This window comes from Sebastes fasciatus, chromosome 11 (assembly GCF_043250625.1).
Source record: "Sebastes fasciatus isolate fSebFas1 chromosome 11, fSebFas1.pri, whole genome shotgun sequence".
NCBI classification, from domain to species: Eukaryota; Metazoa; Chordata; class Actinopteri; order Perciformes; family Sebastidae; genus Sebastes; species Sebastes fasciatus.
Genome location: NC_133805.1, coordinates 21,283,783 through 21,572,140, shown reverse-complemented (window position 1 = coordinate 21,572,140; position 288,358 = coordinate 21,283,783). Strand labels below are relative to the sequence as shown.

Genomic DNA, 288,358 nt, shown 5'->3' with positions numbered 1-288,358 from the left:
AATAACAGTGTGATAATATTAATGACTGTCTGGTTACTGAGAATATAAAGAAGCCACAGTAACAGCTTCAGTGTTGTGGTTATAGTTATTTTCCCTGTGTGCTTCCAGAGCTTTCCGGTTGCAAAACAACTGAATTAACAGCTACTGGATACCATGTCTGCACCACGCCTATTCTGGCTTCCAGAGCAAGACAGATGCTTTGGCATTGCTTTCTTCTTAGCCTTATGCTCAACCCTTTTTTATTCTTAGAAACAACCGGATAGTCTTTTTTTAATTGTAGAATTAAGGATTCTTTTTTTTTTGTTTGGGAAAGATCCAATCAAAGTGAATAATAGGCTCTATTTTGGCATCAACGGATAACTACCCCAGTGTCAGACCCAATAACAAAGCAGAAGAAAGAGGAGAAAAATACTAAAGCTGCATGAGCGGCAGGCAAGTAAATTACTCCAACAATAAAATCTTATCACAATAATAGCTGACTGCCTGGTTTCTACCCTTATTGACCAGCTGCATTGATTCCCCTTATTCTTGCTTTCTTTGGAAAAATGTCAATAGATATGAGGCACATTTAACCGGTGAGTTAATTACGTGAGCTCATTTGTCCTATATGAGCCCAGCGGAGGCATGAGGCGGACGGCTCTCCTGGTCTCTGAATCGTCCCTCGTCAGCAGTTTGAGCCAGAGCGCAATTTCATTACTCCCAGCTGCAGTGGTTACACACGGGCAATGCATGACAATCACCATTACTCCACCAATGGACTTTAATTTCAGCCTCGTGGTACATTTAAGCACAAGTATGATTATGCATTTTAAACATTTAGAGTTGGACCTTTGCAGTAATGCTAATGATTGCTTGTGGTGTCATTTGTGTTTCTATTTCTGTGTTATGTCTTCTCTCTGTACATATCTATTGCTGTACTCAAGTCTTTCTTGCACAAAAGATCTTCATCTCACTGATGAACTTGTTTACATAAAGGTTACTATTTTAAGCTGAAACGATCAGCCCATTAATTGATCAGTCAATTGATGGAAAATTTCAATGTTGATAATCAATTACCCTTGTAAATCATCTTTCCAGCAAAAATAACAGCCACTCATGTGTGAGGATTTGCTGCTTTTCTTTGTCGTAAACCTGCTTTAACTGTTTTTGGCCACTTGGGGGCAGCAGAAACAAGCTGCAAACACAACACAACACAACATGTCATCACCTTTTAGGTTGATATCAGTGGGCAATACCAGGGTTTGAAAAGTGAAGCCAATGTGGAAGTGCCTTAAACATGCATTCTTTCTAATATCCAGCAGGGGGCGACTCCTCTGGTTGCAAAAAGAAGTCTGATTGTATAGAAGTCTATGAGAAAATGACCCTACTTCTCACTTTATTTATTGCCTCAGTAAACATTGTAAACATGAGTTTATGGTCTCAGTCGCTAGTTTCAATTCTTCTTCAATACAGCATGATGTTTATTTAGTAAATTATGGTCCCATTTAGAGTCAAATAGATGATAAAGCAGGGGATGCTTAGGGCATGGCTACCTTGTGATTGACAGGTCGCTACCACGGCGTTGTCCGGTCTGGGAGTTGTCCGTGTTTTTGTCTTACAACTTTAACCCTTTCACAGTGTGTTTTCAGTTCATGAAAGTTAATTGTGTCATTTTGGTCACCTAAAAATGTCTTATTCAGCGTTCAGTTGTACTTATGGTGCCTTCAAATGGGGTCCTCTTTACTGTGTTTATAAGAAAAGTCCATATGAGCGCCCCCCTCTTGTGGTATTCACGAACTCGTGAGTGGAAAGTTTCTGAGAGTTCACAGTTCACGAGTTATGGCGTGTTTGTCGACATTGTCGATTATTCGTAATTTTATATTAGGTCTGAGGAAAATGTTGATATACCCAACGGCCTCATCTTTTTAGCCTGGTTAGCCTCTGTTGCTTCATAGACGCCAACAGTAACGTTAATATTGTCGTTGCTTAGCAGCGGTGTTCTCACAATTAAAGCATATTGTGTACACGACTTCCCATATTGCAAACATGAGCTCACGAGTTTCATTTGAAGGCACCATTAGCTCCAACCTCTCGTGTCACTTCTGTTTGCAAAAAGCCAAGATGGCGACAGCCAAAACGCTGAACTCGAGGCTTCAAAACGGCAGTCAACAAACCAATGGGTGATGTCATGGTGACTGCATCCACATTTTATTAACAGTCTATGGTTGATATGGTGAAATTGTGAGTAAATAGTTGCCTATTTACACATTCAGCAGATACAGAGGACTTATTTCATCATTCAATTCAGAGTGATTGATGTGAACTGCTTTTCATCCCATGGAGATATTAATTGTTTGTTTGTTTTGGGCTCTTGGGGCAGTGCAACATGTTGATGTAGAGAATGCGTTACAAACAGTTGTATTTACACATCCAGCAGACATGAAGCTCTTTTCACATTAAACAGTCTTTTTTTTAATTAATATAAAAATATTGATTAATGCATTGTATAAATATTGGACTACTGGAATGAAGTCTTGCTAGTGTATGTTTTTTTTCTAGATCTGGTATAGATGAGAGAACAAGGTAGTGGACTGGGTAACTTTATGTACAGGAATTCTATATTTGCCCTCACTTGTATTATTGGAAATACAACATGACCAAAGGTCTGAGCATTTCCCATCTACTTAATGAAACAACAAAGATTTTCCAATCTGGTGTAACACTCTGCAATCATGTTCCTGCACTGAACTGCAGTGTTTTAGAACTTTTTATAATATGGCTTACACTTTAATCTGACTAACTTTTTATGACTGTGTTTATTTGTGAAATAATTTCACAAAATCATTAATTTAATTAAAATATCTCCTCCAAGACAGAGCTCCAATCACTCAAGAATATGAAGCGCTCCGGGCAGAACGCAGTTAATTATGATGAATGACTTTTTGTCTCTATAAAATTGCTATCCTCCTTATGAAAACACATTTCTGCTGCTCACACATTTTCATTGTTATCTTCCTGAAGATGCAAAGATCTTTCATCTTTGTCTCAGTATTCAAGCATGTAATTAGAGAATCATGGTGTAATAAAATGTGTCAAATTGAGAGCAAGCAGCTGACTGCCGTTTGATGGAAAAGTACAACTATTTGAGTGATAAGTATTTTTCAAATTTGTACGCTTTGAGACCAGCTCAGTGATCCCTGAGACTGTCAGGGAACGACACTAACCATCCTCTTTTATGTCAAAGCCCAGTTGAACCGGACCCCAGAGGTCTCATTAGAGGAGGAGCAGAGTTTTGACTGAGTAAAGGGAAGAGCTCCTTCAAGGGCCAGTGAGAATGAAACCAAATGAAATACTGGCAGCACATCAGTAACACACGCAGCACAGACAGGGCAGAGATGAAAATGAGAGAGAATAATACATCCAGCATTATTGTCCAGTCACCGTAGAGCTGAACTGATTAGACGATTAATACACAACACTTTTGAATACTGATTAATTATTTATGTCAAGTAAAAATGCCAAATATAAATTGGCTGTAGCTTCTCAATTGTGAATATTTGGTGTGTTTCTTAATCTTCTAGGATAGTAAACACAATATTTGGGGTGTTTTGGACTGTTGGGCAGAGAAAACAAGCAATCTCTGACATTTTGAAGGCCAAATGATTGTTTAATTGAGAGAATAATTAATCAATAATGAAAATAATTAGTTACTTAGTTGCAGCCGTAAGTGACTGCTCAGTGAACATACATAGAAATAGGGCTGCAAATAATTATCATTTTCATTATTAATTCATCTGGTAATTATTTTCTCGATAAACAAATTCCTTGTTTTATCCAAGCATCAGTCCAAAACATTAAAAATGTTTTGTTCAATATCATATGATATATGTTTATTATTGTTAGTAGTATTGTTATTATTATTATCATTAGTCAATCAACAAATCAATTAATTGAATAATCATTTATTTTTATTTTTATTATTATTATTATTATTATTATTATTATTATTATCATCTGTCAATCAACAAATCAATTAATTGAGTAATCATTTATTTATTTTATTATTATCTATTATAATAATAACAATTATTATGATTATTATCATAATTATTATTATTATTCATTATCATATGTCAATCAACAAATCAATTAATTGAATAATAATTTCGGCTCCGCATGAATACATGTACTGTTTTTGACATTGACAGTAATGTGACTGTAATTCATTCGATTGATCTATTCAGTGAATTAAAGATCAGTGACATATTCTGTATACAGTATCTATCCAGTTTTAGCCTCGAAACTTTTTGATGAAAATCTATGAAGTTCTGTAACATTTAAAGCTTGAATAACTAAAGCTGATATTTTTAATATTAAGGAAATATTCCGCATATATTGCACCAGAGTTTCTCAACCGTGAGCGCAGGATTCCTCACAGAGTTACTTGATATGCAGCATGTCACACTCGGATTCACATGAAAACCTCACAGCTTGACTCCCTGAGAATTTCTGGACCTAAAATCCCGGCCAGAGAGAAAGGCAGAAGACGGTCCTGGGCTACACTGTGATTTAAGATGACCAAACAAAGACGGTTAGAGCCAAAACATTTACAATCAATGATGTCACTCTGGTGGAGGGGCAGCTTCTTTAGCAGAGGGAGACATCTTGTGGCCTGCCTCTAAATGAAACTAACTGCCTCGAAAAAGCAACACAGCCACTCTGTATGCTGCACGAGTAATGCAAGGAAAGCAAGAATGGATTTTTAGCTAAGACGGTCTTATACTGTGAAATACCTCATATAAAATTCATCAAAAGGGAGAAATATTGGCATATACTTTGTAAGAAAAAAATAAAAAATAAACACAAAAGCTGTTTTGGAGGAGAGTACATTCACTGTAAGTCTAAAACGATTTTTAGTTTTTCGGACTTCTGCAGTAATGGTAAACATCTCTGACACAGCACATGTACAGTACAGTGTATCCACCCCCTGGCAGACCAGGTGGAGAGCAGATGCAGTCTGTATCAATAAAAAACAGATGCTGCCGGCTACATCTGCCGTCTTGTTCCCTCGTTCCATTCCAGGCAGAATCCAACTAAAAAAACATAAGTGCGCTGTCACTCAAGCTTTCAGTCTGCAGCCCCGCAGTCACACTTTGATAAACTCACTCGTCATATTTCCTCACCGGTGCTTTCATTTGCAAGGATAATCTCATTTTTTTTCATCATGTTTGCTCAGCTGGAGGCTTTTGGTATCCATTCCTGAATCCATTTTGCCCACTTGCCCAGAAATTAAGCATCGTAAGCACTTGCCAGCTGCCTGAAAGCGCCATAGAGTAACAGCCTTCCATCAAGAGTTTCTCCTGGGTCAGGTGAACACATTATGAATTCAAATCATAATCCCTAAACATCTGCAAGGCTACACACACACACACACACACACACACTCTCTCTCTTCCCAGCATTAAAAAAAACGTCATTTCCTAACCTGAATGTAAAGGATTTTGTGGATTACATCGTCACTCGTACTTCCAAAAAATTATTGGCCGTCTCCGACAATGTGTCATGTCTGGCTTCCCCTGCACTGTGACTCGTGGTTCCGAGGGGAATCTCAGTTTACTGGAAAGAAGATAGCGATACAATACTTAAGAAGGTGTAAGGTATTGCTTCTATTGGCTTAGAGAGCAGGGTATAGATCCCAGAGGCCATTAGTGGAAACAAAAGCTAAATATGGGCATGGCAGGTAATCTAAGATCAAAACGACATGTGATATGAATCCATGAGTCATCTACCCTCTCATTGTCTAGTAAAATACAAAAATCTGGATATTACCAGGCCTAACACATGCTTTTTGTTTGATGCCAGAAGGCTGGTAATCTAGAACACAACATAATGGCACTATTGGTTTTGGACAGAGCCGCACTCGTGTCCAACGTCTCCACCTAACAAGCTAATTAATTTAAGAGGTTCTGTCAACTGGCACCTCCAATGTCTGCCTCTGGTAATATCTGCTCCCTGATGTGCAAGTCAGCAAAAAAGCATTCCCGGGCAGCAACGTACCCGCAATGAGTTCCTCACTATTCCTCTTCAGCGCCATTGATCGGACTGCCAATACTGCACTTACAGTACAGTAACAGTGGCTCCCCCACACTGGCCTTTACCGACACTGAGTAATGGAACAAACACATTAGGTATTTGCTATCTGGCCTGTCATCTACACTCACTGCCTCAGATTTGTTTATTTCATTGTTTGTACTGTGGAGCTTTATTTTATCGCCCCCCTCCCTTTTTTTCACGCTCCAGGCATCACTGTAATTTTGTGCTCCTTCACACACCTCTTCCCCTTCATCTCTCCTAATGCTTCCCGTTTTGGGCTCGACTCCAAAGCCGGCTGAATCACAATGATGGTGTCGGTCCTCAGCTGAGTCCCAGTCCCACCTCAATCTAAGCACAGCACACAGCCTCTTTTTCATTTCTCTCTCCTCCATTCTCTTTTGTTTCCACTTTGTCTTAGCTCTCTCCTTCAACTCTATTCCTTGATTTCCCCCCACCTTTATCCCCCCTCTTGTATAAGCTGCTACGCCTCTGTCTCCTATCCTATCTCCCACGCTGCCTATTTTCTGTCTCTTCCTGAACAGGTCGAACACTCAATCCTGACTTGTGCATCCTGTACTCACACCTCTCTTTTCTTTGACCTCTAAAGCCGACTTCATCCACTGCAGTATATTCTGAAGGCTGAAGTAAAACACCACATCCTGCCTCTGGTTTTGGCAGACCCTGAACAAATCCCCAACCACCACAGACAGACCATAATGTAATATTAACAAGGCTCGTGTCAACACAATCCGATACCTCAACAGGAAGTTCAATCGCACCACCACACGAGAGCAACGGTAAAAGGATAAATGTGTTAGAGTCAACTCTTCGCATTAGCGCGAGCCAGCTAAAGCTCTGAGCTGGTGATCGATAGAAATGATATTATGCCAACTGCAGCATGCATCCTGCATATACACGCTGACAGATGATTTATTTGGTCAGAGCCAATCTTGAAGGTTTAATCCACAGCAGTGAGTTGGGCGGTGTTGGGGTGCTTACGCGTTTGAGTATTAATGAGGCAATCAATCACAGACCGGTTCAAAGACGGTGTGTACGGCAACGAGATGGAGGCATGAGATTCATTTTGATAATGAAATAAAGCCTCCGCTAAGAAAGTTGTTTGGCTGATCAGTTGTGTTGAATTTTGATAATGTTTCTTTAATATAATGTTGCAGCCCGGTCGCAGGAAAGGCGATTGAATGGCTCGATAATGCGCAAGGCAAAAGCACGTAATAAGAACGCTCTTCTTGCTTGTCATTTTCACGCCATGTAGTCCATATTGACTGCAATGTAAATGCGTCCACGTAAATATGCGACACTCAGAACTAGTGATGAAGAATAAGAAGGGAGAAAGACCGCTTATGGCGGGTGTGGGGAGGTGGATGGTCCCAACAAACACAGGACTTTCAACCAGGAGGTCGGTGTTTTGTTTCGCAAGTTACGCTACAGACTTCTGTCCCGTGTTTTGTAGTGACGCTTGTCACGTTTCCCATACTGATATCACGTTGTTTCTGTACGTATTTTATTTAGTTTCCGTACTTATTTTAAACCCAACCCATAGACTGTACATAAGAAGTGGACGTAGTCATCGTGATGTCACCCATTGGTTTGTGGACTGGCGTTTTGAAGCCTCGAGGGTTGAGCTACAACCGAATGCTGAATAAGACATTTTTAGGCGACCAAAAAGGTTATAATTAACTCTCATGAACTGAAAACACACAGTGAAAGGGTTAAAGTTCTAAGATGAAAACACGGACAACTCCCAGACGGGACAACGCCGTGGTAGTGACCTGTCAATCACAAGGTAGCCACTCCCTAAAGCATACCCTGTTTTATGGTCTATCTGACTCTGAATGGGACCATCATTTACTAAATGAACATCATGCTGTATGATGAAGACTTGAAACTAGCGATGAGACCATAAACTCATGTTTACAATGTTTAATGAGGTAATAAATCAAGTGAGAAGTAGGGTCATTTTCTCATAGACTTCTATACAATCAGACTTTTTTTGCAACCAGAGGACTCGCAACCTGCAGGCTATTAGAAAGAATGCAAGTTTAAGGCAGTTCAGCATTGATTCACTTTTCTGACCCTGGAGTTGACCACTGTCCCAACCATGACATTTTTCCTAAACCTAAGTGAGTGTTTTTGTTGCACCTTCATACAGGCATTTAATATTCAAGCCTCGGCGAGGCAAAACGTGACACTGACACACTATCCTCTGGTGGACCTGCGGGTCTATTACACGCTTAAGCGTGGTATGGGGCTGAATGTTGGGTACAAAAATTTATGTTTCACACACATGAAGTCTTGCAGAAGCACAAAAATCCTTCAGTGTAATCTGAACAAAGCTTATTACCACAGTTCACTCACAGATTGATACAGGGACATTCAAGGCTACGTTCCTGGATATATTTATAGCACTGTGTAGAAAAATTTCCAGCATCTACCATCTGCCAGCCTTTTAATATCTGAGACTCGCTCTCCTCCAGTGAATTACAGCATTCTCCCCCCCAAAAAAAATATTTCATTACTTTATGCAGAGGGAATAATTGCACTTGGGGGCCCTGATATTTCCTCTCCAAGATTTCTCAATACCAATGCACCCATATCCAACTCATTAGCAAAAACATCTGGTCGTTCCTGTCACTGTAGGCGTGCTGTAGTTTCTCCAGCCACTGATTCTTTGTCTGAATTTGTCACAGAGATGCACATTCAGGCACAAACACAGGCATGTACTCAAACACAGAAATACTACAAAGATTGAAGTATCGTACAGGTAATGTGTTATTAAAGGAGAGCAAAAATAATAGTACTCTAAGGGTTTTAAATAGGAAAAGGTAACAGTCTATTTATTCTAACGTTCTGCTGTTTTAATGCCATATCAAAATGCATAACACTCAAAAGCAGAATATATCAGCAGAGGCATTTGAATGATCTTATGCATATATTTCCAACAATTTTTTCTACATGCAGAGAGCTAATTATCCGATGTTGTCTAGACCTTGCGTGAGTCATCTCGCGGTGATGTTCCTGAAGTATATAATGGGTAATCTCAATTCCATCACATCTCATCTCCTGTGAGAGGACTTGCCTCTGAGCCTCCCACAGCAAGATCAGCAGGCCGAGGAGGGGGAATTCAGGCAGCTCCATGAATATTTAATTAGTCCCCTCTATACTTAGGCCATCAGAGCGTCTCCAGTTTCTGACATTTAGCTGAAATTTACCCTTTGTGCGTGGGGATGTGAAGGAGCCAAGGTCACCTGACTGACCACATCCATATCAAAATCTGCCTTTATTAGCTTACATGTGCTGTTTTGTTTTTGGAACTCAAATCTGGTGCGCCATTTTCACGCACAAGTCTGAAGCTCTTCTTATGGTAGATGTTAGGATTGGTGTGGGTTAATTTAAACTATTGTCTCTCCCAGAAAACAATAGCAGTGCCATTGTAGACCTACTAAGTAATTAGTATAAATCATTTGCCTCACTTTCACTGCTGTTGGTTCTCAAAAGAAACTGTGCAGCATGACAAGCCCATCTTGGTGCTGGGCTTTCATCACTCAAATCAATGGCCCATTTCATCGAAATACAATCCTTCCCCTGTCTCTGCAGCAGGACGATTAGGTTCCATTCAAATTCTGCTGACATGATTTTATCTCTTTGGTTGAGGCCTGAGAAATGAGGACGGAAAAAAACTGAGATTTCACAAAAATGAAGGCACACAGGTTAAGAAAAATTACCTTTTTGTTGCTAAAATGACACTGTTCTGTTTTAGTCACATTTTGGGATACACTAGAACATTTGGTGCCATTGCTACTTTGAAGATCATTCTTCTGTGGTATTTACAAAAAAAACAACGCAATAATGTATTAAAAACTCTACTGGTCTTGAAAACGCCATATGTTTGCTTCATTATGCATGATGCGTGATGTCAGCAGAGATTTGTTGAACCATATGGCACCTCAGTAGTTTACATCTTTCTGAGGACAAAATTATAAAGTAAGTAACTCTCATTTCCTTCTAGAAAAATTACTATTAGTAGTAGTCACAAAACGAAGAATTGGAGACAACATAAATATTGCCATCACCATAAAAGCCCAAGAAATATCTTTGTGCTTTTAGCGCCAGCTCTTGTACACAGAGATAAAGCTTTGCTTTATTAGTACTCCTTAGAATTTTTCCCGTCTTACACCCCCATACCTGTTGTTCCCCCTAGAGCTACTTAATCTTTCCACAAACATGCCATTAATTATTTAAAAAAGGAAGGATTAAGGGACCATTACTGAGGAAACAATTAAGAAATGACAACATAATTTGAATGAAAGTGACATCTCTTTCCTTAACGATATCTGATGTGCATGTCTCATCATGACAATGCTCATTTTAGAAGAAGAGTCACTCTCTTACTGTGGAGCTCTGCATTAATGTCTTCTGGTGTTCATAAACATAAACTGACTCATATTTCATTTCTCCGTGGGCAGAATAAAGCATTCGAATTGTAGCATTATAATGACTATTAAACAGCTCACAGTTGTTGGTATTGCTGCCAAAGGCGTCTGCATATGTTCAATTCCTGCTTTCCAGCTTTTCTACTGAGTGTGGACATTTTTCCTTTTATTTAATACATCATTGGATTTTCTGATAAACATTTAGTCTAAATATTTAACAAATCCGCATTTATCCCATTAAGAAATTCAGAAATATTTTACTTCTTCGGCCTATTTCACTCTAGGCGAGACCCACAGAAGGGACCATACTCACGGTCGTAAAGTTCTCTGGACCGCATTCCTTCCCTCGATATTTGCAGTCAAGCAGCATTTCATCCATGTTGTGGCTAGCCCTCTGTACAAACTCCAGCATGTTGAAGGTCTTGCTTGGGAAAAACTTGCTGTTGTCCGTCGGCTGTCCCAAAGCGGCCATGAAGTCATCAAAGTCCCCTTGCTCCACACCCAAGAGCCCGGCCATCCAGAAGATGTCATTCCTAAGGATCTGGGACTTTCGATAGCTGTTGTAGTTGCAAATGGTGATGGCTGGGAAGAACATGACGGGACTGTCCATCTCATCCAGGATGGTGACATGGGGGTACTGGTAGTACTCGATCACACGGTCGGCCACTTGGTAGAGGAAGATGGAAAGGGAAGAGCTGAATGCGGCGGCCCAAAGCAGCCGCCGAATAGTCACTCCGCCGGGCAGGAAGACGTGGCTGAGGCCGTGGAGGGAACAGTTGGCCCCGTACACCGTAATGTCTGACGGCGGACGTGGCTTTTCCTCCTCTGGGGCTCCCATTATCACCAAGAGTTTTCAAGTTGGCGATTACTGGATGTGGTCTTGCTGCAGTGATGACCCGCTGAATACTGGCGGTAGCAGGGAGGTTCAGCTAAACTAAATGTACAAGGGGGGCTGGACGAGACAGAGTCTAGTTTCCTCTTGGCACCCGAGGGACGGTATGGGGTTGGATATCTGGATCTGGGAAGTAGCAATGGACTGTTATATCAACCAATCCTCATTGAGATCTTAGAGGGCACATTGAATTCAAGAGATCCGGTTTCATTTGGGAAGTAAGACCTGATCCCACAGCGGGTCGTGGTGGATGCATCAGACAGGGATACAGCAGAGAGGCAAAGATGAAAACTGAAGCATTTTCATTTTAGCGACCTCGAACGCACCCATTCTTTTGGCTTTTGCAACATTCATTTATCCAGGGAGGGTTTCTGGACACACATCAGTGTTATTGTGTGTCTCCAACGCCAACTTGAATGACTATTGTTTAAACTTCAGAAGAATTTAATGCTATTTGATGGGTGAAAAAACACTTCGCCCCCAATCATAAACCATTGGAGACATCACACGTGTGTGGTCAGCAAGCTCAAAACAGGGCTGTTCCTCTTAGTTCCTGAACATTTGACATTTTGCAGACACAAAATGTCAGCAATTCCCAATTAGCATCACATTTAGTTACAGCAACATTGACAAAGCTTGAGCTGGCACGTACAGCCACAATAATCTATTGGCCACAGAAAAGCTACACAGGGATGCTTTTCTTAATGAAACCTAAACGGAGGTTGTTGTGAAAGGCAGGAGTATTACTCATTCGCAGTTCCCATTAAGCTTATTTCAGCTGGTCTTCACAGATTCACATTTATAATCTTTAGGCTACCATCATCAACTTTCTTTGTAACGATTACACATAATACAATGACATCACTCAGGAGAGTCAAAGCAGGCATTCTTCTACTGTACATATTCTCAATAACCTCATAAAACCATTAAAGGGATAACAAAAACACATTAAGTTCTAGTCAATACAGCCATAGCTGATCCCCTAAGTTTGCAGCACACATCATCTTCTATCTTGCTGCAGCCCCCCTATCATGTGTTTTGTAACAGCATCAATTATTAATGCGTTCTCCTGCATACATTCCAACTCATGGACAGAGGTGTATATTCGCAGAATGCAGGCCTGAGGTTATTTCAGTCCAGATAAGCATCTGTCTTGGCCGAAATTGATTTGCTCAGAGCAGCATTCATTTAAAATGAAGTTAATAAGTTCACTGATGTTGGGAGCAAAGCAAAGACCTCAGCCACACCTTAAATCGGCCTGTCAGGACTATTTAAAATATACCTTGTTAACCTATTCTCTCCTGTTGGTCTCAGCTTTCTTTGTCCACCCACCAATCTCTCTTCATCATCCACACCTCGTCTCTCTTACATACATCCCCTTATCTAACCTGCTGTACATCTATTCCTCCTCTCACCCCTCTCTATCCTTAAATCAATTTTCTTGGTAGAGGCCAAAAACAGAGCTGAAGGAATATTGGCGTTATATTCATCAGGTGGACACAAGCTCGACTCCAAATGAATGATAATGTTGTTCTGTACCTGCTGGATGTGTAAATAAGCAGCAGTTTGCTAACAAGTTTGGCATATATCTACTTAAAAGTTGATGATATGTCAGTGTTGGGTTCACAACTTGTTTCTGCTGCCCCCCCAGTGGACAAAACAGTTATTGCAGGTTTAAAGGCCCTGACACACCAAGCCGACAGTTGGCCGGCGGACAGTTTTGGACCGTCGGTGAGCGTCTGTTGGCCTAGTTTTTGCTGTGTGTCCCACACCATCGGCTCTAGTCTGCCCGTGTCGGAGGTTTTTCGGCCGATTCAGCATGTTGAATCGGTGGTGGAGCTCGTTGGTCAGAGAAATCACTTTGATTGTCTGTTCAGCTTAAACAAATCAGTGCACGAGAAGAAAAACAGAAGGGAGGAAAGCAAGCCACAGAAGCCTCTTCTCATTATCATCTTTATCTCTGATCATTCCAATACACAGATATTTTCACAGTGACATGGCCATTTGGAATGAAGCTAAGTGGTGAGTGAGAGTGATGTGAAAATGGTCGGCAAACGCTGCTTTGTTTGATGTACGTATCATAACAACGGCTTGTATATCAACAGTCCTCGGTCTTCCGGTTTCCCTTTTTGAATGACTAATACAGTCTACTGCCGCCTGCTGGTGTGGAGAGTTATTTCATCTCACGCAGGTGCAGAATGTACGCGCTAACTGGCCGTCGGCTGTAGTCTTTGCGATGTGTTCAAATGCAACTTGTTGACAAAGGCGACGTGAGGCGACGCAACAGTCAGCCTTCATCGCCGCTAGTTTTTGATGTCGGATTGGTGTGTCTGGGCCTTAAGCTACATTGGGTCTCAATAACATGTTTAATCACACTGAAGAGTTATTGATGTGCACTGCATTGCATCTCAAAAGTGGAAATATTACAAGTGTTAACCTTAAATCTGAATATGGTACTGTTTTGGCCACTTGGGGGCAGTGCAACAATCTGTAAACACAACATTGTTTTATTAACACCTTATAAATCATATGGGGAACGTGTTAGCTAACAGTTGGACATGGAGCAACATTAGCATTCATTTGGAGTCATGTTTCTGTCGAATATCGACTCTCCTTTTAGCTTTGTTTTGGTCTTCACCAACTCCTGAGGGAATTACCAACTCCCGGCTTGCAGACTGCTAAATGCTTTGCTGTGTTCAACAGCTGGTCACTAACTTTGTCTGCTAGCTGTTTGGTGCTGGGCAGGTAGAGAACAGTGGGGTTTTTAGCGCTCTTTTCATTGATGACGGCTGTCAAGTTGATGAGAGCGGTGAGGGTGAAGCAAAACAGTTAAGGTTGCTGGTAATACAACTAAAACAATGAGCTGAAAGGCTCTAAAATGCTCCAGAGAGCTGCGGGGAACGGCAGGGTGATCATTTTCAGTGGGTCAATCACTACAAACACCCCCTTTCACATGTATTGCATGTAGCCTTTTCATCGCTTGTTAATGTAAAAATATTGATTGGAGCAGCTTTAACAGCTCTAACATTACCAATGGGGTTGTCATTGTGTGTCTGCACTAAACGCTGATGCAGCACTCACTCCCCCACTTAATCCCTGCCGGCCAAAAAAAGATTGTACATGAAGGATAGGTCGTACCTTATGATCACTACACTTACTAATGCACACATTCGTCCACACTTGCCACTTGTACTGTTGTTTGACAGGCTTTACATGCTTTTATTTGATTAAAAACTAAAAGCACTGCTCTGCCAAGGCTACACTATGTTCTGACTTTGTATACATCGCCACAGTCAAGGAGGGCTGTCCTCAGCCAAAGAAATTCTTAGTCAATTAACAATCAAATGATTTTGTCGATAGATCTGAAAAACTGTTTCTCCACATCACAAAAAGAGACCACTTTAAATCTTGTGTTTACCAGAAATGCACTCATAAGATTCTTGGAAACAAGTCATTCAGCATGAATAAAAATGACTAATCGACCAAAGAATTGTGAGTTAACCAAGACCAAAACGAGCGATTAGTCGACTAATTGGAGGGGGCAGCCCTACAATCAGGGATACATGCAACATATTTTTCATTTAAAAGTAAGGCCAGTGGTTTAATGAGGAAATAATGAAACATTTTCAAAAATGCAACATCTGACAATGTTAATAAATCTTTTCCTGGATCTGCAACAAAAACTAATCACTTCCTTGGCTGATGTCTTACTGTAATTTTCCACCATATTTTATGAAAATCTGTACACTATATGAGATAACCTAAGAAACAAGCACACAGAGAAACACACAGGACATAAAACATACACTAACCTCTCTTTGACGGTGCAAGTAACTTCAAGAACATATTCAGAAAACACAAAGCTCATGCCAAAGCTGTAGTATGCTTCAGCTGAGCGTTTACAGTAGACCCTGCTAGGCAAATCAGAAAGGCAACCAAGTCTAAAAGCTGATGTTTGAGTTGATGTTTTAAAGAATAACTCAAACCACAGCGACCTCTCCCTCAGCATCAAGTCATTTAGACAATGTCAGGCTTAGCAAAGACACATCAAAACCACATAAAGCTCAGACACACAGTAGCTTAAAGAATGTGCAGCTTCAAACTAGCTTCTCTCATGCACGGTTTGTTCGAGGCATTGAGTCGTTCTCTTTGTTTAAGTGTAAGTAAATTCATTCAAAAGCTTTTCACTATGCTCACAGCAAATTGAACACTGAGTAGTCTATGTCGTTGCTGTTCTCTGTCGCCTCTGGGTAAAATTGAGTAATCTTTCTTCAACTACAGCAAGGGAAGTGGTCAAAGCACATTTCTGTAGTTAATAGGTGCACTCTGAGCAAAGTGCAAGCCGCTACTCAATCAATACACTGTGGAGGTTTTCTAGATGCTTTAAGTTAGGTGTACTGGTTAATGCGCTGCCGTAAGAAATCAGCAATTCAGTACATCATGGCTTTTCTGTTCTCTTTCTTTCACTCTACAGTGAGAAGAAGCCGAGGCTGCATTCACACGTGTCGAGATTACTGATATCTTCAGAGACTAAGTGCTCTTTCTCATCAGCCGCTTTGTATCCCGACTGTGTGGGGAATGTCAGAGTTGGTCTGCTGGATCTGACGGCGGACAAGTTACAGAGTTGCTACAATAATGTTATTTTCATAATGCTTAAAGGTCATTTAACTACTGAATCCGGAGGAATACGTTTTCAAACTGTCCCTCTGCTCCTCAAATTCTTGTTTGGTCGACCCGAGTACAACCCAGCAACCACCCAGCCATCCAAATGTGTAGTTTACAAGGACTTTATTCAACTGTCTCCCAACTCTCAGTTTGTTTTGCCACATGTGGAGAGGGCCTTTCATCTAGTTCCAAAATCAAAACAGCGAGAAGGAGCCAAGTTTGAAAGTGCTGAGCTGACATATTTACTGTAATGACACATTTCACATCAATGAGCCTGACGGAGATAATGATGAACAAGAACGCAAGTAAACTCATTAAAATGCAGAGACAGAGCAGGATGCTGGGATTCATTTCAAAACGTTTTAAACCCAAGACCCTAAACTCCTCAGTGTTAAGCTTCAAGGTTCATCCAACTGGTATTCATCTTGAACCACCCAAAGGTGACAAATGCTAAATAAAATTAATTGTGAACATTAAAGTTCAGTCTTGACTTTGGAACTATTTTGACAAAAAAAAAGTCTTAAAGTGGCAATCTTTAAGTTTTTCCTTTAAAAAAATGTCTGTTAAGTCACTATCTATAGTCAATTGAGGTAATCTAATGATTGAGCCTATGACCCACTGATGAAAGTATTTTAATATTTATATATTTGCAGTATTATGAAATGGGTGTCTGTGGTGACATTTCCGGAGAATTACAGTTTTCTCCATTGTATACACACAAAATGGAACTATGAACATAATTCTAAAAACTTGAAGCCCATGTACATAGAAAGATTTTTTCTATTCTATTTCTAAACTCATGTATCAACAAAAAGACTCCAGACTGGTTGCGTCTGCAATTCCATACTAACATGCTATTTAGTACGCTAAAACAGTACATGAGCTATTTTAGCAGTGTCTGAAACCTTAGTATGAAACCAAGAGTACACAAATTGCATACTACTTCTGGTGAAATATTACAGTATGCAATGCTGGACATTACGGCGGCATAAATATCCCACAATGCAATGCGGTATTGACGACAACGTTCATAACGGACGTTGACAGACAGCTGTGTAACAACAATAACGCTTCAATTTAACTGTAAGTATAAGATTTCACTTTCTAGGCGTATATTTAAAATTTTATTCAGACTTTGATTCTCACAAACCATCGTTTTGGTCACATGAGGTTGGCACGGGTTACCATGGTTACATGTCATCAACCAGCAAGGAGGCTCTCAGGAAGTGACGACATAAATTACTGCTCTGTATGTCCGAAAAGATACATACTACTGTTTATTCACACAAAAGTATGTTGAACGATAGTACACCTAATGAGTATGTAGTGCATAGTATGCGATTTCGGAAGAAGCCCTAAACTTTAAACACAATTCCGTTATTTCACTTGCGAACTCTGGTCAAACGGTCAAACTAGGCAGCGCTGATCAAATATGAATCAATATTCTGTTACTGTAATGCCAATTTCTAGCCTAAATGTTTTCAGACACATCTTGTAATGTACTGTTTAGCTGTAAAATACGAAAATTTGAGACCCGGCAGCCATGTTGAGACCAGTCTAGGAAACAGCAAGCACCGCCCACCAGCCAGAGCACAGCCAATAGTAATGCTCTCTCTCTCTGAAATGACCTGTGATTGGCCAAAGTCTCCAGTCTCTAGAACCCTGAAACAGGGCCACGAGGAGGTGCGGAAGTCTAGTTATCTACACTTGAATTACAATATGCTGAAAGGTTATTATGGAATTTTTGCACAATGATGCCAAAAATATTCTGCCTACTGCAGGTTTAAGAGGCTGGAAACAGTGAAAGTTTTCTTAAAACAACTTCAATTGATTGAAACTAATCAACTAACTGGACTTAACCATTTTAGTTCTAGTTGAAAGCATCACAAAAGTCAATACATTGACTATTAATGAAGACTTTTTTTTGGCAAAGACAGAAATGCTTTGATTGAGACTTCATGTTTGCACCAAAATGTGACTGTAAATGCAAATTACTTCCACAAACAAAAACCCTCCCCAAAAACACCATGAAAGGCAGAATGAGTAGGATTTTCCTAAAAAAAAAAGCAATGTATAGACTGATATAAAAAGAATCCCTCTCAACCATCACTCAACACACTACAAGTGTGTGAGACCCTGCCCTCCGCCTGTGACTTCATATTTTAGGTATGTCAACCTCTATAAAAACATGGTGACCAGGTGCCAGATTGTAAGCACACATCCAAGAGCAAGATATGAAAACAGCGGACACAGCGCCGGAAACGCAAATATTGCGAGGCGAAACGCCAAGCGGACAAAACTCATTCCAAAGTGTTTCTTGGTATCACAAAATTGTAACTTGCATGACTCATATTAGAGTTAGACAAATTTCAAAAATAAAAAAAGCAACATCCATTCAACATCACTGATCATGATCAGTCATTCCCAACTGAGCCAAAAGGACGACCATAACTCATTTTAATACCAGCACAGTATCTGCTGCTATTCATCCAATACTCCACTTTCACTTCATAAAAGAAGGCTTTTAAATGCCATTAATCAGAATCTGGGCTTCAGTGAATGTAGACTGCAGCTGGTTTCTCTTATGGCAAGCAGGAAATGGGCAACGAATAATGAGGAAATCCAATATTTCAGTATTGATCCTAACACACGAGAATCCTTGATAAACTGGGTATCATAACAGCAAACGGAAGATGCTATAGGTGTTGTATGCACAGCAGTGTTGTATACTGTACTGTGGATTTGCTTAAAAAAGAGTATGGTCTATGACTTTTGTATGTCAGAACCCCTCCCCTGTGGGATTTAATGCCTAATTTCATGCTGACAGTTATTCATCAGGCACAAGCAGAGGACTTCATACAGCTGCCAAAGTAATCACGCAGAGTATAAAAGGCAGAAAAGCTTCACTGGGTACTTCAAAGGACCTTTCAAAAATTAATTTCTGTCCATCTCAGACAGCAATTAGCTGTAAGTACAGTTAAGGAGAATGAAAGGTGACTTTTCCCATCCATTTTAGAGAGCGGTTTGGAAACAACACATGAGATGAAAATATTATCTGAAATGGCATTCACATATCGTACTCACCCTCATACACAGCAGAGACCTTGACTTTTCAAGAGTGAACTTTTCAGAAATATATTAAACTGATTTTACAGGTTTGTCATAGTGTCAGGGAACATTGCTGAAGCACTTTGTCCACAGAGGAACCAATATGATATGATTAATTTCTAAATCACATGACGTCCCCTAATGATACTAGATCTGTGCAAATAGGGCTTTAGTGGAATTTGTATTAAATGGTCTTGTTGGAGCAATAATTCCCATATTGATGCCGTTTCCATTTAGTACTGGAAGCTCTGAACCAAAGGAAATTATAGTGACCAGTGACCAATGTCAGTTAATGAAACCACAGATAAGAGTCTCTGTGTTGTCTTCACAGCCAATTTGAAGACAATCTTGAAATCCCAGTGGCTCGGTTGTAATATAACATAGGGGCCAAGTGTTGTATTTCTTGCTTTGTAAATGATAAATGTCCACTGAAAACCTCCATCCAAGCAGACTGAATCAAGGCTATGCTTCATTCAACTTGTCAAGGCTTCTACAATAATGACCAGATCACCCGGTACATGATTACAGAGATGGCACGACACTGCAAAATGGCCCGCTGCTGGTTAACCTACTGCTTGCAATATATTGCTTACAATTAGAGATGTTCCGTTACAATTTCCTCCTTTCCGATACCGAATGCCGATCCGATACCAGCTTGATAAAAAAAAATAAAAAAAATCTATTATTATTATTATTATTATTATTATTATTATAATTATAATAATAATAATAATAATAATAATAAACAGTGATATGATTAATATTGTTGTTGTTTGGCCTGGCTCAGGTTAAACCCTTTGTAAAACATGAACAAATAAATACAGAGAATGAATGAAATATAATTTGGCAACACTAGTGCCACCCCTCGAAACGGAAGCCTAATACACTGTACATATCGCCGTTTTACTTGTTGGATTTTCCACTGTGAAATATCGCCAAATGGCTGACATTTTCCTCGTTTTACATTTACCTATTACACTCTCCACTAGCACGACACTGCTGTTGTTTGCTGTTCGTCACAAGACAAACTGCCTGCAATCAGTTCTTCTTCTAGTAGTTGCGAGTTGCAGCCATGATACATCCAGCGCGACAGCACAGTGAAGGCTACTGTTTTGGAGCGGCGAAGAAGAATTGATTTCCAATTAAACAAGATGATTTTTTTTCTGGGTTAATAAATTATGGTATCAGATCGGTGCATAGACTGGCGTACTCGCCAATACCCGATACCGGATTTTGGGCAGTATCGGACACATTTCCGATACTGGTATCGGAATCGGAACAACTATACTTACAATAATGACAAACCTCCAACATTAAAGTGTTGGCTTTAGGAATCAACACAATTTGGAAGCTGCAATAAGTAGCCCAAAAATTGGACGAAAGAGGACAAAACCTGTCATGACGCCTGAGCCATCTCCATGACAACTGAGCAAGTGAAAGCTACAGAAAATACCAGAAAGTTAACCTTGATTCAAAAGACAGGGGTATTTTACATAAAGTGCTTCTGTTCTCCATCTGTAAAAGCTCCTCCTGCCTATAAATCAGGACAAATCCATTAGAGTGTTTGGTGTGATGTTGATTGAAGGAATCCATTATATCTTTCATCACTAATCATCACAGCTAAGTAGTCTGATCCCTATAGTCAATATGAGATGTTTTAGAGGAATGCTGATATGATTAAATAGACTAGAGTATTTAGGCAGCTCTACAGTATAAAGTCCTCCCTGCTTGCCCTGACTTTGCACTGCTGTACAAAGTCAGCTAACTGGATTAGCAATGACAGGCGAATGGAGGCACTGGACAGTTCTTGTCAATATGCCTGGGTGTGAAGTTTGCGTAGAGAACACAAGCTCGCTTCCGATTCACTCCCACAGCCATTAATTGTAGCGGCTATAAATTGCTTCGGACCAATTAATATACTACCAGACGGAGCGTGATTGTTTTGATTGACTGTCGGAAAGACGTCTGGAAAATGAAACAGAGGCGGAGGAAGGCGGAATAGCTGCGAGGGGTGTGACAGCCCTGTAATGCTGCCCGGTCCTGTCTGCCGTCTTCTCCCTCAGGGAGATTAGCAGAAAGTCCATCAGGGGGATGGCTGACACCTGCGCTGGCTGGATCCTCAGCTTTATAAGCTGGAGGAGGCAGTCAGTCACTCTCTCCCTCCCCTGGTATTTGGTTTGTTGCTTTGGATGCGTTTAGACTCGCGTCTACGTCTTTTTTAGATTGCAAAAGCTTTCCCACTGTGTCAGTGTTTATAGAAAGTAAACAACTGGACGTGACTACATGTCCTTCCGTTAAATAAAGACAAGACGGGGACATCTCTTTTTGGCAACAAGGTGGAAGACTTAAAGTTAATACTCTCCTTGATTCCAGGCTATAAAGCCTAAAGGCCATATTAGAAATCTTGATGTTTCAATAGCTCTCATCTTACAAATCACACTGACACAAAAAGTAAATCATTCTTTTAATATCTAAAATGTATAATGAGAATTAGAAATTCCATGTCAGGTTTGATACCGTCATCGATGCCATCCAGCAGGATGGACTATTTCGACGACTCTTGTCCGAACTTTTCGAAATGACCATTTAACTGCAACACAATCGGAAGGCTGGTGGTAGAGTTTTAATAAGAACCAATCCTGTGTCCCGATAATTACGCTTATATACTGTATACTTAATGGTTTTGCCCAATGCTGCGCTTTTGAAACATAATTGTTGCATGGATTATGTTCACTGACAAAGTGTTTTCCAATTCATGGTCTTGTGCCGCACAGGCTTCTTAGACTGCCCACACGATCAGCTATAAAATCGTTTTCCCATGGGGAGAGCGGTACCGCCTGATTAGGGCGGAAGCGCTACCCTTGGCGTGGGCACAGCTTGAAATTCACCTTTGACCGTGGCTGCCGCTGACCTTTCAAAGCGCAATCAATGAGTTAACAGCTGTAACTGCTGTTGCTGCCTAGAAACAGTGAATAGCTTCCTTGCCCACTTTTTGATGACATATTATACCTGCGCTGCGCTTTGCTCCTCCAAGGCTCTGCACTCTACCTCGCGGTGAGGGAAAAGCAAATTTCTTATCACGTGAAGGCAGCTTTAGGCTGGTGATTGGGATGAATGGTGAGTGTACGAGGTGTAGCAGTTTGATGCTGGAGACTGGAGTTCATGGTTAAGGTTAAAGTGGCAGTAGGCAGTATATTTTTGGCATCATTGGGCAAAAATTCCATAATAACCTTTCAGCATATTGTAATTCAAGTGTTCTGAGAGAAAACTAGACTTCTGCACCTCCTCATGGCTCTGTTTCAGGCTTATAGTGGAGTTTTATAATAATAACTTTCTTTAAATCATATTTGCTCCATTTCTACCCACTGCTGCTTTAACCAAGTACTTTGAATTGCCTAAACGTAACCACAAAAATGCAAACCATACGCTGTCACAAGCGAATACAGTAGAGATAAGAAATATGTTAACTGTGAATGAATGTTTCATTTGTATGTTGAAAAAAATTGCTTCTCTTAAAAAACATATTAACCACTGCAAATTAGTACTGTGGCATTAACATATTTTTCAGCTCTTTACCATGGCTTCTTCTTAGTATTAGAATATATTTTACTAAGTTTCTGCTATTTTATAAACTCATATATTGGCAAAAACAATATTAACACATATCTGATATGCCTGAATATAAACACAGTCCAGAGCCAACACTCAGAGCCAGACAGTAAAGCTGCATTTAGCTACTACTCTATGCTCGACACAATCTTAAATGTGCCCCATCTTTAGCCACTTTCAAATCTAAATGGAAAACTTTTGTCTTTTCCTGCATTAAATTTTTTATTTCTGTACTAAACAGAACTGAAACTCTAGCATAACTTTCATTATTTCTCATAATTTCCTGTCTAGTTTTATTCATATTGTTTCATTACATTCCCATATATTTCATTTCCTTTTTCATTGCCTTTTCAAATATTCTTTTCTTCTATGCTTTTAAAACTGCCACACAAATAAACTCACCTTGCTGACTCATCCATAAACTGCACACACTCCTGATGTTACTTATTTACATATTGGAGATTATCTTTCTGTTTTTCGTTTAATAAATGTGTGGTCTCCTCCTCTGAGCTGTGGCAGGGGGACGTGTGAACAACGCACTGAAACCAATTACCTTCTTTCTATACATCTGACAGGCAACTTTAAGCTGAGAGACAAAATAAATGGTCACATAAATTGGCTCGGGAATCAGTGGCATTAAAGTCTGTATTTTTTCACTGATTGCAAGAATCTTTCCCCCATTACATGTGATCGTTTGGTGTGGTAAAGAAACTGTCACCGGGCTGCAGGCTTGAGTTAACTAATCAGGCTATCTCTGGCCTGTAATGGCTGTGTATGAAGCATGAGGAATTCAATTAAATTGGGCAAGTAAACATCCACTCAGCTACAACCTGTGACATTAATCCACAGGAACACCCCGCTGAGCCCCACTTGCCTTATTCCCCTGGGATTAACTCAATCAGTCTTTCTGATGGTTAACCAAGCAGGACGGCAGCGAGGACACCGAGGCTTATACATGAAACATGTCACACGGCATATTTTAAATTAATCAATAGTTTCTGTAACATGCTTTGGGGATATAAAAAGACACTGAAACAATTGCCTTTTGTTCTTGGAGAAATAACAACAGTGCCTGACCTCTCCTGCTGTACTGTTGTTCGGTTATTACCTCCACTTCTTTACAGCTTTTTCTGGCCTTCAACTCTCTGGGCGATGTGTACACAACCTGTCTATAAAGCTATATAAACTGTGAGGAGCAACTTTTCATTTCACCGGTACAGGAAAAAAACAAAAACACGTTGGCGGCTGCTACAGGGATATATGATTTTCTTTTTGGGGAGGGGAGTCTTACATACAGTACCATTGTGTTGAGAGCATGTCTATTCTCAGAGCCAGATTTTTTATTTTTTTTGCCTGGGCCCTTTAGCAGACAGTGAAGTGAGAAGCTTCCATTATCCTTTTCAGCCGCCTCCTTAACAAGCTCTCCTGTGTGCCTCGGAGCTATCTGCTACGCATCTCCACTGTTAACCCACCAAGCGTTTGCTACCGACACACAGTCCCCACAAACTGTCTCCTACCCCCCGGCTAGTGCGGTCTTCAAGACCTCATCCGTGCTCCTCCGACAGAGAGAGACTTTTAAAATTCAAACAGCTGCATTGCCTTTGTATATATCTGTGAAACACATACTGATAGATCCTTAAGCTAAGATGCTAAATGCTTGTTGATATATCTGAAGACGAGCATTAAAAGGAATGGTGCTCCCGGTGTTCTACGTTTGACATTTCTCGCAGTCAGTTAAGTGATCTATTTGGTAATGACAGCCAGATGAAATGTCAGCCAGTGCACCGACACAGTGGAGAAAAAAAAAAAGCATTTCAAAGAATCTTTTTGTGCCCTGATTCAATTAATAGAGGCTGGCAGCAGGTGGCAATGTTTATTTAGCCAGAGATGCAGTATTGGGGAAAAGAGGTATTGTGTCTGAAAGAGTGATGGTGGATGGAAAAAAGAACAGCTTAGCCACAAAGTCTACTTTTACAAAGATAATAATGTTTCAATTTCTCTATGCTTTTGTTGTCCATTATCGATTACTCTCTTTTTATGTGCTTGTATGTTTTTTATTGCTTGGAAATTGCTCTCTAAATTAAACTATTATTATTGTTTTATTATTGACATTGTCAGAGAGGTATTCATTTAACTATATGTGTATTATTGAAGCTTTGGTTTTGCAGTGGTGTTGAACTGGACTAATTTGTGTTGATTATTTATTATATTTGCTGACCCCATTTAGAAACATATTTCAACATAATACAGTCCACTACAACACCACCACTAACTAATCATCATTTAACTATATGTTTATTACTCACCTGAGTAATAAACATATAGTTGAATGAACACCCCTCGTCCTCATCCTTTACCCCCCTTACAAAAACGTGTGTCTAGGGCGAGGCGATATGGAACAAAAATCGTATCTCTGTATTTTTAGGCTGAATGGCAATACACAATATGTATCTCGGCATTTTCTAATAAGTGGGCTAAATGTTCAGTTGTAAGTCAAAGCCACAAGTGAGATGTCACAAGCACTTTTATTAAAACAGATATCATATCATATGACGTGGTTAAGCTACATTTGAGACAAATAATTGCTTTAATTCAATAAATTCAACAATATAATCGTGCTATTTTCACCCATTTGTTGTTCTATATTACTCATCCATAATGTTCGTTGTGTAATGAATGTTACTTTGGTAAACAGACCACACCTAGGTTGCATCCAATGACAATTATGAACATGCCCACAGACTGATGTGTTGGGAGCTGCAGTGTTTATTCATGTACAAACTGAAACCTACACTGTACATTTACTAACACTTGACAACTTTACTTTACTTAGAGAAGAGATGCATACAGTGGCACGGCTTTACGGAAGAAACCTTATGTAACGCAACATTAAACTACAGTGTATTGATTTCAACGGTATTGTCTCATCCTATATTTTGTTTGAAAATATATCGATTTTGGGGTGGGAAAAAAATCAAATCACTTATATATTGCAATTTATTTTTTTAAGATTTTGAAATACATTTTTTAATGGCAGAATCAATATATTTTCTTAATTTGAGTCTATGCGGAGGTAGAAGAAAGTTACCACTTCTATTGTTGTAGTCTGAGTAACGCGACATATCAGTTGCGTATCCGTCAACCAGAAAAACAAGCAGAAGTAGAAAACGACGGAGGGTCAACGCCGATACGACCTGCACCCTCACATTTTAAATCCAGAGTGGTAAACACTACACATGGGTTTCACACATTGCCAAGAAACATGTCCCTTATAAATTAAATGTATAGGGAAATGTATTAATAAATAATGCCTGACAATGACTGATATACAGTATTTGACTTCAGGACATCTCTGACATGCTGAAAATCAAACATTTTTACTCTATCAATTTAGATATTTTTCAAAGTAAAAGTCCCTAGAAGTGTATGATTCAACTTTTTCCCCATGGTTTAGTGTTATAAAAGTTAACAAAAATCTCAATAAATTGTAAAATCGAATCGCAATATTTAAAAATCGCAATACATATCGAATTGGCAACCAAGTATCGTGATAGTATCAAATTGGGAGATAGGTGTCGTCCCAGCCCTAATATCTTGTATGAAAATATATTGATATACCTTAAAAAGTCGATATACCTCCCAGCCCTAGTGAAGAATATGTGCCAGAGCTGTTGTACTGGATTGTGTTAGACTACAGGGTGTGCACTTTTTCTGTTGCATTTGAAAACAGCCTTTCAATGCGACGTAGATTGGATAATAACTTTTATTTTTTTTGCTTCACAACGGACTAAAGTCTCCATATATCATGGCTCCAGCTGGCAGATCAACTTAAAGCATTGCAAACAGAATAATACACACGTAACCCGGCTAAATTACACACTAACAGCTTATGACTCAACTTAGACCTGGGAAACAAGAGACTAATGAAGTGATGAATATAGTGCTGGTAAATCCTAATGACAATGTGTGAACACGGAAGCACACACACACACACACAGAAACAGTGGGTATTCCATCATGGAGCAACTACTGAGCCACAAATCATTCGGTTAGTGCAAACAAACAAGCTATTTATCTATCCTAGTCCAGATCTGCTCCTGTCAGCAGAGGCGAGCCTCCAGATTAGGTCTCGACGGAGACTTGTGAAGTCTGTGTTCTGAGAAATTAGATTTTTTTTCATTCTCATAGATGTCACATGCAGTCGCTTTCATTTTAAGATGACTCAAGCCACCAAATTCAAACAAAATGTATTCATCTGATTGCACAGCAGATTAAATAAATGATGGCTGTCATTCATCATGTTCTGAGGCGCCTTTATCCCCGTGTATAATATAATATTTGTGCCTAAGGGCAATAAAAAAAACGCAATGAAAGCCTATAAGCAGTTTGACTAGTGGTTGCAGGAGGGGGGCTAACACATTTCTGACACCTGAGAATTTCAGTTTAATTTAAGTTCACTCGTGTGGGAGATTACAGCGGGTCTGGGTGCCTGTGAGAGGCGCTGGTACATGGCAGTGGAAGAGGACTTGGCTTTCCACCTATTACTCCCAAGCCTCCATGACCAATAGCATACAGTGAGGCAAACGAGTCTGTCCAGCCATGATAAATGCTCTTAGGCCAAATCTGTGGCCGACAGAGAAGCCAAAGCAGTGTGCTGCCATTTTTCTCCTTATGAACATAGATAATTTAATGACAATAATTTTCCCTGACACTGCGATCACATCTAGTGAACTGTGAGAGACGGAAAAGAGAGGAGTCTTAATGAGGTATGTTAGCTACACCACTTCAAATGTACATCGATTTAACGGTGTAACCAGGGCAGTTAAGGGACAATTATGCACATAATCATTGGTATCTATACAGGATATAGACTTCTTTGTACACAAACCAGATGCTCAATCAGTCTGAACTTATAGAAAGGCTGTTCACTTATGTGATCAATCGGTCTTCAGACCCATCTGTCCCCTCGCACTGATTACACTGATGCAGTGTGTGTGTCACTATGGTGTGAGAAGAGAAACACAGGATTAGGTCTATTTCAATTCGGACTGGTCCAATGATGGGCACGTTTTGATGGATGAAAGGGGATGGCTTTGGTTTCAGGGCTGCAGCTTTTTAATTTGTGAAGGATCATTAGCTGGAGAAGGCTCCTGCTTTTTAGCTCTAGGGGGTGGGGGAATCAAATAGATTCAGCACAAAGAGGTACCTCTTCATCCATCTAGTTGCTGTTGTAGCTATCACAGCCGGTAAGAAGAGGATATTATTCACGCATTACGATGCAACGTGAAACACCACCGTTGACTGTGAGCTGTACGCGATGGGTCTTGTGCATGAAAACTACCTTTCTGTGTGAATTATGTGGCTTTTTTTAAATACACAAGAATACCAAGTGAGCTTGAGTCAAGCACTATACTGTATATCATGGGCTTGTCATCCAATCCCCCTCCTACACACACAGCAGTGTGTGTAGGCTTGAAGAGTCAGGCTGGGGTCTTACTTATTGCCGCAGTCACTATGTAAAGTAGATTCATATATGCAAACGGTGGACACAACTGATTCAGATTTGGCTACAGGGTAAAAATAGATGTTCGCAACTACTTTCCACCACTAACATGAATGCAGTGCAGATTTTGGCTTCATCGTCACGCTTATTTCCGGTTGAAATATAATATTCACGATGAAAATGTACCTGAAATATACAATCCAGTAGTACTCACAACGTTCAGACATGATACCATAAGGGGTAATGATAATGTTCAGTGTGTTTTCCATAAGCGATCCACTGCTCTGTTGCTTCAGAGATAACACCACACTTAAGCACAAATACATTATAAAATATTATAATTTTCATACACTTCTCACACCCCAAGGTGCTGTTTTCTGTGGTTAAGTAGGGGTTAAATGAGCATTTTTCCTTATGCCTCCTGTGTTTTGAAGAATAAACACTCTGCTGCAGTGGATGTGTTTTTTATCTTCGAGCCCATTCATATGGTGCCTTTTGATTTCAACCTCAAATCAATTGAGAGGAAACAATACATTCAAGTGCCCGAGGCAAACCACTCATTTTATTGAACACATGTCTACATCGTGATTGCTCTGGGAGATTGAGTATAATCATAGCATACCAAACATTTTCCTGTTTTCTTTCTTTTTTCGGACACTGAAAAGGAACTCTCTCCAAGTGTTTAATTTAAAATGTAAATGAATCTCAAGAAAATAAAGAAATACCTGATGCTCATAACTTAGCATAGCGGTATAGCCTATAAAAGATTACACAATATACATTTGATTTAGGGTTGTCAATCGATTAAAATATTTAATCACGATTAATTGCATGATTGTCCATAGCTAATCGTGATTAATCGCAAATTAGTCGCACATTTTTATCTGCTCGAAATGTAACTTAAAGGGAGATTTGTCAAATATTTAATACTCTTATCAATATGGGAGTGGGCAAATATTCTTGCTTTATGCAAATGTATGTATATATGTATTATTTGAAATTAATTAACAACATAAAACAATGACAAATATTGTCCAGAAACCCTCACAGGTACTGCATTTAGCATAAAAAATATGCTCAATTTATAAAATGGCAAACTGCAGCCCAACAGGCAACAACAGCTGTCAGAGTGTCAGTGTGCTGACTTGACTATGACTTGCCCAAAACTGTATGTGAATATCATAGAGTGGGCATGTTTGTAAAGGGGAGACTCGTGGGTACCCATAGAACCCATTTCCATTCACATATCTTGAGGTCAGAGGTCAAGGGACCCCTTTGAAAATGCCAGTGTTTCCGCACCAAAATTTAGCGTAACTTTGGAGGGTTATTTAATCTTCTTCGCGACAAACTCGTATGACATGGTTGGTACCGATGGATTTCTTAGCTTTTATAGTTTCATATGATGCCAGTATCCTCACTCTGCCACAACAAACCTAAAAATCCCAAGTTGCGTTAAAGTGTTAGAGAAATTAGTGGCGTTAACTTTGACAACCCCAATTTAATTTCAAAACAAATCTCTTCAATTATCTTAATCACTTATATTATCTTCAATAGCATTATCCTTTTTTACATTCAAGAAAACAATAATTTTAAGATGTCAGATTTTCAAAGTGGTTGATATGTCATCAAACCAAACTGATAGAGCAGTATGTTGCATGAAAACAACACCTTCCAAAGGAAATGGTGGAGGCAGTTAGCTAATTAGCAAGAGGCATTTCTTCTTGTTATTAATTATAAGGGAGGTATGCGCGCGTGTCACGCAGTTTTACCACCCTGCCTTCAGAGTAAATGCTTGCTTATAAAAACCCAGCGGGCTATTTATAGAAACAAGTCGATGGGCAGGTTGGTGATTTAAAGCAGCATAGTGCAGGGACCCTTAGAGAAGATTTACTATGCTTGTTTCTAAAGGATTTTCTCTGGGAAAGGTGAAGGGGCGGGTTTTGAGTGTGAGTTAAATTATATGTGAATTGAAAAATATGATGATGAGAAATAAAGGTACTTAAGTGAGTGAAGATGTATGGATGATCTTTAATAGCTTTAACCTCTATGACCACTTTCTACAGCAGGCTGAGGCTACATACGATGAGAGATAATTAAGCTTTAAAGATAAGGTGCCTAAGCAGTTGTTGCATGGAGACTTTAAATGAGAAGGAATTAAATTTAAGTACATTACATTGTTTTTCTCTGCACACACCGATCAAAGGTTATTAATAAAAAACACAACATATGATACATGCAAAGGGACTATCTCAGAGGGTTGAGAATCTCTCTCTCGTGTTATAATAAATGGCTCTTTCAACACTGCAACAAACTGAAAAAGCTTTGTACTGTAGAAATAAACAATTAACAATTTAAAACCTTTTCAGGAATTGTTCAGTCTATGACCTATTAATTATTTCCACAACAAGGTAAATTAGATATTCATGAGGAGGAATGTTCCCCCTTGTCGATAACACTTCTATCACTAAGTGATTATGCAAAATTCATGACTCATTAAATTGACAGCGCAATTTTCATTGCACTTTGTCTTTGCCATAAACTGCAAGTTGTCGTCTTTTCACCTCCTTAACTTGTCAAGTTTATGCTGTTATCTTTCATTTCTCCAGGCATCCATATAATGAGTAATCTAATCGTGTCATCATTAGCTTAATTACGGTTAACGGTATGATCGTGCCCTCCTGGAAATGGATGGAGTGTATCATGTTGGAAGATAACTAGTCACAATTGTGTAATTGCATGACTCAAACACTACAAAGTCTCACAAGACCAACAATTAACTTCTGTTGGTTGATTATCCAACACCAGGCATCCATCTCACTGAACTCATGTTGTGATTCAATATGGGTAATATGTAACTGGATGTTGGCTGGTGCAGTTCATTTGCATAGTTACAGAGAGATGATGTTGCCCTGGCAGACACACAGAGACATGACACCGTGTCAGAGGATCACTGCACAGTTAAACATCCTTCTGGTTAACTGTACAAAAGGAGAATGCAAAATGCATTCAAATCGCTGTTGCATACGGATCTCACCTCACTCGCTTGGCTGAACGTTGACTTGTGACATGACTCACCGATGCTCAACCAACACCAGACAGTTGGCACCAACTGATCTCTTACTCTCACCAAACTTAAAATGGGGAAACCGCTGACTTGGTTGATGTGCCACAAATCACTACCAGAGTGTGACAGATGAAAACAATGGACTGAATATAAGAGGAAATTAAAAAAATTACATTTAAATTAAAGAGCAACCTAACACATCGTCTTCACATATATACTGTATATACACACTGTACATACAAATATACATATATATATATATATATATACATATATAAATACATATATATATAAATATATAAATATATACATATATATATAAATATACATATACATACACATATATATATATAAATATACATATATAAATATATACATATATATATAAATATACATATACATACACATATATATATATAAATATACATATACATATATATACATATATATATATGTATATATATATACATATACATGTATATATATATACGTATATATATACAAATGTATATATATATATATATACATATATATATACATATATATACATGTATATATATACATATATATATACATATATATATATACATATATATATATACATATATATATATACATATATATATATATACATATATATATACATATATACATACATATATACATATATATATATATATATATATATATATATATACACACTGTATGTGTGTATATGTATGTATATATGTGTATATACAGAGATCTCTCATCTTTCTGAAGGGGATTCTTTCACAACAATGACCCACTAGCTGTACATTTTCCCGCTTATTACACGTCTACTTACTTAAGAAATCAATAATTTGACACAAAAGCGGTCCGCCAGAGTCCAACATCAGAACTGTGTCCATAGCAACGGTCTGCTATACATAGCAACGGTCTGCTATACATAAGAACGGTCTGCTATAAAGAAATAACAAACCATAGAACGCCGTGATTGACCAATCAGAATCGAGTATTCAACACAGCTGTGTAATACATGTACAGTATATATGTGTTTATAAATGTCAGGAATATCCTGACATTTCACTTTGCCATCACATAGAATCTGTTTGAAAAACAATGAGCGATCTTTATTTTGAATCTGTTATTTTTCCCCACAAAATGAATATATAGTGTAACATGGACACCCTGCATTAAGAAAGCCTGCTGTTTGAATGGTTGTCGAGTTAAGCCTAGATATTCAACCAACTGTGTTGTGTGCAGTGCAGTATGTCAATTTGTGTCTGTGTACCTGGATAATAGCTGCCTCTCTGAAAGGCTTCATCACACAACTGTCTCTCTGGCATCTGATGCAGGGACATTTGGCTGCTCTGTCTGATCGTTTTATCTTTTCATGTTCTTTTATGGGGATGTTTATGGGTTTTAGAAGGTTTGTGATATTGCCACCATATCCGACTTTTGAAACATTTTGCTTCATAACTGTTTAGTAAAGTATCTCCAAAATGATGCTTTCCATTCTCTCTACCATTTCTTCTGTCTGTCTTTATCGGTCTGTGTGTTTCTCAGTGAGACTATGATAATTCTTATTACAGTCGGTGCTGTCAGAATGCAAAAAGGTCATTGTAAAAAACAACAATAAAGGATTAGTTTAAGGAAGACGCTGGCTCCTTTTATACAGGGGGATGTAAAGATCTGATCCAAATCCACTTGATGAGATTACATTTTATTTAACTCAACAAGAATCAGTTGATAATCTGTAATAAATCCACTCCTCTGTAGAGCGCTCTAGCTGCCAATTGTAATTTTGCTTCATTTTTCAATGCATACAGTATAAGTAATAAGACAGACTTTTCATATCACAAACCAACAAAAGGAGGAGAAGAAATATTTAAATCAGGCATTATCGGGCTGACACAAAAATGTGTATTTTCTGTCATCAGCGAAACCATCCCTGAGCTTTCACTTAATGAGCCCCAGAGCAGCGTCTATATTCTGGTTTCATCCCAGTACAACTGCATTCATTTGGCTTTTGAATTAATAAACACACAAATTGAACACACATCAGCACATACCTCCACATCTTATATATATATACATATATATACATATATATATATATATATATATATATTCATTCAGGAAAATACTAAGGAGGTCATTGCTGTTATTTAAACCTCATTACGGTCATTATTTCAGCAGCACCAGTGAAATTGTTTTGTGAGCCCTTCCTAATTATGAGGCTGGTCTCGTTGCGTCTTGCCGACTCTCTCAGCATTCATGATTGAAGGTTCAGCAAAGAATGGAAGCACATTTTCTGATACAACCTAATACGGTGCATCCAGTTGTATTGAAGGGAGGGCAGTGGTTTAATCAGGTCTGGTGTAATTGAATGTTGAAATTTAACATTTAGAGTCGTGCAAAAAGGAGGAAGAATATTTTACTTTTTTGTAGCTAGAACAGAACAAGATGAGGTTTGAGGTGTGTCTACAGAAAAGCAGAGGTCCTGCTTCAGTGGAGCAGGAATCCTAAGCCAGGAGGTTCTTTTGCCTTCAATCTTTGCTGCAGACACACATTTCTGGAATTTTCCACTGCGCCACACTCTCTGATTTAAATGCAAATCTTCAAACAAGTAATTTAATGTCAAATGGCTTACTATTATATCATGGGCATAGGAAACAAATGATCAGTATTGACACGTCCATACCGGAGGACAACTAAATGTCTGTGGAGCTGAAAGGTCATGCTATAAAATCATCAAGCTTATTTTCAGCTCTTATTTGCAGTACAAATAATCAAAATATAACATATAGCTAAATTTGAATTTTGCTAAAATTATTTTTAATAAAAAAAACTACACTGGTGCAGGAGTAACTGCCAAAACTTGCTGAAATAATAAGTTCATAAATGATTACTGAATTGAAAGAAAATGAATCAAAAAATTTTTTTAAAGCCACAATAAAAAAATTTAGCCACTTGGAGGCAGCAGAAAAAGCTGTAGACAAAATATGGCGAACATCCACATCCTGTGGACACAGAGCCACATTTAGCATTCAGGTATCCAATATTCACTCTTTTAGCTCTGTTTTGGTCTCCATTTCCTAGGGGAAATATCTGGCTCTTCAGTAGCTAAATGCTACATTATGTTCACCAACTAGTCTCTAACCTTCTTTGCCTGTTTGTCGTTTGTTGCTGGGCAGGTAGCATAAAGTGTGAATTAAACTGCTGCCTGCAAAGCTGCAGTTAAACCAAGACAATGAGCTAAAAAAAACAAAAAACCACTACATTTCCCTTTGCTCTTTAAAAGACGCAATGTTATTTAAACGGAGGATTCGGCAAATTTAAGAAGTGAGAGGTTTTCTGCAGTGAAAATGTTGTTTTTGAAAGGCTAAATGCCAACAAATATGGACTGAAGCAGAATACTTCATTAGAAAAAAACATGTGAATTTTTGAAAATGATTATATCTATCTTTTATTCTTTGGATCACACAAGTCAGAAACAATCCTACGCAGCCACCACTGGAATCTAATTCTACAGTATAATACTAACATCAGTGTACTCATTTTAAGACCATTTGCTACTGACACAACGTGGGTGCTGGGCGTGAAAATCACAGCTGCGTCGGCCTGAAACTAGCAATAACCGGGTGTAAGATAATCACTGTGGAGGCATGCAAGAAATACAAAGTTTTCTCTAAGAATTCAACGTAACAAGTGGTGAGTAATTGATTGACAAATTGTCATTTTAAGGGTGAAGTATTCTTTAAGGGCACAGCACAATGTTAGAGGGATGGGCAATCTCTCTGTGATAAAAGTAGTTTAGTGCCACTTTCATCACTTTTATTTCTTATAAGAAACATTTTATAGATTCTCCAACAGTGAATACTTGAGGGGTCAGACATGGCACAGTAAGACATTTTTTTCTAAAGAGCAGACTATGGCTGTTAGAAAGCACAAAGCTACTGTAGCTTCCATGTATAATCAACGCTAAAGAGACAATAACAGTGAAGCAAACATTCCTAATGAATTCTTAATTACCAGTTTTTCTGAATGGCCATGGGTTGCTGAGCTTATCAGTATTGTGCTTCACAATAGGTGTCTTGGTAACGTATGTATCTGACAAGCGTACTCTAGAACACATAGGGTGAAACAATTCGCAATCACCAAAGGCCGCAATCACATAATGGAGCCTCAGTTTACCCCACAGAAGTCAATCAGCCTATGTGATACACATGGGCTGCACTGAACAGTAGAGAGAGCAGATTTACAGGTGGCTACCATGAAAGAAATCACTTGTCAAGACATAACAACATGTGACTAAGCAGCTCTTTTATGAGGCTGTCCACAGAGAGCTGATTCACCGTCAATCTAGTTATTCTCTCTGGGCTTCATGCTGAATCATATGCTGTGTATAAGGTAGTCTCTAAAAGCTGTTGATCAGGTGTTTGAGTTAAATTGTGCTGAGGAAAAAATATCAGTGAGGAGGAGGATGACTCAGAGTACCTTCCAGGGTAATGAAAAGAGGTGTGAATCTTCACTGGCCTCACGATTCTTGATGCATCTCGATGTATCGCATCCTAAATTTTCACGGCGCATGGCTACTTTTTCATCAATTAATACAAGCAGTCAGATAAATCTGAACTCCCTTTTTTATTTAGAAAGTGCTTTCAAAAATCAAACTATAACAGTCTATAATATAAAAAGCTGCATCTTTTCAATACCAGTATCTGTGTGACCCACTTCTATACATAAACATTAGAAAAACAAAACATAAATCCCTCTGCAGTGCGTTACAAGTGTGCTGTAATCTACAAAAATAAGGTCTTCACATATAGCTGCAGCTCCAAGGGGCCGTACACATGCCGCGTCTTGTGCGCACTCAAATCCATTGTTGTCAATGTTGACGTGTGACAGGTACGCTAAAACGCGGGAGCGACAGCGTCGCCTATTTTTCAGGGCATGATGGCTGCTTTCTGAGATAGGAATAGTTCAACTTTTGGAATGCAGCAGCGTGCGTCATCTGATGAGGAACAACCAATCACAGCCGGCAGATATATTTTCTTCTCCCGTAAATATCAGTAAATATAAGGACCCAAAGCTTTACAACTGTCCCACTATTTTACTTGCTTCACAATTTTCGTCCAAGAACGTCACAGCATCCGGTTGAAAGGTCAGCCAACTCGACACAGAGAAATCAAGCAGTAAAGCTACTGTGAGGGATTTACAGTGTTGGAAATCCATTTATCTTTGTTTTGACTTTGTTTGATTTAGTCAGTGAGGCTTTTACTGCTAAATTACTGCAACTTCATCATCGTCATCAGAGCGCGCAGGTTTTGGTTGCTTAGTTACGTTTTCCACACATTTTTAGACGCGCCATGTGAACGGCCCCTAAGACAGGACACTTCCTGAATGCCGATGGTATTTTACACTGTATGAATTAGCCTAGCAGCTAGCGGAGTGAGTGAGTGAGTGAGTGAGTGAGTGTGTTTTCCTTACACATACTGTAGCTCTTCTACTCTTGCTTGGTTTAAGTCACTGCATCTCCCGACAGAACACGGTTGAATATCCACCTCCATGCAAATTATACATACTAATATTTGTAGTGAGAGAAACAAGTTAGCGGACTGCCGAGTGCCGTCTCCGCCCTCGGTGACACGCAGCGATCAGAGGAGAGAGAAAGAGCATAGAAACAAGCACAACAGTAAATGATAGCAAAACGCAGTCAAGACTCCCACTAAGCTGAAATGAAACCAATCTCCGGTACCGATTATGTTCTGTCACTGCATCGATGCGGAATCATTCACATCCCGATCGCGATGCATCTTAGAATCGAGAAATTTCCACACCTCTAGTAAAGAAGCTAATGCACAAATATAGGTCTTGGCTTGCAAATGAAGATGATCATGAACATTCTGCATCATTATAAATTGGCATTTTTCACAATGCCGTAATGGATTCTCCACCTTTTTATTAGAAGCAAACAAAATATTCTCCTCAGTCTACAGTCAGACATCCCGACCTGAAGCTCCATCTTCATTCCTGCACTGCACTGTCACATGCAATAAAATTAAATTGACAGATTGTGATTAAACAATGTCCTTTACGATATATTCTGTTAACTTGATGTCTTTCATTAGAAGCAACGGCGCTCCTTAAAGCCCGACCGATACTGCTCAGTTCTCCCTAAACACATCTTCGTTAGAACCTTACTAATTAAAACACTTACGCATAAACAGGACTTGCACGGACCTGAGTAGTGAGCACACGACTGGATAAATGAGACTTGGATTATACTGCACGAGTTGTGTGAGAGTTTGTAAACAGATGTTTTGACATAGTTTTGCTAAATTGCGACCCGACTTCAATTCATCAAGAATTTTCTCAGTTTTTGGATTCTTCGTTCACCATGGAGGCATGCGACAAAAACAACGTTTTCCTCATGAATTCAAGGTAACACGGGGTGAGTAATTGATATACAAATGATCATTTTGGGAGTTAAGTATTTCCTTTACGACTGGCTCAGCAGTTCCTTTCCATCTGATTTCGGCTGTTTTGAGCTGCTTTTTTTTCCGAGTTTCAGATCTTACCTCAATTAAAACACTGTCAGAAATCTCAGCTACAAGGGCACATTTGAATCTCTAAGAGGAGTGTGCTGAATTTCCACGAGGCAGATCCAAGTTGTTTTAACACTGCAATATACTGCAAAAACCTGGAGTAGGAAGCAGTTAACACTGATTCAAATCTTACTTTTAACCTTTCAAATCCAAGTTCACACCTTTAAAACTTTGCAAACCCTGCAAATCACAGTTCCAGTTTTATGAACCGTGAGTGTGAGTACACAATAGACCTGTCTCTTAAATGGTTGCAAAACTCAATAACAGTCCTGATCCTCCATCTTTAACTGGAAGAACTCTCAGCTGTACTGTTTTCTTTACCCTGAGAATGGAGGAGATTGCATTAGTTACACTAACATTCACTGCTGAATGCCGTGACAAGCAAGAAGACTATTTTGCGATGTCACATCGATGTGCAGCTCCGTACAGAGTGTAAAAAGACAGAAGGTGGCCTAACAGTACCTGAGATGATTGCTAGTGGCCTCGCTACATGTTCTGGTTAGAACTGATAGTCCTGCCATGCCGTACATTAAAGATGGAAATGTAAGCTCATTTGGATGCAAATTCAAACAAACATTGGCCAAGTCTTCAAAGTCAGCCTCGTGTAACGCTAAAGGAGCAGTTCCACATTGCATAAGAGATTAGAGTGTTTTTCCAGGATGTTCATGGTAACAATAGTGACTGAACCGTCACAGCGGGGTTCAACTGAAACTTATTATAAGTCAATGAGTTTTCATGCATTAAATGATCACCGAACAAAACCATTCATCCTGAAAATACCCTTCCCGACTGTGAATTTCAAAGCAGAGTCTTTATTTTCCAGTATTAATGCTGGCAAAATATATTTTATGAGCATATGCTACAAAAAGGTAGAAATGGTACTTTACAACCACACTTTGACCTTAAAAACATGAACTCTTCAGCCAAGAGAAAACATTTTTCTTCACCATACTGTATGCTTTAGAGCTGTTCTCTGTAAGAGATGACCCTTCAGTAAAGGGCCCACCATGCATGCATTGACGGAGGCTCAGGTCATGGTCAGGTAGTAGGTTCAGAGTGACTGTTTCTGCTTAAAATGAGTAGAAGTATCTACTAGTGTAGGCAGACGCCAGTAAGCCATGAAATGAGCCATCCCTACGGAGGCGTACGTCTCTACAGCAGTGTACTATACGGCAGGTAACTCCATTTCACACTGCACAACACAAGCCTGCTTACAGTAGCTCCATATAGTGGCTGTGCAGCTGGTCGGCACTAACATGCACATAACAACAAATAACAACATTAATCACTTTCCTAGGGTTGGTGTTCAATAGCATTTTATCAAAAGCACTTATGGAATAGCTTTTTAAAAATTAATTTGGTTTAGCTTTCAACACTTGCAACTATAACTCAAAGATTTGTAATCACCTTTTGTTAGCTTAGAAGGCAGAAACACTGCAGTTCAGTGGTTGTCTAGTTCATGTTAAGAATCTGTAGCTACTGAAAATGAGATGGAAAGCATTAGATATTTATCCAATATGTATCTGACACATTGAACTGGCATGTGTAGCTTACTATTTTTAAATAAATCAATTTATAAATTTCATATTTTTCACAAGCTACTTGCTGCAATTACTGTACATCCCTGTGCAGAACTATTGAGGTGATAAGTATTGACATGACCCAAATGAGAGTTGAACTGTGAGATTCTCCTGAAATTGACGTTCTTGAGAAGCGTTGCCACTATGTTGGTCTTGATGAACTACAAAAACACACTGGCTTGCAGAGAGCATGTTAAAACCAGACAACAGGCAAAAGTTTCATTTTAGCGGTTAATTAAAGTTTCTCGATACGATATTCAGAGCATTATGCGGCAGTAGGCAGTATATTTTTGGCATCATTGGGCAAAAATTCCATAATAACCTTTCAGCATATTGTAATTCAAGTGTTCTGAGAGATAACTAGAGTTCTGCACCTCCTCATGGCTCTGTTTTCAGGCTTTAAAAAATCTAGCACGTGACGGAAGACTTTGACCAATCGCAGGTCATTTCAGAGAGAGAGAGTTCCCATTGGCTGTGCTCCGGTCATGTGACCGGTGCTTGGCATTCCTTCAAGAGGTCTCAACATGGCTGCCGGGTCACAAACTTTACTCATTTTACAGCTAAAACGTGCACTACAAGATGAATCTGAAAACATTTGAGGTGAGAAATAGGCATTAACGTAACATAATATTGATTCATATTTGATCAGCGTTGACTAGTTTGACCGGAGTTTGCGAGTGATTGACAGCCAGCTCTCATAGACAGCAGATGGACAGCAGACCTCAGATCAGCTCCTACTGCTTGTTTTCCTACGGTCTGTGAAATCTTGCAGATGCAGTTAGGAGCACCGGAGGGCACAGAGGCACATGATTTTTTTCAGGTTACCTGTTTCATGTAGTACTGTCAGGACATAGCGACCGTTTTATAAAAATAACTTTTTTAAATCATATTTGCTCCAGCTTTAATATAGCAGAAAAGATACAGTGGAGTAATGTGTGTTGTCATTCGAGGTTCTCTGTGCTTTGTTTACATGGCTGGGCACGCGACGGCCTGATGAACATGATAACGTTAAATTGTTTTAATATTCTATGTACTCCTTACAGTAGTATAAGCCACCACAGTATAAACCTATATAAAGGCCCAGTAATGCAAAAAAATAAAAATAAAAAAATAAACTGATATACCACAAAACCACCAGAATCTCAAAAAAAAATACCATGATACAAATATTTGGTCATACCGCCCAGCACTAGAACCTGCAATCCAAACCTAAGCACTCCAATGTTGCATCCATCAACAGGTCACATCTAGGTGTGCTGTAATGACGATGGCTGCAGAGAGGACCAACATCTTTCAGTTCATTCTTTGCACTCTCCCACTTTAACTTTTTCAAACGAGAATCTAAATTCTAGTGTGGTATCTTCAGAAAGACTAACCTGGGGTGGAAAATGGCTCACTAAATCCTTGCATTTCCCTAAAGCCAAGCCACAAAAACAACCCCCTCAAGTCATAATGAGGAGGAAAAAATGTGATGGGAAACAACTGCGAAGCCGCTGTGTGAGCGGGGAACACGGGCCAGCTGCTCACTAGATCAGCTTCAGCAGGGGTATCTCACTCCATCACCACCGCATCAGTGAACACATCACATAGATGGAGGGAGGCTGCATCAATCAAACACCACACCACAGGGAACTCAAGCTTTCAGTCCCTTGGGGAAAACTTTGGAGACAGTGTCAAAATCCAACAAAATATCAACAAATGAGCCTTGGGTTAGAGCACATTTTGAGTGTAGAAATAAAAAATAAATCCACAGACTCCCTGCTGATACCGATGGGTGCACTTCTTCCCCGTGCTTAATCCAATCTTAAACAACTAGATACACTCCGAAGGAGAAAAACAAAATATCCAGAGAGGTTGGGGATCAAAAGGAAGAGAGAAGGGAAGAAACCGTCGAACAAACAAGCCCTGGTTTATTTCTATGAGGCTTCAGTGCACTGAATCAAGAGTATTTGTTTAAATCTATCGCAGCAACAAATGGCTGATGAGGAAAAAATAACAGCTGGATGGTCTTTCACTCAGCACCACAAACACCAAGGTGGGGTCAGTTGATGCGACAGGATGTAGGATATATTTAACATTTGAAGACAGTGTCAAATGAAGGTGAAAGCACACTACGCAAAACATACCTGTAGCATCACAAAATTCTGTCACAAACATGATTGTGCATGCTACCTGGATCTAGCTGTGAAGGAACTCGATACACTGTGAAAATAAAAAGAAAATGTGACTGGTTTTTTTTTCGCCGTGCTGTGCCAAAATGCAGCTTGACAAAGAAGCAGCTCACAGCAGCGACTGTGCGCGCTCTGATTTGGAGAAAAAAGGCACAATAAAGACGAGTCGAGGGCTACATGCCAAATGTGGAGGACAGAATGCTTAAGGAGACGTGAGCTGCATGTGTTGTCTGTTCTGCGGAGAGCTGGAGGTAAATTAGAAAGCCAAAATAATTTAAGTCCAATCAAAGCGGCAGGCTACACCGTGCCTTTTCTGATGTTCCTACTACTGCAGAGAAGGTTTTCACTCCCAATTGCTGCCCACCGTTCTCCTTTTTAGTGTTGTCTCAGGGTGCAAGAGCATTGTAGGTTTTGTGCTCACAAAATCCAACATGTTTGAAAATCTCAAAATGTCTGAGGGGGCTCAAAAAGTAGATCAAACTGCCTCTCTGCTCTACTCAAACTTAAAGAACATTTTGTGCAAGGAAATAGAAAGTTTAATGATACTACAGCATATTTTTTTATTTTTCAAAAGAGGATAAAACTGCACGGACGACGGGTTTCCACTTCCTCCCACCGTACAAAAGTGAAGCCAAAATTTCCCGGATATGGGAGCTGCCATTTTGAGATTTTGGAGCCAGAGTCTGTAGTGAACAGAGGATGCAGCCACGGTATCAAGGTCCCGCCCACACACCCGCCCGAGCCAATCATGAGCCGAGCACGGCCGCAGCCTGTTAGGACGAGCCACCTAGCTGCTACGTTAGCACCACGGTAGCTGTTTGGCTAGAAAGACACAACAACTAACCATAATATCTCTATAACTACATTTCTGATCAAATTGCACACATGTTCTATTACAGAAACTTGTGACGTTATGGAAGGTTAAAAGTTACACCTCCTCTCGAGCCTCCGGCTACGCAACTATTTCACTCAGAGCAGCTGTCAATCACAGCTGCCAATCATGACGTCTCACCCCCTTTTTATAGCATCAAATAACACTTGAACATACATCAGTATGAAAATTATTTAAGGTGTACTCTGACCTTTTAGTTTGGCCCATATCCCATCTGCTAACATAGAGAGGGTGGGCTTTATGACCAATGCTGCAGCCAGACACCAGGGGGCGATCGAGATGTTTTGTCTTCACTTTTGGGGAGCTGTCATGTCGTCCATCTTTATATACAGTCTATGGTTTGGACATATTTGTGGAAAAATGTCTAAGCCTTGGGCCTCTGAGGCATTTCCCTTGGTAGCTGTTGACTGACAACTAAGGGCCGGAGTTGCTAGGAGACACGCTGTCAACATCCGTGGTGCAGCATGTCATAATGGTTGGACTACGAAAGTTATTGCAAGCTGTTTTTCCCTCTTTTTCGTACTGTTAGCTATCTATTCAATATTTGGGAGGATCCATTGTGCTGTTGTTTTACACTCAGAAAGTAGAAGATAGTTAGCCTAGCTAACTAACGGTAGCACTGATTTCCTGCACACTCAGTGCTTCCCACATTATACAAAGGAGGGGGATCTAGCGAACGTATACGTATGAGCTTCTTTTCATGAGTCCAGCTGTGGCGATGGCTCGTTGTCGTTTACAAACTGCATTTAAAACATCTTCAGAATATTTGCATTTAGTCAGTAAAGATATTCAACACTGTGAACAAGAAGCACAAAATCGTGATCTCTATGGTCCGTCAGGACGCACAATACATACTGTAGGACAAGCAGCAAAAGGCTAAATGGGGGCCAATCAGAATAAGATACCATTTGCCTCCCATTCAGCACAAAGGTAGTCAGCTGGGACCCATTACTGCATGAGTAGGCCATTTACCAGATGAAGACATATTGTGTTTTTGTCAGTTATGTATCTTACTCAATGACCTAAAAGCATTAAATATACCATCCAAACAGACCGTCGGAATATGTTAGAGTACGATGTCCCTGAGCATAAAGATTTGTCAAAACCAGTTTAATAATAACACCAATTGGCCCAGACATAGGATATTATGCTACTGCTCTAGAAGAAAATCCTTATCCTTCTCACAAGATGCACACAAAGTGCTCCCTAAGCAGGTGTGAGTTCATACTGCTGAACCGGGCTCAAATTTAACCAACTTCAAACATCCCTTACCCTCTGTCATTCATGCACAAGCACGCACATACGAACACCAACACGGCATCATGAAATAATTAAAGGAGATAATGACAGTACAGGCCTGAATACTAAATGACTTCTCTCTTTTATTTTGCTAAGACCGGCCGAGCTTCCTTTTAAGTCCCAGGGAGAGAAAAGTGAAGGTTCAAAACGCTCTCTGATGCCGACTTAAAAGACAGGTTGGATTTTAATATAAATAGCGTGTGTGTGTGTGTGTGTTTGTTTGTGCGATATGATTTCTATGCTGCATGCATATGCGCGTGGGAGGCTGTGTTGTGTATTTGTGTGTGTCTCTGTGTGTGTGCAAACGAGTGGGTTGATAAGTGCATGCATGGGAATGTGTTTCTGTGCGTCAGTGTGAGCCTGTGCGTATACACACCACATTTATTTGCTCTTGTCTTGAATGTACACCAGCTGAATTTGACCTTTCGACGTCGTCCAAAGCTCCAAACAGGCAAAAGATCTCGCAAACTGTGACAGAGATCAATTCTCTCATTTCTCATTTCCCCTTTTATGCTCCCCTGGGTTTTTCTTTGTCTTATAGCTGAATTCATTGACCTCCTGTACTATGAAACTTCTCTGCTGAAAACTTTACTCCATCATCAGAAGTATAATGAAGTGACTGATAATTAATTAATGCCGTCCCTCCTGTGTTAATACCACAGGCCTCAGCCGGGTAGATAATACTCCTATCTGTATCTGTAATAGGGAGCCACGCTTCAGTGCTTGTGATTGTGTCCAGAGAAAACAGTAGGTGACTGTCTGGCAGAAACACTGATGCAATAAAGCACAAGAAGAAGAGTTCTGCAACCCTCCTCCCCTCTACATCCCTGCACTCCTACACCAGAATGACATCTTGTCATCGGGTTATTCATAGGGAGATACTAGGAGTAATGTACTATATAGAATTTTTTTAACATATTAGTCAGGTTTTCTTTTATGTCAAAGGAACTTCATCGTTATCATCTCTGACAATACAATTGCAGATATTCTGTTTGATGGTAAAGCAAGGAATTTTTAGAGCATTTATGAACTGCGTTTTGTCACTGTGTTCTTACATTAATGCAAAGTGCGTCAGATTTCATTTATTAAAGGTGCTGAATGTGAAATTGGGAGCATTTCTATTGCCTCCACACAGCTCTCAACATGGTGGGAGCTGAGACGGCAGCTTGTAGCTAACGGTGCTTAACAGCGCTAAACGTGAAAACAACAACAACAGTGCGTCGGGACTTTGTTATCAGCTGTAACCGCCGCATGAGAGCAACGCAGAACGGCGGCCCGTGAGCTAACCAATGGGGCACGTCACTTGCACTAACATGCACTAACAGCACGCGCAGCCAGCCCGGCTATATCAACAAAGCACAGAGAAGCTCGGATGACAACACACTTTACTCCACTATATCTTTACATAGCAAATAGTTGTTTTCTGCTATATTAATGCTCTGCATATCGTAACGAAAACCTTTAACGGCTAAAATGAAACGTTTGTCTATTGTCTGTGTCTATAATAACTACTGTGTCTATAATAACTTTAAAATCTGCACAATTCTTTGACCAACACGACAAATTTAAAGTTACGTAAGTGCTCAAAGAAACTGCTACTGCAGCTTTTACATTGATCGGCATTAAATGATGTCACTACTGAGCGGTTAAGGCAAACACAACGACACTGTAGAGCTTCAGTTATACTTTCCGCAAGGACAGCTGCAAGGACGGCTGCAAGGACGGCTGCAAGGTCATGAGCTGACGTGGAATCGTGACAAGGAAGGTTTTGAATCTTTTATACTCTGTGTGGATTTCTCCTCATGGCAAACAGACATTGTCAAAGCTCCTCTAAGTTCTCCATTTTCGCCGCCCATCCGCGTCAACGTAGTTAGACATTTTTATGATGTGCGCAGACGGGCGAAAGAACACACAGATCCCCCCGCAAAGGGCCATGTCTGATGGTGTGACGTCACTTTGGCTGTGCGGGACACTCGCGACCCTTGCGGATGTGGCGAGCATAAATCAAGCATTAGACTCTATAATGAGGTCACAATAAAATGACAATTCAGTGTAGAGCAGGAATGATTAGTTGATTACTCATTTACTCGAATCGACAGAAAATTAGCAGCAACTATTTTGATAGTCAATCAATAAATCAATATTAAAGCAAAATGTGCTCGCTCCGCTTCCTCAGATGTGAATATGTGCTAGTTTTCTTCAATCTTCTATGAGAGCGTACTGAATATCTTTGAGTTTTGGACAGCTGGTTGAATAAAAAAAAGCTATTTGAAGATGTCACCTTGGGTTGTTGGAAACTGTGCTGGGAATACTTTACTATTTTCTGACATTTTATGGACCAAACGTTTGATTGATTTATCAATCAAGAAAATAACTGCCAGATTAATCGACAATGAAAATAATCTATAGTTGTAGACCTAATTTAATCTTGATTATCAGGCTAGCTCGGCTCACAAAAGCTTTATGATTGCTATGTTTCCACGGTTTTTGTCTAGAGCGTCACAGATATTAATGTACAGCACTTGGATAATACCAGTGTCCAGAAAAAGCATATTAACCGTTACAAGTACTCATAAAATAAGACGCACCTCACCCTTTGTTAATACTTTGTTTATCTTGGTTTGAAGCCAAATGCAGATTGTAAATGCTAATAATAATGTGCTGAAATATCCCTATCAAATCATCACTGCTAAAACATAATCCATTAGGCAGAAAAAAATATATATAGTGTATTCCATATTTCTTTGCCACTTCACAGCAGCATTAATGTGTGTGGGAAACCGGTTGTGGTTGTTAATAATGGCCCTGTGAAACCTGTATGCATTAATAATGAGCTCACTCCACCCTTCCTCCTCCTTATCAGCTGTTCGTTAAGTTAGAGAGGATAAACAAACCTCAGTCAAGACGACCCACATGACCTTTTAAATTTTAGCTGGGTGTCATTCTGTCTCATCGAAACCCTGGGTGATATTTTCAGGCACCAGGAACCTTTAGCCAGGGGAGACATAATATGATTCAACACAAGTGTTGCATTAAAAATGTTGTTTGCAGAGGCTCAGTCAATATTCCACTTGGTTTTATCTTAACTTGCTGAACGCTTCGGGCTGATTGATAAGTCATATTTTATCTACTAAAAGCATTTCAAGCCACCCCAAGTTGCACAAAATCTGGACTCAAGGACGACGAGGCGACGAGCCCTGGAAACAAAACAACAACAGGTTCAGAGTTACCTCTCTAAATTCTGTGCACAAGTAAAATCTGTCAGTAGGTGACATAATCCCTCACACTCTTATCTCAACCAGCCTAATAGATCCCCGCGCACACGCAGACAAATCTCTCTCAGCTGTCAATCTGGTGCTACGGGGAGAAAAGTAATAAGAATACAAAATGAAAAGTATTACTTATTAAATGTCCTCACAGCAGGGCAACAAGATAATCAACACAACTTCTGTGTTTCCACGGTCTGCTAGACTGCAGCTGATGACTTCACAGTGACATTTTAAACCAAAATGTAAAGCTGCCTTCTTCTCAGCAGGTTTTGTCTGCGATAGCAGAGACAGCCCTGTCCTGAAGAGAGAGGAACAGTATAAGGTACAAGTGGCAACGAAATTGGCTGCCACAGGAGATGCCGATTTCTTGATGTGTTTCAAACCACCAGCAGAGAATAAATACAGTGATATCATGGTGGCGTCTGAGACAACGATCTAAAGAAAGGCTTCTCGTCAAGACTACCAGCATACTGGCTGGCACGCCTGCCCATTGTAATCCTTTCATCTTTTAAAAAACACGTTTTTTTTGTTTTTGAGTCGAATGATTGCAGAAGTATGGATCTCACTCCCACCCAGCTTAGAAGTATAATCTATTTTGGTTATATTGAAAAATGTCACTGAATAAAAGGCAGACAAAGCTTTTAAGTTAGAGACATTTGTAGTGGCAAGAAAGCTCTCTTTAATTCAGGGAATTTAACCGATGTAGACAAGATGTAAAGAGCACTGGAGAGTACATGAAAAACATTTTATTTAGTATTATGGGAAACTCAGAGATTGCCCCAGCTGTTCGTAAATGCATCTTCCAACTGAAATACTACTAATATTTCTCATATTTCACAATTTGCATACTAATCCAAGTACTGTCACATTAACTGCCCACACTGTGCCATTTAAATAGACACAATACTTGAAAGCTTGTGTTTTCACAATTTTATGTTATTGGACAATCTACCTTGGCAAAGCTTTATGGCTGGTTCAGACTACACGATATCAGCCCGATTATAGCCAAACACGGCGGTCGTAGAGTGTCGGCTGGAATCAGGAATGACAATGAGTGTCGTGCGCAACAATCGATCGTTTTATTTTGTATACTGTATCATACTAGACAACAACCGATGCCGCGTCCCAAGAAAAAAGTCAAGCATGTTTAAATTTTTTTGCCATCCACAACGTGTTCCACGTGTTCGTGACTTTAACTAATAGGAGCACAGGGCGATCTGCTGTGCAGGCGTGCTCAACGGTAAACAGTGGCGAAGCTAAAGAGGAACGATGTTGGTGATGTGAGGTGGAATTGGGAAATGGAGGAAACATTTTTTTGGAGCTATGGCAACAACACCCCAGCATTTGTGATGCTTCCTCAAGGAACTACTATGACAGAGTGAAAAAAGAAAAAAGCTGTGGTGAAATAGCAGAGGCACTTCAGCAACCGCAGTGAGTAGACTACTGCCATTAGCATGAAGCATCCTTCCTGATGACATCACACACGTTGTGAAAGACGACCAGCGACGATTGGTTGGGGACCGACGTGTAGTCTGTCACGTCTCTCGAACAGACACGACAAGAATTTATGACTCTCAATCGCCAAATCTGACACAGTGACCATCGTAACCAACAAAAATATTGTGTAATTTGAACCAGGCGTTACTTAACCTTACTTTACTAAACCTACAGGAGGAGTTATAGTTGTTGACAAATACAACTACATTATAGTGTGTTATAAACCATTTACTCAATGTTGACATACTTCTTATGAATGCTAGATGGGAGGGTGGTGGGGGGTTAAAGTAAAGTGTTAGCTCTACCTTCAGTAACATACATTTCAACACCAATGCTGTCACGCACCAATAGTTCCCATTACAGAAAACTCATGACCCTGAACACTCCGCTAACCCCGGTCCTATGTTTCAGCCACAGCCTTGAGATCTGTAAAAAAAAAATCTTGCTTCTGCAGGAGCTTTGTATCCTCTCCCATCATTTTCTTAACAAAATGCTCCAATACAATTAACTATATTTTAGGGATGGGATGTACCGATTTATTGTCCAAACATTGATATCGGCAGATCTTGTTGATGTTTATCTGTTGTGTTGCATATTTGCAGTCGGACTCAGACAACAGTAACCAGCTGCTGGAAACGACTTTGGCATAATGTAAGAGGGCAACGGGTGCCATGCCCGTGTGTGGTTTGTTTACAAATAAAAGTGAAAAGAAACAGTCGGCCCTGAGGGACTATTACACAAGAACGTTATGTTCAACAAAAAATTGAGTAGTAAAACAATGGCTTACAAGATTTCTTTAAAAAAAATCAATGCAGTCTGGATGGGAATGAACCTTGTGTGTGCGTAATGTGTCACTAGAAGCCTGTCAGTCCAATGAGGGGTGAAGCAGCTCCCAGTACGTTACAGTGGGAACATCCTCCATGCCATGCAGCCCGTGCAGCAGGCTGTCGGATCCAGTCGCGGGTGAGAGTGTAGCCACACGCCACCATAATCCCGCCGTGGGTCCAGCCCGGATAGCTGAGGCAGCGAGGACCAAGGATGAGCCAGCAGACCGCTACTAGTCTATTAATAATTGATCGCAAATGGCGTCGTTCTCTCGGACAGATAAAAACATTTTTAAATGCTAAAATGGGTCGCCAAATATACCTGAGCGGCCCGCCCAAGTTAAGTTTATGTGTGGGAAACACTGTTTATGTTTCTAATTGCTTTTAAATTTAAATTACATTTAATTTATGTTTCACAAAACAAATACTTTTGTTGGGCCGTGTAAGTACTGAAACATTCTTCTCATTTAGTAGGTGGTTGTATAGCAGCTAAAAGGGCTTTTGAAGCAGTTATTTAAAAAAAAAAGAATATTTTTCACATAAAAGGAAGTTATATTATATATTTTGTTTCATAAATTTCTATGATTGAATTTGTGCTCATTCAAAGACGAAATTAAATGCTGAATGACTGTAAAACTGCTCAGTTATTTGTTTTATAATGAAGATGTCTTTGTTTCCCTGGCACAAAATGGGAATAAATAACAAAATTAAAATAATTTATGATAAAAACATCAGTATCAGCCAAACTGTTATTTGAAACATCAGTATCGGCAAAGAATTTCACAATCGGTGCATCCCTACTATTCTTGTTTAAACTGTTTTGAAAAGCTGTCCCTGCTATTATCATCTATAGTGGCCATACATACATATGCATGTGTGTGTGTGTGTGTGTGTGAATTACCAATGTTTCTTATTTGTTTTTCCATGCACAGGCACTGAACTAACTTCCTTTTGGAGGACAGACAGTATCAGTACATTCGTCAGCCCTCTGCCTGCCTGTCTGCGTCTCTCTGCTTACTGTGTCTCTCTTCCTCCATCCATCTACATCAAGGCTCTGACAACACTAGTGCGATATCCCGCTACTGTGCGATCAAGCATTACAACTCGATCTAGTAGCGAAAGTGTAACAACTTTGAGCTTGAACACTATTTTCTCTCGCAGCAATTAGCTGAGCGCCCTGTCGGGCTAACTGCTTTACAAGTCTACAACTCCACACTTACAGACTGCTGACAAAATATTTTGCCACGTGAAGACCATTAAACAATAGCTGTGGTGTGCAAAATGTGTGATTTACAGATACAGAAGCTACGGAGCTTTCGATGGGGAAAAATAATTTTTACTATGGTTACAAAAATATAAATCAAGCTCTGAGGTGTAATATTCATTCATCCTTGGTCTGCACACAAAGTACTTCAGCAAGCATAAAGCAAACAGCTCATCATCAAGCTACAAAAGGTGAAGCGTTCAGTACAGCTTCCTGACATTAAACTTCCCTGTAAACTACCAATAGCTGAGTGTCCAATAGATTTTGACCGCTATGCAATATTACGATATAAATGTACACCTGACTGGTTTGCAAATGTTTTTCTCACACTCCATCACATCAGGTGGACTCGCACATGCTGGACAAAAAGTGAAAAGCCTTCAGCAGAATACATCTTGGAGGTCGACTGTATTTACCTATCATGTGATTCATACTGTATTCAAAACGCCTCAAGAATTTCTGAAACCTTGAACGCAGAAAGCAGCGAGCAAAAATGTACTGATGAGGAATTGGCCCCACGGGAGAAGTCAACTCCTCTAGTCATATGTACTGGCGTCGAAATTTGACTGTGAAAAAGCAATTCGCAGAGTTAATATACAATTGACTTTTCTCTTTAACCCAGTTTAAATCTGTGACGGATATTGCGGAAATATTTGGTTACACAGATACAGGTTATATTGATAAAAAGGCTTATGGGGAGCTAAATACCTTTGCTCATCCCTCAACAACTGAGGCAGCTATACACTCACCCTTTTGACTCTCAAGCAACTCTCATACTGATACTTGAATTGATAACATTCATATGATTATTGTATGCAGGGAATAAAGCAGACTGGAGCTGTGTTATAATAACACTCAGCTCTACACTGACAAGCTTTCGGCTTTTGGCCAGTGTCAATGTGTACAGACATCACCATATTCACATGTCATTCAAGCCATCTGTCCACAGTTCAAACACCAAAGGTTCAGCTAGTCCAGCAAAATGCCTGTGAAACATCACCACTTGACCATGAAAGCTCCTCATTCGTAAAAGCACAGTGTGAACTGAGCAGAACTGGAGGAACCTTCCTGAAATCAAAACAAAAAGCCTCCTGACACAGTCAGGTCACTGACTCAAAGTATGTCTCGCCGCTCTGTAAACAGAGCCAACCCCTCAGGTCAGGCTGACAGAACAGATGCAACCATTACCGCGTCTGGGTGTGTCACAACCTCACAGAAATATGTCCACTGCACCACAGCCAGATGGGAGTTGTATACAGAACGCATTAACTGCAGCAACACTCAGATTTCACTGTGTTTGATTTTTCATGCGATCACTCATCCACAACACACACACACACACACACACATACAGTGGTGCGTAGGGACATTTAGTCTTAGTGACAAAGAAAACATCTTATATTCGGGGATACTATGGGTTTTACCCAGGTGGCCAAAGATAAGACTAAAGATATTACGAAGTCTATCTGCAATTCGAGTTATTCCGATACTGATACCAATATCGGAAATGCGTCCAATAATGCCCAAAATTCGGGATCGGGTATCAGATATGAGGGGTGGAAGTAACAAAAATTAATTGATAAAATGGAGGTGATGAAAACACATGTGAATTGAAAAAATGTAGCCGTAAAAATGGATGTGAAATGAAAAATGGAGTGATAAATTATCAAGTGATTTGATTAAGTTAAAGCTGTTTTTGCTAAAACAGTCGTCATATGATGAAAACAGAACCATGTTTTATAATTTTCCCTGTCTTACATTCATCATTCACAACACAATTTATCATTTAAGGAAAGTTGCCTAAAGGGTGGAAGTAACAAAAATAATTGAGGAAAAGGGAACTGATGAAAATGCATGTGAACTGAAAAATATTGCATTTTTATCAATTAATTTTTGTTACTTCCACCCTTCATAATCAGTGAGTACACCAGTCTATGCACCGATCCAATACCATAATCTATTAACCCAGAAAAAAAATCTACTTGTTGAACAGGAAACCAATTCTTCTTCGCCGCTCCAAAACAATAGCCTTCACTGTGCTGTCACCCTGGATGTATCATGGTTGCCACTGGCAACTACTGTTTTAGAGCAGCGAAGAAGAATTGATTGCAGGTAGTTTGTCACGTGACGATAGCAAACAACAACAGTGCGGTACTGGTGGAGAGTGTAACGGTAATGGTAGTCAAAGCGAGGAAAATGGCAGCCATTTGGCAATATTTCAATAATAATAATAAATATATGTTTTTCAGCACGCTGGTATCGGATCGGTACTTGGTACCGATGTGCCAGTGAAAGACATGCAGACCACTAATTTATATGCACACGTTGGGGTTCACTCCTCTATTCAAACAACGGCTCCCTCCACTGTGTGTCTGTGCTTGGTGTGACAATATCACAGCATCTTGTTCCATTTGACATTATTATCTTATCTTTAATATCCCAATCCAAATCATTATCCATGACGTTAACTTCTCTTACGGAGCGCAGAGAAAAGTTTTGGTGAGCAGGCATATGGAGAACGGCTATGCAGGGTGTCAAATCCGTGGAAAAGAGATGGCAAACTGGTTTCTAATTAAGGATTTAAAATGTAATCGTCGCTCGTGCAGATAACGGAGCTCAGTGGGTGGACATGCTGCTCCACCAGAAACATCTCCAAATGCACAGTAGGGTGCAGATTCTAGAGATTATTTTTATAACATCTAAATTCTGATAGTAAGTTAAAACTGCCTTAATATCGGCATAAGAAAATCGGTCGATATGCGATCTGATCGCCAGGCGGCACAAGCCTAGAGGGGCTGCAATTGCTTCAGTTCCCAATGTAATCACTAAAGCTTGGTTTTGTCTCTGCTCTTGTATTCCCCTTTGCCATCCACGCTATTTTAATTCTGTTCCTAATCCCACCTACAGAGGCCCAGGTAATTATGTTCAACCCCAGTCCCCACTGCAATATAGCAGAAGACTTGCAGAAAAAAAAAAGCTCCAGCGTCTGTTTGTGCTTCACTATGGAACAAAGGGACAATGCAGCTGCCTCATCATTTGCTCAGTCATGCTGCTTTCTGTCTGACAATGTCCGCGGACAATGACAGTATACGCAGATCCAATGAGATGCCCTGGGGTTCTCCCGCTCATATGGGATTGTGTGCCCTATGGCTGATCTTTAAATTCTGAATACATGACACCAGCTTGGGGCACAGTGGATTTAGCTGGGTATTGATTTCTGCGACAATGCAGTTGTGTTTGCAATTTAAGCACATTGGGAGTAAAAATAGAATCATTGTTAATAGATCAGGACGCTCGACAAAAGTAAAAGAAGATGTTTAAACAGCGATCGTTACATGGGATAAAGCCAGCCAAAAAAAAAGTACATCTCTAAAGACTCGGATTTGGTGTGATTTGTTTGAAATGTGAGGTACATAAAGACCTCTATTAGGCACCCAGCAACTCCATTAATCAAGAAAGTGTGCTTTCGGGGCCGGCTGGATAGCCGATCGTGGTGGCTCTATGATGGATTGTGTGTATACTGTGTTCCCCGAGCAAGAAGTGGTGCTCCCTGCGCCGGGCGAGCCCCCGTGGCACTTAGCCATGAGAAATTAGCTGAGTGTGCCCGACATTTTTTTCTGCCTTGACATGAATCTGCAGATCCACTCCGGTCAACATAACGCACAGTCTGGGCTGGGAAGAGAAGCGTGTGGTGTGACTCATCATTCCCTCTTGTAAAGACGCCTGGCAGAGTTAAACTATGCCAGTATGCAAGTAGCATCCGGCTGCTGCCTGAGAAAAAAAATACACAGCGTAACCTACAGCTAATCTGTTCACAGAAAAAAAGTAAAGTCACTCTTTGAAATAAGGATGGGGGATAAATGTATTCTTTAATCGCTATTTTTATAATAACAATGTATCAAATGACAAGGTGACACTGTGAAACGGGTAGCTCATAGTGATGAACCTACAGAGAATTATCACTTGACTCTCAAGCTCCCCTCGGTTTTATGGAGCTTTATAGCAAGATTAGCTCATTGTTTAGCTGTCCAACATGCAATTTTACGGTTTTGGCTCACTGTCGCTGTTCTCATATTGTTTTTGTTTTCAGCGTAAAAGCTCTAAAAACGCACTTTACGCTACCTCCACAGCACCAAACAGAATACAGAGACTGTATATAAGAAGTGGATGTAGTCACTGTGACGTAGGGATGTGACAATGAGGAAATGTTCCCACCGGTTAATAAACTTGTGACAACACCGGTGGTACCGATTACACCGGACATTTTACAAGATGACGGTCAATATGTGTAGTGCGTTTACTTTGATTTTTAATGTCGGGTGGCAGTGTGTGTGGCCTCTCCGGTCCAGCAGGTTTCCAACGCTCTATCTCTCTCGTCCCGTCTGTGTGAAATATGACACCTGCTACTCTGAGCTGAGACTCCGTATGGATGCATTCACGGTCAGTTTGCAACGTCCGTTGTTCGACTTTGTATTGATAACACGGCGCTGATACACCAAAATGAACTAAATGGGTTTTATTTCTGTAAAAAAGCAAAACGACGGTGGGGCCGGTTGGTACATAATGTAATAAGTGTGTGCCCGACCACCATGTAACACCGGTAACACCGACTACTGCGACAAACCTACTGTGACATCACCCATTGGTGTATGGACTGCCGTTTTGAAGCCTCGAGTTCTGCATTTTGGCCATCGCCATCTTGGTTTTTCGCAACCAGAAGTGTCACGAGAGGGTGGAGCTAAGTACGACCAAATGCTCAATAAGAAATTTCTAGGCAACCAAAATGTTACAATTAACTTTAATGAACAGAAAATACGCTGTGAAAGGGTTAAAGTTGTAAGACGAAAAAGTGGACAACTCTAAGGACGGACAACGCCGTGTAGCGACACGAAAATGCGGGCAACTCCTATGGACTATGCCGTGGTAGCGACCTTTTAATCACAAGGTATCAAGCATACCCTGCTTTATGGTCTATTTGACTCTAAATGGGACCATGATTTACTAAATGAACATCATGCTGTATTGAAGAAGACATGAAACTAGCGATTGAGACCATAAACTCATGTTTACAATGTTTACTGAGGTAATAAATAAAGTGAGAAGTAGGGTCATTTCCTCATAGACTTCTATACAATCAGACTTCTTTTTACAACCAGAGGAGTCGCCCCCTGTAGAATGCAAGTTTACGGCACTTCCACATTGGCTTCACTTTTCAGACCCAGAGGTTGCCCACTGCAGCAAACAGACAGTTCACAACTAGCCAAACTTAGTTGAGCATTTAGCAGCTAAAGAGACAAATATTTCCCTTTGGAGTTGGTAGAGACCAAAAACAGAGCTAAAAGAAAGCCAATACTGGACTTATATTTCAATACTTGAAATGGCTGAACAGTCTCATGAGGGCACTGAGCAGCTCCCAGGAGGTATATGATGTGCACAGAGTTAAGCGCTGTGTTGCCTTCAGGTTAAATAACTTTGCTTACTTTGAGTTTTGCGGGATCATGGTAAGCATTTTGTGATAACTATGTATGCCATCGCTAGAGATGAACATTAGCGAAGTAGATCAAATCCAATCAGCCAACTCTGATCAGGCAAAGAATATAACTTGGTTAGACCTGCACCAGCATTGTAGATAATGATGGGTTTTCTGTGGTACTAGAGTTGCCACAGAGAGGATGTTCTCAACTGTTGGAGACAATCATTAGTAAAAGCACAGTGGAGCTCTCTCACTCATCTTCATCATCATCTCTTACTTCATCAACACCAGTTAGATTAACATTACTTATTGCAAGTCAGTGAACTAAAAGCATGAATGAGTGGTTTGAGTTAGAGTCTGAAATTATTCCTCTTTTCTGTTTATTAAACTGATAATTGATTCTGAAATGGGGCGTTTACTGCGACATGATTTAATGACAGTGGATGGGCAATTTCATTATAATAATTAATAACAACTTTGATTAATAAGTCAAATTAAACTCTGTGAATAAATAGATAATTGTGAATCATCAGCAGCAACAGTTGGCAGGACAGGAGTTTGTGCCAGAGCCTCTGACAGCAGCCTTGTCACTTCTAATACGGTATAATGTGCTGTATTTTCACTAAAGACAGCAGGGCAAATTACGCTAATCAAGAGCACGTTTTTAACATGCTGCCGATGAAGGCAGCCTGCTTTGGGCAATGACTGTTTGATTCAGGCAAATGTTAAGGCTGTTTAAATATCACATACAATTTGTATTCACCATTCGCACAACTCTAAAAAGGAGGCAAAAATGGCGGGCAGAGGGGAGGAGAGCAGGGAATTTGCTTGCAACAGCTTGGTGCTCGACGTTTGCTGAATCAATAAGATAAACATTAGGGCTCTGAATGTCAGAGTTTACATCTAGAAGATTGAAGACTTAAATTTGGTCACTGGCGACTGCTCTTAGGGAAAATTCCATTTAAAAAGGTCAGTCTCAACCCTCCTCATACTGAATAACTAAATGTCTGGGTCCCTGTGTGGCTCTGGCCTCCTGCATCAAAAGCATGCAATTGACTTAAATGCCTTCGCCTTTGTTTGATAAAACCACCCATTTCTGGAAACCACGGGAGGCTGTTATATCAACACAAATGTCCCTTCTGAGGGTGCTTTCACACCCGTAGTTCAGTTCATTTGGTTCGGACCAAGGGGGGAAAAATAACACATTGTTGCATTTCTGTTCTGGTCCACTTCCTGTTCACAATGACTTTTACAAACCAACCAGAGGAGTAAACATAACAGTCTACTGAAAGGGAACTCATTGATTGGACAGTATTGGCGATTGTCGTCCTGCATCATCAGGACCCACGTGGGGAAATCAAATTCTGGTGACATTTATGCAGCACTTAATAATAACTCTGATGTGTACATTTATGGTATTTGGTGTCACAAAGAGCTCACAAAGAAATAAGTGATTATAAGCAACTGCAAATCGACCGCATGTTATGATGAATAATGATTAACAGCTAGAGACAGGACTGTACAAAAGCCCCTTTGCACGCTCCCAAATGACTGATGCAAACGTCGTAGAGCGCACAGACACGCACATGAGGCATCAGCACAGTATGATTCAGGGCTTATTACTGTGGGATCGCTGTCACACACGTTAATGGACTTAATGAACTGACAAAGTACACAGAGTCGAATACAAGTACAGCAGTTTTAACAGCTTCTGACCTATTAATCAGGGAAAATACCCTCGCTGGCTTGCACAAGTGTTGATTTGCATAAAGAGGTTATATACATGGCCTTATACAGATCAATAGATTGCTTCCTGAACAGGTTTCACCATCAGCAGATGGATTTTTTAATAGTTTAGCTTTTGAAAATCATGCTTAAATCACATATCTGCTATCATAAAATCCTGTGGTTGGTTCATTTGCTTTCACCCCACAAACGAACCGGTTTGGTTGTTTGGTTTGCACCAGGGTTTGATTGACAGCTTTCACACCAGCCCAAACGAAGCGTGCTAACCGGGCAAACGGACCCGAGTTAATTTTAACCAAACCAGACGGGTTAGGTGTGAAAGTACCTTTATACTGTAATGCTTTCATTTTTAGCTCCTGGATCGAGGGTTTTCGAGTTATGAAAGAGGCCATTTGATTCAAACCGTTGTCTCATTGATAAGAGCAATGCTCTCCATTCTTCCTTAATTGGCACAACACATTTGTATGGATGGTATTAAAAGTCAACAATTAATTTTCTGCTTATTCAATCCTGTAATTCAATCACACCTAAACAAAAGAAGATTAGCTAAACACTTGGCACTGACGCTCACTTATTCTTACAAGTCGTTGCCAGGGTGCTTGCTGAGGTCTGATGTTGGGACTAGAGCTTCATAAGGAAACCTGGCCGCCTTATGGATGAGTCTCTGGCTGGGATTAGATTTACAACAGAAGACCAGGTGGCAGTCCAGTAGGAGGCTCTTGGCAGGAGGCGGTTTTGTGAGACTGGAGGGGAGGGGAATGTTATCCTGCTGGCTGAGGGAGCTGTTTCTCACCCCCTGGTGCAAGCCGAGCACCCTTCTGCCAGAACATGCCTGTGGCGTGTGGGAATTTCACCAAGTCTGGAAGGGAGAAGCTGAACTTCAGAATGATGATGTTCTGTAATGTGATTTTTAGACTTCCAGCAAAACCTTATGATTTTATTTTCCATTTTAGATGGCCATGATTTTATTGATATTTCTCAAAATAATGTTTCATGAAAATATATACCCCTGTTATTGTCCCTGCATATTAAGAGTCTTAGAGTCCATCTATACACAGGTCTTCGAAACAGGTAGGTGTTCCACAGGAAAATCCTTGGCTGCACAATATGTGACAGATGTTACACTACTAGCAGCAGTTGTTTGGAGTATATATATAATACGATTGCCATGAACAGCAATAACTACCATGTCTAAACAGACCAGACAAAGAAAAAAACAAAAAGAAAAACACATCACATTGATACTAATTGACTAGGAAATGCAGTGCAGGAACACCATAGCGGTGAAAGTAGTGCATCAAAGATGTGATCATAATACAGCATCTTACGGACTATAATGAAACATACAGTACTTAAATGTACAGTGTGTAGAATGAAGCCAGACTTCATATTCTTGTACTATTATCACAAGCTGTGTTCAAAGTGATGTTTTGGTGTCAGGCCAGGCACTGCCTTTACGTGCCAAACATGTCAGAGAATGGCCCCTTCACATTCACACTAGACAAGAACATGGCATTTTTCACATTGGCTCTGGTTTGCAGACGAGAGAGGAAATTGGACTGGTAAATGAGATTGGGTGTGGGCTGTGGGTGAGGGAGGTGGAAGGCATGAGTGAAATCCTCTTTAAAAAGGACTGGTGGAAAGATTTTCTGCGACAAGCCTGAATGAGGACGGCAAATTAGGAGGAACAGCAGTCTAAGTGAGCATTGCCCCTGCTCAGACACTGACTCGAGCAGAAATGCCTCAGATAATAGGTAAAAAAGCATCGCAGGTCTCAAATGAGATGCATACCAATGAGTAATACTGCATAACAATCTGCATGCAACTCTTTTTGTTCCCTCCTTTTCCCTCCAAGAGACAACCACAGAAACTTATTTCTCTCCGATTTCAGAGCTAGTGGAGATTTTTTATTTCCTTTGAGAGTTTATTCAGCAGTCAGAAGTCTGTTCAAACCAACGTGAAGCACTCTTAACCCTTCCATGTGTGGTATGTCCTGAAAATCCCCCGTTTGAATCACTAGCACAACTGTTGTTCCCAAACTTCATGTGGGCAGACTCCCATGGATCCAGCTAATCTTTTCACATGTTCCATTTCTCTGGTTTGACAAAATTTCATATTTCTTTTTCTACTGTTTTAATAATGCATGTGTAAAAGAAGGGAAGATGATCTAACAGATGAAATCAACCCTTCTGAAACTGTGATTACAGCAGCATCTACAATGACAACATGGCAATTAGATTGCTTGGAAATAGGAATTACTGTGCCAATAACTATGCCTGTGTAGTTACAGAATGTGGTTAAAGTGTTTCTTATATCAACACATACGGAAATAAAGAAAATAAATAAACCTGTGGTGAAATATCACTTGCCAACAGCTTCCAATCAGTTGTGCCAACTGAGGACAATTATCAGACCCATAATGAGTTCATTAGGATAATGAAAGAGCCAAGGCTGATTTTCTATTCTGCATCTTAAACCCTTGTATTAGTTTCTCCACTCGCAATTTAGATTAGCAAACCCAAACACAGACTCAAGAAATGCATTGAGCAGATAAGACATTGCTGTTGCAGAACACACAGAGGTTACAAAACACAAAATAACACTGCGGTTGAGAGTTTAGAGGAATGTAAAAGAATGATCTAGATGAACACAGCCAAGTCTGTTTGGAAAGTGACACATTTTATTGTGCTGGCTCTGTAGTCCAGGGGCTGGTTTCACAAAAATATTTTAGTCTACAGCCCGACTGATACTGGATTTTTGAGGCCAACAAAAAAATCTGACGGCCAATAGTTTCGTTTTTTACATAATGATACAGGTCCTTCAGCTTTTTTCTTTTTAAGTATTGTGACCAAGATCCATACAAAGTTTTCACAGACCGCAGTAACAGGTTGGAAATATACAGCAATATTGTCAGTTGTTTTTGTTTGTCTCAGTAAGCTATCCTGAGCCTGACTGTTAACAGAGCCCCTAAGAAGCCACAGCATCTCAGCCCTGCTAAGGTCTGCACTGCGTATGGACTTTATTGTTACACTCTTCGCTAAATTTTCCAAGTATAATGTCCTTGTACATGTTGAATTCTTACAGAAAGTAGACACTTTCTGCTGGAGTGACTCAAGCTGAGCGGTTTGACGCAATTTGATATGTGAGTCATGTTTTTCAGTTTGAAAAAAAGTCTTAATTTGCCCAGAATTCATGGCAAATTAGTCCCACTTTAAATTGTGCAGTGGATGAATTTAGACCTCCATTTAATCTAATCTAAAGAGTATTAGATGGACCATAGCCATAGTCAGTCTCTCTTTGTGAAACAGGCCTCATTAAATTGGAAATTAAACAATGACTCTGAGGTTCAAGTAATGACTTTTAGTTTTAAATTACCTACCAACACAGGTGTTTTCAATTGACCAATCCTAAGTCACGTTACTGTTGCTAGGTCAGACAAGCTTGACATAAAGAAAAATATTTCAACAAACTTCGGGGATGGCATGAAATGGAGATAATATAAACAAAGGTTCACCGATAATGCTTTCAGCTCAGAACACCAGCGGGGCCTCCGGAGGAGACCTGCAGTCGGAGCTTCGGTGGGAGGTGGAGAACTCTGTGCCCGGCAGCAGCAGCTCCAAATCCGGCCATAAGCAGAGCTTCGCCTTGCTGCTCCACTGGTCCCCGCTGGGAGCCAACGCTGACACCACGCTGCTGGAGGCCCATGCCGTATTGCTGGGCCTGCTGGAGGGAAGGAGGCACGGGAGAACCAGAACCAGAACGGTGCGAGGCAGACTGTCAGACCCTGCTGCTGCAGTAAAATGAAAAGTTTTCTAAAGGGACTCTGGTGCTCGGAAACACTACAGCTTTTGTCCACAGTGACCGCAAAAATTAACACAACATAATGTGTCCGTGAAGATCACGACACTAATGTAATGTGACTTACATAGTAACGTTACCTTTGAACAGACGTAGCATATCCAAGTACATGGATAATCCAACCGGAAAGGGGAAAGTTGCCGGGTTCCAAGCTTGCTCAGCTGTTATTGGAGCACAGAGCAAAAAGGGGCGGGACTTAGGAAGGGTCAATTACTCTGGTTGATTAGACTCAGCTCAGATTGAAGCTGGGGGGAGCTATGCTTGGAATTACACGATGTCACAATACTCTATGGACCAATAGGAAGTATAACAGGGCAAGTTGTTCCTTCCTGACAGGTGCAGTAAAATTTACAAGATATATTGAAGGAGATGTCAATAAATCCTAGTTTGTAGCCACATAATCCAGATAAGAGGTCTAATCAGGCAGCATAAGTGAAAACACCTGTGTGGATGGGTGTTTAGAGTCGTTAATATGTGGGTGTTTGTACACACATCACATGGGAATTGAAGAACTCTAGTTCTTTTTATACACAAACCTCCAGTTTTCAGGGGACGAAATGTAACTCCATGGACTAAAACTAAAAGGAAGCCATTATATTTAACATTTGGTTGCAAATACTTGTCAATCAATGACTGACAGTCAATTAATATCTTCACTGGTAATGTTCTACTGCAGCCATATTCACTTCTTACTCTTTTTGGGGGATTTGCCTTCAATCTGGTCTTCAACCAATGAAACTAAAGCTCAAAATACTGAATTGCGATTAATCGTATGACTGTCCAAAGTTAATCATGATCGATCGCAAATGAATCGCACATTTTTTATCTGTTCAAAATGTACCTTAAAGGGAGATTTGTCAAGTATTTAATACTCTTATCAACATGGGAGTGGGCAAATATGCGTGCTTTATGCAAACATTCAGTAAGTATTTATTATAGGAAATAAATTAACAACACAAAACAATGACAAATATTGTCCAGAAACCCTCACAGGTACTGTATTTAGTGTTAAAAATATGCTCAAATCATAACATGGCAAACTGCAGCTCAACAGGCATCAACAGCTGCCAGTGTGTCAGTGTGCTGACTTGACTATGACTTGCCCCGAACTGCATGTGATTATCATAAAGTGGGTATGTCTGTAAAGGGAAGACTCGTGGGTACCCATTCCTTAGGTCTTCTAGTTTCATAAGATAGCGGTACCTTCACTCTAGCTATAAAACTTAGCCCACTACAACCTCCGAAAGATCGATTGTGTGCGTTAAAGAAATTAGTGGAGTTCAAACGAATTTGCGTGAAAGCTTTATTATTGCATTAACTTTGGCAGCCCTAAAGGAAACACATGATCAGTATTCAGGTCAGGATTAAAGGTGCTAACTGTGAGATTGGAAGCATTTCTATTGGCTCCGCACGGCTCTCAACATGGCGACGGCTGAGTCAGCGGCTCGTAACTAACGGTGCTAACAGTGACAACAAAGACAACAGGGCTGAAAGAGCTAACAGTATTTTTATAAAACTGAACTATATCCTGACAGTTGTACATGAAACAGGTAACCTGAAAAAAATCATGTGCCTCTGTGTCCTCCGGTGCTCCCAACGGCATCTGAAAGATTTCACAGACCGGAGGGAAACAAGCAGTCAGAACTGATCTGGGATCTGCCGTCCAACTGTTGTCTATGAGAGCCGGCTGTCAATCACTCGCAAACTCCAACCAAACGGTCAAACTAGGCAGCGCTGATCAAATATGATTCAATTTTATGTTACATTTATGCCTATTTCTCACAAATGTTTTCAGTATCATCTTGTAGTGCGCGGTTTAGCTGTAAAAGGAGAAAGTTAGTGACCCGGCAACCATGATGAGATGTGTTGAAGGAATGCCAAGCACCGGTCACATGACCGGAGCACAGCCAACGGGAACGCTCTAAATCTGAAATGACCTGTGATTGAAGTGAATCAAAGTCTTTCGTCACAGACTCACGATTTTGTAAAGCCTGAAAACAGAGCCATGAGGAGGTGCAGAAGTCTAGTTATCTCTCAGAACACTTGAATTACAAAATGCTGAAAGGTTATTATGGAATTTTTGCCCAATGATGCTAAAAATATACTGCCTACTGCCACTTTAAGGTCATGTGATTAACTTGGCCTGTCAATAATATTAAAATGTATGCCGCTACAAATCCCTCCGATTGCTTTAGCTGCACGTTTGGGGTCACTGTCTGGCTGCAATGTCCGAAAACTGAAGGGACTATGTATAAAAGCAATTTCACCCAATATGAATGTGAACCCCTTTAAATACTCCTTAAATTATACAAGCTGAGGGTCAGCACTTGTAACTCATTGTTATCGTTTTATTTCAAATCCAATATGCTGGGGGAGAGAAAAACAACTGAAAATGTGTCACCATCCCAATATACAGTTTATGGGCCACATTGTACACAAGATGCTGGTGTGTATATGTACGTGCTAATTACAATATGACTAAGCCAGTGATCTTGGCCAGGGTGGAGAAAACATCCCAAACAAAGACCTGGTTGAAAAACAAAGCCTTTGGTACGATCCATGAATTGGTGTGAGTCACATTTAGTCCAATCTTTTCAAAAATGTGGCACACTCATGTACAGTGTGCCTTGTGAAGCGATTGTAAACAAAGGTGTTGTTTTGGAGCTGTAATAAAAGCCTGGCGAAAACAGAATGCCAGTGAATCACTGATCATTCATTTGCAGCGCTTCCCATAAATTCATGACGGTGGTCGTTACTCATCCTCAGCTTGAAGCATGCGAATGAGGTCGACGCTTCCGTCATTAGCCTCTGTGAAATAAGCACCACCTCTCAGTGAGAAGTTTTGAAACAGCACTCCGCAGCACAGCAGATAATAAAGCATGGGCAAGGCTATCTGCTTTAATTTATATGCAGGCAGAGAGTGATCTGCCTCGGGCGTGTTAGGCCTGACTAAGCAGAGTGAGTGAGACATTGACTTGTCTGCAGAGCGCCTTCCCACGACCCACTGAGGAGAAACACGTCTCCTTCAGCTCTGGGCAGCGGCGCTACACTGACGTATGGAGACTCTAAAGTCCATGCGAGAACATCTTAACATGATCTTGACTGGACCTCACAGGTACAATATGGCTTTGGCGTGTAGAGTAAACAGCGGAACAGGCTATTCAAAAGAATCTCGACAATCCACATTATCAGGGGACTACATCTGGGGAACATGTAGCCTAAAACCAGCCATTAGGGAGAGCTAGTTGAGCTACCAAAGCAGCAGTTTCTTAATAACAATTACTGTTTTAAGTGTTCAGTGTGAAGTGTCTTCAAAAAGGAATGTTCCCCCGTGGCTGTCAGACATAGAGACTCCTAATAGACTTTATCGGCAGATATGAGAGAGAGGCAGAGACAGAGAGGAAGATGGAGATGAAACAAAGAGGGGATGAGGACAGAGTGAGAGAGAAAGAGAGATTCCCTTGGCTTTCAGGGCTACATAAATTATCTGACTGCTGCATTTGTTAATCGCAAAGTGCAGTTCTTTTTTTTACAGTAATTACAGTATTCTGAGCAGTGTTGGGCAAATTACACGCAAAAAGTAATATATTACACATCACTAGTTACGGTCATTTGAAAGTAATGAGTTACTTTACAATATTACTGTCTAGGGATGTCACAATACCAGAAATCTAGCAGTCAATACTAATATAACAAATGTTAACTAGCTCCCATCCTGCTAATTTCGCAACGTAGCATTATCGGGGAAAAAACAGGGTACGACCCCTGGACGCGTCGACAGTGAGTTTACTGTGTCCCAAACAGATATTCTATGGTCCCCAAGACGACGGGACGCTGTTGGTCTGGAGCCCTGACGGTAACTACGGTAGCTGTGGTTCTGTAGAAAAACGAGTACCGTCTAATTTTCAGAATTTTGGCATCGACTTGTTACCGATCGGATCTCGTGACATCCCTATTACTGCCTGTGTAGAGTAATGCATTACTGATCAGTACAACAACTAGGCATTATACAATGGAAGAGAGTAATCAAAGCACAGAAGCTCAAGTTTATTGCAGTTCATTACAAATCCAGTGGTGGGCGATATGGTATAGCCGTCCATATAGCGGTTTTCTCGGAGAGAAAAGTGCTTGGAGCGCTCCTTCCTCCCAGTGCTGCGCGTGGGTTTTGTTTCTTTGACAACATTATCTTGTAAGGCCGTCCGTCCTTGACCAAAGAAATTCTTAGTCGACGAACACCCATACAATTTTGACGACCAATCAGTTAGTTGATTTAATCGACAGATCCGTAAAACTGAGTTTCTCCAACACAAAAGCACCACTTTAAATCTTGTTTACCAGAGATGTGCTCATAAGCTGTTTGGAAATATGTCATTCATCATGAAAAAAAGAATACAACAATTTCGACTAAGACCCAAATGACCGATTAATCAATTAATCGACTAAGAGGGGGTGGCCCTAATATCTAAAATTGACAAATCACCACTATAACCGCCATTGTATGATATACTAGCTTCGCCCCATTGCTTTTTTATTATCTATTTGGCTTCTATCCATTTGTCTGACATTGTTTTTTCACCATAAGCACCAACTGGAGGACGCTTGCTCTCATACTTTGTATGGATGAGCTTGTCACCGCTCAATCTGACAGCCGCCGCCGTAGAGCAAAGAGGAGGATGTGGGTGCATGAATATCATCGTCTCGTCCAAGAGCTACCGTTAGATAAAGCCCTCCAGGCCCATTCATGCATTGACATGCAGTGGTTACACTTTGTATTAAAATCGACCGCTTAATAGTGTTTTTTTTTCCTGGGAGTGCACTGGCAGAAGATGAATGAAACAAATGAAACAATAAACACTTAATTTCCGGTGGTAATGCGTTGACTTGACCTAATAAATGTTATAATATTGCCGCTAATATTACTGCTAAAAGTAATCTATTACTGTAACGTTCCCCTCAACACTGATTCTGAGGCACCCAATAATCACTAAATAACTGTTCTTTCATGTGAGACATTTACAAAACAAAGCTATTCAAAGCATTTACAGCCACAAGGAGTAGAGAGGGGTCGATTTGAGCAAAAAACAAACAGAGCATACACAGATTTTTAAGGTCTGCATAATACAGATATTAAGTATAAACCTGTGTCAAAATAATATGATATTGTTCTGTTTGTTTAAGTGACATCATACCAGGAAATTAACCTTTTCTTCTCAAAATAGTCTGAGCTGTGGATTGTGTTGTATTGGGCAAAGTATGAATCAGCAGCAGCAAAGGTTTACTAATGCGCAGATACAGAGACAGGAGACAGGAAGGTACGAACTGTGCTGCAGAATAGAGACACTTTGAGATAAGCACAGTTACTGAAAATGCAAACTAGATGACTCACCACTCCTCCTCGCACGTATCAGAACAACACTTTTCAGGTAAGGTCATTACAATTACAGATAACAATACAGTGCCAGAATTCAGTGCCTGCACTAACTGTGAGATCTCTTGTAGGTTTGCAGTTCTGTCAATGTCCTCCCCATAACCCCTCCAGCTCACTTAGTGGGAGCCTTGGCCCCTCATTTATTGTGCTATTGTTGAAACCACTGCAAATCTAAAAATATGGTGGTGATATACAGACACTGTCTGATTACTCTGAGTGCAAGCTGAGAGAGCACATTCACAACACCTACAGCGCATTGCTGGCTGTGCTCCGCAATAACACAATGCACACTTTCGACTGCCCTCCATTAAAACCCACAGGTGGCACGTAGGCTTCAAATCAAACCCATTAATAAATGAGAGCCATTGTAACTCTGAATTACGCCAAACTCTGAACTCAGCCCGAGTCACATTTGGATATCCATGACAACAGTCAATTTAGCACTTTTGACGGGTGTGACTGTGAATACACAATTGCGACTGTGGTGTCCGCACTGCTACAGCCCAGCACCTGAACCAAACAAAACAAGCAAACACACAGAGGGGTGGAGGCTTTGTATTCCAAAAATGTGGTACTGGTGAGAATCATGTCCCCAGTGAAACCATTATTTTATATCCTCCAGTTCCAAAGCCATAATGAGTCTCAGAGGAGTGCCTAGTTTTAACAAACAATCTCCCTGAAAACACAAAGGGAGACAGGAAGGACTAATAAATTGGAACGTGTTACAGTTGTCAAATCGTAGATCAATCACCAAACAAGTGTACACAGGAAACTTAATACAGCAACAGTCTGTGTTGTTATACTACTGGCTATTAAACATTTAAACGCACAGTAACTAAAGAGGCCGTCATATTTAAAAAAAAAAAAAAAATAGTTAAAAGTTAAAAAATAAGAGATAATACGCAATTCATTTGTAATAGTTTTACAAATTTACAAAATTAACACCCGCCAAATGCGGGTAGATTTTCCATTTGGCGAGTAAATCTCAGAAGGCTATCCGCCATACTGGCGAGTATACGTTTGTACCAAAATAGTCATGTTATAAAAAAACGATGCGTATATAGTTACAAGGAGAGTCTGTAACGCATTGGTATCATTTCGGGTTCGCTGCTTCTGACCTCTGTCCTCTGAGTGTGTGGAGATATCATTTCAGTGGAGGTGGGAGGGGGAACGGGCGCGCGGCACACGTTGCGTAAGTTCATACGTTTTTTTGGGTGATGACGAGACAAGAAGGGTTTCTGCCAGCCAGTGTATTGCAAGCCCGGCGGCCGGTGGATTTTTTCACCAGTCCCCTTGGTCGGTGAGTCAAAAAGTTAATTTCGGACACTGCGCGCAACAGTAGCTAGTTTTGAGCAAGGTAGTGTGGAGATTGAAGAGCACTGAATTCTACAAAGCAGCTGACTGGATGCTATAAACTACACGGAAATGGAAATGATAACATTAGTTTTCAATTGTCGTCCGCATATTTTCTGCCGTGTGGCAAAAGAGGATGTAAACAGAAAAATGCTCGTCATCCTTGAGTAAGACGCACACAAACAGAAGTGCCAACTGTGGTCTCTTTCTCCACAAAGTTAAATAACTGAATTAAATGTCAACACATATAATAGATGAATTACACAATTAATAACTGTGATGCTTGAAGATTGAGTAAACATTACATATTCTTCAAGATATATATTCTTTGAGTGGAATGACCGTTTAAGATGACCATCAGATTTCATGATGTTAAATACCAATGTCGGGACAAATACCTCTATATGAATCACAATTAAAGGGGACATATTATGAAAAACTAAATTTTTCAGTGCTTGTGCACATACATTTGGGTATCTGGAGCGCCTATCAACCCACAAACTGTGAAATAAGACAACCCAGTCAGTTATTTGTGGCTAGCATGTGATTCAACAAGCCAGATTTGGCTCCCCTTCCTATGACCTTGTTCAGACCTTGCATTAACGTGCATCTTGGGTGATCCAATCACGAGTGGAGTGTCACAATTTCGATTCTAAATCAGAAACCAGTCGTAATTAGCTTCCGATTTCGACCATTGATATCATAAACAAGGACAGCGATTAGTTTTTCCGTTAAAGGAGAATACAGCTCGACTCAATATTTAACAGTCACAGCCAAAATGCAAATGATAATTTTGTTAGTGTTTGTAATGTGTCTGTTCAGAACATGGTGGCTTATGTTGGTAATTATGATTTTTGTGCTGGTTTTTGGTTTCAACCAAGCCACCATGTTCTGAACAGACACATTACAAACACTAACAAAAGTATCATTTGCATTTTGGAACTTAAAACAGCAAACTTCAACAACTCAGCACTACTCGGGGCTAGGCAGGCATGATGGGAAATGTAGGGCGTTGCTACGATACTCAGGCCACTTCCTGAACGCCTATGGCATTTTACACTGCATGAATTAGCCTAGCTGCCAGCGGACTTTAGGTAGTTAATGTACTTTTCCTCATTCAAAGCTCTTCTGCTTTTACTTGGTTTGACATTAAGTCATTGCATCTCCCAATAGAACACCACCACGGTTGAATTTCAGCCTACATGCATGTTTTCTTCAGCCCAGCATTGTTGAATAAGAGCAGCTGATATTGGTAGTGAGAGCAAGCTAGCGGACTGCTGAGTGCCGTCGCTCAGTTATGTGCACACAAGCTCCGCCACGGCCCTCTGTGACACCCATGGGTGACACACAGCGATCAGAAACAAACGCGACAGTAAATGACAGCAAAACCTTATTTTTTGTAGATTGCAGCACACTTGTAATGCACTGCAGAAGGATTTCTGTTTTGTTTTTGTAATGATTATGTACTGAGGTGGGTCACACAGACACTGGTATTGAAAGGATGCAGCTTTTTATATTGTAGACTGCTGTCGCCTAATTTTTGAAACACTTTCTAAATAAAAAGGGAGTTCAGTTCTCTTTTTAAAGAAGAATTTGAAAGTGTAAATGACACTTGTCAGGGCATAAAATCAATGACTTGTTGATCTTTACGAATCAAGACTCCATAGTCTAACAATGGCATGTTTAAATCAAAAATTTAAAATCAAATCGTGACCTTAAAACCGAAAGTCAAATCGAATCATGGTTTTGGAGAATTGTGACACCCCTAGATCACAAGTGGACAGCTCTAACCCGTCAGTTCACACCTGGTATTGTGACCACTTGTGATCGGACCTTACTTCAACGCTCTATATGCAAATAAACACGTAACCTACATAGCCTAATTTCCATTTGCAAAGACCAATTGCGTTAACCTGCGGGAGACAGCAGTAGTAATATCCTACATATTTGTGAATTCAAGTACATTTTATGAACCTAAAAACATAAGGTTATTGTCTACCGGCAGTCCCCCGTGTCACATGCAGGCTCATTAGAATAAACCACCAACGGCTTGAGAACTACCTTTGCAAAGGTGCACCATATTTTTCTCACTAGCCAATCAGAGCAGACTGGGCTTTTTCGGGAGGGGGGCTTAAAGAGACCGGCACTAAAACGAAGCGTTTCAGACTGAGGGTGAATACAGGTGTATTCAGACAGACAGTATGAGGAAAACAATGTGTTTTTTTAACATAAAATCATGTAAACATGTTCTAGTAGAAACCTAAAATACAACTATGAACCTGAAAATGAGCGTGATATGTCCCCCTTAAGCCTTTTTTCTTAAAATATTCAGGGAAAATCTCATTGTGCTCATGCTCACATATTGATTCTCTTGGGACTGCCTCCTGTAGTATGTCCTAATGTTCACTGATCCAATATATTGAGCAGCAGGGTAATGAGATGTCATTTTCATGTCAATATGGTCAAACATTGTTGGTGATTCACTGTGCTGTGCATATAGAAGTACTTTGGAACAAATACTGAGGGAAGAGACAATATAGGATACAGGGTTGAAGTCTGAATTGCACCCCATGTTAATGGCAGGAAGAGTGCTGTTGCACCTTAAGAGCTGGTTAGATGACTCGAGTAATTGTGCTGAACGTGGAGTAATGCCATTCGTGATAACAGCATAGGAGCATGCCTCACAGACGACTACCATGGCAACAGACTGGCCCAAGGTAGCAAGGGGCTAGATTTTATTTCAGTTCTCACACTGAAATGAGACAACTAATACATCAAGCTTTGATCTATTTAACAAAAGCAGATAATTGCGTGTTTAGACAAAGCTCTGATGAAAAACAGGCTTTAATTATTCAGATTTCATCCATGTGAATGGATTGGTACAGGATTGCCAATGGCACTTCCGTCATGGTAGAGCATGGGAAATATGGATTTAATTGTTTTTGTGCTTTATTAATTTGTAGCTAGCATATCTTATGAACATCCTGACAATTAATGGTTTGCTCATCAACAGTCCTATGTAATTATATTAACTATTTACAGTAAATTTCAGAAACTCATGAAACTCTTTCAGAAACAATGGTCTATTTGATGGTCTGGAAAATCAGTTGTTTAACTGGTGTGCAATAAGATCCTATAGCTGGAGCCAGTATAGGGTGACAAAAATAGTTATGATTCAATGAGTTTTCAAAGGGGCAGACACTGTACTCCCTTGTCAATGCGGTGACGTTCCCTTTGGTTACATCCTTTGAAATCTTGGAGTTACCAGGATGGAAAGAGAGAGAAAAGAAAAATGTGTTGTTGAATCATGAGATAATATTTTTCATAAAGACCTTGCTGAAAGCTGGAATAATATTTGTTACTATTTACTGTTTGTTTACATGCTTTCCTGTTTATTCAAGATCTTTTTAGAGCTGAAACGATTAGTCGATTTATCCTCAATTAGTTGAGACAATTTATCTGCTATCATTTTGATAATCAACTCATCTTTTAAGTATTTTTTTTTAAAGAAATATCAAAACTTCTCCAGCCACCAGCTTCTCAAAGGTGATGTTTGCTGGTGTCCTTAATTTTCTTTGACATTAAAATGAACACCTTTGGATTTTCAATTGCTGCAGAGACAAAAAAATAATAATAATATAAAATAATTATTCAATGAATGAAGAAAATACTTGGCAGATGAGTTAATAATGAAAATAATATTTAGTTTTCCCTCTAGAGTGACATGAAACAACTGGTGGAAACCAATCATGAAATGTCAAATATCACACACACACACACATATAAAGCAGTGGTTGCACATGTTGCTGGAAAACAGCATGCCACTTAAATAACTCCTTGCATCAATGTAACAAATAGGGCGGCAAATAATGATTATTTTCATTGTTGATTAATTTGTCGATTTTTTTCTCGATTAATTGATGAGTTGATTGGTCTATAAGATGTCAGAAAATGGTGAACATTTTCAATCAGTGTTTTCCAAAGGCCAAGATGACGTCCTCAAAAGACTTGTTTTGTCCACAACATCAAAGATATTCAGTTTACTGTCATAGAGGAGTGAAAAAAACAGAAAATATTTACATTTAAGAAGCTGGAATCAGATCATTTTTACTTTTTTTTCTTTTAAAATTACTTAAACCGGTTAATCAATTAACAGAATAGTTGGCGATTAATCTAATAGTTGACAACTAATTGATTAATCGTTGCAGCTCGAGTACCAAACAAACTGCTGTAATGCTGGAGTGGTCTGGTACTTCTCATAGCAGAGGTGTGAGATGGCCTGTCTGGCCATTCACCGCAGGCTATCACATCATCTAACTGCTTTGTATCTGCAACTGCAGACTATAACAGTGTATACAAATAAACTTTCTCGAAAGCCTATTTGTGATGGTATCTCCTTTTGTAGCCATGGCACTATAAGATTGGATTTTCGCAAGTACTGAAATGTATGTGAGGGGCCATTGACCCTCTATATTTTAGTCTATTTTTTATAGTATATTATTCTATTCTATATTTATGTTCTTTTATTTCATTTCCTCTTAATATGTTTACTGTGCGCATCAAATACCAAGGCAAACTCCTAGTAAGTGAAAACCTACTTGGCAATAAATCTTATTCTGACTGTCACCATATTTCAGCTGACACTGTGAGTCAGTACCGATGATGCTATACAATATGTAACACGCAAGCTGTAAGAATACGAATAAAAGCACATAATACTGCCACCCGTGTAAAACCCTTGTGTGAAGTAAAGGGATATTCTGGATTTAGCATTAACCACAAATTAAAGGGATTCTGAAACATAATTGTATTGGTCATGGCTGTTAAAGGACAAATGAAAGGGACAAAACATAACAGAGCACATTATGTACCAAGAGCAAACTAAGTGGGTTTAATGATGAAAAAAAGGAGCCGGCGTTAAGCTCAGAGGCACACACCAATCTCTCTCAGATTAATTTCATTACGAACAGTGATTCAAGACTGCAAGCTATCTCATATCAAAGTAAAAGCACAGCAGACAACCAACTTTTCTTTGTGTTAGGGTAAAATAGTCAAAAATCTTTTTGGGAAGTGAAGAAATGCGGATATTCCTTACATATTTATTATTCCTACAGGAGTTATGTGAGTGGAAGCATTTTGTTTCCCATAAACAAACTGCAGCAGTGTTACATCATAAACTCAGCTTGTACAATACAGAGGGACATATTGACAATTTGGCCTTCACATAAGTAATCCGGTCTTGGTGAAGATTAATGAACCACCACGGCCGTGAATGTAAATGAGTTGAGCACTGCAGCCCTATTTATGATGGTGCGACGCAGGTCACAATCAAGGTAATGACAGGTGAAATGATTTCTAGCACAATCCTGTCTGTGTGATTAGTGGTTCAATGAACTAAAATGTAGGGAACTACAGCAACCGCCTGTTTCCAAGCTCTGGGCAAAAACTTGGTGGGAATTAATAAACATTCTGAACATGTAGGAGGCAGAATCGATTTGCTCAGAGACATATTCATTTGTGCTTCCTCGTTGTGTTGTTGTACTTTAATGGAAAAAGCACTCATGCAAATAGGAGGTGCAAAAATGCTCATTGTGCCCAGGCAACACCAAAAGATATAGAAGTGCTTGTTTTGCAAAAGCAACATCATCTACAGCTTATCTGTTGTTCTATACTTGCAAAGTCATGAACGTAAGTTAAACTAGATTAACCTTTGCTTACAGCATAAATAGCAATGCATAGCTCTACAAATAATTTCATCAAGTGATATTACTTTACCTGAGGTTGCACCGATTAAAAAAACATAACAGTCTGACGCGAATTGAGTGAGTCATGTGCTCTTTTCCATTTGCAAATATGAGGGAGGCAATGGACCAACGCATACTTCTAGTTTCAAACTGCAGTTCTGACAATGAGATCTTCGTCCTGTGAGACCCTGACACTTGAGAAACAAATTTTACTTCACTTTGTCAGTGCTTGTGCACATACATTTGGCTATTGGAGTGCCTACCAACTCACACACTGTGAAATAAGACAACCCAGTCAGCTTTTTTATGGGATGCCTAGATCAGAAAATGTGATTCAACCAGCTCCCCTTCCTATGTCACATGCAAGCTCAGTAGAATAAACCGCCCACGGCTTAAGAACTAAATTTGCGAAGATGCGCTATATTTTTCTCCCTAGCCAATCAGAGCAGACTAGACTTTTTCAGGAGGGGGGCTTAAAGAGACAGGAGCATAAATGCAGCGTTTCAGACAGAGGGTGAAAAGTAATGTGTTTTTTGAACATTAAAGCATGTAAACATGTTCTAGTAGAAACCCCAAATACAAATATGAACCTGAAAATGAGCATATGTACCCTTTTAAATTATGTCTAGATGTTTGAAAGACCCTCATTATGGTCAGTGAAACATTTTACTTTTCAGGCAAATTTGAGTCTAATCACATATTTCCATTGACTTAGTATTCAATCGCACTGCCTCAAAAATCTGCTTTGTGTTTGTCTGAGCAGATGGTTAGGCAGAGTAAAAAGAAAAGTTATATTAAAAGCCTTATGTAGTCTACATTATTTGTTTAAAACACTGACCAGTTTTGACCTCACAGGGTCTTCTTCAGGGCGGAAATAGCAACAACCTTGTCAGCATGCTAAGACAATTATTTTTCATATTTATATAAATTGTAACAGACTGTATATAAAGATGGATGACATGACAGCTCCCCAAAGGTCATTTGAGGTAGTTCTTATCACGCTGATGTATGTTCAAGTGTTCATTTTTCTGACAAGGTTGGTTTTATTTAGTTATTTGATGGTATAAAAAGGGGGTGAGACGTCATGATTGAGAGCAAAATGGTTGTTAATTGTTGTGTCTAAATTGCCCGTAGGCTTGAATGTGAGCATGAATGGTTGTCTGTCTTTATGTGTCAGTCCTGTAATAGTCTGGTACCCCGCCTTCGCCTAATGTCTGGGCTGGGAACGGCTCCAGTCCCCCAGCGACCCTGAATAGGATAAGCGGCTACAGATAATGGATGGGTGGATGGACATCATGATTGACAGCTGCTCTGAGTGAAGTAGTCGCGCAGCCGGAGGCTCGAGAGGAGATGTAACTTTAACCTTCCATAACCGTCACAAGTCTGTGTAATAGAACATGTGTCAATTTGATCTGAAATGTAGTTATAGAAGCCCTGTGATAGAGGCGACCTGCCAGCAGAAGAATAGCTAACAATAAACAAAGCCAAATACAAATCAAGGAAAAACAATGTAATGATTGCCTGGAATACAAATTGGCTCTGGACATTCCTAACAATGCGCTTTATATCTGTACTAATGGTAGATCGATTCTCTCCTTTGCTGTAGTGCTCTGCATTAGTTTGACTTTTTATGAATGTTTTAAGCATCTTAGTAAACATCGTCACGTAGACAGTGATACTGCTGCTATTGCACTAATTATCACAGCAGTGGTAATTAGCCAATACTAACTTTGCCTATACCGCCCACCTCGGTTTCTAACCAAGGTCTGAAGCAAGCAACACCTGTCACAGCAACAGGAAGTGCAGGAAACACAGAAGGCCATGGCTGTAATTATTTGTATTATTTTGAACCGATGATCAAAGAATAATAACCTTGTTTTCTTATAATCCCAATGATCCCTACATAATTAATCTTTTCACGAACACAAGATAAAAATGCAAAAGATGAACTACTGCTGTAGTGATCATCATCAGATGTAACAAATCCTGTCAGGGATTGCTTTTTGTGTAATCTAAAGTCACAATAAACTAACCTTTGTTTACTACAGAATCAGTCCCTTTAGAGATATTTGGGGGATGTTACAGCAGACTTGTGATTTGGTTGCAGTAGGCTGTAAGAACTAATGTTGTTATCTGCTGATGTCAAATGTGAGCGGTGACGTACAGTAAGGCAATCTCGGACAGAGATTAGGCTCATTCGAGACATCCTGACTGGAATGCAGACGAGAGTCGCCAGTTTAGGCTGGAGGAAATGACAAAAACTGCAGTCAAGTTGGACAGTTTCAGCCTTCCTGAGATGACACTGAAAGTCAAATATTTGTCATACTGCGAAAATGTTACTGCTGATGTTGGATGAGCTTTAACATAAGAATTGTCTTGCTCATGTGACTTTAACTATCAAACATATTTTCAGTCACTGTTGTAATAACTGTTGTTTAAATAAAAGATCTGCAGTTTCATGTCCCCATTAAATAGACTAATTGATTAAGATGGAACAGCATGCTGCACAAAACATCTAACCAACACAGGCTTGTTAGGTCAGAATCACAAGATAATTATTCAGTGATTATAACAAAACAAACCATAAAAAGTAATTACGCTTATGGCCTCTAATTTCTTCCATACTCTGTAATTGCAACAGTGAAGTGTTACTCTCCAGGGTTGCTTCAGTCTGTGGTCAAAAGTCCCAGAAATAATCCACCTGTAGCCATTGTTGTAGTGGTAGATGTAGTTGTGCATGTGTATGATTAGTCTGCTACTAGAGTTTAACCTTTACGCATACATTTTATACTTTTCCATGAAGTTTGCAGGTTAGGGAACAAAAGCAAGCGAAGCAGCTTTTGTTCCTTAAGTTTATCCTAAGGACTGTGCTTCTCCCCGGGGCGTTTTATTCCTTAATGCCTCCATCCAGGTAGTATAAGTCTCTTGTGAACAGTCTCGCTGCAGTAGGCTTGCTAGGCCTAGTCTGTGTTACCGGTGTTACATGGTGGTCGGGCATACACCGATTACATTACTTTCCCACCGCCCTCATCATCGTTTTGCTTTTTTTATACAAATAAAACCCATTTAGTTAGTTTACGTGTATCAACGCTGTGTTATTAATACATAGTCGGACGATGGACGCTATGCTGTCTGTGCCGTACGGAGTCTCAGCACAGAGTAGCAGGAGTCAGATTTTACACACTTATCACGGGACGAGAGAGAGTTGACAAGACGATGGTGGAGGATTTGGTGACAAAGGGGAAAAGAAAAGAGCCTATTTGGCAATATTTCGGATTTAAACCCAATGCTACAAGGGAACCATGACGTTAATGAGGCAATCACTGTGTGGAGGACGGAGCGTTCACAGCCGGTGTCCGCAGCAAAAGCTCGACCGTAGAGGCCAGACACACAGCCATCCAATGTTATAGGGTATACATTGTACACGTGTAAAGTCAAATTCAGGAAGTGCTTTACTCAAACTACACTACTGAACTCCAAAGTAACTGCCCCGAATGTAATGTCTTTTTCCCACTTACAGCCCGTCTTTTGGCATCGTACATGTATTTTTAGATCTGGTTTGATACTGAAAACGATGGCAGAGAAAAATAGGCCCATGCCTCTTTCTGTAACAGCTCTTCTCCCTCTTAGACATGCTGTTGTTTACCACACACACTCACTCACTCTCTCTCTCTGTGTCTTTGTCATGCCCTACTCCAAGTAATGGAGTCCCCAGTGTTACAGGTAAGGTTGTAAACATTAGCAGGGGACTGGTGTACCACGATAAGTAACTTAAAAGACTGAGCAGTGTGTATCAATTTCAAGTCTATAACATGTCCTACAGTAAACGTGACAAAGGGTCCACTATTAGTAACAAAGACACACACAGTTCTTTCCGAGTCCACAGGTCCTAGCGCAGCCAAATTGCCCTGTTTATATTTGACACCTTGTTGCTTATACATGTACATAATTCAGACTATACCAGCATGAATATTATCAGGTTTAATGTGTAATCTATAAGCTGACAGGATCACGCACAAGGACTTTTTGGACAAAATATGTTCATGGCCTAAAGATATTTATTTAATGACTTAATTTTATGAGTGTGCATAATGAAGTACTCAGTGGTGACATTTGCCTGCAAAAGAAATAACTTAACACATTTGCTTGTGTGCATCCACATCAGAAACCTGCACCACTGACAGCGTTTTTTCCATACACATGTGCTGGCTTGGCTCGACTCGGTTTGACTCAGCACGTCAGTGATTTGCATTTCCATTACAACAGGGCTACTCGCTTGAAGGTGTGTGTGTGTGTGTGTGTGTGTGTGTGCGTAGTGGTCAAAGGATGGTAATGGTACACTGGCAATGGCAAGGCAAATAAGCTTGGCATTGTTTGACTCAGCGCGGCCAAAAGTGCCATTGGAAAAGTCAAATATATCTTTAACACAGTAGATGGTTTAAAGCTTCAGTAGGCAGAATATTGTTGGCATCATTGGGCAAAAATTCCATAATAACCTTTCAGCATATTGTAATTCAAGTGTTCTGAGAGAAAACTAGACTTCTGTACCTCCTCAGCGCTGTGTTTTCAGGCTTTAAAAAATCTAGCCCGTGACGGAAGACTTTGGTCAATCACAGGTCATTTCAGAGAGAGAGCGTTCCTATTGGCTGTGCTCCGGCTGGTGGGCGGTGCTTGGCATTTCCTCAACCGATCTCAACATGGCTGCCGGGTCTCAAACTTTCTCATTTGACAGCTAAACAGTACACTAAATGATGATTCTGAAAACATTTGAGGTGAGAAATATGCATTACAGTAACAGAATATTGATTCATATTTGATCAGCACTTCCTACTTTGACCATTTGATCGGAGTTCGCAAGTGATTGACAGTTGCTCACAAACGGCAGACTCAAGCTCGGCTCTGATTGGTTGTTTTCCTCCGGTCTGTGAAATCTTGCAGATTCCATTAGGAGCACCGGAGGACAATGGAGGACACAGAGGAACAGGATTTTTTTTCAGATTACTTGTCTCATGCACTACTGTCAGGATATAGTGACAGTTTTATAAAAATCTCTTTTATTAATCATATTTGCTCCATTTCTACCCACTGCAGCTTTAAATCCCCTAAACCATTGTCCGAACAAGGGCAAGGAGATATTTGACTTTTGACAGCTATGAAAAATATAGAAAATGGCCAGACTTTTCATTTAAAAAAAATGCATCACACCTTAGCTGTATCTGTTGTAAATATTTTGACATGTTATCTTACTTTCCGGATATGCTCTCCTGTTTCTCCATCTCCCTCTGTTCCAGAGTTTACAGAGTACGTCTGCTACACTCTGCTAAGTTATCACAAAGCATCACCTCTTGAAAACTCATGTTGAAAACATTCAGTGCAGCATCTTGTTTTCTTCCTTCCTGACTCTCTCCAATGTTACTTTCCTTCACTGTGTGCACAAACAGCATCGACTGCTGCTGCAGAGCAGCTGGTATTACAGCGTGGATACTTTTTTTTCAATAAAACTGATCAGCTTAATGATGCAGATTTAAAGACTTGTTCCCACCAGCTGAAGTCTGAGGGTAGCTTCGTTCCATAAAGTCAGCCCACGTACGAGTTCATATACAGTGGCTGCTGGAGCAGTTTGTGGATTTGGTGTTTTACTGCTGCAGATTCCATTTCATGGGAAGTAGCTTTGTGAAGTGTTGTTACATGCTCTCACTGTGTATCCATGTGTGTACATAAGACTCCATGTGGCAGTGGCAGCTGCCATGTTCCTGACTGCAGACATGCCTCTGTGTGTTGTGTCTGCCTATGTCTGTGTACACTCGGTAAGAAGATACCGGTATGTAAACAACAGATTTGAGCATGTGCATCGATCAGACCATTTGGAGTACAAATGTTCCACAATACATAGACCGTGATAGCAGATATAGCAGGAAAAGCACATGCATAAACAAAAAAACTTTAAAGCTGTTCTAATAAACATTTCTGTAACGGATTTAATGTGTAATAATAAAGGGGCCACACATATGATGACCCTACAGATAATTATCATCGACTGACTCCGCAGTTTCAGGCTGCTGTTAGCGGAAAAAAGCTGTGATAAACAGACTGTAGACTACCTGCCCAGCATTTAACAGCAGACTAGCGACTAACTGGTGAACATTGTGGAGCATGTAGCAGCTTAACAACCAGATATGTTTCTCCAACAAAGACTTGTGGAGGCCAAAACAGAGCTAACAGGAGAGGGAATGTCAGATTTACATGCATCAAATGGCCAGAAACAAGACTCCAAATCAATGCTAATGTTGCTCCCTGTAGTGTATTTTCAGTTTGATCCCATGCCCCCAAGTAAAAGAAAAAAAATCTGTTAATGCTGCTTTAATGATGTCGCCATTCTGTGTAGGTTTCAAGATCCTGGCACTGCAACACTCAAACACAATGTTATTAATGTTATTAGTCAGTATGTCCTCCGTTAGAAAGATCTACAGGTTGTTGTTCATTAACTGACTAACTTCATTAACATTATTATTCGGAATATGGTTATCAAAGAGTTGGGACAAATATATGTTTTACAGGGTTTCTTACAGTTAATTATTATAGTCATTATTAACAGAATCTGCATCACCATCTGCTGAACTGTGATATTTTACTCAGCTGCCGCAGAGTGTTGACAACAACAGAACCTGCTCTGCAAACAATGACATTATTAAATTACTTGTATGTGAGATTGGGAGCATTTCTATTGCCTCTGCACGGCTCTCAACATAGTGACGGCTGAGCCGACGGCTCGCAGCTACGGTGCTAACAGTGCTAACGGTGAAAGCAGCAGCCCCACTGCAGACAGAGCTAACAGTGTTATCCTGGGGGGAACCGGAGGGTGGGTGCTACACTTCCGCAATGGTGCTGTCGGTCGGGATAGCGCAATATCAGGTGTAACCGCCGTATGAGCGCAGTGCAGAGCGGCGGCCGTTAGCTAGCCAGTGAGGCATGCTCACATGCACGAAAAGCATAGCCGACCCGTCTATGTCAACAAAGCACGCAAAAGTTCGGATCACAACACAGAGAGCAAGAGAGAGACAAGAGAGAGACTACCTGAGCAGATTTTCTGCTCAGGTAGTCATTAATCCTCTATATGTTTACATAGAAAATAGTTGTTTGATGCTATATTAATGCTCTGGATATCGCATTGAGAACATTCAAAGTGCATTTTACTGCACTCTGTACTCTATTTGTCTCCATTTTGTTTGACACACACATGCACCGTGTGCTTAATGTTAGCGAATGTGCAACGATATAATATCAGTAGAGGTGGGAGAGGTAACAGACGCACATTGTGTTTGTTTACTAGAAAGTTCATGTGTTTTTTGGGGTGACAACGTGACAAGACGGGTTTCTGCCAACCAGTGTATTGCAAGCCCGGAAGCCCGTAACGTTAACAAGTGTCCGGTCGAGAGAGAGAGGGAGCAAGCGAGCGTGTGACTGACGGTGAGTATGAAGTTATCAGTAACGTTATAGTTGAACGTAGCAGTGCAGTGTGTGTACAGTTCAGACTGTCAGTGAATAAATGCTTCAAGACACAAGCCAAGTTCTTGTGTCTTGCTTGCTACCTGCTGATTACAGTGAATGGGGTTAGCCCCAAAGCTAGCGACAACAACAATGGCCCAGGTGGGCTGACCTTTGACCTGACCTGACCTGGACTAGCTATTCTCACTTTAGTGACAAGCCACACCTCAGAGGGGTTTTTTTCTGGGGGTTTTTACACAAATACTATCATATACTGTATCGTAGCCTATACCCAGTGAAATGTCAGGAAGGTATGAAAAATGGATAGCCTAGTATTCAGGCTTGAATGATAAACCGTCAATATATTTAGATTATTTTGCTCTGGCCTCTTCTCGAAGTTTGTATTCAATAAAATACCTTATTATTTCAATGAAATGCACTGAAACAAATGTATATGTGACACAAAAAGGCAATTTATTATTTTGGCCGGTAAAAAACATGCTTGACCGGTGGATTTTTCCATCTAGCAGTCCCCTTGGCCAGTGAGTCAAAAGGTTAATTTTGGACATTGATAAGGGCTATAGAAATATGTTGCCTGGGTCTTATATAAATCGCTTTAGAGGGGAACTGAGCCTCCAAGTGTTGAGGACCTCTGCATAAAAACCTAAATATCCTATAACCTACAATGTCTAGATCCACAAGTCACACTGTGTCAGTCAGCCTCGTCTCAACTGTACCCATGTTTCATCCCCTTAGCACCTGCTGTCATCTGGGTGATAAGATAAAAGACAACTCAGATCTTAAAGACTGAGACTCAGCCAAATGTGATGATGAATACTGATTTTACACACTCTGGAAGAAATGGACAGAAATGTAGCCTGGAGGGACTCGTCGTGACCTGTCAAGACTTAAGAATGGAGCGCTACATCCACACTATCAGATTATGATAATCAACCTCTTGTTCACAGTCTATCATCTACTGAGGTGCCATTTACATACAGTGTTAGTCATAGGCTATGCATGCGGTCTTTCAGAGCCACAGCAAGTCAATAAATGCATATTGATGAAGGTCATTTTCTTGACAGGAACACAGTCATTAAATACCATCTTAAAATAAATCTGTATAATCCCCAGTGAGTTAAATTAAACTATTTAGGTGGGTTACTGTTGATATGGTGACAAAATGTCAAGATTAAAATCTGCTGTATCCTACTATGATCTTTAAACAGAAACAGCTTTAGTCGAGGTTTCAGGATTACTATTATAAAATGGGAAGGAAAGCAGCTTTTGTGAGATTTCAGGAGAAGATTTGAACTCTGGTTCACTTCAGACTGGAAGGTAGATTTTTACATCTCACCAAAGAGATTGTGTTAAATGTCTTTCATCTTTCTGAAGAGGAAGCTCACTGTGGAAGAAATTCAAGCGTAAGAATCTGGGGGTTACAGAATATGCTCATCTAAAGACCATGATATTTCAAAAAGATAGCAACTGTCCTGGAAAAATCTGACTTCAAATATTGAAACAGCTTGCCCTGACCTAAGAACTGACAGCTAACCTCTTTGATAACTTTCATGTTCAGGGGGTATTTAGATTTTCAGCTGGTGGTTCAAAATGATTTTAAAATTTGGTCTACAAGAAAAATATAATTTTTCATGACATTGAGAACATATGCCCAATAAAAACATTAGGGATCAAAGTGGTTAATTGCAATGGAAACACAATTGCCATTCTCCCCTCGCCCACCTACCCATTACAATGCAACACAGTTTGAATGATTCGTTTCCCAACTGCATCATAAACCAGCCTTAATGGGATTCTTCCTTCATTTATTCAAGGTCAAAGCCCATCACTCCCACAGTCCTTTGCATTGTAAATCTTCTTCTCAACATGTCTGTGGGGGAATTTGAATAATTGAAAATTTCCTGTAGTGGTCGTCTAAATATCAGTATACTGCGGGTGAATAGTGATTCTATGTGGACAGTGTGGACAAATATTAGTAGATAAAGCCAACAATATCAGAAACGTGTCTTGATTTTTGTGTTTTCTGCTAAAGATTTCTAATAAACAGAAGCTGATATGGGGGTTTTTTCCCCACCGAAGCACGTTATGAACTCAATTACTGTATTAGTGAGCAAGCCTCAGTGTTCGAGGTTAGTTATGTGAGATTATAAACAGATACAGCAGCAAACACTGAATGGGTATGGCATACTGGCACTCATCCAAGTCCTGACAAACACATGTCTGCAGGAAAATGCAGCGTGGTGTAGCGGCATGCTTTACCCACTCCATCCAAACAACACCACAACACAATGATGGATGAGTATTAACAGGACTGTTCAAGTCTGATGCCAGTGACCAGGTTAAAGTTCACAGTTGGTTGGACTAAAACATATGCCCCAAACCCCCCCGAAAAAAAACAAGTAAATATGCAGCAAATCTAAATTCATTAACTGTTCCTACCGGCTCATGTGAAGCTGAAGGCATTTTCAATCAAGCAAGCAATACAATGGCAATTAGCTTCCCATGAATGATTTGTTTCACAAGACACTCTTGAGTGCTGCTTGGAAAACAAACATGTAAATGGAGAATTTCCCAATATTCATGATACCAATTGAAAAAACAATAAATTGAAAATCAATATTAAATTAGTGCATTATCTCCTCACACAGCAGAGAAGAGTTTCGATCAACTCTGAAGATTATAGTCAGGCCATTTATGGGGATTTCTTTCAGGGTTGATTAAAGATACGACGGAGATAAGATATCGTATCTTTGGGGGAGTGGATAGACTCAATTGAGAGATAAGTAAGTCAGCTGTTACTCCATCAAACCTGCACTTTAAGAGATGGGATATAGGACACAGACGCAGTCAGAATAATAAAACCTCTTAAAGTAAGAGTGGGAAGAGAAACAGAAACAAGTGATATTGCAGTGCTGCCTATCCCTAGGCTGCATCTTTTTGTTTTGGCCAATGTACTCTTGTTTGAATAAAATATAATGGACAATCCAGACTAAGCCAAGGACAGCTTTACCTACTGCTTTTTGGGGTCTCTATTTCACAAAGATAAAATGGGCTAATAGTGATGAAACAATCTGATTAAACTCCAATTTGTATACTTGCATTGGATAGCAGTAAGAGTGGAGATCACAGATTGCATGACAGGAAAAAAATATACGTAATCACTGTCTCACTTGATATTTTGAACTTTACTTTTACTACTATACTTTTTAAAAATATTACAGCCAAGTCTCACAGTGTACATTATAATACAGCGGCAGTACTTGGGCGTGTTGAGAGCTTTATGAGGATATATTGCCTGATGTCACTTATAGATTCAGGTCTCTGCTTTAGCTTATATAGTCCATTCCTTAAAAACTACTGTGGGGCCAATTTATGTTACTGTGTCCATTTCACATTACTTTTCATTTAATACTCAATCATTACATCAATGTATTATCAGCTATATTAATCGGCTGCACAACAAACCAAAAGCAAACAACTTACAATTTAGTGAACTTCATTCATACTGAATGGTGAATGAAGAGTTATGCTTGATTGGATACGTAGCCAAATGGAGAGTTGAATGAATCAAAGCACACAGCGTGATGATAACTCGGCACCACGGCACCTTTTTCTGAATGATCTCTAAAATAATCTTTGTAGAAGTATCAGTTTTGTTTAGACATTTGAAACGCACAACAAACAAAATTAAATTGTTTCCACTGACTACTGAGAAATGACTTGTCTGAAACAGATCATTTGGAGCAGCGCTGATGAATATTTGAATGAGCGGAATAAACCAGGTGGGAAAATAATGACAACTGACAGCACGGTGACTCCGACCTCATAACAAAGCAATTATCAGTTAAGAACTTTGATTTGAATAATGTTATTAAAGCATCTGTCAGATTTGCAAAAAACAAATGTTTGTGTGCAAACTCAAACCATCAATTTGACCTCAGAACAACCCCTCATGGAAAGTCTTTCCTCAAGATATAGGGATACACAACACCTAACAAAAATGATTTTTCCTCTTCTTGGAAGCCAAGCTGTCTTCAGAGATCACCAAGCGAGCCAGTAATGGAAAAAAGGGGAATCTTTGCAGCATTTCACCTTAAGACCTCACCCTTATCACACGTTTTATGCACTATTTGCTCTCAGCAGAGCACACAACGCAACATCAACAATAACAGCTTTTGCGAGCACTAACAACACTTAAAAAATAACAACCACAACATTAACACTGGACTATATTAGAGTACCAGATGCATTAAAGCCAGGCATCTGTTTGAAATAAATTGCTCAAGCAACATTAAAACCCAACTGAACATAAAAGAAAAAGGACAGGCTGTCAAGTCTGGCAGGAGATACAGCACACTGTGCACAAATGCAGCATGTTAAGATAAGAGATCTTGCACGCATGAGTACTTACTGTGGAGAAGTTCACCGGGTAGCAATCCTCTCCTCGAAAGGTGCACTGCAGTAGCATTTCACCGATGTCATGACCTGTACGGTTATAGAAATCAGTCATGTTGAACAGCTTGGGCTTGAAGTTCATGAAGTTCGCCTTATCCTTTAGGGCAGCCAGCACCTCAGGCTCAGCCAAGTGTGGGTTGGCTATTTGGTAGTTATTATTAAGGAGGGCCAGGAGCTCTCCCACATGATACAGGTCATTCCTGGTGATTTTGGAGAAGCGGAACTCATTGAGGTTACAGAAGGTGACGGCTGGGAAGGTGAGGTTCGTCGCCGCCACCTCGTCCAGCTTGGTGACATGAGGGTACTCCAGGTAATATGACACCCGATCCATGCAGACCAGCATCAACAAGCTGAGTGAACCAAGGAAGGAGAGACTCCAGAGAAACCGCCGGAATGTCATGTGCCCATAGGCGAATATGTGACTCATGCCATGTAGGGTGGATATGTTAGCAAAAGCTTGCAGGTTGGAGGGCCTGGTGCTTTCAATGCTTTCCTCTGAGCTTCCTTTCATGGCTGTAGAGTGATGCTCAACACTGTCTGCCCAAGAACTTCAGGTTAAAGACTTTGCTTAGCAACAGCAATAGCAGAATCCAACCGGCAGTGTTGGTTTGGCACGCTGCTTCTTTATTCCCCTTAAGAAGTGGTAATGGTCTCAATAAATAGCTACCTTAAAATGGTTGTCAGTCTCTGTAACAGTTTTCTTTTCATCACAATTCACCTTCCAGTGGTTGTCAGCTGTTCTTGTAGTCCCAGGTCCCCCCTTTTTCTTTCAGGCTGCTATTTCATTATCTCCAAAAGCTGTCTCTCTCACTCCCTGCTCAGCTGTCCTTTGTAGCGGCACCCAACACAATGACAGCACCAGAAACACCCACTTCTACCCAAAACGCAATGCCTCCTGATTCCTGAGTGGTGTGAAAAGGGACAAGAATACAAGGGACAAGAAAAGAGAGAAGAACAGAGAAAAAATAGCAGACGTAAAGGATAGAGGCGAGAGATGAGGGAGTGGGGGGGGAGAGACTGCAATGAAAAGGGCTAGCGTTTGGAGAGAGGTGCTAAGCCTCAGCAGTCAATGGGACCCTTCCTCCACTAACCGGAGAGAATGCCTCTACATCGCTGTGATAATGGGATGCAATGGTTTTGTGAATGGAAGTAATAAAGAGAGAAATGGCTCACTGGTCCCTCGCTGCCACCTTCCTCTTTCTCTCGTGTCTCTTTTTTGCTCTTCTTTTTTCTCCCGAAAACAAAAATGAGGGGGTCAGAGACCTCCGACCAGCCCACCACTGTGCTTGACAACCGGCGTTCGCAGCTCCCACGGGTTCCACTTCCTTATTTGCACAGATCCTCAGTTAATAGGGAAGACCACCACCTCTTGATGCTTTATGGCCACCCCCCACCAGCATAACCACTAAAGCCGCTTCGAGACCTCCAGCTTTAGTCCTGTTAACATACAGATTTATATTCTGCCGTGTGGAGCCTTTCACGCTCTTTTTCGCTTCCTCTCTCTCTCTCTCTCTCTCTCTCTCCCACCACTCCCCCATTTCTTGCTCTCTCTCTCTCTCTCTCTCTTTCTCTTTCAGTCTCCCTCTCTCGCCCTCTCCCTCTTTAGTAGTCAGGATCCATCCCACTGCTGAATGGCTGCTTTGCCTGTGTGTCTGTGCTCACAGGGGAAGTCTCTCAATCTGGACACCACCTTCACTGTGTTATTATTCTCTAATGCGCTCCAACAGCCTCTGCCGACAACATGTTTGCTCGCATACAACAGGTTGCATGTTTTTTGCGTTGATATACACGTAATGGGAGTTCCAGAAATGTCCACATTTTAACCTTTTCATATGCAAACAAGTAAAGCAGACAGATACTGAATATAACTGAAACCTGCAGGTTAAATGATTTCCTCATTATTACATATAATTCATTAATCATCTGATTTAAGATCTTTATGTTTGTTGTCATATCTCGTGATAGCATGGGTTAAATATTTCCATTTTTTCTTTGTAGTTCCAAGCGACGGACTAATCCCAAAAAGAATTTCACAGTCTGGCTCTAGCGGTCCAGGGATCTGAGAGTTTTCAGGCTCGACCAGTAATGGAGTTGGTGGTTTCACTGTGGTTAATATTTCACCACACCATTCTGAGAAACCTTTTCATTTCTCCGAAGACCAAACAAGATTATCACTCATTGGCTACCCGGGGGTGTCTTATTATCATAACAATAGGTGAACTGCCAAGGATATGACCACAGTCCTTGAGGATTAAATCAATATTCTGCCCTAGTAACCACGCACGGAGACCATAGCAACCATTACCCACAACACTATAGGGGTATGCAATTCAGATAAAGCTAAACCATTTCATCCGTAAACTTCTGAGAATTGCAATGTCAACCATACATTGACACGGTCGAGATGCAATTTTAAAAAACGCTCACAGAAGGAAATGCAACATGATGCCTGAAGTGAGATAGACCATTGTGGTTTTGAATCCGCCTATCACAGTCGTTTCACCTGACAGGGAACGCTAAGACTTAGAATAGGTCTACCAAAACAATGTGTGACATATTGCAATTTCAAAACTACAAGACAGCAGCCTTTTTTTTCCAAAGGCAGCACAAGCTAAAATCAAAACAGGATGAGCCACTTTTATAAACTCATAACATCATGACACCTTCAATACTATTCCTTGTCAAAATATCACTGAATTTACTTGATGAAGATGTTGGAATTTAGAAGTGGTTGATGCTCGTCTAAAGGCTGGATAATTACCTCCTATATTTTAAATGTATAAAAGCTGCACTCCTTTGTATTCACAGTCAGGATGGCCAATAAGCATTAATGTGCTAAAAAAAAAAAAAAAACACTTAACAGTGATGGATGATGCTGAGCTCATTTAACATATGAGACCTTGATTGAGTTTTATATGGCTTCATTCACAAACAGAGTCAGGTAAGTCAATGTAGCTGACAAACACTGACAAACTAAAAACCCTTGAGTTACTGCCTGAAACACAAATCAAGTATGGCATTGACTGAATGGTTATGGTACTTTATAGATAATATCGTACTCTACAATGACACACACACACACACAAATATATTAGTGAGCATGTAGGGAGTACTCTATACTGTAGTGGTATTTGCTAAAAAGACATTAAAGGACCAATATGTAATATATTTACTATAATACATCATAAAATGACAATGATATGTCATCAGAGATTAAGGAAACATGCTAAATTGAAATACCTGTTGCGTCTGAAATTCCATAGTAACAGGCTTTTAGTGCACTAAAACAGTATGTGAGATATTTTAGTATGTCCGAAACCTAAGTATGAAACCAATAGTACGCAAATTGCATAATATTTCCAGTGAAATATTAAAGTATGAACCGGTCTCCAACCAGCAAGGAGGCTCTCAGGAAGGGACAACGTAAGCTACTGCTCAGTACGTCCGAAAAGATACATACTACTGTTTATTCACACAGAAGTATGTTGAACGATAGTACACCTGTTGAGTATGTAGTACATAGTATGCGATTCCGGACGAAGACAGTGGCTTCTCTGACAACAATGCTACAGCCAGTATGGTCTTCTTTTAAATCTCCATTCCGGTCCAGAACGTCCGTTTTTGTTTCTGCCGGTGTGATCCCATCCACTGCCCATTTCAACGACCCGTTGCCACATATGAAACAAATTGGCACACAAACACAGACTTCTGCAGCCATGGAAGCAAACATACAAACTGGACCGACAGAGATAACGTTAACATTAGATTCTAGCCAACCTGAAAAGCCTCGGCACATCTCTCTGTGGTCCGTGTGCACCTGGGTTATCAAGGCGGCACGTATTAGAGGCATAAAGCCAGTAGGGCTGTCGCAATATCCGCAATACCACAACATTGACAAGTCAACCGCATGGGATGGCAAGCAGCCGCCACAACCGCAATGATTAACGTTTTTCCTTTTTTTAATTCTTTGCGATGGGAGCGACGCATTTTTACACTTTTCTACAAACGGCAGCAGCGTGACGAGGTGCTCGGGGTCTATTCTGCGCTGGGCGCTGCACGTATGGTGTTTTTTTCTGGACGTCGAGAGTTGATAAATGTTCACCTTTGGGTAAAACTCCACAATGACAAACTGTCACATCCTACATGTAGCTACAAGTGCTGGACAACAACAACAACGGAGGAGAAATGAATACACACAGACCGGCAGGTCCGTCCATCCTCCCTATGTACTTCAGCCTTCCCTTCATCCAGAGCAAGTACTCTACCTTGTGCCGACATTTTGATATTCCGTATCATAGCAACCAGACACAAACCAATGCCCTTCTTTGTTCTGCATTTAACAATAAACAAATATTCAATTTGTTTTAAGACTGTCATCTTTGTCATTAAAAAAACAACAATATACCTAATAATAGTCTAACAATATTGCTCCTTTAACTAGAAAAACACAGCAAGCAAACTAACAGCAGCAAACGTGCGGTGGATGTACAGAAGGTTGACTATAGAGGGCTACAGGAATGAGTCCTAAAACCCGGAAATGAGTTCGCATTTTAGCACTTCCGGTTCCTTTGTCTAGAAGTCAATGGGTTTTTTTAATGTGTTTTTAGTTAGTCAGAAATAAGGTCTGTGGTTAACAGAAGCTTAAGAGACATAAAATACATCAAAAAATAACCTACAAGTGAATTTTGAAGCCTTTATGTGTCTTAAAAAAGGCGTTTGCTAACAAGTGGCTTGCTGACATCATGCTGACTCGTCCGTCGTTATAGTCTCGCGTGGTGTAGTTCGACTACAGCCAAACCTTAGCTTTTTACTTCTGGTGATTGCATTTACACTTCAAAAATCATAAAAGTGGTGTTCATTTGTGAAGATTATCTTGCTGAACAAAACGTGAAAGTATCATAAATGTGTGTTTGTCACAGATCTTATTTTCTGCAATAATCCAAATCCCACTGGCTTGACAAAAAGCTTGACTATGCTAACTTCCTGGTTGGCATACAAAAATACGTCATCCCTGGAGCACTGTATAACCTGACCTATTGTGTCCATGATATTAAGTGTCCTGTCAGAACTAACCTCACCTTTTAGAAAAACAGGAAACCCTGAGGTGAAATCCTGAGACTACAATGATATTACATACGTGGTTTCATCGTAACAGAACAACGATCTAAAACCTCAAAATAAAGGAGATTGGGATAACAGTGAAACATGCATAAACATTTCTTCATATATTGATAAACATTCAACATCACAGTATAGTGATAGTTGTAATTGTTGCATAAATCAGCATTTGACATTCAATTTCCACATTCAGTAATAGAACGCAGATACTCTTCACGCTGCATTTATTTGCATTCTCTTTACATTTGGCTAACGTTGTCCTGTGTAAAGATTAGCAAACTTTAATCCCAAATTCATACTGGCAGGCATGCCTGTTGTTGCAGATTGCAGGATGAAAGTGGTGGACTTTGCAACAGTAATTGGCTTTCAAGCGGATGGTAGAATGCACAGCATAATGCAGTGAATATTAATAAGGAGGGGTAATATTTATGGCGCTGCTAAGCACTGCACTCTCTTTTTGTGCCTTTGAATTTGACTTTTCACTATCAACTAATGTTCTGAAAAATTCCAAGGCTTAGAATACCTCTCTGGCTTATATTAGAGGCTCGTCTGTGTCTTCATAACTGTCTCAATGTCATAATTGCATGTTAACTAGTCCAGGTATGTTTGTAAAAGCAACTAAATATTGTAAAGATGCAATAACATTTATAGGCTAATGCAACCCAGACAAGAGCGAGGAGTAAGTCACAGTAATGTCTGATGTGTGTGCCAACCTAATACAGCACTGAATATAATTTAACTATAATCTATGCTCGTCCTTTGTCCTATATATTTGATCATACTTTGTGTAAATGCTACACCTTTTAATTTACAGTTCCATGTTTAACTTTGGTCAGATTTCTGTTTTTTGCACATCCAAGAAAATGTGTTATCTATTAATCCACGACATCTTTAGCTGGGATAATGCACATTAAAATGTTTAGCACTGCCAGAAATGATAAAAAAGCTACAGTATGGAACACTAACTGAAACCAGAATTTCTGATAATTGAAGGAAAGAGAAATTCTTTGAATCTGACTTATTTCTTAACAAGATTGACATGGTTACGGTTGGTCCATAATGCAAACAATGTGATTCATACGATGTGCTGTTTGCAGTCACCCAAGATACGCTGCAAAAGCTTTGGCAAAATTCTCCAAACAAAAGTTGAACCTAATTCGACAAGTGCACATCTTAATTTAGTGAAAGCCAGTACAGCAGCAATGTTGCCACTCTCACTATGTGGATCTAAATGATGTTGGATATTAAGTTGTGTGTTATCATAATTACTACAGTTCAGCAAAAACTCCTAAGACAAGCAAACCACCCTGATGGGATGTAAAGCTAAAAGGAGCAATTACAGTAAGTCATTCTTTGTGATGCCCGAGTTATGCAGATTTGGCAAGCACATCGGAGGACAGATTACCCTGTTAGGAACCGAACCCTGCAGTAAAGCAGTCGACATTTAAGAGCACATACATCATGAAGTTAAAGAAGGGGCAGCAGAGATGCAACACCGCACCGAACAGAGCAGTGCCAGTACCGAGGAGCAAAAACATTACGTGGACTATAGATTAGACTGAAAGTGTGATCCTTTACAACTATCCCCGCCTCTAAACACATTGTTTTACTATGTAAAATGTTCAGCAGCTTACATAAGTGCATTGCAACTAAACAAAAAGTCAAATATTGTCAACTGTTTGAGTTTAAATGCAAAAACTTCAAGTATACAGCAGTTTAGATGTGTGAAGCCCATATTAATGTTGAGATAAAAAAATATTTTGTTTGCAATGGGGAAAAAAATGATGAAGCTCTAACATTTGTTTGAGTGTGTAACTGGTATATTTGTATAAAAGACTGAAACAACTTGAGCATTTGGCAACTACAGAGTAATCACTGCAGGTATCAAGCGAAGCTTTGTTCTATTAAGCTACAAACCCTGCAGAAGAAAAAACGCTCCCCGTAGCCTTTAGCAATATGTTGATATGAAAGGCTGTGATAAACAGAACAGCCAACATTTTTCTTTTTCTGTGACTGTCAGACAGACTAAGTGAGGTAGCAGATGTGCACACACACTCACTCACTTTTTTTTTCCATCTTCTCTTCACAGATGAAACAAACAAGCTGCAGAAATCTGCCAGAAAACAGAAAAAAAGACAGCCTTCACAATACAGTCGACCAATGCCTGCTATTCAGTATGTGTGGCAGTTGTGCTGCAAATGACCTTGCATAAACGCTGTCTGAGATAAGGGCCTATTCATATGTAATCTACTGCTCAATATCTGTTGTGTGCTTGTGGAGAACAAAACTGAGAGGAGAAGAAAAAGTCTAAGACCATGGACACAGACATGACAATGTACTATGAAGAGATTTGGTACTAATACAAATTGTAACACTTATGTGGCATTCATCAACACAAATGTACCAATTTCTTATAGAAAAGGAAATAAAAGCAGGTGTTTTAGTAAAGCTAAGAGAACATCAGAGGGTCAGTGAAGTTTTACAGCAAATCCTCTCATGTTAAACTCAATTCAATTCATTTTTAGATGGCGCCAAATCATAACAGAAGTTATCTCAAGACACGTTTCATATAGAGAGAGCAGGTCTAGATCGTACTCTTAAACTTGAATACAAATAATATGGATGGGTCTTTACTGTACTGCTCACTGAAACATGTCAATAGAGCTGCAACAATTAATCGATTAGTTGTCAACTATTAAATTAATCGCCACCTGTTTTGATAATCGATTAATCGGTTTGAGTAATTCTTTAAGAAAAAAAAAGAGTAAAAATTATCTGATTCCAGCTTCTTAAATGTGAATATTTTCTGGTTTCTCCACTCTTCTATGACAGTAAACTGAATATCTTTGAGTTGTGGACAAAACAAGACATTTGAGGACGTCATTTTGGGCTTTGGGAAACAGTGAACGACATTATTCATCATTTCATATTCAAACAACTAATCGATTAACCAAGAAAATAACTGACAGATTGGCAGTGAAAATAATCATTAATTGCAGCCCTACTTTCATGTTAAACTTGAAGACAAAAATATGGATAGTCTCTACTCTACTGCTCACTGAAACATGTCATATCGCTTAGGCTGAATACATACTGTATTAATGCTTAAATCACAGCTGACTAGGTGTTTGTATTTTTGTAAGCAGTGTTGTTTTTTTCTGCGTACTACGTGACAGATATAAATGCATCTCTTTATATCTTGTTTTCAGAAAATTGAATTAAGTAACTGCAACTTACTAAAGGTTTTCAGTAATGAGTCCAGGGCTATTTGAAACCCAAAACGTTTCCATGCTGAAGCTGTTATTGCAAAGCTCCTCTGCTTAGAGCTCTGAGGTGTTTGCCTCAACACTACTGTCGATTTACTTCTCACTAAGTAGCCTACATGATAAGAGAGTGTGGTTGCAGCAACTTTCTATTCACTGCTTACCTACTGTAGACCACAGTTGTAAACGAAAACATCCCAAATGTGTCCCAGTTTATTTCATGTTACAGATTGTGGTTGCGTCCAAAATTCCATACTAACACAATATTTAGTACGCTAAAACAGTATGTGAGATTTTTTTAGTACACGTATGTCCGAAGTATGTACGTAAATTTTACATTATGCCACGTTGGACACTATGGCAGCATAAATATCCCACAATGCAATGCAGTAGTGATGACAACGTTCATAACAGACGTTGACGACAGCTCTGTAACATCAATAACACTTCAATTTAAGTGTAAGTATAAGATTTCACTTTGCCAGGCTGAATAAATTAATTCAGACTTTGATTCTCACAAACCGTTGTTTTTGGTCACATCAGGTTGGCGTGGGTTACCATGGTTACACGTCTCCAACCTGCAAGGAGGCTCTCAGGAAGTGATGACGTAAATTACAGCTCACTGCGTCTGTGAAAAAAAATACATAATACTGTTTATACACACAAAAGTATGTAGAACAATAGAACACATATTGGGTATGTAGTGCATAGTATATGCAATTTCGGATGAAGCTTAATGACAAAAGCTTAAGCAAAGAACAAACAAACCGGAAGTAAACATAGACCCAAGCTGTTGCCTAGCAATGCAATTCTATTGAAACAGTCTATAGGATTATCATGATATGGATGCATCTCAAAATTGAGTTGAACATCAGTTGCATGTTTAAAGCCAATACAACTGCCCCAAGCCTTAGCGTGATAGTAAAGAATGAGCATGATAAAGTGTTTTACCATTTAGAGAGATGTGCTTGTGTGATATAGAGGTATTATTTATGTTCAGTTCCTTTAAGTGCCTTGGGTCTCATCAAACAGATAAAATGTCTATGATACAGGAGCTAGGACATATGGTATATACACACACACACAACACACACATCAGACAAGATAGATACATCTTTGAATTGTGTTACTGGCTCATACTTAAACTGGTATGTCAGTATTAGGAAATGTCTACTTATTGAAATAGGAGATGAAGTTTAACTGACATCTGAAAAATACAATAACATTGTGGGATTTGGGAAATAAAATGCTTTAAGACAAAAAAAATATATTTATGGTCAAAGTCAGTAGATGCTGACATGTTTTATAATCAAATCTAGATAGTAAACAAATACCAATTATACTAGGACAATCACACACTGAGGGCCAATTTAGATGTTAAACTTTTCATCCCAAATAACACAACAAGAGTAATAAAGAAAATACAAGCCTGGAGCAGAACCATTTTTATCCCAATTATCAGCGTGAAAATCTTAAATTTGTCGAGATGTTCTACACATAAAAGTGTCCAGGATCAAACACAAGCTTAGGGATGTAAACACACCATTACTAAACAAGTAAATAACCCCATTACCACAATCAGACACCACAGTAACACCAACTGAATCTGAAATACATCATGTGTTACATCAAGAGGGCAGACGAACCGAACCCGCTAGGGGGCCTCAGAGAAAAAGCCACTACCAGCGACCACCACTGTGCACTTTATGATGCAAATACATTGTATGTATAGTATTTTAATTTTCCTGCTATCTGAATGTGATGAGAGGATATATTTAGAATATGCCTAAATTATAATTTGCCAAGGAAACCATAAACAATCTTTAGCACAAAGCTGAGATACTAGCCAGCTGTGCAATTATGGTGCCTTCAAATGAAACTTGTGAGCTCATGTTTACAACATGGGAAGTCGTGTGCTCAGCATTGCAAGGAGTTAGTCTTGAGAACACCGCTGCTAAGCAACGGCAATATTACCGTTACTGTCAGATATTTAAAGGGTTTGTGTATTTTATTACATCATAAAATATAAATATCATTGGCCCGTCAACAACCAAATGGATACTCCGAGATGTTACAATGAAACTAAAAAGGATCGTGGTTGCTGCTATCCTTAGTATTTGGTCCATTATTTCAAGATCACAACTTAAATATCTTTCAAAGTAACAAGAAGTTTTTCTCTTTATTTAGACTTAACATCATATTTACATGACATAAATTATGATTCTGTGGTTCTCAGGTTGAATTTCAAAACATTTTATAACTAATAATTATCTTGTTATCTGGAGATGAGAGACTCAACATCCGGATCTCGTAATAATGAGATGTTAAATGTTAGCCACAGAGGCTAACAATTTAGCAAGCTAGCACATGGATAACATACTGCAGTAAATGCAAAGGCATAATGACAGAGGGAAAAGATGAGGCCATTGGGAATATCAACATTTTCCTCAGACCTATTATAAAATTACAAAGAAAAACAATATACGACTAAAATGACTATATATTAATTTATTATGCACCGAAAAAATAACTTCCAAGGCCTCCGCCATTTCTGACAACGTCAACAAAAACACGTCACAACTTGTAAACTCTGAGCTTTCAGAAACTTTCCACTTAAGAGGTCGTGAATACCAAAAGAGGGAGGAGGGGGGGGGGCGTCCATATGGACTCTTCTGGTGAACACGGTAAACACAACCCCCATTTGAAGGCACCATTTGTCCCAATTAGGAGTTTGTTTAGACACAAAACAGTTCATGCATCAAGTAAATTAAGTCTGAATTATAATGCTATAGGGACTTAAACACAGCACTCCACTATATTAGAAAGCTTCAAGCCTAGACATTAATAGTGCCAAATATTTGCAATAAACAAACCTGGGGGCTTCTTTAGGGAGCCAGTGCTTTACTTTAATCCAGCCTTGCTCATAACCCCCATACATTTTAATAGCCTCTAATCTTATCTGGAAACAGTGCACGTGGATCAAGAGTGAACTTACCTTAACACTGTCTGTGACTACAAATGCCGCTCAAAAGTGTTTCCTGTATATATGTCACGTCATCTAAGTATACCCCTAGGTCTAAAATATTTTGTCAACTACAAACTACATGGAAGATTACAATGGATTACAGTGGAATCTACTACAAAGTGGACAACTGGAAGATTTAATGCAGGTTTAAAAACTGGTGCAAGCATGCCACCCAGTGGACACCATTGTTATGTGCAATGGTAAAATGGTTATAAATTGTATATTATAAATAATAATTTGTGCATATAAGAAAAGATAACAAATAGTCAATATGATTAAGATAAATATGTAATTAATGAATTGATATTGTGATTAAGTTATATTATAAGTAATGAATTGGTATTCTGGATTGATAACACATTTATATTTTGATAAGGATAATTATATCAGTAATTAATTTATATTTCTGTCTGACACAGATAATTATAGTTAGAATAATTATTAATAATAATAATTATAGTTAGACAAATTTAGGAACATTTAATTAGAGTATGGCTCAATAAGGAAGCTGGTTAATAATTAATAATTGATATATGGAGAAAGGGTGGGATTAAATAAGTTAATACTTCTTCTCACTCCTTTTCGAATATGTAAATCAAGGCATCAATTGTTGACAATTTATTTTTCTTATGCTTTTCATTGTATGTAAATACTAATTGTTTCTGACTGTCCACTTGTTGGTATGATCATTCTTTTTCTTTATTTTATATATATTATTTTTTTTGTATTCTACATGTTCTACAGAAAAAAAATTAATAAAATAAAACTCAACCTCCATTTATCACATTACCAGCGTGCAAAAACAGTACAAAAACATTACCTGCTGCCTGAATAAAGTCTAACACGTTTGGGAGACTTCTTATAGCTGCAGTTTTATTCCTTTTCGTAGTCGGTTAATTGTATTTCTGTGGAGCAAATACAAGGCAGGTGAGTTAAATCAGCCACTAATTATCGCACGCTTCATAAGCAGCTGAACCATGAGCCAGAAAACAGGGATAATTATTCCTAAAAAAAGAGTACTTGATACAGCATTTACCGTTCTTAATACTGTCAAAGAATGAGTAATGATGTATCTAAAAAGAAGGGGAAGGGTTCAGGTGAGAAAAAGGGCAAAAGAAAAGCCAAAAGAAGAGAGACTTACGCGATGTACATCTATAAAGTATTGAAACAGGTGGGTGGAAACAAAAAACGAGCTTTTCCTCGTGTTTCCCTATATCTTATAATTAACTACTTGTCCCTCTGCCTTCCACAGGTTCATGCGGACACGGGCATTTCCAGCCGAGCCATGAGCATCATGAACTCCTTCGTGAACGACCTGTTTGAGCGGATCGCCACCGAGGCGTCCCGGCTGGCTCAGTACAATAAACGCTCCACCATCACCAGCAGAGAGGTGCAGACCGCCGTGAGGCTGCTGCTGCCCGGGGAGCTGGCCAAACACGCCGTGTCCGAGGGAACCAAAGCTGTCACCAAGTACACCAGCTCCAAATGAAGACTTCAACACCTCTCGGAGATGTTGTGACAAGGGGGTTCAAACCTGCTGTGCATCAGTGGTTTTTGTAACCTGGTTTATTCCAATAATAAACATAAGCACAAAGATTTCTTTTCATTTTTTTTTCTCCCTGCCTTTTACTTCTTTCTTTTAAAGGTCCCATGCTCTTTTCAAGTTCATACTTGTATTTTGTGTTTCTACTAGAACATGTTTACATAAGATAATATAAAATGAACCTTTATTAATCCAAGGAGAGAAATGCAGGTGTCAAAGCAGCAACATCAGCAAACAGAGTGAAACACAGGAGAGGTAAAGGTATACAAAAATTATAAAAACAATAAATAGAGATATAAAAGATACAGAGCGAATGGGTGAACATAGTGTGTGCAGTCGTCAATAAATAAGTGTATGTGCAATAAATAAATGTAATATGTACATATGTGCAGTCTATAAAGTGGTATATAGGATGTATAGTGTAAAGTAAGTGTAAAGTGCGCCAGAGTCCAAGATGGTTGCAGACAAGCACATGCTGTAATGTTAAAAAAAAACTTTATTTTCCTCATACTGTCAGCCTGATTATACCTGTATTCACCCTCTGTCTGAAACGCTCCGTTTTAGCGCATTTTGACAGAATTGCAACAGAATTGCAACAGAATTGCGTTGCTAGGTAAAAGCTTGGGTCCATGTGTACTTCCTGTCAGCTGATGACATTCACATACACTGAAACCAGGAAATAAACTGGGACACATTTAGAATGTTTACTTTTAAAATTGTGTAACGGGTCTAAATATTGTATATTCGTGACATCACGAATGGGCAGAAATCCTGACAGCTTGTTTCAAATGCAGAGTTTTTGAATATAGGCTGTGTGTATTTCCCTGTGGATTGAGTGTTTCGATACTTTCACAGTATTTATATAGGACTTAAGCCTGCTTTATAATGAAAAACATAAAAATCTCACTTTTTTATGATATGGGACCTTTAAATGGTAAAGCAGTAACGCATCAGTATTAACCACTAGATGGGGTAATTGCACATCTGTCACATAGGCATATATTGACTGTGTCTATGATAAACAGACCTCATTCTGTACATTACAACTATAAATGTTCCTCATTACAAACTAATACTTGTTGAAATAAATTGTACAACGTTACAATGACCCACATGCATCAGTATTAACACCTGCATGTATTTGCTCAGTGCTCTTATTCAAGATTCAAGAGTTTTATTTGCCATTTGCACCTAAGTATATTGGAATTCTGAGCAGTTTACACCGAGTCAGCTTTAAGAAAATAAAAAGTAGTAAAGGCACAAGGTAATTACAGTACAAAATAAGTAGCACATTCAACTCAACACAATAAATAAATAAAACATAAAACGCCCTCAGTGTAGTCAATAAATAAGCTTAACTACCCTCTGCATAAGAACGATACCCCCAAAATAAAAAATATGCAGTATATGCTCCATGACCATGTTAAAATAACTTGTATTTCTCATAAAAATATAAAAGAAAAAAAAATTGATATTATTATTATTTAATTATTATTAGATAATATCTAATGTTAAGTGTTCAGATTATGTTTTTTAACAGTCTGAAAATAAAAAAAATTGGAAGACACAAAAGTAAATTAAAATGTTGACATTAGAGAGGCACTAGTATGAATTTGGAGAAAAAAATGACTAATATTGTGAGGAAGGTGTATTGCACTTTGTTTTATGTTTGTGACCATATTCTTAATTCAATTTATGTAATTATTTAATTTAATTTAATTTAATTTAATTTAATTTTATTTAATTTAATTTAATTTAATTTAATTATTTACTTCATTAAATTTTCATTGTAAATATATATCCTTTTAACTTAAAGGGACTGTTTGTAAGAATCAGAAATTGGTTGTAACAGCGACACCTGTGGCCATTAAGTCAACGAAAGTCAGCGTCCTGTTGCTCACGCTCGCCTGTGTGTGCAAGCACTACCTGAATGTGAGCGAGCATCCGTCAAAACAGTAAGGTGACACATGTCAGCTAAAACCACAATATCACTCTATATTTCACCTGCTTGGCATTTATTTCTGCACAAACGTCCACTAGATATTCTCAGCGCTAAACTAACTCTTCTGCAGCGTTTAGTGTGCATGCACGTGAGGTGGAGCGAGCTGTGAGTGAAGGCAGGCAGGCAGGCAGAGGAGCAGAGGAGCAGAGTACAGCAGAGACTACGGCCCTGGAGACCAAAGCTACGGTCTCCCCGCGTACTTCGACCACGGCCAACACTGTTTAACAGACGGGCTTCACTAGATATCACTTTGCGCTTTTGGTGCTTCCGTGTAGTTTGTGTTGGAGTCTGAGTCTGAACAGTGTAGCCACATGCAAGTGCACATGGGACATCAACCCGGATTGATTTATACATGTAAGAAGTTACAAACAGTCCCTTTAATGTTTAGCTATTTACTTTCAAGTAAGATTTTTTATTTTTACAGTGCCATATGTCTAATTTGGGGGAAGGTTCTGTGTGTGTAAAATCAATAAATATATATCTTCTTTTTTTTAAAATGCTTCTAACCAAGCCCCAAAGTCATCTTCATATTCTAACAAAGTTTGAATTATTATTTTAACTCAGGTGGTTTTAAAATACATTACAACTGTCAGCATAATAGAAAACAGTGTGGTAGAGGATCATATCAGCTATAACTCTATATAGTATGTACATAATTTATAGCCTAGTTAGTGGATACTGATCACAATATAGCAGAGATGGAAATATTACTTTATTATTCATTTATATATATTATTATTATTATGTATATATATATATTTATTTATAATAATATTATATATATTTAATATTAATATATTATTATTAATTGTGGCATTCAGTTGAGTATGAGGGGGCTGAGTAACAAAGTTACTTCTGATTGCAGAAAAATAGTTTGTCATCCACTTTGTTTTAAATCCTCATACACGTACATCATCATACAGTTATCAATCCAAAAGCAAAAGCACCTGTGCTTCTTGGTGAGACACAAATAAACGGGGATGCACTGAGTCCCGACAGGTGTGAAAGTAAACAGGTGGATGTGATTTCGAGAGGGTGACGTTAAGATAACTGGAGCTTAATCAAAGCTCAGCTACTGTCAGCCAGCTAATCTCTTCTTCATTGTAGCACATTATCCCCTGAATGTTACATTAAAGGGATTGTTTGTAACTTCTTACACGTATAAATCACCCGGGTCGGTGTCCCATGCTCGCTTGCATATGCGCGCTCGGGTCGGTGTCGGTGTCCCATGCGCGCACGCGTGTGGGTACGCTGTTCAGACAAGACTCCAACACAAACTACACAGAAGCACCAAATCCGCAAAGTTCTATCTAGTAAAGCCCGTATTGCTAAACAGTGTTGATCGCGGTCGGAGGACGCGGGGGAGGCCGTAGCTTTGGTCTTCAGGGCCGGAGTCTCTGCTGCTCCTCTGCTCCTCTGCCTGCCTGCTTGTCTTCACTCAGCTCGCTCCACCTCACGTGCATGCGTGCACATTACACAATGCAGAAGACTTCGTAGCTCTGAGAATATTTAGTGAATGTACAGTGGACGTTTGTGCAGAAATAAATGCTGCAGCTCCTCCATACCAACAGAGGTTTTCCGTGTCTTGTGAAGTGACGGGGCTACTCAGCGAGAAACGTTATCGTCTCTGACCGGGTGCCGGTGTCTTCCCTGTTCCCTCCGGCCGCGGTCGGGAGGCTGAAGCAGGAAAAGCCAACACTAGGATCAGCAGTGATTCATGGAGAGACCTTCGTCTGGTCAGCTAACATTATCTGTGACATACATTAGGCCAACATACAACATACATTCCCATAGTTTGTACATACAGTAAATGTATATTTGGTTAATAAACACTTTATGTAGCTACGGATACAAATCAAATTGTACACAAATATAATATTGCATATAAACTATAATAAAACCAACTTAAAATATGATATCTCTTGGCCTGCAGATTCAATTGGATAATGAGAAGGAATACGAAAGGCAATTCAGTGCTGTTTTCTCAGTAGTAAAGGAACAGTGTGTATCAATTAGGGGTATCTATTGGCAGAAATGGAATATAATATTAATAAGTGTGTTTTCTTTTGTGTATAATCACCTGAAAATAAGAATCGTTGTGTTTTTGTTACCTTAGAATGAGCCGTTTATATCTGCACAGGGAGCGGGTCCTCTTCACGGAGTCCGCCATGTTGCTCCTTCATGTTTCAACAGTAGTCCTGAACAGATTTTCCTGAATCGCCGCCGCTCCCTCTCTTGCTTCACGACTCACTTCCCACTTACACACACACTCTACGCACTGGCTCTGCTCCAAATGGCTCTGAGGAGGGCCATTCATGTTTTCGCGTCCGCCACCGTAGCTCTCCAACACGCTTTGCACACTGGAGAGGCTTCAGTTGGTTGCATCTCCTCACCTCACCGCTTGATACCGCCAGATCCTACATACTGTTCCTTTAAGCTGGCTAGCCCTATGTGTTTACACAGGGACACAGTTACGCAGGTGTTTAGGGGTACGCACCAAGATGTGGCAGTACGGAATATGAAGTAAGGGTACTCGCGGACAAAAATCAGAAAAAGTGCCGGTACTCAGTACTGGTGAGCACCGGTCCATTTCAGGCACTGGGTGTAAATGTTGTAAAACCACCTGCAGTTTGGTTTTCATGTTCATGTCAAGAAAAACATGAACACAGCTCTGACTCAATTATGATCATCAGTCATCTTACATGTAAAGACAATGAATACACGGAAGGTACAAATTATTTATTTCAAAATACAACAATGGTGTGTTTTAAAAGTAATCTTTTTCACCTCTGACGTCTTTATCCGAACCCTGACAAGATGCATTATTCAGTCAGCTTTAAAAGATGGACATATTTATAAAGTGACAGAGGAAATAATGCAACATTATATCCTTGTTATGCATTCTAATCAGGGCTTTAAAAGACGACCCTGTCAACTGAATAGTACTTGATTACAGGATAATGGCACTTGCGTTTGCACCAGTCCAATCTGCATAAAATGGAGGAACTGATAAAGGTCTCTCTAATTAGGATGGTGTTTACATTAGGCTTTACAGACACCTATTAGGCTATCCTTGTCAACATCCTACAAAGCCAGGCTCACTGTGATAATGCACTTGGATGTGACTCACACCGCTGTTATTGTTGAGATACCCATTTTGCGATGTTTCCCAGTATTCTTGGTAATGATGTGAAATCTACAGATGTTATTATGAGGGTGATACAGTCTTTGATGGCAGTAACTTTGTTCATGATTATCATGCCCATTTAGGTTCTGTATCTTACCCCCTTCCTTCCCCATATCCCCTCTCATGCCCGTGCCTAGTGGTAGTCATCGCTGTCTCCTTTAGGCAGACTGCTATGAACACATTATGGATGGATGCATTAGTGAGTGATGCAGAGCCCGGGCTGGCTTGCCTTGTTTTCGTGTGAGAGTGCATCATTAGAAAATGTTCCACTTGGCAGGGAAGCGCGTATTAACTGCAACCGCAATGAAATGAGGTTGTGATAGATGGTTAAAGTTATACAGGACTATTAGGTTGAAATATGAACCTCTCAATTGTCATGATGAAACAAAGGGCTATTTGCGTGGTGATCAGTGCATTGAGAGACAATTGGAATCTGCAAAGACCGATACAATACATTATAGGTAGTGGGCTCAGGGCTGAAAGAGTACAGAAAAAGTAATCACGCTTCCACAGAATAGTTTGGAGCTACTGTTCAATTCAAGGCTCTATAAATTCATTTAGGTCCTCCACCAACATCTCGAGCATCGTGATGAGACCTGGGGGAGATTTGCAAACAGGGCACCTTGTCTAAGCCCTGTTGTGGACTCTGATGAGCCATATATATGGAAGGAAACCAGTGTTGATTTGCTATCAAAGGCGCTTTAATGGCATCTAAGACTTATAGCAGACTGTGTGTGTGTCTACCTTAATGTGTCCGTATGGACTGCCAGAGTCAATATGATATTAAGGAAATTAGAACAAAGCCAAGATGTGAATCCGAATCAGCAGACAAAGGCATAAACGCAGCTTCCCTTTAGATAATGTCGCTAGCCAATTAAGCGTGCTCATTATCTCTTATCATGTTTCCATGGTGACCTCCCAAGTTATTCTACCAGATTTCAAACTTCTGTTTTCTCTTTAACTCCCTGAACTAAATTACATATTAATTGCTCTCTTATACCCGCACAGAATTGTCCATTTGCCAGACACAATCTTGAATAATAAGCAACATGTAAATCATTAATAATAGAAACACCTGATGGATAATTGAGTGCTCTGATGTCATGGTGGCACTCTCTAAACTTAGACTTTTTCTTTGCGTGCACTCTGTCTCAGATCCAATTGCAAAGCCATTAGCATTTAATATTACTGTAATTACTGTGTACATTTCATTATGTTCTCAGTATATTAAACGGCTGCTCAGTGTGGAGGGAGGGCTATAGTTTAATCTCTTTCTGTATTACTGCGTGCCACAGTACTCAAAACAGCATTAAGAGGCACATAATCAGAGGGAACTAATTGCCTATGATTGCATAAATGAAGTGCCTCACTCTCATCATCTCAGGCCTGTTGCTGATCTGATGTCCAGCCTCTCACCACTTTGGGAAAGGAAGGCGGTTGACCACAATGCAGAAAAGCCTTGGAGAGACGGTTTCTTCTGGTGGGTAATGTGAGGAAACCAAAGATTTAATATGTCCACGGGGGGCTGTGAGGCAAGGGGGTGTTACCACTGCTGATGTTTTTTTGTTGTCATCAGAGTTGCCTCCGCTTCACAGAGGAAGAAAAAAAAAAAAAAGAAACATGAATGCCCACCATTTGAGAAATGAATTTATCGAAGTCGCTGTCTTTTTCCCCATTAGTAAGTGTTTAGTTCAGCGTTTTAAATAATTGCGTTACCAGGAATGATATTTAAAATACATTTGGGAGTCAATGAGGCGGGAAAGTGCCTACATGTTTTGCTGATGACACCCGGGCCATTTGGAAGACATCAAAGTAGAGAGGAGGTAGCCCAGATGCATATTATAAACTCATTATGTATATCATTTAAAAGGATGTACTCCAGCCGCAAAAACAATATTCCTAGTCTCTCTCTGGTAATGTGTGTTTTCAAAGTTGAAACTCTTACTCGCCTTCAGTTTAATGTGGCATCTATTACCAAACTGTAACATAAAATAAATGACCTTGATTTCCATACCAGAACAGTCGTTAAGGTATAGATGAGATGCAGCTATGCTTCTGTGTCTTCAAATGGGGAAGAAAAAGGTAAAACCTCTCCACAAATATCACGTATTTCTCCAGCTGTGGTGCAGACCTTGTTTTCCACAGAGCCTACATGCACATTGATGGACTCCAACACAGAAATGGATAAACAGACATATAATACGTGTTTGTTTTTTTTACAATAGATGGCAAGTTAATCAGTCTCCAAAAACTTAATTCTGAGTAATCCTTGTGAGCCATGAAAAATCTATCCTTGGTGTCTAGAGAGTTAAAGGATGGGATCAGTTTTGCTACTGGATAGAATTTCTACCAGCATTGGAAATGATGGTCCATCAGTCAAAAGAGATGTTTGTCAGATGCCTAGCGAGTAGGCTTAAGAGGCTTAATTATGCGCCGTCCCTCCGCCATCAGAACACTACACGTGGGGCAGAGTGACACAGCGGTTGCCAGTCATTCAGCCTAATGTTCTAATGCAGGGAGCCATGTGGATACATAAAATCCATTAAGGCTCTTGAAAGAGGGGAAAAAAATACTACTGAGCAGAAAAAGACATCTTGCAAACACATACTCACATGGGGCTTACAAATAGGGCGTTCTTATTTGCTCTTCCTCCAAGAAAAATGTCAGGAAATGACACCTTAAAAGTTGCCCAAATGTCCAAAAGTCAACTATTACTTTGTTTAACAGTGAAAGACCTGCTTGGAATGATAAAGGTTTATAATGCAATGATTTGACCCTTTATATGGACTATTCTTGCTCGCACATTTAGAGTAGAGGTGAAAATATATCTGGAATAAGCAGGGTGTTATGAACTTTAAAAGTTATAAATGTAGTCATATTTTTTTAAGGAAGCGCACCTCCTATTTCTGCCAATTAGACTGTTATCAGGTTTTAAATAAGCATTATTAGTTGCTATAAGCACCATAGATGTGGGTCAATAGGGACCTACTAAACCCAATATTAGGTTTTATCATCTATTCAAATGGTGGATCACTGAAAGAAGGTATAAAAGAACACGACAGCGCCCTCTAGCGACCGTAATAAATATGACAGGAGCAGAAGCGAAAGTCGGGCGCTGTAATATAGACAGTGTGAAACTCCTTATAGGGTGGAGGTTGGGGGCGATGGATGGGACCCAAAACACAATACAATGTTTATTCCTAAACTTAAAGGGATAGTTCGGGTCAGCACACACCCCAACATTGAGAAACAGAATATTTTCCAACGGTGAACTGAACTGAAAGTGAATCGTATCTATACTGACTGTTTTGTCATCTGAGCCTGCTGGCTTTGGAGAGAGCATAGATATATTTCACTGTCAGTTCAGTTCCCTGTTGGAAATGTGAAGGAAAGGGCTGTCTGGCGGCAAGATAAAGCAGTGAAAATATTCTAAATATAGCATACACTTAAACGGATATCACATTTTTTAGGTGGCTAAATAAAAAATTTCTGCCATCCCCGTCCACATTAGTACATTGATTCGCTCTGGTGTCAGTGCTCCTGTCCATTTCTCCAAACTGGGGACGTGCTGATCGTAATCTACTGTTAGTAGCACACCAACTATGGATAAGTACCTCCTACAGCCCCACTTCAAAACACCCTAACTTTCCCTTTAACTAAGTGGTTTTGTTGCCTAAACCTAAAGAAGTTGTAGTTGTAGAAGTTGTAGAGACCGATAACGCCTATTACATGGCCTGATAACAGTCAAATTGGGTTCCCATTTGGTGCTGATTTAAGCTTGTTTTAATGTGTAATTAAAAATATATATATATGTTCTATCACCCCCACCCCCCCCCCAAAAAAACCAGCATGGATTGTAGTTACAAAACATGAGTTTATTCAACTCATTTGATACTTACAGCCTGACAGAGACACTTCATGGCTGTAACATTGCTGGAGGCGAACAGGAGAGGCTCGAATGGCTGCACGTGAGACATAAAAATAGCATTACTTGTCACACTCCAGGGAGGGTCTCATACCGAATATCAAAACAACTCTGTGAACCAGTGCTGTGAACAGCCGGCAGGCACATAGTGGACATTATCCAGAGAGAAGGAAACAACAACAGAAACAGAGAGACAGGCTTCCCTCACTTAATCATACACATCTTTTACACAAACACTTTTCTCTGTGAGAGGCCATTTAGCATGTCGCGAGACAGCTTTGTCTTCACATCCATGGCCTTACGCTCTCTTGAGTATGATGAAGACATGCTGGAGAGACACAAGATCAAGAGGCAGCTGGCCTCCCATCACTTCAATAGCTATATGCTGAAGAAGACGCTCAGGGACAGGGCACCGTCGACGTCGAGCACTGCCACGCCACCAGCTGTCTGCCAAGATGTGGTCGTCCAGAACGCTCTGTATACAGGAGACCTGGAGGCTATGCAGCACCTCTTTCCTAGAGGATCCACAGCGAACCTCATCATCGAGCCACAGGGAGGGGACATGCGCTGGGTCGCCACAGGGGAAGGTAGGAGACAACATCTGTCTTCATTAGAAATTAATTCAAGAGTTCATGTGATTTGGCACAGCTAAGTAGCTTCATTGTATTTCCTGGAGATTGGCATCCAAGATTAACTGACCTGTGTTGTTGTGGAAAAGACAAAGTAAATCACTGCTTTAACATGATTTTAATATGCAACTATGAGCAATATGTAACTAACCCTGACCCCGTGTTTAAAGACACAGTAATATGATATTTATAGAAAGGGAACACGAGGTGATATTTATAGAAACCATGTTCAAGTGTCCACCACATAAACATTGGATTCAATTGTGGCATATCACTGAAGACAGGAGACAAAATAAGCAGTTTGCTTTAACAGTGTGTTGCATTTAGGGGTATCTATTGGCAGAAATAGAGTATAGTATTAATACGTATGTGTTTCTTTAGTGTATATCCCCTGAAAATGTGAGTTGTGTTTTTGTTACCTTAGAGTGAAAATGCTTTCAGAAATATCTTGTAGTGTACTGTTTAGCTGTAAAATGAGAACGTTTGTGACCCGGCAGCCGTGTTGAGATCAGTTGAGGAAGTACCAAGCACCGCCCACCAACCGGACAAACTTTCTCATTTTACAGCTAAACAGTACACTACAAGATGTTTCTGAAAATATTTGAGGAGAGAAATAGGCATTACAGTAACAGAATATTGATTCATATTTGATCAGCGCTGCCTAGTTTGACCGTTTGATCGGAGTTCGCGAGTGATTGACAGCTGCCTCCATTGAATGAACGGCCAAGATTTAGATTTTTTAAAGCCTGAAAACAGAGCCATGAGGAGGTGCAGAAGTCTAGTTATCTCTCAGAGCACTTGAATTACAATATGCTGAAAGGTTATTATGGAATTTTTGATCCCAATGATGCCAAAAATATTCTGCCTATACTGCAGGTTTAGGTCAGTTTTGGCTGGTTGAGTCCCAGGAAATTAATGTTCAAGACTCCAAGTTAAAATTTAGTTTGAACATATAACACTAATAATGGGCCTTTGCAATACTAGATGTTAATACAAATTGTGCAAGAGAGCACTGTCGGTAAATCAGTGGGCAGGTGACGTGTAACACACCAGTCATTGGCTCCCATGCCACTGCACTGGCAAGGCTCACATCAGGTCAAGCAATACTGTATATCACATAACACCCTGAAATAGCTCGTCTGCACAAACAACCTGCATTAGTGCTTATTTCCTTTGGGAGAAACCACCTTACTAAAAGTTTAAAAACAATCCTGTTAGCTCCAGTATGGCTTACGTAGCACCTAAAATTAAATGGCGCAAACAAAAGGCTTACCGCAACGACGTGATCGCCACAGCCAAGGCCTCGGGTTGTGTACTGCAGTTCTGGAACTCTCTCCTGGTGGGCGACGAGCTGACGGTTCTCAGCATCGTGGACGACGACGAGTACGAGCACCTTATTGATGCCATTTATGACACCAGCAACATAGAGGAATGGAAGAACTTCAGATTTAACTACAGAGGCCTGAGTAGGTTCAGAGCTTGGATGGTATATCAAACTGGCTACAGTTCTGCAAAAAAAAGTTATGGTCTTACTTTTTTTTATGTATTTAAGAGTCATGTAACCGGTAATACTTTGAAAGTGTAATGATGTATGTTCTCATTGACCACCACTCTTGGATTGCATGTCTGCGTGCTTACTAGCAGTCATCCTAAACTCAACTTTATATTGTCCTCTCTGCTGGCAGGACTCTGGTCACTGAATTACGAGCAGGAGCTGACCACACCGCTTCACATCACAGCCGGCCGAGGCTTCACGGACTGCCTGAGACTCCTGCTGCAGCGTGGGGCCAACATAGACCTGGCACCTGCGGGCACCACTGCCCTGCACGAGTCCTGTGAAAACTGCCAGCCAGAGTGCACCAAACTGCTGCTGATCCACGGCGCCAACGCCAACGCTGTCACTGAAGACGGCCTCATGCCTCTGCACTGTTGCACAAGTCCCGAATCCCTTGAGTGAGTACAAAAGTAGAGAGTGTAACAAGCACAAGAGGTCAACAAGTCAGTGAATTGACTCAGTAATGCCACAATTTTTACTTTACATTTTTTAAGATGGGCTGCACGGAGGTGCAGTGGTTAGCGCTGTGGCTTCACAGCAAGAGGGTCGCAGGTTTGAATCTGTCCGTGGGTTTTCTCCGGGTTCTCCGGCTTCCTCCCACAGTCAAAAGACATGCAGGTTAGGTTAATTGTTGACTCTAAATTGCCTATAGGTGTGAATGTGAGTGTGAATGGTTGTCTGTCTCTATGTGTCAGCCCTGTGATAGTCTGGCGACCTGTCCAGGATGTACCCCGCCTTCGCCCAATGTCAGCTGGGATCGGTTTCACGTTCCTGCAGTCTTGGAAAGGGAGGAGTGAGCAGAGGGGTATTCAGTTGGTTGCAATCTGCCACCACACGACTAGATGTCACCAAGTCCTACGTACTGTACCTTTAACATCAGTGAACTGCAATATATGACCAGAGTTGACTAACATTCGCCACCATAGGCTACTGGTCGGTCATGACAGACCAAGAAAGGCTGTCGTAGCAAAACCCCGGAGTGGATTGAAATGAGCAACGGTGCATTTATTGCAGATGAATTCAACTTTTGGAAGCGTTACTGTCTCTTGCTGAGACTGCATGAAAAGTAGCTTGCAGGCGAGCAGAGATGGAGAAATGGATGAAATGTGGAGTTTCTACCACTCAAAGTGGTTATAATAGCTACAAATTAAAAAAGAAAAAAGGTCCACCTTAAACATCAACAAATTCAGGATAATGCCTTGTAAGAAAATTACTGTAATAATATCCATATCCATGCTAAATGGCATCCGGTTTAAAATCTATTTAAATTAACACATTTGGAGCATGGCGTGTGGTGTTGGTCTCAAGACCACTTTGTCTCAGTTTCGTCTCGGAATCGACTGCATTTTTACTCGGTCTTGTCTCTGTCTCAGACAAAGAGGGCTCTGGATTTTATTTCAAGACCAGTCAAGACCACGACTGCTGGGATATCACTAAATTGCATCGTCTGATTTATTTGCTAACATCATTACTGTGATTGTTCATAGAAAACAAAGGAAAATGCCCACACATAAAATATACAGTAATACATATGGCAATAAAAGAGGTGAATGAAGAGGAATCTCCGTTTGTTTTCTGTGAGTGTTTTTCAGATCAGTTAGTAGTGCCTATGGTGGGGACCACTGATCTAATGTTTACATGGGAATACAACTTGTGTCATATTACAAAACAAGATTCTGTGATTCTGTCTGCAGATGTGCCAAGTATCTCCTCCAGTACGGTGCAGCGATCAGCGGTCGCACTCTGGAGGAAGATGACACTCCCTTACACGCGGCAGCCAGCAACGGCCTCCCCGACCACACCGAGCTCTACCTGCGCTACGCAGCCGCCGTGGACAAAAAGAACAACGAGGGCCTCACGCCCCTGAACGCTGCCTGTTCACAACCCCAGAAGGTGCAGGAGCTCGAACGTTACTTCAAGGTGTGCCAGGTGCTGCTGGGGGCCGGGGCCGACGTCCACACTACGGACCAGGACACACACAGTCCTTTGCACATGGCCTGCAAGAACGCAAATCCAGACATAGTTGATCTGCTGCTGGAGAACGGCGCCTGCGTCAACGACATGGAGTACGGCGGCGAAGCTCCCATGCACAACATCCTGAAGGTGGTGTGCTACAAGGTTTCCCATCACCCTGAGAGGATCGTCCGTGCTCTGCTCAACCACGGCTCTATCCGGGTGTGGCCTGGAGCTCTGCCCATAGTAAGAAATCAAAAGCTATATGTTATATAAAAGGGCTCTATGTAAGAATCAAAAATTGCTTGTTAACAGTGACACCTGTGGCCGTTAAGTCAACGACAGTCAGCGGCCTGTTGCTGGCACTACATAGACGCGAGCGAGCATCGGTCAATAGGCGACACAAACGAGACTGAACCTGATTGACAGCTAAACCCACAATATCACTATATATTTCACATGCTTGTCAGTAATGTTAGCTGTCCAATAGGAATGTTGCCAGCTCAGGGTCCGTTTTTTAATACCCAAAACCAAACGAAGGTCCCTCCATGAATTGAAGGCACAGCTGATGTTGATCCTAGTTCCGTAAAAACGTACATACAGTCCCTTTAAAAACACTGAAGGTTAAATGTGTGCACATGCATTCCAGTTGTTGTTTTTTTACGACTATAATGTATTTACAGCATGAACCAATTATTCATCACGGTGTCTCACTTTGCATAATTAGCACATCCTGCACATGTAACACCTTGAGAAAGAGTCTTGAAACATTGAACTGTTCCTTGCAATATTCCAGACTTCACAACTTCACATTCAAATCATTCCCATCTCATGACACAACATGAAGTGTTGCACTCTCTGCGGGAAACAGACTACAACCATCAGTGAACCCACGTGCACTAGACAAAATGCCTGGTTCCTAATTAGGCAAGTGTTAATAGGAGATTAATTAGCACTAATTGCATAATTTCCAGTTAAACCCCTGAAGGGAAGACCAATCTGTTCATTTCACAAGTGTTTAATTACTTTATTTCTCCAGTTCTATGGAGTCACAAGCTCGCTCATGAACTTAAGTGATGATTGTATGAATGTGTGCTCCGTGTTTGTGGCGTTTCTTTTAAGGTTTTGAAGCACTGCTGTGGATCTCCACGCACCATCGAGGTTCTCCTGAACGCCTACAGTCACCTCAAAGTCACAGACGACTGGGTTGAGGCCGTGTCACCGGAAGCGTTTAAGGCAAGCTTGCTAAACAATTAATTCATAGTGCCTCTTCTTTAACTTCTTTACGGTATTTACCTCCCCAAAGGTTGCATATTTTGGGTACAGTATCTAGACAGCATCAAGACCATGAAAGTCCCATTAAAATGAATGCTGATTAAATTAGTTTTGATAGTTTAACAGCTCTTAATCTGGAGGTGACCTACCACATATGGTAGGGTTGGGCAATATATCGATATTATATCGATATCATGATATGAGACTAGATATCGTTTTAGATTTTGGATATCGTAATATTGTCATATGGCATAAGTGTTGTCTTTTTCCGTATTTTAAAGGCTGCATTACAGTAAAATGATGTAATATTCTGAATTTACCAGACTGTTCTATTATATGCCTTTACCCACTTAGTCATTATATCCCTTTTACTGATGATTATTTATCAAACATCTCATTGTCTAAATATCCTGTGAAAGCACAAATAGTCCCCCCAACAATAATTTCACAATATTGAGGTATTTGGTTTAAATTATTGTGATTTTTGATGTTCTCCACATGGCCTAGCCCTAATATAGGGTAGGTAGAAACTCTGAGATATGTTAAATACAGAATTAATTTACAAAAGCATTCTGATGATTATATAAATGAATCAAAACGTGCCAAAAAAATAAAATGTATTTTGCAGGTTGTGCAGGATGCTTATATTTGATAGCAAAGCTAATGGTAGATGACTTGCACGACAAATAATATCAACTGATCTCATGTTTTTATACAACCAGGAGCACAAAGACTTCTATGAGTCCATCTTCTCTTTGACTCGGACTCCACGCTGCCTGCAGCACCTGGCTCGTCACAGACTCAGGAGCTACCTGGAGGCCCGGATACACAAGGTGGTCCCTAAACTGGATCTGCCCACCTTCATCAAGAACTACCTGCTGCTGGAGTACAGAGACTACATCCACTGAAAGCACTTTAGTGTGAGTCCTGATGAAGATTGAGAGCTGCTACATGTGAGAAAGGAGCGTGTGTTCACAATATAAGATCATAATTAAGATAGTGACATCAACTGTAGCACTATACAGCAGTACATTTAATATTTTTTAAATATATTTTGTGCCTCACATTTCAGAATGAGCAAGCAGCTGCTTGTCACTTTTATTCCAATTACACGTTTGATTTTGCACCACTAGAGGGAGCTATAGACTACAGTTGATAAAATACTGAGCATTTATGCAATTGTTTTATATTTCAATTTATGATCACTTTTTTTTTTTACTTCTGCACTTGATAGTAGAGATGCTTGTATTTTTATACAGTACATAATAATTATCATGGTAGTTTGATGTTAATTTGCATAGTGATGATGTGTTGTACATTGAGGATTGCCTTGAAATATTTGCATAAATAATTATTCCCACCGGTATTGTTCTAATTAGGCGTCATTATATATATATATACATATATAAATATATGTATATATATATATATATATATATACATATATATATATATATATATATATATAGGATTAGATATATAAAATAGGCTTGATGTAAAATAAAATATTCCACCATGGCCATGTAATTTTGTCATTGTTCTTTTATTATTTCCTGCTGTCTAACATTTTCTCTCTTTCACCTCTCATGCTTGTGGTCTGCTGCTATAGTGTCGTTTTTCTATACTCTGTTTTTCTATATTAATGAAAGAAAATAAATTTATTTTTTAAATCTTATTAATCTTTGTTTTCAATCAGCGCTTAAAGTTTAAATTAAAAATTAAAAACAAATTGAAACTATATTAAATCGTGTTGAATACCAACTGTAATTTATGCTTTTTTATCAAGATGTTACAATAAAGTTATTCTTCTTTAACCTGGTCATATGATTCAGAAATTAATAACGAAAAAGACAAACAAAGAGTTCAGGAAGTTGCACCTGTCTGTCACATCAGATAATTCCGAGAAAAAAAAGTTAAGTTGGAGGGATCATTATGGTCACATAACAATTATCTGCACACTTCATCAATTTACCTCATATTGGAAAAAAAACAGCAGTGTCACGATTTTCGATTTAAGTATGGAGACTGTAAGTTTTTTTTTTATAAGGCCTACTTCAGATGTTTAGTTAAAAAAGCCAGAAAAAATAATATTCTATATGAATGTAAATTTGATTTGGTCATAAAAAAACCATAGCTAATACAAAGTGTGAAGAGGAGCTGTGTGTTCAAAAAGAAAAGGGAGAAGAGGAACTCGCCAAATGGTTTCAATAGATAAGAGAGAGGTGCTGCTGAAGTCACTTGCAATTATGAGAATTAGCCTGGCCTGGCATGGCCTGGCCCTCCACTGCTAATCAGAGCCGAGCGGTGATGTGTTGATGTCCTCCTGCAATCAGACGACCAGTTGGAGAGCTCGGCCAGCCACGACTCAATAGGGCTAATCATCATCAGCTCCCATTGCCATTTAAAAGGTGAAATGATCTGCGATTAAATCACTGCTTAAAGAAAAAAGAGATTTTTTTTTTCTCTCCTTCACATGCATTTTTTTTTTATCAGGGATGGATTACAAGTCCCAAAATATGTGCGTAATTTAATTTATTAAAAAAAATGTAGGGGTGATTTAGTTGACAAAAAAAAAAGTTTATAATTCACATCTCTTTAAATAACAAACACTCACATTTGACTTTGGCCCACTATAAAGTGTCCGTGTCCACACCGCAGTTGACCTCAGCATAAACGCCTTTTATCTGGATCTAATTTCACACAGAGAGTATATCTCTCTCCAGGGAACAATTGTTGCGGCACTTCTCTTTTTTTTCTGAAGCCAAACGCATTGTTTTTAGGGACTAAGAGAGAGGAGAAAACATCTGCCTCTCCTCCTCTCCTGACTCTGATGCCCATCGGCCCCCAATATTCCCAACAAAAGCCAGAGTAATTACTTATCATCAATCAAAATTAATAATAGCTGATTGGGTTGGTGTGGTCAACGATTATAGAAGGGGAAGGGCTGGAGCACAGTCTCTCACACTCACACCGTTTTAGCAGTCAATGGTGAACCTGGCAAAAGGAGGAGGAGGAGGACTTGGATGAAGGGGGGTCTATTTGGTCTCCACTGGGAAACTACCGCCTCTCTAGACGGCCAAAAAGTCAGAGGCTGAATAAGGAAATGAAGCGTAATTTGAGGAAGATGGATGAGCCCCCAGGGAAACACCCCCTTTTCATTCCTCTCTTGTATTGCAGATGATAACCAATGCTCTCTCTCTCTCTCTCTTTCTCTCTCTCTCACACACACACACACACACACACACACACACACCACCACACACACACACACACACACACACACACACACACACACAGAGGGAGGAGTTGCAGAGTGAGAGAGGAGAGGTAGATAGATAGAGAGAGCGTGTGTTTATGTCTCAGTGTGGTGACAAATAAGAGGAAAAAAGGTACTGGTGTGGCACACAACAAAGCTCCCAGACAGACTAAACCATATAGAGGCGCAGAGATCCGGACAAGAAGAAGAAGTAGTCCACTACCAGGGATGACAACACGGATCTACTTTCAATCCGCTCTGAAACTGAACCACTGAAAAGTTTTACGCGCAGCCGAGGAGAGAGGAGAGGACACCTTTTCCAAGTTTCCACCAAATAAAAAACAACCATGCAGAGACCAGGCGTCCAAGGGACTGCGTTTTCTATCGAATCCCTTATCGGGACTCCTCAGCCCAGACCGGGACACCTGCTCTACACGGGTTATCCCATGTTCATGCCGTACAGACCGCTGGTTATCCCGCAGGCTTTATCACACTCGCCTCTATCGTCCGGTATACCTCCACTGGCGCCTCTGGCTTCTTTCGCCGGGCGGCTCACCAACACCTTCTGCGCCAGTCTGGGTCAGGGGGTTCCGTCCATGGTGGCTCTCACCACGTCCATGCCCAGTTTCTCGGATCCTCCGGACAGTTTCTACCCGCCACAAGAACTCCCAGGTCCGCGTTTGAGCGCCGCAATAGAGAGCGTAGCGAGGAGGCAGCAGCAGGAGAGTCCGCACTCCGACGAGCTGCACAGCCGAGAGAAGAGCTCCGATCTGCTCAACTTCTCGGAAACTTTTCAAACAATATCAGGTGAGCTCGGTTTCATTGTTTTATTTGTGGTATTTTGTTGTTATCAAATCCAAAACCTCAAAGGCTGCTGCGTAAAAAGTCACTATACGGTGCGTAAAAATCAGAATCAGAATCAGAATCAGAATCAGAATCAGAATTAGAATCAGAATCAGAATGCAGAATCAGAATGGTGTTTATTTATTGCCAGGTGTAAGAGGTATACACTAGGAATTTGCTTTGGTTTTGTTGGTGCAAGTTAAACAGTATGATAACAAAAGAATAGATAAAAACGTTAGAATAAAATAAGAATTAAAAAAAAATTTAATTTCTACCAATATACAATATACAAAATAAGCTATATAGAAAAAAATAAACATGATATAAACAGCAAATATTGACAGTGTGCAAACAGTTTGTTGGGCCATAGCGAAAAGTGTTTGGTCCCTCAAATTAAACAAAAAAAGTAAAATCTTACATCAGTTTTGCCAGCTTTTCAGAGTAACAGAAAGATTAATGATAAAACATTTATTAGAGCCCACATTCATGGGGATGCAAACCTGATGACAGTTAATATAACATCTGTCGTTCCAGATTACATTTATTATTTCTCATTCAAAATTATTTCTGAATTGTTTTCTTCATATTACTATAATGAAAATTGGAGGGCATGCTTTATCATATTTAAAGAAAACTTCTAAGTAAAATGATTTTGTAGGGGGATTAAACCTCCTTCTAAGTTGCCACCAAAACAGTTGAACTTACACAGAGCAACTCTATATTTACGCACAGGAACATCTGGTGTAAATCTTTTTATTGAATTTTTTCAAAGTACATAGAGTCAAAACAACATACCAAACCACATAAGGTGTACAGCATATCAAACAAGTACATAAGTAACTAAAATAATAATAATAAAAAAGTATATACACAATGCACAGGAGATCTATGAAAGGCCCAATATGAGTTCAGTTAATGTTGATATAAAAAAAAAACATTTTGAGTGTTATCAGCAAATTCTTGGCTATTATCTTTACCAGCTGACTAAAAAACCACACAATGGTTTGATATGTAACGTTGATACATAATGGTCTCTTTTGGCTTACCATGAACAAGTAACTCAATGTGAATTGTTGTTTTCTGTTTATTGCCTTAACAAAAAATGGCTTAAATAAGGAACATAAACACTTCTTCATTGTCAAATCTATATTGAAAGAATAGGTCTTCTACAGTAATCTTAGCTGGCAGACTCACACTACATTAAACTACCATCTGGAAATAATGCTAATCCATATGCACAAGTGTACACTCACTTAGAAATAAACAGAAATTAACTTAATTGTCTTTTTTCTTCTTCACGTTTTTTTAGGTGAGACCAAACTGTACAGCTCAGACGACGAGAAGCTGGACCTGAAGTCAGCAGACACGGTGTGCAGCGACCGAGAGGACAGCTCGGCAGACAGCGAGAACGAGAGTTTCTCTGACGGGAACAACTGTGGCTCTCTATCCCAGAAGAGCAAGCTAAAGACGGGCTCTCAGGAGGCGCTGCCGACCGGTGGCTCGGCTGGGAAGAGCCGGAGGAGACGGACAGCTTTCACCAGCGAGCAGCTGCTGGAACTGGAAAAGGAGTTTCACTGTAAAAAGTACCTCTCTCTGACTGAGCGCTCGCAGATCGCACACGCACTGAAACTGAGCGAGGTGCAGGTGAAGATCTGGTTTCAGAACCGCAGGGCCAAGTGGAAACGGATCAAAGCCGGAAACGTGAACAACCGGTCAGGAGAACCGGTGAGAAACCCCAAAATAGTGGTCCCCATTCCGGTGCACGTCAACAGGTTCGCTGTGAGGAGTCAGCACCAACAAATAGAACAAGGGACCAGGCCATGAACTCTCATATGAATAATAATAATAATAAAAAAAACACTTAAACTGACTTTTATCTTCCTGATACTGATTCGTTGAACGCATGAAGCACAAAAAAGGAGGATTCATTATTTTGTCAGACCGAGCAGAAGGAGACAGATCAATTATTCCGCAATATGCTGTCATTTTTATTTATTGCTCTGTGAATATGTAAATATAAATGGGTAACAAATGGGCACTATGAAGATGAGACTGTAAAGATTTTTCTAAGTATTTATATGTAGGGGCCAAAATGTTCTGTTCATGTGCATGTTCCTCATTTTGGTGATTTTTTTTTTTTTTGGTTTTGTGTTTTCGTACAATTTGTTGACCACATTTTGCATGTAAGACGTTTTACATTTTGTTTTTGGAAACCACCTTTTGACAGCTATTTGTGGAGAAGAAAAAAAAAGAAAAGATGTGAAGGAAATAATGACCAAACAAGGGACAAACTGTAAAGTATATTGACCTAATAAATCGCTTTATACGAAAAGTTGGAATCCAGATTGAATTATTATTGTTTAGAGGGTAGATAAATATGTTTTTTATGGTTGCAAAAAAATGTCGAGGAATTATTTTATCCTGCTAAAATGAAAAAAGAAAATATATATAGCCTACATTGTTTAAACATGGCGATTCATTTATCAGTACAAGTGCAATTGGGCGGCTATTTTGATGTTATTTAACACATTTTAAATAAAGAAAAATTCTAAAGACATTATTTTAAATTTTATAATGAGAATATTTCCATATAATTCCTATTTTTACGAAAAACTGTGTTCTTCTTTAACATGTTAAGAGCTTCAGCGTTGCAACTGAGAAGTCAACTACCATTTGAATGTTTACACACACATGTTAGTTTTAATCTCTTGATGTTACAAATTACTCTTTTTTTTCCAGAAACATCAGAACCTGAAAGATAGATGGGTTTTCTTTTTTAAACAGCAGCAGTGATTGATTTGTCTTTAGGAGGCCATGTTGTCTCTGATGGATCCTCATTAGACTGAGAACATCCAACACACTGTAATGAACTTATCTATCAGTCACTAACCGACAGCAGCGAACACTAATCTAATAGTTGAACGTTTTATTTTGGTAAAATAATAAATAATGGACTCTGCAAAAATATAAATACTGACAAGATGTCATTTACTAAGATGCGGTTTAGAGGCTTGAAAATAACATTTTAAAATAGTGTTACTGTTAAGAAGAATATACTGTTGTTTCTGTGCCATATGACATAATGGATACAATTATACTTTTCTGAAATAATGTGTCATTTTCTAAATGGATCAGATTTCTAGAGAGATTTAATACTTATTCAAATACTGACACATGTAGATAATTCTTACAAAATAAAACTGTGTCAGAGTGAAGATTGATGCCCTAGTGGGAGAATATTTCATTAAATTAGACTTTTTAAAAAGAAATACCATTACTATTATTGAAGAAGAAACATTTCTAAAACTGTCATTTTTTTAATATAAATATAAAAGCGCCTTAGTCAATAAATACAATTAGAGCTACATAACTATTGACACTTACACAAGGATGGCTACAGTGACATAAAGCATCAGACCAAATATGGAAACTTACAATATAAAAATCATAGAGCAGCAAATATTCCAATAATGTGTAACTAAAATACTGTCTGGCCACACAGATATCATTTACAGGAAAGGGGAAATCAGGGCTTGATGTTTTATGCAAACTTTCATATGCATGTTTCTGGGGTTTACAATGGTTTCTCTGAACTGTTTCCAGAAACGTCTCATGTTGGAATAATTTCACTTCACCTCAGATGAGAGAAAGTGATTCGGTTTTTCCTGTTTCCAAAATAAGACTCGGGCCTCGAGCCATGTTTAAACTACTGCAGCAGCACCTGTTGAAGTATGATGATAGGGAATAGATTAGTATTAATATTTTATTAAATGAACCAGCACTCTTCAGTGGTGTATTTAGCCAAAATATGGAAGGTTTTTGGTGGCAATGGTATAAAAATTCTTCTTGAAGCTTACATTTTATTTCTCTCAAGTCTATTATGGACGCACAGAATGAAAACAATTTTTTTTTTATACCTCAGTTTGACCTCAGCACATAAACAGACATTTTATGACCTGGGCACCCATGGAGTAGTAACGCTTATTCCACTGTCCACCTCATACATCAAGACTGTGACACTCGGATGGGGATTCAAGGAGTGATGGTCGTGTGAGGGAGCGGTGGAAGTTTTATTATTGTCCGAGAGCTGACTAATATAGACGGTCAATTCCACGACGTTGTGCCAGAGTGCAACGGCCTATTTCGGTCCCCATGAGCTGCACGGTGGCGGTGACGAAGAGGAGCAATGACACAGCTCAGAGAGGCTAAGGTCATGGTGGTGGTTAGACTATTTCATCCCAGTTTTACTGCAAAGTGAGAAAATTATGAACTAAAAAGGTGACATCTTGTAGGATTTGCTTATTTAAAACACTAAACAATTAATATCATGTCACTTTATTGAAGATTTTGTGATGTGAGTTTTAATAATCTTCCATTAAAGGTACACTTTAAGTGAACGCCTCAGTCTCAAGACAGTATCCTTCTGTTACTTGAATCACAAATTGAAATATCAGAAGTTCTCTCCAGCGAAGACATTAAACCATTTCCACATTCCCACCTGGAGAGAGAGAGAGAGAGGGAGAGGAAAAGCGAGGAGGGACCTCATTACTAGCTGCTTGTGTGAGTGCAGGCTGCTCAGTGCCCGACTGCAGGCCTGACTTCTTGGGAGGGTCCGGACGGCCGCGGCTACAGTGATGTATGGGCAGATGCATCAAATCGCACAAGATAAACAAGCGATGAGTTTCATCAGGGCCATCATAGCTTTAATTTGGCTGCCTAATGAGTCAGATCTAGTGGCGGAGATAAGAGTTGTCAGAGGCCCGGCTCTAATGAATTTCTTGCCACTTGTAATCAAGGTTGCCTGTCTGAGGGGGGATGATTAATGGAACCCTGGAGGATTCCCTCGGCCCTCAGCCTTCATTACAGCTAATGCATTCTCAGGCAAATTAACAGAGAAATGCAGGCAAAAGCCAACGGGGAAGGGGTAGAGAGGGAAAGGGGAGAGAATGGGAGAGAGTGATGGGAACAGAGCGTTTATGTAAGACAAAGGAGAGAGAGAGGGGAGGATGAAGAGGAAGATAGCGTGGCGGGGTTGGCAGCAGGAGAGAGGAAGAGAGGCAGGGATGTGCTGAAATCCACTGATTAGCGAGAGGTTCAAGGATATGGAAATGAAGACATGAGTTTTGGGGCCGTCAGAAAGGGTGCAACATGGATGTACTGGTCAGACATGATGGAGCTGAAATTGATAAATGGATGTTGAGGTCTGGGGGGGATTCAGAGGAGAGGAGAGATGGTCAGATGGAGGGAGCAGAGTGGATATAATTATTGGTTAAAGAGGTTAAAAGGGTGAAGGGAGGAGGAGAAAACAGTAACATGTCCACACGGCTGACATGCAAGACACCTTAAAGCAACATTTATGTTATCACATCACTGACTGCTCGGCTAAACAGGCTGTTAAAGTGGCCCGTGGCCAAGCAGCCCCCTCACATGTTATGGAAATATGGATTTAATGTTTGCAAATATGGTCTCGTCAGGTCTTTGTGTACCCATCCATCAGCCTCAGACCCACCTCTGCAATCTTGGGAGGCAATTTGTCTGAGAAGAGGTGGGCGGCAGAGAGCCCTCCTCACTGTTTAGCAGGCCCTGATGAAATATCAAAACACACAGCGGTGAAGGCGAGCGCTCCACTCGCACCACAACAAACACAAGTGGCCGGGGTCCGCCAGGGCGAGAGGCACCGTAATCAATTACAGGACACGTTTGTTATCGGTGATATTTTCTCAAGAGATGTGGAGTGATTCAGTTTAGGTTCATTTAAGCAAGGCCTTAACATGTTGGCATTTAAAGCCCCTGAAGACTTCAAAACGTATGCTGTTATTATGAAATATTTTGGACTTCGAAGCTTCAATGAGTGATATTCGAACAGCAGGCTGACATGCTCTTCTCTCTATCTCCGTCTCCTTCGTTTCAGTGCCCTGAAACTCTGAACATTACTAATTAATAGTTAATGTTGAATATGAATAAAGAAAAACGTTGTGGGATTATTCCTTATTTCATGGGCTATTTGAGGATTTATATATTATTAATATATACTTATATATAAAAAACAAACAAAAACGACGCATTCCAACACTGATTTAGACGTTGATTCGGGACAGCCCTAAATATTATCATATTAACAATGGATCACGTTAATATGTTTATGTGAAAAGGAGAGACTTATCACCCGACCCTGCAGTTCCCCTCAGACCTGAACTTCTCGAGCAGTTTTAGCATCTTTTATCTCATTGTTTTGGTTTTCCGGCTGCTGTTTTGGTTCACTTCCAACATTCTTATCAGTTGTTTAAAGCTCTAAAAACCCACTGTACACTACCCGCCCAGCACCAAATAGCAAACAGACACAGTTAACGACAAGCTGGTGAACACTGTGGAGCAATTAGCAGCTTAAGAGCCAGATATTTCCCTTAGGAGTTGGTGGAGGCCAAAAAAGAGCCAAAAGAGAGTGAAAATTTGACTTAAATTTGTCTAAAATGAAAGCTAAGTTGGATGTGGAAAACAGCAACTATTTGCTGATGTCAACTTCAAAGGTGATGATATATCAATGTTGTGTTTACAGCTCGTTTCAGCTGCTCTAAAGTGGCCAAAAAAATGAATTGATGGAGGTTTAACTCAATAACACTTAATATTAGTTTTTCTCGATTGTTTACACACATTTTCTGAAAGCATGCCTCATACTCTCAGAACTCTACACACAAATCCAAAAACACACACACAATGGGCAAAACCCCTCAATTCTCCTGCAAAATTAAACTTTACATTCAAAACAATGTTATTTCTTCTCAAAATGGTATTTTGTTTTCAAATGACACACACAAACCATCATATGAATAGACATTTATAAGAACCAGTTGAACACTGATGTGCTCAATGTAAAACACTATGATGAATGGAAAACACTTCTTCTCCATTCATCATAATGACTTAGGCCCTTTTTTTGTTCAGTGTTACACTTACTACAGACAGTACATACATAAGTGTGTTGTAAAATATTTTAGAATATTGTTTTTATACTCAGAACACACAAATACATGGTAACAAATATATTTTATTTCCCCCACAAAAACAATGTACACAGTGTACATCCCAACCAACACAAAGTTGCACATACAGTGGTCTACATACAAAACAACAGAAGAATTTACTGTATATAGTTACAGTAAAAAAAACGGAAAAAAAACTATGCTGCATCCTCTCTTCTGTTTCGGTCTGGCCACAGCACCTCATCCACATCACAAGCAATGTTTTCCCTGGCCAAGCAGCGGGGGAAATATCGCTTAGCATGTCAAATCCAGCCATGAAAAGCATCAACTGATTGCTAATTGTAACACTGTGTGACAGGTGTTTGCCCATGTGATGAGTCAGTGTGCATAGTAGGGCAATTGACTTTAGCATTTTGAATGACAGTGTGTTCCTTGTGAAAACGAGATTTTCTTCATGAAAATTGTGCCAAATGCAGAGAATTGTGTGTAGTGTTTTGAAAAAAGTGTGTTTTAGAACTGCAATTTGAGTGTAAAGCAGGAATTGTGCTTGTAGTTTAGCAGAATTGGTTCAGGGGGTTGGTGCATGAGTTACATGTTGTGGTCATTGTGTGTCAAGTACCAGTATTTGTGTGTAAACAATTGAGAAAAACTGTAATGGCCAAATGCGCAACAATCAAAAGTTAAATAAAGATTATTTATAGTTTATAAATAGATAATTTATTTTATAGTTAAAATCTCAGCCTCTCTGCTGCATTATGTCTGTTTGTGGTTTGATTGACAGTAACCACCAACTGTCATCAGTTTATGATTCAAATATTGCTAAATCCTGATTGGTGCAGGGATATGCACTAGGGCTGAACGATTTTGGAAAAAATATCTAACTGCGATAATTTGATTGATATTGCAACTGCGATGTGATTTATGATACTAGAGGGAATGATCATTTTGACATCTTTATTCTTATTTTCATTGAAAAACATTAAAATAACCATGGTGTGATTTTTGTTTTCTTAAGCCTGTAGAATATGACGAGTAGGCCAGGACATCTCTGCAGCACGACAACATTTAAAATCCTCCTGCGATTTGAAAATTGCAGTAGGCCATATTGCAAATTTGATAAAATCTTGATTAATTGTGCAGCCCTATATGCAACGTCACCTTTTTCTAAATGAGCTACGCCCACTTCAAACCAGTGAGAAGAGCACAGAGGAAAGAAGAAATACAGAATCAGTTCATGTGAAATATCCCAAACTGTATACCTCTAACTGACTGAATGCTCATGCAGAACCCCATTAATACTAGAAAGGAAGCTGATTGGTAAAATACGTTTTCGGGGCCTTTAAGCGTGACGCGAAGCATTGTGGCTCCATGTCAAGCCAGCGCGGAGGGAGGAAGAGGAACCACTAAAGAGAAACCAGATGATGAATCTCAAACAAAGCTGGCCAACAGAGAGAGGAAGGGGATGAAGATATGCTGAGACAAGATTAGCAGGAAATAAGAAGTAGATTAGTGAGGGCTCAACTCATCTGAACACTGAGACCTTTCACTTTTCCCCACGGTGTTGTGCTGCCTGACACTAAGCTCGGCTCTTTATCTTAATCCTCTTTCAGCAAACTGTTGGGGGTCCCACGAGCAGGAAGTGGAGAGAGGTTGCTTTACTTACCTTTAAAAACAGGCTTGGATGAGTTGTTGTCTGGGACACATCAACAGGACTGCTGAATTTCTCCAGGAAGTTTGATGGAGGAACATGCAAAAGGGAAGAACATGAAATGGCAGTACTTGTTGAGGTGATAGTGAGGCTTTTAATTTGAAGGAGGGACTCTCACCTCGTCAGCAGGTCATGCACAGAAGCGGCGGGAGCGTGATGGATGATGGACGGACACATACACTAGACAAATGTGTCGATTTCCCTAAATGCAGGGAAGGCTACGTCGTTTTATTTGAGTGTTTATTAATAGGTCAACAGTCAGCCGAGCATCCAAGCATACAACAAGTTACTCTTTAGCTTTTGCTTTGTTTCACGTTCTGAACGTAAAAGGAAATACAATAGGAAAATGAACTCAAACAAAAGAAAAACAAAAGATATTTACAAACTGCATTATAAATATGTCAAATGTACATCATTATACACAAGTACCAAAGATGGTCGGTTCATGTCGGGACCAAACAGAAGTACCTTAAAAATATGCCTAAGGAGAAACAAAAAAAACAACATATCAAAATATGGTTCATGGGTCAAAAGGGACCGTTGACCTAAAACCAGTTTGTTTCTCTAGGAGGAGCTCGTCTTCAGGTAAAAGCATTAAGCTAATATGTACATGTTGTGTCTGGGAAAAAAAGAGGCAGGTTTCTAGTGTTTTCTTTTTTTTTCACCATCTACAGTATGTAAATAAGGGTTCAGGTAATCACTATACACATTAAACTCCACTCAGTAATCCCCTCGGACACTGAAATGTACTCATTGAAATCAAGTAGAAATCAGAAATAAGGCCAGTACCACTGTACAGTACATGTCAATTTGAAGGTTGAATATGTGGTCGGTTTGAGGACGTCATGAAGAAATAGTTGGACATTTTGTGCTTATTCGCGTTCTTGCTGAGACTTAGATGAGAAGATCCATACCACTCTCATGCCTATATAAAGTATAGAGCTAGAGCCAGGAGGCTGTCAGTTTAGTTTAGCTAGCATAAAGGCCAGAAGCACGGAGACGGCGTTAATCTGGCTCTCTCCAGAGGTCGAAAATATGTCTGCGAGCAACTCTATGCTGATGACAAGATATTTTTTGTTTGTTTAATTTGTACAACAACAGACGTAGATGTAAAAAACTATTTTAGAGGGAGTCACATGGTGTATGTTAACCAGGCTAACTGTTTGCTAGGCTAGGCTAATCGCACACAGACCTGAGAGTGAGAGTGGTATTGATCTTCTGATCAAGAAAGCACATTTCCCAAAAATGTCAAACTATTCCTTTACAATATCGCTATCGCATTGATGTACAAACACCCCTCTTTTGACCACATATTCAAATACTGTAAAGCAACAACAGAATCCTGAAAATAAGGTACAAAAAGTTAACAACTTGCTCTGTAAACACACATCCTGCCTTTGTAAACTCATAAAATCAAGACGGTTTAAAACCTTAAAAATGGCAGTTGAATAAACGGGAAAACACACTGTAGACATTGTGCAAACTCCACCTGAATTCATTTTTTTTACCTTTTCTATAAATTAATCGGCTTATCATGTCAGTGGAATACTGTACATTTGTATTAACGCAAAGAGTCAAACTAATTATACTTCCCTCGATGAGTCTCCGTGCTCATTTTTACTCCCTAAATGTCTCACTTCAGTCACATGAATGCATTTTGTTAACTCCCTGCTTTTAGGCTGACACACAGGTTTAAGGTAAAAGGAAAGGAAGTTCAAACTGTTGTTATAAGGAATAAGGTGAATGAACAAGAACTACTTTTTACAGACGTCTGTACATTAAAACACAGTTATGTTCACTGTAGGTGTCTTCTCTCCGGTGTTTATGAACAGAAATGCCCAGTCGCTCTCTCTGCTGCACACAGACGAAGACGTAAGCACAGACGTGTTGTACAGTTATGTACGGACGCACACACACAGTACCATATATGTATTTCACAGCAACGAAATGCTCTCCAAAGTACCGATTCTACGGCCTTTGGCCACAGGAGGTGAATGGATATCTATCTATGTCAAACAATCATCAACACAATCTAATCATTCGGAGAATTACTCCAACAAAGACGTCATTAATGGTACAGTTTCACTGTTTCAATCAAACCTTTGGATTTGAATGAATTCTGATTGAAGAGGCACGCTGACAAAGCCCTGTGTTTCGATGGTCATAAAACATTATGCCCCTTAATTCCTTTATAGCCACGGACACTTTTACTGGAGGATCACGATAAGGGTGGCGGAGGAAATGACTCAATTTCACCCGATAGGAATTCCGCAATCAACTCCTTTATGATGATCCGAACCCATTTTCCCGTGAATTAAGTATCTAAATCATTTGGACTCTTCAACTATAATTGCTTTGCCTTTGTGTATGAATAGTATGCCATGAGTTTGATAGCTGTGTTGAAGACATGCATCATTACTAAAGCTGTAACAGCCATTGAGATCATGGAAGATTTAGTTTCTTTCCCACATCAAGTGTTTTGTCACTTGTACAACTATTCCTCACAGTTTTATGTTATTATGCTTAGGCTTGGAAATTTGAAGGAAGTTTCTCATTTCAAGCTCATTATGAAATCAGTTCGCGTCGGCAGAAGGGGAAGACATAAAAGGAAATGTTCAAGCATTAAGGAAATGCTTTTCGTAGGGTAGGTATGAATGCCAAAGTAAGTCATTTGTTTGGTTGGCGCTTAAAAAACAAAAAGCTTAAAGCTGATCGTGATCGTTTCAGACCAAGATTTGAATGAATTTAACAAATAAAAAATAATAATATAAAAACAAACAATGTACAATGTCCGAACAGCCACTTCTTTCGGCATAGTGGAATATAAACAATGAGTCCATGGCTCCGGATATCTCTCCGTTGGTACTGATTCTGGGTTACACAGTGTGAAACAGAGGAGGAAGTACTGGGATGAGACGAGAGGGTTTCGGGGGTTGTTCGTTTGTTTGTCTGCAGTGGCTCCCGGGCTCCTACATGATGCTGATGCTGCGGTTGAGCTCACACTGGGCGTTGTTGTTGTTGATGTTGGGATTGGGGTTGCGGCGGCTCATGTTGGGCGTGGCCACGGACGTCAGGCTGCTTGTGTCGTTGGGGCAACCGTGCTGAAGTAAGATGTCCGCGCACTCCTGGCTGCCCGCTCGCCGGGCGTAGGACAGTGTGGTCTGGCTACGAGCGTCACAACTCTTCACGTCCACACCGTACTGTGGGAGAAGATGACGGGTATGAAAGGCAGATCAGATATAAGATTTTACATATTTTGGGGAAATTCCGAGGATTTAAATTTAAAAACAGTTTAAAAATGGGTTTTAAAAAAACCATATGCAATACAAGTACTCTGTAGTTGAACTATTCGTTCTATTTCTACTCAGAAGCTCATTTGAGTTTTCCCCCATTCTTCTCTTCACTTCTAAAGCCAGAAACATTTTTTACATCTACGTTTGTCACAAGAGGTCTCTGGTTACTATAAACTCTGATCACTGTCTTTCTGGAACAGGCAACATAACAACATTTGGATGACAGGGGACCACTGGTGGACTCATTGGTGCCCCAATGTTCGAAACAAACGCAGTAAAAGTGCCCTCTTGGATGTCCCTATGGTTGATAAAACATTATAGAGTGGCCTCTGGTGCCCTTCAAGTGGTTTAAACCGATCTCCTCCTTTCGAAAAATTGGGGTATTTTTCATTGAAAATCTGTAAAACCTGAACATTCGAGCAACAAGCCTTACTTAATAAGTATGCAATCTAATACTAACTGTAGCTGAGACAGTTACTTTAGTTAGAGATTAGTTAAGTTAGGTTTATAGGCACTGATTTACTGGCACTGATTTTTTACTGTTACTGATTTCCAGAGGAATTTCCTTTAAGGAACTTCTCCAAAACTTACCGAAAATAACATTTAACAGCTAACTATGAAAAATAAAAATCCAAGTAATTACATTTTTTTAGACACTTAGTGTCTGGGTCGAGGGGCTTGTAATGAAACACTGGCACATCTGGTACGGTTAAAGAGGTTTGCTGTTTGTTGAGAAGTCCTTCTTTTCACACTTCAAATCCTAAATTCCTACAATAACAATGTTCATCCACCTCTGACCGTTCCCCTCTTAAGACGGAGGAGCCGACTCACCCAGATGAGCAGCTGTGTGATGACCACGTTGGCCATAGCGCAGGAGAGGTGCAGAGCGCTTCGTCCGTCTCCGTCCCCGTAGGTCTCGTTAACCTCCTCCTTGGTGCCGTGGGCCAGCAGCACCACCACCAACCTCAGGTCGTCCTCCACCACCGCCCGAAGCAGCTGCTGCCCCAGGGGCATGTCCGACTGGGGCAGGCCCACCAGTAACAGCTTCTGCTCGTACTTGGCTCGGATCCAGCGCTCCTTCTCCTCCCTGGAGAGGACGAAAACGACAGGGGAAGCTACAGGTCAGGCTGGAGGAAACATGGCGAACATATGTACACAACTAGGAGCTATTTAGCAGCTAAATTAAGAGAGCTTTCAACACATAATTTATATTTTGAGACAAAAGGTAGACTGTAAACACACGAGGGAAGTGTTACAGTAATTGGCCTAAGAGACTCACTAAAGAGACGTTTCTAGATTATCAGAGCACAGGAAAGCCAGTAGCCTCCACTATCACAGTGGGAAATAATACAGTGAGATTGGCTGCAGAGATGAGAGAATGCCAAAGGCTGTGACGCTTTGGGCAATATTCCACTTCCTAGTGATTAAGGTCGACAGCAAGACGGTTAGAGCCTGGCCAGCTTTCTAAAGGTTACACATCTTGAACAGCATGTCTGCCGCTGACAATACGGGGAAGGAGGGGGACGTGTTTTTATCAGCGCTGTCGGCTGTCAGTCTGAACTGGTGGATCCCCTCCACAAAAGAGGCAGTGTGTCTCGGAGCCCCGGTCTCCCTTGGGGTGGCTGGGCCCTGAGTCAGATCGATGGGGCTGAATGGCGGCCAGAGAGGGACGGTGGGATGTGGGGCTCCTTCACTCCAGCCTTGCAGCAGAGAATAGAGGCAGAGGGAAGGCTCCATCCTCTATCGCCAGGCAGAACTCTATCTATTGCTCTCCATCTTCACCCCCCCAGTTTCATTCTCTGCCCACATACAAACTGTCCAAATAAAGAACAAAATCAATATCAATATGTGAATGACTGAGCATGCCCAGTGTGGCGCTAACCCTGTGACCCTGTCAGCCGGTGTGATAAGGGGAGCAGAAAGAGGCTGTTGTTTGGGTTTGTGGGTGAGTGACAGAGAGGAGAAGGTTTGTACGGATAAGTTGAAGCGGCGACGCTGGCTGGAGTGACAAGGCTCTCGTGGGACTCTTTATCAACGGGCCGAGGCTTAGCAGCACCAGTACTAACCGACAATCTAATTCTATTTCATCATAATCAGAGTGACAACAAACTCCAACAGTACAACTTCATTACCAAAGTCAACCTTGTAGATGAGCAACAAAACATCACATGTACAACATGAAATTATATATTTATCATCATATATTAAAGGGTTGGTTCACCCTATTTATAAAAGTAGTATTTAGCCAAGTAGACACATTTTGTTATATTTGAGCTACTTGAGATTTCTGTTTCAACCTCGATGCAATAGAGATGAATGGAATTTTGTTAGTAAAATGACATTTAAAGGATAAAGCTGATGCTATTCTATATTATTTTTGTTCAGAATCAGAATCAGAAATACTTCCCCGGGGGGAAACTGGGACGTTACAGTTGCTCTTTTATAAAATCATAAAGAAATGTAAGAAAATAGAAATAAAGGAGTATGTAAACTGTACATTTATTTTAAATTTTACATAACGCTACAATATAAAACACAACATATGTAGAGAATATATATAAGAATAAAAATAAGAATAAGAAATTAGAAATATAAGAAATATGTGCATCATATAACCATGTTTGTTGTCAATGAAGGAACATGTCAAACAGCACAACAGTGTGGCTCACTGATGTGTTTTTAATAGTTATTGGACAACTGTGTACCAAGATTATAATAGTTCTGAATTTTCAATTAGTTTTTATTTTATTTTATTTTTGACTTTTCGATTTCATTTTAGTTTGATTTTAGTTCGTTTTCAGGGTGAGTTTGCTAGTTTTAGTTTAGTTTCAGTTTTTAGGTTTAGTTTAGTTTTTATATATTTAGTTTTACAGTAGTTGTTAGTTTGTTTTTGTTAGGGCCAAGTATTAAGTCTCAGAAGTATGCAGCTACATACATATACATACAAAATACATTGTTGGAGAACTGTGTAGGAATGGCCATAATGTTTATTGTTTAGTCTTTGCGCTACTTTAGTGTCCGATGTGAAGCAATTGCGACATGGCACCATCTCCTGGAAAGTCAAGTCCGTTCAATTTCTGTGGTTCAATGTCATGAGAGTTGACGGAAATTCATGCCGTTTCGTTTTTTTTTCATTTTTGATATATTATAAAAGCTAAAAAAAACTAAAACTGAAAGGAATTTAGGATCATTTTTATTTTATTTTTTATTTTTTTACCAGGATATACTGTATAGTTTTAGTTTATTTGTTGTTAAAGGATATAGTTTTTATTTAGTTTCAGTTCAAGAAAAATATTTTTCACTGCTTACTTTTGTTTTAATGTACTATAATAACCTTGCAGTGAAGGTCTATTTCACAGAGTAATGAGCTGTATCAGATTTTGTCTACAGAGACAAATTCTATTTAGTAAAATCAAAGCATTGTTAGTTCCGGTCTTTTCATGGGACTTGTCGACAAAAAGAAAAATATAGAATATTGTCAATCTTCAACAAAATCAACAGCAATATCTCTTTTCAGAAAACAATGACCTAGTTACTGTACTCTAAATAACCCACAGATCTTGTTGGATATACTTCCTAATGAAGATAAAGTCCCTACTGAATAAGAGGAATCGGGGTAATGTCAGAGCGATATCTCAAAACCTGCTTGAGTGAAACCAAAACCTATCTAGAACCACCAGAGATTAGGGGTGGGAATCACTAGAGACCCCACGATGTTATCACGATACTTAAGTTACGATACAATCTTATTGCGATTTTAAACATTTTGCGATATGCTTAGTATTGCGATAAGATGTATTGCAATTTATTACACGTCTGTGTTGAATACTTGATTCTGATTGGTCAATCACGGCATTCTGCGGTCTGCGATTTCTGTATAACAGACCGTTGATATCGGTATTATATATATTATATTCTGATATCGGACTCTGGAGGACCGTTTCTGTGTACCAAAATATTGATTTCTTCAGTAAGTAGCCGTGTAATAAGCGGGATAATGTACAGCTAGCGGGTAATTGTTGTGAAAGGATCCCCTTCAGGGCAATGAGGGCTTCGCGTCGGGGTTCACAGCATCGCCCTGTCGGGGATTCTTTCACAACAATGACCGGCTCGCTGTACATTATCCCTTACATATTGCAATTCATTATCTTTTTTCAACTGCAAATTATCCAAATTGTCAACATCTGTTTTATCTATTAAGATACAGTTTTCACTCTGTTCATCTCAGAATTTTCATTCACATATCTTGAGGTCAGGGGTCAAAGGACCCCTTTGAAAATGGCCATGCCAGTTTTTCCTCACCAAAATTTAAGCGTAACTATGGAGCGTTATTTAGCGTTCTTCCTGACAAGCTAACATGACATGGTTAGTACCAATCGATACCAATCGGGCCATCGGATTGTTAAGAGGTTAAATAAAAGATTGATACTTGACGTCCGTGTAAACTGTAGATACAATACTGTCACGCAAAAAATATTGTGATACTATGCTGTATCAATTTTTCCCCCACCCCTACAAGAGATAAAAGAGAAAATATGTTTTCATTTGTGTGAACTGACCCTGAGTAGATCCCCAAATAGCTCATTTTCAATGACAGCAGCAGTTTTAACAATAGTAACCAGTTCAACATTAGTCACTCTCCTTTATTACGACCTTAGCGGCGAGGTGTCAAGGCTGCCAACTCACCACAGACAGCAACCATTTTCAGACTCATATGTCAGCTGCCAGGCTCACTTCACAGAGCAGTCTGTCTTGCACAGAGGAGCCTGGCACCGGCCCTAACTGCAGGAGTTAAGGATATGATGGAAGAGGCGCAGGTCTTTATCAGCTCCCCGGCACAGATTGATTAACTGCAAAATGCCACCGGAAGCTCATAAAGCAACTTAACCCACATCTTAAAATAGTCTTAACGCTGCTGCGTTTATAAGCATATGGGTGCATTTTTGTTGTGACCTCGAGGTGAATGTGGAGGAGAAAGTCCTTTAACCATAAGACAATCTTTTCTTAAGGGCGAGGGTATTGTGTGAGCAACAATACAGCCCTAATGGCAGGCAATTGCAGTGGCTCAGAGTTTTATGGTGTAAGCCCTCCATCAATCCCTACTCAGTCATTATGTGTGGACAAGGCTGTTAGCAAATCAATTGGCCTTAGAACCAGCGGACTGCTCAGAACAGGAAGAGGCCGTCCTGCCCTCCCCTCTTATTTCCGGTCGACTCTTTGAAAACAAGCGTCTTTTTTTTTTACTGCCAAAGAGGATAAAGTATGAAAACTCTACAACTAACTGTCAAAAATCTACAACCTTTAACAAAAATCTGTTTAAAAACAACCACTTAGAGGCTGTTGTCCAAAGTTTGTTTCAGAAAGCTCGCCCATGAATGAGATGCTGAATGTGTAGAGCCCAGTGAATTGATATGAGCTAAATGAGGCAGAAAGTTAGCACCAAGATGTGAAACAAAAAGGCTGAGGAGAGCCATTAAGAAGACGTCAACATCTCAGAAAGGAGCCCCGAGGACACTTTGTTAGCCTCCGCTACGAAATCAGCCCCGAAGACCTGCAGGAAAAAAAAAAAAGGCCTCGCTCACTGCTGATGCTGAGCTCTGAATTAAACCACACGTCTACTTTTACAAACAAAATAAAAAACCAGAAGCAGCTGGGGCAGTGGTTTTTTGAAAAATTCCTGCCACTTGAAAGACAGAGTGTGAAAGGAAGTGAAATGGTAATCCTGCCTCTGTCTTTTGTTTGAAATAGAAAAAACAATCCAAACAGAGGTAGGGTTTAGACAGTCAGGGGGAAAACTGAGACCCTTGAAAAGGACACTTCCTCACCACAGGAGGAAGAAAAATAAAATCAGCAGATTTAGCATGTCAAAGCGCCAGGACGGAGTAGGAGGGGAGCTGGAGAGGGAAAGGAGAGTGAATTTTCACAGCATGGGGGGATATTTAGGAAATTGAACTGATGGTTACTCTTACACACACATCCAGGCACCAACAGACACCAATTTCCCCACCCTGGCTTTGAGCACATGCTTGTTCTAAATCTCTCTGTTGCTTAGGGGACAGAGGGGAGCTTAAAGTTCCCAATAAAAATGCCTGTGTCTCTTTCAACTAAAAAACAAGCGGTGTTTGCTTCGCCGCGAACTTCCTCCATCATTCAGAGTCATCTCAAAAGCTGATAATCATTTGTTTAACATTGGATTTTCATGTGAAAGAAATCTTGGGCAAACATCAAAATGCTCAGTCTAAAGTGGAAACGGGCCGCTGTCCAGAGCTGGTGTCCCCTTTCATTTGACGACGCAGAGCCCACCTAGATAAAGGCAGCCTTAACAGTAGAGAAAGGCCTCTTTTATAATTCTATTAGAGCTCTGTCCTTTCAGCTCGCCGTTGAGCAATGGATCCTGACCCTGACTTAATTAAGTGGCAAATGGCGGAATGATTCTCCTAAACCCAGCCCACGGAGTCAAGAACACATGACTGGATTCAAATAAAGAGGGACAAACAAGGATAATTAGTCAAGCCTGAAAGACAAAAGGCGAACGGGAATTTATAAGAAGGGAAGGGGAAACTGAGACGGCGGGGGCGGAGCCAGCGGTGGAGTAGCCAGCCACGGAATGACCAATCTGACTGCCTGCAATAAAGGTGCACAGGAAGAGGAGGACGTCCGTCCCACCACTCGCCCATCTTTCAAACACACACTGAGTCCTCCTAAACAATCAAAGCTTCCACAGCTCCTCCTACTCTTCCCCGAGGATCCAAATTCACTGCGGACACATCAAATAGACGCAGTGAAGGGGAGAAATGGTGGTGGTGGTGGAGGGGGGTCTTGGGGTTTGACCAGCCTGAACAGACCTCACAGTGGGGGTGGGCAACTTGTATGGGACCGATTCCCATGCAGCCAGCAGCTTCACTTCCACAAACCGAGGGGAGGGAAGAGACAAGAGAGTGAGGAAGAGGGACAGCAGCAGAAAGACAGAGAGGGGGCTCGGAGGGAAAAACGACAGAGATGAAAAAAAAAAGCGAACACAACAGGGACAGAAAGCTGGGCCCCAAAGCATCAAAGGTTGCTAAGGGCCAGAAATGAAGGAGCAACACAGTAAACGCCGCAGCAAAAGTGCTAAATAAGGCCTCCTATGGTCCAGCGGGTACAGTGTAGACCGCTCCGCTCTGAGAAGAACAGCTGCGAAAGAATTAAGACAAATATTTTTACAAGTGGAAGACTTGTCTCTCGCTTCCAGAGAGCGCGGTCTGAACAGATGACCACAATTCAAAAGGTTGTTGTGCGGCGCTCTATAGAGAGGCCAAACGGGAGAGCATCTGGGTGCCGTAGGCAGGCAGAGGGATGAGTTGAATATATTGTGACATTAATGAGGTTGTCAGACTCCTCATGATGGAGTGGCTGTGTTTTTGTGCCAGCAAGACTAACACCCTTAAATGCTCATGCTGTTAACCCCTGCTGAACCCTCGCCTCACATACAAAGCAGAGGGGACGATAACACATGCCCCGCTTCTGTATGCAGCCTGCTGCACGTACGTACACATTTCACTTTCTCCGGCACATAAAGGGACTGATCTTTTTCTCTTTCAGACAGGAACCTTTTGTTATGATTTTATAATACTAACAATATTTAAGTTAAGTAGACTTCGCCATAATGAATCAGTCCTTCCTCTACCTGGGTCTGGAACCTGGTGGCATGTGGGCAATTAGTGGCTGTGGTACCACTTCTCCCACACAGGGCTAATTACTGACCTGTGGGTTTCATTTAGAGAGAGAGAAAGAGAGAGAGAGAGAGAGAGAGAGAGAGGGAGGACATGGGAAGACCCAGCCGTTCATTTGTCTTAATTAATTACTCTTCCTCCACCACGGCTCCTGGCAAGGCCGGCTATTCTAAAAGCTCTTTTGAGAGTTGGCGTTCCAGCACTCCTAACCTGTGAGTAGCCCCGAAGCTTTGCCCTGGTGTTTTGGGGAATAACTTGGAGGATAAGAGGCCACTGTGGATAACAGGAATCTAGTGACCACATGCATTAGACGTTGTAAACGCAACAAACAGCTCAGGAAGACGAGCAAAGATGCCACCGCCGGAGCAGAAGGGGTTAAAAGAGGCAGCGGGGGCCAGGTTTGGAGAGGTTAGCGGTGTGATTCATTTTTATTACCACGCAGCCCCTGCAGGCGGCAGGAGTGGCAAATTATTTCTGAAACAAAGTGGAGGGCTCTCATCAGAGCTATTACCTGCCTGTGGCCGAGGGCGGCGCGGAGCCTACAGAGGGTGACAGTGAGAGGGCCGCGTCAGTGAGGGATAGCCGTCCACATCCGTCCACGCTCCGGGACATCTCCCCCAAATGAGAACTGGTGTCTGTGTATGTGTGTGTGTGTGTGTGTGTGTTTCAGTGTGTGCCAGTAGACGATAAAGGTAAAGTTAGCTGTTGGACCTCCCCCACAGTATCCGTCAAAATAGTCGGTGGTGTTTTCTATCACGAGCACGCCAAGCAATTAGAGGTGACGTGCAAAACACGACGACTCCCAGGTGCTAATTAAAAGAACAACTCCCCTCCAATATGCTGACTGCAGAGATCCGCCACGATGCAGGATGGACGCGCACAAATTTATCATCATGGATTTAACTGTAGCATAGCCAGGTACCGCTTTAATTAGGGCATCCTTTATAAAGGGGTTATAACTGTAACTAATGGCTTTATTAATGGTTAAAACATTATTAATTCATTGTAGGTCAGTTATAAGCCATGAATAAGAACAACTTTTGGGTTGCCTGGTTGAGAAAAATCACTTTGGCTGTTTGAAACATCGGATTTCTCACCTTCTGGATATCCAGAAAAATATATTTCTAACAAAATATGAACACTTACAACTGCAGACTTGATGGCTTATTAGAGAGCAATTATTGATGGATTAACAACATTTATAACTGCATTGTTACCGAATAAAAGTGATTTTCTACAACCTGACAATCCAAAATGTGCTCTTATTAATGGCTTATAATTAGGGCTGTCAACGTTAACGCGATAACAACGCGTTAACGCAAATTCATTTTAACACCACTAATTTCTTTAACGCAACTTGCAATTTTGAGGTTGTAGTGAGCTCATTTTTAAAGCTAGAGTGAAGATACTGATATCATATGAAACTAAAAAGCCAAATGAATCCATTGGTGCCAACCATGTCATACTAGCATGTCAGCAAATAACGCTCCAAACTTGCGCTAAATTTTGGCGAGGAAAAACTGGCACGGACATTTTCAGAGGGGTCCCTTGACCTGACCCTTTACAGACATGCACACTTTATGATAATCACATGCAGTTTGGGGCAAGTCATAGTCAAGTCAGCACACTGACACACTGACAGCTGTTGTTGCCTGTTGGGCTGCAGTTTGCCATGTTATGATTAGAGCATATTTTTTATGCAAAATGCAGTACCTGTGAGGGTTTCTGGACAATATGTGTCATTGTTTTGTGTTGTTAATTGATTTACAATAATGAATATAAACACACATTTGCATAAAGCAGCATATTTGCACACTGCCATGTTGATAAGAGGATAAAATACTTGACAAATCTCCCTTTAAGGTACATTTTGAACAGATAATTTGCGATGAATCGCGATTAACTATGGACAATCATGTGATTAATCGCGATAAAATATTTCAATTGACTTCCAGCCCTACTTATAACTGATCTAAAAAGCCATTAGTTACAACTTTATCAAGGGTTTCTTATTAGAAAGTGGTGGCATGCATTCATCTACATGGTCTAAAAACAGGTGACACATATACATATACATATGAATATGATATAAGCATGCTTCCCACTATGATGCCTGTAATCAGTCTGATGTTGCTGTGCGGATCTGCATACGACAAATCTATATATTGTGTTCTTCCGATCCAGAATATCATAAGCTAAACCAATCTTGTGGATGAATGCTTTTAAGTTAAATCTCAAAAATGCAAAGGGGTAAAACTAGTCTTGCAGGAGACATTCAATCAGACACTGAGCTGATATTCAGGTAGTTACTGAATCGTTTAGATTAGGTGTCACTAATGTTTAGTGGGACTCGGGAGCCACACACTGCCTGCCTGGGTGCCATCACAAAGCTGCTGCATGTCACCGATGTGACACAATTAAAATCTCATATGTGTTCCGCTCAAGTTAAGAGGAGCAGAAAGAGAGTCAGGTCAGGATTTATGGTGTTAAAACAAAGAGATAAAAAAACTACATCCCATTAAAGTTGGTTATAATTCATCATTCGTGATAAAGCAAAATTATTTGATACCAACGTTTCACCCACAATCTATCAGCAACAAAATCATCAGCATCTCAATAACCAGTGGCCATATATGATATTTACAACTGCTGTGTTTTGTCTGAAGATTAGTTATGCCGCAAATGAGATTTATTGTTTGACAGTGAAGACTAATGGAGATGCTGCTGCGGGATAAGATCGGATTTTTTAGACAATGAAGAACCTTCCTGCCCGAGGCGACGTGGGACTGACAGTGGTAGGGAGAGGAATCAACATCAATAATCTTTCATCAAGTCCACAGTGGAGCACTTTAGCACGGATACCATTCAATAAATAACTGTAGGCCATCATTCAGTTCTGAACTGGCCGGAGAGCGTAGGATGGATTCAAGAGGAAAAGGCCCGAGACGACTGGTGGAATGAAAAAACAATGAAAAACTGTACATTAGCAAACTGAAACTTATTTTTACATGGCGAAAGTAAGAAAAGGTCTATGACCAGCAGTGATTTTGTGCTAAAGTGCACGCTGGAACTGCTCCATTGACAAGAAAAAAGTGGATTTTAAAGTAATCACTTACACTTTTTCACAGTTAATGGGGAACACCACATAAATTAAGAATTCCAATATGTTATTCCCATGGCCTTGTAAAGTTCAATCAATATTTGTGAACATGAGCTTCTCCCTCTCAAAGCCAGAAACCAGAGAAGTAAAGGCATTTACACACTGGGAGGCGTGATGAATAAACAACACAAAAATACGCTCGCCTGTAAATATTATATGTCTATTGCTTTTATTGTGAAAGGTAGGAACGAAAGGAGTCGGTCTGGTTTGTGCTGCCTTTGTCAAGGTTGAAAGTAGTAATAAAGTTTGCCGTCTTGGTTCAGACCACGGAGCCTCTGTGTTGCTGTTTCATAAATATAGGCGCAACTCAACCCGTTCCATACGACTTGATTTGTTGATGCCTTTATTCGTGGCGTGAGAGCTCAACGAAAATCGACCTTGTTCCGAAAAAAGTCGCTTTTGCGCTTTTTTTTTTATACTCAGAACATTCCCCTGGGTGCTCTCAGTGTCATATAGAACATCTCTCCCTATTCATTGTCTATGGAGCAGCTCTAGACTTTATACAGCAGCAGGATTATGGAAAAAATACTGGCTAGATTTTCATGAAACTTGATGGAAGGGTGTAGCATCACAGGGGGGATACATGAATTACTGTTAATATTGCAAGATAGGGCATTTGGTCTTGGCGGAGGTCAGCGGTCTCCGAGTGCCCTCAATGGTGGACAATAAAATGTTAATGTATTGTATTAATCCACTAAAGCACTATCTTAAATGGTCAAAATAACAAGAAGAAGGCACTCAAGAGTATACGCACCTCCAGCAAAGTTGCAAAATCCACTAAATCAAAATTTAAAACCATTACATTTTTCTGTTAACCTGACCTGCTAGATGGTTTGTTAGAACCATCTGAGAAGCTGTATTTGGCAACTGTTTGGAAAATAGGCCGGAACTTTCAAAAAATACTTGGCAGGTGATCGGATGAACCCTCCTGTCTATCAAACTCTCGCCGAAACCAGGCGGTAGAAGAGCAAAAACATCTTTTCCATCTAGAAAAGACTTCAGTGTTGTTCTTTGCGCTTCTTTCAGTGAAGAAATTCACTCCAGCTCTGATGCTATAGCAGTATCTACGCTAACCTCTTTAGGAGCCGCCATTGCTGTTTAGAACAAACAACCATCTCTTTGTGTCGTCTCACACACCTAGTCAAGTCCGTAGCTGCAGTAGCTCCTCACAGGATGCTGATTGGTCCGGGCTCTGGCTTGCCGGACACAAACGCGTCACTTGAGGCCTGACGAGATGGATTCTCGCGTGATCTTGTGACATAGCGAGAATCCAGCTACGATTCCAGGTAACTGTTCTGTGGCCAATGGCCCAACTTTTGACAAATTTCAGTGAAATTTGGTGCAAAATTTGCTATCGTACATGAATTTAATCTATGTGGTATCAATAATAGTGCAACTAATTAGCCGGCAACACAACATGGTCCTTAGTAGAGCCTTAAAATTGTATTTATATTGTATTTATATTATTTTTTGCCATAGCAGCAACAGCAAGAACAGCAGAAGCAGCAGCAGTAGTAGTAGTAGTAGTAGTAAAAAAAAGAAAGCAGCTATGTTTCTCACTTTTCGTAACAAAGTTACAAAGCTGTGATGTTAAAACAGTCTAATGCCACCAGGGAGAGCCTACAGACAGTCTTTGCTGTGACAGACAGAGTGATGACCCGGCCCTATGTGATGGATATGTGACACGGCAGCTTGGGGCCCGAGGGCCTGGCTCTTGGGGTGGGGTTTAGCCATAATGGTGTGCTTAATTACCTGCACAGCCACACAGCAGGTCATTAGTCAGACTGGGACGCTAGGTCTCACCTGTCACCAAGAGATAAACAATCCTCCTACCAGATCTGGGTACCTCAGAGGGAAGGGAGCAGATAGTCGTCGGGGTAAGTTAGGGCAGGGCAGGACGGGGTAAGTGGCAAAGAATAATTTAAGAGATAAATATTAAAAAGATGGAAAGCTACTTGTTTGGTTCCAAAAGTAAAAAAAAAAAGAAAACTTTGGTTAAGTAAGTTGTATAAGTTTGGAGAGATTCCACATTCCTACTTCCGATTAAAGGGATAGTTCGGGTGTTGAAGTGGGGCTGTATGAGGTAGTTTATTACCTCCCAGCTTGGAGAACTAGACAGGATTACCGACACGGGAGAAAGACACCTAAAAGAAAAGCCCACCTAAAAAAAATCGATTTAAGTGTACACTATATTTAGAATATTTTTGCTGGTTTACCTTGCTGTCAGACAGCCCTTTATGACGAGGAACTAAATCCATTTATGCTCTCGCCAAAGCAACCAGACTCCGTTGAAAAAACATGTAATTTTACCTTGCAGAGGGGTTGCTAGTCTACCGCTTCCTCCATCGGTTAGTTTGTTCGTGCTATTGTGTAACTGTGGGGAATCCAAACTAACCAAAGTCACATTAAAATGACTAAAATTACTGTTTTTTTCCAATGGAGCCTGGTTGCTTTGGCGAGAGCATAGATAACGTTGGAAACTAGACTGTAAAGCTGTATCACCACAAGGTAAACCAGTGAACATATTCTAAATATAACGTGCACGTAAACTGATGTTGATTTTTTTGAGGTGGGCCTTTCTTTTAGGTGGCTAAAATACGTTTCACAGCAGTACACTGCTTTTCTTCCATGCGGTAACTCCTTTCTGGGCGTGCTGAACGTCATCTACTGTAAGTAATATACTGACAATAGATAAATACCTCATACAACACCCGAACTATCCTTTTAAACTCTCACTGATATGGAGCAGGAACAAAAAGGCTCGGGCTGGATTCCCATGTGGTTTAGATTAAAAGATCTTTTCCTGATTAGCGCTGACATGTCAAGTGACAAACTTGATGGATTTGTAGCTAGTCGGGGCATTTCTCAGGTTAGTGCAAAACAATGTCACCCACGACATTCCTTTCATGAATTATGGTTTTTAAGTGAAGTTAGTAGAGGGACGGACGCACAAGACAGCAGATACTCTGTTTGAAATATTAGATATTATATCCTAAAAAGAAGAGATTGAAGGATAGAGATGCCAACGAAGTACTGACTCAAATAAAACAGAGGCATTGTGATCAATGTGTACAGGACGGACTGATGCTCAAACATAAAATACTGTGTTCTTGGCTCAGCAGGCTGACATTTATGGACCCCTGGTGCTTCTTATGGAGCATTTTGCGGTGTGAACTGCCTGCGCTGAAATGTGGGTGGCTAATAAACGGCAGGTAATGGAGAGAAGACGGCGCTGCCTTCCCATTCTATAATCTCTGTACGCATCATTAAGCAGCACCTTTATTTGTAGAAGGATGCTAACCTGGTGCTGTCGCTCCCCGGCTTGGCGTAACCCTCCAAAGCGCCCTCCCACACGCTGTTGGCCATCGCGTTACCGATGGCCGTCATCACCATGCTGAGCTCCACCGGCCAGTCGTCTAGGTCCAGGGAGCGGACCCGGGACAGGTGGGTGCCCAAGTTTCTGTGGATCCCGGAGCATTCGATGCACATCAAGGCGCCCAGGTTCAGACTGGCCCAGTCTGGGTCTACATGATAGAGGAGAAGAAATCATTATAACACTAGAGTAAGAGAAGGAACAAGAGACGCTTTATGAATGAGTCTGAACAGGACGTTTTTTTCTGTAACCTGTTAACGGTTTTTGTAAAGATTACTCCGCATTTTAATTTCCCCAAAAATAACTAGTTATGGAAACTAAATCAGGAATCTTAACTTTATACTAATTCTATTTTCATGATTTTAACTGTAAACTTTGATATTAGTAGAATCTGCATCTGCACTGATAACATGAGTTTTCAACGTCTGATGATTTTGTTTTTAGATATAAGGCCTTTACACACCGGGGGCAGGATGAATAAACGTCATGAAAATGCGAAATAATCGTGCAAAAATTTCACATCAAAACTATTCATAACGTGGGGCGATGCAAATTTTCGACGTGTGAATCAGTAGTTTCTTTGTAACAGCAAGCGATCAAGTTCAGTTGTGAAGAGTCTATAACTGTACTTTTTTAAAGCAATAACTCTATAAAACCACGCTAAATCAAATGTTTGGAAACAAACAAATATGGAAACACAGAAAGTCGTAGTTTCCTACTCTACCAGGCCTTTATCAGTGAGAAATGAGCTGTTGAGGTGAATAATTATACTCACTGGGTGCATCACAGTCCACACAGAAGCTGTTCCCCCTCACGTTTCGTATGGACTGAATGGCCATCGCATCACTTTGGCTGCCTAACCGAGACTGTAAGAAATGAGGGGGGAGAATAAGTCAGCAGGAACTAATCATTGCAAGAGTAAGAGAAGGCAAACAATTATAGCTGGACTCAAATCGTAGACAACCAGCGAGGAGAGGGAGGGAGGGACGAGGATTTTTCAAAGTCTGAGGAAAAAGACTGAGGCAGAGAGAAAATATGAATATGAAAATGAGGCCGTGTCTCCCCAGTATGCTGACACAAGCCGTGTTCTATCTCTGATGTCTGTCAGTTCTAATAAGAGATCCCCCACACTGCGGTGCACCTGTCTGACAACCTCCCACATGTGACAGCTTGAAGTGGGTGAGGAGGGGCGGGGGGAGGGTGAGGGCGCAATAAAGGTTGGAAAGAAGGGGAAAAGAGGAATGGAAATGAAGCAGCACAATTGTAGGATGATGACGATACTGTGATTAGATGATTTTCTCCAATCCTTACGATATTTCTTATCTCTCGTGACCTACTATACCTTGTTCTTTATGCTCTCACAGGACTGCAGGCTGGCAAAGATCTGGCTCTCGATCGCTTGGACCCACAGTTCCCTCTCCTCATACGTAGACGCTTCGAAGTTCCACGTCTGACCCGTCAACGACACGATGATGAACTCAAAGGAATCCTCTTGCTCTGGAAAACACAAATAAAACAGTGAATTAGTACTTAAGCAACACACACAGGCCGGTTGCGCAATCTGACTCTGCAAGTCAGCGACACAGCTCAGTGATTGAGGCCCATCCATGCACGGATGCACGAGGAAATGGGCTGCTGTTAAACTCAGCAACGTTCAAATGATTTCTCAGCACCTCTTGTGCTCCTGACAATGCCTCAAAATCTCATAACTGCTAAGATACATTTTAATTCCTTTCTGCTGGAATCAAATAACTTTAAAGAGCATTACCAATCAGTGGCATAACACAATATCATCTTTTCTTCAAATCGGATTTTTGTGATTTAACCTCTTTTCTTGATGTCTTAAGCATTTAATTCACATTCATCCTGAAGTTGTAAAATTCAACGTACTTCATTAATGTACAGACTTAAAAAATGAAGGGGTCTGAAGAAAAATGACAAAGTTAAATATTTCAACTTCTTTTCTGAGAAATTATGTTTTGTCCAACATTTCGGCACGGAGGACGCGTTTAAATGCAACATTGCGCCTCGGTCGATGTTGCTGTGGATAAGAAGGCAATCAGAGAGGGGTAGCAAATTCAAAACGCTTCATCATTACAAAATTGTTGAACAAAACACATCACCATTGTTGTAGAATGCATCCGAGATTTATCCAGAATCTGAAAGTAAATTAATTTAAGATGCAGATTGTTTCATCTATTTTGTCAACACTGTCTTCTTTAGCTTCAACCCGCTGTTATTGATACACGTGACAGAATTTTAAGCTCAGTTACTGGATGTTTCTTGTATCTTTATGTAGAAAGGCTGGTACTTTTTTGTTTAGAGATTATTTCTTTGGCCGTTTTTGTCTTTATTAGATAGTGACAGTGACAAGGGGAGAGAGTGAAGAGCAAAGAGCAGCGGGCCGGACGCGAATCCCCGGGCCTACCAATGACCCAGCCCCGGCACACAGCCCGCTCCACCAGGCAAGCCACCGGGGCACCCCACACATCACCCCACGCAGGCTGGTACGTTTTACTTATTATCAAATATCCAGATATTTTTGGCAAAAAACAATCGTAGTCAAGTTGTAGTTGTAGTCCAGGTTTTGGAATTCCCACATTTCCCTGGATGACTTTTGATGAGGCCCCACAGATTATAAGTTTTACCACTGGTTATACATTCTTTATAAAACTCAAAACTAGATTTTTGAGATTTCTGTGATGTTTTAAGTAAATTATAATATTAACAGGAACTTCTTCTTAAATGCTTTTTCCCCGGGCATGATATATTGAATAAGGCTTTTTCATTGCTATGCAAGTATATCACTGTCTGAAAACAGAAGAGTCCATTAATGTTTCGTAATAGCATTAGTAATTAGAGCTGTCACAGTATCAGATTGTCACTACGCGATTATCGTGGCCAAAAGAATTCATGGTAACGATATTAAGGGCAACTCGGGTGAATAGGGTAAAAATTTTAACTAATAGATATCACCATGAAACTTCCTCAGTTGATTACTTTGAAAATTGTTTTCTGAAAATGTATGTTTAAATATGCAAATAAGACATTAACTAATGCTAACTTTTGGTTAATTTAGGAGAAATCTACAGACTTAAATAGATCAAGTAAAATAAACATCTACAGTATATGTGTATTTTGGATGTTTTCCTTCCACTAGTCTGAAAGAAGACACGTTATGAAAGCAAATTAGCCCAAAATCTCAAAATTGACCAGTGCATTAAAAACAATGTTTTTCCCCGGGGGAGATCCTTAATTTAAAAATAATAATGCTATCAGTCAAATGAATTCATCTTTAACTCTGTTTATTGTGCGTTTTGTCTCATTTTTGGCAAATTAATTACACTCAAAATACGAGTGGTGTAGGGAGGTGCAAAGAGAGTCTGTAACCATAAATGTAAAATAATTTAAGAGGCGCTGGATTACTTATTATTATTAACATGATATTACGGTTATCATTAATATATCGCAACACCCCTAATTGGTATACAATATTTTTCTAAAATGCATTTGTAGTTTTTTGATATAATGAAAACGACTTTTGCTTCAAACTGGCTTTGCAAATTCTGAATCGCTGGTGTGTGTGCGTTTTTTTCCCGCTCTTTGTGTTTAACTAAGATTTATGAAAATGTCACCTGTCGTTTTCAAACAAGAGGTCTGACACGACATATGTTCCAACACATGCTGTAATGCCTCTGCTGTTCAGAAGCAATTCATTAACTCCGTACTGTACAATGAGACTCATGTAACATCTCTGGTCTGTGCACATGCTTGAGCTCATAGCCAAATGATTTGTAATTACCTAATTATGTCTATGCAAATAGTCATCTCATTTGCATAAACCATGTTTGGAGGACTGGAGGCAAGTAGACACGAGGGGAATGGTTTTTCTTTTCCTGTCCATTAATAGAAGTTACATTAAAATTAAATTTGTTTAATGTACAAAAATACATTGATACTTCTAATGCATTAATTTATTGTGTATTAATGTATCTACTTTTTAATATTAAATTAACATCATGTCTGTAGTTATAAAATTATGGCAATCTGATGGTGATAAGATCGTCAGACAAATCATCTAATCAAAGAAATTACTACACTTTGTATTTCTAATCAATTCAGCCTCCTTGGTGCGAGACGCAGCCCTGCGCTGTTAAATGACAGATGTCTGACGGACGCCACTGATGTAGCAATCCCTGAGCTCCGGCGGAGGGCCATCTCTTCAGGGGGAAAGCAATAATCCAATTAGCTCGACACCGACTTCAATTATCTGATTTAGTTTGTGGAATCGACTATAGGTCACAAAGAATCAATAAAGCCTTGGAAGCCTCTTTATTTAGACTTACAGTGACAAAGTATTTATGTGGGTGTTACATTTTAAAGCACTGGTGGGCATTAAAATATATATAAAAAAATCTCTCTTTGATGGAATAAAAAATGGTCAACCTAAAGGAACTTAAAAAAATAAAGAATAAAGTAAATAAAAAAATCTTGATTAACTAGAATACATACAGTAGAAATCAATTTCTTTCTTGTCCAATATAACTGGAGGTACAATAACTAATGCATTTGATTATAATTTGTGGCTCCCAGACTCAAACGTTGTTATACTTGTGTTTTCATCTTTTTAAAAAACCTGAACAAAGCTAATTATTCTGTTGGCTGCCCAGGCAATAAATTGGAGGCATTAAAACACTTTCATTATGGAGATTAAAAAAGCAACGGATGGCTGGTTTCTTAAACTGATGAGTATACAAGGGAAAACAAATCTAATTCTCCATGCATAGTAATGCACACGCCAGACATACTGTAGCCACTAAAGAGACAGAGGAGCGTGTGCGGCAGGAAGCGTTATGTGTGACACCGGTATTGTCATTACATGCAGCTCCGGCACACTGATATCACTCTTTAATGCCGTCCACAGTGTGGCAATTCAGCTCCACAAGCCAAAGTAATTCTGCTACCGTGTGAGCATGATGTTGAGGTCAAAGCGGTCTTCTCTGAGACGGTAAATCTGAGCAGGAACAATGTGTCAACGGCATCACTGCTATCTTACACGCACCTGACATGATGAGCTTGTAAAAGGGCCATTAGTGCTTCTGTTATTACTCAATGGTTGCAGTTAGCACATGGCCAGCAGAGGAGCGATCACCTTGTCACATTAACGTGAGCATTAACCTCCTGACCAGATCTATCTGCGAGTCTACAATCAACAAGTTCTTGCCAATTAGAAATAAATTAACACGGCTCAGCCAGTGGGCGGACAAGGAAGAACACAATTTAAAGCCAACGGAGGAGCCAACTGTGAAGAATGAGCAAAATATGATTTTCCTTAATTAACATGGCATAATAAAAAGGAAATTAGAGCGTAATGGCCGTAGAGCTACAAAGAGGGAAGGAACAGATAAAGATGCACATCTTCGTCCACCATTTACATGGATCATAAAACTGTTGGAGAACCTCCCAGTTACACGTGTAGTTCATCAGATGCTTGATGGCTTCCAGCAGAAACACAGCACTTCAATAAGCACAATGGTTCACCAATAATACATTATTGCTTCAAGATACAATAATAGATGGTAAATGTATTTCTAATATTTACTGGCTGCAGTGGTGGAAAGTAACTAAGCATATTTACTCAAGTACAGTTTTGACGTGTTTGTACTTTATTTGAGTATTTCCATGTCATGCTACTTTATACTTCTACTCCCATTATATTGCAGGAACATATTGTACTTTTTACACCACTATATTCATCTGACAGCTATAGTTACTACTGTAGTTACTTTTCAGATTACGATTTTTCATTAAAAAACCATACGATAAGCTTTCATTGTTCATTTCATTACTATTAGCTGTTCTACCAAAGAGTGATTTCACCTTTCAACATCTCAGATGGTTTCATTTAAATGTAGATTGTTAAAATAAAATAAACTGTTCAAGCCTCAAAGAGGTCAACTTAAAGGGGAACACCACATACATTAAGAATTCCAACATGTTATTTCCATGTCCTAGTAAAGTTCAATCAATATTTGTGAACATGAGCTACTCTCTCTCTCAAAGCCAGAAACCAGAGAAGTAAGTTTCAAACTTGTGATGTCATAGGGTATAAAGTCTGGAGCTGTGTTTATGTTTACTAATATTTTTGGACTGTCTTCAGATGTTGCGTCTAAAAACCTGTGCAAAACGCCAGCAGTGGCACTTTTAATCCTTTTATCCAAGGTGCTTGGGAGGTTACGCTCATGCCATTAGGAAGCAACCAAAACCTGCGTGCTGCGATGACGATGAAGTTGCGGTAATTTAGTAGTAAAAGCGTCACTGACTAAACCAAAACAAGTAAAAACAAAGATGAATGGATTTCCTGCACCGCAAATCCCTCACAGTACTGCCTGATTTCTCTGTGTCAGTTTGGTTCACCTTTCAAACGGATGTTGTGACGTTCTTGGACGGAAAGTGTGATGCTAGTAAATATTGGGACAGATCGTAAAGCTCTGGGTAGCCCTGCACTAAAATGGTGAACTTCTCCTTCATATTTACCATGGACTGATATTTACAGAAGAAAGCAAAGATATCTGCCGGCTGTGATTGGTTGTTCCTTGTCACATGATATGCAGCACGCGTTCCAAAAGTTGAACTATTTTTTATCTCGGGATGCAGCCATCGCGCCCAAAAAATTGGCGCATGGGAACGCTTGCACGCCTCGACGCCGTTGCTTTTTAGCGCGCCTTCCGCACATCTACATTGACAACAATGGATTTGAGGGTGCAAAAAACTCGGCATGTGAACAGCCCCTTAGATCATACACATAAAATATATGGATTTTGAATCTATCTGCAGAATGGAATATAATATTAATACTGTTTTCTTTAGTCTATAATCACCTGAAAATAAGAATTGTGTTTTCGTTACATTAGAATGAGCCGTTTATATCTATATAGGGAGCGGGTCCTCTTCACAGAGTCCGCCTTGTTGCACCGCCATGTTTCTACAGTAGCCCAGAACAGACAAACCAAACACTGTTAACTTTTCCTGCTTTGGTCAGAGTTAATAACTTTGCTCGCTCCTGTCGCCTACGCTCTCTCTCTTGCTTCAACACTCACTTCCCACGTACACACACGCACTCTAAGCACTCTACTCTTACAACAACTGGCTCTAGAGAGGGCCGTTTGCCTTTTCACGTAGCAATCCAACATGCTTAGCACACGGGAGAAGTTGTAATCTGCAACCTCGCCGCCAGATACCACCAGATCCTACACACTGTTCCTTTCAGTAAATTTAGCTGATAATACGTCTGTGCAAATTATGCAAGTAGGATTTTGAATGCAGGACTCTTATTGAACTATATTTACATTGTTATATTGGTACTTGAGTAAAGGATCGGAGTACTTCTTCCACCAATGACTGGCCATCATTAAAATAAAGCTGTACATCAAATATTAATACCTCTAAGAAGGTATTTGTTTGACCTGAAAATCAAAGTGGAACCTGAAAGAAAAAAGGGATTGACACGAGGATTGCTGTGTACATGCAGCAGATGCACCGGCGAGGACCTGTGGACCAGATTAGCACCTCGGGGCGTTTGGTGCTGAGCCCAGCTGTGCTGTCTATACGGCAAGGCAGCATCTATTCTGTCTAAGCCTCTCGAAGACCTCTGGAGACCGGTGTGACGAACCCTTGGAGAGGACTTAGCAAACACCTCTTAGCCTTGAGGACTGCTTCTTTTTTTTTATCCATTTTGTGTGAACACTTGGCTGAAATGATGACAAGGTGCAGAGGTGCACGAGGTGAGCTATTGTTTCGGTGTGTAGGACGTGTTGTGTTGTGTCGTATGCATGCATCAGGCAGTCACTTAAAGAAGTGCTTGCCGTTCCCGTGAATTAACGAGCAGTTGGGAAGAACAGGCCAAGGCGGTGCCATCTGTAAATGTCACAGGCACTGCTTGCTCATTTTACACATCATTAAAGCCAATATTCCTAACCTGTATCAGAGCAATCAGGAGCAGGCCATTACTGCGACAGGGGCCCCAGGGGAACCACGACCAAACTCAGAAAGAAGAGAGCGAGGAGGGAGAGAGAGATAGAGCACACTCTTTATCTATCTGACACACACACACGCTCGTGCACACACACACACACACACACGCACACACATTCTCAAACAAACACGGAGCACACCTTCCAACAATAAACAAACACATGAAATCAGCGCCAATACCACCACTACGCTAATAGCTAGTGCATTTAACAACAGAGCCGAATGAAAACAGGGCCAATTATACATGTATCTGTGGGCAGTGTGTATGGAGCCCAAATGAGAATCTTGTTATTCCTTTCCCTCCATACTGTGGCGCTCAGAAAGCTAAGCCATTACAAGAGTGGAGGCTCCAGGGACAGCTTTCGGAAATGAGAGCGAGTCGGGGAGTGACAAAACAAAGTATTGAGATAAACACCCACCATTAGCACAGGCAGTTAAACCTCCATTTCCTAATCCTCAGCTGGACTCCAGAGGATATTAACCCTCAGTTTACCAAGGTGCAGGACAATAGGATACTGGATTAAGCTGGACTGACAATGTAGAAGTTAATGCCGTTTTTGATGCAGGTTAACTTGTAGTTTGAGAACAGAAAGACCACGATTCCGTTGTTCCAGTTAATCTGTAGGTGAGTCAGGAACAAGGAGAGTTTTCTTCTGATCTAAACATGCAGTACTTACGTAGTGTAAGGCATCAAAAGGTCATGAAAGAAATCAGAAGGAAGGCAAATTAAAATGAAAGAAGAGGAAAAGTCTGATACGGTTACATTAGCAGTGTTGTTAAGGCACTCAAATGATCTCTCCGCCTTTAAGCCTGTTGTCTTGTTAGTTCAGATGGTGTACGCTCTGTACATTACAATTCAACATCACTGCAAAAAGTCTTGTTATTCATTTAAGAACATAACGAGGCCAGTTTTGATTATTGCAGCTAATTCATCCTAATTCTTCATTGTCCAGTTTCTAGTAACCACTGAGCCACTGATCCCAGTGGACCCACATCATTTAGTGTATGATGCTCCGCAGCCTTATTCAATCGTACATGATCTTTTCCAACTGCGTCTATTTGGGCTGGGCAATATATCGATATTATATCAATATCGTGATATGAGACTAGATATCATCTTAGAATTTGGATATTGTAATATGACATAAGTGTTGACTTTTTTAATTTTCTTAATTCTGTTCTATCTGTTCTTTTATTTGTCTTTACCCACTTAGTCATTATATCCACATTATTGATGATTATTTATCAAAAATCTCATTGTGTTAATATTTTGTCAAAGGACCAATAGTCAACCCTACAATATCGTTGCAAAGTTGATATCTAGGTATTTGGTCAAAAATATTATGTTATTTGATTTTTTCCATATTGCCCAGCCCTAGCGTCCATCTTCGGTTTCTCCTGATTAAGACTGCGAGCCTAGTAGGAATGGGACGATATAGTATTTTATCACGGGTCACGATAAAAAACAACCACAATAAGTTGATCGTGATGAATTTCCATTATCAGGATAATCGTGAATATCGTCACAAGTGACTTGAGAAAGCTGTCTATCTCGCTACCATGGTGAAAAACAGCCTGATTTAAAAAAAAATAAATACAGGAATTATCATGTAAGAAAAAAAAGACAATGTTGCTCTTTTTTTTAAGGGGAATTTATAATTTATGATTACCTTATTTAAGATTGTTTTTCAATAAAAAAAGGTGCGTGTTGTATATGTATGTGATGCAATAACAATATTTATTTCTTAAGAAAATGTCAGGTTAAGTGATTCCAGTATGTTTTGGTGCCATTTTAAGAGTTTTGAGCATATTTCAATGATTATCGAGATAATACTGTGAATTAGATTAATCGATAAGTTGTCAACTATTGAATTGATCGCCAACGATTTTGATAATCGATTAATCGGTTTGAGTAATCTTTTTATTAAAAAAAAGTCATAATTCTCTGATTCCAGCTTCTTAAATGGGAATATTTTCTGGTTTCTTTACTCCTCTATGACAGTAAACTGAATATCTTTGATTAATGGACAAACAAGACATTTTATAGACCAAACAAATAATCGATTAATCGACAATGAAAATACTCGTTAGATGCAGCCGTATTGTGAATCACAATAACTTTGATCAGGATAATCGTGACGTGAAATTTTCATATCGTCCCCATGCCTAACTACTGTTAATACTTTGCTTATTTACACATTTCTGCTTCATGTTCATTTAAAGCTGAAGTAGGTGAGATTGGAGCAAATATGATTAAAAAAGGTTATTTATATAAAACGGTCGCTATATCGTGACAGTACTACATGAAACAGATAACCTGAAAAAAAATCATGTGCCTCTGTGTCCTCCGGTGCTCCTAACGGCATATGCAAGATTTCACAGACCGGAGGAAAACAAGCAGTAAGAGCTGATCTGAGGTCTGCTGTCTATGAGAGCCAGCTGTCAATCACTCGCAAACTCCTAAACACTAGGCAGCGCTGATCAAATATGAATCAATATTATGTTACCTTAATGCCTATTTCTTGCCTAAAAATGTTTTCAGAAACATCTTATAGTGCACGGTTTAGCTGTAAAATTAGAAGTTTGTGACGCGACAGCCATTGTGAAATCTGTTGAAGGAGCGCCAAGTTCCGGTCACATGACCGGAGCACAGCCAACAGGAATGCTCTCTTTCTGAAATGACCTGTGATTGGTCAAAGTCTCCCGTCACGGGCTAGATTTTTTAAAGCCTGAAAACAGAGCCAAGATGATGTGCAGACGTCTAGTTGTCACTTTAAAGACATTGGTAGATCAGCAAAGTTGCAGCAGTTGATTCTATCGAGTCTTTTTGTGCAGAATGACATTTATTTAAAAAAAATAAAAAAATGGTTGAAGCCATATATGTACATATATATATATATCAATTTTTGTTTTATGATCATATTCCTCCAGTGTTCCTCCTACTACACGTATGCATTAATGTCAAGATTTTGTTCCTATTGAGCTACTATGTGACAACGTTAGCATCCTCCTTTTAGGATTCTGTTTAAAGTCTAGGAGTCCGCTTTCTCGACACATAAAAATAAATTCCCTTTCCTGCTCTAATTGCTGATACAACTCAGTAGGAGTCCTTTCAATCACTTTAAATTCAATCAATTTAAATTACAAAATAAAACTACTTGATTAAAATTAATTGTCGAAGCTTTTATTAAATAAGAGGTTTATAAACCAATTTAAGAAAATTTGATTCAAAAATGTAATTCGGCAAAATAAATTGACCCCAGTCCCTCTGTTGTAAATGCTCTGCAGCACATCTGGGTTCATTATAGCTTACGGGTGCATGTTGTGCGGTACAAGTAATACTTCCTTTAGTTCGTTATCTTGTTTAAGGACTGTAGGTTCAAAATGTGCAAAGTTTGATGCGATTTGGCTTGATTTGTTGTCTGTCTATAAAATTGCTTCAAATCAAATCTTGTGACGCAGTTGTAAACAAAGACTTTCTTTAAATTAAAAGCAATCAGAGAAACACTTAGTATCTTGTTTTCTCCCTAATTTCTGTGACCTTAGCCCGAGTAAATATCGTCATACATAAAACTGGAAGAATCAAGAAGGAGCCTCTCGTCACAATTTCCCTCCGTTTTTGCGCCTCCCTTTCTGCTCACGTTGGACAAGCTAAAACCCCCCAAAACAATGAGCGTTTGATACACTTTCTTTAAAAGAGAAATACATTAATGATGCTCCCTGACAGTCTGCATTAATCAGAGGGGGCTCCCCCTGAACACAACTCTTTATCGGCCATCGATTTTCCAGTGGGTTTATGGCGAGCGACACACCGAGAAAGCTCGTCGCTGGGCGGCTGCTGGGAAACACATTACGGGGCTGTCAGTTGTCTCGCCATGCATCCTGCATCATTCTTTAAGCACATGAGAAGTTCATTACACCACACTGCTCTGACAGTGCATAGGATATTAGGGACTGTGTCCATTGTGCATATCTTTGGTGGAAGTGTAACAGCATAGACCAGAGAATTTATACATTATCCAAATAAATGGCTTTAAATTGATTAGAAATAAATGCATTCTAAAGCTAATAAAAGGGTTCAAATGTGATTTTAAAGCTCTTAGTTCGCCTAAAGCCTATCTGAAATGCATGCAGAAAAGATATTTTCTGTGCAATTACTGTCTGCCATTTATCCTTTCACAATCAAAGTAATGAACTGGAGTTTCTAAAACATTTTCTCCCACTTCAGCAGCCGTGTAGAAGAGTCTCGCTAAGTACTGTAAAGTACCGTATTTGGAAAATGATGGTGCAGCAACAGTTTCTCCAGGCTCCCCTCCTACATCCTACACGTCCCATGTTGACCAAAATGATTCCTCACCTTAAGACGCGCACGCTGTTTTGATTTATGATGCTTCACAACTACTAAAATTCAATTTCAGCCTGCATTGCACGCTTCTGATTGCCCCGTAAATGAGATAAACTGATAGCAATTTATTCAAGGATCCCACCTCTCCTCTCCTTCCCCTTTTCTTCTCCTCTCTCCTCTGTTCCTTCAACAGGAGACATCCCAGACTTGGGTGAATCCAATATTTAAGCGATACGTCTGTATTCCAGAGCATTCAGCAGAACAGACAAGCTGATGCTAATAGAAAACCTCGCCGAGAACAATGAGAGGGATAGAAAACAATGTGCGTGTTTGATGACGTGAGAAACATTCAGAATGCGCCTCCTTCAGTCTGATTACTCTTAGATTTCCTCCTCAGGAAGTCCAGGAGTCATCCGACTTCAATTGTTCCTGTGTGGGGCACTTATCGAGGGGATTTGATGATGTTTGATAATGCCAGCCATCACTCATTCAAGGCTTTAATGTGACTGCGTAACTCTGCCAGGAGAGTCCCATTAAGAGCCAAGTAATGTCAAATAAAACTGAAGTAATGGACTCTACTCTTGGAAGTTATGCTGGGAGCTGCTAACATGCAACTGCCAAATGTACAAAATGATCAGATCTGAGATTACCTTTCACCAGTATAGTCTGATATGACCACATACCACTCTTAACAACCACTTATCTCACACCACTTATCTGCGAGATGCTGATGATGTTCACTCTAAACAACAATGTGGTCAACAGACCCATTCAGACCTTAAAGAGGAGCTGTCAGAGACCATGATAAAAAAGTATAATGATTATAAATGCTGAGCTCCATTTAGGAGGCGTCAATGCCATTGTTGTTGTTATCCAGCGTATCAATCTTGTTGATTGATCATCCCGCTCCGGTGACATCGGTTTTATGGCCTCTGAAATGCGTCCCAGTGTTTTCACAATGCCATCCAATTAGGGCACTCCATTCATCATTGGGCTGGAGAATCATTATTAATTGGGTGGAGAGCCGACTGCCACTCCCCTGCTGAGGAGGGCCACGGCTTCTGGAGATCGGGGCCTTTCAGGCTACCGTAAAAGAAATGGGGGGCTGTGAGGGTGCGCTGTGCAGGGGGGCCACGGAGAGATACAAAACGACACACCTTTATGTGCTTCACCGGCATATCCAATCAGGATGTAGAAGATTACATGCTCTTATTTCATAATGACTGGAGAAATCTGATCAGTTTGAATAACAAATGAGTAAATGCATAGAAAAAAAATTCTGTTAAGTACCATACAAACATTTGTTTTTCAGTTTCAACCCCTAATCTACCACTTCCTTTAATCTGCCAGTTAGGAGCTTAACTGGAAGGGCGTAACGCTCAGGTTTTGTACTTTCCCCCAAATCCCACCCACCTCTGTGTAGCCATATAAACCAACTAATAGGAGTCGCTCGTGCACTCTCAAGAATGTGATCCCTCACTGGCTTCCAAACAACAACAAAAAGATCCAACTGTGTTGGTTGGTAAGCACACCCAATTTTGCATACTGAAGAAGTAGCTGAAACATCTGTGGGCTTTACTCCTCTGTGCTGCACATAAAAACGTAATAAATTCATAAAGATAGATTTGAGTGAGTGGACTTTTTTTGTACTTGCATCACCAGGAAATAAAGGTTTCCATCCAATTTTAGTGCAGATTTGAACCAAATTTCCAGATAATCAGCAACAGAAAATGCTATTCAATGGACGTTTCCATTGTTGGTTCTTTGAGATGAATAGTTGGTGGAATAATTCATCAATCAGGTGCCATTAAACCGTTGCAGAAGAAGAGGGCGTAAACAGACGTAATTAAAAGAGCGGTGGTCAAACCTCAAACGGTGGAAAACAATGTCAAATGTAATGGAAATATGACATTTTTATACTTTTAGTCTCTTCAGTGGTAAAACCTTCAGTGGACGTCGGAAATGGGCATAAAAACAAGAGGATGGAAACACACATTGGTAAATGTTTTGCGAGTTAGGCACCTGTTTGTCCCATAGAACAATGATTCTCAAAGTGGGGTCCCGGGCTCTCTGCCACGGGGGGGTCCGTGAAATAATTTGCTATAAAATATAAAATTGTGCTATGTCATTAAAAAGTGTATATCTACAGACGGGGACCATTTGCAGCGATAAAATAAGCATATTGTGTTCAATACTCCCACCCATGTTAGCTTTGGTTGAACAGAAACTCTGATATGATTGTGGGACATCACACCAATCTGTCATGAATCAGTCACTTAACTCAGGGCGCAACGAGCGTGTGTTTCGGTTTATCACGATGAAACAGGTCTGAAGTATTTAGGTTTAAAAGTTTTAGAATATATTTAGTTCAAACGGCATTAAGAGTACAAATGGTAGTAAGCATATGCCCTCCAGTAAGGGGTCCCTGGCCCCAAAAAGTCCCTGCCATAGAAGATTTATTTTTTGTTTCAGAAGGTCATTTCAAAACTGTAGCCGTGTGACTGTGTCGTACCTTCGTTGCCTGCAGATAAGCCGTCTGGCTTTGTGATGCCCGTGCTCTTTTTCCGTCTGTGTTTCTTGCGGTTGGCGTGTGGCGAAGGAGGTGGCTCAAGTTTAGGACTCGTGGCACTGCCCACAAAGGAACTCGCGGGATCACTCATTCCATTGGCTGAAAAAACACAGACAGGAAAACAATTATTATTTTTTATGTTAAATAAACATGGTTTGGATTTGTCTTTAAGTTTATCTCAGTTTTATATTCACTGCCCATGAAGGTAAGGTTTAAGTTTCACTGTCACAGCTTCAGCTTGGTATCTCTACAGTTTCATGAAACACACCAAAGCGATTGTGATATTACAGGAGTCTGTCATGAAGTCAAGTAGTTATATAAAGCTCTTTAAATGTACCTCTCCCATTGGTGGGTCATCATTACAAGTTTCCAAACACTGAGTTGATTTTAATGTGTATGTAATGTGCAAAATGACATCTTGGATTTGACATTTCAACTTTTAAGAGTTCTTGAAACAATCAAGTAAAGAATATACAGTATATGGTATTTGACAAATACAGTGTCTAACTTTAAAACTATGGGGAAAAAATAAGGGAAACACTGAAACGAAGAAATAGTATAACTATTTATTGCTATTATGAACCATAATATAAAGATAATGAACTGCAGAAGATGGATGAAAAGCGTCCAAGAGTGTCCAACTTCAAAATAAAAAAATATTTCATGAAATATCTAGAAACTAGAAAGTGCTCTGGCAGAGTGCTGTAGCATCATGTTGGCATTTTTGTGCTTAATGAGGAGTGTTGATTTGTCCGCTATTAATTGCATTCATTGCTCTCAGATGAAGCTGCCAGTCCAGTATGAAGACACCAATGTATGACAGTGACAGTTTCATACTAACTCCACAAAAACACACCAAAGCAATTGTGATGCTACAGGAGTCTGTCATGAATTCAAGTAGTTATATAATACTCTTTTTAAATGCATCTGTCCCATTGGTGGGTCATCATTACAAGTTTCCAAACACTGAGCTGATTTTAAAATGGATGTAATGTGCAAAATTATATCTTCGTTTCGACATTTGAACAGTTTTTGAAACAAGCAAGTAAAGACTATATATGGTATTTGACAAATAGAGTGGACAATGTCTAACTTTAAAACTATCTAAGGGGAAAATAAAGATGATGAATCATAATATAAACATAATAAACTGCAGAAGATGGATGAAGGGCTTCCAAGAATGTCCAAACTATGATCTAAAAAGTGCTCTGGCAGAGTTCTGTAGCATCAAGTTGGCTGTGGCTGAATATTTTGAGTGTTTAGTCCGCTATTAATTGCATTCATTGCTCAGCTGAAGCTGCAAGTCCAGTGTGAAGACGGCAATGTATGACCGTGAAAACAAAAAAACACATATGTTACATCGGCAGAGTATAAAATGGAGACAGATTTGAAAAAAATGTGAAACTATTCCTTTAAAAATAAACTAGGTTGGCAGCTTATTCAACTCCGAAAATGTACCATTATGTATCGAATGTATGAATCCTTGTGAAACGACACTGAGCAATGAATAATGAATGACATTATGAGCTCTACCGAAAGCTTCATGCAAAGTAGAGGCAGACATCCTAACAAAATGTGTCCACAGCAGTAAGAGTTGGGAAAAAGTGACCGCGTGTGGCTCCGGCTTTAGATAGAGTGAAGGACAGGTGAGGGGCTATCAGTGAACAAATGGTTACCTAAGTTAGCCCGCGGCAAAGCTCTCCATATGACTGTCTGGGAGTGACAGGGGGCTAAGAGCCGGCTTTGTTTCTTGTAAGTGATTTTATAAATGTGATATTAACCTGTGCTACCGTTGGGCAAAGGGATAGGAGGGATGGGACGATAGGAGGGGGTTGTCAGCTTGCCATCTTTCTGATTTCCTGACATTTGACATCACTTTCCCTTCTTTCCCCCTCCGGATGCCATTATGAATCTGGGAGCGGGGGCCAGGGGCCTGGGGGGGGGGGGAGCGGGGAGGGAGGGCCGGTAGATGGGCCCCATATTGCTCTCCTCTTACCACCCTGTGTGGTGCTGGCAGCCTCCTCCATTGTCTCCCATCAAAAGCTCATTGTAGTGTGGCAAACTCCATTCATTTCCTCCGCGCACCGTCCCAGCCCCAGGGGTGGAGTGCAGGAGGACAAGGGGGCTCAGGGATTATTGCTGTTGTCGTTGCCAGTTGCACATGCTATAATGTGCGGCACTGTGCCATTAGCCAGTGTACAACATTAGGCCTAATTCGGTCATTACCTTTAGGGAGATGGGGCTGTCTTGGAGGAGTAAGATGGGCTCAGCAGGGGATTGAAGATGCTAACGCGGGGGGAGAGTGGAACTCTCGGCCCGGGGACGCATTGTTTGAGCGTGGGCAAAAATATAGGAGGCAACACCTGAGACACACATTGTTGTGTCTGTACACGACTTCGAGATTAATCATGTTGAGAGTATACAAACAAGAACGTCATTAACTGGAAATAAAAACTTTAATTTGTCAGAAGATAAGTGACCAATCCTTAGACGTATTATTTCAGCATAAATAGTGGATGATATTGATTCCACGCCATCACATTAATAAACATAACATTGTGCCGGACTACATACATTAAGCCTCTCTGGTGTTTTTGAATGGCAGCACGCAGCCACACATGTAGCAGCTCCTAGTCGAGGCGTCTGTTTCAATTTCCCTGCTCTCTTACAACAGCCCCCCTGAGACGAGTCATTAGCTGGCTCAGACAGCTGGGGGCACAGGGGTCCTCCATGTGGCCCCCCCCCCCTCCACACACCCCACCTCCCACCTCCCACCCTCTGCTTCCTCCTCCCTCTCCATCCCAGCGTCTGTCCCGCCAGCACAGCTCCGTATGGCGTGTGGAAGACTTGAGCTCCAACCTGCCTCCGACGTGACAGCCAGCATTTGTTTAATGTCGCTTGAGGTTAAAGGGGAGGGCTGCCCCTCGGGGGCCCCGACCGTGTCATAAACACCTCTAATTATCAATTTCTGCCCCTAATGTTGTGGAAAATGACCCCGGCCCTGCTCATCCTGCACCTGAAACATATACGGGGTGATGCGCCTCCCTTTGTTTGCACCAATCAGGCTTTATAAGAAGTCTGTACCGCGAAGGTATAGGAGCACAGCACACATCACTGAGCAACGATATCAAAGCACCCCGAAACCCTAATGCTTTTATATAATGTAAAGTCTCCTGCCTTTAAGCAGTTCTCAGCTCTAAACTATGCATGACTGCTAGATTATATTTCTTAAATTGAGAATTATGAAGTCAGAACTGGACCGATTCTCCGAGCCGAGTATTCACCGTGGCGTTATTAGCTGGCTGTTAGTGTGTATGAGGGCCATCAGGACCAAGCTGGGTAATGAAGCACACTGGGGATCAGGAGTCTCTTTCCCACTCAGCCAATATCACCTGGGCAGCAGAATCGGTATCAGTCTAACCTGTGATTACAGTGTATTACACTCCCACCACGGAGATGACAGTTTAAACATGCTCCAGGATGAAGGCTATGGGTGAGACAAAGAGGGGGCCGCTAAAAGCTTCCTGCTTTTTACCAACGCCACACTGAGAATGAATGAGAATGAAGAAAGGGTGAGAGAGAGAGCGGTAGAGGGGTGGGGGGGGGATGAAGAGGAGAGGGGGAGTCATTTCATTGTTATTCAAGAGGCTCCGGGTGAGGAGCACTATGATTCCGCCAGGCCCCTTGACATGGCAGCCCTGCCTGTCCTCAATCAAAGCCAACGGCTGCAATTAATGGCAAAAATTAGAAACAATCACCGCCTCCCCCTTATTATCCTCAATTAGAGCGTACTAATCAAGGCCTGATCGCGCTCTGCTGCTCTCTCCAAACTAAATGTCAAACTTCATTACGGCCTAGCGTAGAAATCAAACGCCCCACATGCTATCACCCTCGCATCGGGAGGCCAGGGTATAAAACAGTGCCACAGGAGAAGGCTATCTGTGCATTAACTACCTGTGTCCTCATATGCAAACTTAGAGGAGAAAAAAACACTTATATATAAATTATCACACAGAGCAGCATAAAAGTCGTAGAGGACGGAAAGAAAAAAAGGGCAGCAAACTTTTCATGGAGGGCTGAGGGAGGGCAATATGGGAAAAAAATAATATTGTGATAAGTAGTGCAGCATTATCTACTTGTAGTGATATTTAATATTAAAACGCACATGGTCAAATGTTTAAATATTTCTCTTCTCATTAGGCATTAGAGCTGCAACTAAACAATTATTTTCAATATCAACAAATCTGATTATTTTCTCGATTAATGTTATATTATTTATATATAAAAAATGCCCATTATAATTTCCCAGAGCCTAAAATGGTGTTTTTCAATTGCTTATTTCAATTCATTATCAGTCCAACAATTTAAAACCCACATGATATTCAATTTACTATCATATACAGCAAATCTTCATATTTGTTCAAAACTGACTGAAACGATTAATCAATTATCAAAACCGTTGCAGATTAATATACTGTAGATCCACTTAACTATTAATCAGCTAATTGTCATTTAGTTCTTCAGTTGGGACAGATTTGAGCATCATTTCCCTTATGTTGGTATCACTTTCTATGACACCCATGTCTATAATACATTATAAACATACTTATAATGCATTAAGCAGATTATAAGCACTCATAAATATTCATAATGCTTTATAAAAAAAATTAATTATTAAGCATTATATAATGAATTATAGGGTCAAGTATCATAACACTTCATAATTGCTGGTCACTTACTGACATTGTTTTTGCAAGGATCAGAGTGTATTTAAATTTCCATTGCTGTAATACATTATAATATTTTACAATGCATTATAATCGCTGTTTTAATGCACTATAATGTGATTATAAGTTACTCTAAGTGGTCAATGTTTGCTTTAAATCATTAAATCTATCCAAGAACACACTAATTAAAAATGATTTTGTACTTTACTTAAAGCAAACAGTGACCACTTACTTAGAGTAACTTATAATCACATTATAATGCCTTATAACAGTGATTATAAGGCATTATAAACAGATCATAATGCATTACAACTATGCAAATTATAATACCCTATGATCCTTAGAAAAAGAAAAAGTCAATGAGTGACCAGTAATTATAAAGTATTCCTATACTTGACCTTATAAGTCATCATAAAATGCTTTATAATGTGTTGTGATTATTGCTATAAAGCATTATGAATATTTAAGAATGCTTATTATTATTATTATACAGTATTATACGCCGATTTTAATGCATTATAAGTATGTTTATAATGTATTATAGACATGGGCGCCATTGAGAGTGTCACCGTTAGACCTGTGAACCATCTCTCTTCTAACATGAAGGTACTATTGAATTAATTATTGAATCATTACCCATGGAGAGCACTGATCTGATCTCCAGTAATCTTTTGCCTTTGGAAATGTGACATTACTCACGCTTCGACCATGACTTAAGTTACTGTCATCAGCGAGCCCATCACGTTGCTCAGACGACTGTTTGAGCCTCTTGCTTTTAATTCAGGCTCCAGAGATTGAGGTGTTCGAAGGCGAGCGGGATCTAAACAAGCATCCGCTGCATTAAGAATGGGTGTCTTTATGAATGCAAGCAATGGAAAAATTGGGCCGGGATTTAATCAAAAATCTGCGCTCAATATTCAAGAGACGTTACTACCTCTGCTTCTGCCGTTGCTCAATAGGTTTACAAATGAGGACATTCTTTAAATAATATGGAAATGGTTACCTGGCTAAGATGCATTCATTCTCCAGTGAATCATCAATCTGCTGTTTTTGCATCTCAGAATCACATTTTATGTTAACCTGCAACCTTCACCAAGGATAATGGAGTGATTGGGCTAGGTTCAAGTCAATTCAAATGGCAAAACATGAGCACCCGTCACTGTGGAACACCCTCTATTGATTATTGAGGGCACATTAGGATGAAAGATAAGAGGGTCGCATTTCAATCAAGTTTGCGTTTTCTGATAGTCCAGTCACACTTTACACTACAGACGCATTCGGCTGCTGTGATTCAGATTCTTAAATTGTAAGGAGACATAAAAACAAGATATTCAGAGAAAGTTTTTGAGCTACAAAAGACTCTAGTGTACATCACGAAGCCTTAAACTGTCTGCACTGACTATGCACTGATTACAGAGACACTCCTTCCCGAGGATGAGCAACATATCTATCATTTGACGCAACGTTTCTATTATTATTTTCAGCTCATTTGCCTCATTCGAGCTCATTTGTGGTTACCTTAAGAGGAGCATGAAAATAATTGAAGAAAATAGAATAAAGGAAGCAAAGTGTGGATCTGATTTAGTTGAAGACTGGATGCTGGTTAATGAGCTATGTTAATATTGAGAGCTTCTCAGTTTACTAAACATGAAAATGGGGAAATTCTGGGCTTCCTTATTTCCACAACCCAACGTTTAGGAGTTCCTATTTGTCGTCTGCAGACAGGCCGCCGAACGCACATTCACATAGACGCTCCGTAGAAAAAACTCACATGCAAACAGCTAAAGAAAAAAAACCAACTGAGAATGCACACACATACACAACGCACATTCGCGCTCATTTATTTGAGGACCCCACGAATCTAAGTAATTCTGCTTTGGGCATGCTGCTGATGGGAGACAGGGGTAGGGGGTGATGGAAGTGCCTGCGTCCAGGCAGAATTGATCGTTTGGCAGCTCCAAATGAGAGACAGGCTTGTCTGCGGAACCACGAGGGCCGTGCAGTTGGACTCCAGCAGCGCTCGTAAAGTGCGCTCTTTAAACTGCCGGGGCCCCTGGGAGCCCATGGGGAGGGGGGGGAGCCGCCGCCGTGCTAATGAGAACTACCAGAGTGCAAACATGCATGGAAATGACTGTTATTCTGTTGATGTGCATTTAAGTGCTTTTTTACTGCCAACCACAAAGAGAGGGAAATAACTGGTGATGAATGGTACCCCCAAAAAGCATTCATTTTCCTCTTCAGAAGAAAAGAGAGGAAAACAGAGGGAGGAGGAGGAGGAGGGGGGATAAGAGTAAGATGGAAGGTAAAGACAGGATGGTGTGTGTGTGTGTGTCTGTGTGTGTAGACATGCATGGTGAATATATTATCTTACTTCGTTCAAGTACAGTGACAAGGTGCAACGTGACATAGAGGAGTGGAGATGCATCGATGGCAGGAAAGTTAACCTTCACTGTTCCTCTCCTCTGAGCACGCCGCTTCTATCAAAGAGCAGCAGCCTAAAAGGTCACAGCGATCACGGCCCTGATCACCTAATTATGAAAATGAGGCTCGTTCCACCTGTGTAAGAAAGCTCAGGAAACGGCGTCTCCGTCACGCCGCACCTCTAGATCAGATCAAGAAATTCTTTGTCGTCTAACACGACAGCTTCTCCACAAAGAATCATGCAAATACATCACTTCTGTTTACCAGAGATGTGCTCATAAGTTTCTTAGAAATCATTCAGCAAGAAATAAAAGCATAAAATGACTAATCGACTAAAAAAATCTTAGTCGACGTATACCAAAACGACCGATTAGTCGACTAATTGAGGGGTCAGCCCGAGCATGGTGAGACTTTGTAGAAGATTTAAGGGATAGGAATGTAGAAGGTGGATGTCTTACGGGCTCCGCTGCTTGTACTGGTGTTGATGGCTTCATTCCACTGGTCGGCGCTGGACACGGAGAAGGAGCGTTGGTGCATGCCGTCTTTGCTGGCGCTAAACAACGACGCGCCCGTCTGGAGGGATGAACTACTGTTGGAGTGAGGAGCACCTGGAAAAGAAGAACACAGAAACAAGAAATTTAATCCAGATTGTTTAAAGTTCTCTACGTTCGTTTGAATTCTAAACTCTTTGTTTTCTTCAACAAAAAAAGTCTGTAAAGAAGTAATAATGATGCAACTGAGTTTGGTAGTTTCTACAGCACTGCAATGCTGCTGCCACCATATTTGTGCACATCCCTCTGTCAACCAACCCCCCCTCACACAGACACACACGCGAAACCCCTCTCCCTCCGCCTCTGCCTCTAATTAGCCCTTAATTAACAAGATACACTCTGAACGCTAATTATCTCGCCTCATCCCTCTGACTGCCACATCGATCTCCACTGGCGTCAGCAGGCGTTCTTTCCCTAACTTCCAATCAGGCGAGCCGCGGACGCCTGGCTCTCTTTACTAATTCATGGGCTAGGCTGCGCCATGTGGGGTCCTTCCCTCCTGTTCGCGAAGCAGTCGCTACAACACGTCCTAACTACTCGGAAAAACTCATCGATACACTTCCAGTCATGTGCGGGGAACCAGATTAACTGCTTTGGATTTGCAATGCATCAAAGTGAACAGAGCTGTGTCATGTAACGCAAGAATTTCCTCAAAAAAATTGTGTGATTTTATTCTGAAAAATGAATTTAAATGAATTTAAGGGAATAAGAACATATTTTGTATGACCTACAACAAAAGATGGGTTGGTTATTCATAAAATTAGTCATCAGAAAAGTTAATTTTCACAGTACTTTTACCCTAAAATTTGTCACAATGACTCCTTTAAAGGCGGCAGAACTACACTCTAAAAACAATACAATTTAATGTGGTAAAAAGACACTGAAAGGTTAAAACTTCAGAGGCTTTGTTTTGGAAAACAAGCCATATCTCTGATTTTCTCCACAATGCTTCCTCATCTTACAGGTATCACACATCATGGCCTTTTATTCAATAATTACAAGAGAATATCAGTTTCTGATTGAGGTGACAATAACAGAAAATATAGAGTGTGGGTCGTGTGTAAAGTAAACTAAGCGGCACGGGTGCTTGTTAGGATAATATGTCCTACTCATTATCTAGAGTAATAAGTGTATCAAATTCACATAATCATGTCTAATTAGTATCAGTAATTATCTTGTTGGGCCCAGGAATATTAATCTTCAGGTCCCAGAGGGGAGGGAGCAGAATCGCAGCGAGAATGGGAGAGAGAGCGAGGGAATCATGCTGAGGAGCACCGACTAAATTAGCATGCTGAAATCAGAGCAGAGGAGGAGGAGGAGGAGGAGGAGGAGGGGGAGACAGAGCAGAGGAGTATGGGTACTGAAAAAAAAATATGTGAAACTTTGTTTTTTTAAAAAGTGACGGATAAATGTTAAATAAAATGTGCTCATGACGTCTAGAAAAAAGCTTTTATCATTCCTGAATTAAAAAAAAATAATGAATATTTCCAATTGTGATTTATAAAAAAAACACAACAGTAACATTGTGTTTCTAGCAAAGACCCCATATTACACAGATACATGTTTAATCACCTCATTGTTTAGAGGTAATTCTCTATTTTCTGCTATTAAAATCTACATTTCTTTATTTCCAAAGTGTTATAAGTTTGACTCTTTGACACCTTAAAAAGGACAATGGAGAAAAAAACCTGTTAGATAACTACAAGGCAAGTTACATTGATATTTAAAATTCAACAATCAGGTCTAATTGTCAAATTGGATGCTAATGATTAATGAATTATACATGGCTGTATCCATTAGTCCCCAGAGACCACTCCTGCATAAAGGGGAGGATAATGTAATTACAGTGGAGAAATAATCAGCTTGTGGCATTAAAAGAGCACTGTAGTCTCCTAGCAGCTCCAGCCAGGCCTGACTCCAGTTCGTCTCACAGCTTACAGCAGTGGTGGACTGACGATGATGAACCTGACGACTGCAAACTGAGCTCTAAACGATCAGATTTAATACCGAACGGTAGTGATAATGTTAGTGGTTTGGCTGTCAACTTCAAATGTATCAAGCATTATTCAACTTTAATGCAATGAATGTTTATAATAATAAAAAAACTATGAACTATAACACAACATTTTAGTAGTAAAGACTGTTCACATTATAGTGCTGCTTCATGAAGGCCCTCTGCCTACAACACAGAAACATCATTCCACATAAATAAATTGAATTTCTCTGTTGAAATGTGCATTCCCTATGTTTGATTTTTAGTTTCTTTTAATTTTGTTGTCTCACTTTGTGTTTTCATGCTGCTGTCTGTCTTGGCCAGTTCACCCTTGGAAAAGAGATTCTTAATCTCAATGGCCTGGTTAAATAAACAACGCTTTTCTGACATTTGCTGAATAAACCACACCTTAATTTTGTCTCTATTGATGAAGTGTATCAACATTATTTTTGCAGTAAAAATTCAACAGTGATCAAGCCATTTACTGTTAAATTGCATGATATGTAGACAGCGGTAGAAAATAAATAAGTACATTTACACAATTGCAGTACTTCAGTATAATTATAAGCACTTTACTTCAGTATTTTTCTCCTACTTTATACCTATACTCCACTTAATTTCACTTGTACTTTTTACTATGTACTAATGCATTTATTTGCTACAATTTACTTTGCAAATGAATATTTTACATACAAGAAATATGATTTGTTATTTTTTAAACATCATTGATTTTTATAGATTAAACTACCCAACAGCAGAAAAAATAGCTCCACCTCAGCGAGCTGCAACATTAAAATACTTCTCACACCTTTATGCCTCAGTAATAATAACCTAATATTTAATAATACAATACTGACAGCAGCCATTCTGTTGCATAATGAGTACTTTGATACTTTCTTATGTACTTCTGCTTAAATAACATTTTGATGACGGTATTTTACTTTTAATATAGTTTTTTTTACATTGTGGTATTTCTGCTTTACTTAAATATAAAAATCTGAATACATATTCCACCACAGCATCTGAATATTGTAATTAGAAATGCCATTAGCAAAGAAGAAAGTCAACTAAATTCAAATTACCAATTACTTTTCTTATCATGGACGTTTCTACATAGATAAAACATTTCATAGTTAACTCCTTCACTATTCTTATTCAAATGAACGAAAACTTAAAAATACAAAGCGCCATTATGACTGCTTCTTGCTGACTGTATCGTCATGTGTATAAAGAGATAACAGAAGCCATCTAGTGTGTTCTGCAGGCTATCATCCAGGGCCGAGCTGTTAAGTAGAGGCGATGGATTAGCGGGGAGCAGCGCTGCCTTGCTTCTCATTTCTCTTTAGGCCGGGCCGTCAGTGGGTTGATGAGCCGTGACGAGGCCTGACCCCTCCGTGGAGTTGTTGCCATTATGTACAAGTAGTGGGATAATGAAGCATTCATGCTAATGTGGGCCGGGCAGCACATCATCTGCGGCTGTGTGTAATCCACCACCATCATCCTGACCAGACATTCCCCCTCCACCCCCCCAACACACTGCTGCTGCTGCTGCTGCTGCTGCTGCTGCTGCTGCCTGTCCCCACACAAGTCACTCACACGTTCACATTCATATCTGTGCATTATATATTGTACTTATACAAACTGTACGCATTAAACCAATTCTAAGATTTTTACTTTAAACCTTGTGCACGACACTACCATCCTATTTTCTTTACTTGTTTAGATACCTGACTTTCTAAGATTTGATTTTTTCTACATTTAGTGATGTGGTTTCTTATTGCTTGCAGACATTTCCAGCTCAAAACTGCTGTTAAGCTACACTGTTACTAAGAATCTGATGATATTTGGACGTAATTTCCTCTGAGATTAATCTAGGTAAGTAAAAAATAAATAAATAAACTGAAAACAAAACAAATATTTCTACAGACAAAACAGATCAAGATACAAACTATTACTCTATTGCCGCGATTCCCACCCAGAGGTATGTGTACCCCCAAGGTTACTTCTACAGTTGTCAACTCAACTGATTAGAAAAAAATTAGAAATTATGAAATTGGTTAGCTAAAAGTGCTGGATAAATGTTTAAAACATCCAGCTTCACTATAAGTGGTAGTACTGTAATACAGAGTCAAACAAGACTAAACATATCAACTTAACAATATCCAGTTTTATATACGGCTGGGTGATAATTCAATATGACAATTTATTGTCTTTCTATGGAATCGTATCGTGATCAAATCATATATCGAGATATCACAATTCACAATTAGGTAGTTTAAACTGATAAATATAACAAGCACATACAAACTCAAATTTCTCAAAGTCTGAATTGATAAGGATTCTGCTTATGGGAATAACACAGTGCAGTTAAATCAAACTATTGTCTAAACCTGATTAATCTGTATTTGTGTGCCTGTATGTAGGCAAGTACTTGAGCTCATCTAACATGGTTGAGGTACATCAGACAATAAAGGTTGGGAACCACCACTCTATACAACACAGTCCCTTGGCAGTTTGTGAAATAGTCACAAAATGTAATCTATTTGATTAAATTTTTTGCTCAGCACGATTTTAAAACAACGTATTTTTCGTGCTTTTTCCAACGAATGTCCAGCAACACATGACGCACGTGTCAATTCCGCTCCATTCTCTTCCATTCTAGTTAGGCTTAGGAATAGATAGCGATTTGAGTAAAAATAACACAGAAAGTGCAGTAACTTAAGTACAGAAGTTACGTGACAAAAATTACTCATCTGGTTTGATTTAGTTAAAGATTGTGGTTTGGGTTAAAACAACTCCGGAAATGTCGTTACTTAAGTAGGGAAGTTATGTGACAAATAAATCAACGATGACTTCTGGTTTCACACGGGACACGAACAGCAATCTTCTGAAAGTCTGGTGTTTTTGATCCACCCTGACCTCTTCCCTACCCTGCTCTTTATACTTCCCGGTTCACAATTATGTGGGTTACATACAAATTGATTTTGTGCTAACCATCACAAACATTTTTTTTAATTTGTGTCCAAGTACACAAATAAATACATTCAATTTTGTCACTATTTCCAAAACTACTGTACGACTGGGCTGAAATATATTACCTACAAGAGGCCAGATTGACCCAGTGTTGGAAAAAGAAGTCCAAAGTCCAAGGACCTGCTGGTCAGTGAGTATGTGGCTACTGGTTCTACTGGACTATAGATTAGAGCTGGAGACACATTGTGGTACAGGCCCTGTTCAGACCTGGTATTAACATGCGTCCTCAGTGATCCAAACACAAGTGGACAGCTCTAAGTACGTCTGATCACACCTGGCATTAGAATGCGTCTCCGAATGCGTCTCCAGTGACCACTTGTGATCCGATCTCACTTCCCGGCTCTATATTCTAATAAACACGTAACAAACACATGGCTAATACAGCCGACGTTGTGACGCAATATTACATGAATGTCAGTAGTAATATCCTACATCTTTGTGAATTCGGTTACATTTTATTAACAACAAAATATAAGGTTATTGTACTGGCTGTCCCCGAGGACCTCCGAACGCGCCATCGGTACTGCTGCCTTTGACAGGCAACTTCAGTGAGCCGGGGATGAGAGCGAGCGGGCGGGGCGAGCGGACGGGTGTCAACTTTATGCAAAGCAGCGGAACAAAAAACGCCGACACATCTAAGACAGAATGACAATAATGCACTCTGCGTGCCTAGTCTGATAGTCTGTAGATTATGTAGCCTATAGATAAGATATATTTTAATAAAATACAGTTTTACCGACAGAATACAGTAGAGCACAGAAGCTGTTTCCATGCTGCGAGGCAGACAAGCACTCGTGTCTGCCTGTGTATTCACAAAAGAGGAGCGCAGAGATCCTGCGGATCCCCGCGGGACGTCAGTTGAGTAGGCGGTCCTTAATGTGGCCCAGGACACAGTCGCGTACACACTGCTAAAAGAATGTGGCCATATGTGGCCCAGACCACCTCTGAATGTGGTCCGAAAGATCCGATCTCAATGCGTCTCGAGTGCGTTCACACCTGTACTTAGAGCTGTCCACTTGTGATCCGACCACTGAGGATGCATGTGAATACCAGGTCTGAAGAGGGCTATAGATTAGAGCTGGAGACACATAGTGCTATAGAGTGAGGAAGGGAATGCGCTAAACACTTTCCTGAAATCTCCACCTCTTCCACATGCATCTCTCTCCCCCACAGGATTGATTCAAAGTGACTGGGCCCATTAATACTTTGATACAATGTATCTGTCGCCGGTGACACGGCAGGGTGCGTGTTAACAGGGAGGATCATATTTAAAATGGTTCCGCTCAGCACCCAGCAAAGGAATTAAACCTGGCCGCTTGGCAAACTCGTGGGCGCATGCGTTCTCTCATTTACTCTCTGTCTTCTCTGCCGCTCCTCTTCATCTTCCCATCTCCCCCATCCACTCCGCCCCTCCTTCTCTCCGTCGCTATCCCTCTTCTCCCAGTGATTATAAAGGTCTTTAGATCTAAGGAATGAATGAATTACCAAAGGCACAGACAAGGCTTGTGATTTGGACGCCGTGAATGAAAAATTACCCCTTTGTTCCCTTCATCAATTGCACGTCTAATGAAATCAAAATCCCGATCGCATAATCAGAAGAGGGTCCTCCACCCAGAGAGAGACCTGATGTGATTTGTAACCTTTCTTTTCCTAAGTGGAGATTAAGGCGAATCTCCCACACATTGTTCCCTGATGCACAAATGGATGGCAACTGAAAATCTTGTGAATTTGTCATTGGGGAGTCTTTTGAAGAAACAAAGAACCAGTTGGTGCTGTTTTCCCAAAAACCTGCTCTGGCCTGTTTTTCAAGGCCCTTTGTCTGCCCCGATGACTCCCCTCAACCCAGCGCTCAAGGTTAACAGTTTGTGGGATGGAACAACCTCGATCCAACGTCCTCTGCTCTGTAAACTCCTACATCTTCCTGCTTTTGACTGATTAACCCGTACAGCGGGGGGCAGCACCTTGGCCGGGTTTAACAGTAACCTGCCTGGACAGCGCTAATGGTCCCTGCCGACCCGTCTCTGGCACCGCACCCACTCTCAGCCAGTTAGCTTTAGCCTGAGTGATGGAAACACTGTGCCCATTTCACAGCCGATGAAGGACCCCGCCTCCCTCCGGGGAACTCTTTGCTAATTAGTATTAATTACTCTTAATCCTAACCCCTAAATCCAATCACTGGCTTCCCCTCTGTAAGCCTGCCAGACTCTCTGCAGCCTCCGGTGGCACTGCTCGCTGGGAGAAGAGCTCTATTTTTAAACTTGAAAAGGTGGAGAAACCCTGGCACGGTGCTCAGGACCAAACTGTTGTTTGTTGCGGTGACCCCCACTACTACCATAGAGGATGACAAATAACTAGGTCAGTGTCACAGTGGTGGCATAACAGTCCAAAATAATTTTTTTGGTGATATTTCCTTTAACATGGGCATTATATTTAAACACAATTCCTAACTCCCTGTTTAGTAATTAGAGAATTAATAGATTTCTCATAGATGCTAATTAAGTAATCATCGTGCATAGTATGAGGCAGCTAATTTGCATGAATGAAACATACGGAAAGTAGATAATTAACCTGTTGGGACCCATTTTTATGATTAATCACAAACTGAGGATGTAGGGAATGAGTACAGTAATAAAAGACTCATTGAGTAACCATCACATATTATACCTGGGATGTGTTTTCTCTTACGTCTTTCGTACATGAAATATGAGAGATCCCTCTTCACCTACCACGTCTATCCTTTTAAATTTACCAATATATATATATATGAGTATTATTATGTAGTATTAATTTCCATACCACAACTACATGTGAAAACTGCCAACAAAGTTGAACCTCACGGCCTGTTCGCACGAAAAGGCGTATGAATGACACGATAATGCGCAAAGGCATTAAGTGTTCAATAAGAACACCTTTCTTGCTTTTGGCGTCCCATTTTTACGCCATGTAGTCTGTACCGACAGCAATGTAAATGCAGCCACGTAAATATGCTACGCTCAGAGCTAGGGACGTAGAATAAATAATGAGAAAGACCTCTTGTGGTGGGCGGGAGGGGAGGTGGAGGGGTCCAACAAAAACAGGGCTTTAAAGGAGACCGCTGTTTTGTTTTAAAAGTAACATTAGTGACGTTTGTTGCGTGTTTTATATTGACATTTGTGATGTGTTTTCTGTAGTTATGTTACGTTGTTTATGTACTTATCTTCAAATGTGATGTTTTTCCTAAATCTCACTAAATGGTTTTGTTGCTTCAACCTAACTGCGGACGTGACCGTAGCTTTGTTGCGTGGCGTACAAATGACACTCAAAAAGCCTAAAATGCGTCCTCATGACACGCAGAATGTCCTTGTAATGTTGTGCTATTTATACGCCTTCCCATGAGATCGGGTTGAAACACAAGTGTTTATAATAGTGAAAACACACTCATCCCATAAAAACATACAATCCATGATATTTTATTAACACTTATAGGAGAAACAGGTTTTGCTCAGCGCTTCATCGGGCTCACAAAAAGGTATTTGTTTATTGTTTTTTGATGATTACAAGTCTGAAGTCAAGCCTGCTTTACACACATGTGCTATCTCTAATTAGCACACAAACTGTTGTTTTCACGTATTTACGCCTTCGACACATTGTATGTTTTCATGAGCCTGGTGAAGTACTGAGCAATCAGAGTTAGAGGATCTTCGATAATATATTTGATAAGTGTGACATCACTTCCAAAAACACTTGTGGTTTATGATTTTTGACCTACAAGACTTAAAGAGGACATGAAACGTGACTGTTTTTGAACTTGTAGAGTGAAAATAAATGAGAAAAAACACCTTGCATAAAATCTTTTTTTAAAAGTTAAAACCACAGATATGACACATTTATTTTCGTAATTTCTACCTAGCTATCTAGCTAGCAAGAAGCCATGTACACGCCATTGCATACGTCACGAGGTTGGTTCGCCTCCAGCGGTGGACATCAGTCAATATATTTGGTTAAAATTAAGATATTGTTCCAAAAGTAATGGCTATAATATTTTTTGAATTTGCCACCAGTCATAGTGTGATGCCTTTTCGGCAGTTAATATGGAAAAAAAACTGCAGCGACAGTAAACAGTGTTAATCCCACCCTTAAAATTACATACACAAGACACAACGAGAGAAATGTTTTAAAACAGGAGGAGGACCACAGGAAAAGCTTGAAGAAACTACAGAAATGTTGCTGAGGATATACGGCGGGCAGTCGCCTCTGATTTGGGGGATAAACGTGAAAGCGGAGTATGTGGAGACGAAAACCGTGTGAATACCGGGCCTCCCCCGCTCACACCACCCGGTGCTGCCGCTGAGTAGGTGGTGTCTGTGTGTGGACACTGATAAATATAGCATTGGTGCCAGAATGTATAAAATAAATATCTTAAATTAGACATTAATCTGTATCTTAAATATGAAAATGTGCTTTTATTATTCTGGCCTTTAGCCTTATATTGAGGACAGGAAATGGTACCTGTGTTTCCGATGCCCAGCTGCAGGGTGCTGCGGTCCTTGGTCAGCCCGTTGGTTTTGGGACTAGCAGTGGGGGCGACGGTGGCCACCGCTCTGGGCGGTCGCTTCCCAGGAACCTTGACTGTTGTCCTCAGCAAGTCTATCTCTTTCCCATGCACATTCTGCATGTAGTCCTGTAGAAAGTGGGGGAAAAAAGAACATGAGTTGTGAATGGCCTGCACTCAATTAGGAGTCCAAATATTTCCATATATTCCCCTCCATTCAGGGAGCTGATTATACACAGCGGACCAACAAGAACCCAGGAATTATGGAAGAAAAACAAATTAAAAGACTATTCAATTTCCATCCCCATTAGTCACAACCCATCTTAGACCTTCCACTAAGGGCGTGTGATAGTGGGGGAAAATGATTGTAAAGCCATTATGCATCACCTGTGCCCACGCCGTCTCTCCAAATAGCGAGATGTTAGGCTTAATGAATGCAAACAGTCTCATCCTCTTTCAATTTGGGGCATTTGATTTGGTTTAAAGCGACTACTGCCCAAATGTGGGAAGCCAAGGTGAAAATCATTGGGCTCAGCAGAAAAAGACCCAGATAGAGGCGAGCTCGGCCTTTGCTGTCCCCCCACCGGCTCCTCTGCTTTATTACCGTGTCATAAAGCACTCATTTCTTTCCCAAGCCTCCTCGCTAATTACCCAGTGAGCGCTCTCATTTCATTTTATTGCTGGAATTAACAGCCAGATCGAAGCGTGCAAAGCTATTAAGATGTGTGATTAAGCCACATTCAATTAGTTTCTACAAACAATTTAATTGATGTAGCAGATAGAATTAACAGAAGGTGATTGTGTGGATGGCTTGGCTGACTGCGAAATTAAAGGTTCCCCTCTTCCACTCTCAGTCTGCCTCCCCTCCCTCTCTCCTTCCCTCAATCTCTCTTCCCCTTTCTTACTCCTTCTCTGCTCCGCTGCTCAAAATGAGCTCGAGCTGTTACCGCGTTAATGTAACTGTCTCCCTTATTTCACCTCCCTCCGTAAGTCAACAGATTCATAGATTCATAGATTGCCCTGATGACCTGTAATAGCTGTAATGATCAAGAGATAGCCTGTTCAGTCAATTACATACATCACTGTAGCACAGCTCCGCTCTGCTAATAACTGCTTGTAAATTAAACCGCTAACACACTGTCAGTGCAACAAGGCCACACACAAGGTTCGCGTCTAACTGTTGGGCTTGTGTTCAAAGACTGAGCTGTCTCATTAAACACAAGATGTTGCGCACATCTTTCATTTTTACCTCGCCAAATTATCTCAACATCTTAAACACAGAGAGGAATGAGATCAGAGAGTGATGGGAGGGGTTTTTTTTGGGAGAAGGACGGGCGTTTCTGAGTGTGGCACGGGGGCTCCTGAGCTGTCTGCTGCCAGCCAGCCGAGTGTTTAAGAGGTATTAGCGGCCCAGCGGGATTCTGACAAAGATGGATGTGGGAGGCTGGTCAGGCTCTGCTGCCATGCGGTGAGAACCATTATAAATACAAGCCAGCGTGGAGTCTGGGCGCGGCGGGCACAGCCATGTCTCCATTAGACGGCACCGGGGATGGACACCGCAGGAGGCGACAGAGATGACCACTAGGACACCCTGTTTCTTAATACTACGCTTAAAGTCACAGGGTTAGCTAATACAGCTACAGCGATAAGTCTCTGTAGGAATCATGAGCCTATATGCTTGTAATCCAGCTCACTACGGCAGTCGGTGGTGGTAAATGTAATCCCATCAAGAGAATCGCGCTCAGCGGTTGAAAAAGTCCCACATTAAAAAACCTCCAGCGGCACCCCCGAGTACAAACAGTAGTGTAACAAACACATAAAGCCGATTGGAAAAGAAATGGGAAGGGAAGAAGGGAGGGGGGGGTTCAGACTCACATGTAAACTGGGGTGGTAAGTAAGGACACCGTTATCACACAGTGTGACATATTTCTTCTTCCACTCCTTGTTGAGGGATTTGCCACTTCGCTTCAGAAGGATTCCCTGTAAGAGACAAGACAACACGGTGAGCATATGCTACTCTCAGAGCAGCATGGTGGATGTTATGAGCCATTATGGATGTTAAATACCATAAAACAGCATTATTATTGTTATTACAGATTTGTTATGGCAGTTACATTTTCTTTGTGGCAAGTCATAAAGCAAGCAAACATCATTCTGAGCGACAATTATGACACAGTATGGAAGTGATTATACATTAACAACACATCCTCATCACCAACTCGTCACATACTGTTGCTTTGTCACTTTATGGTCGCGGTAAACACGTGGTTAACGTTGTGAATTCAAACATAAACACTTGCTTAGGTTTAGGCAACATAACCACTTAGGGCCCGTGTCCACAAAAGTGTTATTTCCCAGCTGAAAACGCCAGGAAGTCCTCTGAAAACGCTCAGCTGGGAACGCTTGAGAGCGCTTTGGACGCTTTGGTTGCGTCTAGTTGATATGTTACGGAATATACGCAGAAATAAACATGTCAGCACGAGGTAGAGGACTTGTTCTGGCCATTGCTCTGGATAAAGGGAAGGCTGACGCATGTAGGGAGAGAGGACAGACCTACTGGTCTATGTGGGTTCATGAGATTTTATGGACGAGGAAACATCTCGGTGAGTGCGATCGATCGTTTTCTGATACAGATTCAGATCAACTTTGTCTTGAAATTTGTTTGGTCCAGTGCTCCAGACATGAGGACAACATAAAGTCCACAGTAAAAACAATAAAAACAACAGCATAACATACACAATAAGACCACAATATACTGATAATAATAAACCCATTTGATGAAGTCTTTGTGGTAGGCTATTTGTCCCACCCCTCCTCCACTGTGACTGGACGGTTTGGTAAAAAGTGACCGTGACGAGCGTATCGTTTTACCCTAAGTTGAACATTTTTCAACTCTTGGCGACCTGAAACACCAAACTTGCAGCGTTCAGTGCAGAAAAGACGCTAAGCCATTAGTGCCATTACCATAGTGTAGATACACGGCGCTCCAATTGCAAGGCATTAAAAAAAATTGTCTCAGGAAAAAAATGTTTTGGTGGACACGGCCCCTTAGTTGGGTTTAGGAAAAAACATCATGATTTGGCTAAAAATTCCTGTTTGTAAAGTGAAAATGAAACTCAATGTTGTGAACATGGGACATGAACAAACAGATGTTTGTGAAGTGAAAGTGACACTTAACGCACGGGATATGAACAGCAGCCCCCTTGTCTTTGTTGGATCCGTCCACCACCCCTCCCTCAAGCCCTATGTGTGTTTTTTCTCTCTTTCTGAGTGAACTGAATTAACTACGTCACCACACTTTCTCTGTGCTTTAATATTGATGCGGATGGGTTTACATTTTAGTTAATTGAAAGCCTGGTGCGTCTCACACAAACGCGAAAGGGTGCCTTGTGCGTCGGTATCACACGCCGAGGGGCGGAACAAAACGTCTGTATTTGACGCCCTGCGTATGAGAACGGGGCTGACATTAAAGAGATACGAAAACACAATAGTAATATGTTGTTAAATCCCCTTAAGATTTTATTCTTTATTATAATTTGTTGCCTGACATGTTTAATGTTTTTTCTATTGTGACCATTTGAACCTCCAAAGTTGGCCAAGTTCCTCTGGCACAGAGACCATTCAGAGAGAGAGAGAGAGAGAGAGAGAGAGAGAGAGAGAGAGAGAGAGAGAGAGACAATCCAATTTGCTAGACCTCCTCCCTGCATTCATACACATAACATGCTGAACTCTGGAAGACCTCTCAATCCGGGGATTAGGGAGTGTGATCTCCCCTCTTCAAAGCCCACTCAGCTCTTATTCTATTCTACTTTATCTTCTGGGGCCTTTTAGGGCATCAGATGGTTTCCTTATCTGCTGAGTAAATCCACCGGTAAACAATGCAGTTCCTCTGCTGGAGGTGGCAAAACGCTGCTGAGTGCAAGGGCCAGGAGGCTCTCTGGGGTTAAATAGTGAGGAGGGGCACGCTTAATTAGGGGATTAAACCGGGGCAATGTTTGTGCTTTTACAGCCAGGGCCTGTGTGTGTGTGTGTGTGTGTGTGTGTGTGTGCGCTGAAGAGGGGGGTTAAAGGGGGTAGTATTTTGCTAGCCTGGCCCATCCTGCAGGCTTTAATCCTGATTAACACATCAGGAAGAGTTGACCCTCGGTGACCTGGGCACCAGGCTGTTTGCCGACAATCATCCTAATCCCAACCCTGATTCATCTGGAGGGGGGGCGAGCACTGACTGTTGTTGGGAAAGTTTGGTCTTTTTAATATCTTATGAATATACTTGCCTGTTTAAAGCTTCTCACTGGAGCAGGACTTCAAATATGGCTCAAATGTTTGCTTTCAATCTACTCAACCAAATCCAAATCTACTCCTCTCAATTAAAATCATTAATTTAGTCGATTAGTCGACTAATCGGTCATTTTGGTCATAGTCAATTAAGATTTCTTTAGTCGATTAGTTGTTTTTTAATGCTTTTTTCATGCCGAATGACTTATCTCCAAAAAACGTATGAACACATCTCTGGTAAACACGAGATTTAAAGTGTTGCTTTTGTGTGATTCTTTGTGGAGAAACTCTGTTTTACAGACCTGTCGATTAAATAGACTAATCGATTAGTCAACGAAATCGTATGAGTGTTAGTCGACTAAGAGTTTCTTTGGTCGAGGTCAGCCCTATAAGTTACAGAATATAGAATAATATTTTCTAATGTTCTAATGTGTGATAATCTTATTTTAAAATGGCTAAAGGTTATTTTTCCAAATTAAAACTAAGACCAATGAGAAAAAAGACCAGCATCAACGTTGGCTGTGTGTTGCTAAAGCTTAATAAATTCTACTGAATAATTAGTAATACAACTTGTTGGGCGGTGCTATAAAATACAAAATAAAATAAATAAAATTCTCTTGTCCCTGTTGGGATCAAAAAGGGGCGAAAAATTCTAAATACTGGTTTCATATGTTCTGTTTAATTATTGTTTAACAAGTAAAATTTGTGTGCGTTTAAATTATATATAAATGTTATTTGACACATCAGAAAGCCTTGGTTCTGATTATTTTTCAGGAAGAGAAACAACGTGTCCTTCAAATCGATAACTTGCTGACTGCCCAGACTCTTGTTCTCAATTTAGTCAATAAAAGAACTGTAAACACTTTTTAAATGACTCTCTAATCATACAAAGCAAATGATCCAGTCACAGGGCCTCTGGCGACTTTATAATGCATGTTTTACAAGCAAAATATGTTGCTCATCTCGTGGCCTTACTGAAGCATACATAAATCTATACACGCAATCAGTGCAGAACTTCGTATATTTATCAGAGCTGTGAAGCAGATCAATAAAGATGCTAAGACAATAATAATGTGAAAATCTTTACACGTGCAGACTCATTTTTCTGTTTTTATTTGAACAGCTGCTGTGATATATCTTTGATAAAGCACGTCACGTTCAGTAACTGGAAGCTTGACAAATGATTTAAGATCATTTATCATAATTGTTTGGATTGAGCAGTGCGCTCTTTACGTGATAGTTTGGCATCAAACGGCAACATGTGTGGAGCGCTGTGCTTCCCTACAACACTGACACACACACACAAAGAGAGGAGTGTGTTCAGCCTGTGCGACATAAGGAAACAGGCCGATCGTCAGACGTGCTCTCTGTGGCCACACAATTGTCATATCTACACAGAGGAGATAGTGTCTTTCCCTCCTTTTGTCAGGCGACCAGGAAAAAAGCTGCATCCTGCCACTGTGGCTGACTGATAGGCCGGCCCTTTGTGACAGGGGGGAATAAAGTGTGTGTTGGTGTGTGTGTTGGGTTGGCGGGGGGGTGGGGGGGGTCGGTGATGGGGCAAGAATGCACTCAGGAGCTGTTGGCGGCTCCTCAGCAGTGAGTGCATTGTTATCCTCACTCACTATTTTTACAGATAGGAGGGGGGCAGGAGCAGAGGGGAGAGGTGGAGGAGGTGGGGGGCATGTGGTGTGTAATTTGGCCCGATGGGGTGAGGAGGGGACGGGGGGGGGGGGAGTGGTAATTAAGCCCACATTGACACTTTGATCTCCTTGATTGTGCATTTGACTGGCCTGGAGATCAGCTAGTTACACCACTAACCCCCTCCCTCCACATCTGTGTAGCCAAACTCCCCCCCCCCCCCCTAAATAAAATCCTTTGTAGATAAAGAGGGGGGTGGCTCTTGTCAAAAGTTGCCATGATACTCAAACAAACTGGCCCTGGACCTTAGAGAGGAGCTCCCCATAATGTACTGGATAAGAATGGGAGAGTTTACAGTAGAGATTGCTCAGAGGGGATTCTTTCTAACTCGCATGTACTCAGATTTGCCACCTTCTGCAGGAAATTACACTAATCAACATAAAAACTAGGGCTGTCAATGGATTCAAATATTTAAACGCGATTAATTGCATGATTGTGCATGGTTAATATTTTTTTTATTTGTTCAAAATGTACCTTAAAGGGAGATTTGTCAAGTATTTAATACTCTTATCAACATGGGAGTGGACAAATATGCTGCTTTATGCATATATTTATTACTGGAAATCAATTAACAACACAAAACAATGACAAATGTTGTCTAGAAACCCTCACAGTTACTGTATTTAGCATAAAAAATATGCTCAAATCATAACATGGCAAACTGCAGCCCAACAGGCAACAACAGCTGTCAGTGTGTCAGTGTGCCGATTTGACTATGACTTGCTCCAAACTGCATGTGATTATCATAAAGTGGGCATGTCTGTAAAGGGGAGACTCGTGGGTACCCATAGAACTCATTTTCATTCACATATCTTGAGGTCAGAGGTCAAGGGACCCCTTTGAAAATGGCCATGACAGATTTTCCTCGCCAAAATTTAGCGTAAGTTTGGGGCGTTATTGAACCTCCTTCCTGACAAGCTAGTATGACATGGTTGGTACCAATGGCTTCATTAGGTTTTTGGATATCAGGATCTTTACGCTAGCTTTAAAACTGAGCCCGCTACCACCTTAAAAATTAGTGGTGTTAAAACGAATTTGCGTTAACGTGTTATTGTCATGTTAACTTTGACAGCCCTAATAAAAACCATGAGCTTTACAGAAATGAAATAGAAATGACATGTTTGCAGAATTGATACTGTGAACTTTCACATTTTTATCTTGTTTTTTTAAGGGGATTTATCAAGGGTGTTGTGCAAAAATTAAAAAATTTAAACATCTGTTGTGTTAATAAGTATGACGTTGATGTAAAAGAAATGTAACACTACAACATTTATTTTAATTTTATAAGATGATGAAACGGTTTGTATCTGTTACATGAACATCTACTATCAGTGACAGGCCGATAGATACTGTATCCATATTTTCTGATTGAGTGAGGGGGCTTAAAAGTGTCACCCTGCCATTATTTCCGCTGGACCCAAAGCCTTAGTAATTTTGTTCAAAAAGGGAATGAGAAGGTCTGGCTCAACATTTTTTTTAAAAAAGGGCATTATCTTCTATCACTTGCAGGTAAAGAGGATAATATAATGATGCTGACCCATTTTCAAAAGCCCTCATATAATCATGAGTGATTGCTAATCAATGTGTCAATTACATCTCCTTCGGTTGTAGTCGGACCTTTAGAAAATGATCCTCACTCAGATGTGTAATTCAGTATTCAGTACTACCAAACTGGTCCTTTGCAGCAAAGCATGAATACATAAAAAAAATATATATAATAAAAGAAAATTGTGATAAAAAAACTGCAAAAATTCTTTAAGATGGGGAAAAAATGTGCACCAATGTTAAAATAGAAATCACAGTCAGTGAGTCTGTAGTATTTAATGTAGCACAATGCAACCGATTATGAAACTACCTGAAAAAAAACAAATAGTCAGAGTAAAGAAAATGATGTCTTTAGGGATATCTAATGAAATTTTCAGCTAATCGTAGCTGTCAACGTTGATTATATGGATGTGCATGAATGAACTTTTATGTAATAATACTACCCACACACAATTATGAGCCATAATAGCAATAACATTTCCACTGGGACCAAACGCTTTTATATTAAAAAGGTGCATCCATGATCCAAAATGTAAGATTATTATCAGAACTGATCACAGGACTGGAATCATCTCTCTGACTTTGAATACATGAACTAACGCGACACAATAACTAAGTCTACTAAAAATGTTAAGGTTTTCTGAAGCCATGATATGCTTGTTGGCTGCGTTTAGAGCTGCAACGATTCATCGATAAGTTGACGACTATTAAATCAATTGCCAACTATTTTGATGTTTGATTAATCCATTTGAGTATTTTTCTAAGAAAAAAAGTCTAAATTCACTGATTCAGCTTCTTAAATGTGAATATTTACTGTTTTTTTTACTCCTCTATGACAGTAAACTGAATATCTATGAGACATTTGAGGACGTCATCTTGGACTTTGGGAAACACTGATCGACATTTGTCACCATTTTCTGACATTTTATAGACCAAACAACTAATCGATTAATCGAGAAAATAATCGACAGATTAATCAACAATGAAAATAATCGTTAGTTGTAGCATTAGTTTTTTTTTGTAGACAAACAATTAAAACAGACCTTTATTTTCAGATATGGTCATTTGAGAAACACACAAAATGTTTATTTTCATTATCAACGCTTCAATTTCGCAATTTACCTGCAATATATGAGGTCAGGAAAGAACTGATTGTGCTTTTAAAATGTCAGAACCAACATATTTTTTAATTTGGTAGGTGTGTAATTTACACAAATTGGGAGTTTTTTTGCTAATAATCTTTCTGATGTTATGTCTAAACCCTCAGCCTTCTTCTCTCTTGTACTGGCATTGAGGTAATTTGTTATGTTGTATTATGACGCCATCTAGTGGTTATAGCAACACATGACCAAATCACTCTGGTGAGCTCTATGGTACTGTACTGTATATTGTGGTTCCCAACCTTTTTCCTTGGGGGACCCCTTTTCTATCAGTGAGTAATCTGACGACCCCTCACCAAGTGACATTTTATGGATATTTCTTATTATAGTCAGTGCATAACAATAATGGTACAGAACAACTGATAAACTGTACAATTGACCCACATAGTGAACGCAATAACTGCAGGGAGTTTGTGTAAAACGATTTGGATGAATTTTGAGCTGATTATTTCCTGTGAATATTGCATCAGAGATGACTTCCTGTTATTTTTAGTAACTTCTATTAAAAGTCTCTCTTTTTACATTTTATTTTGAACAATCCTACACTTGGCCATTGTTCTATCAGCTCTTTGGTAGTTTTAACTGCGTACTTTTCTCATTTTTAAGTTTATATTTTAAAGGTCCAGTGTGTAGGCTCTGCAACCAACTGAAGTCTCTCCAGTGTGCCAAGCGTGTTGGAGAGCTACGGTGGCTGACACGAAAACGCGAATGGCCATCTCTAGAGCCAGTTTATGAGTAGCGTAGGACTTTGGAGCAGAGCCAGTGTATACAGTGTGTGTGTGAGTATGTGGGAAGTGAGTCGTGAAGCAAGAGAGAGATACAGAAAGCGGCGGCGGCAACGGGAGCGAGTAACATTATTGCCTCCGGCCCAAGCAGGAAAAGTTAACAGAGTTTGGGTCAATTCTGGGCTACTGCTGAAACATGATGGTGAAACATGGCAGACTCCGTGGAGAGGGACCCGCTCCCTATGTAGATATAAACGGCTCATTCTAAGCTAACGAAAACAACAATTCTTATTATCAGGTGATTAAACACTAAATAAAACATACTTATTAATATTATATACCATTTCTGCCAATAGATCCTCCTAATTGTTACCCACTGGTCCTTTAAATAATGATCCAAACTTTTAAGGCCCAGACACACCAAACCGACACTAAAGAACTAGTGGCGACAAAGGTCGCCTGTTGCGTCGTCTCGCGTCGCCTTTGTATGGGCCAAAAAGTTGCACTCGAACACACCGCAAAGACGGCAGCCGACGGCCAACTACCACGTACGTTCTGCGCCTGCGTGAGATGAAATAACTCTCCACACCAGCAGGTCGCGGTAGTCTGTATTTGTCATTCAAAAAGGGAAACCGGTCGACCGAGGACTGAGGATAGGGAAGCTGTTGTTATGATACGTACATGAAACAAAGAGCCGTTTGCCGACCATTTTCACACCACTCTCACTCACCACTTAGCTTCATTCCAGATGACCATGTTGTTGTGTAAATATCTGTGTATTGAGATGAAGATAAAAAATGAGAAGAGCCTTCTGTGTACCCTCTTGACTTCACTCGTTGGCTTGCTTTCCTCAAATACGTTTCTCTTCTCGTGCACTGATTCAAAGCGATTTCTCTCACTGACGGGTGCTGCTGCCGATTTAACATGCTGAGTCGGACGAAAACCTCAGACACGGGCAGACTAGAGCCGACAGTGCGGGACACATCGCAAAAACTAGGCCGACAGACGCTCACCGACGGCCCCAAACTGTCTGACGGCCGACCGTCAGCTTGGTGTGTCAGGGTTTTTAGTTTGCTTCACAGAAATCAAGAAGGCCTCGCGACCTAGTGGGGGTCGGGACCCCCAGGTTGGGGACCACTGATAAATTCCTTAACACACAGTATATCAACATTAAACAGAAAAACAACATCTAATGTCACAAACAGGGATCACACTTACCCAGGTAACTATGAGAAATGTAGGGTAAAAAGTGAGGAAAGCTGCTTACCTGTTTGATAGGTATGGCCCTCCCACTGCCTATGCTGTCTGTTTTACTGTCAACGCTCTTTGCTTGTTCACTGGCTTTCCGTGACTGCAAGACAACAAGAAAGTCAGTCAGCAACTGAAGCGACACAAAGCAGAGTGGGAGATGTGGGGTGTGAGGGGAGTTTTTGGGGCGTGGTTGTGTGTGTTGGTGTGTGTGTGTGAGGGAAAGAGAAAGAGAGACTGGGGGTCAGAAGGGGAGGTGAGGGTTTGTGTTTGGAGCATTTGTGGAGAAACTCGACGTTTGCAAAATAAAAGTCTCAAAAAGAAGCTTGAAATTAACAGACAAGCAGACCAGCGGAACAAACAGCAGTAACACCGACGTGCAAGTTAAAAAAGAAACAAAAAATTAAATAAGAGACCAAACCAAGACCACACTAGACACATCTCAACACAGAGGAGACCAAGGACGACCACACATTGAGTCATGACTCAGCCCTGAAACCCTTTGGGGGGATCCTTCCCTCTGTGTGAGACCCAGAGCGGGCCCTTAGTGGACCTGCTGGCTGCTATACCAGCGTAGCTTCAGCTGTGCCTTTAGCATAGTCACACTGATAAGGGCTTTTGTAGCATGATAAACACATTAAAGTTCATCACAGGTTAAAGGGAGAGAAGGGAAAATGGTTATTTCACAAGTTAAAGTAGCTTCCTCCGACCTGCAAAACCTGGTGGGACATAAAATCATTGCACATACCAAACAGTTTAAATGGCAAAAAATACAAGAACATGTCAAGTTTCTGTTCTTGCCTGCGAGGGGGGGAAAATGGTTAGACAGTAAATATAACTTTACATGGAAATAATAATAAAATCATTAAAGAAATAATAACCTCCCCACCCCAAAAACAAATAAAGAGATGTGATACAGGTAGGGACAGACATGAGTGTGTATGGTCTCACTCAGAACATGAGAAATGTCCAGTCACCAATGGAGAAGAGGTAGAGTCTGAGTTCAAGTAAACCAACTCTGGCGTTTATATTTTTTCCAACATTTTATTTTTTTTTTAATGATGACTTGGTTTAGCTTCTATACAGACACCATACAAAGCAAGTCACAAATTCACTTCAAAATATTCAACAGATTGAGCCAAACATTGCAGTTCCCACAAAATATAGGATGAACAATAAAGGCATTATTTCATATACTCCTTATATGTATGTACTTTGTATAGAGTACCATTGTAAATAAAATACAATACAAGATATACAGCAGTCTATATTTTCGTCAATCCCTTCATGATAGAAAAGCGATTATGCGAGAGTTCATAATCTCTGTACCAAACCTAAACTGAGGAAAATGAAAATAAATAAATGAATAAAAGACAATTGAATGTGCAAAAATAAATAACGTCAAATAAATAAAAAAGGAAAAACAATGTTAAGTTTAACTACATTCATACAAGTCGGTGCAACCCAGTGTCATTTGTTGGCAACTTTCAGTATAATATCTCTCTGTGAAACACCCTGACACTCTACCCTGATTTTTATGAAGGCCTTCATAAAATAACCCCAGATTACTCTAATCTAAAATACCTCTTTGATAATACATTTATACCACATTTTCAATTCCATTCAATACTCCCTGGAAAAATAAGAAGGAATCAAAGAAACACGAACCAAAGGAATGTAGGAAAATCTAAAAGGAAGAACAAAAAAACAACTTGGCACCTCTAGTCCTTGAGTCCTCGTTTATGGCAAAAGGCAGTGTGATGTCATGTAAGGAAAGGTCGTGTCCTTTGGGAGGCTGGATAACAGTTCCAAGAGTGACTTGACTGTACAGCGTGTTTTTGTATGGGATGTTTGAATGAGAGTTGGGGGGGAAGGGGAGCAGGGGTGGACGGGGCATTTCCAGAAGAGTCCCTAGAGTCTGTCTCACTTCGTGATATCTGACAGTCTACTTTGAGTGCGCTCAAACACTCAAATGGACTCGACTTTAGGCTGCGTTTGACGCAAAGTATTCCACATAGTGCAAGTTCTATGCATTACCCTAAATGCGATAAAGCACCGAGGGTAAAGCAGCGACAAGCTGTAAGTCCTCAATAAATAATCTCCTCTATATCATGACTGGCAAAGCAGGGGGACTCTTTTTTTAAACCATCATGCTCTTCTAATTCGGAAGGAGTCGGAAAGCCCTTTTTGTTGAAGAAAGGTTGGAAACAGAAGCACAAATCTGCAAATATTGAAAAACAGTGTCAAATGTTTTTTTTTTTTCTTTGCTTGTTTTGGTTATGTTTCGTTTCATACGTGGAGATCCGGTAACAAGTCAAGGGACTAAAAACATGAAATGGGAAACACCGAATGGCAGACATTAATATGTGGATTAAATGAATATGAATGAATGAGTGGGATGGAATTAAGTAGAAAAAATGCAGTAGTATTTATCTAAATCCCTAAACAGTGTGCTTTTTCAACACAAAAAGGGACGGACAGCCTGAAGACGTCAGGAGAACCACAGACAGATTACATAACAGATTGTTTAGAGTTATTGACCATGGAAGCACTAGGAAAGAATAATGTGTACTGTGCTGACACCTAGTGGCCGAGGACAGTCATGGCAAAAACTGGCTTGAAATGATCGTGGTTGGTGGAATTGATTTGTGAGGGTGGTGAAAAGACGGAGTGATAAGATCTTCTGTAGTAAAGCTTTGAGTTTCATTTACTTACTTAAAAATGGCTAAAAACCAAGATCCATCTATTTTAAGGGTCTTTTCTAATAAACTACAATTGATGTTTTGGCCAAAAATATCTGAACCCAAAAGTAATTATTTTACTCTCCAACACTTTTAACTCAATAAACTGCACATTGCAAAGGATTTTTCTTAATTTCAAGAGTCCCAATGCCAATGCCACGAATGTGACCAATATTACTTTTACATCTGATTACAAATGGACAACATTAATTACTTGCAGCAATTTTCTCCTCTGTAAAATTAGAACAAAACACACTGTATGTAATGTCTAAAGTGAGTCTGATATTGATCTTGTCAAAGCTTGTCTACTGATGACATTAAGGCATATTTTCTCTCATTGAATACTTCTCTTGAAACTCCCAAAATGAACATAAAGTGAACTACTTACAAGAGTGTGGCTAGAAAACATGACTTTCTGAATGGCAGCCTGCTGTCTATCAGTGAGTAGCAGGACTTTTGGAGAACTTTGTAACACAGATGTCATTTTACTTTTAAAACGGACAAAGCTAGGAAAGGGACATCCTCGGTATGGTTGTGTCGATGAAATATTTTCTCTTTCGTTCGTTTTGTATAATGGCAAAAAGGTTGGCACTGCGAGTCTTCCTCTCCTTAGCCCATCGCACTCTTCAAGTGTCACTGAAGAAATGTCGCCCCGTTAACTTTCCGTCCCTTCCTCCTCCTCTGCTTCTTCCTCCTCCTTCTCTCCTCCCTCGCCCTCCCTCCTCCCACCCTCGGCTCGCTGCTCCTCAGAAGGTCATGAGCTGAAACTCCCGCTCGGCTTGCCACTCCGGCACCCACACTGGGTAGGTGGCGTGCTTCGGTATCTCCATGACGCGGACGGGGAGAGGCTCATTTCTCTGGTGGACATGGTTAGTCACTACCTAGCAGGGGGGGAAGGGAGACAACAAGGGGAGCTAGCACACAGCCTGTACTGCTCGGACGCCACAGAGCCTGCGGCTCCCACAGCAGCTGGGGTAACAGGGTGAAGGCGGTAGGAGAAATAGAGGAAGGAGGGGGAATAGATAGGGAGTTAGTTAGAAAGAGATGGGGGACAGAAAAAGGCAGAAGGTAGGAGACTGGAATCAGAGGGCGATAGGAAAGAGGTAGAGGAGAAGGGACATTTTTTGAGGTTGGGAAGGGCAGATGTACCAGCGAGAAGTCATCTCACATAGCCTGATCTCTGTCTCATAAAGCTCACAAAGTTCTGGAGGAAAAATAAATAGAAAACTTGGAAAAAAACCTTTGGAAAAGCTGACTCAGGCATTCTAAAAACACTCTTTTTTGGAGGCACAAACAGGCTCTCTGTAGAACTCTTTCATTGATTTGAAGGACAATAATGCCATTTAAAAAAAAAACGTTCTACAGACCTCCCTGAGCCTGAAGAGGCAGAGGGCTGGCTACGTGAGATTAGGAAAGGCTTAGCAGCAAAGAAGAAGGCTGGTGTAGGAGGGAGAAGAGAGGAGGAAAGGGGGGAGCAGGCTGGGTAGAAGAAGAGGGCAGAGGCTACAAGTAAAAGACAAGCTTAGGACAGCTAAGGAAATTAGAGTGGTTAGTGCACACATATGCTATTGGTTAGAGCAGAGGGCAAATACGACAGGACATGGGGTAAAGAGCAGGCAGACAGGGGTCGGGAAACTGGTGTGGTAGTGAATCTTGGTGGTCGAGATCAGATTTTGGGCCAGAGTAGAAGTAAGAGGGGAGTTATCTAGTGAGTGGGTGAGGATTTCTGGGGCATTGGGAGGGTGCGGGCATGCGTTACTAGCAGCGTGTAAACAGGGCATTGGCTGGCTCGGACTTTTAGTTTAGCTTGGTCGGGCGGGAGAGGTGGCATTGGCGGTTTGTTGCTGCCGTCTCTGCCCAAAAGGGAAGTCACTGCAAAGAAAGGATCTAGTAAAAATAAGAAGGGGGAGGGGGAGGGAGGTCAAAGATTTAGACAGTGCAGAGGGCCTAGTTTGTTATGGGTGAGATGAGAAACTTAATCCATGCGCACTTACTACATCCAATTAGAAAAGAAAAAGGACATGAAAAGAGTTGGGTTTTTTTCCACAGTGCTTATCTTTGATATTTGCTTTGAAAGAAGGGTTTATTCTTTTTGGAGCATTTTCGGGGATCTAATATAATTTCTATTTTTCTCCTTTTGCCCATTGTGCTGTGTGAACAAGACGCTTTCTTTGCCTGCATCGGAGGCAGGAGATTGGTGGCTTGGATGCATTTTTGAGCTACCTGTCTCCCTCTGGTGGACAAAGTGTGCTTGGCAACATGCCTCCTAGTAGTGTGAGTGGGTGTTGCTTTGCATCAGCTGTCGCATACTTACTGTGAAAATGTTGGAGCGGCGCTTTGACTGCTTGCGGATGGGCGTGGGCGTGTTGGAGGAAGCGATGGTCTCAATGCGCATCTCCCGCTGACTTATGCTGGGGGTGGAGGGAACAGAGGAGGAGTAGTCGCTGAACGCACCCCCACCATTGGCCGCCTGGGGAGCGAGAGAGAGATTAAGCGGAACCGACAGAATCAGAAGAAGGGAGGAGGAGAAAGATGGAGAGATTGAAAAGCCTTTACAATGAAGGGCATTCTATTTATTTCTTCACACTGATACAAAGACGTTATGATTATGAGCAAAAGTATGTTGGAGACATCTTTAAATAAAACCATAAAGCTCTTATTTATATTAATGTAACAACATGATCAGTAAGTAAAACAGTGTGCTGCAGTCTTTTATGATGTGGATCTCACCTGGTTAATGTGAACAGAGGGGATAGACGCAGCGGGGACTGATGAGTGGCTGGGAGAGTTAGGGAGAGATTTGCATGGACCAATAGAGAGCTGCTGCTTTTTCCTCATGGCCACAACCTTCTGGGCAACTGGAGAAGAGAGCAGCAGAGACATATAACACATTGTTCATTAATCCTGTCAAATTCTTCCTGTTATAAATCATTTTTCAGTAAAAGGAATCCAGAGAGCTTTGGGGGACTGGTTAATGACACAATGAGAACATCATAATCATACATGTGCCTCTGTAGATTGTTGGTTATACCCTTCCTACCAAAATTAGCACGTACTGTATATGTAGGTTTTCTAAACACGGAAAACCTGCTAAAAATAGGCGATAGACTCCTTTCCCAATGCCAGTAGAGGTAAAATGACTGTTTCTGTCAATGGAGTCTGGTGGCTTTGAGGAGCGCATATAATGGCTGTTTCTTTTCACATCTTTCTCGGTGAATTAAGAGTTTATTTAGACCAAACTAGAGTTGGTGTCTGTTGGAACATCTACCCATAAACTGCTAAAAAAAAATACAAATGTTTTTAACCAACAGAAACGATCATCCTTTGAAAGTACAGAACTGTATGTCAGTTTCCAAAAGACAAATTTTGTTTTCATGACAAATGAATGTGGTGAATGTACAGCCAAAAATCACAACACAGTAGAAAAAGTAGGAGTAATAGTTCCAAAAACATATTAGAAATTGAATCTTTTGTAAGATATCTAATTTTTTTTAAACTGTATGTATAGCAGACAGCAAGTCTTATTTAAAGGTCAGTCTTCTTATTTTGAAATATTCTAGTCACCTGTGATTAATTATAGGGTGAGTTCACCCAAACAACTTATTTTCTTACTTAAATTTAGTAAGTAGCCATCCAGATAGATTTGATAAAGGTGCTAAATGCGAGATTGGGAGCATTTCTATTGCCTCCACGTGGTTCTCAACATGGTGACGGCTGAGTTAACGGTGCTAACAGCGCTAACAGTGGAAACAACGGCAACAGTGCTGACAGAGCAAACAGTTTTAACCTGAGGGGGAACCAGAGGGTGGGTGCTATGCTTCCGCAACGGCGCCATCGGTTTGGACGGCGTTATCAGCTGTAACCACCGTATGAGAGTAGTGCAGAGCGGCAGCCATGAGCTAGCCAATGGGGCACGCTCACATGCACTAACATGCACTAATAGCATGCGCAACCGGCCCGGCTATGTCAACAAAGCGCGGAGAAGCTCGGATTACGACACACACAGAGAGAGTGACTTCATTCGCATTCATTCATTCATATCTTTACATAGCAAATAGTTGTTTGATGCTATATTAATGCTCTGGATATCGTATAGAGAACCTTTAAGTACGTTTTTCAGTTTTCGGTCTCCCTCGTCAGAATGATAAGTTACAGGTCTAAAAATTCAACAACTGTGCAGCCTTCCAGAAACTATTGAGGTGAACTGGCTCTTTAATATTTATTTTGGTAACTGTTAGAAGTGTAAACCATCTACCAGGAACACACAGATGATTAAATCATTTTATGTTCTTCTGGGTAACTTAATCAATGAGACAATCTGCCTGATGGTTTAAATTAAAGGGTTTTAAAGACTTTACTTATCTGTTCCCTCAGAACATGATGTTTAGCCTGCGTATTAAATATTAAGGGGGGAAGATGTTCTTCCCAGTGTCATAACACCACCAAAACATTATAAAACTGCCTAATTTTCTACATTTTCTTGTGAGCTAACAGAGCATACGAGTTATTGTATACATGACAATTAGTACCTTAATTCAAGACAGCTGTAGACATGAGCAAACACAACTGAAGGCAACTATGGCGTTATTATGTCTGACGGTTTACATGCATACATAGTGTTAGGACTATGGCTGTCAATCGATAAAAATATTTAATCATGATTAATTGCATGATTGTCCATAGTAAATCGCAATTAATCGCAAATGAATCACACATTTTTGAATCTGTTCAAAATGTACCTTAATATTCAAACAATGACAAATATTGTGCAGAAACCCTCACAGGTACTGCACTTAGCATACAAAAATATGCTCAAATCCTAACATGGCAAAGTCAAGCCCGACAGGCAACAACAGCTGTCAGTGTGTCAGTGTGCTGACTTGACTATGACTTGCCCCAAACTGCATGTGATTATCATAAAGTGGGCATGTCTGTAAAGGGGAGACTCGTGGGTACCCATAGAACCTATTTTCATTCACATATCTTGAGGTCAGAGGTCAAGGGACCCCTTTGAAAATGGCCATACTAGTTTTTCCTCACCAAAATGTTAAGTAAATTTGGAGCGTTATTTAGCCTCCTTTGTGAAAAGCTAGTATGACATGTTTGGTACCAATGGATTCCTTAGGTTTTGTAGTTTGATATGATACCAGCACCTTCACTCTAGCTTTAAAAGTGAGCCCACTACATCCTCTGAAAGATCGATTGTGGTAATGCGTTAAAGAAATTAGTGGCTTTAAAACGAATTTGCGAATAACCCGCTATAATTGCGTTAACTTTGACAGCCCTAGTTAAGACATTTCAGTAAAGTCTTCATAAAAACAGAGAAAGAATTCTGTTTTTCTCTTGCTTCTTTATAAACAGAGCACTAACACCATACTAATCAAATAAAGCTCCACAAAGTAAGCAAAGCTAATTCCAGCCAGACAAAGTGGCATATGAGCACATTATCACAAACACTTCGGGCCATTTGTTTTCCAGTCAGGTAATAAGCAACATACTGCAATGTGGCTGATACATATCTCCTGGGGGAAAAAGCTACCTCTATTTTCCAAGAGAAGTAATCATACAAATGATGCTTGCAATTTTTTTGTGTCAGTCTCTGAGCTCTACAGAGTGATGTTGGCCAAATGAGACCATTGTCACCATCGGAACAACCGGATTTTCCATGCAATTGGTGCAACCCGTCATTTAATTCACGGCACACTCGAGTGAGGGACTGGGTGGAGCGAGAGGGAGGGAGAGAGAGAGGTGCGTGACGTGAATTAGCACTGAGGGAAAGAGAGATGATTTGAAGTTGCGCTGACAGCTGGGACCATAACGCCCGGCTGCCTGCTGCAGCATGGCAAATACAGAGAGAAGGCAAGAGTGATACGGAGCGACATCTTCAAACAGCCGACACTCCTTCATCTCTTTTAATTATTTCAAATTGGGCTTCAGGAAGCAATTACGGCGGGGAGGGAAGACAACGTGCCTGTGCATCAAGTCAATGACATGCAAAGTGAACGTTGTGTTACATATTCAGATGTTTTGTGGAGGGATGACAGGCTTTCAGAGGAGCTGCAGCCTCAGAGGATAATGTGCCAGAGTTGAAGTTCCAAAACGACAGTTTCATGACTTCAATTATGGATTCACGGAAAAACTCAGAGTTCCCAGATACTTTTAAGAGACATTAAGAGGGCATTTCACCATTCATACTCAACTGAATATTAACTGGTCTCTAGCTTAGAGCTCCACATTTGTATGCAATCCTACATGGTGATTTAAGCTGGTAGTGTTTAACAATTATATTCAATTGCCTGCTGTATTATTAATTGAGGTGAGAGCATGTTAATGCTCCTCTACTGTTCACGAAGTATACTGCCAATCACAGCTGCTGCAGCATAAAGAACATTAACGTGTATGTACACCACCACTCTACGCGAGTCAAGCATATACAGGCTTTTATGCATATTGCTAACAATAACTCATGAACAGCATGAAGTACTTTACAATTAGCAAGGAATGAAGAGAACAAAATTAGTGAATGTTATAACAAATTCTCCTCATGTTTTACAGAGTGACACACAAAGGGGTTACAAGGTAAAATGGTTCTCCGAGATTATCAAGTAGATCGAATGTTTTGTCAGAGGAACTGACTGATAAATTACCTAACAGTTTTGCACAAGTTAGACCTAATTTGACCACTTTTCTTGAAATGGGAAGAAAGTGAAAAGACCCTCTCTCCTAGTGGTGTTCACATCATTCACACAATTATGCTGCTTATTTGTTCAGTCAAGAAATTAGGGCTGTGTATTGGCAAGAATCTGACGATACGATTCATATCATGATGCAGGGATTACGATTCAATATATTGCATTATTACACGGCTTTGTTGAATACTCGATTCTGATTGGTCAATCACTGCGTTTTATGGTCTGTTATTTCTTCATAGCAGATCGCTGCTATGTATAACAGACCGTTGCTATGGACGCAGTTTTGATGTCGGACTCCGGCGGACCGTTTTCGTGTCAAATAATTGAATTCTTAAGTAAGTATCCGTGTAATAAGCAGGATAACGTACAGCGAACCGGTCATTGTTGTGAAATAAACCCATTCAGGTCCACCTCTCCGCTTTGCGTCGGGGTCCTCCATCGACCTGTCGGGGAATACTTCGCCACAATTACCGGCTCGCTGTGCATTATCACTTACATATATTCCGATACTGTAAGCGAGGCAATATATTGCGTTTTTTTAATCTAATTTTAGGAAAACTCTCATAGTATAAAGAACATACCAACATATGTATAAAATCAAAAAATCTGCAATATATCAAATATACTTGATTTATTGCGGCTTGTTCTAGATGGGATGTAGTAAATGACTATAACGCGAATATCGAGTGCAAACATTAATTGTCATGCATGAGCATGTGTTTTTGTATCTGGAGGGAAGCAGGGAACAGGGATAGAGCCTGGAGAGAGCGAAAGAAGTGAGGCGCCAAAGCGAGTTTATACATGTTGAGGTTGGAAAAGGTGATGGAAGATGCCAGCCTCCACTTAGAAAAAGACGTTCAAATTAGCCTACACGTTATTTTGCGGTACGTGTATATACTAGACATTACGGCATGTAAGAACTGGCTTCAAAATAAAAGTGATATTATGGTGACCGACGTATTTGTAACCAAATCTTCAGATTTTAGAAGTTGAAACAATTGAGTTTTTGGCTCTTTTGTTTTATAAATTACCTTAAAGATGAATTAATAATAAAAATATTTGCAGATTCATGTTTTGTCAATCGACTAATTGTTTCAGCTCAAGTGAAAACAACGGCCATAAAAGCGAAAGAATACAGTTCAGGAGTTATCAAACATGTCTCATGATAAACTAGTGAAGTGTGCTGTACTCTAAACATCATCATGTTGAAGCTACACCGTGTACTTCCTGTCTAAACCATTTCCAGTCTTTTGGCCCCCCTCTCACCGTCCTGGAAGACTCTCTCCACATTCAGGCCATAGGTGGAGCAGGTCTCATAATACGTGCAGCGCTTCAGGTCGTTTGACAACTTTCTGGCCCGCGAGTCATCAATCACTCTGGGGTTGGCAGCGCTGATTGCGTCTAAGAAACATGGTAAGAAAACACATTTAACATAAATGATTTCACAAAAAAGACACAAATATATACTTTCATTTTGAACACAGGCAAAATAATTTCCTAAAACAGCTGGGCACTGTAGTTTTTAAGAAACGTTACTAAAACAGGAGTAAATAGATCATTTGTTGGGGACTATTTCCAGCTGCGGATTAATACACATTCAATGTGCTTGTGAATGTTTCCGGCAGCAGGATTGGTGTATGAAGGATTGACTAAAAATAAACTACAGAGCCCATGTTCACCGTAATGAGGGAACATGTCATCCAGTGCGACAGTGTGGCTCACTGATGTGTTTTAATAGTTTTTGGACAACAAAGGAGCTTGACTGCACACAGAAATAAGCTACTATGTATCAGGCTTTAGCTACACAGACACGCGTTATTATATATAGTGTTATTACACTTTCTAAGTGTAAAGACAATGTAAGAATACATAGTTGCATTATGGAGGAAGCAACATCTTGACAGAACATATATATCAGATGTAGGGCAAACACCTTGTGTTCCAACGAGGACCATGGGGACCTCAGCTGTGTTCCTGTAGCTGGATAGGCGCAAGAAGTAATTGTAGACTGTCTGGAAGCTGATCTCATCCTCCAGGCTAAAGACGAAAACCACCGCATCCACCCAGGCAGCAAACTGAGGACAGAGCAGAGGTGACATGTTGAAGCACTGTGGAACACAAGCTGCCTTATTATTATTATTATTACACAAGAACATTCGCACAACAGATTTTTTATTTTGCTTCAGAACCATTGCTTATTGTTACTCTATCTGGATGTTTGAGCGTCACTGTGCGGAATGATACACGTGCAGTGTTTGACACGAGAAGGCTGTTTTCATCTGCTGAAAGGTAAAGGCTTCTCTGTGCTCACCTTAAAGGGTACATATCATGCTCGTTTTCAGTTTCATACTTGTATTTTGGGGTTTCTACTAGAACATTTGTACATGCTTTAATGTTCAAAAAACACATTATTTTCCTCATATTGTCTGTCTGAATATACTGATATCAATATTCACCCTCTGTCTGAAAAGGCTCCGTTTTAGCGCCTGTCTCTTTAAGACCCCCTCCTGAAAAAGCCCAATCTGCTCTGATTGGCTTGCAAGAAAAATATGGTGCACCTTTGCAAAGGTAGTTCTCAAGCTGTGGGCGATATATTCGAATAAGCCTGCATGTGACATAGGAAGGGGAGCCAAATCTGAATGGCTTGTTGAATCACATGTTTTTATATGTCACCTTTTAATCTGAGTTTAAGATGCGTGTGCACCAGCAACTACTTGACATCACGACTAGTTTGGAGGCCAATCATGATCTAATATGCAACGAGTGTAATGTGGAAACTTGAAAGCTCCAGTATTACCTAAGAAGGGAGTTTTCAATCAAGTACATTTCTGTGTAGTAGCTAACCTTTTGAACTATAGTCTACACTTTGCATATTCATATATCCTAAAAGGAATAGATGTACATTTAAGAATTTTTAAAAAAAAAGGTATTTTAACTTTTCTTGTGGGAAAACTATTGAGAAAAAAATATTTTAAATAATGTCATAAATCATGTTTTTAATGAATACAATTTATTTTTATAATGGGTCCCTGAAATAGGCTATGTATCTTGCAGGCAGACATTTTTACTGTTATGTGTTGGAGGCCTTCTTTTGACTGAAGTTCATACATACAGACAGAAGGGGGCAGTGTAGCAGCAGCCATAGTACACAGAGTGTCTTGTTTTCAGGCAAAGAGACCATTATTAGGTGATATGAAAGTGAATGATTAAACACTACGACTGCATCCGTATCTGTTTCTGTATTCCCACTGCTATCATAATCTAGGAATCTTTTGTATTTGCTGCGTCACATACATACATTCACAATCCCAGCGTAGTTCATAGTAGATCAAACAGGGGAGAGAGGTTTCCCTAGAGCGGAGGAAATCAATCCTAATCGCCATTCATTGAAGGAAAGGGGCTAAACAGAACCCAGAGTAGTGCTAGCAGTGACAATCAAGTGATAACTGTTCCCCCGTACTGCCCTTTTCTCCATTCAGCTTTCACACCTCACCCAGACCCCCATAGGGAATGAATGGCAAATCAAGCCTCAAAGCCACAACTCTGTTCAGCCTCCTGTGAGTGTGAACATAATGAAGGCCTTTAATTATGCCACTAATTATACAGGCAGCCGACAACTGAACCAAACTCATTTCTATTCCCTGATCTCAACGATGCGTAATGCAAGCGTAAATCGGGGCTTTGCCAGGCCAGGTATCAATAGCTGCTAATGAAAACGCAAGCAGTTTGCATGTGACCTGAAACAGTGAGTCTTGTGAGTGAAGCCGCAAGCAAGTCGGTTTGTATCTGCGAGGGTTGGGGTTTGTTAGCATTTTATTAAATCTCCTCCTTTCGAATACCTTATTGAATTTATTTAGGTTTAGTTTATTTTAAGCAACAGAAGGTACAAAAGATTTCATATTTAAGAACTAAAACTACAAGAGGGATATTAAAAAAACACTCAATACATTGTAATACTTAAGTTTTGCCACATGAACGTGTTGTACATTAAAAGAAGTAAAAGATAATAGACTCCCAAGACAGCTGTTTCGTTTTTGATAGCAGTGGAAAGTAACTATGTACAGTTAAGAACTGTACTTAAACATGCAGTCACTAATATATCGGCTACTTGTTGACAGAAAAAACATGCCAAGAACATACCAATGTTATATCATAATCTTTTGAGATGATATGGTGAATGTGTTAGCAAATAGTTGCCTATTTACACATCCAGCAAACTCGGAGCGACATTAGCTTTCATTTGGAGTTATGTTTCTGTCCACCAGACAAATGTAAGTCCAATATTCACTCTCACTTTTAGCTCTGCTGCGCTCTCTACCAGCTCCTGAGGGAAATATCTGGCTCTTTAGCGGCTAAATGCTCCACCATGTCCACCAGGTAGCCGCCAACAACGCTGCTGAAGGCCGTGAGAGTGAATCAAAACAGTAAAATATTGTACTTTTAACTCATTTAACAAACTCTTTTGACAGCTTTAGTTAATAGTTACATGCAGATTAAGACTTTAGATGCAAAATATGTGATTAACACATAAAATATGGTACATTGTTCTAGATTGTAGGGATGTCACGATACCAGATATTTAGTAGTCGATACCGATATCAGGGAAATTCCACGATCCTCGACACCCAATTCGATACCACGGTAAAAAACAAAAGTAAAACAATAAATCCCATGTACACTTCATCATACACTACAGGACATTTTCTATCGTCCCTGGGACGGCGGGACAACGTTAATCTCGAACCCTGATCCCCGGTACCTGTGGTACTGTAGAAAAACGAGTATCGTCACGTTTTCAGAATTTTGGCATCTACTTGGTACTGAAGCATCGGCTCACTGACATCCCTGGTATATAGTATATAATATTTTTCCAAAACTTGAAAACCGGATAATCCAGATACTGTACAATCATGCCAAAAACTAAAGGGTCGAATGAATCCTTTTCTGTTTGCCTTCAGAAAACCCAGACTAGATGATAGATGTCCTATGTTAAGTACATTTAAGTCCTGTAAGAACTGTAAATGGGAGGTAAAACCTGACTCACTCTGGTAAAACATGGCTCGAGTCTGAGTCTGATGCCTGCTCTGTCGTTACACAACGTTGGATTACCAGGAAGCACATCCTTAATTAATTTCCTTTAAAAAAACATGAAATTGTGTCAGTATGACAATATCAACTGCATGTTGTCTTGTGAAGACTTAGTGGAGCCCACTTTGGATGAAACGCTTCATATTGCACATACTATTAGGGTGATCAGGTGCTGCGTTGCCCCTTTGACCATAAAAAGTATTTGGGCTGGGCTTACTCATTGATCTGTTGTGCTATCCCGCAGCTCCAAAAAGTCCTGCAGAGAGTGATGGTCTCTCAACAGTTCCTGCCTGCATGACAGTTTCTGTCTGACGCATCTTGCAGCTTAAAGAGTAAAGAGACATTTTTCCAGGGTCAAAACTCTTACCTGCAATTCTGGAGGCCCTCCTTCATCTCTGATCAGAAGTAGGTAGCTCTGTCCGTCCACCACTATTTCTTTCTTGAACCGTCCACCTGAGGAAGAGACATTTATTCATTATTTACCATTATTATGATACCAGTGTTTAATTAATAAGCTGTATGCCTCACTGTGTGGAAGTGACTTGGATCATTCTTTTAACATCAGGCTTGACTTAAACATTGCTTTCCTAACTTTAAAAAAAATATATATAACAAATAAATACATAGATACAAATTTACTGAATTGGTATTTATTATTAAAATAATAAATCGTGCACCAGCAACTTGGTAAAAAAATCTGCAAAATTAACAGGAATAACAATTCAAGTGTCCAGATCCAAACAGCCGACAATCTAGGTGATAGGCGATATGGAGAAAATCAAATATCACAATATGTTTTACCAAATAACATTGATATTGGTGACGATATTGTAGGGTTTACTATTGGTGCTTTCACTAAATATTTACACAATGAGATTTTTGATAAATAATCATCGGTAATGTGGATAAATGAGTAAAAGCAAATAATAGAACAGCTAGTAAGTTCAGAAAATCACAAAACTTTACTGTAATGCAGCCCTTAAAATCAGGAAAAGACAACACTTATGCCATATTACAATATTACAATATCCAAAATCTAAGATTTTATCTATTCTCATAGCACAATACGGATATAATATTGATATATTGCCCAACCCTACATGTTTGTTGTTAGCTCCCTCAGCTATGCGGTCTATCGGCGTGCTGCTGCTGACCCATGACGTAGTGTGTGCATGTGTAATCAGATGTAAACATAGAATTGAATTGAATAGAACGGCCCCATTGTTACTGATACCCGATCCAGCTATTTGAGTCCGTATTGGCCCGATATCCAATATCAGTATCGGATCGATGCATCCCTAGTCCCAAGGTCATTCTTATAACGTGTTATGCCTGGTCTAGTGCAGGTACAAGATGATACTGGAAACTTGTGTGAGGTTGTAATAACTGACCACTAGGGGTTCCCCAAGGAGAAAAATACTGCAGACACATTTCACACTCATTAATTATAAAAACAATGAGGATGTTCTGGATACCAAATTTAATATCAAAACACAGCTTGACACGGCTCATAAAAGTTTGGTGAGCTGTGCATGAGTCTAAATGCAGTTCTCAATTTAGACCCCCTGAATGTGTTGCCGTTAGGATCGTGTGCCGACAGGAAACCAGGTCTCTCTGGAGCCAATTATGTGGGCGAGAAATTGCCATTTAGCGTGTCTAATGCACAGCTGCTGAGGGAAACAGGTTCAGTGGCCCTGTCGCTGCAGTGCCACAAGTCCCGGAAAGGCCCAACTTTCACTTCACAAACATTATCAGACAGCACATTCAGTTCATCACTTTAGTGCGTGAGCTACAGAGGTTTAGATTGGGTTTCACAGAATTAACATAACTCATTACACTCTGCAATAAAATGATAAGACAAGGAGAGTTATTTTAGCAAAGCGTATAAAAGAGAAAGAAAAAGGAAGTGATGGGAGATAAAATCAGAGGCAGAAACATTGTGAACTGACGTGCCTCGGGTCACACCGTGTCCACAGGAGAGTAGCGAGGAGCTAACACTTAGCCCCCGTTCAGCCTTGACTTTCTCTCTCCTTTTTCTCCATTCCTCCTCTAATAGAAATGCATATTTCCTTGCCGCTAGCGAAGCCGACTGCAGATAAAGAAGAGATCAACGGGAGAACTACGCAGTAAATTAGATTTTGCATATCATTTGAATGCTTTGCGATCCTGCAGAGATTAAAAACATTCAAATGAGAAAGTTGTGAGGCTAGAGATGTCCCTGGGAGGGAAAACAGTGCCTTATGAATACGAAAATATGCTGAGAGCAATTTGACAAAATTGAATAACGCAAAAATTTGAAAAGTTCGAGGAATGATCATGAAGTATATCAAACAAATGGTGCCGAAGACGGCAGATGTGCGACACCGAATAAAAGTACACCTGTTACACTTATCTTATTACTTTCTAGGAGTTTCATAAGCAGACAAGATATCTATATGATTAGATAATAAAGTGTCGGAGATCAAGAGATACAGATATTACATCACAGAGGAGCTGTAAGGGCCATACAGTAGCCGTGCCCTGTCATTTTTTTAATAGGTGGACAGTATTCCTGTCTCAGCAAGCAATACATATCCACTCGAGCCACTACTTCTACCCTGTTAAATCCACTTTAGCCAGCTTGGCAAATAGGGGATTCTCCCAGCCTTTAGCACAGGCTCTGAAGCACTGCTGGATGCTGGTTGTGTAACAGAGAGACATTCACGTACCACCAGCCAGCTTTTTTTTTTTTAACTCAAGTCACAGAGCTTTGGAGATTCAGACAAAGGACTGAGAAACTATGTGTCTGTGTGTCTCTGTGTCTCTGAATCCTGTTTAAAAAGGGAAAAAAAGATGAGGAGGATCTCATTACAGTGAGAAAGACTGGATCAGAAACGATACAGCAAACCAAAAAATGTATCAGAATACGGAGCTTGGCAGCACGTACATGCATACGCCAGAACTGATTATGGAAAAGTCTCTCTGAAATCTGTAATGAAAGCATGCGGCTCTGGCGAAAATACATCGGCGTGGAATTTGAAGTAAACATTTCAGTTACATAATCATCCAGGATGCTGTTGTCTTTATTTAGAGCTGAGCCAATACAATGCATCCAAAGAAAAAAAAAACTGTGAATATTAATAAATGAGGCAGACAACCTCTTTTATAACACTTTTCAACAAAGCAATAATGAATTATTTGAATGCGTTGCTCAACCTTACATAAAAAGAGGCGACTAATAACCTTGCAGACAGCCTACAGAGAGGCGGTAAGTTGGTAGGCACGGTTAACACGCAGTGAGCATACTCTGCTTACACGGAGGCTTAGACCTTGACACAGAGCCACAATCCAACGGAGCTCCATCCGGTGTTGCCATGGCAACACACCCCGGTACCTTTTTTCAGATATCATAGCAAAAGCCCAGGAACAAAACACTGAAGAAACAGCCATCGCTGAACCTTCCTCTGCTGGGCGATGCTTCTGCAATGTAAATACCCCCAATCTGGAGTACAGCCAGTGTTAAAGCACATAAAAGAGAGCCAGAGCAGCTGCTAATTACGACACAGGTATGTTGTATCACAGCAACTCGCAGCAATGCAAAAGGACACACGGACATATCTGAGCCGACATGTTTCCTTGATTACAGCAACAACGCGTTCTGCCTTTTTCTAGCATTTCCACCATTGATTTCTCAAGGACTAATTAAGCTATGAGGATTTTTCTCCCTTGGTGCAGCAAAATGCCAGAAACTAATTATGCGCTTCATGTCTCATCCTCACTATAATTACACTAAAATGAAACACTGCAAACCCCTCAAAGATAATCAGTTAACTCTGGGTTCACCAACATCTTTGTGGATTTCTGAGAGGAGGACTTACCTCTCAGGCCAGAAGGGGGCATTCTCATTATGATTCTGCTGATAAATTGAATGAATATTTGATTTTTATAAATCTCAGAGAGAATTAAAAAGGCAAGGGGTCCCTTTCTGGAAATAGAGATTCCTAAACATGGTGAACTGGCTCATTCTCCATCAGGACATCGAGGAAGTAAACACTTTATGATTGTTCTAAAAACTTTAATTTACAGTCTCCGAGAAATGATGGGTTTACCTTCAAGTTTTAACAATGAGTAATTTTCACAGCCCTAATTTACTGGAAATGTTATGCTCAGTCATTATCTCGACATTTTTTAGTGGAGGAGGAAAAAGAAAATGTATACAAATTAACCCAGCCAATTATCAATTTTGACATCCGGAAGTTTGATGTAATCCAACTAGGGATGGTCATTTTGAAAAATGTTCTTAACCGATAACCGACCCTCTTTAACCGATTATTAACCGTTAACCGACAATTGTGCCTCGCGCCAGCTGCAGTGCATGAGCACAACAGACAACTGAGAACCCAGTTCACCCGTCCGGGATCGTCAACTTAGCAGCCACGCTGCTGCGCGTAGTGTCGCGGACATCCAGCCACTTTCCCAGTGGCTCCGCCTCTTAAGGTGTTAAGGTGGACCAGCTTTTCTCCTTAAAGTGACGTGCCGCTCAGCTTTTTAATTAATTATAAATATTTCTTTTAACCGTTTTAACCGATCGGTTAAAATGCTTAATGTCGGTTAACGGTTAAACGGTTAATTATGAACATCCCTAAATCCAACATTTTAATACAAACTAATTAGAAAAGTACTCTCACAAGGCACCATGCTTCATTTAAATATCCTAATATGGTTATCCATCTGTACAGTGTAGCAATCAGTGCCAACATGCTTGACTTTGTTCTTGTGAAAAACAACAACAACAAATTTACCAGCCGGCAAGTTTCTGTATAATGTCACTAATCAAACAGATTGTCACCAATCTAATAACAAGGCTTCTCTTTAATTATGAAAGGCTGACGATATGGAAAGAAAAGGCTTTCTCTCATCAGCAGCCACTGTTTTGTACGACTATTTGTGAGGTAAATTAGGCCATAAAGTACACAGTAAACATTCATCTGAATCTTTGATTTTCTGACACATTTATAATCACCTCCTGACCTGCACCTCCACCAGCAGACTCTTACCTTCAGGAGACTCCTCCTGCACATATGTGCCTGTCAAGTACCGGTGGACCAAAGCAGACTTCCCGCTGGACAGATTTCCCACAATGCCCTGCAAGGCCAAGAGCAAAATACAGTGATTATCCCTGACAGGCATAACATGACAGGTACAAACCAGAAGCATATGTAGACTTGAAGGACCATAATGGTGACCTGACAAAAAAGTCTCAGCACAAGGTCGTCTCACTTCATGTTTCCGAAGCGTTCAACCTTGCTCAGCGACTCTTATCCGCTGAGCAAGGCCATGAAATGTGGTTAGAAGCTTGGGGAATACAAAAGCTTAGTGGACCTTGTGTGTGAGAACTTTTTTTTGTCAAGCTGCTGTTTTCCAAGGTCAAGAAGAACCCTTCGAGCTCAGTCAAGACAGTGGTTTTGCAGGTTTTCTTTTTACATTATCAGAAATTATACAATTTTCCCATGGACTGTGTGAAAAGAATAACAGAAATGTGGTAGTTTCTTTCATTCAAAAGGTTGCTGTTTGGCTGAAAAGTATAAAATCTTAGTTGTATTATTCTCCTTGAATGCATCACCCGGGAAAAGTTTAAAAAGCAGTAACCCCCAAGTTGCAAACATGTGCAAAAACTCTCGCGGGACCAGCTGCCCGAAGACTAGGGATGTCACGATTTTGGACAGATAAAACACAGTTTGTAGGTTGCAGAAGATTTTAGAGACCGCAGCAACCAAAGTAAACAGTGCTCATCGAACTGTTTGGCGATTTTAGCCTTTTGTCGTTTAACAGCTTGTTCCCCAATTGACCAATAGAATCAACTGGTGAAATAAGTTATTGTTATTACATATTAAATAAATTATTTAAATTTGTCCATATGGCCTTAGTGTGGTACATTCCAAAAAAAAAAATCACACTTGATAGCCTCTCTTTCTAAAGAAGAATTTGGAAGTGTAAATTACAGTTCGCTGGGCATAAAACCAATGATGTGTTGATCTTTACTAATTAAGACTCTAATCGTGACTTTAAAATTGCAAGTCAAATCAGGTCGTGGATTTGGAGAATCGTGACACCCCTACCGACGACCTATCCTAACCATAACCATTCAAGGTCAATGCCTTACCTTAACCATCAACCAACCCATTACCATTGGAGCCCAACTGGTAAATCAAAGGCTTAATATTGGTTTAAAATAATTATATTGGCGCACATGTAAGAGTCTAAGTAAAGAGAAATTGTATCAGCCTCAATAATGTAGTACTGGTTGGGCTGTAATTACCATACAACATAAAATAGATAAACTCAATTTTCACTGTGATGAATGGCTTCTCTAGAAGTAGATTTGAATTCCATACTGGCATGAACTGAAACAAACCCCTGCCTGGAAGGTAGAAAAATCAAAAAATAAATAAATGATTGTATGGTTAGAAAACGGTGGGAAGTAATGGAAAGTACATCTGGTTTGTAGTTAAGGAACAAAACCCTAAAAACCACCATTTTGGTTCTTTAAGCGGGCCGTGTGAGGTTGAAACATCACGAGGAAAGTCCTTTAACATACATCGGTGTGGTTGCAATCTTTCCCCCGCTTCCTCTCCCTGGTGTCTAGACCAGACCTAGCTACAGCGCCTTCAGGGCGATGCATGGCAGAGGGTGGGCTGATGATGCCAGCATGTCTGGGAAGAACAAAGACTGCAACATGCCTCATCTCCTCCTTCTCCTCCTCCTCCTCCTCCTTCTCCTCCTCTACCCACCATCGCCCTCTTCTTCTTTAGATCATTAGTGGGTGTTACAGTCAGGTATGGTTCTAATTATAGAGAAGTTTGAGGTACAAGAGAAAAGGCCTTTCCCAGCCTACCCTCTCTATAATTGAAGTATATATATATATACCATGTGGTACCCCAGCAGAATAAACTATGTATAAGCTTTAAGTTAGCAAAAGCTGTATGCTGTGTGCAGTGAAAGCAGTGAGTCAACACTTTGAATGCACCACAGAAACCATTGTTCCTGCTGTTTTAACTGGTTGGCTTTGTGACCTGCTGGTATACAGCCTTCATGAAATCAAACAGCTGTGTCAGCATTTATCGTTTACTCTTCTTTGTAGATTTTCTGGATTTGATCTGGGAATATTAAAGAGTGAGGGTTTTTTAATGATGAAAAGATGACAATAAAATAAGGTTTGACCACAGTTTGATTGCCATTATAAAACTACAATACTGGGGTACAGCTCACTGGTGTAGCAGCTGTTTTGGAGGTTTTCTCACCCTACCATCATTTCAACTAATCTGCATAACGTTTTGACCCCACTTCCTGTCATTATTACAGTGCCATAAAAAGAAAGAACAGTTTATGCCATCATATTAAAGAGTTTTAAAAGACGTAAGACTTCTTTTCAGTATGACCTTGTCGCTGAACGGATATCCTTTGAAAGTTTTGAAAAGAATGATAGCTATTTTGAGACACTTCATTCAGTCTTTTCCAGGTCCATTTAACAAACCCAAGTGTGGAGGCCCGCCAATTAACACCTTAGAAAAACATAAAAGGAAACATTTAAAGTGTTTGAAGCCAAAAAAGCAAGTTTGTCTTTGAGCTCATGTGGATTCCCCCCCCCCTTTTCATTCCATTGAAGTTTTCTCCTTTTGCGAAAGGCACAGAAATATTATATCAACTGTCAGAATGGTGGAGTGCCATTTCTAAAAAGGGCTGCTAGTCTTTATGGGTGGAAGGCATTAAATCATGTGAGGATGTTAGTTGTGCTTTTGGCAGTGGCTGTGTGTGTGTGTGTGCTTCACTGGCGGGTGGGATCAGACCCAGGATGTGTCACCAGTCTAGCCCAAAACTGTCACTCATTTCGCGTCCTGCTGCAAGCCACCCTGCATCTCCATGCCAACGCATCTCATTAAAAATCACCCAGTACGTGCCAGGGAAAGTCCAGCCAATTTCTCAACTATTCCCTCTCATGTAAAATGCAAAACCAGTATTACATGGGCAGAAAACATGCTTTCCCATTGACATTTAAATCGATCAGTAAGATGAAACCTCGGAGGGGGAATACACATAGGGAATGTATATATAAAAAAAAAGATACTCACCACTTTCAGCTCTGGCACCGACCGACTCAATGTCCATTCCTGGCTGTTGACGAAAGAGTCTGAAAGGAAAAAAGACAAAAAAAGAAATTAAATCAAGCAGCATTAAAAGGTTATCCATCTGTTTGAACCCATTTGAACCCAGCTACAGATTATATGGCATTAACAGTATTTTCCATGGGATGATGGTAAAGTGACTTTACAGCTACACTTTATAGATATCTGTAGTGTGTGCAACATGTTTTATGATTGATTTAGCTGTCATATAGATATGAAAAAGCCTATCTATAGTCTGGTCAGGTATTTAGAACACTTTGACGTACTGGGGGATTGATTTTTGTGTCTATGTTCAGTGTCATTTCACCTAGTTTTTTCCGTCACCTTTTATTTCCTACACATAAAAACTCCACAGTTAAGCTGCGGGATTGTGTCAAACTTTTATGGAGTTCACTGTTGATTTACAGAGCCATGCCGTACCAAGCTTACTGCTTGTGTTACCGCACATCACAGCGTGCAGCGCCCAAAGTTGGGCTTTATCGACGCAGCGAAAAGCCGGAAATAATGGGTTCCAGAGCGCAGTGGTGCCGTTGACACGTTGTGTCAAGTGCCTTCAGTGACTGAGAGATGGAGGGAGAAATGGAGGTTTTTAAGAGAAAGAAATAGTCACGCAGGGGCAAAAAATTAATGAATGAATATAAACTGATGAATATTAGTTCACGCCAGAGATTCACGCAAATTCACACCAGAGGGGCGAATTATTGCGTTTTCTAAGTAGGCCTATGTAATGGCAATTTTCATATCTGCAGTTTAACACTGTACCTTTAGATAATCTCAGGGCCTCACATGTTCAACTTCGTCACCATAGGATAGTGACCTGACATTTTAGTTCTCTGTAACTACAAACAACAGATTGCTGAAATACTTGTTATGTCTTGTGATGCTTTGTTGTCTGCTGTGTGCTGACGCATTGATACACTTTCTATCCTTCTCTTCTTTTCTTCTTTGCACTTATCTTCATGTGTCCTCAACACCTGCTGATCAATTTCTATCGGGCAACCATTGAGAGCCTCCTGACCTACTGCTGCACTGTGTGGTTTGCTAGCTGCACAGTGGAGAACAGGAGGGACCTGCAGCAGGTGGTGAGGATGGCGGAAAAAGTGATTGGGACCACATTACCCCCCCTCAGTGACCTATACGCTGGTCGGCTCTGTAAGAAAGCCAGCTGTATCTCCAAAGACCCCACCCACCCTGGACATGTACTGTTTGCTCCCCTTCCCTCCGGAAGGAGATACAGGACAATTAAAACACACACCAACAGACTACGAAACAGCTTTTACCCACAGGCTGTCAAGTGTGTAGAACCCCCCCCAAAGGCTGAGGACACTAGCTGCTGAACCATAATTTGCACTTTATGATGATGATCCACTTATTTATAGTTCTGTGACTGAATGTTTTAATGTTTGTTTTTCACTGCAAAGAGCTGCTAAACTGTTTTTCGTTGTTTTCAATGACAATGACAATAAAGTATCTATCTATCTATTATGCTTTAAATGTATAAATACTGACTACTCTTTGTATTCGGGGCTCACTTGCCACAGTCCACAACAGGTGGCTGTGCTCGTGAGTCCATCTGCAGATGTTTTAGTTATTAATGTATCCCTTTTTATTAAATTCACTGAAAGACAAGTTGTTACGTTGGTTTGTGTCTTGTTTTAACAGAAACTGCCACCACAGCCTATTTAACATAAAAATGCTGTTGCAGTGTACTTATTATTTTTATTTTTATTCTTTAAAAGAAAGAAACAAAAGCTCTGAAAACGAAACTCAAATTTGTATGGGGAAGGACGCCCAGAGCCCATGCTTTGGTTTAAAAAAAAAATCCTGACTTTTGAGGTCTCAAGGTTGGCAGACATGACAATGACTAATCGAGAAAGTAATCAGCAGATTAATCGAGAACAAAACTAATCGCTGGTTGCAGAAACAACCAGTCAGTAAATATTTCTCTGACTAATTTGCATATATCCAGTTTTGTTTATGTATTTACAACTTATAAAATCACACAGGAAGGAATTGTGAAACTAGTACAATGTATGCAAGCTATTTCAATATAAGGTTCCAACATAGTGCAATCTCTGAACAGGATTTAGCTAATCCATTTCAAAAAGACAGCCATTACCAGGCTTGATTCAACTTGCTTGGTTTTCCAGTGTCATATGGAGACTTCGACCGGATAATCGCACTTGCAGTGGGAAAGAGCACTATGAAGAACAATACAAACCCTCAGAACTAAAAGCACAAAATGATATCTCCACAAGCGGTGCCTGTTTCCCACAGAGATGGAGTACACAACCATGTGTCATAACAACCATTAGAACAAAGACCACCTTCCTGTTTTGGATCATGGCTTTCTCACCGTCTGAACCCCCCCCCCCCCTCCCACATCCCCAAGAGGAAGATGAAGATACCATCTCTAATATGGAAGCGTAGACTGCCTGTCTCCAGACAACAAGGTGTGTAATACCGGTTGGAACCCCCCACACTCCCTTCCCATGTCTAATCCATAACAATTAAAGTGCTCACACACTAAACAGGGAGCCATCATTACAATAAGCCTGTTTGTTTCAGCGATGATGGTTTCCCTTTGCGCCCGAGGCAATGCTAATATGAAAAGAATGACAGCATAAACAGAAAGGTAACCACTGCCACTCTCCAAAATGTATGCTAAAAGCCCACATGACTCATAGCTGAGCAGACCAGCCAAAAATTCCTTTACCTACTACAATTAGAGTAAAACAGCCCCCTCTACAATGTTTACTTATTTCTGCCCTCCATTTACAAAGAGCCCCGTGCTGCTCTGGGTGTCTCACTTGTTGTGGGAGAGGAGAAAAGTTCATCCCTAACAGAAGCGAGCATTGTGTGGAGCAGAGTAGTCTTTAAACAGCACGCCTCATGTTAAGCCCTCTCTGTGTGGGTTTGACATGTCTGAACATGAGCGAAGACACCCATCTGATTCAGTTTCAGGTCACAGCTCTCTGAGACCATATCAGATAAGATTGCTGCCTTATTTTCTTGGATTTCCTGTCATTTTGTAAGGACCTATTATTTCCAGATACATTCCCTGCACTTTATATGATGATTTGTATTTATATTATTCTATTGTTCACATAACAGAGGGTTGATAAAAGTTAACGGTCACAAAAACAAGCGATTAGACAAACACATTGAAAGGTTCCAGTCTTTAGCACTTAACGCAGTAACGCAACATTAAACGTGCTAAATATGGAATTGTTCTATTATTGAAATGTTATTGGCTCTCAACATGGCGACAGCGAGACGCGACTCACAGCTAACGGTGCTAATAGCGCAAACATTGGGGAAAGTGTTGACAGAGCTAACAGTGTTAACCTGAGGGGGAACCGGAGGGTAGGTGCTATGCTTCCGCGCCGCCGCCAGCTGTAACTGGCGTATGAGAGCAGCGGCCGTGAGCTAGCGGGTGGGGCACGATCACATGCACTAAAAGGCACGCACGGGCGGCCCGGCTATGTCAAGAAAGCACATAGAAGCTCGGATTACAACACACACAGAGGGAGAGCGACTTCATTCTCTGCTCAGGTAGACATTACTCCTATATATCTTTACATAACAAATAGTTGTTAGCTGCTATATTAATGCTCTGAATATCAAATGTAGCACCTTTAACAAATAATCAATGAACAGAGTATGGCTGTGTAATTGATCGAATTTCAATTTCAATCATAATTTTGGCTTCCAATTATTATGAAAACAAGATAATCACCATAAAACGATCATTGTGCCGCATTCCGTTTTGCAATAACGCTCTCATTTTGTCTTGTGGTATAAATCCAGCGCACCCCTTTCTTTTACCACGGTGTGCTTTCGCAGGTCAGGGACGGCCGCTCAGTGTGGGAGGATCCCCTTGTGGGAACTTTTCCTGGCGCTGGCCTTCGTATTTCCTAACTTTTTTTGGTGTCATCACCATTCATATCTAAATTATCGAATTACATTCATCATATACGTACAGGTAAATTATGAACTCTGCGTTTAACCCATCCTAAGCATTTAGGATGCTGTAAAGCACACTTCGACATGCAGACAGTAAGAGCTGGGGATTTAACCACTAACCTTGTGCTTAAAGGACGACCCACTCAGCCCACTGAGCTACACCCGCCCCACAACTAATGTGTTTATGATTAAATTGTTTACTAAAGCACAAACTTGTTAACTTGAGCACAAAGTTCTTCATATATCTATCCTCTTATTTTTGCTCTCAAAGAGCACCAGATTGATGAATTTTACTTTAAAATGTAGGCTACAAAATCTTCTTTCTAAACACATCTTTCTAAAAGTCAACGAGTAGGCTTATCGTGTGAAATAATCGTGATCTCAATATTGACCAAAATAATTGTGATTAGGATTTTTGCCATAATCGAGCAGCCCTAGAACAGAGAGTACAATTCTGAAAAGATAAATAAATCAATAAACAGAAAAAAGCCACCACATGCTCAGATGTTTTTCTCACATTTGCACAGTCCACATAATCAAACTTTCAAAAGAGGGACACATTCAAATAAAGGCCAATCCATAGATAATCATGCAGGGAAATTAGGTGTCATCAAAGGCCAACACAGAAATTGAGTTGCTGGCCGCTGACAAGCGTTGCATTTCTGGAGCAGCACACTCCCTTATTATTGACCCTAACAACACCACTTTCAAGGACATAAAAACATTGATGAGAAGACAGGAAGAGGAAATGAGGAGCTTTTACACAAAATTATTCAGCACCTAACACCTGTGCATCAAAAATCTTTTAAAGAAATCATCCGATACATTTCCTCCCACGAGCACACCCATTACAAACTGTAACACAGAGAAAATACCCAACTGTTTCCATCCGTGGAGCAGATACAGTACAACCGGTTTGGTCCCATGCTAAAAAAAAAAGCCCTAATTGAATCCATGTGCGCTGTATTACGTCATTCTTTAAAAATGAGCATCCCTACATTACCGTGTCCCAGAATGCCTATGGAAACAGAGAGCCCCTACGTTTTGTGATGCTTAGAGAGGACACCGGTGTCTTTGTCTCTGCGAGGGGGGAAACTGCGTTGCCAGCTTGTTTGTTAGGTTTTTCACTTCACTGCTCATGTCTACTCAGATAAAAATGACCATTCTGTGTGAGGGTAGCGAAGCACAATCACCCCACCCCCCCACTTATTCCATTTCACGAGAAAAGAAAACGCAATGCGAGCAAAAAACGTGTGCGTACGGTTGTCTGAGTGTGTGTGCATGTGCATGCATGCGGGCATTTCTACGTGCAGTGAATCTGAAGTGGTTTTTGGAATGAGAGAGGACAGCCTTGAGGTTGAAACTTCCACTATGACTGACTTTCCAAACATGCTTTCCCACCATCATAAATTACAGAGTGAGAATTTAGCTAGCAATTAGTATTTCTACTTCCCTTATATGCCAACCTCATGACCAAACAAACATTCCCAATCTACTACTACTAGACTACTTTTATCATGCCTGTCTTGACAAAATGGTCCTGTATCATCTAGGGGTATAAGAAAATATCAATACACATGAGTATCGCCTATGTGTTGTGATACTGTATCGATTTTCCAAAACACTGCATCAATTTTTAATTAACCACTTAAAAATCTGATGGCCCGCCATCGGGCTGTTTGATCTTTCGGAGGTTGTAGTGGGCTCAGTTTTAAAGGTAGTGGGACGTAAAGTCAAGATACTGGCCTCATATTAAACTACAAAACCTACACAATCCAGTGTTTCACCCATATCATACGAAGGAGGCTAAATAACGCTCCAAAGGAAAAACTGGCATGGCCATTTTCAAAGGGGTCCCTTGACCTCTGACCTCGAGATATGTGAATGAAAAGTTCTATGGGTACCCACGAGTCTCCCCTTTACAGACATGCCCACTTTATGATAATCTCATGCAGTTTTGGGCAAAAACCATGCAGTTTTTTGCATGCAGTATAAATGTGTTATTTTTGCTTTTTCTAAAAATGGTGTGTAGCTGGTGTGTTCTTTATATTATGACAGCTTTCTTGAAATTAGATTTTAATAAATCGCAATATATCACCTTGCTTACAGTATCACGAAATATCGCAATATATTGAATTGTTTCCCAAGTATCATTATATGTACTGTATCGCCAGATTCTTGCCATCTTCTATAGTGTGCCGCTCTCCAGAGCCATTAACACAGCCAACTGCCCAGTCAGAGCTCTTATCTTTGTCGTTCTTCTGAGCTCCCAAACACCAAGCTCTTTACTTTAACAAAAGGAGGTAAGTGACAAACACAATCAGCAGAGAACAAGGTAGACATCTTTACGCCATGTCAGTCTAATATGGTCTGGATGGCCTGCCCTACTTAAAGCTCTTAAAGACTTGTGTTGTCTGCAGACAGGAATTGATCACCTCGCTGCAAATAAATTGGACACCCTTGTTCAAACAGGATTCTCACTTAACAGGAGATTTGCAAATTGGGGTTTAGAGACATCTTGCAGTACAATGCCCGGGTTGACTGACTCAATTTGTAGAGTTAAGAGGATGTGTCAGATTTATCTTTTCTGCCACCCAAAACAGTGCATGTGAGACTGATGGAAACAATCAACCGTGAACTAAAAGAGGAAAAAGGCACACAAGGTGGAGGAAGGAAATTGCAGACCCAAACAAACAAACAGTTTGTAGACTTGCTGGTGATAAGCTCTCCAGAACAGCAGGATGCTGCTCACCTATTCAACCGCAATACCAAAGAACAAAATGTACCCTAGCTGAGATTTGCAGTGGCAGATGCTCAAATATTCAGTTATTAACAGATTTCCCTCTGCTCGTGATTTTCAATATCTCCATATTTCCTGCGCAGCAGGTGAGAGGGCATCATCACAGTGTTACTGTATGTCCCAATTTCCTTTAAAGTGTCTATTTGTCTTGAACATAATTACCTGCTGGGAGTCTGGCTCACCCACCCCTGCTGCTATGAATGAAATAAGGAAATGCATCTTTTAAATCATTTTTCAATCTGCAGATTTATGAGCAGGCAGACTAATTCCAACTGCAAGGTAAAGTTGATACAGGAAATACTGTTGGCAGGAATTCACAGGAAGTGAATGAGACGTAGCAAGGGAAACGAAGAAGAGGGAATTCCATCCTCATGAATAAATTTCATGTGAGATTCAAGATAAAGGAGGATGGATATACACACATGGGGGATTTTCTTCAAATTGTCAATAGGTAATGGCAAGTCAGAATAAATATGCATCAGTACACTTTATACTGAGACTTATTACACGGGTCTATCTACAGTCCCATTCCCAGTATTTCAACCTTCAATAGATAAGTGCATTGCTGACCACCTATGCTGCATGGCCAGCCACCCCTCCTCCATCCCAAAGACCCCCAGAGAGCCCCCATCCCAGCACATGCTTCACTGATCACTCATGCCTCCACCAGCTCAACAGAGTGGCTTTGTTCATCCAACAGGTGGGGGTGGGGACGCAGTTTGCACACCTCAAGCCCATCACCTTGTCTCTCCCTTCCCCCAAACCTCACAATATTTAGAAGATGTCATCAGGAAACACTTTAACTGAGTGTGTGCGTTTTGTTTCGTGAGGCTGGGCTTCAGCCTCCTGGATTTCCTCGGGGAGCAAACACTTAGGGCAGGTAGCAACAGGCAGCAAGGCCCGCCCAGAGCATTGAACACCTAACTCTACTCAGACTGATCGGCACACCTACATTCCTAATGCCTGACCTGACCGACTCCACCGTGGAATAAATGGGGAAATACCAGTTGACACTCCACCACAGGAATAGGTATCCTTGGTAACATGTCATGTGAGAAAACAAATACAACGTGAGATCAACAAGGTTGACCTCGGCACCCGTTACGAGTGTCATGCTAGCACGAGAATGAAATGTCTGCTTTGCTGGTTCAAAGGTTGGCTTAATGAGAGTAAATACGGGAAATGTGCAACCTGACATTAGTAGAAGTCATTAAGCTGTCACGGACGACTAATTAGGACTTCATGCGAAGGTGTGAAATTGGATCTTGACGCACAAGACGTAGCAAATCACAGCTATTAATTCAGATAGTTACAAATATTTGCCTCTCTCTGCCTGGTCTTCCAGGCAACTGGACAAACACACTCCACTTTCAGAGTTAACCTTTAAACACAGTGCTCAAGTCGTCTTCTTTTCTCCCCATCATTATGGCATGTAAGCCCTCTTAATTTAGCCCTGCTAGGCTGCCAAACGAATCCCCATTATAGCCACTAACTGCTTTAAAGCTACTGCTTTAAGCTGGGTCTCGGTGCGGCCAACAGACAGCATTATCATACTCCCATGTCCTGTGTCTGGGTGACACGGAGACAGCACTGGAGCTGTGTTGCACCATAGTTGCACCACTGTAAAACAAGCCATTATAATGTGTTCTTATCAGTCACTGGAGTTTACTTCACTTACCTACTCATTTACTGAACTTCACAAAATCTTATGTAAGGCAAATTAATTGCTGTGTAAGTGCCTACACATAGGCGGTTCACTCATGAAAAACACTGGAGAAATGAAGTACCCAAAATAGAAATTCCAAAAGGACTCTCTGGAACCAGACGTTTTTTGAATGCCATCCAAACTCACAATTCCCCATGTGTTTTTCATTTGCCTGTCCTTCTAAAAAAAAAGTGCACTTCCTTCTTTTGAGCTGAACTTTCTGTGCAGTGAAGGAGGGGGCTGCAAATGGAGAACTGTGCGGAGGAATAAATTCAGCAATCTTGCAGGTCTTACCTTGACCTTTGTGGGAGTCAATGCCTGCCAGAGTCTCTATGGCGACTGGCTGTGACTTATTATTCCCGGCCAGGGGGTGTTGGCCAGTTTCTTTGCTCTGGGGCTGCTGGCTTTCACAATTGCCACTGCACGGCTGCTCTTTCCTCCTGAAACGGTTGGCTATGAGCTGCCATATGCTTGGTTCTTCCTGAACTGGTTTGGAAGACAGTTTTGCTGGACAGAGGGGTACCTCCATTACCTTGACCTTCCCCATGCTGCGGTACTGAAAGTACTGCATTCCCCCATCCTCAACCTGCTCACTGGAAGTCGGCAGTGTTCTTCCTGTGAGGTACGAGAAAGGCCGTGGAGGCATTGTTGTCTCCTCAGCCGTACTATTAGTCCGAGAGCAATCCTTTAATTCCGTTTCAGACGCTAAAGTAACTTTGTCCCGGGGCCGGCTCCTCCTGATTCGCAGGCTGAGGCTCCGTCTTAAGGAGCTCAGTGTACTTCTTGGAGCATCAGATTTACTGGATTTGGGAGAAGATTTTGCATCTTTGTCACTTTCCTTCTCCTTGCTCTTATCTTGCGGTACTTTGCCAAAAAGCTTCCAACGGAAGCCCCCTTTGAGAAAGCCTGCTCCATCGCTGCCTGTGTGGCTGTAGCTCCTCTGGCTGTTTATCTCATCATCAGAGCCCCTCTTTCTTAGCTCCAGTACTGTCATACTAACAGGCCTGGGCTTCCAGTTCCTCTGGCGGACCCTGGGGGCCACCTCTGCGGGGACCAAAGGTCGCAGAGCCACAACTGGATTGAGGCCATCTACAGCCCTCAACTCAGCCTTCCTGCTCCAGTTCTGCTGGTTGTTTTCTATACTGCCTGCCCTCTTGAAGGGGTCCTGGATGCGGGGCTCCACCAGGACTGGGCCTGGGCCTGCCAGCATGCACACACTCCTGGGCCTCCGCAGCCGCCTTTCTTGTTCAGGTTGAGAATCTGTTTGCTGCTTGAGTGAGTCGCCATACATGCTCACCGTCCTCCTACCCAGCGGGGCATCATCCTGACGCCACCTTCGCAACACGGCCCGAGGCAGAGAGCTATGTCCCGCAACGGCGCCATGTTCCCCGAAGACAAGGCCTTTAGCACGGACTGTGACGGATCGTAATGTCGAGCTTTGAATGTGTTGCTCCTGGGTGTCTGTCTGAGCGTCTGTCGCTGCCACGTCTCTGCCTCGCTGAGAGGAGTTACCTGAGTTCTTGGAGGCTTGTTTCAAAAACCTGTCAGTCTTCATTTTTCCCTCCACCTCCTCCAACTCCTCCTCGTTCTCCTCCACAACTATGTCCTCTCTTTGCCTCCCAACTCTACCTGTGCAGCTCAGGGAGGGCCACCTGTCAAGCTCCTGCCGTGCCCTGCCCAGCCTGGGGCTGTTCTCCATTGGCACCACACTAATTATCTCTCCTCCTGGCTGGTAATTCTCAACCAGGTTGTCGGTAACCTGGCCCATCCCCAGCTCTGACACCGGCGCATCTCCCTGCGTTTCGTTCAGGGTTACAGAGATGTGGTAAACAGTTTTCCCCTGCTGTTGTTGGCCAATAGCTGTACTCCTTGGGGTCGCATCCACGGTCCCACTGCTAAGGAATAGCATGGCACTTCACTCAAACTGATTCACACATGTATCCTCATTCACAAGCGTGTAGCACAAGCCAATGTTCACGTTCTGCTTGTTGAAATTCAGCTCATGAAGTCCTTCATTTGAAGACTAAATTCCTATGCCAGGCATAATCCCTTCACCTTTGACATGGAAAAAAAACTTCAAACAAGTTAGAGCAAAGCCTCGCTGCCACCTGCATCCTCTGGCTCCTTTACTCACACAGACTCACACAGGCATTTAGATTGTAGCTGCGCTCTCCCCACACTTTGTTCTACCTGTCTTGGACAGGCAGATGAACAAAAGAAGAAAAAAAAAAGGTAATCCACTGCTTTTTTTTGCAACAAAGTCGAATCTGTGATAGCTGCAAAAGTTGCAACTTTTAAAAAACATTAATCACCCTTCCTCTTTGGCAAGTTACGAACTGTGAGCAATCCTTGTTGTTGGCCGTGCAGACAAACCCCTTAATCTCTGAGCTCTTGCCATGCAGAGCATGAGGGAGTGTGTCTCTGTTTGAACTTTCAGCTGCCTTCCAACCCCCGGGACACATGGAAAACAAGGAATGGATCCCACAGGCATTTAAACACGCCCTCCTGATTTCTCCGGAGCTGCTTGTAGCCCCCGAAGACATAAACAGACAAAAGTGAACATGAGATTGAGAGAAGACTGAGCTGATTACACACTGCTGTAATCAACAAAGACTAACAGCCATGAATGGACACTTTGTGTCTTCTGACCGATGGCAAAACACAAAAAGGGGATATTTTCCCATGTGGAAGAACAGAGAATAGAGTTCACCAAGTTCTTTGTTACTTTATCCACATTTTAGTGGCCACCACGTTGCAACAAATTAAAGGGTCTGGCATAGCATAGGTTGTACACAAATTGGTCATATCTTCGATGGGAAAAAAGTTACACAACATAAAAAAATGCCTGCCACTCACTACAGGACCTAAACCTGTTAGTAACATTAAGCATCCACACTACAACTACACACCACGCTTCCAGCAGCTCCCACTACACAGCCCACACACAGGAGGAGAGCTTAAGCTTAATGGACCAAACAGCCTTTACATTTTTCCTGTTCCATTTCCTCTTTTTCACTGTTGTGGTGCTCTATGATGCTGTCAAATACAGGAACATGTACTATATATATAAAGAGCATCATGTGAATCAAACCAGATTTTACCTGCTCAACTTTGCAGCACTGTAGTTACAGTGCGGTTTGGGCTGGAACACTGCCCCTTTGTGGTCAAACAGAGAAAACTACTGGTAGGAAACAGAAAATGGGGAATTTCCCCCCCTGAGGTTGCATTGACATCAATTTTGTAAACACAAACATTGGTATAATTTGCTTGAAAGAATGTTTTTATGACACAACATCAGAGCAATACTCTAGATTTGGATATTATATTGAAACCTCTCATTACAACATTTCCTATATTGCACACCAACCTTGACACAGGTGCATGATCATTTAGCATTACTGCTTATGAGGCATTTTGGGAGAGCAAAATGGCAACACTGACTGCCCATTCTCAGAGTGCGTCACTGTGGGAAATCAAGTCGACCCTGACTGCGTCACTATGGGGAATCCAATCCAGTATAACCATGAAACTGGAAATTGCAGTCCAGGCGTCACGGCAGCTTTGTGCCAAAAGTGGATTCTTACCAACACTTAATTTAAAAAAATATTGTTTTGATAAAAACACCCTTGAATAGCTGAATAGCTGATCATTTCTTCAGGTTGAAGGAAAAACATGCTCCTAAATGACATTACTTTAAGCTTGTCTGAATCAAGGCCTTTGTCATTTCATACCATTTACAGTATGTGCGAGTACTGACATTGGTATGTAACATCGAGGAGTTTCATGGTGCATTTTTTTCCCTTTGTGTTCTTATCAGCAGATGGAGTGGTGTTAGAATGAATACAATTGAAAATATTTCAGGTATTGCTCCAGGAAAGCCAGTGCTTTACTTTTTACCACGTACTGTAACCACACAGGGAAAGCTTGATGTTTCTTATGAGAGAGAGTATTACAAGTAAAATGTCAAGATGCCTTTGACAGTGAAGTTAGGTCTCGTGTAAAGCACTCAAAGCTCACTGTGGCGGCCTTTACCTGTGTCTTGGAAGTAAAGGTTTGGAATGATATGAGGCTCATCGGCGAGCAAACAGTCCTTTTCGCTCCATTGGATCTGGTGGTGTCGAGTTCGTCTGCGACCCCCGAAGCACAGCAACATAGTCTACCTCAAAGGGACTTCTCCGTGACTCACAATATCACCATTCAAAACGAAAACATCCCCAGGAGCCTGAAATATCATGTCTCAGTTCAAATTGTTCTTTCAAATGTTCTTCTCCTCATGGGTTTTTCTTTTGCTTCTGTCAGGCACGGCTGTGAAAATCTCCTTGCAGCTCAATTCTCAGCTCCTGCATGTTCAAGGCCCTCTCTCGCTTTTGTCCAGCGTGGCTACAAAGAAAATAAATAAATCTCTCTTTTGTCAGTTGCATCATGCTGTGGCGGTGATGATGTGCCCTCCATGCAGACCAGATAATATGGTTACCAGCAGAAGCCCGACCGGGTAGCGGACAGTCTGAGGAAGTGGCCCGTAGAGGCCATGTGTCACGGTTTTCTTGGAGCCGTTTCCTCCTGGTAATTCGTAATGCAGGTGTTGGCTCACAGGGTCCTACATAAGAAACACTGATAGGATTAAAGGTAATCCACTATCCTGTTGTCTCTGTTGCAGGCCGGTCCAGAGGAAACCTGCGCTGTGGTAAATCATGAGATTTGGAAGTGCTGACTTGGTAACAGAGCTTCTCTTGTGTGCCCCCTCTCTCCTCCTCTGTCCCACAGCTAAATGTTTCTCCCTCTTGTAACCGTATCTCGATGGCAGCTGGGAGGGTTTTTCAGAAAAACTGGATTAGCATGTTTGGAGGTTCCTGAATTACCTCCGCCTCCGTATCTGTGTGTACACATCAGCCTGACTGTGAGCAGATGTCACACTGTGTGTGTTGGCCATTTATCTATTTATCCGTGTGTCACCGTTTCAAACATGAGCGTACTACTGTTGTTGTTTTGACAACATGGCTCTGACCTGACTTTGTCCTTTACTTCCCGAAGGCTACATTCAAAATCATTATCAACACAGAAGGTTTTCTACGTTACAGAGTGAGCTGACGATAACATTACGTTAACTATGAGGAGTCAAAACTCCGCAAATCATTTTACTTATGTTAACCTTAACTTATTTACTTTATTTATTTACTCATTTCCTATAGGTAATAAGGCTGCAATGAGATCTCTCCATCACATGTTGTCCATGGCAACATGCTGCTCCTCTCCCCATGACAAGAGCATCTTGTCCAGCAGCTCCTCCAACTTTAGGACATGCAGCTGGCAGGGCCGGTTCTAGCTTTTTGGGGGCCCATCTGCAAAATCTTAGTTTTTTGACCAAATGCTACTTTTTACAAATAGAAAATATTATAATTTCACTTAGCTGCATTGTTAACATCAAAATCAAAACAAACATGCAATTTATAAATTAAAAAAAACAACAATAAAATACATTTTTTAAATGAAAAAGGTTTTGGATCAATTATAATTTTATGAACAAAAATGAACCACTTCTGATGTTTGATTTATGTTCAAGGTCATCTTGAATGATTAACTGATGATAATGTAGAAAAACAAAGATTTTAAATTCGGGACGGTCCACATTCATTTCGGGACGGCTTAGGTTGTGTTTCGGGACGGTTCCGGGAGGATTGTGAAAAGTTAGTTGAGAGCCCTAATACCGAAATGGATTTTGTTGAATATCCCAAAATCCCTTTCTACTTTTCCAGCATTTTAGAAATACAACATTACATTGTAAATGCACCGTACATACACATAGTGTAACTAAAGTAAATCAGAATATAAGAGGGGACATTTTTGTTATCTAACGGGGAAGAACAACCTCATTTAATTCAGAACAGGTATCCTTATAGTTTTATTGGAAAAAAAACTCATTGCAGTCCCTAATTAAATGAATTCAATAAGGGCTTATGTTAATCAGCAGTATTTGCATTTTCAGTAGAGATAATTTGACACAATATACTTATCACTTCACTAAGCTACTGCATACTGATTTGGAGATTGCATTTTAAAGTATTTTCAAAAGCAAAAACATTCCCGCAAGAAGAAAATACTTGTCAAAGTTTGAATTAACTTTTTTGAAATTAGACGAGCTCAGTCGGATGTCTCCATGCTGCTACTGTAAGCCTGCAGATAGTAAGTGGCTGAATTGAGGAAAGGTTTTCACAGTCTCATCAATTACCTTCAGGGCTTAAGCAATTTCAGGGGGTGTGATACCTCCTGAATACCTATTAGCAGGAAGCACAGGACAGATACGTTTGAACAGCAGACATGACAGACGGGCGGCACTGGTGTGTTTATATAAGGACACAGACACTACGTGCGACAAGCGCTGGTGTTGTCTAGCATATTGCATGATGCATCCAAGCCACACGAGTAAAGCTTACTAACCCCCCGTCAGTACTGGAACATGAGTCAGTGCGAGGAAGACAGCTATGCACATTTGTACACTCTTTCAAGAAGACAGTTTGCTTCCTCTGGCAAACAGGGTAACAGGCACAGTCGATGAAGGCGGCGACCTTACTTAGGATGATCAGCATAATGCTGGTAGGTAGTTGTAGTCGAACGCCGCCTCATTTTTTTTTGTCGATAAGGTGTTGCTGACCTCATTCACACATACACAACAGCAGCACGACTCGCACCTGACGATCATCCAGTATTCAGCGTTATCTACTTTCTGAGAGCACAAACATACGTGTCATCTGCATTATTCAGAGGTGTTCGGTAAGAGCTTTGCATGACAAATCAGTGCCAAAGCTCGCTCACAGTGACTCACAAGGTTTAACGAGAACTTTTCTTTTTTCAGGTATTGATGTCACACTTTCAAATATAGATAAATGTGAACATGTGATTGTAAACGCATTGCAATGAGAGCAGGGGAGATTATTCATGGTTATCAGAAAAAGTCCTTGATTGATCAGACATCTGACCTCGGTGGACGGAGTCAGCAACAGTGATTGGCGTCATCGCGGAGCAGACTCATGAGCTCTGAATTGTTAATCAACCTTGTATTAGATTCTGCCTGAGGCTTCAATCATACCCAATGACTCCTGATACCATCTTTTGGATTTTCAATTTCAGCTGGTTGCGAGCACAACATGCAAGTAGCTGTGCTCCTTTTGGGCAAAAGACGGAAAATGTTGAGACCTAGTTCAAGTAAGTTCATCCCTACTAGAAATACAACGTCAATATCATGTTCATTTTACACCCCAAAGGCTAAAGAATTGTAAGTTTTAACTACCACCAGAGCACCCTGATAACTGCAATTCAGTATTTATATGATATGCTGAAATGTTTTAAAGATGCTGAATTATTGTTTGTTAGAAGTTGCTTTGTTTTGAATTATTAAGATGAACGTGACAAGACTGGGTGTTGAAGTATCCTAGAGGGCCGCTCATTAAAGCATTTGAAAAAAGAGGGCTTTAACCAAACATACCAAGATGAGAAAAACGAGGTTGGTCCATGACTCCATGAATCATGTCCGCATTAGTACATTTTTTCATGCTCTAATAGCATTTGAATTATTTCAAAGTCATTTAAGGTCCTTACCTCCGTAATTATTTATCTGCTTTCAGATATTCAGATACGGTGATGCAGCAATGTTAAGCTACACCGTCAGCTAGTAAGCTGTTATCAACTGTTATATAGTGTAAGTGTAATACAGTGTCTTATAGCAGATTATATACATACATATAAGCATGTATAGTAAAAAGCTGTGTACAAAATCACTCCCTATTTAATATATAGTGAACTACATTTACAATGGATTGTTACAATAATCAAAATAACTTTAAAATATCTAAACTAGGGCCGTCCTTGAAATTCTTCGTTGACTAACTTTTGCCGACTAATCGATTTGTTTATTTAACAAACAGTCAGATCTGTAAAACTGAGTTCATCCGTAAAGAATCACACAAAAGCACCACTTTAAATCTTGTATTTACCAGAGATGTGCTCATAAGTTTCTTGGAAATAAGTCATTCAGCATGAAAAATGACTAATCGTGTAAAGAAATCTTAGTTGACTAAGACCAAAAAGAGGGGGCAGCCCTATCTAAATCAGATAAGACCTAAAAAGCAGCAGTACATGAAAAATTATAGATGCAGAAACCAGAAGTATATTTTCAGTCATGTAAAGCTGCAATTATTCCGTTTTATGAAATTAATCGATTAGTCAATTGTCAGAAAACACCATAATAACCCCCATGATAATAAACTGAATATGTTAAAGTTCAGCACTGTTGGTAAAAAAAAAAAAAAAACAATGTTGACTTCACCATTTTCCACTGCTTTCTGACAGACCAAATAATTAATCTGGAAAATAATTGACAAACAAATCAAAAATGAAAATAATCATTAAATAGCCCTACGATCATGTAATGTTTGAATTCATTTGCATACTATGAGGGGATTACTGAAGCAGAAAAATCATGTCTAATTATAGTGCCAGTGTTATTGTTAGGGTTTCTTAGGTGTATCTATGGTGATGAATCAGAACACCCAGGTATTCTCTGACTGATCAAGCAACTGTGGCAACCCAGCTAGGGGGAAAAAAATCACTAAAATTCAAAATCCCTCACTACATCTTTGAGAGAAATGGAGGGAATAAATTATCACAGTTAATTATAAGTGTGGGCAGTCACGAGGGAGTTCCTCCAGAGCACTGATGTTTTCATGGGTGTGACTATTCAGCTCTCTGTGGCACAATTAACACCTGATGTGATTCCTCCAAAAATTACAAAAAGGCCTGTCAAACAGCGAATTCCCTTGAAAGATCTGAATAATAATTTGATAAAGAAACACAAACAGCAATGGCTGCTAAAGCTGAAAACTGAAATAAGGTGTTTTATCCGCCAAAATTAATGTACAACAGCATTTATTCCCAAATGCCACATTGAGAATCGCTTACAGACCTGTTTTCAACAAACTGCAGTTTTGGTGCGATGTGAGCAAATCTCCGCATGCAGGAACACATGCACCGCTACGAGCAAATACACACACAGTATATTCAAATATGCAAACATGTGCTTTTGATTCCGACTGGGGATTAAACAGCACCAGTGATTACACAATGACCTACCAATTTTCAAAAAGACATCAATTCACCAGCTCCCTTCAACCCTCCACTTTCTGCTTCAACACTGAATTAATATCTGCAAATGAACAAGCCGGGAGAATCATACACAGAGACAGAAGGGCTACAGACAGCAAGGAAAGTTTATGATAATCACGCTTGCAGTAGTGGTATTGAGCGTGGGTGTAGAGCCTTTTTAAAATTCAGCTGCACTAGCGACGAGCATACGTCACCATTGCTCCACTGCAGAGAAAATGATAGGTTCGAGGACGTCTGTGGGAGGTTGTGAAAAAATTCCAGACGCTTCTGTCTCTAAAATTCAGGTTTTGAGAGAGAGAGAGAGAGAGAGCTTGTGCGTTTGTATAGCGTGTGTGTGAGAGAAAGACGGAGAATGTATGAGGTTGAATGGGAGAGAGACAGTGAGAGTGTGTATTCGTTGCATAACCTAAGCTGTATAAGCAGCATGAAGCCCCCTTAATAAAATGTTTGACATCCAAGATGCTCAATGCTAATTTTCCTGTTTCCTCTGACAGAAAATTATACTAAACATGAAGTGCCAAGGATCGTGTTTGTTTGCTGTATGTGCTTGTACCTGCAAAATGTACTGAACATGCATGGGTGGATGAATAGGCGGTAGTCTTGACTTTTATGACTACTGCTTCTTGCAAGCATCACTACCAGCCCGCAGCCAATATGTTACTATTCGTTTGATGTGTCAGATGAAGAAATTGAAGGTGCAGAAAACTGTGGGTGAGGTTCGCAGACTTGGCCGGAGAGAATGGAACAACTGAACAGAGAAAAAAAGGTCAGCGCGAATTTCAATAACCGGGAATGGGCAGGGGAAACACGGAGGCTTATACTGGTTTGTAGGAGATGACAAAATGACCAGCGAGAGAACGTAGGAGGAAGCTGCAGAGAGAGATGCACAGTTTTTTACTGGCAGGTTTGTGTGGGCTGGTGGCTCCCAGTCCTCCTCCTCCTCTACACATTAGTTTGCAAACCCCCGCTTGCTTCTGGTGTCATCTTTTGAAACTTGCCTTCAAACTCGCTTTTATGCAATAGCTTTGATGTGGTATTGCATTCTGTAATCTTTATTGTAATGTAGGAGTAGTAATATCGGTATTATTTTTGGTATTATTACACAAGCAACACAGAGAGACAACCTGAAAGCTCATCATCCGGGAGCAAGGGGTGAGATATGCTTTTTTTTTTGTGACTCAATTCACTGAAAACAATGACTAATGATAGCTGGGGATGTGAAGAGAAACGATCCTTCGGTATCAAGTTGATGCCAAAATTCTGAAAACGTGACGGTACTCTTTTTTTTTACAGTACCGCAGTTACCATCGGGACTCGAGACTAACAGCGCCCCCTCGTCCATAGAAAATGTGTTTGAAGAGCAGTAAACTCACTATCACCTTATTTTTCCCCTGATAACGCTACGTTGTGAACAACAAATCCACGTTGAAATCGGCAAGATGAGAGCTAGTTAACGTTAGCTGTTAGCAGCTGGTAAGCAGCACAGAGCTAACAGATAGAGTTAAAGGAAGGTGCCATTGATTACATTATTAAATTCTAATGTTAATGTTAATGTAAGCAACATAAAATAGATAATAGAGAGGGAATTATGACCTGTTTAACATCCTAACAAAAAACAGTATGCAAATGGTAATAAAGGAGGGGATGTTGAAGTACATGGGATTTATTGTTTCACTTTTGTTGTTTACTGTGGTATCAAATTGGTATAGAGAATTGAGGAATTTCACTGGTATTATCTAAATACTAAAATACAAATTTCACTTTTTTTTTCGTGATGGTCAGCACGGAATCAATTTGTATGTAATCCACGTTATTGTGAACCGGGAAGTATAGAGAGCAGCGAAACACAGGACTTCTAACCAGGAGACCGGTGTTCGTGTCCCGTGTGAAACCACAAAGTCAGAGTTGTTTTTTATTTGTCATGTAACACTTTCGGTGTTATTTCAACTCAAACTGCGATCTTTTCCTAAAAGTCGTTTTGTTGCCTAAGCCTAACCAAGTTGATCTATTCTTAAACCTAACTAAGTAGTTTTATTTTGAAAAGACTGGAGCGGAAATTAACCCATGCGTCACGTGTTGCTGGACATTCATAGGAAAACGCACTACAAATACATAGCTGAAAGTCGTGCTGAGCGTCACGAAGAAAAAAGGAAAATTTGCATCTAATAGATACAATTTTGTGACTATTTCACAAACTGCCGTGAGACTTTGTTGAAATGTGATGGATATAATGTGCGACAATTTGTTGACATATCTGTGAAGCACCAGACTACTAAGGGAGGTCAGATGTAGGGCACACTGTGTGAGTCCCAATTCAAACTGAAAGAAATCCCTTTAAATCAGGCTTCTGTATCATTTAGGAGAAGAGCTTAGAATATTGAAAGGACTAGTTGTAGCTTCCCATATGTCACAATCTTCATCATGCAATCATGCTACATGGATCATCTTCTTCCTCCAATTTCCTTCTGGTAACAGCAACATGTAATCTGTCATGCACCATCTGGCCTTCAGCTGCATTCCTGCATCTCACCACCACCCTGTTGTAACAATACTGCACTTGTTAAAATAAATGGAACTGCCAATCACAACATTACTCAGCCACAAACTGACGTCATCTTGCTCTGCCACTGTAAAGCCAACTTTCCTTTAGTTCGGATTTTTACATAGCCTTGCTACTCCTCATATTGATACTCATGAGATGCTAGTCATAACTTAAGACATCAGCTCTTTCTGTGGCTTACATGGAAAACATGCTGTGTTTCTTTCTGCTGTATTTTCTATAGAAGAAGCAATAGATCTACAGCGTTTAATGTAATTCTGTTCGGTCACCTCCTTTTCACTCCTTTCAAGGCTTTTCTTTCCGTGCCGTTCCAAAAAGAGGGCCAAGAATAGCGACACATTTGGGCACAAGCTCCCATGTAATTTCCCACGCCTTTTGTCTCCGTTCCTGTGCCGCCCATGCATGCTGAGACAATAAGCTGGGAGCTTCGTTATGAAGCTGACAACACCATTTTACAAAGAAGCCAGGAGGAAGACCATCGTTCCTCCTGATGCCCCCCCACCAGTGCTAATAACATGCAGACCTACGGAGCAGCTGCTGACTGATCTAACACAGGAGTCTTTATTTGTTTCTATCAAGCTGATGCAGTTCATGAACCTCAGGTTTACAAAATAAAAACTCTGTGTGAAGAACATTCTCCCTTGATACGGTGCCGTTTGTGTACTGCAAACAGTTATGTAATCACTTTTCAACAGATAATGGTGACGCATCATCGATTCTGCATTCAATGTGGGATTAATTGCTGTGATCATTTGACTAGCATATCTGTGACCAATGGAAATCTCAAATCCTCAGCCTGTGAAATAGCTCTGGGAGATTTAGTTCCGCAGGTGACTGACAATTAAGCCACGCTCCGTCAGTTCAAGTCAAATGGCGCTCAGTATGACGGGCACCATGGTAACTTGGTTACTAACAATTAGCATAGTGCATAGAAGAGTGATGGGCACAAAAGGGAAGACAGTGAGGTAAACATAAAATCTATTTACTAGGGGTGGGAAAAAAATGATTTCACCTACGTATCGTGATTTTTTAAACATTTTTAAAATACATTTTTTAATGCCAGAATCGATATATTTTCTTCATTTGAGGCTATGCGGAGGTAGAAGGAAGCTACCACTTTTATTGTTGTAGTCTGAGTAACGTGACGTCAAATCCGTTCCGTATCCGTCAACCAAAACAAACCGCATTGAGCCGAAACGAGAAAGCAGAAAACGGCGCAGGGTCCGTGTGGATACGACCTGCACCCTCACAATTTAAATCCAGAGTGGTAAACACTACAAATACAGTAAAGTATGGAAACACTTTGGGTTTCACACATTGCCAGGAAAAGCAGAGCAAGACATCATCGCTGAAGCTTCATGCTAACTCTGTCATGGACAGGTAACATTATCGTATTGCTGAAACGTGCGGTCAAGCCAGTCGTCACTCACATCTCCGTGGTCAAATCGACCGACCATGGATGGGAGAGAGAGGAAAGGACTTGGCGAAGTTAGCGGAAGGATACACGTGCAACTACGTCCGGTTTTCAAAATAAGGTGTTAACAAACGGAACTGTATATACAAAATATATAGATGGAAACATACATTTTTAATGTATTAATTTAAACATTTTCCATATTAAAAGTCCCCTAGAAGTGTATGATTTAACTTTTTCCCATTGTCTAGTGTTAATAAAAATCAACAATAAATCATAATATCAAATCGCAATACTTAAAAATCGCAATACTTGCAAATCTGCACCCAAGAATCGTGATAGTATCGAATCAGGAGATAGGTGTATTGTCCCTGCCCTACTATTTACCTCTAATATCTCAATATGAAAAACACCAACTTTACAGATTCCCTCTCTGTGGCTTGCACAGGCCTGAAATTTCCCAGAGCCTTCAAAAGTGGCGCTTCAGCGTGAAATTGAATAACTTTGAAATTACTTATAGTAAACGTTGTGAACCTCCATCAGAAATGACATGCCATCAGTATCTGGATGAGAACATGTCCTAAGTCAGACAGCCAGACACAGAGGCTTAGTTCCAGCTCAGTCGCCGTCCACAGTGTCTGAATGACACCGACGTGGAGGCTGGAGAGGCCACCGCAAAACATCTGTATCCTAATTGGTGAAGTTTCATGACAGCTCTATTTGTCAAAGTCGGTATATGGAGAGGTTACATTACACGCTCTTCATGACATTTTTTAGGTGCCCTTAACATAATGACACATCATCCTGTTCCTGCCAGGTACATCGGAGGAGGAAACATTTCGTAATGCTCATTGTTTCAGCCCAGTAAGATGTGGGCACGAGCAGCAGGTCGAGATGATCCAGAAAACCTGAACGTGATTAAACTGGACGCGGGGACACTGAGTGATGGTGCCCGACCGGTTCTTTCTGCAATTTGGCTTTCGAGGAATGAGGCCTGCCTGAGGGCTTTTGTTATAAATGCCAACCAAGTCTGAAAATGGCAGCATTGAGATGGACTAGCAGGGATATTAAGAAGCAAAAACAACAGCTTAACATGCTCAGAAACATAAGTTTTACAGAAACATGAGCTTGTTATCGTCATTTTTTTCTTTTTCGTCATCTTTAACGTTAAATGTGAGGATATCAAAACTGCTGATCAGAAGATCCGATTCTCCACAGAGCACCGCAGTGTGCTGAATACACAGTTTTCTGTGACACCATCTGATACTTTACCGCAGAGTCTTCGTCAGGTTTTGACACTGACAACTGAAAGATGTAAAAAACCTTCCACAGAACTGTTGGCTATTAAATCCTCCCTTTAAAAAAAAATTTATAATCACAGAAAATCTGAAAAAAAGAAAGGTGGACAAAAACGGCATAAAGCAATTTGTGTTGGCTTGAGGAAACACAGGGGGCAAAAAGCCTGTGTGAGATATCATGTGAGGAGATAAGTGTTGCGTATTCAACCTGGAGGGGGGAAAAGGATAGAAATAAAATGTACTTGGAATTCATATTAACTGATATCCATCTAAACACTCACTCTTTTTCTCAAGAAACACCACAAGAGATCAACTCAACTTGTTCAGACTTACATCCAGCCTGGAGATCGAAATTCTTGGGATTGCTGACAAAGCCATCGTTATTAGACATGGGGGAGTTCTCCCTTTGGGAAGTGTCAGAATCTGGTCAATTTAATGGAGGAACATATCTGCTCTACCAAAGAGACCCATCTAATAACTTCTGCAGCTCTGGGGGAGAGTGTCCAAGCAGGCAGCTGCCACACAAGTACAGTTAAGACCTAAGCATCCATGGGAACGATGCAGTCATCTCTGCACTTTATGTGGAGCTGGCTATCAGTCCTCCATACCTTTAAGGTATCAACCAAATTAACCTATTAACAAGTATCAAAACTTCTCTAGTCAAACAATTCCTGCAATGTGCAATCGACCCTTTTTGTGCCCAGATCCAGAAAAAAATTACTATATGTATATGGTTTGCTCGCAGCCAATCAAAATCGCGAGAGTTCTTCGATTTAAAGGAACAGTGTGCAACATTTCGGGGGATCTATTAGCAGAAGTGGAATATAATATTCATCACTAACTAACATTAGTGTAAAATCACCTGAACCTAAGAATCAATGTGTTTTCATTAGCTTAAAATGAGCCCTTCACATCTGCATAGGGAGCGGGTCCTCTTCACGGAGTTGATCATGTTGCTTCGCCGTGTTTCTGAGCGAGGCAAACGGCGTTACCACTGTTTTGCACCCGGCGGCTCACGTTAACGCAGTCTTGGAAAGGGAGGAGTGAGCGGAGGGGTACTCCGCTGGTTGCAATCTGCAACCACACTACAAGAGATGTCCCAAAATCCTACACACTGCACCTTTAATACAACATGTGATTGGCCCACAATCGCAACAGCTACAGCACATACCGCCGGGATTTCCTGCCTGCACACAGCTTTGAACACGGAGATGTCCGAGCCGGCAGCTAGCGGCTAACAGTGCTAACAGCGCTGGGCAACAGTGCTGACAGAGCTAACAGTTTTAATCTTGGAGAGGGGGACCGGAGGGTGGGTTCGGGGGACGGCGTTATTAGCCGTAACCGTTGTATAAGTGCTGTGCATTGTGACGTGATTAGCTGGCTAGTGAGTGACACACACAGCTTCCATTCACATGATGGGTATCAAATGAAGTACTCTATTGGTATCGGTATCCCTTAAAGGGTACTGGCATTGTCATTTTGTAAACGATACCCAGCCCTAACTTTACAAGATGAAATGTCATATTTCTGTGCATCACATAAGCAGAACATTTCTTGTGTTAGGCTTAGGCTGCACTAATTTCACTAAATGAGCAATGTGCACATTTCCACCTGAAACAAATCATTGGCAGCAAAGAAAATGACATCTAAATAGCAATAAATGGGCATTTAATGAGCATGAGCAAAATAGGCTGCACTTGAGATGCTGATGTGCCCCCGGTTTATATATTTCATTTACCAGAGGCCTCTTGAATGCACTTAATAGCAAACATCTTCTATGCAGAGCATGTAAAGTGTACACATTAGCATTCAGCATTACTGCCTCATTGAGATTTGAAGTGTCATAACCTCCTACACCTTCAATCCATGCGAACTTTTCAGCAATTGATTTTTTCCCCCTGCCACTGAGGTTGATTGTGTTTGAGCATGATACACAAACACATACACACACAATCCACAGGCATCCCATATCCTCCCTTGTGTAATCCAAAGTGAAATAAGCAGCCTAATGAGCTGAGCATTTCGGTTTGGGCTACTGGAAAGCCATCCTTAGCAGCAGAAAACGACACAAGAACGTGATCTCCTCAAGGTTCTCCTCCTCCTCCTCCTCCTCCTCCTCCTCCTCCTCCTCCTTCTGCGTCTCTTCCTCTTTAACTCGATCTCATCCGCCCACAACCCTCCACCCTCCCCGTGCTTGCTGAACACTGCATCAGCAGCATCCCCAGGAGAAGGGAGACCTGTTCTTTAACTAGACCCCCACAAATAACTGCCACTTCAAAAACCGCCAAGCTGCACCGCCTTCATCTGCTCCCACACCTTCTGGGAAGATGCGATTCTATAATGCTATTCTCTGTTACGTAACGCCACGTGATAAATAACTGCAGACACTCCAAGATTAATGATATTCAGGGGAAGCCCCCCCACACTGCTTGATCTACGGCACTAGGAGAAGATGACGGTTCGGCTATTTTTACTCAGGCATCTCCATAGGTACTACAGTTTCTGAGGTCACAAGGCTGCCCGCCCCTCGGAGAAGCACACTGCTGCAGTGCACTATTTCTGGGCTCCAGGAAGAGACAGGTGTGAGCGCTGGTGGGGGGAGAAACCTGCTGAAAGGTGCTACAGCACTCCACTGCTTCCGATCTGATGGTGGAAAGATACCGCATGGTGCAAAAAATAACTGGGATTCAAACACCTCCCCCTGTTTTACCTCTAGTGTGACAGAGGCAGTTTAAACAGGTGATAGTCAAGGTCAGTGTTTGTGGATCAAAAGGTAAAAGCTTGTGTAGCTTGCTGTTATTTCTGACAGATAGGCTCTTTGTCTGGATTGAGTCTGAAGCGATTGCATGGCCGCTGCTGCCGCATGCCAATGAGATCAGCACGGCAGCGGTGTCAGTTTTGCGCCTCATCTTAGTGACAGCTGCAGGATGGTCGGCATTATGTCGACATCAGTCTCCCTCTCTCGTAGCTCGAGCCTCGTCTATATCCAGTGGAAAAACAGCACAGCTACATTCAGAGGCTGTTAGAGAACTTTATGAATGACGAAACAAAAAGGCCAGAGAGCAGAGTCAGTGTCTCGGTACACGGTTTATGATAATGGATATCAAAAATCATCTTTTAGTGTATTTTGCTGAACAAGAAAGATATCCAATATCATCTGTTCGCTGTCTGAATGCCAACGAATTCCTGCACACAAGAAGTGTGTAGCTTGTCAAGCAGAAAACTAGATTTGACACCCAGTACACTGATATTGTGTTATGGTTTGGGACAACCCTTTTGGCTAATCGCCCCCTTAAAAATAAGCGTGTCTGACTATTAGAGGTCTGAGGAGGTTCAATTATCAAATAATACACAAGAAAAATAAGCAATTAGATATAAGAGGGCTCAGTTATGGAACAGTTATATTCAAATTGCATTTTAGTCTACCTCACTTAATAATTTCAAATATAGGCTTAGGTCCTGCCTGATGAATCTAACTATTTGTACTGATCATATCTGACTATAATTGACCTTTCTCTTTCTCGTAAGAACTGAACACAATTGTCCACGCACACACACACATACATACAATATACAGTATTTTATGTTTCTGATTGATTTATGTTGCTTATTTTACGTATTTTATGCTTGCTTGTTTGTTTTCTTTTGTTGATTATATGACTTTTGTTTTTTTCTTAGAAGATCCCTTCTATAAGCCCCTTGGTGTTTTTTAATCTCACCTACACAACTTCTTTTCTCTTGTTGTTGTATTTCTGATGCTTTGTTTTATTGTGCGAATAAATAAATAAATCTCAATTCCATGTAGCCAAAATCTATTTTTTCTGCTGTCGTATCTTTTTGCTCATCTTCAGACCCCCCAGATTTATCCTGCAACCCCTTGTTGTGGTTCTGACCCCCTGGTTGGCAACCACTGTTATAGAGCATGACTTCCTGTGTGAAGAAACATAAAGCCCCCTTTCAGTGTATTTTGGCATTTCTATAATATTTCATATTTATTTGAGTCATTTCCTAACTAAGTTGATTAGAAATTTGACAAATTGACAAATAACTTAATTTTGTGCTCAAAATAAAAAAAAAGAAGGTTGTTGCTAAAATGGGAATATGACGTATGACTATAGTAGAAGCTGCACGTCATACGTCATCCTCCAGGCGCAGGCGCACTCATGCTTGTTTGAGTCTGAGCAGCGACAAACCGATCGGTCAGTTTGTCTTTCCAGTAAGTTAGCTAGCCCAACTTGTAGCATTAGCTAACTGAGGGGTTTCATTTTATTTTTTGGTTTCCTCCACCTTAGTTTAGTGTGTTTATTTTCACAATGGCATTTGTGTGTGCAGTGAACGGGTTCAATCAACAGTGAATTACACAAAATCGCAAAAGCAGAATTAGCACAACACGCCGGCTGTCTCTGTCTCTCTCTCTCTTCTTTACCATCTCCTCCTGCTGGAGATAAATTAACGGAAAGCAGCCGATGACGTTTTGGAGGTTTACCGGCCTCTAACAGGTCCGGACGACGGGGAGCGCACGACTTTCAGCTCAAGAGAAAGCAAGAGAAAAGTCCCGTTGGAGAAATAAACAAATCACAGTGCAGAGCGGTGCGGTGTCAGTGCTGGGAGCTGAGGCCGGTGCTGGTGGATGGTTCACTTCCAAAACTTCCCGAAATTGCATTTCAAACAGCGGACCTCGGCAACATGTCTGTTCGTTCCTCCGGTGCGCTGTCGCCGGCGTGCAGCAGCAGCCAGATGGCCGCCTCGCCAGGAGGAGACGGTAAAGAAGGATTCTTGTCTCATTTGTGGTCTGATGAACAGTAAATTCATCTAAACTGGTTTCATCCAAATTGGATTGAAAAACCATGCAACCTGGTTGCCATGGCAATGAATTACATCTGACTATTAATCACACCCCCATTCTCTGTTTGAGAAAGAATGTTAACCAAAAAGCAGGAAGTAAAACTGGCCTGGGAGGAGGGAGGGGGTCTTTAAATGCATCAGTTAAATAATCTCAAATTCCGAAATAATTAGACCTTTATGTAAGCAAAAGCATAAAGGTCAGGATCCCTGTGTCCAAATAAGGATAATTTAAATGTAAATTGCTTATTATTTTTAGTAAATCCATGTCCGAGGCTCGGTCAAAAATAAAAAGGCGTGCAGTTTTGGGACGTTTGGGAAATGAATCATGCAACAGGAAACAAACATAATGAAAACTGAATGGGCTCCACTGAAGTTATTATAAGCAGAGGCAAAACAGGATTTCCCAAGGAGTATGGAACGAGCAAGTCCATGTCCTTTGATGTTATTCATTTGTGTGGGTATGCAGTCAGAAGCACTAAAGACTACCATAATGTACTGGGTGCCATTAAAAACAGGATCAAACAGATGATTAACATCCCTGAAAGCTAATGAAACTGCTCGAGTTTAAATTGAAAACCAGCTGAAACAGGGTGCTTTCTAAACAATTACTGCGAGTAAAGGATAATGATACCATATTTCCATTAGATGATGCTTATTTCATTATCAGCAAACCACCAACTGAACGTACTCAGGTGACATCACTGCTCTGCTTTAATCGTGTACTGACGTCAAGTGATAATCTCTGCCCTAACGTCTGCTGGAAGACAAAGCCTGTCGAAGCTACTGTCAAAATAAGTGACTATTTTAAGGAACATCATGTTAACCTGAGAGAGGTGATCAGATACAATCTAAATTGATTTGATTCATAAATTAAAGGAGTGATGATCTTGTGGGCTCAAAGCTCCCAAACTGGCAGATATGAATTTGCTGCTTATTGAAGATGCTGCAGACAGCGAGTCTGTCACTAATGGAAATCTTCTTTTACAGTCCACCGCAATTGCAAAGAAGTTATTCGATTCAAGGATTTTATGGGCATCAAACTTAAAAAAGGTATAAAACTATATTGTGCTGATCTAACATAAATGAATACCCAGCAGGAGAAAAGTGTCAAAGAGGCAACAACACAGGAAATATTTAGGAGAAGCAAGTGACTGTATACAGTATAGTGTCAATCTTGATGGTAATTTCCTGTTCCCTCAAATGGCAAATTAGCTTCCCGTGTAAACTGTGTAAAGGAGGTAAACGCATGTTTGCTTGCGAAATACTTGACAGATAAGCAGCTGCTCTCGGGGATTCAGCCTGATTTGCGCTGGCTTTCACTTTCGTAGACTTTGCTTTGAAAGCACACACTGAAAAAAGTCATGACACATGCACATTCGGTATGAAACAAACACCACAGAGAATGCATAACTTACGCCGAGGCCACGCTTGCCAGGATCCTGCAGGGGCACCGACCGTGAATACACTCTCCTGACTATTCTAACGCTTATTCTAATAATACAAATATGTGGGAGAGGGATTGCTAATTATCCTCTTCGCATGTAAATAGCTGCTGTAATCCTGTTTGTGTCTCCAAATCTCCTAATGGTCCAGCAGTGACTCATGCTGCAATAGAGCTACGGCCTAGAGAAACACGTACTCAAGACACTCAAACACTGACAAGTAATGTCACGATGATCTACGTTAGCATTATAAAGACAGAAATTCCTACTTATTTGATGGCTTATTAACAGATGAAACCGTCATATTGTTCAAAGCTGATATGGCTAGCGTGAAGACCATCAGATTTGGTTCCATCTACTGTTGTTTTAATTGATTTGTGTCCTCTATGCTATGGTGTTTTCCCACTTCTCAATGAGCATCTGTGTCATCAAATGCAGTTGCTTGAGGCAAAGTCACACTACAGCCCTTTAACGCTAAGGCTTCTCTAGTGATTACAAACTCGTCTTCCCAGAAAATGTGACAGGAATGACACCATCTACTGCAGAGAAAACCTCTTCAATGTGAGAAAAAGGGCATCTTCTATTAAAAATACAGGTCACTAGGGGAAAGTGCCTTACTGTCCCGCTCCACTCAACCAAAGCCACAAAATAAATGAGAAATATAGTCAATCAAGTGTGATAAGGACGGAGTATAATTCTGGCACACTGGCCTTTTTTTTCAGATACTCCAAATAGACTTCCAGATCCACAGATAATAAGCAAAACATAATCGCATCTGTGCACAGCCCCTGGAGAAGGGACAGCTGCAGAGAGCAAACAAATAGCTAATCTGACTTTAGCCAACAACGGAGCGCTGCCTTGACACAATAAACGGAGGAGATTCATCTAAATCCCAACATAAGCTCTGCCCACGTACTGCGTAGAGAAGGGCACACAACACAGTTAGACACCCTCTATTTCTGCGTCCCCGGTGCTCATGGGTAATACCGCTTGTTGTAGTGACTCTGTTGTAGTAAAACTTTTCAATTTGATGCACCTACTTTGTTCCTCTGTCAGCTGAAATGTATAAACAGGGTTTCACATCAGAGGTCAAAAAGAAAACTCTCATGGTGTGTATGCAGTGGCAGAGTGTCGCCACAGGGGGTCGCTGTTGCTGTAGGAAAATGCTGAATACATTTAGGGAGGAAATGATGTGCAGCTACATAGGCCTCTTTTACTGCTTGTACTGAAAGGAAATGTACAAAATATCAAAGAGGAACAGATCATAATTTACATGCATATTTCCCAGGGTAACATTTTTTATATTTTCTAAAATCCTGTTAAGCAGAATTTGGAAAACATATAAGATATCTTTTACATATGTTAAGTTTTATGTGCAGATATTTCATCAAAACATGGATCTTAAATGCTATGCCAAAGCAACACAAGAGTCAAATCTGCCAGCTTGTGCTCACTGTGGACAATCCACCACCAGCGTGCACTGAGAGGTTGGAAGACGGATATTACATAAGAAGCTCATCAGTGGGGTAGTGGCCCACGCACTCCGCATCCTCAGTGGAATCTCTCACTGTTGATCAGCCTCTCACTCAAAGTAAGAACAAAATGGCTGAGGTAACTGGCTGAAGGGGGGAAAATGCAGCAGCAGCAGAGAGGCTGCAAATTTATGTGAATAATTAGCCATTAAAGAGATGCTCCTCAGTGCTAATGAACTGGTCGGCTATATGATTCAGGAGAAAAAGGCAGCCGACGTCCTCATACGCTCAACATATTTACACAAATGATCAAATGCTAGTGGATGCTAATTAGGCTCTTACTGCAGAACAAACATTATTCATGCATTGCATTATGGAAATTGCTGTTGTTTCCATGTTTATCCACTACCTTTTATAGGCATGTATAGTTATGGGGCGGTCATTTCGCTGCACTAACTGTAAACAGGCAGCAGAGTGTGGTCAGTGGGGTCTTCACTGTGGTTACAGTGAGTACTAATGTAAAAACCACACAATCCTTGACCTTTAGTGCTTAGCTTTGTTTTTTTCTCTACAGTAGTTTATGTAGGATGTAGAGCTCATTGCACCCAAGTGTGTCAGTGCGTCAACTGGACTGCCGTGGTGATCATTTGTAGCATGCAAATTCCTCTGCATGCCGTGGCGGTTAACATTATAAGCATGGAGACATTCATTCAAGAGTAATATAAGCAGTTAATCGATTTTTGAATTGATCGATTCGTTATTTAAGTCATTTTTCCAGCAAAGATGCAAAACATTCAGCGTTTAAAGCTTCTCAAATGTGATGTTTTGATGCTTTTCTTTGTCGTATCTGAATATTTGGAGGGTTTGGAGCAGAGGTAGACTGATTAATCGGCGCCGATAGGACGTTTTACAAACTATTGCTATCAGCGAAACTGGGCTAGGATAGTGGCCGATGGCTGCACAGCCACAACTGGGACGTACATCACCATTTTGCATGGAGGCTCCATATGCAAAGTCAAGGTAGAGGGGGAGAGAAAAAGTTATCTCTCGAGAATATATAACGCAACACTATCAGCTCTTTGTCCATTATACAAGACAGGCAGACAGGGAGGAAAAGAAATCCTTCACTGTACCAATCTTCCACATAATCCAGCCATTCATGAAATTAAATTGCACACTTAAGGATCCTCCGTATCCCGGGAATATGCACGAACATGAATGGTTTGCAAGAGTGGCATTTAACAAGGTACGAGACGCGCAACAGAGCTAATCCTGGCCAGTCACACTGTAAGCCACAGAACAGCGCATCATCGCCCATTGCAAATAAATAGAAAGTTTTCCAACGATGTAATCCACCAAATCACACTTCAGGATAATCTCTTATGAATTATTAAATTCGGAGTGGCAAAAAACTGATATATTAAAAACGGCGTATTACGGATGCTAATTTTGAAAAATGTTCTTAACCAATGACCGACCCTCGCTAACCGATTATTAACCGTTAACCGACAAGATTTGTGCAGTGGATGAGCACAGCAGACATCGGAGTCCCCAGTTCGCCGTCAGGAGTTACTGGGAAAGTGGCTGCATGGCCGTGACACTACACGCAGCATTGAATTATTAATATTTCTTTTAACCATTTAGCCGATAGCGTTAATCGGTTAAAATGCTTAATGTCGGTTAACGGTTCAACAGTTAATTATTAACATCTCTATACAAAAGTAGCCGACGAGGCTGCTGCAGAAGTAAAGAACATATCGGCCGATTAATCGGCTATCGGCTTTTTCCTGCTCCTAGCTATCATTATTATAACGGCCTTTAAAAATCCACTATAGGCTGATAGCAATATTAATACTTCACCTTGGGCTACTGGGTCTTATAAAGGGAATTTTTCACTATTTTCTGTCATTTTACAGACAAAACGATTAACTGAGAAAATATTGGGCCGATTAATTGATTATGAAAATAAAAGCAGCAAATCCTTACATTTCATAAGCTGGAAACATACAATTGTTTGGCCTTTTTGCTTATATAATGACTTAATAAATCAATTATCTAAATGGTTGCAGACACCTTTTCTATGCAGACCGTTAGTGTGAGGCGATTAGTTCATACACTGATTAGTGAATCAGTGTATGAACTAATCGCCTCACACTAACGGTAGGCAGTAACAACTCTCAGCTGCTCATGACAAACAAGACTCATGTGGCAAAAGACCTTCTACACAATACATCTGCAAAAGACAGTCCTCTAAAAATCAACAGCGGCCGAAGGACAAATCCTCTTCCACCAGGTGGTCTCTGATTGTGATGTTTTCACAAACTGCTGTCGGCTTCCAGCTGCACCACGCCACAAAGGCCGGGGTGTGTGCACTCCCAACATGCCACGCTGTTGTCACCCTCCTCGTTTCCCAGCAGATGGACGAGGGTCAACACCGCTGTCAGGTCGTCAGCATTAAGCCCCCGTGTGGCGCATGCTGTGTGCCAATCGCCTGCCTCCGCTCTCACCGGCCCACAAACCCATGTTGACTCCACGCCCACTTGCCCATCCACTGCACAGGCAACCAGTTGCCTAGGCAACCTCAAAGCCCTCGTGCCTGTTTAAGTGTCAAGACAAATTTTACATTTTACTTGCACAACAGTTCATTTTTCATTCATGAATCTATTTCAACATCTGTCTGTCTTGTTTCTGTGAGCAAAACCTCATGCTCAAATCTGAACTCTACAGTTTCCAAATATAATTGTAATCCGACATGGAAAATTAGGGAAACAGACAGACACCGTTTTCTATCAATGTCTATGTCTAACAGAACTAATAACACTGCCAGAGTCTTCTAGCCTCACAAAGTAGGCCATGAAAAAAATGGATAGAGATCATCTTCAAATAGCTCCGATAGAGGAGTATAATTTGAATTCCAATTACTGTGTGCTGTTTCAACCAAAGCAATTTCTAAGTGTAGAAATGAGGCTGAAATGAAAACACAGCCAAAGTCATGATAAAAATCAATTATCAAACGGAAACAACTATGCATTACATCAGCAAATCTCTCAGTTACATAACAGGAGCAGGATTTTTAGGAGACGGTCCTGTTGTGCAACTTACCTGTTAAGTAACGCTGATAAATGCACTGAAATCAAGAGTCCACACTTTTGCATAAACCTACACGTTTGATATGTGAGGCATGTCATTATCCAAAGTAACAGTATTTGATTAGAAATGACCTACAGACACATCAATTCTAAAATGAGCTGCATTATCTTAATTAGATTTTGAAGCATTTCATGAAAACCATTCACATATTAATCCTGTCCACTGTGATTTTTGCACAGTCACCCATCACACAGCGAGCCGTGGCAGCCTCGTCTCCACGCCCAGTTTTGACTGCTGCGCAGCCATCCGGCTAACCGACACCGCTTCCCTTCTCCACCAGAAAAAATAACACGAGTTAGGAAATTGGAAAAATGTCTATCTTTTTTTTGGTTTTGTGTCAGAGAGAAGAAGACGAAAAAGAGAGAGAAAGAATAACAGGTTCAACCCAGCTAATGCTGCATTCATCAATGCCAACGCTCTGACAAGGGGGGCGTGACACACACACACACACACAGGCAAACCCACTATGAAGCACATGCACACACAGCCACAAACACACACGCGGCTGGAGGCTGATGCCGTGCTCATCAGTGTCACTGTTGCCGAGCCCCTCGCTGCACGAATCACAGCAGGGGGCGCAGACGATGGGAGGAAGACGATGCTTAGGCTACATAAAGACGAACATAGAAACAAAGGATCTGTGGGATGCAAACACCCCCTGGCATGAACACAGACAAAAATATACAGCATGATGGAGAAGAAAACATATTTCCACATTACGGTCCAACTGGAGATAAGTATACAAACCAAGCATCAAAGGAAGACTTTCACTTCCAATTAAAAAAGTCTTGCAAATCAACCTTTTCTAAAAGTGGGAGTCGTACACACAAACAACCACAAAATGGTAGTGTAACACAACTATAAGCTCAACAACTGCACATCCACAGCCTTAAAAACAAAACAAGCATCTTTATCAAGACTGGCTCAGTGTTTCCATGGGTGTTGTATTTCTTAATTCCTCATTTCTAGTCTACATTCAACAGAGCACTGCTGTCATGCTCTGTACAGCCGCCCACGTTCACCCTTGCAGAGTGTGAGAGAGAAAGGAAAGAGAGAGGGGGAGAGAGAGAGAGTGGGAGGGAGGTAGAAGAGAAAACCTTGCTTTCACAGTGAGAGACCAACGATACATTATGGGAGGACAAACCATATTGCTCCATGCTGTTTTTCTTACAAACCACTACATGACCAAACAATGCGCGCACATATTGTACAAATCCGAGGCGGCATGCCAGGCCTTGATTACTATGGTCCTGGTTGCACGGCTGACTAGACCCCAAAGGAAGTAGAAACTATAAGTTGTGTTTATGTTCTTTATATAATAGGAACATGTTTACCCTTTCCTAAACTTCAGCAATTTCCTGGTAAATTAATTTTAATGAAGAAAAACACACTCCTTTTATTTGAGAAGCCAATTCCGAGGTTTTCAGGTACTGTTTATCCCTCAGGATAGAACAACATTGATTTTTATGTGGGAAAAGAACAACTCTTGCTTCTATGTTTTTCTAGAAACATATGAATCCTCCCTTGGAAAAAAAATACTGGATACTTCTACTTTTCTGTCTAGACAACAATCAAATCCTGAATGCTGCAGCATAATTATGGAAACTGTGTAGCGTTCATAATTAGGGAGCAGAAAAAAGAAAACCGTTATGTTATGTAAGGCCAACAAATCTCCATCTGAAAACCTGTAAGATCTTAAAAAATGGTATAATGGCAGAAGTGGAGACAAGCACCGCACAGGACTGTAGCTATGACTGAGGATACTGAGGTCATGTCCTCACACATGGAGAGTATTTTATAAGCAGATTAGTACTTTCTTTAAAGAAATATGTTTAAATTTAACTACTTATTGTCCAACAATATAACAAATAATGGTGTGTAAAGAGCTTTAAACTGCCATTTAGACCTTCATATTGGAAAATTAATTTAACAGAAAGAGAAATTACTAGGGCTGTTAATCGCAAATTAATCACACATTTTTTTATCTGTTCAAAATGTACCTTAAAAGGGAGATTTTTCGAGTATTTAATACTCTTATCAACACGGGAGTGGACAGATATCGTTGGTTTATGCAAATGTATGTATATTTATTATTGGAAATCAATAAACAACATAAAACAATGACAATATTGTCCAGAAACCCTCACAGGTACTGCATTTAGCATAAAAAATATGCTCAAATCATAATGGTAAACTCAAGTTCAACAGGCAACAACAGCTGTCAGTGTGCTGACGTTACTATGACTTGCCCAAAACTGCATGTGATTATCATAAAGTGGGCATGTCTGTAAAGGGGAGACTCGTAGGGTACCCATAGAACACATTTTCATTCACATATCTTGAGGTCAGAGGTTATTTAGCCTCCTTCTCGACAAACTAGTATGACATGGTTGGTACCAATGAATTCCTTAAGTTTTTTAGTTTCATATAATGCCAGTATCTTCACTCTAGCTTTAAAATTACCCAACAAATTAACAGCACCATGATAAAACGAACCATTAACCAAACAAATAATAATAAAAATCCAAATAATTAGAAATGGGAATCATGTTGGACTTGACTGATCTGTGTTATTATCTGAAGATCCCTCATGACCGTGACCCATATTACTGCGGGGGGGGGAGGGAATCTATCAGAGGCAGTTCATCAGCGAGGATGAGCTCCTCTCCCGGGACCAGACTCATGGCTCACATTCAAGGCCGCTCATTTGTGAGCGCACGCAAACACTGGCACCCAAACGGCCTATTATAACTTCCTGTCCTCGTCTCCTCTCTGCTGACAGGACATGAAAGGTGAAAGCATTGCAGTGGCCACCAGTTTATTACGACTAGTTTGACTGGTAGTTATGAAGGAAAAGAGGCGCATGAAAAGGAGATAATCAGATGTTTTGGCACTAGCAGTCCACTGAGCGAACTAAAATCATTTCTCCATGCAGCCTGAATTCCATCTGGCTTACCAACCACACTGTCAGAGACAAAATGTTCCTTACCGACGTAGCTTGCTATACGCATTAAACCTGAGCAGTCATGGAGAGGGGATTACTCTACTCTCCATCTCTGCTCACATCACCAATTAGCCAACCTGTATTGAATCAATGACAAAGAGGGTCAAAACTGACACTATCTGATGCACTCTCCATTATCCGCAGCAGGAATAGCATTATTAATAAGGAGTGTAGCACATGGCAGCCAATATAAAAGTACAGCACACAGTATGAACACATGCTCACTCAGTACATCTTCGGGCTCATTATTTTTGCAGCCAGGTATATTAGGTAGCTCGCACTCTCATTACTTGGAGAAAGATAGCTTTCTGCAGTTCAGTGCTCTCCAGGGGAATACAGCATGGAAAGAGACTAGGCACCTCTGCCTCGACTTTGACCGTAACTGCTTTATTTAGGTGGTTACCGCAAGAGGGAGGGGGGAACAAAAAGCCTTTTTATACTATTAAACGAAACCTGCACAGCAAAGGAAAATAAAATGCAAAGATTACAGAATAACTGCATTGATCTGAGGCGCAGGTTGAATGCATTACGTCCCTAAAGTGATGTTTCTCTGTGGCCTTTAACTAATCCACGATCAGGGGATTTGTTGTTACGGGCATGTTTTGGGTGCCAGGTGATGCTAGATGTTGTCTTGTTGAGAGGCAGGGAGGGCAGCCTGCGTCAGGACTGCAGGCTGCTGTCCAACACCACTGAGTGAGGACGCAGGACAGACAAGCAGGAACTGCAAAAAGGCCCTTTTCTCTCCTGGATTTTCCTCTCGAGCCTGGCGGTGCTCCGAGCCAGTGAGTATAATTCTGCCACCAGGCCAGTCCCTGGCATCCTCTCCAGATGGTGGTGAACAGGGGGGTGAACAGGGAGATTAGGAAGAGAGTGATGACTGGTTCCTGACTACACATCCGGTGGCTGAGTCCCATTCTCCTCCTCCTCCTCCTCCTCCTCCTCCTCCCGTCATATGTCAGGCACGGCCATGGAGGCCGGATGCTCCCCTGTCTTCGTGCTTCAGCGAGGTGTTAAGCTGTTTATTAGTACGATGACATGATGCTGTGGCGGTGCTGTAAAATCAATGCAATGCAAACACTGACAGAGGCCATATAAAGCCATTAAATGACAGTAATATGGAAATAGTGTATTACTGCAAACTAAGGATTTGTTTACGTCTGCACCCACCTCGCATCGTTTTGTTTTATTCGATAAATGCCAAATATTGAAACGACACAGAAAATTTGCACGACTGTAATTAAAATGTAATTCTGTCAGAGCAACAGATTAACTGTTCTGGCTAATAACATGCAAATCATAGCATAAACAACATAAAAGCTGAGAACAGATTTGACTTAAGCTTCACTGTACTAACCGAAAGTTTGAAATAACTTAGGGCCTGAGTATTAGTAAATCTTTGTGTGAGAACGGGAGACAGAGAGGACGAGAATAAGCGGTGTACGAGTGTGCGGTAGAATGAATGAGCGACGGCAGAAAGACAGAGAGAGAGAGAGCACGTCACAGCAAATTTCACACTCCGAGACTGGCAAAGCGAATCGACTGGCCCAAAACACTAAATTCAAACTAGCGTGGAAAGAGTTGCGTCAGCTTCTATTTTCTCAAACTTTTGGAAGACTTTCAAGAGATGCTCCCGCCAGATTCCTGCTATGTGACGCTGAAAGAATGCAAAAGTAGGAAACAAAGAATCGGAGACGTCCCCCTTTCTTCGGAAAAGTTGATGAGACAAGGAAAAGTGGCAACTCTTGCAAAAAAAAAAAAAACATTGTGTGTCTTCAAATTATGGCCTCAAAATGTGCGGCACTGCAGTGAAAAAATGAGAAGAGAAGTGGTGATGTAACAAAGGAGAAGACATATACGTCTTTTGTCACTTCCAGCTAAATTGTTATTGTTACGAATATGCATACTCTGAGAGCTCTGACGACGGAGTGGTTATGAATCATCAAAAATGCAACCATCATCTCCTTCACAGTCATTTCTATGTTCTCAAGATTACATAAAGGAAAGCGTAAGAGAGAGGGAAGTGGAGGACAAAGAGGAAGAAGAGATGAGGAGCACTCAGCACATCTCAGGCAAAAGTTGCTGCGCTGTTGTGACTGCACAGGTTGATTTATGTCTCTCTTGTTTTAAGTATGAGGCTGCAGATCTTACGTAACTCCATTCAGCTGAAGAAGCCATGAGCCACTCCACAGGTTGGCAACGAAAGATTCCTGCACCACCTGTGCCCATGATCCTCCGTCATACCCCGTTGATTTTATAATATATTACCAAAACAGGACTGGAAAAGCTACAAAAAAAAAGACTGGAGCCGCCTGGATTAAAAAAGCTTCCCATCACAAGATGCTTTTGTCGACCCTCGGGTCTTCAAGCCAATTACAACACACACGGCATCTGATGCTACAAAAAGACATCACACATAAAAGCATACTTAGAGACATTTTCTTCTTTGATCTGGCAAAGCATTGTGTCGTGATGTGTATTTAAATAAATGAGGCAATTTTCACAAATACTGCTTTAAGAGCTAAAACAGAACTATAAATGGCATGTGATTATAGGCAATGTGGTGTGGAGGTGTGACCATAAACCTGGATTCGAAACAACAACAACAAAAATATGCCGTGTATCAGATTTATGGACATACCGATCTTGATTTATGGTCTTGTTACTGGTAAATCATAATTTCTGAGGCGACCATAATTACATGTTGTCATCGGTTTTAACATATTGACAGCTTCAAACTTGCAATTGTGCGTTCCTGTATGCTATAACCAGTTTAGCCCAGCCATTAATAGGCTTGTTTTACGAAGTAATGCTCTGTTCATTTCGGCAGCAGCGAGACTCATTACAAACAAATCAATCACTGCTGCTGAAATTTTCCAATCAGAGAAAAGTGGATTACAAATTGAGGAAAGCAAAGAAAAAAGCTGCACAGTTTGCATGCATAGTTCTCTAGCCTCCTATTTGGGAGTGGATACAAGCCAGTCAAGCAGCAACAGCTGATAGTATGCTGAGGGCATGTAAATGCTACAAGCTAAAAAAGCTTCTACAGTGTAGGGCGTTTAGTCAGTTGGTCCACACTGAAATACTGGATTGGTTTCCATCACATTTTGAACCGACAGTCATGTTCCACTAATATATAAATAACTTTGGTGACGCCCTGATTCTAACGCCCCTCAACCACAGCTGTTTTGTGTTTAGTGCTAATTAGCAAATGTTAGCATGCTACTGTAACCGAGCGGCCTTTAATGTGCGTTTATACTTATTTATTATGTGAAATAAGGACACGATGAGACGGAGGCTTGAACTTGCTGCCGTCTTTACTCGTTCCCATCTTCAGACTTCCCGTGATAGTCACAGTAGCATCACATTATACACATTACACTTCCTCTTTCCCTTCACAATAAAAGCTCAGCACTCCCTTGTATTTGCTAACAGGAAGGAGTCCAACTTGAGGTGTTTCACAAACAGTACTCTCCATAATAAAGGTTACACTACGTTACACCTGCTTCACATTAACGCTAGTATCATCATTGTGAGCTTGTTAGCATGTTGACATTAGCATTTAGCTCAAAGCAAGTACAGCCGCTTCACATAGCCGCTAGCATGGCTGTCGATTCTAGTCTTGTCTCTTAACATTTTGGGATTATTTTATGAATGTAACATAGTTTTGTATGTAACGTTATAGTTTTGAAATATATAAACACGTAACATAACATGTAACCTAACGTTATTGTAACGGTTCAGTGTCAGACACTTTCCACAACCTTAGTAACCTAGGTTAACGTTAACCGTTTCCATCAAGAAAAACTAAAACCAACTGCCTGTACGCTAACGTTACTTTCCCAGCATAAAACAGGAGACGTTAACGTTAGCATTTCTGGCTAACGGTATCTCCTGCTGTGAGGAATGCAGAAGAAATGCATTTGATTGCAAGCACCTTGGCATGCTGTACCCAGTGAAAATGAGGCAGCAGTACAATAGTCACTTCACACTTGAAAGGATGTATCAGGAACTGACTGCAAGCTCGTAATTTGACCCTGACTTGTGAGTGATTCAGTCTGTAAACATGTCTGTAAAGGGGAGACTCGTGGTTACCCAGAGAAACCATTTTCATTCATATATCTTGAGGTCAGAGGTCAAGTGTTATTTAAACTCCTTCGCAACAAGCTAGTAAGACATGGTTGGTACAGATGTATTCTGTTTTCCAGTTTCATATGATGCCAGTGTATTCACTCTAGCTTTAAAACTGAGACTGCTACAACCTCCGAAAGATCAATTGCGTTAATGCGTTAAATTTGCACTAGCATATTATTGCACCTACAACATTTTTAGACACCCAGAAAAACACATCTATCTCTTCAAGGGCAAACATACCGTCAGTGAATCCTAAACCACAGAGATAAATGACTGTACTTCACAATTACAACGCTGAATAGAAACATTTTGTAAAGGACAATGGCTGAATGAATTATGAGTGGTGGAATTCACAAAAACTAAATAAAAAAAAATCAGATAGTGAGTGTAAGTAAGTAAGTAAGTAAGTTGTGATTTCTTTTGATTAAGACATGAATGATCTGATTAAAACAATCTTCATTCAATAAATGCAGAGCTTGCAGGTTTGTTTCAAAACCATATTGGTCATTCTTCACAAATCTGTTTCCATGATATTAATCATGTAACATGTGCACAATTTCTCAGTCATGCATCATGTCATTTGATCTTTATTACTCACACCCTTTTAGATGTTGTTTGTGTGGCTATCTATTGCCATGTCCACACTGTTCATTTTAATATGATGACAGCAAGTAATTAAGAGATGTAAACAAAGTCCAAATCATTCTGCAGGTGCCAAACAGAGCTTCAAACAGCTCCAAACCACACACCGGCACACCTGACTGCAGCGCGACCAGAGGGATCTCCATCAGTTTGTACAAATTAAAGCTGAAGTGTTGTTTTTTGACTGACACACCACATTAGACAGTGCACATGTCAAATGATAAATACTGAGACCAGTGCAAAAAATGAATGATAAATAGCAAAGTGTGGACCCTATAACTGCACACAACAACCCTTGGGGTGTTAAACAATAGAATAAAATTTAAAAGTTAATTAAGCATATACCATTTGGATTCCTTCTTGGTCTCTTATGGTTATTCTTATTAGAATCAGAATCAGAAATACTTTATTGATCCCAGGGGGAAATTGAGCGTTACAGTTGTTGTTGTTGTATAAACATAAAGAAATGTAAGAAGATAGAAATAAAGGACTATGTAACATGTAAATTATGTACATAATGCTGCAATACAAACTCAACATACAGTAAGTACTAAAATTAAAAATAATCAAATGAAATATGTACAAATATTTGCATTGACACGTGCAATATATAAGAAATAAGTCAATACAAAATATTTTTAAGTAAATATGAAACGGTTAAATATAAATGCCAGAATGGTATAAATAAGAAATTTCTTGAATGTACAGTATAAATGCAGTATTGTTACTTCAATCAAAAGGACCAAGAAACATGAATGGACATGGGATGCACCGATACCGATGCTGGATCGGATATCGGGCCGGTACTGACTCAAATAGCTGGATCGGGTATCGGTGACACCTGTTTAAGTCCTGACCAATTTGTTGCTGCATTAGAAAGGTTTACATTTGAATTTAAATTCATGTTAATTTGTAAGATTTTTTACCAAGTTGTCGGTGTACGATTTATTATTTTAATAAGAAATAACAATTCAGTAAATGTACATTTATGTATTTATTTGTTACATTTTGTTTTACAAAGTTAGGAAAGCGATGTTTAAGTCAAGCCTGATGTTGCCTTACACATAACAGAATGATCCCAGTCACGTCCGCACAGTGAGACATACAGCTTATTAATTAAACACTGGTATCAGATCGGTACTCGGTATCGGCCGATACCCAAAGACCAGGTAACGCTATCGGTATCAGGACTGAAAAAGTCGGATCGGTGCATCCCTAGAATGGTCTTTGTGCTGGTGAGTTTACAGTTATCAGGTATGACATATGACTGAATCACTCACATGTCAGGGTCAAATTACGAGCTTGCAGTCAGTTCCTGATACATCCTTTCAAGTGTGAAGTGACTGTTGTACTACTGGGTACAGCATGCCAAGGTGCTTGCGATCAAATGTATTTCTTCTGCATCCTCACAGCAGGAGAAACCCGAGTTGACCTGCTGCAATATTGTGACCCTCCTTTGACAATCTATTGAGCTCAATTGATGTGCTTAACATGTCATGCAGGTGGCTAGAGAGAAATCTATGAGTGTCACTTTACTTAGCTTTTAGTACTTTTGTTGCTCCTGTACTATACTGTGGGGTTTTTTTCCACTCCTACGTTCATGTTCTTACTTTTATCTAACAGATGACAGCATCACTGTTTTTGCCTTTGCCATTCCCGTCACTCGTGCCGTGCCAGGCTCTGACCACGATTGCTCACCGTATGGAAATTCTGCATAAGAAGAGTATCTTCCACTGCAGCGAGGCCAGAATGTACACAATAATTACATGGCTGGCTTAGCAAGAGAAGAGGCGCAGGCGGATTGGACAAATTGCTACGTGTTAAGAATGGGGTGGAAGTAGGCCAGCTGAGAGGATGGCATCCCCATCTGGGATCCTCTCTGGAGGTTATCACTGTGAGCAATCCCAGTGCTCCAGAAGAAGACCCAGAAAAGACCTACGACATCATCAGTACTGTCCTGGGGGTATATGCTCCTCTCATTTCCCAGAGCATATGTCAGAAATAAGAACACTGGAAATCTATTCAGTACAGAAACCAAAGGGTAATGTGTGTTTTTTGCACTCGATTCTTCAGCAGATTAGAAAGCCAAATCAGTCAAGGGGCTTACGGCTGGATTGGCTGCCTGCACATTGAGAAAAAGATCTTGCATCAAGGCAGAAAGTAAAGCTCTTTGGGCATTTGAGCTCATGAAAAGCAAACATGTTGGTGCTACCTATTCAGTCGCTATTGAGTCCCCTGCACCTGCTGCCACACACAGATGTCCAGATGGCGACGGCCACAAAGCACAGCCTTACTGTTACACAGGTACTATTTCACAGCTGGCTTTTAAAACTACTGGAGGGTGCGAGGGCAAGCAGTCAGGGCTTTGTCTGTTTGGGGATCCACAGAGCAGACGGTGAAACTCCCAGTACGGCAGGCTAGCTAACCCTCAAATTATGCATGCATCCATCCAGGTGTCGTGAAACAAACATTATAACGGTACATCCTGTTATCTAACAATATGCTTTTTGAGTGTGAGTTCATATTGGCCTGGATTTTGAGGCTTACCTGCAGAGTTGCACGATGTTGGGAGTTCATCAAGGTGGGCCAAAGGCAGCGAGGACATGCGGGAGAGGAAACAAAGAAAATCAATGAGAAGTTCAATGGATGTTAAGCTGAAAATAAATCAGCTCAGACCTCGGTGGGTTACTCAATAACGCCATGTCTTCCATTATTATATCACTTTATGTATTACCTAATCTAGTACATGACCCCTGAGCCCACTTACTGACATACCCATCACATCCAAAGATACGTGACAAGCATTATATTTCAGTATAATCATCAATGCACATGTCAAAAACATCTGTATACAGCTGATATTCTGCCGGATTTGGAGACTTCTCAAGGGTATGCTGTCAACAAATATTTTGTCATTGTTTATTCTGGTCCGCTCTCCTTATTTGAGCCAATATGATCCCAAGTTTGACACCTTTCAAAATAAATTCTCAACCAACTACCGGATAAAGTTTTGCCATTCATTAGTATAATAATCAGTGTGTTCAGTTGACGGTTTGTTGTGTTGACAGTTTGTTGACATTCGCTTGTGACACTGCAAGCTGTCTAAGGTAACTCAATAAAAAGAGTTGAATAATGCATCTAAAATATGAAATGAATAATTCATGAAAACATCACAGAGAAACACAAGTTGTCAGGAGGATATGATATGACGGTTGACATTTTCTGTGAGACGGCAAAGATAAAGCCTAAGATGTCAGACGTCAAAGCTTGTAGTGATAGATGCAACCTTTTTGTCGCTAGGCTTTGTGTGGTTATGTGTCATATTTGAATAGCAGCATTAAGTGAAAATACAATATTAGTATGTAATTTGTTTTTGGTAGAACTTGGGATCAGATGATATTCCTGTTCAGCGGCATCACATCGAAATGATCGCAGACATCCGAGATGTTCCTTATTGAGTTTAGATAATCTTTGGTGCTGTTTGATCTCCAGACGGCAAAATCTGCTGCCGACCAGATGTTTGATTCAGTTAGTTGATTCTCCATCTACCCCCGTCTATTCAAGCCCCTCGCCGACCTGAGAGAAATAGGTCTGACATAAAAAGAAATCTCAGAGAAAGGCCACTGTGCAGACATGTCAAAACACTTTTTTGCCCCTGCGCTGCATTTACAGTAATTTTCTCTCCATCCAGGTCTGACAAAGGAAAAACCCAGTACAAGTTCAAAGCAACTAACAATCACACCTGGAGCTCAGCTTCCCATGCAAAAGTTAACTTTGCTTCTCTACTGCATGAATGTGCAGAACATGATTGATATTGGGTAACAACATATAAACGTTTTTTAACATTTGGAATCCTCATGTGCAAGGGATCCAACAAAAATGTCAGTTAGAGTGGGCGTTATTTTCTCCAGATGGACACAAGAGGACAAATTATCCAGGATATTCAAGTAAGAACACAAACCGAACGATCCTTCCATGTTGAGGAGGAATTAACGTGTGCAGTGCTTCTTCTTGGTTGGACTCTATGTCCAATAACTCATAGTCATCAGAAACCACTCCATGTTTGGCTTTGCAGCAGCTATCCCCGTACTTGAGTCAGTGCAGGCCGAGGTGTTGCATTGCTCAGCACGGGTCATATGCAACCAGAGGAATTTTCAGTGACTCATCAGCATACCAGTTAATTCACACAGTGCATCATATAATAGCTCGCTCAGTTCCTCCTGCGGTCGAGATGGGTTTTGAGACACGGTGACCAACAAGACGTATGTACCAGAACATTTAAGCAACAAGCCGTGGAATAAAAGTGAAACCAGTGAACATGAGGTGGTGAAACATATCCTCATACAACAGTTCGTATGATATCTTATGAAAAGTTAGTCCTAATTTTTCGTGCGTTATCCAGCAACTTGTGATGCACGTTTCAATTTCCGCTCAAGTCTTTTCGAAATACACTTCCACCTTCACAGGAAACAACTTTGTTAGGTTTAGGCAACAAAACTACTTAGTTAGGGTTAAAATAACACCAGAAGTGGCCTAACTTAAAGTACAAATAAACTTTGACCTTTGGTTTCTCAAGGGGTATGAACTCCGGTCTCCTGGGCGAAGTTCCAGTGTTTTTTGACCCACCTCCACCACAACCTCCACCCTACATGGCGTTTGTCACTCGTTATACGTCCTGGTTCACAATTACGTGGATTACATACTAATTGATTTTGTGGGATATATACATTCTTTCTCAATTAATCATTGTCTATAAAATGACAGAAAAGAGTGAAGAATGTCCATCATACACCCCAGAGCTCAAGATGGCATCTTCAAGTTCATTGTTTTATCCCAACATGAGTCCAAACCTCAAAGATATTCAATTTACTATCATATGACAAAGAAAAGCAGCAAATGCTCAGCATCAGAAGCATAAATTTAGCATTTTTTTTTTCATAAAAAGAGATTAAATGGTTGTCAAAATAGTTGCTGTTTTAATCAACTGATCAACCAATTGTTTGAGCTCTAACAGATGCAGATCCGGTTGAGTGGACATGACTTGTAGTCAGTGTGAATGTGTTTGTCTGCAGTATGCGGTTGTCCAATGACAGACTGGCTACTTTTCTACGCATTCTTTACCAAATGCATGCTGGGATGTGTTCCACTAATTAAATGGATCTAGAAAGTGAATGAATTCATGTTTAAGGGTGACTGGAAGGTCAAAATGTCTCTCACATGTGATTGCACAAAGTGCACTGCTGCAGACAGAACTGCGTGGATGTTTTAGAGAACAACTACTGCGCTGGATTATCCCATCTGTCCAAATATACCGGACCAGTAGCTCAGGCTCAGATAACCTCAGGTCGACTCGCCCTCTGAGGACTCTATCTGATGAGATCCGATCCCGTCTTTGTCAGAAATAAGGATGTCTAGTCCTGGACCGGCTGCAAACAAAAGGGGTCTGGGCCAGCAGTGGGTGCGATACAGGGTAATTATCTGCACAGAGGCTACAGAGATATTGAGAGGACGGAGTAAAAAAAAAAGGAGGTTACAATCGTAGAAAATGGTATAGATTGATTTTGCCAGACAAGCAGTGTTAAGAGGCTTCCTGGACTGCAAACTCACCCCCACAACCCCAATTCCTGACCCTCTGTCACAACATGACACCGCTCTAATACCTTGTCCCTACCCGCCCCCACAAACCAAAACTCCCATTACTTCCATCTCCTCGGGGTATTGCACTCCACAAACACCCATCCAGGTCAGGGGCAAAGGCCTATGTGTGTGGGGAAATATTCACACATCCAGCGAGGACCAACCACAAGCACACCACAAACACACACACACACTCACACAGATCAGAGCTACTCCAGCCACCTACTTGTGTTACATAACACACGCCACTGCCTACCCATCCACCGCCAGATCTACACTACACTCAGCCACCAACGGAGATGCATCACCAACTGCAAAAGTATGCACGATGCACTTCTCTGCCTGGAAGACTCACGAGGACAGGTCCTCTGGGCTGCCGATGCTATATGACCCATTGACGGGTGTAAACTGAGATTTAACTCAGATGGACTTTTCCCCAAACGTGACATCTGACAATCCATGAGGGTTGAGAGCGTGGCCAAAGGATTTGTTTTGAAAAGTGGACCACTAATCGTGCCCAAGCTCTCGCTCGCCAGCCCACTAAACGTAGGGTCCTATTTACTAAAAGCCCTATTGGCATGAGGAGACCACCGGAAGATTTGTTTCATTGTGTAAACAGACGAAATGTAGCTTTGAATTAGCTTGGGCCTACATTAGCTGCCAATTTTTTTTATTTTTTGAGGCCAAAGCCAGATTTCATGCCAGATTCTGACACAACAAAAGATACCTTTTTTGGAGCGGAGGGTCTCTTGGAGCCAAATATGTGAAAAGCCACAATTTAGTGTGTGAATATTTTCAGAGAGGCCCTACACAAACATTAGCAATGTGAGTTATCCCTTGCTTTAAACAGATTTTTTTGTGCAAGTACTTGTAACTGGACAGACAGAGTCCTGCAAGTCAACAGCACAGTGCTGCTAAGAAACCACTTTGCTGATGAAATAAATGTCCTGCAAAATGGACACAAATGGCTCACTATGCTTTAACACAGCAGCAGCAGGGTGCATCTCTAGACACCAGTTGGTCCAATTTCACAACAGAATGGGCCCCAGAGCACAACAGGGCCCGAGATGTAAGTGTCATAATTCCTCCTTTTTAGCCGTACAGTATTTCATTCGAGGCCAGCAGTTCGTTCCAGTACGCGAACAGAAAATCTCGGAGAGAGCTCATCTTCTGAGAACGGCGTTAGGCTGCTGAACGGTGCACTTTTTACGCCAGACTCCTCAATGAGGGAAAATCTCATCATCCAAACCAGAGCTGCTGAGAAAGCTGCACTGACACAGCCCTGAGCAAGACTTAAACCAACGGCTTATATCAAACGGGCACTGCAGAGAGTCCGTTCACACAGAGGATGATACAGCCGCTCAGTTTGCAGCTCCCGTCTCATATCAGAAAACACGATGGCGCTTGGCGAACACTGTAGCATTCTGGTAGCCTTTTTTCTTCCAAATCTCCATAGTAACATCGCTTCTAACTGGCAGGCTATTAAGAATACAACTCTTGTGAATGACTTCTTCATATTTTATTCACTTCTTATGTTTGCTGTCAGCCCTCTTGTGTCCTGGCATTTTGTGGTCTGCTATAATTTTGGCTGAACCTTGAGATAAATGTGCTGTCTTGTTGCCAGGGGCTTTTTTAAACACATCAGGGCAACTCTCCTCACACTCATCTTCATGATTTATACATATGTATACAAATACTGCAGCAATGAAGTCATTAAACTCCCTACACATACAGAGATTTTAACCAGTTTGCCTCTGGAAAAGTTAGAAAATGAGTGTGCAATGATAAACTTAGACCCCTGAAACCACAAGGGCATAATGCATTAGGGTTATGATTTATGCACACCACAAGTCGTTATTTGCTTGCCAAATGGAAACAAAATGTATTCAGGCTTTAAAATGTTCCGCAGTTTTAAAGTATCATCTCATTAATAATGCAGCTATCAGTTATGGGCAGCATCTGTCTATGCACCACTAACAATAGGCTCCATTCAAACACACATATTAGAGCATTAGAGCTCTCGGAATCACAAACTCAAGACATGAAAAGAGTGCACAGCCACAGGAAGTGAGTCTTTACAGCTCGGAGCCGATGTCCTGTGCTCAGATGTCGGGTCCAAAATGGGAACTGGGATTGTGTTCCTAGAGGGGTTGTTGTACATGCAGTTCACATACCCCACCACATGACATGTGTCCTGGGTCAAGGCCAGGGGGGATTCAACAGTTGGACAACTTAAGGTTATTCCAGTCGGGGAGGAAAGCAGGAAACGGGGGTATAAACAGTAAATGGGGGGGGTCACATTACGCTTCCTCTCCAGTGATTCCCACAGAATAAAACTTCACAACAAACCCTCCTCGGAGTTTAGTTATGAGTCACAAACACAAGTGATCAAAATATCGCTGCCGATCCAGACTTAAGCTGAATAACAGATGCAGATACTCTATTAAATGTGCACCGTACAAAATAATTCTCATTTTTACAACTATGACATGTATTTTCCCACAATCAACGACAAAATAAACTGTAAAACGAGCAGCTGGCATGTTGCCTGAGTGAGTCCTTTGAAGGCAGCGAGCAGCACAAGGCCAGAGGACATGCCACAACACCATCAAAACAATGACATCTGCAAAAGGAATGTAGGACCTGGGTGATAACGCTCAGCTGGCACATGTTAAACAAGCTGCACTGACAAGAGGGCTAACCTCAGAAAAGCAGCGCTGACGCTTACACTATTTTCAGTTCGATGAAAATGAACTGAGGAGAAGTGGTATGATATACAGTGAGGATATTCTATTTGCAGCCAAGTGTGAGAGCAAATGTCAAACTGCTGCATACACACATCTAGCCTTTGCTACAACAAACACTCCACATGATTCTACCCTGCAGCAAGAGATAAGTATACAACTGATTTTATCCCCACAAAACTGGTTTATATGGCTTTTTAAATCTTATTTTTTGGGGGGGGGTTGAACTCAGTAGTAATACTACCAGATAAGAAACAACAGAGCCCTTCAACCTTTATTCTCAACAGGATTTATTCACACAGCAGAACACTAACTTTCGTGAATAACTTCACCGACCTCATGCGGAAACAAACAATCTCGAGGAGACACGTCCTTATAGATTGAAAAACTGTGACATGTCCTTGAGCTATTAAGGGAAATGCACTGAATTTTCCACGGCCCTGAAACCTTTAAATAGTATGCGTGTTCTCAATTATAGTTCTCTCCGAGAGCAGGAGTAACTGTCTTCTACAACAGCGGTCTTCAAAATGGGGTCCAGGGACCCCCATGAGTCCTTGAGAGGGTCCCAGGGGGTCCCCAGTAAAAATGTATTTTCAATATAAATCCATCTATAAGTAACACAATGACACAATGTATGACTATTTCGGTCATGGGTTTTCATACATTTCTCTGTAATAAAATGCAAAAAATACTGACAAAAGAGTAATTGTTTTTGGGATTATTAGGTCTTTGATTTGTCCTCCTTTTAGTGTTCCATCCAACACTAAAAGCTATAGCTAAAATAGTGTATGCAGCAGTATTACGGCCTCACACACTGTAGGCCACACTTCCTGTATCCGGCATTTTCCTCTTCAGTGAAGAAAATGTGCTCCCAGAGGGCCAGAAAAGCCCCTGTATGAGATTTCTCTTCAAAGAGCTTCTTTTTCCTAAATAATCGGATAACTAAAACAAGATCACTGCTTGCTTTTCTAAATAAACAGTGTTTCATAAAAGAAAAATGCAGCTGCGCTCCAGGTTGATTCTTTGTCACGATTCTCCATTCATCCCTAATTAAAATAAATCTCCCACAGTTGAATTTCTAGAGACAAACTGGTCTCCGATAACCATTTCTATTCTAAGGACACTTCATTCTTCACCATGATCCTCCATCCATCCCCAACCTGGATGAGGCCAGAATCTTCCCACAGTTAGTCACGGGACTGCTGGCAGGCGGAGGGGACTTGGAGGCATATGCGCCTTTCCATCTGTTGCTCACTCACTGCTTTCCAAACCCCTTCCTCTGTCAGCAGCCATCTGCTTCCAGCCCTACCCCACTGGCAGGAAACATGAGCACTTCCACCATAGGATATGGATGATGCACACACAAAAAAAACAAAAAACAAAACAAGAGCCTATGGCAAATTTAATTGACCACTGTCTCAGCCGTAAAGAAACAAAAGAAGATGATGTTAATAGAGGAAATTATAAATATCACACAACCTTAGATGTGGGGCTGCAACTAATGATAATTTTTATTATCCATTTATCTGCTGCTTAGTTTCTGGATTAATCAATTACTTGTTTATATATGATGATTTGCAACTATTTTGATAATTGAATAATCATTTTAGTCATTTTTTAAGCAAAAATGCCAAGCATCTCCTGGTTCCAGCTCCTTAAATGTCAAGATTTTATGCTTTTCTTTGTCATACATGATAAAATAAATAAACTGAATATATGTATATATATAATAAGTAAACTGAATATCTTTGGGTTTTGGACCGACTTTCAGACAAAACAAGACATTTGAAGACATCACCGTGGGCTGTGGGGTCTTTCACTTTTTTCTAACATTTTATAGACAAATCGATTTAATCTGGAGAATAATTTGCAGATTAATTGATGACGAAAGTAATCTTTAGATGCAGCCCTAAGCGTTTGGTCTATAAAATGCAGTGGGCAACTCCAAGGTCTGAAAAGTGAAGCCAATGCTGAAGTGCCTTAGCCAGCAGGGGGCGAATCCTCTGGTTGCAAAAAGAAGTCTGATTGTATAGAAGTCTATGAGAAAATGAGCCTACTTCTCACTTGATTTATTACCTCAGTAAACATTGTAAACATGAGTTTATGCTCTCAATCGCTAGTTTCAAGTCTTCTTCAATACAGCATGATGTTCATTTAGTAAATTATGGACCCATTTAGAGTCAAATAGACCATAAAGCAGGGGATGCTTTAGGGCGTGGCTACCACTGTATTATCCGGTCTGGGAGTTGTTTGTGTTTTCGTCTTACATATTTAACCCTTTCACAGTGTGTTTTCAGTTCATGAAAGTTCATTATAACATTTTAGTCATCTAAAAATGTCTTATCAGTGTTCGGTTGTACTTAGCCCCATCTTCTCTGGTCACTTCTCGTTGCAAAAAGCCAAGATGGTAATGGCCAAAATACCGATCTCGAGTCTTCAAAATGGCAGTCCACAAACCAATGGCTGTATATAAGAAGTGCTTTAAATATGTCTCTTATAATAATGACTTCAACTGAAAAAAATCATCTCATTGGTTCAGCTCTACTTAGATGAAAAGACTACGGTGGTGGTGTCCTTACTATGGTGAATTTAAGAGTATATTGTACATGATTACAGCATGCGGTCTCATCACCATATCAGATATACTGCACTTCAGTCATTTTTAATTCAACTGTAAAAGTCACATCCTCTCAATTGGCCATACTAGTTATAACTAACTATAAATTGTCCTTCCAGCAGAAAGAGAATACCATCCATAATGCATCACCATATATCCCCAGAATTTGGTTTTCTTCTTTCTTTCATCTATATCTAACGAAGCTGCTTAATGCCCAACAGCCACAGATTCATGTATGGTAGGGACAAGCACTTATCTCTTATTCTGTATTGAAAACCCAATGATTCAAAACGACGTGAGCTCAGAATTTCAATGGCTCTTCCCTTCAATAAAACATTAGATCAGAACTACTCCACACCACCCATTAACAATGTCAGCATACGACAGAGACAAAACAACCCTCTACTTTCTGCTCACAACAGATTAGGGTACTCTAAATTTTTCCTTTAAATAAAAAAAAAAACCCTGACCAGCTCACCCCCGCCGCTCCACATTCAGAACACAAGAAAAAAATTAGCTGTCCATCAATGGGAGAGAGAGAGCCTTTGTTCAATAGCACAATGGAGGACATTCTGCTGTGGAGGATAGCGTCACATTCAATAAGCCAATGCTATGGTGCTGCAGCACAGAGAGGACAGCAGGGCTGATGCAGAAATGGCACTCTGACCCCGCGGACCTCCCGGGCCTTCAAACCGAGGCTCTGTTTACAGCTCGCCAGCTCAGCTCATCTCTGCTGACCCATGGTCAAGAGTCGGTTGTTAAAATGCATTTCAATGGGGATGGCATGACGTTCTGAAGCTGCAGATGAGAGAAACTTTGTAGGCTAATCACTAAACAGGGAGTCTTTTGAGAGTAAGGCATATACAGACCCTGCATCTGTTCGGGGTAACGTCTGTTACTACTACACTCCCGAGACTAAACCTGTGACGTATAGATGTGATGTGTGAAGTGTTTTTTTCAACACCGACTCTCAAGGATTAAACAGGGCTGAAACCTGATCCTTGCCACTCTCAGCTAAGAGGTGCTTCAGTTGCTAGAGATGCTGCAGAGGGTCTGACAATGCCCTCAAGTAAATGGGAAAAAAAGGAGCTTATGCTTTCATCAACGGCCACTTGGGCGAGTTGACAAGGGAGCAGCATGCACATTTCAGGTGTTTGGATTAATCCAGGTACATCACATCAAAAAGGCTCAACTGAAAGCTTGACAGTGGCGTTGTAGACCTCTGAGACATGAGACACAGCACAGGAGCTCTTCCTCCTACAAATAATGCTTCACTCTCTTCTCCAGTACAGATACAACTAAAGTGAAATGTGTATTTTAATGGGTAATCTGTGTTTTTTGAGGAATAATTACTGGCAGCAAAATAACAGACATCCTAGAGGTCCATCGGTCTAAGATGCATGCCATTTACCTACAGTGACATCCTGGGTTTAATTCCAGTATTTGCTGCATGAATTTAGTTCAAGACTAGTCTTGGCCTTAGACCCGGTCTTAGATTGTCAAGCCAGACTAGTCTGAGTTTGTCTGTTGCATAATTATTAAGACTGACTTAATTTGAGGTAGGAAAGCTACTTCTGAGATCTTTGTTGCTATAGCAACAATCTATTAGGTCAATTAGCTAACTATTTATCCTCTTTTTTAGCTAATTTTTAGCCAACTATCTCAACTGTTTATCCATTACTTATAGCTAACTTTTAGCTTTCTATTTCAACTGTTTATCTATTACTTTTAGCTAACATTTAGCTTTCTATTTCAACTGTTTATCCTTTTCTTTTAGTTAATTATTTCAACTGTTTCCCCGTTACGTTTATCTAATATTTACTATTTCACTGTTTATCCATAACGTCTTTTTCTAACACCCGTTGGATTTATGCTGTTCACGTTTTGTGTTATTTTCTCCCATACTTGTGGTGTCGCTGTTGCTGTTGCTTCCACCTTTTTCTCTCTTTTGTGAAGTGTCTCATTTCACCCATAATGCATTGCATGACAGGCTATCTAAGTCAGTCTTACATTAGTCACTCATAGGGAAGCTTTATGCAACAGGTCCATTTAAGTGTCTGTCAGACTTAAAAGTTATATTTAAGACAAAGGCTAGGTCTATTTTTATGCAACTGGCCAGGTTCTATCTTGAAAAGGCAAAAAATGCCAGAATTACATTTTTACAATTGATTTAAAGGAACAGTTTAACAGGAAGCGGGGGGAAAGCTAGCCTGGCTTTGTCTGAAGTTCAAAATCACGCCCACTAACACCTCTAAATGTCACCAATTAACACATGCTTGGTTTGTTTAACCCATTCACAAACTGATATGTAAAAATTATAATTTGAGGTTTTACAGAGAGTTATGTGTTGTAACTATCTCTTGATATACAATAGTCTTGCCATCACCAAAAATTGTCATTTTTACCTTTCTGTTAATGTACAAATTAAGCAATAATTTACATTAAACCATATGTAATATGTTAAATGTACTATTCAGATTTAGATTATTTTGTTTAACTTTGTAGAGAGCCAGGCTAGCTGTTTCCTCCTGCTTCCAGTCTTTATGCTAAGCTAGGCTAATAGCCTCCATACTTAACAGAGAGACACGAGAGTGGTGTCAATCTTCTCGTCTAACTTTCAGTGAAGCATATTTCCAAACTATTCCTTAAGAATGTCAAATCCTATTGATCATTTAATCCAAATTGTATTTGCTCTTTGTATTAACAAACTTGATAAGGTGGTCCAAGCGTATTTGTATTGCAAATATGTAGGTTTTGTGGTCATAAAGGGACTGTTATTGTAACTTAATGCTGCTCACAAAATGCTAGAAATTTGAGATGTTATAGATAAATGCTTCAGAATAATGGGAAAATAATTAGTATCTATGAATTTCTAGAGAAGCAAATCTAAGCGTTTAACCTATGCTTCCTTTGTGACTCAGTTTGTAGAAAAAATGAAAAAGAGCAGGCCATAGTTGGGCCTCTTCCATGCTTCACAGATGTATTTATGCAAGGCTTTATTTAGGCACAAGATCTACAACTAGTAAATACTTACTGAGCTACTCTATAAACACCAGCATTCCACATTAACAGCAATTTATATTGACATACCGTGTAAGCGACACAGCTGGTGGTATTGACTGACATTTCTAACTCTATAACAGTTTCCAATCCATATTCACAGATACGGTTTTGAATAATGAGCACATTGTAAAGACTACACTTGCCAGAAGTAGCAGCGGCATTTCCCTGACACAGATGGCCCACAGTGACAACTGTAAACCCTGTTACGCAGATCAAATTCAAACCCCACAACTGCACACACATTTAAACCTTTGAACCATTACAACTCATTGGAAAACCTTCGTAAACCCAGCCTGTGTTTTCATGTTCAGAGAATTATTATTAATCAGGACTCTATTTATCATCATGATTCTTGAATTAAACTAAAAAAGCTGTATTATTCATAACTTCTGCTACATCACGACAGCATGTGGTCAATGAAAACAGTGTTAATTAAGATAGTTCAGTGTTTTACATCTCGGTGGTCGTGAGGAAATAAATCCCGCCTCAGCAGCGACGGAAAGATGCATTATCATCATTCTCTGCTGGTGATTAGCAGATGAGCACTCTGCTTCATTCTCCTTGGCAATTGACTTTACAAGAGAGATGCAGTGTGTACCACGGAGCTGCTTAGGTGCCTCACAATGCCTACAGAGAGCTGTGAGGGTTCAGTCTGTCTGCTTTTTGTATCTCTCTGTGTCGTCCCTATTGCTATCTGAGCGCACAATGTCCCATTGTGCCGGCTTATTAGTCCTTTCTTGAAATCCCAAGCACCCCTCTTGAGTAGCAGTGGATTTGGGTGACTGCCCTTGCTCTGACATTGGACTCTCAGTTGGAAATATGGTTGTCAGCGTGGGCTTCTGCAGTTTTCCGAAACACGGTTATTGCTCAAGATGCAAGATAACATTACAGCGATGTAAAACCATAACACTTGGCCAAAGGAAATCTCCTCAAAATACACACGGGTCAGGAATCACAACAGGCTGTTGAGAAGGTGTGATGCCACTTTGAGGCTAAAATAGCAGGAAGGAGTCAAACATTTTCCGTCACCATGTCCATCCCGGACCGGTGCAATTCTTGCCGTTTGCTATATCACACAGTCTATCTGTTTTTTTGTACTTCATATACCTGCATACATCCACATATCTTTTCAATTACCTACAGAACTCGAACTAGAAATCGAAAGAACATTATGCAAGTTTGATAAGAATATAAATTAGGGTAGCAATCAGCACTGCAAATAGACCCAAAGTAAAGTATTCCCAGGACATAGTCTTGATAGTGGAACACTCCTCCACATTGAAATGAAAAGCTAAAAATATAACCCCAATCACTGTTCAGATATCATCTCTGCAGCTGTCTCCATATCTAAGTGATCTGGATTTGATTTTATTTACATACGCTCACATATTTATTACCCCCATTCAAATCTCTGACCAAATCCAAATAGTCTCAAACTGTAGTTCAGGGTGTAAACAGCACAAATCTAGTCAATAAAAAAACACATTTAGATATAATATTAGTTTGTTCCTCTGAAAAATGAATTTCAAACAATTCATTATGGAGCAAGGACATGGTATGTAATGTCTTGACAGAGGAGTGTAGGGTTTTCATTAGCTTGTCTATGTGTACTGTGCTGTACTTACTTCAGTAAGTACAACATGACGCACGGCCAGAAACTGGTTTGTCCAGTCGTGCACAGTACATGTTGTGCAACACTGGTGATGTACATGAACAGCTTTTTTCTTATTTGAGTCCCTTTTTTTTTTCTCCCTTTCACAATGTGTGAGTCAGCAGCATACTGGATGGAGTTTGACCTGATATTAGTTCATCACTGTTGCGGTGCAATCCTCAATTGGATATTTTTGGCCGACAGCCTAAAAACTTTGGTCTGCAACAAACTTTCTGCAGCAGCATCAATGTCACTTCAAGGTGAGGCTTAAAGATGGCCACTGGCAAGAAGACTAGCCAGTTTTAATTGTGATGATTAACAAGGCAATATCAAGAGAATTAACAGATTTGGCTTTTAATGAACAAGGCAGAACTTGACCTGTTTCCTCAACAACCTTTAGTTTTTTATCAGATTGCATATATTTATATACTTAAATTTTTTTTCCATGTATGTAATAATTGTTCTCTTATTTTGTTCCAGTTGCGGTTAATTCTGTCCTGAAATGCATTGTAGTCACTATGTGTACATTTTTGCTCTTTATTGTCCGTTATGTGTCCGTCAAGTTTCAAAAACTACTGAATTCCACACTAACATGCTATTTAGTACGCTAAAACAGTATGAGAAATATTTTAGTATGTCCGAAACCTTATTATGAAACCAATAGTACGCGAATTGCATACTATTTCCGGTGAAATATTACAGTATGCAACGCTGGACACTACGGCGGCATACATATCCAACAATGCAATGCGGTAGTGACGACAACATTCATAACAGACGTTGACGAACAGCTCTGTAACGTCAATAACGCTTCAAATTGAACTGTAAGTATACGATTTCACTTTGCTAGGCGTAATATACACTTTACATCAGGGGTGCCCAATACGTCGATCGCGATCTACCGGTCGATCGCGAAGGTAGTGTGGGTAGATCGCATGGCATTTAAAAAAAATAAATAAATAAATAAAAAAAAATTTTTTTTTTTTTAAATAGACGTCAGCCAACAAATTGCAACACTGTTTCACCTGAACTCATCTGGAGTGGAGGATGAGATTTTGACACTACAAGCTGACATTCAGCTTAAGTCCAGGGCTCATGGACAGTTCTGGAACTTACTCACAGAGGAAAAGTACCTCAACATGAGGAAATGTGCTACCTCCTTGACTGCATTATTCGGCTCCACTTATTTATGCAAGTCAGCCTTTTCCCACATGAAGATTATTAAGTCCAAATACCATTCCACCTTGACTGATGATCATTTGGAAGTGTGCTTGAGGCTGGCTATCAGCAGCTACTGTCCGGACTATGCATCCCTGGCTGATTCCATTCAGTGCAAGTCATCAGAGTAAGGTAATGACAAAAAATGTACAGAGTTATATTGTACAATATGGGTTCATGCAGTTATGCAAGGTACACCAACATATATTGTACATATAAAGAATACTCAATATATTTATAAATAAATATATGTTTTGCATTTTTATAGTAGGTAGATCATTTTGACTTGGTCATTTTATAAGTAGCTCGCATGCTGAAAAAGTGTGTGCACCCCTGCTTTACATTAATTCAAACTTTGATTCTCACAAATTACCGTTTTGGTTACATGAGGTTGGCACGGGTTACCATGGTTACACGTCTCCAACCGGCAGCTCTCAGGAAGTGACGACGTCAATTACGGCTCAGTGCGTCCGGAAAGAAACATACAAATGTACACAAAAGTATGTTGAACAATGATACACCTATTGGATATGTAGTGCATAGTATGCGATTTTGGAGGAAGCCTTTCTATGAGCTGGTTGCTCACATGGAGTTGAGGCCCAGTTCTACACTTATTGCCAGACTAAAGACACAGATTTACTGACACGGCCATTGAAAGCACTTTATGGATTAGGCCAAATGGTTGGCCAGGAAATTGCACTTTTCAGTTTAGCCTGATTGATAAAGCACCGGTTTGCCACTCTAGCAACCCCACCATCTAATCCTGAGGATTTTAGAGTCATTTTAACATTACGGATGTTCCCAGTCATTCGGGTCACAGATCATAGACGTTTTGTGACTGATTACCAACTTGGCAAAGTGGACAACTGCCCCCGGGCCCCCAAAAAAGTTCCATGCAGGTTCACACCGAGTGCGTTTTTGGTCATTTGATTGCTTGCAAATTTGTTTTGGAAATATTTCCTCAAATTATCACAAACTGACATGAAAACTTGGGGCAAAGTAGTATTCTAGGATAGGAGCACTGGTTGGTTTCTGGGCCTCTGTGCAAAATCTATTGAAGCTGCCATCTATAGTGTGTGCAGTGTGCACTGCACCTGGTGGGAAATTGGAGGCCTGGGACCCCGAAACAGATTACTCTGCCACGCTTATCCAAGCCTCCTGGATTATTAGCGAATCATCTTCCAAGACTTTAACAGTGAATCCACTTGCCAACCACTTAGCACTTCTCTATGTTTCTGCACTGCCATTTTGCTTGCACAGTTCCTACTATGGTAATTCTCACAGCTTCTCATCAATTACGCGCCTGTCTAATTTAGATCAGCTTCAGTCCTGTATTCACAAACATTGTTTTAAAAAAGACATAAGAACATTTTTTTTTATTTGGAATTGCAATATGAATTGGCACCCTGACTATCAATCACTGCAAAAGGAACAATGTGAGGCAAAACAAACATACACAAAAACCTGCATGGCGTGTCATCATCGTATAAAGGTCTTATTAAGCAACAAACCAACAGGAAACCTTAGTAATAATGGGAATTCATTTTGTAAGGGCTGTAATTTATATTCACTCTTTCTTCAGCATTTTCAGCTAAATGCATGAGCTACTGGTTCCTTAGCAACAGACTCTGCAATGATGCAAGATTGAAGAGGAACAGCTCTGCAGTTCCACAGTGCAGGTGAAGACAAGTCGGCCAATGTCTCCTGTTGCAGCTCTTCAAAGCCTCTCCAAGTTACAGTTATTAAGCCAACTGCATCTCATTTAACGGCACGAAAAAGCACCAGAACGCACATCAAAGCTAATGCGAGAGACACCAAAATCTGTTATGCCTTCTGACATATGGTGTATGCTTCCAAATATCAATTCAACGCCATTCTTCAAACACATAACGTCAAAGTTTACCCCAATCAGGTTAACAATGTGCTCAACAGACTCATGAATAAACGGTTACGGGGAGGATACTTTGCATTTCTGCGCCTGTTTTGTTGTTCAGCAGTGGATTTTTAGCTTTGGGGGTTAAACATTTCCCAGAATAACATTTTGTATAAGCCTGCAGGTGTGAACACAATGCCACAACTATCACTTTTGTTTTTATTCCCAAGGATACCCAGCCAAATACAGATGATGTGACATCCTAATCTCAAACATCAACAATACGCATCAGGTTTAGCATGCAGAATCACAAAGCAAGGGTTTGTTTCTAATCTTTATGCTAATGTTCAACAATGACACAGAAACTGTCAGGAAGTTGCAGTAGACATTAATGCAGTCCGTGTCATGTTTTGAGAGCAATAAAAAAGTACAGTAGCCTTCAGACATGACCCAATATTCATGAACTTGTTGGCTAACTCGCTAAATTCTAACACACTCTCTCTTCTGGGGGTTATGAAAGGGCATTTTGGGAAAAGAAAATTCTGTAACTGAAGTCGACACAACAGCTTGAAGGAGAATTAATTCCATAAAAGTGAAGTTCAACACCACAAACTTACTCCTAGAATGCTTTTTTAAATGTGTACGACACCTAGGTCTGGAGAAAACATTTGTATTTGTATCCAAACAGATTTGTGAATAATGCAAGAAGCAATAACCTTTCGGTTTTCAAGAGGTACATCTAACAGAGAACTCATAAAAGGCTCCAGTGTCGTCCTATCCAGACACAGTATAAAGACATGCCTTCATTGAGAAAATTATGCAACAATCCTGAAGGCAACAGAAATACGGAGAATCAGGTTGAACTGAGACACCACAGGGCCACCAGTTGACTATTTTTAAACGAGGATGACTTTCATTTCCACTGTGATCTGTCCGAAACCTAAACCGGATGACACATTTAGATCAAGGTAAATGTCAAAAACTCAAAAATATCATGTAAACAATCAGCAAAAGCAAAACAAAAAGTACAAAATCTGTCCCTGCCTGCTGTGTCATTGACATATAACATACCAGAATATCCTGAATCATGTTCAGTGAATTCAGTAGTGAATATTGTCAAGATCACCTCTGACAATCCTGAGGTCGGTTATAGGTATATCACCAATCTAAAACCAACGTGTCAATATCTTCCTTAAAGCTCCATTAAACATTTATTTTTTACCATTCAGCAACATTTCCCATGAATCTTTGCCATTGGCATGCTGTCAACACCTCATGGGAGCTGGAACTGTTGAATGCATACAAAATGCGATATTTTTTGTTGAAATGACAAAATGCTCAAATCGTACTGCCCAGTACAGAACTAAAATATGACCTTGCATTTACCTCTCACTCTTTTACTCATAATTTCTGCCAAAAAAGCTGGTTTCACTGATACTCTGTATATTTCCTCAAAAAACGCTCATGTAGGTGTATTCTAATGATTGCTGCGTTCAAGATAAACTGCAACTTGAGTCCTTTCCTTTGACCAAATTCCTTTGAACTGCACGATATGAGGAAAATCTGCGATGTGAGATATTGTTCAATATTGCGATGACGATATGACTTGCGATAAATAACAAATATTGAAGTATGCATACTAGCTACATTTGTCAGCCTGATTGTTTAGAATTGAACAATTTAAATATCACTAGGCTAAATGTGGTTTCTAGAGCAGCAACAGTAATGTTTACAACAGGAAAGTCACTATATGAACTCTATAACATCTCACTAGAAACAGCGTGATACTAACGTTACGGTCTTTAGCTCTGGGGCCCGTTTATACCAGGTTTTGGTAACCATCCCTAAATAAAATTATTTTTCTTAACAATAGCATTCAAAGCAGTCTTTTGCGATGTGTTATTGCTCATGTTCATATCGCGAAGACGATGAGAATACGATTTATCAGTCAGCACTAATCTAAATCTGAATGCTACCAAAGACAGTATTGGAACCGGTGGTGTACATTCAGCCAGCTGCTGTAATCCTCCTCCAGACCCCTGCCTGCTGACTTTGATGGACAGCACGCTGACTGCTGTGTCACACACAGCCATTGATTGGATACACGGGTGGGTGAGTAGCGGAAAGAACCACACAAGAAACCTCCACCGTAATTTAAAGACTTTCACATCTGACAGAGCATCACTTGGAATTTGACAAGCTGCTGTAGCTGGTTTACAGTCATCCCTCCTCTGGTCAGGTAATAACATCTGGACTTCCAGTGTGTGTGTGAAGAATATACCCTGCTGAGTGGCTTTTATAACACACCCAATGATGTCCATCATGCCAATCCCTATCATTTCTCCTCTCTGCAGCCTTATGTGCCTCTGCATTGTTCAGGGGCAATCATTAGTTTCATGCAACATGTGACTTAACACTGGCTGCCTCTGCTCCAACTGGTTCAAAATGAAAATAAGGTCAGACTGTATAGTGCATGAGACAGCAGTGTTATCCCTTTAGGAAATTAAATTAAACAGCAGATTTGTTGAGAGGCTCATTACAATGTGCCTCTTGAAACATGTTGTTGTTAACACTGCAGAGTATATTGAGGCAATTCACTCCTGGAGCAGCAGGACTATATGGGACATATGGCTACGCCCCCAAACCTCCAAACCTCAAAGTGTGATTGTTGACACTGTGTGTGCTATATGCGCCCATGACAATGTGTACCTGATGATTTAATGTACATGAATGAGCCAAATAGTTTTTAAAACACCTTTCTCATATTTTAATGATTAATTTGAACAAATAATTATGAAAATTATATACAAAGACATGTATTTTAATGTTAATCTGAAGAGCAAAAACCTGACATTTAGCTAATCGGAACAGCACAAAAACAGCAAATTCCATTATAGAATATGCATTTTCTGCAAAATAAAATGATGGGACCTATTGACTTTTTTGTATTAAAGGTCCCATATTATAAAAAAGTGAGATTTTCATGATTTTTTATTATAAAGCAGGCGTAAGTCCTATATAAATACTGTGAAAGTATCGAAACATTCAATCCACAGGGAAATACACACAACCCGTATTCAGAAATTGTGCATTTGAAACAAGCCGTTAGGATTTCTGTCCATTTGTGATGTCACAAATATACAAAATTTAGACCATCACACAGTTTTAAACATAAACATTATAAATATGTTCCAGTTTATTTCCTGTTGCAGTGTATGTGAATGACATCAGCTGACAGGAAGTAAACATGGACCCAAGGCTGCAATTCTGTTGAAATTCCGTTGAAATTCACTAAAACGGAGCGTTTCAGACAGAGGGGTAAATACAGGTATATTCAGACAGACGATATGAGAAAAATTAAGTTGTTTTTTTAACATTACAGCATGTAAACATGTTCTAGTAGAAACACAAAATACAAGTATGATCCTGAAAATGAGCACAATATGGGACCTTTAAATGAAAGATAAATGTGCCCTGATATAAAATTGACCATTGCTTGAAGTGCATATTTAGTCAAATTGATAAATAAAGCCAATGGACACACTGTAAACAATTGCTGTTAATTTACAGCAGGATTTCAACAGTATTAACCTGTTATTGCTGAACTACAATGCATTCTTAAAAAACAGCACTTTACTGCTGATCAACTGTCTAAAGTATCATCAGTAACAGTTTCATGCAGTATTTTTTTTAATTCTGGGACCTGATCTGCACATGTGAGGCTTGTACATTGTACATGATTGTAAAATCAGTGAATAGCTTTATTGTTCTTCACTCACATGTTGTTATGGTTTGCATTCTGTGCTTGTAGCCAGCTAGAGACAGACATTTTGGGAAAAGTGTCAACAAGTCTATTATAGCCTTTTTCCTAACAAGTGCCTTTAATTGTATTTAGTGTGACTATCCCTATGTCTGTAACCTGGTAAGTCTATTCATCTAGGCAAAAAATAATGTTTATTAAAATGTATGTAAAAAATACAACTTAAATAGTGCATTAAAACAAATCAGTAAGATAATGTAAAAGAAAGGAGGAAAAACAGCTATATAATGTATCTTTATATATATATATATTTGTAAAATACTGTGAAATTAATAAAAAAAAACTGTATTTTTCATTAACAGTACAAAGCTTTAAATTTCAGCGACAGTATAATAATATTAATTTTACAGTAACATAAAGGCAACCCTGCTGCCAGTTCTTCACTGGATATGGGACCTTTAAATGAAAGAGAAATGTGCCCTGATGTAAAACTGACCATTGCTTGAAGTGAATATTTAGTAAAAATGTATAAATACAGCCCATGGACATGACATGTACCCCTAATTATAGAATTGCATACCCTAACCCAACCTCCAAACCTCAAAGTGTGATTGTTGACACTGTGTGTGACAATGTGGACATAAAAGGGAAGGGTAAAGGAGACCCCCATACCTCCCCAAACCCTCAATGAATGAAAACCACAGAGGAAACCCTCCCTTACTCACCTTCAATGGAGATCACATGCTCTCGGATCTGGTTCTGCAGCGCCAGGTCATCGATGCGCTCGATCAGGTCGTAGATGGCGTAGATGTTCGGGTGGACGGACTCGAACCGGTGGATCTCTGCCCGGATGGCGGCTGAGTTGGACAAAACAAACTGCTGAGAGCCCGCCGAGCCCGATTGGCTAGCCTGGCCCGAGACGGTCCCCGAACCGAACTGACCGGCTCCTGAGCTCGCAGACGATCCGGATCCGAACTGGGACGGGATGGACTGGGGCACCGGGACCGGAACCGGAGCCGGGACCGTGCCTGGAGTGGGCATGGCCGGCTGAGACTGCTGCGAGAGACCGGACACTGGCCCGCTCGACTGGAAATTCATTTTTTTTTTTTGGACTCAACTCGCAAAATGTGCAGACTAGAAGAGATTGAAGCGATGCGAACAAAAGAAAGTCCGCGCGTAACTATGGTGATGGTTGTTAGGAGAGAAACGACGGCGCATCAATAGTTAGTCGCCAAATGCAACAAAACGTAGCTCATATTATTAAAACTTGATTCATTTTCCGTTATTTGGCCATCAGATCTGTCCAGGGCCCCTTCTCTCTCTCTTTTCTCTCTCTCTCAAAACCCGCAATGCCTACTATACCACTAGGACACTCCTCTGTTGTTGGTCAAACCCGTTTTTTTTTCCTCAGCTGCTGCTCTCTCTCTCTCTCTGTGTTTGAAGGAGACAATGGGTGCTGGAGAGGCTTCAGCACGGCGCCCTGCTGGTCCACTGCCTTCACTTCACCGCCTTGTTTTTTCTGCTGCTGCTGCTGCTGCTGCTGGAAATGAAATAGCGTTTTAGTCCTCCCTCTCTCACTCTCTCTCTCTCTCTCTCTCTCTGGGTCCAAGTGGTCCCTGCCCAGCGCCCTCCTCCTCCTCTTCCTCCTCCTCCGCATGCTGAAACGTCACCCAACACGTAATTGTACTTGAGATGGGGGAGGGTGTGTGATTGGATTTGGTGGAGAGGGGGAAAAAAGAAAAATCGCAACGTGCACATCATTATAATAACCTACCTGACAGTTATGCAACTGCAAAAAAAACAAAAAACTGGCTGCTGCAAGATACACACAAGCAAGCAGATACTGCAATTACATTAGGATTATTAGCCTAATAGATGTTATAACAACAAAAAGATATTATATCCCATGTATAGGCTTATACATTCACACTTTCACACATGCATGCATGCACAATATTGTCTTTTTTTTGCACCAGTATCAATAATGACAAATCCTCTTATAACTCTTAAAATACTCTTAGACCAGATGTGAGATTCAAAACCCACAGCTGGCACACAACAATGGCCAAATGCTGTTTATTTTTGCTGGATGTTCTGTGGTCCCATCTCTTTGATACTGCGATTACATTAGGACTATTAGCCTAATAGATGTTACTATAAAACAAAAAACTATTATAATCCCATGTAGGCCTTAGACCAGATGTGAGATTCAAAAACCACAGCTGGCACAACAATGGCCAAAAAGCTATTATAATCCCATGTAGGCCTATACATTCATACTTTCACACGTGCACAATATTGTCTTAAAATGGATTTATTTTGCACCAGTATCAATAATGACAAATCCTCTTATAACTTTAAAATACTCCATGTTTATGTACAACTTTATATCTTAGACCAGATGTGAGATTGAAAAACCACAGCTGGCACAACAACAATGGCCAAATGCTGTTTATTTTTGCTGGATGTTCTGTGGTCCCATCTCTTTGATACTGCGATTACATTAGGACTATTAGCCTATTAGATGTTACTATAAAACAAAAAACTATTATAATCCCATGTAGGCCTTAGACCAGATGTGAGATTCAAAAACCACAGCTGGCACAACAATGGCCAAAAAGCTATTATAATCCCATGTATGTAATCCCATACATTCACACTTTCACACGTGCATGCACACACAATATTGTCTTTTTAATGGATTTATTTGCACCAGTATAATAATAATGACAAATGTTTATCCCTCTTATAACTCTTAAAATACTCCATGTTTATGTACAACTTATATATCTTAGACCAGATGTGGGATTCAAAAACCACAGCTGGCAAAACAATGACCAAAAAGCTATTATAATCCCATGTATAGGCCTATACATTCATACTTTCACACTTGCACAATATTGTCTTTTAATGGATTTATTTTGCACCAGTATCAATAATGACAAATCCTCTTATAACTTTAAAATACTCCATGTTTATGTACAACTTTATATTTTAGACCAGATGTGAGATTGAAAAACCACAGCTGGCACAACAACAATGGCCAAATGCTGTTTATCTTTTGCTGGATGTTCTGTGGTCCCATCTCTTTCATACTGCGATTACATTAGGATTATTAGCCTAATAGATGTTACTATAAAACAAAAAACTATTATATCCCATGTAAGCTATACATTCACACTTGTGCATGCACTCACAATATTGTCTTTTAATGGATTTATTTGCACCAGTAATCAATAATGACAAATCCTCTTATAACTCTTAAAATACTCTTAGACCAGATGTGAGATTCAAAACCCACAGCTGGCACACAACAATGGCCAAATGCTGTTTATTTTTGCTGGATGTTCTGTGGTCCCATCTCTTTGATACTGCGATTACATTAGGACTATTAGCCTAATAGATGTTACTATAAAACAAAAAACTATTATAATCCCATGTAGGCCTTAGACCAGATGTGAGATTCAAAAACCACAGCTGGCACAACAATGGCCAAAAAGCTATTATAATCCCATGTAGGCCTATACATTCATACTTTCACACGTGCACAATATTGTCTTAAAATGGATTTATTTTGCACCAGTATCAATAATGACAAATCCTCTTATAACTTTAAAATACTCCATGTTTATGTACAACTTTATATCTTAGACCAGATGTGAGATTGAAAAACCACAGCTGGCACAACAACAATGGCCAAATGCTGTTTATTTTTGCTGGATGTTCTGTGGTCCCATCTCTTTCATACTGCGATTACATTAGGATTATTAGCCTAATAGATGTTACTATAAAACAAAAAACTATTATATCCCATGTAAGCTATACATTCACACTTGTGCATGCACTCACAATATTGTCTTTTAATGGATTTATTTGCACCAGTAATCAATAATGACAAAGCCTCTTATAACTCTAAAATACTCCATGTTTATGTACAACTTTGTATCTTAGGCCAGATGTGAGATTCAAAAACCACAGCTGGCACACAACAATGGCCAAATGCTGTTTATCTTTTGCTGGATGTTCTGTGGTCCCATCTCTTTGACACACACACACACACACACACACACACACACACACACACACACATGTGTATTATGCAATTAACAAATAAATAATAGTCATGATAAGGGAAAAATGTACCATAAAAAGGCATCCACATTCATCCACAAACCTCCTGGATGTCACATCAGACCAATAATACGCAAGATTCTATCAAATATCACTGCATGTTAAAAAAGGTCTTACATTAAGGAATCTCATCAGAAGTGGTGTGATATGGATCATATTGGATATTCCTTCAATGAAAAAAAGGAAGATACAGAGCCACCTGCTGGTTTGAACGTGCATTACAATAACAGCTGTTCAAGGCCAGATGACTGTCCCAATCAGTCAAAGCTATCCTGCTGGATGCAGCAGTGTGTTGTTGCAGATAATGACTGATTAAACATAGCTAAAGAGACAAAAAAGCATACATGTCATTTGTGTGTCTGTAAATATGGCATACTCTCAGGGTAAAGTGTCTCAACGTTTTGGTGCAGAAAAAAGAAAAAGTGCAAAGATGAAAAAAGTTTTATATAAAAAAAAGTAATTCAAATATAATATCAGGCAGCCTGAGGCTCTGATGCTCTTCTCTCACACATTAATAATACAGAGTGCAATAACCGTTCTTTATTTTTCTTCTTCCCAGTATTACAGCTTGAAACAAAGCTTCAATCTAGAGGTTGATATTAGTTTTTACCACAGTGTGATTTCCAAGGGGCATACATGTAGATCACATATTAGCGTTTTTTGTTCAGTATTTTCAAAAGGCGGAACAAAGTGCTAATAGTTTCTAATGCAATTTGCCATGACGTTCACTTCAAGCTTCAGTACGCAGAAAGTTTTTGGCATCATTGGGCAAAAAAATCCATAAAAACCTTTCAGCATATTGTAATTCAAATGCTCTGAGAGAAAACTAGACTTATGCACCTCCTCATGGCTCTGTTTTCAGGCTTTAAAAAATCTAGCCTGTGACCTGAGATTTTGGCCAATCACAGGTCATTTCAGAGAGAGAGAGTTCCTATTGAGCGTTCCTATTGGCCGCGCTACGGATTGTGGGCGGCGCTTGGTAACTTGGTAAACTTTCTCATTTTACAGCTAAACAGTGCACTACAAGATGTTTCTGAAAACATTTGAGGTGAGAAATAGGCATTACAGTAACAGAATATTGATCCATATTTGATCAGCGCTGCCTAGTTTGACCGCTTGATCGGAGTTCGCGAGTGAGTGACAGCTGCTTAGAGACTGGTTGTTTTCCTCCAGTCTGTGAAATCTTGCAGATGCCATTAGGAGCACCGGAGGACACAGAGGCACATGTTTTTTTCAGATTACCTGTCTCATGCACTACTGTCAGGATATAGTGACCGTTTTATAAAAATAACTTTTTTAATCATATTTGCTCCATTTCTACCCACTGCAGCTTTAATTCAACACTTCTGGAATTCTGTTTTTAATTCATTATGTAACCAAACCTGTTGTGACAGCAGAGATGATAATGCACATCTCTGAACAGCTGCAATGTGACACATAACTTTTTATTCTCCGGTACAGCAGCATCGTGTCGGAGCAATTATAAATTCAGCAGCAAGAACAACCTGCTGTTTTGAGGATTATGGTCATTATTTATGATTTTCATGAATTAATGACCCCTGTTGCGCCTTTATTGCTGTGTCTTTATTTGATGCTTCTGCGTGTGATGAGGGAGATCTAAGACACCGTTATGTAGCTGTTGATCAGCCTTCTCTGTTTACATTGTCAGAATCTGAAGCCAGCAGAAAGCATATATTCTCCTCTTTATGTAACAATGAACAATTTCTGCAACACACTGCACACCTCATGCTGTGCGTGTTATCTTCAGCCTTCTGCCACCATCTGTTGACCAAATTTGGAACTTCCTCACTCCAAACACATTGCCATGCTCATCCTGCTGCACTCCATTTTGGTGTAAACAACATTTACAAGCGGCGGTGATTGTTTAATCTGGTTATAAAAGATTTTGTCACTCTCTAGTTCATTTCACAGCAATGTTCCATGTATCACCTATTTGCATAAAAAGCAGCAGGAAGCCACAAGCTGAATTTGGTGGATCTGAAAATAACTTGCAATAACTTCACGTTTCTGATTATCGGCAGCTTGTATATAGGCCTTACTCGGAGTTTCATGCTCGTTGCAAATTAGATGAATTATGCAGTTAATTCTCTGGCTCATTTAGTATGTATTGGCACATGCTAATCTTGGCACTGCTGTTATGTAATAAGGGGATATGACACAAGAGTTGCCTGCAGGGCTCTGCTTTTTGGCAACTGGCTTAACAGTAACAGTGTCATTTCTCATTGCATTATATATATATCAGAAAATGAAGGATATGCAACATTTATTGAAAGAGAATTTAGTTATCTATTAGGTTCGAAGACATTGTATTTAATGTGTCAATTATGAGTGAAAGCGCAAATGTACAGACTTTGTGTTTAATTATGATGAAAGAGGACATATTATGCTCATTTTCAGGTGCATACTTGTATTTTGCGTTTCTACTACGACATGTTTACATGCTTTAATGTTCAAAAAAGTCTTGACTTTTCTCATACCAGCTGTGCTGCAGCACTCCTTTTCACAGTCTGTCCGAATCGCTCTGTTTGGGCTCTGCTCTGATTGGTCAGCTGGCCCACTGTTGTGATTGGTCAACCGAACAAAACACTTCGGACTCTGCTCCAGCTCCGCTCTAACTTACTTTGTTTGAAGGCGTGCCAAGCCAGCCGCTAGGCAGGTGTTATGCAAATGTGTTACTTGGTGACATCACCATGTTACGGAAGAAAAGGCGGGACTTCAAGCAAGGCGTTTCAGGCAGTTCAAGAGCAGTGTTTCTGTGGGGGAGAGGATCTCCCTTTGGCCTGGACTTTATAACTTTGCAGACCTTTTACATGATTTACAACAAAAAAAACTACATAACACACTAAAGGAAAGGAGTAAAGCACAAAAGCATAACAGGTCCTCTTTAACACTTCATCTCATCTTTTTTTTATTTGAATAAATGTCATTATCTGAAATTAGTTAAATTTAGGATCAAGTCTGTTTCACAGAACTGCAAAATGACCTCATGCTATTTGAGCATTAGATCTCCCAATTGACTCATTTGGTATCTTGCTCCGAATGATCTGCGAGAGCCTGAGAGCTGCCCCAGGACACTGAAAGCACCATGAATACCAGAACAGTCAAGTTTCACTGACACCCAGTGAGAAAAAAAATGTGGGAGAGCCAACATTTATGAAACCTGTCTGAATTATTGATTCTCATTTTAGCTTGCAGAGGACGAAATACGAATCTTCTAGCTGAAATTTTTCCATCTTAATAAGTCCTTATGGGCAAAACCCTCATGTGAGTCTTAAACAGACCCTGATCACATTTACTGAAAACCAGATGGAGCCAGTCTCATTGTCGTAAATGCATCCATCAACCACGGACGACCCCAGAGAAACATCTTCTGGCAACATGTACCATACATACTTAATGAAGTGAAGTTGCATTGCTATTGATCGGATAATAAACCATAGTTGCATAAAATGCACATAGGAGCAATGGAATCAAAGGAAGAGATAACGCCACGTGAGGAACACAGGGAGGACTTCTCATACTTCCAAATTCTGCTTGATCCTCTTCTTCACTAATAATTCAGGAATTTGTGCAAAAAAAAAGGCAGTGATATAATGCCAGCTGAGCCTAAAATATACATAAAGCACTATACGGAGACGTTGCTTTGCTATGTCACAGTCGACAGCAGATGCAGGAGAGGACAAGTAGGCCTCAATATCCTTAAAAAGGGAAAACTAAAGTCCTCAAGGTCAACACAACCCATGAGGACCCAGTGACACTGGAGAGAATAGCACTTGAGGAAGCTGAAGCCTTCACTTAGTGTCATTGAGTCGATCGGCAGTGAATCGGCAAGGCAAGGGCTCCATTCATCCAGCTGAAGAACATTTGGAGCTCCAAAGAAATCAGCCAGTGGAAAAAAGCTCAGACTCTTCAGCTCTGACATTAAGATGATACTACTCTACAGATCAGAGACGTGGAGAACAACCCAGACCACAATGACAAAATTACAAACATTCATCAACAGCTGGATCTTGAGCATCCACTGGCCAGATACCATCGACAACAATGATCTCTGGCAGAGAACGGGCCAACAACCTGAGGAAGAGGAGATCAAGAGAAGAATATGGGGATGGATCGGCCTAACACTCGGGGAAACACAATGCCAGCATCACCAGGCAGGCCTTTCGATCAGTGATTGTCAAAGTGGGGTCTGGGGACCCCAAGGGGTCCGTGGCAATCTGTCACAGGGTCAGCAAAATAATTTGTTATAAATTATAAAGTTGTGTTGTATCATTAAAATGTGCATATATACAGATGAGGACCATTTGCACCAATACAATTGTGCCCATTACTCCCACTCACGTTAGCTTTGGGCCAATATAAACTCTGATATCATTGTGACACAGCAATAAGTTAATTATTTCTAAGTTGAAGCACTTACTGAAAGTCAGCTTTAAACTGGTTTATACTGGTTCATTGGGACTATGCCAGTCTTGCTACTGTTGATTTTCCGAAAGCTTTTAAGATCAATTACTTGAAAAGTATGAATGCTGTCAAGTTCATTCCAAATGCAATTTGATTAAAATGACCTTCTGTTATAGTAACATATATATGTGGTAACATGATTCAAATTGAAATGTGTTTCTATGAAACAGGTCTGAGGTATTTAGGTTGAAAGTTTAAGAATACAAATAGTTCCAATAGGCATACGAGTACAAACGGTAGAAAGCATATGCTTAATCTGTGTTACGATTATGAGAGGGTCTTTGGAAAATGTTCTTCCCTGTAAGGGGTCCCTGGCTCAAAAAAGTTTGAGAACCTGTAGATGGAACCCCAAGGCGCAAGAAAGAGAGGCGAAGGGACCTCGAGACCGACATAAAGCAGAGCGGGCTGACATGGAAACAGCTGGAAAGGAAACCCCAGGACAGGAGACTCTGGTGAACTGTGGTCAACAGCCTATGCTTCATGAAAGGGAGCAATAGGCGCAAGCAAGTAAGTACTATAGATATGCAGTTAACTTTCAGTGTGGGGGCCCATTCACATTTACTCTAAGTGAACAGATGGAGTTGTGCCTCCCTGACCTTCATTTGACCTATTGTGTCACTCACAGTAGTCACAAGACAAACAATGACTCCCTGTTTCATACACCACACTGACTTTCTTATCATTCCTTAAGAGTGGAGTTTCCTGTCTGCATTTCAAAATAAAATCTCTCCTTCCATTTGTAAGATTTTAAAAATGAAAAAACCCATTCTCTCTGACTGACGCTTGTAATTGTCTTCTTTAATGTGTAAATAATCAGTCTATTGTGTGTATAATTGTGTGTTTTAATTAATTTTGTTTGTCTATGCTTTTACGCTGTATGTGTTATCTCTTTGTCCAAAGGTCTACAAGAGTACCAGTTTAAATAAAGGATTAACAAACTGAAAAGAAGAGCGTGGGCGTTGACTTTGACCTATACAGGCGAGTAAATGGTCAGGAGCAACTCTCAATGTGTTCATATTGAAGCTCAATAACTTAATGTATATGATTCAAAATGTGTTCTGTTCTGTTTTACAAAATACAGAGCAAAGTAATATAAAAAATTATATTGAAAAACAATCTGAACCTAATTAAGATGTCACCCCATTTACCTCATTGTTTTTTTTACAATTCTGTATCTTCTTCTGTTAAATGTGGTAATTACACCCTGAATATGCACTGTGTCTCTTACTTCCTATAGGTCTATCACACAGGCTTTAGAGAGAGTCTAATATAAGTAATAAAAGACTGTCAAACATTCATTTATGAGAGCAAAGAAAATGCATTCAATTCTCAAGGCAAACCATGACTTACTGAGGAGACAACATTATTTCATGAGCAAACTGAACTAAGTGCAGAAGGAGGAGATGAGTCCCTATTGATTCTCTTTTATGTTGAGGCACTCCAGCATGCCATCCAGACACACCAGCTTAAACTACCATCTAAGGATGTAACCAGTGCAGCACAGAGAGCCACTCGGGCCTCCTCAGAGACTTCAGATAGCAGCGCCTGGGTCAGGCCTGTGACCTCGCTGGCGGTTTTGACTGAGCTCCTCACTCTTTTGCTATTTCTCAAGTTCAAGTTATTAAACCTTCTCAAACACTCTGAACAAAACGCCAATGAAACAAGGTCACCCTCTTAGCGTACACTTTAATGGTGTTTATTTTCAGCAAGAAAGACATTTCAGAAGTCGTTACAGATTGCATCTGTGTTTGTCTACAGGATTTTTTTTTCCACTTCCAAGATATACAGGCTATTACCAGCGTTTGATTACAGCAGTAATCAAGTGACTAATCAATACTGATGTGTTAGAATTGACTCAACAATGTCACATTTTTGTTTATAAGATGCACGCGTTTTGTCATAGTGCCTATTAGGAGTGGGAATCACCAGAGGCCCCACGATAGGATATTATCACAATACTTAAGTCACCATATGATCTTATTGAGATTGTAAACATTTTGTGATATGCTGGGTATTGTGATAAGATATATTGAGATATATTGCAATATATAACCTTTTTTTCCAACTGCAAATTATGCAGTTTGTCAACATCTGTTTTATCTAATAAGATACAGTTTCACTCTGTTCATCCCAGAGATTTCATTCACATATCTTGAGGTCAGAGGTCACGGGACCCCTTTGAAAATTGCCATGCCAGTTTTTCCTTGCCAAAATTTAGCGTAACTTTGGAGTGTTTTTTAGCGTTCTTCCTGACACGCTAACATGACATGGTTGATACCAACTGATTCCTTAGGTTTTCTAGTTTCATTATGATACCGTACAGTATCTTCACTCTAGCTTTAAGACTGAGCCCACTACAACCACAGAAAGACAGAATAGTGGCCAGGCCGTCAGATTGTTAAGAGGTTAATAGTTTATATAATAAAAGGTTGATACTTGATACAATGGTGTCACGCAAAATATCACAATACTATGCTGCATCTATTTTTTCCCTCACCCCTAGCGCTTATTAGCACCCCCAAGTCTCTGACTTTTCTGCCAGTTCACACAGATGTTTTGAAACTCAACACAGTTCACAACGGATTCTAAAACATTAACAATGAGCTGGGAGGAAATTTGGGGACTATTGGACGCTATAACAAAAGCAGAAGATCTGAGCTGTGTGTAGATGTTATGTATGTACATACTGTATGTATGAATGTCTAGATGTATGTCTATACACGTATATACAGCTGCATCTATTATAGTGACTTAGATTGACTTCATATGTGTGCTTTTTGTGTGTCTGTCATATTATTGTTACACTTTACTGACCAGTCTTTTTATATATAGTGTTTTATTACTTTTATTCACTTCTTTATTTCTGATTGTATGTCTACATCTCTTCGAATACAATATGCTTGCTGCAATGCTTTGTTAAAGGTGTCACCTTTGACCAGAATATAAAGATAAGTTCTGCAGGTTTGAACAATCTTTGGCCACATGACATGTTTAATTAATGGACATGCAGGTAGAAAACAATAAGGTCATTGTAACCCCAGTGTTGTTGTTTAGGGACCTGGAGACCTTGCATCCTCTTTAACACCTAAAAAAACACATACCTGCTATTGTTTAATTACCTTGATATGTTATAAATTCTGCTTATTTATGAGAATTGCTTACAAACACGATTTTAAGCTTGTTTAAGAAAATTATGCATTACTTCTTTTGGGCGATAGATTTCTGTTATTGGAGTTTTATAACAGTTTGAAGAGGTCTAAAAGAGAGTGAGACCTCACTTGGGCCTAACTGACAAACAGGATCACTATGTGTGGATCAGAGGAGAAAGTAAAACCCTAAAAGTAAAAGTCATGTCATGTCTATTCAAGCATTCAGATTTATGTATTCTTGTGACAGAAAACTTATAAATAAAGTTGAAAAAAAATCTCTATAGGATAACATTCTTTGGAATTACTTTTTGGCAACCAAAAGGAAAATATTGCCTATTTATTCATGCATAGCCCATTTATGATGTAATATATGAAATATGTCATTATTTGGTGTAATAACAATGCATTCTACGCACCATTTTGGTATTTTAACTCCATCAAATGTGGAAGCTTAGTTTGTGAGGGTTAACAAAAATTCCGTGTGGAAATAATTTCTTCATTTGCACCTCTCAATATGAGTGTTAGAGAACAGCCCAATGGCAGGGATTTGAACCCTGATCCTCTGGTGAAATAACTGTTTCCTGTTTACACTGTTGCACTGCTGCTCAAGGTTACATGTTGTAAGGGTAACAGTGAACTTTACAGAGGCTTCGTGGACTGTACAAAAGTTCACTGTAGGAAGCAAATTTGAGACTTTTTGTATCAAGAATTACGCTAAAAGTGATATATGATGATGAGAGAGGTTATAAGAAGAGAATGAAAAAAATAAATACCAATTTCTTTCCATTTAATGTGTTGTGTTGTTGTAATAAATGATTGTGCTACAGTGACCTCTAGGGGGGAGTTTGTATTATAAAACATTACAATGATTAAAGGGTCAGTACACCTAATGGAAAATTAATAAATAAACCGAATTGTGACCAAAATGAACATGCAGTTTAATTTGAGTTTTGTTTTCTAGAGTTTGTCAAACACAAACCATATCCTCTCAATAAAAGATTATTCACACCGTGCATCACTGACAGTTTTAGGGGAGATATAAATATACTTTTTAATCATCCAACTCATGTGGGATAGATTTGTTCATTTTAATATATGATGAACGTAATGTACAGAGATTACATTTGGGATAAGACTTCATTACCCGCAAGCACACATTAAATTCAGCGCAGTAGACATTGGGGAGAAGGCTAATAACATTAATGATGCTGCTTTCATGTGAGACATTTGGAGACTTGGGCATTTATGTAATTATCTACTTGGCAGAAATTGGTATTTGGTCTTTCTAAAAAAGCTTTCAGGTTGGGATGTAAAAAAAAAAAATAGGGTGAAAGACAGCAGTCAGTGGATTGTGGTATGCTATAATAAAAGGCACAATAAAACACAAATAGGCTACTCAGGGATAAAACTGTATTGATTGTTTGTTTGGCTTGCATTAACGTCCCTTTGTGATTTTCCAGGTGAGCAAATTAACTTTCCACGGGTGTTTTTTTATTTATTTATTTTTGACTGTTTAGAGCATATTCCCTTTTCTCCTTGCTTTAGAGTCTTAAACCATTAAAATTATGCCAAATAAAGAATATAAAAGATGATGAAAAGTTTTAGTTTAATAAAATGCCACTAGAGCAAGCGACAACCCCCAAACTACCTCCTCTCTGCAGCAAAATAGGATCCTCCACACACTGCAGCCTTACATTAACCACACCCCTTCTCATGTTGCAGCAAAACACTCCACAGAGGTTTTTTCCTGTTATTTTCCCAGAATTCACCTGGAGGAGTACAGTGACGAACGAATATACTGATGAGAAATCCGAACTGTTGGAAGAGCCGATTCTTTTGAGCCATTCACTGGGGTGGATATTTGTATTTGTTAATTTACTTAATTGATCCCAGTAGGTTTATAGTTCATGTATGCAACACGAAAATGATTAAAAAATAAAACTTTATAAATAATATACAGGTTATATATATCATTAGATAATATCTCAGTATAAATCTAGTATGTTAGCCCATATAAATTAAGCTTAAAAAATATAAATCTAGTATGTTAGCCCATGTAAATTAAGCTTAAAAAAATATAAATCTAGTATGTTTGCCCATATAAATTAAGCTTAAAAAATATAAATCTAGTATGTTAGCCCATGTAAATTAAGCATAAAAACATATAAATCTAGTATGTTAGCCCATATAAATTAAGCATTAAAGGGAAAGCATTTAACTTTCAAATAATATAAATCTAGTATGTTAGCCCATATAAATGAAGCTTAAAAAAAATATAAATCTAGTATGTAAGCCCATATAAATTAAGCATTAAAGGGAAAGCATTTAACTTTCAAATAATATAAATCTAGTATGTTAGCCCATATAAATGAAGCTTAAAAAATATATATCTAGTATGTTAGCCCATATGAATTAAGCTTAAAAAATATATATCTAGTATGTTAGCCCATATAAATGAAGCATAAAAACATATAAATGTAGTAAGTTAGCCCATATAAATTAAGTATGAAAAGGACAGCATTTAACTTTCAAAAAATATAAATCTAGTATGTTAGGCCATATAAATTAAGCATAAAAGGTAAAAAAAAATATATAAATCTAGTATGTTAGCCCATATAAATTAAGCATAAAAGGTAAAAAATATATAAATCTAGTATGTTAGCCCATATAAATTAAGCATAAAAGGTAAAAAATATAAATCTAGTATGTTAGCCCATATAAGATTCAAGATTCAAGATTCAAGATGTTTATTGTCAGGCCGGCTGTACAGGTACAAACGTGTGAAATA

General features: G+C 40.3%; 5 protein-coding genes across 8 annotated transcripts in view; 3 read left to right on the top strand and 2 right to left on the bottom strand.

Moving 5' to 3' along the window:
- The window catches only part of asic1c (acid-sensing (proton-gated) ion channel 1c), a 114,310-nt gene extending 26,360 nt beyond the window's left edge, over positions 1 to 87,950 (bottom strand). Inside the window, exon 1 of one of the 2 annotated variants that reach the window (XM_074651552.1) lies at positions 86,273 to 87,950. In XM_074651552.1, the coding sequence (XP_074507653.1) occupies positions 86,273 to 86,827 (555 nt within the window). In that variant the 5' untranslated portion in view covers positions 86,828 to 87,950. Of the gene's footprint in view, positions 1 to 10,836; positions 11,423 to 86,272 lie in introns of those variants that run through there. The other variant, XM_074651554.1, reaches the window with a different exon arrangement.
- Positions 87,951 to 98,685: 10,735 nt separating this feature from the next.
- h2bk1 (H2B.K variant histone 1) lies at positions 98,686 to 99,318 on the top strand. Its single transcript, XM_074651547.1, has 2 exons — positions 98,686 to 98,893; positions 98,975 to 99,318. Exons 1-2 carry the CDS (start codon positions 98,780 to 98,782, stop codon positions 99,209 to 99,211), a joined length of 351 nt encoding a protein of 116 aa, XP_074507648.1. The 5' UTR covers positions 98,686 to 98,779; the 3' UTR covers positions 99,212 to 99,318.
- Positions 99,319 to 108,473: 9,155 nt separating this feature from the next.
- On the top strand, positions 108,474 to 115,504 carry asb10 (ankyrin repeat and SOCS box containing 10). Of its 2 annotated transcripts, none has more exons than XM_074651544.1 (5): positions 108,474 to 108,966; positions 110,694 to 110,961; positions 112,258 to 112,762; positions 113,639 to 113,752; positions 114,514 to 115,502. In XM_074651544.1, the coding sequence occupies exons 1-5, from the start codon at positions 108,642 to 108,644 to the stop codon at positions 114,697 to 114,699; spliced, it is 1,398 nt and encodes a 465-aa protein (XP_074507645.1). In that variant the 5' UTR covers positions 108,474 to 108,641; the 3' UTR covers positions 114,700 to 115,502. The 2 variants fall into 2 exon arrangements, with proteins under 2 accessions (XP_074507645.1, XP_074507646.1); XM_074651545.1 differs by lacking the exon at positions 108,474 to 108,966 and adding an exon at positions 110,153 to 110,474 and having other exon boundaries at positions 114,514 to 115,504.
- A 1,579-nt stretch (positions 115,505 to 117,083) lies between these two features.
- On the top strand, positions 117,084 to 120,193 carry gbx1 (gastrulation brain homeobox 1). Its single transcript, XM_074651543.1, has 2 exons — positions 117,084 to 117,854; positions 119,200 to 120,193. The coding sequence occupies exons 1-2, from the start codon at positions 117,395 to 117,397 to the stop codon at positions 119,712 to 119,714; spliced, it is 975 nt and encodes a 324-aa protein (XP_074507644.1). The 5' UTR covers positions 117,084 to 117,394; the 3' UTR covers positions 119,715 to 120,193.
- Positions 120,194 to 126,771: 6,578 nt separating this feature from the next.
- Positions 126,772 to 275,443, bottom strand: agap3 (ArfGAP with GTPase domain, ankyrin repeat and PH domain 3). Of its 2 annotated transcripts, none has more exons than XM_074651568.1 (18): positions 274,531 to 275,443; positions 209,604 to 209,662; positions 206,532 to 206,619; positions 201,863 to 201,948; positions 198,341 to 198,482; positions 197,674 to 197,808; positions 192,446 to 192,573; positions 192,030 to 192,185; positions 186,994 to 187,077; positions 178,196 to 178,300; positions 176,278 to 176,449; positions 166,671 to 166,820; positions 159,008 to 159,163; positions 145,459 to 145,613; positions 144,892 to 144,982; positions 144,045 to 144,267; positions 130,703 to 130,958; positions 126,772 to 129,778 (listed from the first exon to the last, which is right to left on the bottom strand). In XM_074651568.1, the coding sequence occupies exons 1-18, from the start codon at positions 274,901 to 274,903 to the stop codon at positions 129,548 to 129,550; spliced, it is 2,790 nt and encodes a 929-aa protein (XP_074507669.1). In that variant the 5' UTR covers positions 274,904 to 275,443; the 3' UTR covers positions 126,772 to 129,547. The 2 variants fall into 2 exon arrangements, with proteins under 2 accessions (XP_074507669.1, XP_074507668.1); XM_074651567.1 differs by lacking the exon at positions 274,531 to 275,443 and adding an exon at positions 218,423 to 220,528.
- Between the last annotated feature and the right edge of the window lie 12,915 nt (positions 275,444 to 288,358).

Bases quoted from the DNA above. Each gene is read 5' to 3' on its own strand.
- h2bk1 (XM_074651547.1), top strand. From the start codon at position 98,780: ATGAGTAATGATGTATCTAAAAAGAAGGGGAAGGGTTCAGGTGAGAAA. The intron at 98,894-98,974 runs GTGGGTGGAAAC...TGCCTTCCACAG, and splicing joins TCTATAAAGTATTGAAACAG to GTTCATGCGGACACGGGCAT.
- asb10 (XM_074651544.1), top strand. From the start codon at position 108,642: ATGTCGCGAGACAGCTTTGTCTTCACATCCATGGCCTTACGCTCTCTT. The intron at 108,967-110,693 runs GTAGGAGACAAC...CTCTGCTGGCAG, and splicing joins CTGGGTCGCCACAGGGGAAG to GACTCTGGTCACTGAATTAC. The intron at 110,962-112,257 runs GTGAGTACAAAA...TTCTGTCTGCAG, and splicing joins ACAAGTCCCGAATCCCTTGA to ATGTGCCAAGTATCTCCTCC.
- gbx1 (XM_074651543.1), top strand. From the start codon at position 117,395: ATGCAGAGACCAGGCGTCCAAGGGACTGCGTTTTCTATCGAATCCCTT. The intron at 117,855-119,199 runs GTGAGCTCGGTT...ACGTTTTTTTAG, and splicing joins AACTTTTCAAACAATATCAG to GTGAGACCAAACTGTACAGC.
- agap3 (XM_074651567.1), bottom strand. From the start codon at position 220,037: ATGCTATTCCTTAGCAGTGGGACCGTGGATGCGACCCCAAGGAGTACA. The intron at 198,483-201,862 runs GTAAGAGTTTTG...CTCTGTCCTCAG, and splicing joins GAGGGCCTCCAGAATTGCAG to TTTGCTGCCTGGGTGGATGC. The intron at 176,450-178,195 runs GTGAGTCTGAAC...CACTTTCTACAG, and splicing joins CTTACCACCCCAGTTTACAT to GACTACATGCAGAATGTGCA.